Source organism: Tachysurus fulvidraco, chromosome 4 (genome assembly GCF_022655615.1).
Source record: "Tachysurus fulvidraco isolate hzauxx_2018 chromosome 4, HZAU_PFXX_2.0, whole genome shotgun sequence".
Lineage (NCBI taxonomy): Eukaryota > Metazoa > Chordata > Actinopteri > Siluriformes > Bagridae > Tachysurus > Tachysurus fulvidraco.
This window is the reverse complement of record NC_062521.1, coordinates 1967325-2254540: the sequence shown is the minus strand read 5'-3', so window position 1 is coordinate 2254540 and position 287216 is coordinate 1967325. Positions and strand designations below refer to the sequence as shown.

The 287216-nt window shown below is 38.7% G+C and overlaps 17 protein-coding genes and 4 long non-coding RNA genes across 38 annotated transcripts; 12 read left to right on the top strand and 9 right to left on the bottom strand.

Annotated features, from left to right (window-relative positions):
* The first annotated feature begins 2459 nt into the window (after nt 1–2459).
* Nucleotides 2460–5546, top strand: LOC125141103. Of its 2 annotated transcripts, XR_007140469.1 has the most exons (4): nt 2460–2643; nt 3239–3583; nt 3723–3877; nt 5001–5546. It is a non-coding gene; the product is annotated as an uncharacterized LOC125141103 (long non-coding RNA). The 2 variants fall into 2 exon arrangements; XR_007140468.1 differs by having other exon boundaries at nt 2465–2643; nt 3723–5546.
* A 1525-nt stretch (nt 5547–7071) lies between these two features.
* LOC113655243 lies at nt 7072–58632 on the top strand. 2 transcript variants are annotated; one of them, XM_047812875.1, is made up of 21 exons: nt 7072–8049; nt 8223–8241; nt 8510–9569; nt 10124–10468; nt 10815–11171; nt 11256–11357; nt 11428–11520; nt 11599–11691; nt 11852–11926; nt 12397–12483; nt 14369–14467; nt 14590–14688; nt 14837–14938; nt 16863–16982; nt 17334–17423; nt 17743–17826; nt 17968–18060; nt 18898–18996; nt 57520–57538; nt 57652–57685; nt 57870–58632. In XM_047812875.1, the coding sequence occupies exons 3-21, from the start codon at nt 9521–9523 to the stop codon at nt 57909–57911; spliced, it is 2082 nt and encodes a 693-aa protein (XP_047668831.1). In that variant the 5' UTR covers nt 7072–8049; nt 8223–8241; nt 8510–9520; the 3' UTR covers nt 57912–58632. The 2 variants fall into 2 exon arrangements, with proteins under 2 accessions (XP_047668831.1, XP_027021453.1); XM_027165652.2 differs by lacking the exons at nt 57520–57538; nt 57652–57685; nt 57870–58632 and adding exons at nt 19164–19182; nt 19296–19329; nt 19497–22044 and having other exon boundaries at nt 8223–9569.
* On the top strand, nt 22915–37479 carry LOC113655247. Of its 4 annotated transcripts, XR_007140467.1 has the most exons (14): nt 22915–22988; nt 24063–24089; nt 26507–26608; nt 26693–26785; nt 26866–26958; nt 27054–27128; nt 27919–28017; nt 28109–28246; nt 28432–28533; nt 32461–32571; nt 36237–36329; nt 36492–36575; nt 36664–36756; nt 37057–37479. XR_007140467.1 is itself a non-coding variant. In XM_047812881.1 (11 exons), exons 1-10 carry the CDS (start codon nt 22949–22951, stop codon nt 32526–32528), a joined length of 837 nt encoding a protein of 278 aa, XP_047668837.1. In that variant the 5' UTR covers nt 22915–22948; the 3' UTR covers nt 32529–32571; nt 33018–34584. The 4 variants fall into 4 exon arrangements, 3 of the variants coding, with proteins under 3 accessions (XP_047668837.1, XP_047668836.1, XP_047668835.1); XM_047812881.1 differs by lacking the exons at nt 36237–36329; nt 36492–36575; nt 36664–36756; nt 37057–37479 and adding an exon at nt 33018–34584; XM_047812880.1 differs by lacking the exons at nt 36237–36329; nt 36492–36575; nt 36664–36756; nt 37057–37479 and having other exon boundaries at nt 32461–34584.
* LOC125141105 lies at nt 40502–43051 on the top strand. The gene is made up of 3 exons (XR_007140474.1): nt 40502–41451; nt 41565–41598; nt 41782–43051. It is a non-coding gene; the product is annotated as an uncharacterized LOC125141105 (long non-coding RNA).
* Nucleotides 58633–61466: 2834 nt separating the features above from the next.
* LOC125138476 lies at nt 61467–64800 on the top strand. The gene is made up of 6 exons (XM_047812882.1): nt 61467–61686; nt 63359–63702; nt 63884–64240; nt 64325–64426; nt 64497–64589; nt 64667–64800. Exons 2-6 carry the CDS (start codon nt 63684–63686, stop codon nt 64798–64800), a joined length of 705 nt encoding a protein of 234 aa, XP_047668838.1. The 5' UTR covers nt 61467–61686; nt 63359–63683.
* Nucleotides 64801–70257: 5457 nt separating this feature from the next.
* Nucleotides 70258–81627, top strand: LOC113655245. Its single transcript, XM_047812874.1, has 19 exons — nt 70258–70386; nt 71194–71538; nt 71882–72238; nt 72329–72430; nt 72501–72593; nt 72671–72763; nt 76422–76496; nt 77002–77103; nt 77351–77449; nt 77593–77691; nt 77832–77933; nt 78719–78838; nt 79167–79256; nt 79609–79698; nt 79840–79932; nt 80696–80794; nt 80962–80980; nt 81094–81127; nt 81295–81627. The coding sequence occupies exons 1-19, from the start codon at nt 70338–70340 to the stop codon at nt 81334–81336; spliced, it is 2103 nt and encodes a 700-aa protein (XP_047668830.1). The 5' UTR covers nt 70258–70337; the 3' UTR covers nt 81337–81627.
* Nucleotides 81628–84675: 3048 nt separating this feature from the next.
* Nucleotides 84676–140040, top strand: LOC113655246. Of its 4 annotated transcripts, none has more exons than XM_047812873.1 (20): nt 84676–84760; nt 85716–85742; nt 130567–130911; nt 131187–131543; nt 131625–131726; nt 131797–131889; nt 131968–132060; nt 133742–133816; nt 134317–134409; nt 135097–135192; nt 135331–135420; nt 135572–135676; nt 136335–136454; nt 136808–136897; nt 137217–137309; nt 137421–137513; nt 139140–139238; nt 139404–139422; nt 139536–139569; nt 139737–140040. In XM_047812873.1, the coding sequence occupies exons 1-20, from the start codon at nt 84721–84723 to the stop codon at nt 139773–139775; spliced, it is 2103 nt and encodes a 700-aa protein (XP_047668829.1). In that variant the 5' UTR covers nt 84676–84720; the 3' UTR covers nt 139776–140040. The 4 variants fall into 4 exon arrangements, with proteins under 4 accessions (XP_047668829.1, XP_027021454.2, XP_047668828.1 ...); XM_027165653.2 differs by lacking the exons at nt 84676–84760; nt 85716–85742; nt 130567–130911; ... (15 more) ...; nt 139536–139569; nt 139737–140040 and adding exons at nt 118059–118224; nt 119261–119287; nt 119871–120215; ... (15 more) ...; nt 126161–126203; nt 126461–127542; XM_047812872.1 differs by lacking the exons at nt 84676–84760; nt 85716–85742 and adding exons at nt 118092–118224; nt 129943–129969.
* LOC125141106 lies at nt 88040–89322 on the top strand. The gene is made up of 3 exons (XR_007140475.1): nt 88040–88107; nt 88940–89041; nt 89310–89322. It is a non-coding gene; the product is annotated as an uncharacterized LOC125141106 (long non-coding RNA).
* LOC125141104 lies at nt 90726–100774 on the top strand. 4 transcript variants are annotated; one of them, XR_007140472.1, is made up of 7 exons: nt 90726–91721; nt 98277–98369; nt 98531–98614; nt 98702–99191; nt 99314–99332; nt 99452–99496; nt 99734–100774. It is a non-coding gene; the product is annotated as an uncharacterized LOC125141104 (long non-coding RNA). The 4 variants fall into 4 exon arrangements; XR_007140471.1 differs by having other exon boundaries at nt 90726–90983; nt 91611–91721; nt 98702–99496; XR_007140473.1 differs by having other exon boundaries at nt 98702–99332.
* LOC113655248 (butyrophilin-like protein 2) lies at nt 101256–102830 on the top strand. Its single transcript, XM_027165665.2, has 4 exons — nt 101256–101340; nt 101588–101932; nt 102239–102595; nt 102677–102830. The coding sequence occupies exons 1-4, from the start codon at nt 101292–101294 to the stop codon at nt 102793–102795; spliced, it is 870 nt and encodes a 289-aa protein (XP_027021466.2). The 5' UTR covers nt 101256–101291; the 3' UTR covers nt 102796–102830.
* A 3090-nt stretch (nt 140041–143130) lies between the features above and the next one.
* Nucleotides 143131–162789, bottom strand: LOC113655370 (4-galactosyl-N-acetylglucosaminide 3-alpha-L-fucosyltransferase 9-like). The gene is made up of 4 exons (XM_047812876.1): nt 162719–162789; nt 161277–161365; nt 160039–161165; nt 143131–144293 (listed from the first exon to the last, which is right to left on the bottom strand). Exon 3 carries the CDS (start codon nt 161154–161156, stop codon nt 160047–160049), a length of 1110 nt encoding a protein of 369 aa, XP_047668832.1. The 5' UTR covers nt 161157–161165; nt 161277–161365; nt 162719–162789; the 3' UTR covers nt 143131–144293; nt 160039–160046.
* LOC113655369 (4-galactosyl-N-acetylglucosaminide 3-alpha-L-fucosyltransferase 9-like) lies at nt 144992–148559 on the bottom strand. Of its 3 annotated transcripts, none has more exons than XM_027165877.2 (3): nt 148543–148559; nt 147844–147923; nt 144992–146282 (listed from the first exon to the last, which is right to left on the bottom strand). In XM_027165877.2, exons 2-3 carry the CDS (start codon nt 147910–147912, stop codon nt 145164–145166), a joined length of 1188 nt encoding a protein of 395 aa, XP_027021678.1. In that variant the 5' UTR covers nt 147913–147923; nt 148543–148559; the 3' UTR covers nt 144992–145163. The 3 variants fall into 3 exon arrangements, with proteins under 3 accessions (XP_027021678.1, XP_027021679.1, XP_027021677.1); XM_027165878.2 differs by lacking the exon at nt 148543–148559 and adding an exon at nt 148422–148440; XM_027165876.2 differs by lacking the exon at nt 148543–148559 and having other exon boundaries at nt 147844–148001.
* A 5876-nt stretch (nt 162790–168665) lies between the features above and the next one.
* On the bottom strand, nt 168666–172688 carry LOC113657017 (4-galactosyl-N-acetylglucosaminide 3-alpha-L-fucosyltransferase 9-like). Of its 2 annotated transcripts, XM_047812878.1 has the most exons (4): nt 172626–172688; nt 171198–171282; nt 169960–171086; nt 168673–169118 (listed from the first exon to the last, which is right to left on the bottom strand). In XM_047812878.1, the coding sequence occupies exon 3, from the start codon at nt 171075–171077 to the stop codon at nt 169968–169970; it is 1110 nt and encodes a 369-aa protein (XP_047668834.1). In that variant the 5' UTR covers nt 171078–171086; nt 171198–171282; nt 172626–172688; the 3' UTR covers nt 168673–169118; nt 169960–169967. The 2 variants fall into 2 exon arrangements, with proteins under 2 accessions (XP_047668833.1, XP_047668834.1); XM_047812877.1 differs by having other exon boundaries at nt 168666–171086.
* A 10245-nt stretch (nt 172689–182933) lies between these two features.
* LOC113657005 (4-galactosyl-N-acetylglucosaminide 3-alpha-L-fucosyltransferase 9-like) lies at nt 182934–186621 on the bottom strand. Its single transcript, XM_047812073.1, has 4 exons — nt 186553–186621; nt 185145–185226; nt 184943–185032; nt 182934–184842 (listed from the first exon to the last, which is right to left on the bottom strand). Exons 1-4 carry the CDS (start codon nt 186619–186621, stop codon nt 183911–183913), a joined length of 1173 nt encoding a protein of 390 aa, XP_047668029.1. The 3' UTR covers nt 182934–183910.
* A 9735-nt stretch (nt 186622–196356) lies between these two features.
* Nucleotides 196357–199710, bottom strand: LOC113656726 (4-galactosyl-N-acetylglucosaminide 3-alpha-L-fucosyltransferase 9-like). The gene is made up of 2 exons (XM_027168108.2): nt 198587–199710; nt 196357–196657 (listed from the first exon to the last, which is right to left on the bottom strand). The coding sequence occupies exon 1, from the start codon at nt 199702–199704 to the stop codon at nt 198595–198597; it is 1110 nt and encodes a 369-aa protein (XP_027023909.2). The 5' UTR covers nt 199705–199710; the 3' UTR covers nt 196357–196657; nt 198587–198594.
* A 17817-nt stretch (nt 199711–217527) lies between these two features.
* LOC113656736 (4-galactosyl-N-acetylglucosaminide 3-alpha-L-fucosyltransferase 9-like) lies at nt 217528–223667 on the bottom strand. 3 transcript variants are annotated; one of them, XM_027168116.2, is made up of 3 exons: nt 221060–221210; nt 219630–219718; nt 217528–219529 (listed from the first exon to the last, which is right to left on the bottom strand). In XM_027168116.2, exons 2-3 carry the CDS (start codon nt 219648–219650, stop codon nt 218408–218410), a joined length of 1143 nt encoding a protein of 380 aa, XP_027023917.1. In that variant the 5' UTR covers nt 219651–219718; nt 221060–221210; the 3' UTR covers nt 217528–218407. The 3 variants fall into 3 exon arrangements, with proteins under 3 accessions (XP_027023917.1, XP_027023949.1, XP_027023940.1); XM_027168148.2 differs by lacking the exons at nt 219630–219718; nt 221060–221210 and adding an exon at nt 223632–223667; XM_027168139.2 differs by lacking the exon at nt 219630–219718 and having other exon boundaries at nt 221060–221209.
* Nucleotides 223668–235506: 11839 nt separating this feature from the next.
* LOC113656770 (4-galactosyl-N-acetylglucosaminide 3-alpha-L-fucosyltransferase 9-like) lies at nt 235507–238898 on the bottom strand. 2 transcript variants are annotated; one of them, XM_027168173.2, is made up of 2 exons: nt 238745–238898; nt 235507–236841 (listed from the first exon to the last, which is right to left on the bottom strand). In XM_027168173.2, the coding sequence occupies exons 1-2, from the start codon at nt 238845–238847 to the stop codon at nt 235910–235912; spliced, it is 1035 nt and encodes a 344-aa protein (XP_027023974.1). In that variant the 5' UTR covers nt 238848–238898; the 3' UTR covers nt 235507–235909. The 2 variants fall into 2 exon arrangements, with proteins under 2 accessions (XP_027023974.1, XP_027023965.1); XM_027168164.2 differs by having other exon boundaries at nt 235508–237031; nt 238745–238833.
* Nucleotides 238899–260502: 21604 nt separating this feature from the next.
* Nucleotides 260503–271033, top strand: LOC113656933 (SH2 domain-containing protein 4B-like). The gene is made up of 9 exons (XM_027168425.2): nt 260503–261461; nt 261827–261986; nt 262121–262268; nt 263605–263743; nt 263944–264238; nt 264895–265022; nt 266202–266422; nt 266611–267438; nt 270893–271033. Exons 1-8 carry the CDS (start codon nt 261284–261286, stop codon nt 266701–266703), a joined length of 1362 nt encoding a protein of 453 aa, XP_027024226.1. The 5' UTR covers nt 260503–261283; the 3' UTR covers nt 266704–267438; nt 270893–271033.
* On the bottom strand, nt 267293–269638 carry LOC113656974 (immunoglobulin kappa light chain-like). The gene is made up of 4 exons (XM_047812862.1): nt 269330–269638; nt 268704–268989; nt 268398–268435; nt 267293–267755 (listed from the first exon to the last, which is right to left on the bottom strand). The coding sequence occupies exons 1-4, from the start codon at nt 269385–269387 to the stop codon at nt 267427–267429; spliced, it is 711 nt and encodes a 236-aa protein (XP_047668818.1). The 5' UTR covers nt 269388–269638; the 3' UTR covers nt 267293–267426.
* LOC113656946 (immunoglobulin lambda-1 light chain-like) lies at nt 270767–272958 on the bottom strand. Its single transcript, XM_047812072.1, has 3 exons — nt 272835–272958; nt 272278–272619; nt 270767–271218 (listed from the first exon to the last, which is right to left on the bottom strand). The coding sequence occupies exons 1-3, from the start codon at nt 272941–272943 to the stop codon at nt 270881–270883; spliced, it is 789 nt and encodes a 262-aa protein (XP_047668028.1). The 5' UTR covers nt 272944–272958; the 3' UTR covers nt 270767–270880.
* Nucleotides 272959–274949: 1991 nt separating this feature from the next.
* Nucleotides 274950–286051, top strand: lbh (LBH regulator of WNT signaling pathway). The gene is made up of 3 exons (XM_027168228.2): nt 274950–275108; nt 282109–282211; nt 284429–286051. Exons 1-3 carry the CDS (start codon nt 275080–275082, stop codon nt 284657–284659), a joined length of 363 nt encoding a protein of 120 aa, XP_027024029.1. The 5' UTR covers nt 274950–275079; the 3' UTR covers nt 284660–286051.
* Nucleotides 286052–287216: the final 1165 nt, after the last annotated feature.

The window sequence follows — 287216 nt, the reverse complement described above, 5'->3', positions numbered from 1 at the left end:
ATCTCAGCTATTCTGTCAGGAGAACGACGATTCCCATTTCACACTGCCGGGAGGTAAGACCGTTCTGCACCCACCACTGCTGCTGCTGCCCATGGGATAGCGCTGAGGAGGAGGTCTTTAAATAAATGATTTCCTCATGGGAGACCAGCATCTGTTCATGCACAGAGTTTACATTTTCAGGCGTTAATCAATTAACGTGCGAGAAGAAGGTGGAAGACGTGGCAGCAGATTGCAGTTCAGAGTTCACTCAGCAAAGTTACAGCTTTAGTTCAAATATTGGTACAGTCTAATTTTAGGTTTTGTACTGCCATGGGTTTAAAAAAAAACACTAAAAGGCAACAATATGAAATCACATTATGAAAAACTGCTGTGTGTTTAAACCAGGGGCGGTTCTAGGATTTCATCTTTAGGCGGTTTTAGCCCTCAGTGAGAATTTAAAACAAGAAGAATTTTATATTATATATTATATGACTACATAGTAAGCCAAAAGTTATGGTATTATGTAAAATGGCAAAAGTGGACACCAAAATGTTATGCATGATGTAATGATGCCAGTCTTGATTCAAATCAGCTCATGTATGTGTGCATTCTCTACAAACAGTGTGTCCGATGAATGCAGTCATTAATAAAAAAAATATTCACAAGACAAAGACCAAATCAATAAATGTTATTTTTATTTAGTATTGTATGGATTGTTTGCATTAATATTTTGTTTGTGCTACAACTCTGGTAATAAGAATAGTGACATTTCACTGATTTTGGTTGCCGTCTTTGTTTTTTTCCGCCGATTAACGTTATAGATAAACGCCTCCAGCTCTGACTGACTCTGTGTTTCTCCGTTCAGATAAAGCAGACAGCTGATGCTGCACTTTTGAAAGACTACAACACGCGCGTAAAAGCAAAGTAAAAAAAATCGCTCTTGGATCAAACTGATAAATAATTTTCTTTCCCATCGACGACATGTCCTGCATTTTAACGCCATTTTTATTGTTTTTTTATGAAAGTAAAAATTATACTTTTAGTTTTTGGGTGGCTGAGATCACAGACAGGGGGGCTGAAGCCACCCAAAAAATGGCCTAGAACTGCCCCTGGTCCAAACATAGGTTAATAAACCACTCCCACTTATCACGGTTAATAAACCACTCTGCCAATGTGTCTCGCTGCCCATGTGTCTCACTGTCTGTGTTTCTCTCGCCCCATGTGTATCACTGCCTGCCTGGCTCTCTGTCCATGTGTCTTACTGTAAGTGTGTCTCACTGTCTGCCTTTCCTTTTTTTCTGCACATGTGTCTTACTGTCTGTCTGTCTCACTGCCCGTGTGTCTGACTGTCTGTGTTTCTCTCTGCCCATGTGTCTCACTATCTGTGTGTATCACTGCTTGCCTGGTTCTTTGTCCATGTGTCTTACTGTAAGTGTGTCTCACTGTCTGCCTTTTTTCTGCCCATATGTCTCACTGCCTGCCTGTCTCTCTGCCCATGTGTCTCACTGTTTGTGTGACTGTCTGCCTGTCTGTCTCCCTGTCTTTTCTCTCTCTGCCCATGTATGTCACTGTCTGCCTGTCTCACTGACCGTGTGTCTCACTGTTTGTCTTTCTGTCTGCCCGTCTGTCTCCCTGTCTTTGTTTCTCTCTGCCCATGTGTGTCACTGTCTGCATGTCTCACTACCTGCGTGTCTAACCCCTTCAGATTGAATAAAATCAGACCTAAGTGTATATAAGTGCAAGAGTCTGTAGGACACAATTCTAGTCCGTGTTTTTTTGTTTGTTTTTTTTACCAGCAGGTGGCGTAATTGCCTTCTAGACAAGTTTGGAGGAAACAAAGTTTGTAGATTGAAAATCCTTCCTGAATGTATCCAGGAATCAATGTAAGATAATGTTAAGAAATGCTATTGTTCTTTTTCGCATGTTTACTATATATATATATATATATGAATCTCGGCCAAATACTGTTTATAATGGTGAGCTTTTTTACTGCTCTAACTAAATCGTGCTCACTCCATGAGTGTTTTGCTGAAACAATTTGCTTAAAACACAGAAGAGCAACATTGACACTACAGTAAGTCAGGCAGGTTTTCGAAACCTTGAGTTAAAAAAAAGTATCACATACCTGTACCTGCTCAGATCATAAAAAAGCCTTCTCATGATTTCTTTACCACACAATTTACAATAACGGTGTATAATAGAGAGCAATATTTGTTATTTTGTTTGTAAAATATCCGAGCTTGCGATTCTTATAAAATTAGTATGAAGGTGGTATTGATTTGTGTATTTTTTTTTTGTATATAATTTTTAAATTCTATTCTTTGAGAACTTTTATTTTGTAAATTATTCGTATTTAGGGTACTGTGTTTTTCATTTGAAATCTGGATTGTATATTAACGTTTTGCTTCCCTTTTTGTTAAGGACCACTGATTATAGAAGTTAAAGTTTCTCTACTAATCAGATTTTTATCTGTACTTTAAACTCACCCTACTGGTTCATGTCAGTTATTCATTGCATCCTACTAAATGAAAAAGTCAGGCGTATTCAGTTTCCATGAGTCTGAGGCTGACATGCCTCAAATTTTTCTTGTATTTGACTGGATTTTTATACTAAGTAAAACTGACATTTTTTTCTTAGTGCTTGCCTTTGCTGTTGGACATGAAGGTAAGGCTCATCATTTTGAAAAGTTGAACATAACGCTGGTTACAGGTGTAACTGTGATTTTGTAAAAGATAAATATACAACAATAGCAGTGGTTAACATCTAGACATGCTTTGTATGGGTTGTGGATCATAAGTGACAGCAGTGACATCATAATAGGCTCTCAGGTTAGCTGTTCCAGATGTTTAATCATGTATAAGTTCTATCCAGTGAGCCTTTGAAGAGCTTCAGACTTTTGGTTTGATTCTGCACTCTGCACAGTTCTGCCATTAAAATTTTGAAACCTGATCTCTGGTGCAGTGGTGGCTTGAGCGGTTAAGGCACTGACCAGAGGATCAGCGTTCAAGACCCAGCAGTGCCAAGCTGCCACTTGTGGTCTCTTGAGCAATGTTTCAACGTAATGAAATTTCTTTACAAGATCTTTGTCCTAGACCAATATGATAAAATGGGGCAGGGTTTACATTATATATTGTTGGTGAAGCAGAGGTGGGATCAACATGGGTGTTTGCTCTATACATACATTTATTTGCTTTTTTGTTTTGAGAATATGATTTCCTATTGCTTCGGTAATTGCATGTATGATTTTGCATGGATCCAGGTCTCCATATCCAAGGTCCCTCGAGTCCAGTTGTGGCCCAGCTGGGAGGTTCGGTTCTCCTGCCATGCTTTGTTGAAAGCCCACTGCCTCTGGAAGGTCTGCAGGTGGAATGGAGAAAGACGGATTCCGATTCTCTAGTCAGTCTCTTCCAACAAGGAAAACGTCGACCAGATCTCCAAAGTCAGAAGTTTAGAGGCAAAATCAACTTTTTTCCAGATGAACTCACAAAAGGGAACTTCTCCATCTTACTCAAAAATGTGGTTGAAGAAGACGCTAGAGGTTACAGATGTAAAGTAAATACAATTCAAGACTCCAGTGAGGTCATAATGGAAGTTAGTAATATCTGTAAGTAATTAAAGTAAATACCATTTATAGTTTTTGTGTCATCTCTTTAGTTATATAAGATGTTATTGGGTTTGACAAGTTGAACTCATTTCTGTATTGCTGGTTCCTAACCTTAACCCTCACCTTTGTTCACCTTAAGAAGAGGAATACGACAACTGCAGCCAAATTCCTTGACACATCTGTGTGTGGTGACTCTTGATGCCTTGACCCCAGCCTCAGCCCATTCCTTGTGAAGTTCACCCAAATTCTTGAAATGATTTGCTTGACAAGCCTCTCAAGGCTGTGGTTCTCACGGTTGGTTGTGCATCTTTTTCTTCCACACGTTTTCCTTCCACTCAACTTTCTGTTAACATGCTTGGATACAGCATTCTGTGAACAGCTTCATTGGCAATGAGTGTTTGTGGCTTACCCTCCTTATGAAGGGTGTCAATGGTTGTCTTGTGGACAACTGTCAGGTCAGCAGTCTTCCCCATAATTGTGTAGCCTAGTGAACCAAATTGAAAGACCATTTTGATGGCTCAGGAACCTTGTGCAGGTGTTTTGAGTTGATTAGCTGAATGGCAGTGCACCATATTCAAATTCTTTGAATTAGTGAGTTTTTGTTAAATGTGAGCCAAAAAACATCACAATTAAAAGTACCAAAGACTTAAACTACTTCAGTCTGTGTGTACTGAATTTTATATAATACATAAGTTTCACTATTTGAGTTGAATTACTGAAATAAATGAACTTTTCCATGACATTTTAATTTATTGAGATACACCTGTAATATATTTACATCTTTGCATTCAGTAGAGCTGCTTTTAATTGATCCTACATTCATACATTCTACATTCATCAACAGCTCATTTATTTTATTTCACAGAGTGCTTACAAAAAACAGTGAGGGCTTTGGCTATTCCGTTTTACCTTTCAGCTATTTTGTTGGCTGGATTTTCAAGTATGTTTACACTGAAGTAGGCTTATGGTGCTTTAGTGCTCCTTCATAGTCCAAATGAAACTGATTTATTGACCTTTTTGTGCTACTTTCCTTCCTTCCTTGTTTACTTTCTTTCTTTAAAAGTATATTGTGGTAATATACCTTACATAGTTCACTGTCTGGTTTTATCAGAAACCTGAATATTCTTGGGGTTTTTTTTTCAATCCCAACAGTATATTTTTCGATATAACCTGAATGCTGCTACTATTCAACTATATATAAATATATATTAATGTGCTCTTTCTTTAATAGACCAAATATTTAATTGCCTTGCAATTTGCTCTGGTACAAGAGAATTAATTCTTATGGCTACACCGTGTGCATATCGAGTAACCGATTAAGCATTACCAATTAACAACATTCCTTTTTTCCTTCATTCTTTTCTTTAACAATGTACACAGAAATAAAATTTTTTCCTTTTTCCAAACTTTTATTTAGTTTTCATTGAAACCTTTGCCAGGAATTATGAAATATATGGGCTTCCAGTAACAGTAATGGCAATCATAGTAGTGGTGACTGTCATCAGTTCAGAAATATTAGGTAAGGAAGAATATACTTTACTACACTAAGTTTTTGTGTGTCCTAACTGTGCTGCTTTATATAGGAGATGAACAAAGAAATTTGTTGTTTGTTTTCCATGTTGTTCATGTTGCTTTTAATTCGTCCAATAATTCATTCTAAGAGACTGTTGGCATCTCTTATGTTCTTCTCCCCTCACATTTTTTTCTTTATTTTTTAAGGTAAAAACGTGCATTATTTTTGTCAAGAAATAAATCTGCTCTTCGCTGTTCCACAGCTATCTACAGTTTCCAAATATATCTGACTGTGTGCCTAGAAATATTCAACCTTGCACTTGTCGGAACTCAGAGCCGGTCTCCAAGCCAACACATCACAGGGTGTCCTCTTCTCTTAGGCCTTTAGTTAAATTTCACTGTTAACTCTATAATTACTACAAAAAAACTGAGAAAACTCCTCAGGCCTGGATGAGAATGAGCAAACTTCTTTATTGTGGTCAATCAGCCAACAAATTGTAGGTGCCAAATTCAAAGTATCAAATTGCCAAATTTAATAGTAACAAATTATTGCCAAATTAAAAGTAACAAATTACCAAATCAAAAGTAACCAATTAAAACCCATAAGAGCATGTCATGCCAAATCAATCAAGAAAGAAACAAAAACTCTCGCGACGTCCTTGCGAAAATAAAAACAACCCGCTCGCCCCGGATATATATATATATATCTTAACACTCCTCCCCCCCGCTTTGCTTCCCACTATTTTTTGGAGTCCCAGGTGCCATATCACCTGTTTTTATCGGCATTACCCACTATGTTCTCTAAACACCCGGACCCAATTTCCCCTGATTTCCCATTACCTTTCACCCATATGCCCATTTATGGATTTTCCTTCCCTTATTTCGCATAACTTTAGACTAAACACCTGGGCCTTCTTCAGTCTGCACAACATGTTTATGAGCACCAAATGCCCATTTATGGATTTTCCTCCCTTTAGTTCTCAGGGCCTAGGTCTGTGGACCCCTGTTTTTTTCCATTCTACCTAACATGTAACATGAACTTGTTCATAAGAAAAGGAAAAAAAGAATCATATGATCAAGAGTCATTGTGTCCATAAAAACTTCTCAAAGATCCTCAGTATAAGCAGCTCTTATGAAACTTATCAGCTTGTACCTGAGACTACAGATGCTTTACATTAAGAGCTGTCACACCAAATCCTGACCTGGTTTAGTGTATTACTGTTTACTTCTCTTAGTATTTTTAATATAGACTTTATAGTATATTTATTCATCATTATTAAATGGTTTTATGTTTGTTTGGTTCTGACTTTCAGGATGGGTGCTTTTGTTAGAGGCTATAATGTATATAGTTATATGGTTAGGTGTAATTTATCTATTGCGTCGTCAACGAGGACGGAATCAAGGATTCAGCTCTCAATGGAGAAAAATAGGATGTAAGTATGATCATGTTTAATAAATCATTTGTCATTTTAGGTTTTTTCTATCATGCTCATGCATGCTTAAAGTCTATTCTTTGATTTGTTCTAATATCTTGTAGATGCATTTCATTCTGGATAATGTTACACTGATTTAATTAATTAACTAAGTCAAAATGTTCAAAATTTCATCATTACTGAATTCATCCATTTGGTGATATCTTTATGATGTTTCAGATCTTTCTGGATATTTGGCTCTGATCCCATTGATCCATGTTCTGACAGCAACTTGTTTGTTCAAACATCCTAAATATTTACCTGGTGAGTCGAGAAATCTATAGAAACTTGTTTATTCTCTCTAATGTGCACATTTTATTATATTTAGCTTACTAATAATCATGTTTTTCTGTCCAAAATGTTCTTCTTTCTACATCATTAATATCAGTGTGTTCTGAATGACAGATTTCCTTCACAAGATGATCTACATGTTCGGAGCTGTAGTTCTCAGTACTGTCAGTGCCATCGCTCTCGCTACAGAACTGATCCTGAAAGCAGGTATTTTATGGTTCTGTCATAAACAGAAAAAAAATGTGTTTGATTAAATAACTATCTTGAATATTATGAAAGATCAAAGTGTTACATTGATTTTAGCAGCACAACTTTTCAATACACATTTCACATCACTTTCATGTATCAGGCCGTTGACATCTCAAGAGCTTGTGATTGCAGACAATTTCAAAACACAATGCAACATGTAGGCAGAGAACCAACAACAATGCATGTGTATATATTGTTTTATTGCATTATTACATAACTAAAATTTCTAAATTAGACCCAGGGCATTGGATGGTTTCTGAATATCTACATACCTTCCATTGCAGCAGTTGTTGCCATGCACATCGAGTAAATCTCATTATTAACTTTTGTCAAGTACTAATTAACCTTCGTGTTCATTTCAAGTTAACGTTTCAAGTCAACCATTCATTTCATTTGAAGTCAACCATTTCAGTGGGAAATCCAACATGGAAGGAAATATCTTTAACATGTTTTCACTTTACATGCCTGGTCTGTTTAGCTGGGAGCAAAACATAAAGATTACTCAGTGAATATACCCCGGTTATAAAAGGAAGAGTGGAAGGAAGAGCCATGTGTTTCTCTGAGAATGTAGGCTGTGACTTCTAGAAAGCAAAGTGTAGGAGGAGAGGTACTTTCTTTCCCCTGTCAATCCCAGAGACACCAGTCGGACATCTTTGAGCTCAAGTATATATACAAGGGAAGACAGCACTTTGTTCCAAGTGTGTTAACCTGGCCTGTGACTTTGAACTAATATCAATTTAAAAAAATTCTCAGAGGAAAAACATTTTAGCCTTCACACTCCAAATCATGTTTTGACTTGATTTACACTCCAAGGTAAGATTTAACTGTTCTATTGACTTCCAAGGAAAGGAGCACGATCTATAGGAGATCTCCGTATGATTGTTTTACCACTTGATACGGTGTTTTGTTCTGCGTGGCTCATGTTACAAATCTACGAGTCCTGTGAGTTCTCTCTGGAGCAATTTATATTTATTAGTTCTATACAATCATGACACATGATTAAAATGAGATTTTCAGAAATAATGAAAATCTATTACAAAATCCTAAGAAAACGTGATTTGTTGTAGTGAATTTTTACTAATTATGTCTAACATTGTGTTCTTTATATGAATCAGGGAGGAAATACAAAGAAAGGTAAGTTTATGTTTGTTGTTAATAAATATTCTTTGCAACAAATGCCAAGTTTTAGTGCAGGGTCTGTCAATCAGTGAGCAGGATAAAAGGTACGAAATCCATAATCAGGAAAATGGCAAATGGCTTAAACACATAATATTTCTAGCTATTATTATTATTATTATTATTATTATTATTATTATTATTATTATTATTATTATTATTATTATTTAAAAGGTAACATAAACTTATGTTCATCCTTATTTACCTGTATGATCTATCTGTGTAGATCGCTCAGGAGATGGAGGTGATGAACCCTAATCCTTTATAACCTGAGCTCCCAGAAATATTCTTGCTCATGTTTCGTAAGAAAATATCGTATCTTAGAAGAGCTACATTCAGGAAACAGATTTATGGAATTCAGAACTAAAAAAAAAATAAAAATTAAAAAACGAAACAACGCAGACTTAATGTGTTTATATGGGTAACTGTTTAATTGTTTGTTTTAATGGGAATTGGGTTGGGGTTGTTTTTGATGGTTAGTTTGTTGGTTGTTTTTTTTTAACTCATACCATTATTTTACTGCTGTTTGAATTCTTTGATATCACATTAATTTTAACCAAATAATATCATTTCTGGACATATTTGTACTTCTTATAAAACCTTTATATCCTCACATTATTTACATGGTTCTAAGAGGTTTTATTCTCTTGTTGGTAAAATTGTGTGTTGAATTTATTATTGTTGTTTACTTGAGTTATTGGAAGAGAAATACAGCGGATGTTAATACAGATTGCCATTCTACAGTAATGTTTATGTCCAAAATAAAGCAAGTACTGACCAGTATATTTCTCGTCTCATCTTTTATTTGTTTTGTTTTTTTTTGAGTTTTTTTTTGTTTTTAAACTATTTTTTTCCCAGTAAACAATAAATCTAGTCCTACAGCATACTGTACCTGCTAATGCTGCTGCTACTTCCTTGATTGGCTGTGAAATGCATTTTACTCTTAATGAAAGTACCTTTGCTTCCTGAATAAATAACATATATATATAAAATATAGATTAAAATATAAAATCTGCATGCAATTGAATAAAAATGCCTTTCAGTGTGTAATCTAATGTTATTTATTCATTTGAATTATACTGTGTCAGTGAAGTAACAGTTTTTTTTTTATATGGGTCTGATCATTTTACTTGTAGAACAAGTTGAGCCTCATTGCATAAGTTTAGAAAAAGACAAAGGACTTTTAAATAGAATTGTACATGAGTTAAAGTAAGTGGTGTAAAATACGTTGAGCTAGATGTATTTGACAGCATTTATCGTGTACGTTTTTGCTGTTGGACTTGGAGGTAAGGCTTTTTACCATATTCACGATTCATGCATAACATTTCATTCACTTTACATGTTTCAGGAAAACATTAAAATAGTTTGAACTAGTTCTAAGAGATTTTATTCTTTTGTAGGTAAAATTGTGTGTTGAATTTATTATTGTTGTTTACTTGAGTTATTGGAATAGAAAAACATTGGATATTAATACAGATTGCCATTCTACAGTAATGTTTATGTCCAAAATCAAGCAAGTACTGAGCAGTATATTTCTCGTCTCATGGTTTTTTTTTATTTGTTTGTTTTAAACTATTTCTGAGGTAAGGCTTTTCATAGCTTTTACCATAATCACGATTCATGCGTAATATTTAATTCACTTTACATGTTACAGTAAAATATTGAAATAGGTTTTGGATAATGCAAAACTTTGAACTAGTTCATTCTTAGATGTGGGAGTGTTTACAAAAATGTAGCCTTATCTACTTTGAATGATTACTTATTTAATTTAAAGTCAACCAAAGAAATCATGAGACATTTCTGTATGTTTTTATATATAAATGGTTTGGTGTTAATCCAGGTCTCCATGTCCACGGTCCCTCGGGTCCGGTTGTGGCCCAGCTGGGAGGTTCGGTTCTCCTGCCATGCTTTGTTGAAAGCCCACTGCCTCTGGAAGGTCTGCAGGTGGAATGGAGAAAGAAGGATTCCGATTCTCTAGTCGGTCTCTTCCAACAAGGAAAAAGTCACCCAGATCTCCAGAGTCAGGGGTTTAGAGGCAGAGTGGACTTTTTTCCACATGAGATCACAAAAGGAAACTTCTCCATCTTACTTAAAAATGTGGTTGAAGAAGACGCTGGAGGTTACAGATGTAAAGTAAATACAGCCCAAGACTCCAGTGAGGTCATAATGGAAGTTAGTAATATCAGTAAGTAATTAAAGTAAATACCATTTATAGTTTTTGTGTCATCTCTATGTGTCTTATACAGTATGAGATGTTACTGGGTCTGACAAGTTAAACCCATTTCTGTATTACTGGATCCTAACCTTAACACTCCACACCTTGCGTTCAGGAGACATCTTAGTTCATTTCATTGTGTATTGCACAAATGACTGTTTATGACAATAAAGATCTAACTGGCTGCTTGTCTTTAAACAAACACAACATTAGATGTTTAATGTTCACGTTTCAGTTTCTACACAAATTTTCAAAGCTCTGAATTCTGTGTTTAGATTTTATTATCCATCTTTGTCGTCTGCATTCTTTCTTTCAGGGGGTCTTGTGGTGACTGAGGCAGACCAAATCATCTTTGCCTCTAAGGGTGAGGATGTCGTACTGAACTGTTCTGTAGATTCACGTGTACCAGCCAGCGAGATCGAAGAAGTGACCTGGAAGAAGACAGACAGAGACCCAGAGATCCTCGTCCTATTATATCAAGACAGTGAGATTTTCCCAGACTCCTCACATGAGAGTTATCAGGGGAGAGTTGATTTCTTTTCTTCTGAAATCCCGAAAGGAAACTTCTCTTTAAAACTGATGGATGTAAAGATGGAAGATAAAGGAGAATTCACATGTGAGGTCCACACCAGGAACATGTCAGGACGAACCACTGTGGTTCTTCAAGGTGTAGGTAATGTACCTGATCTCTGAGTCTTTCTACAGAAGATGTTTAGATCTTCACCAGATGTTTATTATTCATGCTTTTTTACTACAGGTTTTGCTGCACTCCATATAACAATATTGGTGTTGTGCTCTGTTGCACTGTTAGTTGCAGTGGGATTTTGTGGACCTGTTTGTATCCTGCTAAGAAAGAAAGGTATTCACCAGACATAGTTCATTAAAAATATCTTTTTCTCATTAAAATATCTCAACATCAATTTTTTTAGTTGCTAGCAAAGAGGGCATGAAAAGGCACATTTTTCTGATCCTCTGTCCAAACATCTGCATGTTTTTGAGTTTCTGCTTGTGGTCATCAGAAGGTAAATCATTTCCCTCTCTCTTTTATTACTACATGGTACCTTCCATGTTCCTGACTGTGGTTTGATTTAATTTTAAAGGGTTTCTTGCTGAGATCATGACTTGTTCAACTGTCAGTATCATGAGGCCTGTCATATTGTTAAAAACTACTTCTTATCTCTGCACATTACCACGTACGTCTGTATATATTCATTTGGTTTTAAGATCGTGAGGAACATTGCTATATAATTGATTTACATCTTTGCATTCAGTAGAGCTGCTTTTAATTGATTTTACATTCATATATCATGTGTACAGAACATGTCTAAACAGCTCATTTATTTTATTTCACAGAGTGCTTACAAAAAACAGTGAAGGCTTTGGCTGTTCCACTTTACCATTCAGCTATTTCAGTGACTGGATTTTCAAGTACGTTTACACTGAAGTAGGCTTATGGTGCTTTAGTGCTCCTTCATAGTCCAAATGAAACTGATTTATTGACCTTTTTGTGCTACCATACAATTTCCTTCCTTGCTTGTTTACTTTAATTCTTTAACGTATATTGTGGTAATAAACCTACAATATATATTAAAATCATAGTACATTGGTATTATCAAAACCTTGAATATTCCCAACAGATATAACCATAGCTGAATGCAGCTGCTATTCAAATCAGAGATCTATATTAATGTGCTCTTTCTTTAAAAGACAAAAGTTTATTGTCTTGCAATTTGCTCTGGTACAATTATTATTTCCTAATTATGGCTACACTGTGTACATATCGAGTAACCAATTTAAGCATTACTCATTGGCAACATTCCTTTTATTTCCTTATTTTTTTTCTTTAACAAGGTACACCAAAATAATATTGTAAAATAATAAAATTGTTCTTTTTTTAGTTGTAATTGAAACTTTTATCGGACATCCTGTAACAATAATAATGGCAATTGTAGGAGTGGTGGCTGTCATCAGTTCAGCAATATTAGGTAAGGAAGAATATACTTTACTATACTAGGTTTTTGTGTGTCTTTATGCTCTGTGCTGCTTTATTTGGGAGATGAGGTTTGTATATATGCGCTGTGTCTTAGTTGAATTTAGATTGGCCTGAAGACGAAGTTAGTGTCGTCCATTCTAAGGTAGATGACTGCTTTCTGAATATAGGCTGCAGGCCACCTTCATGCGCCTTGTAGAACTACTTAAGCCCCTTAGCCCTACATGGGAGCAGGCCAAGCATGTACAGCCCTGCACACCATGACAGTTTTGCCTACCAGGCTGACCTGCTGACAGAGCTCGACGGTGGCGAGGGGTTGGAACCTCAGGTGGTAGCTGAGCTCTGCCGAGCCACAGACCTTGCGCTCCATGCTACAAAAGCACAAACATGCTCCACGGGCCGTACAGTGGCTGTGCTGGTTGACCCAGGAAGGCACCTGTGGCTCAGTTTAATGGGTATTAAAGATAAGGATATGTCCTTTCTCTTGTTTGGCAACGCAGAATACTGTCATCGGCAGGCACCAGGGCTCACAGCAAGCAGCCTGGGCCATCTTCCAGTTGCACCCAACCCCCTTCTAGCTCACTAAAAGCAGTAAAAAGGGTCACTGTGGTGGCCCATGCCCCCCGTCTAAGACTAGGGAGGCCGGTCAGCGTGCCCAGGCCCAGACCTGTTAGGTGCGAGGGGACCTTAGGTCCATCATCTCGGCCAAGCGGGCTAAGAAGGAGTCCTGATGCCCGTGGGCCGGGGTTCCTAGGAGCATCCTGTTCAAGAAGGCTCCCCCTTCTGGGATATGTCATTAAGGTGCCCATGATGGTCGGGTTGTCCAGTCATCCTGCATGCCTACTGCCCCCCGCTTTATGAGTCACTGGAACAGGAGAGGCTGCATTTGCTTTGCCCAGTAAGGGCCTTGAAGACATGTCCACCGCTCGAGCTTGTGGTCTAACTTCTCCTCCCTTTTTGTATGTTTTGGGAGCTGGAACAGGGGTAATCCGGTTTCCAAACAGCACCTGGCACACTGGGTAGTGGAGGCCATTACTCAAGCCTATGAGGCGTGCGGTCTAGCCCCTCCTCTCAGCAAGTGACTTACCTAGGGGTGTCCCCCTTGAAGATATTTGTACTGCGGTGGTTTGGTCCTCTTGGCACACCTTTATCAGATTCTATACTTAGACTTGGACCACACTCCAGGGTCCCAGGTCCTGCAGGGCCATTGATGCTCTTTTCCCAGTCTGCTCATGCTCTCTCATGGCCTCTGTCACAGTCATCAAATGGTGCATGGCGACATAGGTATTGGCATTTCCATAATGTCAGCCCTGATGAATCGGCATGTTCCCTCAAAAGGGAACTACAGCAGGTTACGTACTGCATGTAACCTGATTCCCTGAGGATTGAACAAGATGCTGCATCGCTGGCCACGCCCCGGGTGTCATCTCACACTTCCTTCAGACAAATAGAAGTTGGAGTAATGTGACATAGATGCTCTTATATGGACATACTGGCAGGTAATCATCTCGTCACGTGTCCTTCACGAGCCATTAAATTGGCATGTGTGCACACACAGCTTCAGACACAACTTCCTCAGAGAAACAATCCCATAGCATTAGCCCTGATGCAGCATCTCGTTCCCTTTACATATGTAACCTGGTGTAGTTTTGGTTTCTTCAGAGAATCTTTTGCTCATTTTTCAAATGAGTTTTCATATGGCCTATTTAATGCAAATTCATAAAGCTTATTTAAAATATTACCTTTCTTCTCCCCACTACTCCACAAAGCCTAGTTTTCTGTGAAATATTTGTTTCTTTTTTTAAGGTAAAAACGTGCATTATTTTAATAAGAAATAAATATTTTAATAAGAAATAAATCTGCTCCTTATCATTCCACAGCTATCTACAGTTTCCAAATATATCTGACTGTGTGCCTAGAAATATTGAATATTGCAATGCTTGGATTTGTTCTCAGCAACACTTGGTCAGACTTTAATTGTGAGTACTATTTTAAATAAGAGGACAAAATGAAGTTTACTGAATTTAATCAAATTAATGGATTTAACCTGTTTATCTGTTCAATCTCGTTTAACTCCATACACACCTCCCTGAACTTTTAGACAACTTTGAGATCATTTCTGTTATAACACCTCCAATCATGGGGATGATGGTGGCCCTTGTTCTACAAAGGCACTTTTTTCAAGGGAAACCTTTTGGACGTAAGCATTATAACGCCTTCTTGAAGTCATTATGAATGGTATAGTTAGTGTAGAAATCAGTAGTCTCATTTTTAAGCTAATTTATTTACTAGTTTAATGTGCTGTTGGTACTAGTCATATGTGTGATATATTTCCTTTTCTTTCCCAGGTGTACATCTTGCTCTATCATCTGTTATTGTGATGATTTCTAGCATCGGTATAATATGCTTGTACATTCTTCTTGCTATTTTGATACATGATTATGCCAGGGGTAAGTATCTAATATATTATATAAGTAAATAAAAAGTTATTTGGTTAGTAAGTTAGTAATGTAGTATCTATACACTAAGTCTTTGTTGGATAACCAATCGGAAGGTTGGGAGTTCCATAAGCAACTGAAGGGCCCCTGAGCAAGGCCCTTAACCCTCAACTGCTCAGCTGTATAAAATGAGATCAAAATGTAAGTCGCTCTGGATAAGGGCATCTGCTAAATGCTGGAAATAGAAATACTGGATTCATGTGTTGTTAGAATGGTTTACAGTATTGTACAGTATGAGAGCCAGCAATGGGTGTTAACAGTTGTAATACTGTATGTGTGTCCTCATTCTGCACGTCATGTGTGTACCTGACTTACGTTTTCCTTAAATGGAAATATGCAAGGAGGTGTCTCCTAAATGCTGTAAATGTTACAGAAAAAGAGACATTTACAGCATTTAGGAGACACCGTTAACCATACTAACATTTATCTCATTTAATACACTGAAAAAAAAAAGAATCATGTGATCTAGTGTTAATTTCGTCAGACGAGACGAGACAAAATATGTTCGTCAACAACTTTTTTTATGACTAAGACGAGACGAGACGATGACAAGACTGCACCACTTGCCCAAAAACTCTGACTAAGACTAAATTAACATGCATTATTATTGACGAAAAAAGACGAGACGAAAATGTTTTGTATAAAATAAAAACTAAGATAAAATTTCTCTTCACTTTCGTCTACAATTGTCTCTGCTTTTTCAGCAGCTGTTACGCCTTTAAAATATTCAGAACGAGTTCGCGGCTTCACACTGTGTCTCAAGTTACAGGTCTCACCTGTGGCTGCAACACGAAACTGCTGAACAATTGTATTGCTTCCGCTAAAGAAAATAGTGCGCTCCGTCTCTACGGTTAGAATCCTGTGTGTCCATGGCAACGCTGTTTTTCATGGCAACGGTGTGTTATAGTTAGCAGCGGTCTGTTATCAAGAAATAAAATAGTGTGTGCAAGTCCACCGTCTAGGCGGCTTTTTGTGTTAAATGATATTTCCTGTCACTGCGCATGCGCTTTTATTGTACATGACAGCTTATGTCCCGATGACCGATCTTTACATTACGATTAAAAGCAGTATCAATAAAGTAAAACATGTGATGTGCAGTCAATTTAGAGTGTATGCACTCTAAATGAGTTTAAATGAGTGTTCTCAACTTCTCACTGATACTTTTGTGATTCGCGGAGTTTTGACAAGTTTTATAGCCTTGATATTGTTTCTTATTGTTTCAAAAGTGGTGACAGAAAAAACTCTTTACCCCCAACCTGAAACCTCTTCCCCTGTCACAGTCACATCATAATCAAAATGAATAATTAGGCTTAAAAGCAAATGTATATGTAAGGGAATCAAGTTTAATAATTACATGTAATATTGCTCCAAATATCATCAATAATGGTGTGTGCAATAGCATGTATAACTTGCATTAAGTTGGTCATTTATATAGGTGTGTATATACACAGTCTTGATCTTAGGCTTTTCATTAATCAGCATTAATGTGTTATTTTAAAAAAGACTACAATTTTTTGACTAAAATTGAAAGACTTTTAGTCGACTAAAACTTGACTAATATACCTTGAGTTTTCTTTTGACTAAAACTAGACTAAAATGACGAGACTTTAGAATTTAGTCAACTAAAACCTGACAAACAAAAAAGATATGTGAATGACTAAATATGACTAAAACTAACAAGGACATTTGGCCCAAGACTAAGACTAAATTAAAAATAGGTGACGAAATTAACACTAATGTGATCAAGAGTCATTGTGTCCAGAAAAAACTCCAGCACATTCTCAAAAACCCTATTTTTAATATACATTATTATTAATAAAGTATATTTATTCATCATTATTGAATGGTTTTATGTTTGTTTGGTTCTGACTTTCAGGATGGATGCTTTTGTTAGAGGGTATAATGTATATAGTTATATGGTTAGGAGTAATTTATCTATTGCGTCGTCAACGAGGACGGAATCAAGGATTCAGCTCTCAATGGAGAAAAATAGGATGTAAGTATGATCATATTTTATCAAAGTTTTGTCATTTTAGGTTTTTTGTATCATGCTCATGCATACTTAAAGTGTATTCTTTGATTTGTTCTACTATCTTGTAGATGCATTTCATTCTGGATAATGTTACACTGATTTAATTAATTAATTAAGTCAAAATGTTAAACAGAAAATAACTGAAAGATAATAATAACAGAGAGTCAGATTAACACAAGTTGTAGGTTATAGTAAAGCTGATAGTTATTAGTATTAACGACAATTAACTTTGTCTCTCTCATTGACTCTCATTTACTGTAGTCTCATTGACTGTATGTGTTGATGATTCATGTCCAAATTTATTTCTCTTTTCAGATTTATGCTGCACTGTCATCGTCCCATTTTTAATCGTTGCTGTTGGTGCAATCATCTTCCATTATCTAAAACTTCTCCTGGATAGAAAAGGTGCAAAATATCCCAATAATTTGCTTCTAAATTCCTAGTTAAAAAGGTATAAAGACTAAGATGTAAAACAGTTTGTGTGATTTAAATTCTAATTTAATTCTAAAAAAATTATTCATTAGTCTGAGAAACATTTTCTAGATTTCGTTTGTATAAAATATTTGAAAAAATTAGTAACGAAATAATGAACTGAAAAAAATGATGAATATTTAATAGTCATTTCCATAGCCATTATTTTTCAGGGCTTTAATATTACTTTGCTAAAAATGCCAACAAAATTCTTAAACCTGATCCATTTGGTGATATATTTATGTTGTTTCAGATCTTAATGGATATTTGGCTCTGATCCCATTGATCCATGTTCTGACAGCAACTTGTTTGTTCAAACATCCTAAATATTTACCTGGTGAGTCGAGAAATCTATAGAAACTTGTTTATTCTCTCTAATGTGCACATTTTATTATATTTAGCTTACTAATAAATATGTTTTTCTGTCCAAAATGTTCTTCTTTCTACATCATTAATATCAGTGTGTTCTGAATGACAGATTTCCTTCACATGATGATCTACATGTTCGGAGCTGTAGTTCTCAGTACTGTCAGTGCCATCGCTCTCGCCACAGAACTGATCCTGAAAGCAGGTATTTTATGGTTCTGTCATAAACAGAAAAAAATATGTTTAATTAAATAATTGTCTTGAATATTATGGAAGATCAAAGTGTTACATTGATTTTAGCATCACACACTTTCATGTATCAGGCACTTGACATCTCAAGATCTTCAGATTGCAGACAATTTAAAAAAACAATCCAATATGTAGGCAGAGAACCAACAACAATGCATGTGTATATATTGTTTTATTGCATTATTACATGACTAAAATTTCTAATTTAGACCCAGGGCATTGGATGGTCTCTGAATATCTACATACCTTCCATTGCAGCAGTTGTTGCCATGCACATCGAGTAAATCTCATTATTAACTTTTGTCCCGTACTAATTAACCTTCGTGTTCATTTCAAGTTAACGTTTAATTCCCATTCAGCCATTTCAGTGGAAAATCCAACATGGAAGGAAAATCTTTAACATGGTTCCACTTTACATGCCTGGTCTGTTTAGCTGGGAGCAAAATATAAAGATTACTCCGGTTATAAAAGGAAGAGTTACTCTCAGGCCATGTGTTTCTCTGGGAATTTAGGCTGTGACTTCTAGAAAGCAAAGTGTAGGAGGAGAGGTACTTTCTTTTCCTGTCAATCCCAGAGACATCAGTCGGACATCTTTGAGCTCAAGTATATGGACGAGGGCAGACAGCACTTTGTTCCAAGTGTGTTAACCTGGCCTGTGACTCGGAATGAATATGAAATTTAAAAAAAAAAAAAAAATTCTCTGAGGCAAAACATTTTAGCCTTCACACTCCAAATCAAGTTTTGACTTAGTTTACACTCCAAGGTAAGATTTAACTGTTCTATTGACTTCCAGGGAAAGGAGCACGATCTATAGGAGATCTCCGTGTGATTGTTTTACCACTTGAAACTGTGTTTTGTTCTGCGTGGCTCATGTTACAAATCTACGATTCCTGTGAGTTCTCTCTGGAGCAATTATTTATTTGTACTATACAATCATGACACATGATTAAAATTAATATTTCAGAAATAATGAAAAGTAACAAAAGAAAAAGAAAACGTGATTTGTTGTTGTGAATTTCTACCAGTTATGTGTAACATTGTGTTCTCTATATGAATCAGGGATGAAATACAAAGAAAGGTAAGTTTATGATTGTTGTTAATAAATATTCATTGCAACAAATGCCAAGTTTTAGTGCAGGGTCTGTCAATCAGTGAGCAGGATAAATTGCTGTATGTCTTTGTTTTAAACAGTCATTTTAAAGAAGAAAGCAGAGCAGAACCTGAGGTACGAAATCCATAATCAGGACAATGGCAAATGGCTTATACACATAATATTTCTAGCTATTATTATTATTATTATTATTATTATTATTATTATTATTATTATTATTATTGAAAAGGAAACATGAACTTATGTTCATCCTTATTTACCTGTATGATTGATGTGTGTAGATCGTTCAGGCGATGGAGGAGATGAACCCTAATCCTGAATGACCTGAGCTCCCAGAAATATTTTTGCTCATATTTTTTAAGAAAACATTGTATCTTAGAAGAGCTACATTCAGTAAACAGATTTATGGAATTCAGAACTAAAAAACAAAACAAAGCAGACTTAATGTGTCTATATGGGTAACTGTTTGGTTGTTTGTTTTAATGTGAATTGGGTTGGGGTTGTTTTTGTTGGTTGTTTTTTTTAACTCTTGGTATTATTTTACTTCTGTTTGAATTCTTTGATATCACATTCATTTTAACCAAATAATATCATTATATTACTGACTATTATATTTCTGGTCTCATCTTAAATTTGAATTTTTTTGTAAGGCTTTTTAAAGCTTTTACCATATTCATGATTCATGCATAACATTTCATTCACTTTACATGTTACAGTAAAACATTAAATTAGGTTTTGAATAATCCAGAACTTTGAACTAGTTCATTCTTAGATGTGGGAGTGTTTACAAAAATGTAGCCTTATCTACTTTGAATGATTATTCATTTAATTTAAAGTCAACCAAAAGAAATCATGAGACATTTCTATATGTTTTTATATGTAAATGGTTTGGTGTTAATCCAGGTCTCCATGTCCATGGACCCTCGGGTCCGGTTGAGGCCTAGCTGGGAGGCTCGAGAGAGAAAGAAATAGAGACAGAGAAAGAGGGATGGAGGAGGGAGAGAGAAAGAGAGACAGAGAAGGGGGAGAGAGAGAGATACACAGATCCCCCAAGCGAACTGAACTGGGACTCGTTTGGTAAGAAACATGCCATTGCATGTTTGTACTGTAGGCATCACACGTTTTTTAATCCCTGCACACCTTCAGCTTATCCATTCTACAGCAGTGACATTTATACACGCGTCCGAATCTCTCTTTGCGTGGGCCGAAAATAAACCTCTTTAGCATCAGAAAACCTAATGAGAAAAGAGCTCAAGTCTGTTCATTTCTCTCTCCGATGATACTTGTACTGTAGAGTTAACACTTCCTTTTTATCATTCAGGGATCACTAGGAGTATTTGTAGATTTTATTAGAGGAAATCTGAAAATAGACATTTCACAAGTTCAACACGTGTTGATTTCTTCCTCAGGGAATGATATGGGAAGAGAGAAATTATGGAATTTAAAAAAAGCATTACAGCATTATATCATGTGAGTCGTTTTAAGTCATAGCAGGTGTAAACTCTATTAGGGAGAAGAGCAAATTCACAACGAGCTTCTGAAAACAAGGGGTGTGTAAATATAGTATGGATTCTGTGTGTGTTTGAGTCTCTATGTATCATTTATAGTATAGAGTCTATGAGGCAGTAATGAGGATTAGTATATTCTGGTGATGAAGATCTCTCCTGGTGTGGGGATTGGAATTGCCAGGTCATCTCCTCAAAGGGAAAGTTGGACTCCAGAAATGGATATATTCACATGAGATCTACAACTTCTTATATCAGACTTTATAACAATATCATGTGGTGCCTGGATCTCAGCTATTCTGTCAGGACAACGACGATTCCCATTTCACACTGCCGGCAGGTAAGACCGTTCTGCACCCACCACTGCTGCTGCTGCCCATGGGATAGTGCTGAGGAGGAGGTCTTTAAATAAATGATTTCCTCATGGGAGACCAGCATCTGTTCATGCACGGAGTTTACAATTAACGTGCGAGAAGAAGGTGGAAGACGTGGCAGCAGATTGCAGTTCGGAGTTCACTCAGCAAAGTTACAGCTTTAGTTCAAATATTGGCACAGTCTAATTTTAGGTTTTGTACTGCCATGGGTTTAACAAAAGCACAGAAAGGCAACAATATAAAATCACACTCCGAAACACTGAGGTTGGTTCAAACATACAGTAGGTAAATAAATCACTTCCACTTATCAAGTTAAATAATCCACGCCCACTTACCAGTTAATAAACCACTCCCACTTATTAAGGTTAATAAACCACGCCCAATTATCAAGTTTAATAAACCACTCCCAACAACTGCCTGTATCTCTGCCAATGTGTCTCACTGTCCGTGTGTCTCACTGTCTGTGTGTCTGATGTCAGTGTCTCTCTCTGCCCATGTGTTTCACTGTAAGTGTGTCTCACTGTCTGCCTTTTTTTTCTTACATGACTGCATGAGTCTGTAGGACACAATTCTAGTTTCTGTTTTTTTACCAGCAGGTGGCATTAGTTGCCTTCCAGGCATGTTTGTAGGAAACAAAGTTTGTAGATTGAAAGTCCTTCCTGAATGCAAGGCTATAAAGTGTCACGCATTGAGAGTGACAGTCACGCATTTCTGTCTTTTGTCACGCTCTTCCACCACACATTGTATTTCTCACACAGACATACATACTATTTACTGCAAAGCTGTCTCTATGGAACCAGGCAGGAATCAAGTGCGTCTCCGCTGGAGCTCTTAGTTGAGCTGCCACTTATCAGCAAATCAAAAAAAAAAAAGAAGCTACACAATAGCCAATCAGAAAATAGTACTATTGTATCAGATTTAACGCAACAACCAATGATAAAAAGCCGATCCTGGAATTGTTCACCATCATCCTCGTTCACGCACAGGGAAAACCACTGGAGCTGCGAGCATCACTTTGAGCACAGAGTAAGTCATGATCTCCTGGTTTAATGTTACAACAAATTCACAACTTGTTTGACACAAACAATGACATTTTGACTTCTGAATGTTTCCCAGATAATAAGATTTTCTTGAGTGTCTGTAACTTAGCCAACAGTTTTACAGCCTGTTCACTGACAACACCTGCTCGGAACAAGCAGTCTAGGCCACTGGTTCTCAAACTGGGGGCCCTGAGATGGTGCCAGAAAACATCTGAATAATAGAAGCCCCTGGTTCCTTTTTTCAAAGTTGACTGGATTGAACCGATTTGGGAGGCTATCAAAGATTGCAGCCTTGGTTTTAGTGCTTCCACATTCTAATGCTGATGCCCAGAGGGTATTTTCGATGGTCAGTTTGAACAAAACCTCATTGTCCTCACTCATCATCCTAAAAATGGCTGGGTTTGAGCCGATCTGTTTTAAATGGGAGCAACATTACAAATGATAAAGGAGTCCAAAAAGGCAACAAACAATTACAATAAACAACACCAGTCATAATCTCTCTCTCTCTCTCTCTCTCTCTCTCTCTCTCTCTCTCTCTCTCTCTCTCTCTCACACACACACACACACACACACACACACACACACACACACAAATTAATAAATGGAGATTGAATAAATACTTGGTATTTGGTTAAATTGCGGTCAGTGATCCCACAACACAACAATACCTCCAGTGTTTTATTTTTTGTTTGTTTGTTTTTTTGTCGGCGGGGGTGGGGGGGTGGGGTGATTTGTCAGGGCAGTTGGAGATGTCACTCTTGCCTGTCTTCAAAACTTGAGCCCTGGGAATGTATCCCAGAAGCAAGGCAAGATAATGTTAAGAAATGTTATTGTTCTTTTTTGCACTCTTACAGGTAAGTGTTTACTATACAGTATATACTGTACCAGGTGCGAGATGTTGTCATGCAGATGTAAATGTAATGAATAATAAGCTATGGATGTGTCATAAAGCAAGTAACAATTATGAAGAAACTGTCAGCCTTGCACAGACTTTGATTTTGTTATGATTGAGGTTTTCTGTCTGACTGGAACAAAGTGAATTGAATTAGAAGAAGAAAGTCTTATTTTCATTTTCCACACAGCACAAGGGCTTCATAGACAGAATATAACAGGTTATTCCCAGACACTGGCTTTGGTAAAGTAATATAATAATAATAATAATAATAATAATAATAATAATAATAATAATAATAATAATAATAATAATAATAATAATAATAATAATAATAATGCATACAACATTTTCAACAACCATGGCATCCTTGCTGGCATCCAAATACTGTTTATAATGGTGAGCTTTTTTACTGCGCTAACTAATGCAGGGCTCTCAAGTTTTGAAGACAGGCAAGAGTGACATCTCCAACCCCCCACCCAAACACACACACAAAGTAGTTATTCAGTTTCCATTTATTAATATATGTGTGTGTGTGTGTGTGTGTGTGTGTGTGTGTGTGTGTGTGTGTGTGTGTGTGTGTGTGTGTGTGTGTGTGTGTGTGTGTGTAAGTAAGAGAGAGAGGGGGGTGGGGATTATGACTTGGACTCCTTTATCATTTGTAATGTTGCTCCCATTTAAAACAGTTTGGCTGAAGCCCTATATATACATATATAGATATACTTTTTAAATTAAACCTATATATACATATATAGATATACTTTTTAAATTAAACATATACATATTCATACTTTTTAAATTCTATTCTTTATGAGAACTTTTATTTTGAAATTAATGGTTTAGGGTACTGTTTTTTTTCTCATTTGAAATCTGGATTGCATACTAACTTTTTCTTTCACTTTTTCTGACGGACCACCAATTGTAGGAGTTATTCATTGCATCCTACCAAATGAAAAAAGTCAGACGTATTCAGTTTCCATCAGTATTGTATGGATTGTTTTGCTAAGTAAAACTGATATGGTTTTCTTGTTCCTAGTGCTTGCCTTTGCTGTTGGACATGAAGGTAAGGCTCATCATTTTCTATAAGTGTAACTGTGTTTTTGTAAAAGCCAAATATCCACCAGGGGCGGTGGTTAACATCTGGACATGCTCTGTAGGGATTGTGCATCACAAGTGACATCATAATAGGCTCTCAGGTTAGCTGTTCAGATGTTTGATACTGTATAGGTTCTATCCAGTGAACCTTTGAAGAGCTTCAGGTTTGATTCTGCACTCTACACCAGTCCTTCTCAAATAGTGTTCTGTTATTGTTCTGTCCCACCCACATATATTGGTTCCGAAGCCCATAAAATGTATTTTTGCTTAATTAAAGAGCAATATTTATATACAAGAGAAAAAAAGACAGGTCTCTTAAAATGAACTAATTGGTTTCCTTTTTTAGAAAAATTAACTTTTATTGTTTAAATGCATAGTAGGCAAAGCATACAACAATATTTTCTATCAAAAATAAACATTTACATATTACCCATTGTTTCTCTGTCTGTACTTGTACTGTGAACAATGACAAAAAGTTGCCTGGGAAGAATTAAGTACATTTAAGGGCTTTAAATTAAACCTTTTCTGAGGTGCAAAAAACAAAAAACACTTTTTTTTTAAAAAAAAAATTACTTTCAAATGACTTTTTTAAAGTATCAAAACTAAGACATACATTAAAATAAATAAATAAATAAATAAATAAATAAATAAATAAAATTAATAATAATAATAATAATGATAATAATAATAATAATAATAATAATAATAATAATAATAATAATAATACAAAAATGCTGCCTTTAAATCATGCAACTTAACTTTCAGAACTAAAAGATTCTAAATCTACAGCTCAGGCATAACATAAGCCTTTACTGTCTTCTTGGAATGCTTTCTGGTGCTTTGTGCATTGTTGTCGCGCCCTCTTCATTCTGCAGCCCACACTAGCACGCGCCCGCACCCTCAAATCAAAAGATCACTAACTTCTCGTGTCTCCTTCCGCTTTGATGTAAGGGTGTTGTCACACACACACACACACACACACACACACACACACACACACACACACACACACACACACACAAAATAATTGCAGAATACACACAAGAACGTGACGTGAGCTTTAAAATGAATTAATTATCCTCTGCCTCGATAAATTTTTGTAATCGAGTTACTCAAGGAATCGTTTCAGCCCTAACCCGTATCTTTACTGTGTCTAAAAATGTTGGCAGGGGACAGCATGGAGCCAAATAAATTAAGGAGTATCTTTGAGTTGGGCCGGCAAACAAAAACAAAACAAATGTGTAGCCAATGAGCAGAAAGGGGCACTAAATGGCGTAGTAATTTAGTGAATGGGGGGCACAAAATGTTTACTTCTTCCTAGGGCAGGCGTAACAGAAAATAATTGAGAAGCACTGCGCTACACTGTTCTGCCATTAAAATTTTGAAACCTGATCTCTGGTTCAGTGGTGTCTTGAGCGGGTAACGCTCTGGGTTGTTGACCAGAGGATCAGCGTTCAAGCCTCAGCACTGCCAAGCTGCCACTGGTGGTCCCTTGAGCAATGTTTCACCGTAATGAAATTTCTTTATGGATTTCTAATGTCATCTTTGTCCTAGACCAATATGATAAAATCGGGCAGGGTTTCCATTAAATATTGTTGGTGAAGTCTTAGAAGCAGAGGTGGGATTAACATGGGTGTTTGTTCTATATATTTATTTGCTTTTTTGTTTTGAGAATCTGATTTCCTTTTGCTCCTATAGTTGCATGTATAAATTTGCATGTATCCAGGTCTCCATGTCCATGGTCCCTCGGGTGTACTTCCCTTACTTTTATGGCATCAGTGACAAAGACATGAATAACATTTCCAACTGTTCACCTTAGTCCAGAGAGTCAGAAAATCCAATTTGGGAAGGTACAGTACACATAAAGCGTAATTTCCCATCGGAATTTGCAATTCCTGGAAGGTAAAATAAGTCTGGAGGACACACAGACACAATTGATTTACTGCCTCCACAGGACTTTGACAACTAACTAGTCCTAACACAGATACCTGTCAGAATGCTCAGGAGTCATCTCTGCATTTGCATGTATGTGAAATCACTGATCAAATTTCCCACATACACAATCTTTGACAAATCGGTAGCAGAACCCAACAGACCATAAACAGTACAAACTACTGCAGCCATGTAATACTTCAAAACATTCGGCTCACTGAAAATACCCTCGACCCAATTTGTTGAATTCCATTATGGGTCTAATATCATCGCTTGACTGACTAAGGAGAATTGCATTATGTGTATTTTAGTGATGTCATCCGCATATTTGCATTTGGGTTATCGGACTTTTAATAACATCACAAACCTATTAAATCACTGCGGCTAAATCATTACACCAGTTTTAAAAAGCCTCAGAATTAAAACTTCTGCTTTATCATTACATCACTACAGGTTACTCGGCACTTCATGTGTACATATTGGTGTTGTGCTCTGTTGCACTGGTGCTTTCAGTGGGATTGTGTGTTCCGGTTTTCAACAAGTTGAGAAAGAAAGGTACTTTTACAGCATACTGTTTATATGTTATGGGAAAATTATCTTGCAATCATATCTATATATGAATAATCATTTTTCTCCCAGTTACTAACAGGAAATCCATGACGATGTATGCTTTGCTAACTCTTTGTCCAAACATCTGCATCTGTGTTGCTTTTGGATTGTGGTCATCAGAAGGTAACTTAATGGCCAGTTATTTGCATTTCCAACAGATTTGGGACTTCACATATAATAAATGTCTGTATTTCCTACTACAGGGAGTTTCTCAGAGATCGTCGCTTGTTCAGCTGTCAGTATTGGACGGCCCATAATGCTGTTAAAGACCGCACCTTATCTTGACAGATTACCCGGTAAGTGCCATTTAAATATTTTGGTCACTACATGCTTTGTATAAAACTACATTATGTTTAAATATAACAAGTAACCTTGCTAATTTATTTAATAGAGCGTGTGCAGAAATATGTGAAAGCTTTGGCTGTACCGCTTTACTACTTGATTCTAGCAGTGGCTTCATGTTCACGTAAGTAAAACCTTTCATGTGAAATACAGTAAATCCATCGTTGCTATTCTGATAATGGTGTTAACGTGTATAAAGAAATCTATATGGAAATTGTGTATATAGTTGAATTATAGTAGAAATGTTCCAGTAGAATACCTATATAATAAATACCTAAATAGTCTGCTTTACATGAAAGAACAAGTTTGTTTCCACAATTAAAAAAAAAAAGAGGGCTGTGTTGATTTAAGTGGTTAAGACTTGGGGTTGTTGATTGGAAAGTCAGAATTCAAGCTTTATCAACTCCAAGTCGCTACCATTGGACCGTGAGCAAGGCCACTAACCCTCTCCAGAGTGCCGCACATTGCTGCCCCTGTGCTCTGACCCCAACATCCTAATTCCACTGTTCTGTACAGTATGTATGTTAATAATTAAGGCTTCTTTTTGTTCATTTTTATTATTGATTTTCTTTGTTTTTACTTTTTTTTAGTTTTTTTTGATATTCTCGTTCAGGCCCAGACAGCATATGAACATATAAAAACATTAATGGCGGTGGTAATATCCGTGTCAGTCGTCGCCACTGTCGTTTTACGTAAGAATCAATATGCATTGTGTATCTATTTCATTACTTTCCTTTGGATTTCTGAAAAATAACCCATTCCAAATTGTTCATTCTGTAACATAAGTATGCTGGTAAGAGAAGTTTAGATTTAAAGCTAGTATGCAGAAGTCTTTGTGTACTTCTCTGCAAAACTGAAAATAAAATATAACTAGTAAAACCAATTCCAACAAGTTCCCATTTATTCTTCTGCAGCTGTTTTTGATCTGAATATATTTTCGACTGTGTGCCTTGAAACCTTCAGTGGCGCTTTGCTTGCTCTTTTCATCCATCAATCTAGTAATGAAAATATAGGTAAGCTATTTTTTATTGTATGTTGAAGTTCAGAATTGAAGTCTTAACATGCTGCTTGATATTTATTGGTCACCTACTGCACATCTTTCAGACCTTTGTGCAATCCCTATTGTGAACAATCCATGCATCAACAAAATACCGATAGTTGCAACATTGCCACCTCTCATCATGGCACTGATGATGATTCTGTTTTTTCAAAAGCATTACTTTCAGCGAAAACCTTTCGGGTGTAAGTGTCCATCATTTGCGTTATATTTTAATATATAGTATTGAATATACTGTAGTACATTTCTTATATTTGGTACATGGAATAATTTATTACATATTTTACTTTTTTATGGAATTTGTATTCTGTAAGTCTGTCAGAAATTGAGCGGATGTGAAACATGATGCATCTAATTTTTATTATCTCAGGTCTGCATATTGCTGTGGCATCTGTTTTTGTGATTTTGTTCAGCCTGCTGGATATATCATTTTTTGTGCTCATGGGATTTATCTTTCACGATTTTAACCCAGGTAAGAACCTCAGTAAAATTCAGGAAATCACACACTGGACCCCAATAAATGAAATATTCAAAATCTTTACTTATATACATTGTCTAATTTGTTGAGAACAAAAATGATGTGGTGATGGTCAATGGAAACCACAATCAACCAATTGAGATTTGCAATCGAAAACAAATTTTTATTTTTGGAACCAAAATTCTAATTACAGACAATTCAAAGTTGCCTGAATTTCATCACATCAACTCATAACATAAGTCAGTACTGTATATGGCCCCACATTTACATTTACATTTACAGCATTTGGTAAGCGTTACATAAGTGCTTAAATCTCTAACATTGAATACATTAATGCTGGTTCAACTAGGTTACATACTTAAGATACAATGAGTTTAAAACATTTGTTCAAAGTTACAATGAAAAAGTGTCAAAGTTTTTTTTTTTAATGCAAAAGATAAGGAAAGAAGTGCTAGTTGAAGTGTTTCCTGAATAAGTAGGTCTTCAACCGCCGCTTGAAAATAGCCAGTGCCTCAGCTTTCCGGACCTCTAGGGGAAGTTCATTCCACCACCTTGGTGCCAGAACAGAGAAGAGTCTTGTAGTATACTTGCCTCTTACCCTGAGAGATGGTGGAACCAGTCGAGCAGTGCTGATAGATCGGAGGTTGCGGGGTACAGTGCGAGGAATGATGAGGGCTTTGAGGTAAGAGGGAGCTGGTCCATTTTTGGCTTTGTAGGCCAGCATCAGTGTTGTGAATCGGATGCATGCAGCTACCGGAAGCCAGTGGAGGGATCGCAGCAGCAGGGTGGTATGCGAGAACTTTGGCAGGTTGAAAACAAGCCAGGCAGCTGCATTTTGGATCATTTGCAGAGGACGGATTGCGTTCATAGGTAGACCTGCCAGCAGTGCATTTTGGTAATCCAGTCTAGAAATGACAAGAGACTGAACAAGTACCTGAGCAGTCTGTGTGGACAAAAATGGCCGAATTCTTCTAATGTTGTAGAGAAGAAACCGACATGAGCGAGTCACATTAGCAACATGAGAGGAAAAGGACAGTTGATTGTCCATGGTTACCCCAAGGTTGCGAGCTATGGGTGAAGGGGAGATCAGATCTTTGTGCAAGGATATAGCAAGATCGTGACCTGGGGATGAATCACCTGGGATGAACAGCAGTTCAGTTTTGCTAGGATTGAGCTTTAACTGATGAGCAGTCATCCATGATGAAATTTCTGCCAGACATGCTGAGATCCGGTCAGAAGCTGTGGCATCTGAGGGTGAGAAAGAGAAGATAAGTTGTGTATCATCAGCATAGCAGTGGTAAGAGAACCCATTTGATGAAATAACTTCACCAAGAGAGTGAGTATACAGGGAGAAAAGAAGAGGACCAAGTACTGAGCCCTGTGGGACACCAGTGGAGAGTCTGCATGGAGCAGATGTCACTCCCCTCCATGTTACCTGATACGAGCACCCTTCCAGGTAGGAAGGAAACCATTCCCAAGCTGATCCGCAAATCCCAAGACTCTAGAGGGTGGGTAAGAGAGTCTTGTGGTTGACCGTATCAAATGCTGCTGAAAGGTCAAGGAGGATAAGGACGGATGACAGTTTGGCTGATTTAGCAGCATGTAGTTTCTCAGAGACATCCAAAAGGGCTGTCTCTGTAGAGTGAGCTGCTTTAAAGCCAGACTGGTTGGGATCTTGGAGGTTGTTCTGTGAGAGATAGACAGACAGTTGATTATAGACAATGCGTTCAAGAATTTTTGAAAGAAATGAGAGAAGTGATACCGGTCTGTAGTTACTGATGTCTGATGGAACCAGAGCAGGTTTCTTTAGGATGGGAATAAACCTTGCTTTCTTGAAAGTAGTTGGTACCTTACCAGATGCTATGGATCTATTGACGATAGTGGAAATGAAGGGCAAAAGGTCTTGCGAGATGGTCTGGAGCATAGTGGTAGGGGGCGGATCCAATGGGCAGGTGGTAGGATTGCAGGACTGGATGAGTTGTAAAATCTCTTCTTCTGCCACAGTTGAGAAATGTGACAACGAAGGTGTAGGGGAATGCATACTCTGAGATGTAAGTGCAGTCGGGGCTGAAGTGAAGGTCCGGCAGATTTCCTCAATCTTCTCCTGGTAGAAAGAAGCAAAGTCTTCTGCAGTCAGGGAGGATGAAGAAGGTGGAGCCGGGGAGTTGAGCAGAGAAGAAATGATGTTGTGGAATTTCCGAGGGTCATGTGAGGAAGCTTCAAGCTTTTCCTTGTAGAAGGAAATCTTGGCAGAAGTCACATCTGAGGAGAACTTGACAAGAAGTGTTCGGTAAAAATCAAGATCTGCATCAAGTTGTGATTTCTTCCACTTTCTCTCTGATGATCTTAGCTCTCTTCGATTGTTGCGCAGCACATCTGAAAGCCAAGGAGCAGAACAAGAAGTTTTCTTGGGTTTAGTGAACATAGGGCAGAGGAAGTCCATAGGTGAGGAAAGAGATGAGAGGAAGGTATCTGTGGCTGAGTCCAAGGGTAGTGAGGAAAAAGATTCAGGATCAGGAAGGGAAGAAAGAGTGCCAGAAGCTACAGATGAAGGGGAGACAGAGTGAAGTTTGCGGCTGGTAAGAGCGAGGGGGTGAGAGGTAGTTTTAGGTAGGATAGGTAGAGTGATGGTGAAGGATACCAGGTGGTGATCAGAGACGTGTAGAGCGGTAGCAGTCACGTCTGTAGCTGGAGAAGGACGGGTGAAAACCAGGTCCAGGACATTGCCTCCTTTGTGTATGGGGATGTAGCTGTTGAGTGTGGGGGTGAATGAGTCGAGAAGAGACAGGAGGGAAGAAGAATGTAGCTTGTCAGAGGGGAGGTTGAAGTCACCAAGCACTGTCGGGGGGGGGGGTTATCGGAAGGGAAAGCACTAAGCAGTGAGTCCATTTCTTCCAGGAAGTCTCTTAGGGGACCAGGAGGGCGGTAGACAACAATGATAACAAAGTTGATTGGAGAGGTAACTGAAATGGCATGGAATTCAAAAGAAGAGATGGTTAAGAGAGAAGAGGAGAGGTGTAAAGCACCATTTCTTTGACAACAATAAACCTGTACCACCACCCCTGCCTGTTTCTCATGGTGAGTGAGAGAAAGCATAGGCAGAGGATAAAGCAGTGTAGCAGTGTTCTGTGTGGATATCCAGGTCTCTGTTAGTGCAAGGAAATCAAAGGAGTAATGGGAAGTTAAAGCAGAGATAAAATCAGCTTTCTTTACAGCAGACTGACAATTCCAGAGCCCACCTTCCACCACTGTTTGATACTTACACAACAGAGGAGGGTAGATGAGGTTACTGGTCTTGTGACCTCTGCTCTGTAGATGAGAGCGTCTGCGAGAGTAGGTCTTGAGTACAGAGATGGGTTTAAGGCACATATTTGTAGTCAAACAAGTGTGAGAATTAAGGTATGGTAGAATATATTAAACAGTACTAGACACTAATGTTAGGAAGAGATTCTGACAAACCTTCAATTTAAATAGGTAAGCCCTGCCCCCAATTCACACCTTAAGGGAGACTGAAACTACTCCTGATTAATCAGCTGGGAGAACAACAAAGACCAACACTATAAAATCAACATGCCTGTGTACCTAAGCTTGCTCCTGTGGGCATGGTAGATGTTTTCTGGGGATCTTCTCCCAAGCCAGGACTAGGGCATCAGCGAGCTTCTAAACATTGTCTCCTGAACATAGTAGTCTGTGGTCTATTGACGGCTTTGGATGCTTGCCTATTTTTTGGGAATTGTGATTTGATTTTTTCCCCCATCACGTTTTATTGTTTAAATTATTTGTTCCAAACAGAACAGTGGATAATTAATGAGTTCCAATGTGTCTCACTTAATATAACCTCATATCATATTATTATTAACCCAGTTTATGTATATTTATGTAAATGTATATTTAAAAACAAATGAACGTTCCTGGTTTTAGTATGGATATTTCCAGTTGAGTCGGTAAGCTATATCATTGCGTGGCTAGCAGTGATTGCTCTGGTGTGAAGTCAACGACAAGGATGTTGCTTCCAATGGAGAGGGCTTGGATGTAAGTATGGTTCTCTCTAATAATATTTTCATTCATGAGATTTACAAATCCTCAGGAACTTTGACAGGGTGCCCACATTTCACATATAAATGAACAAATTCTGAAATGTAGTATAATATTATGCATAAGATTATGCAACTTCTCACAGAATATACAGAGAATAAGGTGGTGTAAATTACTAGTAATCATTTGAAAATATTCCTTATAAATGGCTGGTGTAGAACTGCTTTTGTTTTAAAGCTAGTTCTAACGATATCAAATGTGTGGAGGTAAGAGAAGATGAGGGCTGTGTGGTTTTGCTTGCTACGAGAAAATCCTGATAAATGCACTAGAATGTGGTGCTATTTAGTTGTAGCCTGCTCACCTGCGCTGCAGTTGCAATTGCACAAAGGCACGAAATGGCAGTTAACCCAATTCTATACCTCAATCCAAATATCTTCTACTAGAAGTCCGACTACAGCACCACAGCAGTTTCACCAAGGCAAGTATTAACAACATCCCAACAAGGATATTAGGTGACACAAACCTGTTACTATTAAATAGAAGGCAGACAAGAAGCGTGAGTACAGTTCCAAATACGACCTTTATTTATACATCTAATAATAACAATATTAAAACAGTTTGGCCACACTGTTATATATTACTTATCCCTAGGGGGAACACACACCCACCAACACAAAAGCAGTTGACAAACAGACTGAAGCGTATGCAATATGTAAAATATTCGCCTTGCGGCTCAGCCTTGCGACTCAGCTCTTTTTTCACCACAACAGACCGGTATATCGACTGCATCACTGCAGAAGTTACACCGATCTGCCTGTCGATCTCCTGCTCCATCCTTCCTTCACTCGTTAACAAGACAAGGGTATAGAGATGGTCCAGTGTTTCACAGCTGGGACAAAACCCGCATTGTTCCTCCTGAATCCGAGGTTCAACTATCAGCCGAACTCTCCTCTCCAGTATCCTGGCATAGACGTTTCAACCAGGCTCGATAGGACTCGTTCTTCAGCTTGATGGCATCCCTTACTTCCGGGGTCCACCACCGGGTTCGAAGATTGCCACCACTACATGCACCAGACACCTTACGGCCACATCTCCGAGCGGCTGCATCGACAATGGAGGTGGAGAACATGGTCCACTCGGACTCGATGTCTCCATCCTCCCTCAGGATCTGGTTGAAGCTCTGCTGGAGACTCTGACACACGTTCCCAGCAGACCTTCACAGCACATTTGGGTCTGCCAAGTCTGTCCAAACTCCTCCCCTGCCATCGAACCCAACTCACCACCAGGTGGTGATCAGTTGACAGCTCCGCCCCTCTCTTTACCCGAGTGTCCAAGACATACGGCCAGAGGTCAGATGAAACAACCACAAAGTCGATCATCGACCTCTGTCCTAGGGTGTCCAGGTGCCACGTGTACTCATGGACACCCTTATGCTTGAACATGGTGTTCGTTATGGACAAACTGTGACTGGCACAGAAGTCCAATAACAGAACACCACTCGAGTTCAGGTCAGGGGGGCCATTCCTCCCAATCACGCACCTCCAGATGTCACTGCCCACATGAGCGTTGAAGTCCCCCAGTAGAACGACGGAGTCCCGGTCAGAGCACTTTCCAGCAGCCCTCCCAGAGACGCTAAGAAGGTCGGTGCTTTACACTGCCATTTGGCCCATAAGCACAAATAACAGTGAGAGATCTATCCCCGATCTTAAGGCACAGGGAAACGACCCTCTCGTTCACTGGGGTGAACTCCAACACATGGCAGCTGAGCTGGGGGCTATGAGCAAGCCCACACTAGCCCGCCGCCTCTCACTGCGGGCAACTCCAGAGTATTGTTGATGTCCAGATGTTGATGTCCACCAATGTTTAGAAGCTCGTTGATTCCAGCCGCTCTCGAGGAGTTGGGTTCCAGAGCCCAAGCTGTGCGTGCAGGCGAGCCTAACAATCTCTAGTCGGTATCTCTCAGCCTCCTGCACCAGCTCAGGCTCCTTCCCCCAGTGAGGTGACATTCCATGTCCCTAGAGCCAGATTCCATGTCCGGGGATTGGGTCGCCGAGGCCCCCGCCTTCGACTGCCACCCAATCCACAATGCGCTGGCCTCTTACAGTTCCTCCTGCAGGTGGTGGGCCCATGAGAGATTGGCCCCACGTCGCTCCTTCGGGCCGGGCCCCGTGGGCCTGGTTCCAGGGTGGGGCCCCGGTTGCGCCATACCGGGCGATGTCACGGACCTTGATCTTGAATTCCTCAAGGGGTGATTTGAACCGCACTTTTTCTGGCCCGTCAACCAGGACGTGTTTGCCTTGGGAGACCCTACCAGGGGCATAAAACCCCAGACAACATAGCTACTAGGATCATTCAGGCACGCAAACACCTCCACCACAATAAGGTGGCGGTTCAAGGAGGGGCCTGGCAGAGACTCAATACCCCTTTTCCACCAAATATATCATTTTTTGTGCTCATGGGTGCTGGTTCAGAGCTAGAGATGGTGCTGGTTCAAAGCTGGTTTCACTGGCGAACTGGTTTGCCTTTCCATTGGTTAATCACTATCACTATTAATAGCTATCACAGAGCCGAGTCTGATGTCACTGTATACATGTTACGTTACACAGCAAGTTTAGCACAGCAGCGGCAAACACAAACACAATATCAACAATGGCGGATGTTGCTTTACTGTTAATGCTAATGGCTTTGTGAACCTACATTGGCATCTAAACATGGCAAATCCAACGTTTACGTGCAGCTCCATGTAATCTGTATAGACGGAGATTGTAATCGAGAAAGTACATAACATTATTTTATCATTAACACAGAAAAAAGTTAGCTTTAGCATGTAGCTACCTACTATCATGTGTGCTGATAATGTATCATATTGAGGTAAAGTAAAAGCGTATTAAAAATTAGTATACTTAAGGTACATTATCAAATGCGCTAACAGTAGCGCCGCCCACAGCCCCTAACGCAAGCGGTTCTTAAGTTTAGACCAGCAACGTTTTGGTGCTACTTAAGAACCACTTTTCTTGGTTCAGGGAAAAGAACTGGTTCTAAATTAAGCTCTGGCTCCGAACCAGCATTCAAACTAACTCGATGGAAAAGGGGCACAAGTCAAATCAAGAAGCTTTTATCGTCATTTCAACCATATATAGTTGTTGCAGTACACAGTGAAATGAGACGTTTCTCCAGAACCATGAAGCTACATACAGTAGAAGCATCCAGCTATCTATGAGGGATCCCTATCTGTTCCCAAACTTGCTTTTAGATATAATCTTTACAGTAGGTCCTGAGAGGAGATGAGCAGGCAGATAAACTTGTAACATGGCCAAACCACATGAACTAGAAGGGGGCCTACTCTGAGTGTCTACCCAACTGCAAACTTCAGACAGAGGGTAAGGATTTTCAAACCCAAACCCCCTTTAACTCCCCCAGCCAACCACCATTGCCACCACCCAACAACTCAACCTCCCCCACCACCCAACAATCCAAACACCACTACTTGCTGACAACCCAACCACCATCACCAACACCCAACCAGCACCCAACAACTCAACCACCAACTACCCCACCCAATTACTTTACTAGTAATTTTTCTAAAGGAAGTCTATTAACGTTATCATTTGTCATTTTCAAAGTTCACTTATTATATTAAATGTTTCTTTTTCTATTGTCAGATTTGTGTTGCATTGTCATTGTCTTGTTTCTAATCAGTGCAATTGGTGCACTCTGCCTTCATTTTGCTATGCAGGAGTTGGAACATAATAAAGGTACTGAATAACCTGAAGTACAGTTATACACCTAAAACCTTTTATCTATTATAATTTCACTTATCTAACATTGTTTTTGTGGAAAATTAAATAGACACTTTAATCAGTTTAGAAGGTGGAGCTTTTTTTAATTTACATTAAATGTCTTGGTGATGCTTTTAGATCGTGCTGGATATGTGGCTTTGGTCATTTTACTGCATGTTTTAGCAGCAACATCGTTGTTCAAACATCCAACACATTTGCCTGGTGAGTATAAAAATCTCCTACTTATATTATGTTTGATTTCAAGGAAAAAAAATAAAACATACTTAATAAAAGATCTTCTTTATTACAGAGTTTCTTTACGTTATGATCTTCATTTTTGGATCTGTAGGACTCGTTGTTGTAAATTCACTCGTTCTTGTCGTGGAACTATTTCTAAAATCAGGTACCAGAATGAAATATTACTATTAAGTTCGAAGTCAGTTGAATGTGCCATGGTTTGTTAGTAGAGCAGCAGTTTGGTTGGTCTTCTCATCCGGTTGCTGCTGTCAGGATTTTATTTTTAAATAACTCTCTGGTTAAAACCTACCTAAAATATATCCTTATTTCACCCAGTTGCCAGGTCATGTCCTGTGAACCGTCATGTGTTATGTCATCAGAACTGGAATCTTTTTGAATAAGCTTTTCTAAAAGTTTAATGTTGATCTGTGTTAATATGCTGTAAGCATTCAATAAATACTTCTAGGGAAAGGAGCACGGACTGTAGAAGATCTACGTGTGATCGTTTTACCGTTTGAAACCGCATTTGTTTTGGCTTGGCTCGCTTTGCAAATCTACAGTGCCCGTGAGTAATGTCTAAAGAAAATTATTTAGTTTTCTGCACGTTTATTAAAATAAATATATGTAGGATTTAGAATTTCTACATAAATTGTGTTTATAATTGAATGTGTTCTGTATAGGATACAGGGATGACATTACAAGTCCAGTAAGCTTTTTTTGTTTGTTTCTTTTCAAAACTAATTTTAAACAAATTTTTATTGAACCCAGATAAAAAACAATTAAATTAGTCACTTTTTCATTAAGTCTCTTTGTTATTGTTTAAACAGAATTAAAAATAATTTTGAAGAGGAGAGAGTACCATGTTTCATGTCTCATAATAATAATAATAATAATAATAATAATAATAATAATAATAATAATCCATCCATCCATCTTCTACCGCTTATCCGGGGCCGTGTCGCGGGGGCAGCAGTCTAAGCAGGGATGGCCAGACTTCCCTCTCCCCAGACACTTCCTCCAGCTCTTCCGGGGGAATACCGAGGCGTTCCCAGGCCAGCCGAGAGACATAGTCCCTCCAGCATGTCCTAGGTCTTCCCCGGGGCCTCCTTCCGGTTGGACATGCCCGGAACACCTCCCCAGGGAGGCGTCCAGGAGGCATCCGAAACAGATGCCCGAGCCACCTCAGCTGACTCCTCTCGATGTGGGGGAGCAGCGGACCTACTCTGAGCTCCTCCCGAGTGACCGAGCTCCTCACCCTATCTCTAAGGGAGCGCCCAGCCACCCTGCGGAGGAAACTCATTTCGGCCGCCTGCATCCGGGATCTCGTCCTTTCGGTCATGACCCAAAGCTCATGACCACAGGTGAGGGTAGGCTCAGCTCTTTCTTCACCACAACAGATCGTATATCGACCGCATCACTGCAGAAGATACACCAATCCGCCTGTCAATCTCCCGCTCCATCCTTCCCTCACTCGTAAACGAGACCCCAAGATACTTAAACTCCTCCACCTGAGGCAGGAGCTCTCCACCAACCTGAAGGGGGCAAGCCACCCTTTTCCGACTGTGAACCATGGCCTCGGACTTGGCGGTGCTGATTCACATCCCCGCCGCTTCACAATCGGCTGCAAACCGTCCCAGTGCACGCTGAAGTTCCTGGGTTGAGGAAGCCAGCAGGACAACATCATCTGCAAAAAGCAGAGACGAAATCCTGTGGTCCCCAAACCGGACTCCCTCCGGCCCCCGACTGCACCTAGAAATCCTGTCCATATAAGTAATGAACAGGACCGGTGACAAAGGGCAGCCCTGCCGGAGTCCAACATGCACCGAGAACAAGTCTGACTTACTGCCGGCAATGTGAACCAAACTCCTGCTCCGGTCATATAGGGCCCTTAACAGAGGGCCCCAGACACCATACTCCCAGAGCACCCCCCACAGGTCACCACGAGGGACACAGTCGAAAGCCTTCTCCAGATCCACAAAGCACATGTGAACTGGTTGGGCAAACTCCCATGAACCCTCCAGCAACCTGATGAGGGTATAGAGATGGTCCAGTGTTCCACGACCGGGAAAAAACCCGCATTGTTCCTCCAGAATCCGAGGTTCGACTATCGGCCGAATTCTCCTCTCCAGTACCCTGGCATAGACTTTTCCGGGGAGGCTGAGGAGTGTGATCCCCCTATAGTTGGAACACACCCTCCGGTCCCCCTTCTTAAACAGAGGGACCACCACCCCTGTCTGCCAGTCCAGAGGCACTGTCCCCAACCTCCACGCGATGTTGCAGAGGCATGTCAACCAAGACAGCCCCACAACATCCAGAGACTTGAGGTACTCAGGGCGGATCTCATCCACCCCCGGTGCCTTGCCACTGAGGAGCTTCTCAATTACCTCAGTGACCTCAGCTTGGGGAATCGACGAGAACACAACTGAGCCCCTGCCCTCTGCTTCCTCAGTGGAAGACATGTTGGTGGGGTTGAGGAGAACCTTGAAGTATTCCTTCCACCGTCCGAGGATGTCCCCAGTCGAAGTCAGCAGATTCCAACTCCCACTGTAAACAGTGTGCACAGGGCACTGCTTCCCCCTCCTGAGGCGCCGGATGGTTTGCCAGAATTTCTTCGAGGCCAACCGATAGTCCTTCTCCATGGCCTCACCGAACTCCTCCCAGACCCGAGTTTTTGCCTCCGTAACCACCCGGGCTGAAGCTTGCTTGGCCCTTCGGTAACTATCAGCTGCCTCCGGAGTTCCCCGAGCCAACCAGGCTCAATAGGACTCCTTCTTCAGCTTGACGGCATCCCTTACTTCCGGGGTCCACCACCAGGTTCGGGGATTGCCACCACGACAGGCACCGGAGACCTTACGGCCACAGCTCCGAGCGGCCGCGACGACAATGGAGGTGGAGAACATGGTCCACTCGGACTCAATGTCTCCAACCTCCCTCAGGATCTGGTTGAAGCTCTGCTGGAGGTGGGACTTGAAGATCTTTTTGACCGGAGACTCTGTCAAACATTCCCAGCAGACCCTCACATTACGTTTGGGTCTGCCAAGTCTGTCCAACTTCCTCCCCCCGCCATCGGATCCAACTCACCACCAGGTGGTGATCAGTTGACAGCTCCGCCCCTCTCTTTACCCTAGTGTCCAAGACATACGGCCGGAGGTCAGATGAAACAACCACAAAGTCGATCATCGACTTCCGACCTAGGGTGTCCTGGTGCCATGTGTACTGATGGACACCCTTATGCTTGAACATAATGTTCGTTATGGACAAACTGTGACTAGCACAGTAGTCCAATAACAGAACACCACTCGGGTTCAGGTCGGGGGGGGCAGTTCCTCCCAATCACGCCCCTCCTGGTGTCACTGTCACTGCCCACGCGAGCGTTGAAGTCCCCCAGTAGAACGACGGAGTCCCCGGTCGGAGCACTTTCCAGCACCCCTTCCAGACACGCCAAGAAGGTCAGGTACTCTACACTGCCATTTGGCCCATAAGCACAAATAACCATGAGACCTATCCCCGACCCGAAGGCACAAGGAAACGACCCTCTCGTTCACCGAGGTGAACTCCAACACATGGTTGCTGAGCTGGGGGGCTATGAGCAAGCCCACACCAGCCCGCCGCCTCTCACCATGGGCAACTCCAGAGTAGTAGAGAGTCCAGCCTCTCTCAAGGAGTTGGATTCCAGAGCCCAAGCTGTGTGTGGAGGTGAGCCCAACTATATCTAGTCGGTATCTCTTAACCTCCCGCACCAGCTCAGGCTCCTTCCCCCCCAGTGAGGTGACATTCCATGTCCCTAGTGCCAGATTCCGTGTCTGGGGATTGGGTCACCGAGGCCCCTGCCTTCGACTGCCACATAGTCCACATTGCACCGGCCCCTTACAGTTTCTTCTGCAGGTGGTGGGCCCACAGGAGATCGGCCCCATGTCGCTCTTTCGGGCTGAGCCCGGCCACCAGGCGCTCGCATGCGAGCCCCAACCCCGGGCCTGGCTCCAGTGCGGGGCCCCCGGTTGCGCCTTACCGGGCGACGTCACAGACCTTGGTTTGACTTTACTCATAAGAGTTTTTTGAAGGGTTTTTTTCTAATTAACCATTGTGTTCATTTCACGTTAATGTTTAATTCCCATTCAACCATTTCAGTGGGAAATCCAACATGGAAGGAAATATCTTTAACATGTTTCCACTTTACATGCCTGGTCTGTTTAGCTGGGAGCAAAACATAAAGATTACTCAGTGAATATACACCGGTTATAAAAGGAAGAGTTACTCTCAGGCCATGTGTTTCTCTGGGAATGTAGGCTGTGACTTCTAGAAAGCAAAGTGTAGGAGAAGAGGTACTTTCTTTCCCCTGTCAATCCCAGAGACACCAGTCGGACATCTTTGAGAGCAAGTATATGGACGAGGGTAGACAGCACTTTGTTCCATGTGTGTTAACCTGGCCTGTGACTCGGAAAGAATATCAATTTTTTTTAAAAATTCTCTGAGGAAAAACATTTTAGCCTTCACACTCCAAATCATGTTTTGACTTGATTTACACTCCAAGGTAAGATTTAACTGTTCTATTGACTTCCATGGAAAGGAGCACGATCTATAGGACATCTCCGTATGATTGTTTTACCACTTGAAACGGTGTTTTGTTCTGCGTGGCTCATGTTACAAATCTACGATTCCTGTGAGTTCTCTCTGGAGCCATTCATATTTATTAGTACTATACAATCATGAGACATGATTAAAATTAATTTTTCAGAAATAATGAAAAGTAACAAAATCTATTGCAAAATCCTAAGAAAACGTGATTTGTTGTTGTGAATTTCTACCAATTATGTCTAACATTGTGTTTTTTATATGAATCAGGGATGAATTTCAAAGAAAGGTAAGTTTATTTTTGTTGTTAATAAGAATTCATTGCAACAAATGGCAAGTTTTAGTGCAGCGTCTGTCAATCAGTGAGCAGGATAAATTGCTGTATGTCTTTGTTTTAAACAGTCATTTTAAAGATGAAAGCAGACAAGAACCTGAGGTACGAAATCCATACCTGGAAAATGGCTTAAACACATAATATTGCTAGCTATTATTATTATTATTATTATTATTATTATTATTATTATTATTATTATTATTATTATTATTATTATTATTATTATTTAAAAGGAAACATAAATTTATGTTCGTCCTTATTTACCTGTATGATTTATCTGTGTAGATCGCTCAGGAGATGGAGGTGATGAACCCTAATCCTGAATGACCTGAGCTCCCAGAAATATTCTTGCTCATGTTTTGTAAGAATATAACGTATCATAAGTCCTATTCGGGCAGGACTAGTTTTACAGGGGGTCGTTAGAGAAATTTTAGTTTCACAGACATACTTGTGATTTTAATCCCGTCCGAATCTGCCATGTCTGTCTTTTTCTCACACGACCTGTGTAAAAATTCCAGAGCAAATTACCTACTGTTTTTCAGCAAAATTGGCGCTCCTCTGAGAAATCTAATCCCGTCTGAATGCGAATGTCTGTGATTGCCGAAAATGTTTTTTCCAAAACGCGTTTTCTTGTCTGTTTTTTCTTGACCTACCGTATTAACCGTAGCGCACCGGTATTCAGGTTTCTGCATTCTGCACACCAGCAATGGATGTAAATGTGTTTGCTACCCTGAGAAGAAATAAAAAAATTAAATTACATAACGTGAAAATTATATAAATACGTATTTATTTCAATGGGTTTATAAGAAGTTCTATATAAAACCATATGATGTTAACATTTTTTACATTTGTTTTTTTAATTTTTTTTTTCATTTTTAATATTATTACAACGTGTATAACATTTTTAAACACTTAACAAGTTAGGATGTTTACATTTTAAAGTGCTTCAATGTAAATTTACTTAATTTCAAAATACATTTTATCATATTTTATCAAATATGACCATACGCAATCCATGCATCCTGGACATGTGGTCTTGTGCAACACCCACATATAAAACACAGACACTCCTACCTCCGTAATAAACACAGGGGTGTTAGTCCCATCCGAATCCATACATGAAATGACAGACGGCGGCTGAAAAAAAATTCTAACTCAAACGTCGTTTGGAAAACTAGTCCCGTCCGAATGCTTTATCACATTCATTTTAACCAAATAATATAATTTCTGGAAATATTTGTGCTACTTATAAAACCTTTATAGCCTCACATTATGCACATGGTTCTAAGAGGTTTTATTCTCTTGTTGGTAGAAGTGTGTTGAATTTATCATTGTTGTTTACTCGAGTTATTAATAGAGAAATACAGTGGATATTAATACAGATTGCCATTCTACAGTAATGTTTATGTCCAAAATAAAGCAAGTACTGACCAGTATATTTCTCATCTCATGATTTTTCCAGTGAACAATAAATCTAGTCCTGCAGCATACTGTACCTGCTCATGTTGCTGCTACTTCCTGAATATGCTGCCAAATGCATTTTACTCTTAATCAAAGTACCTTTGCTTCCTGAATACGTATATATATATATATATATATATATATATATATATATATATATATATATATATATATATATATATATATATATATATACTTTCAAATAGAATTGTACATGAATTAAAGTGAAAGTAGTGTAAAATACGTTGAGCTATTCATGATTCATGCATAACATTTTATTCACTTTACATGTTACAGTGAAATATTGAAATAGGTTTTGGTTAATGCAAAACTTTGAACTAGTTCATTCTTAGATGTGGTATTTTTTACAAAATGTTGCCTAACAATATGTGTCAATCTACTTTGAATGATTATTCATTTAATTTAAAGTCAAAGAAAAGAAATCATGAGACATTTCTGTATGTTTTTATATGTAAATGGTTTGGTGTTAATCCAGGTCTCCATGTCCACGGTCCCCCGGGTCCAGTTGTGTCCCAGCTGGGAGGTTGGGTTCTCCTGCCATGCTTTGTTGAAAGCCCACTGCCTCTGGAAGGTCTGCAGGTGGAATGGAGAAAGACAGATTCCGATTCTATAGTCGTTTCCTTCCAACAAGGAAAAAGTCAACCAGATCTCCAGAGTCAGGGGTTTAGAGGCAGAGTGGACTTCTCCGTCTTACTCAAAAATGTGTTTGAAGAAGATGCTGGAAGTTACAGATGTAAAGTAAAAACAACTCAAGACTCCAGTGAGGTCATAATAGAAGTTAGTAATATTAGTTACAAGTAAATACCATTTATAGTTTTTGTGTTATCTCTTTAATTATATAAGATGTTATTGGGTCTGACAAGTTGAACCCATTTCTGTATTGCTGGTTCCTATTCTTAACCCCCAACTTAACCTCTGACCCCTAACACTACTCTCCATTATTTCCCATAATCTCTACTCTGCTGCTTGTTACTGTCTATGTCCTGTCCGCCCTGTTTATGTCATACATCATATCTTACACTTTCAGTTCAGGGGCATGTTGCACAAAACTAGGATAAGGTATTAAGCCGGGATATCTTGGTGATCCTGGCTCAATTTATCCGTGATCCGGTTGCACAAAAGCTGAATTAGGGGGCTGTACGATGTTATGGTATAAATTACCCATTATAAATCTAGTCCTGCAGCATACCAGCTCATGTTGCTGCTACTTCCTGGATTGGCTGCCAAATGGATTTTACTCTTGATCAAAGTACCTTTGCTTTCTGAATAAATAACATTATATATATATATATATATATATATATATATATATATATATATATATATATATATATATATATATATATATATATTGAATATGAAATCTACATGAAATTGGAAAAAATGCCTTTCAGTGTATAATCTAATGTTATTTAGTAATTTGATTTACACTGTCAGTGAAATAACACTTTTTTTTTTAATATGGGTCTAATCACTTTACTTGTAGAACAAGTTCAGCCTCATTGCATAAGTTTAGAAAAAGACAAAGGACTTTCAAATAGAATTTTACATGCGTTAAAGTGAAAGTACGTTGAGCTAGATGTAAACTACGTTGAGCTAGATGTATTTGACAGCGTTTATCGTGTACGTTTTTGCTGTTGGACTTGAAGGTAAGGCTATTTATAGCTTTTACCATATTCATGATTCATGCATAACATTTTATTCACTTTATATGCTACAGTAAAACATTAAAATAGGTTTTGGATAATCCAAAAACATTGAACTAGTTTATTGATAGATGTGGGAGTGTTTACAAAAATGTAGCCTTGTCTACTTTTAATGATTATTCATGTAATTTAAAGTCAACCAAAACAAATCATGAGACATTTCTGTATGTCTTTATATGTACAGTAAATGGTTTGGTGTTAATCCAGGTCTCCATGTCCACGGTCCCTCGGGTCCGGTTGTGGCCCAGCTGGGAGATTCGGTTCTCCTGCCATGCTTTGTTGAATACCCACTGCCTCTGGAAGGTCTGCATGTGGAATGGAGAAAGATGGATTCCGATTCTCTAGCCGGTCTCTTCCAACAAGGAAAAAGTCGACCAGATCTCCAGAGTCAGGGGTTTAGAGGCAGAGTGGACTTTTTTCCACATGAGATCACAAAAGGGAACTTCTCCATCTTACTCAAAAATGTGGTTGAAGAAGACGCTGGAGATTACAGATGTAAAGTAAATACAACTCAAGAGTCCAGTGAGGTCATAATGGAAGTTAGTAATATCAGTAAGTAATTAAAGTAAATACCATTTATAGTTTTTGTGTCATCTCTTTAATTATATAAGATGTTATTGTGTCTGACAAGTTGAAACTATTTCTGTATTGCTGGTTCCTAATCTTAACCCTCACTTTAACCCTAACCCCTAACACTACTCTCCATTATTTCCCATTCTCTCTACTCTGCTGCTTGTTCCTGTCTATGTCCCTGTCTGCCCTGTTTATGTCTCACATCATATCTTACACTGTAAGTTCAGGAGACATTTTAATTCTGCGTTTAGATTTTATTTATTGCATTCTTTCTTTCAGGGGGTCTTGTGGTGACTGGGGCAGACCAAAACATCTTTGCCTCTAAGGGTGGGGATGTCATACTGAACTGTTCTGTAGATTCACGTGTACCTGCCAGCAAGATCGAAGAAGTGACCTGGAAGAGGAAAGACAGAGACCCAGAGATCCTCGTCCTATTATATCAAGACAATAAGATTTTCCCAGACTCCTCACATGAGAGTTATCAGGGGAGAGTTGATTTCTTTTCTTCTGAAATCCCGAAAGGAAACTTCTCTTTAAAACTAATGGATGTAAAGATGGAAGATAAAGGAGAATTCACATGTGAGGTCCACACCAGGAACATGTCAGGACAAACCACTGTGGTTCTTCAAGGTGTAGGTAATGTACCTGATCACTGAGGAGATGTCTTTCTGCAGAAGATGTTTAGATCTTCACCAGATGTTTATTATTCATGCTTTTTTACTACAGGTTTTGCTGCACTCCATATAGCAATATTGGTGTTGTGCTCTGTTGCACTGTTAGTTGCAGTGGGATTTTGTGGACCTGTTTGTATCCTGCTAAGAAAGAAAGGTATTCACCAGACATAGTTCATTAAAAATGTCTTTTTCTCATTAAAATATCTAAATATCAATATTTTTTAGATGCTAGCAAAGAGGGCATGAAAAGGCACATTTTTCTGATCCTCTTTCCAAACATCTGCATGTTTTTGAGTTTCTGCTTGTGGTCATCAGAAGGTAAATCATTTCCCTCCCTTTTTTATTATTACATGGCACCTTCTATGTTCCTGACTGTGGTTTGATTTATTTTTATAGGGTTTCTCGCTGAGATCATCACTTGTACAACTGTCAGTATCATGAGGCCTGTCATATTGTTAAAAACCTCTTCTTACCTCAGCACGTTACCACGTACGTCTTTATATATTCACTTGTTGGTTTGAGGATCGTGAGGAACATTGCTATGTAATAGATTTACGTCTTTGCATTTAATACAGCTGCATTTAATTGATCCTACATCATACATTCATCATGTGTACAGAACATGTCTAAACAGCTCATTTATTTTATTTCACAGAGTGCTTACAAAAAACAGTGAAGGCTTTGGCTGTTCCGTTTTACCATTCAGCTATTTCATTGGTTGGATTTTCAAGTATGTTTACAATGAAGTAAGTGTATGGTGCTATATTGCTCCTTCATAGTCCAAATTAAATTGATTTATTGACCTTTTTGTGCTGCTTTAAAATTACCTTTTGCTTGTTTACTTTCCTTCTTTAAAAGTATATTGTGGTATTAAACCTTATCACCACTAGGGCTACAGTTGTATCCTATAATATGTTAAAATCATAGTACACTGGCCGGTTTTACCAGAGACTTGCTTTTGTTTTCAATCCCAACAGATATAACTTGAAAGCAGTTGCTATTCAAATCAGAGATATTAATATATTAATGTGCTCTTTCTTTAATAGACCAAAAATTGGATTGCCTTGCAATTTGCTGTTGTACAAGATAATTAATTATTAATTATGGCTACACCATTTACATATCGAGGAACCGATTAAGCATTACCAATTAACAACAGTCCTTTCATTTCCTTTATTTTCATCTTCAACAGGGTACTGTACAGTACACAAAAATAAAAAAATCTTTTTTTCCAATCTTTTATCTAGTTTTAATTCTGTGTCAGTAACGGCAATCATAGTAGTGGTGGTTGGCATCTGTTCAGCAATATTAGGTAAGGAAGAATATACTTTACTATACTAGGTTTTTATGTGTTTTAATGCACTGTGCTGCATTCTTTAGAAGATGAGATTTGTTAGTTAATGGAACAGAGAATTTTGTTGTTTGTTCATGTTGCATTTAGTTCGAGGCTACAAGACACTGTTGTCTTCTATCATGTGTTCCTTATCATTAGTGCAATGTGAAACCTTTCATGCACCCCTCCCACACACACATCACCACCACCCACCCCAATACACAAAGATTATTTTGAGCTTGTATTATCTTTCCACCTATCTATTCCCATGTATTCCAAGCCACTGACAGGAACGGTCTTCCTTATTATTATTATTATTATTATTATTATTATTATTATTATTATTATTATTAGATTTTCATGAATACAAATTCTTAGTTTTAAATAAATCTTCTCCACCTTGATAAATGGATGGTTTTGACCAGCGTAAAAAAAGAAAATCTCTGCCAAACGTGTCAAAAGTTACTTTTTTTCAGAGAATCTTTTGCTCATTTTCCAATTGAGTTTTTATATGGCTTATTTGATGAGAATTCATATGACTTATTTAAAATATTACCTTTCTTCTGCCAACTCCTCCATAAAGCCTAGTTTTCTGTGAATTTATTATTTTTTAAGGTAAAAACGTGCATTTTTTTTTTAGAAATAAATCTGCTCCTCATTGTTCCACAGCTATCTACAGATACCAAATATATCTGACTGTGTGTCTAGAAATGTTCAACATTTCACTGCTTGGATTTGTTCTCAACAACATTAAAGTACACTTTAAGTGTGAGTATTGCTTTAGAATAAAATATAAGATCAGAGGAGAAAATTAAATTAATTTGACATTAATTTGAATGTAATCAGATTAATGGATTTAACCTGTTTATCTGTTCAATCTTCTTTAACTCCATACACACCTTCTGGAACTTTTAGACAACTTTGAGGTACCTTCTTTTATAACACCTCTGAACATGGGGATAATGGTGGCCCTCATTCTACAAAGGCACTTTTTTCAAAGGAAACCTTTTGGACGTAAGCATTATAACTAATCTTGAAGTCATTATAAACTGAATAGAAATCAGAAGAGTCTCATTTTTAAGACTAATTTATTTACTAGTTTAATGTGCTGTTGTTTTTAGTCATGTGTGTGATATATTTCCTTTTCTTTCTCAGGTGTACATCTTGCTCTATCATCTGTTATTGTGATGTTTTATAGCCTCTGTATAATAGGTTTCTTCATTGCTTTTTCTATTACGGTAAAAGATTTTGCAGCCAGGGGTAAGCATCTGATACATTATATAAGTAAATAATAAAGTTTTTTTTTCTGTCTAGGACATTAGTAAGTTAGTAATGTAGTATCTATACACTAAGTCTCTCGATAATTATAAGAGATGTTGGCAGATGTTATGACTAAACCAGTGTCCAAATTAAATCTAGAGAAATGAATGGGTCCCGTGCAATCGTGTAGACAAGCATTGTTGAATTCATGTGTTGTTAGAATGGTTTACAGTATTGTACAGTATGAGAGCCAGGGATGGCTGTTAACAGTTGTAATATGTGTGTCCTCATTCTGCACGTCATGTGTGTACCTGACTTACGTTTTCCTTAAATGGATAAATGCAAATAACATACGATTCTCCTGGTTCAGTTATACTTCTATATTATATAGCAGACACCATTATAGAGACTTACATTTACAATACAATGAACTTGTTCAAGAGGAAAAAAAAATCATCGTGTCCACAAAAAACGTCAGCACATTCTCAAAGATCCTCAGTATAAGCAGCTCTTATGAAACTTCTTATTTTAAGAGCTGTCACACCAAATCCTGACTTTGTTTAGTGTATTACTGTTTACTTCTCTTTATAGTATTTTTAATACATACTTTATAGTATATTTATTCATCATTATTAAATGGTTTTATGTTTGTTGGGTTCTGACTTTCAGGATGGATTGTTTTGTTAGAGAGTATAATGTATATAGTTATATGGTTAGGAGTAATTTATCTATTGCGTCGTCAACGAGGACGGAATCAAGGATTCAGCTCTAAATGGAGAAAAATAGGATGTAAGTATGATCATATTTTATCAAACTTTTGTCATTTTAGATTTTTCTGTCATGCTCATGCATGCTTAAAATCTATTGTTTGATTTGTTCTAATATCTTGTAGATGTGTTTCATTCTGGATAATGTTATACTGATTTAATTAATTAACTAAGTCAAAAAGTTAAACAGAATATAACAGAAAGATAATAATAACAGAGAGTCAGATTAACACAAGATGTAGGTTATTGTCACAAGCAGGAGGAGGGAGTCAGACCCATATGTAGGATAGCTTCAAATACATAGGGTTTGAGTCCATGCTGCTTTCGGCAACGCCGCTCAGTTACTGTACATACACATAATTAACAATAGAGAACAGGTGTGTTGAGATGGGGAGGAGTGAACTAAGCTGGGGCAGACATGTGACAGGGAACAATAACAACTGTACATGGCCAAAAGTCCGGGCTGAGTCCTGAAAGTTATAGTAAAGCTGATAGTTACTAGTATTTATGACAATTGACTTTGTCTCTCTCATTGACTCTCATTGACTGTGTTGATGATTTATATCCAAATTTATTTCTCTTTTCAGATTTATGCTGCACTGCCATCGTCCCATTTTTAATCGTTGCTATTGGTGCAATCACTTTCCATTATCTAAAACTTCTCATGGATAAAAAAGGTGCAAAATATCCCAATAAATTGCTACTAAACTTGTAAACACTAAAATGAAAAGCAGTTCAAGTATGATTTCAATTTTAATTTAATTCTAAAAAATTTTCTAGATTTGTTTTGTATAAAATATGTGAAAATGATAATTCAATTTGTAATGAAAAAATTAGCTCCTCATATTTTATAGTTAGTCATTTCTACAGTCATTATTCTTTAAAGTAATTTAATCTTCACAGTTAAATGACAACAAAATTTTTTAAATTTCATCATTACTGAATTCATCCATTTGGTGATATCTTCATGATGTTTCAGATCGTTCTGGATATTTAGCTCTCATCCCATTGATCCATGTTCTGACAGCAACTTGTTTGTTCAAACATCCAAAATATTTACCTGGTGAGTTTTTTTTTTCTGTCCGAAATGTTCTTCTTTCTGGATCATTAATATCAGAGTGTTCTGAATGACAGATTTCCTTCACATGATGATCTACATGTTCGGAGCTGTAGTTCTCAGTGCTGTTAGTGCCATCGCTCTTGCCACAGAACTGATCCTGAAAGCAGGTATTTTATGATTCTGTCATAAACAGAAAAAAATTTTGATTAAATAATTGTCTTTAATCAAACACAATTTTTTCTGTCATAAACAGAAAAAAATGTGTTTTATTAAATAATTGTCTTGAATATTATTGAAGATCAAAGTGTTATATTGATTTTAGCAGCACAGATATCAACTTCCCCTCCTTGAACCGCCACCTTATTTTGGTGGAGGGGTTTGCGTGCCTGAATGATCCTAGGAGCTATGTTGTCTGGGTTTTTCTACCCCTCGTAGGGTCTCCCAAGGCCAAGTGAAAGACAAGTGACAGGCTAAGTTACAGACAAGATAAAGAGCGGTTCATAACCTCTTATGAAGAAAATTAAAGCAAGGTCTAGAGATAGTTGGGCTCACCTCCACGCACAGCTTGAGCTCTGGAACCCAAATCCTTAGAGAGAGGCTGGACTCTCTACTACTCTGGAGTTGCCCGCGGTGAGAGGCAGCGGGCTGGTGTGGCCTTGCTCATAGCCCCCTAGCTCAGCAGCCATGTGTTTAAGTTTACCCCGGTGAAAGAGAGGGTCGTTTCCCTGCACCTTCGGGTAGGGGAGAGGTCTCTCACTGTTATTTGTGCTAATGGGCCAAATGGCAGTGTAGAGTACCCAACCTTCTTGGCGTCTCTGTGGTGTGCTAGAAAGTGCCCCGACCGGGGACTCCGTAATTCTACTGGGGGACTTCAACGCTCATGTGGCCAGCGACAGTGATACCTGGAGGGGCGTGATTGGGAGGAACAGCCCCCCCGACCTGAACCTGAGTGGTGTTCTGTTATTGGACTTCTGTGCTAGTCACAGTTTGTCCATAACGAACACCATGTTCAAGCATAATCAGTGGGGATCAGGAAGTCAGGATCAGTGCACATTGCACCAGGACACCCTAGGTCGGAAGTCAATGAGCAACTTTGTGGTTGTTTCATCTGACCTCCGGCCATATGTCTTGGACACTCGGGTAAAGAGAGGGGCGGAGCTGTCAACTGATCACCACCTGGTGGTGGGTTGGGTCCGATGGCAGGGGAGGAAGTTGGACAGACTTGGCAGACCCAAATGTACTGTAAGGGTCTGCTGGGAATGTTTGGCAGAGTCTCCTGTCAGAGAGATCTTCAACTCTCACCTCCGGCAGAGCTTCAACCAGATCCCGAGGGAGGGTGGAGACATTGAGTCCGAGTGGACCATGTTCTCCACATCCCTTGTCAACGCAGCCACACAGAGCTCTGGCCGTAAGGTCTCCAGTGCCTGTCGTGGCGGCAATCCCCGAACCCGGTGGTGGACACCGGAAGTAAGGGATGGCGTCAAGCTGAAGAAGGAGACTGGCTATCGAGGCTGGTTGGCTCGGGGCACTCTGGAGACAGCTGATAGGTAACGGAGGGCCAAGTGAGCTTCAGCCCGGGAGGAGTTCGGTGAGGCCATGGAGAAGGACTATCTGTTGGCCTCGAAGAAATTCTGGCAAACCGTCCGGCGCCTCAGGAGGCGGAAGCAGTGCCCTGTGCACACTGTTTACAGTGGGAGTGGGAATTTGCTGACTTCGACTGGTGACATCCTCGGTCGGTGGAAGGAGTACTTCGAGGATCTCCTCAACCCCACCAACATGTCTTCCACTGAGGAAGCAGAGGCAGAGGGCTCGGTTGTGGACTCGTCGATCCCCCAAGCTGAGGTCACTGAGGTAGTGTAGAAGCTCCTCAGTGGCAAGGCACTGGGGATGGATGAGCTCTGCCCTGAGTACCTCAAGTCTCTGGATGTTGTGGGGCTTTCTTGGTTGACACGCCTCTGCAACATCGCGTGGCGTTTGGGGACAGTGCCTCTGGACTGGCAGACTGGGGTGGTGGTCCCTCTGTTTAAGAAGTGGGACCGGAGGGTGTGTTCCAATTATAGGGGGATCACACTCCTCAGCCTTCCTGGAAAAGTCTACCTGGGATTCAGGAGGAACAATGCGGGTTTCGTCCTGGTCGTGAAACACTGGACCAACTCTATACCCTCACCAGGTTGCCGGAGGGTTCATGGGAGTTTGCCCAACCAGTCCACATGTGCTTTGTGGATCTGGAGAAGGCATTCAACTGTGTCCCTCGTGGTGACCTGTGGGGGGTGCTCTGGGAGTATGGACTCCGGCAGGGCTGCCCTTTGTCACTGGTCCTGTTCATTATTTATATGGACAGGATTTCTAGGTGCAGTCGGGGGCCGGAGGGAGTCCGGTTTGGGGACCACAGGATTTCGTCTCTGCTTTTTGCAGATGATGTTGTCCTGTTGGCGTCTTCAAATCTGGACCTTCAGCGTGCACTGGGATGGTTTGCAGCCGAGTGTGAAGTGGCCGGGATGAGAATCAGCACCTCCAATAGTGTGTAAAAACTACACCAGGTTACATTTGTAACCCGGTTCCCTGAAATGGGAATGAGAAGCTGCGTCAGGGCTGAAGCAATGGGAACACTTCTGTGAGGAAGTTGTGTCTGAAGCTCTATGTGCAAACAAGCCAATTTATTGGCTCGGGAAGGACACGTGACGAAGTGATTACACGCTAGTAAGTCCATATAAGGGCATCTACGTCACATTACTCCAGCTTCTACTTGTCTGAAGGAAGCACGAGAGGATGCCAGGGGCTTGGCCAGCGACGCAGTGTCTCAAACCCATCTCAGGGAACCGGGTTACATATGTAACCTGGTGTAGTTCCCTTTTGAGGGAACTCGAAGCTGCGTCAGGGCTTATGCTATGGGAATGCCAATACCCACGCCGGCACACAGCGGTCGATGACTGTGAGGGGCTGTGAGGGAGCACGAGCAGACTGGTAACAGACCATCAATGGCCATGCAGGACCTGGGACCCTGGACCAACCTGTCACAGCACAAATATAATCAATGGGGACACCCCTGGCCAAGGCACTGGATGAGGTAATGCTCCTAGTGGAGTGAGCCCTGATGCCCAGAGGTGGAGCAAGACTGTGCACCTCATAGACCTGAGCTAATGGACTCCGCCACCCAGTGTGCCATGAGCTGAATGGAAACCGGACTACCTTATTCCGGCCCCCAAAACAGACAAAAAGGGCGGAGGAGTTACTCTACAAGCTAGAGCAGTGGACATAAGTCCTCAAGGCCCTTACTGGACAAAGCAAATGCAGCCCCTCCTGTTCCGCTGACTCATGGGGAGGGGGACAGTAGGCCCGAAGTATGACTGGACAGCCAGCCATCCTGGCCTGGGGTGCAAAATACCTTGGACATGCCAGGCGATCCACAAGGCCTGCAAATCCCTCACTCTTTTGAGAGAGGCCAAGGCTAGGAGCAGAGCCAACTTCAGTGTCAGAAACTTCTTAGAGGCTGACTCTATGGAATCAAAGGGGACATCCAGCAACCTCCTCCAGGACCACAGAGAGGTCCCAGGAAGGAAGGCGCAGTCTGCAGGACAACTTGAGAGGGACAACGAGGGACAACTAGGAGAAGGTTGTGGCACACTCCAGATAGGACTTGCGTGAGCAGAGCTACCAGAGGGGAAGGCGTACAGACGAACCTCAGCCACGTCCATACCAAGGCATCCAGGCCCAAAGAGGCCGGATGAGAGAGGGAAAGCCACGGCGGACAGTGGGTCGACTCCATGGAGGAAAAGAGATCCACTTCTGCCTTGCCGAAAATCTGCCAAATTCACTCCACCAAGTGGGGGTGCAAATGAACCTGGTCTCTGCCCAGAGCAGAATTTGCTGTGCCAACCTGAAGACCACCGCAGACCACCCTGATGATGTACTTAGACATGGCAGTCCCTGAGGTGTGGAAGAAAGTGTTTCAATGCTAGAAACACAGCCCTCATCTCCAGGCAGTTTATGTGCCACGAGAGATAGGGGCCCTCCCATAGACCCTGGGCAGGACGGCCATCCAAGGCTGCTCCCTAGCCCGAAAGTGAGGCACCCATCGAAAGAGTCCTGTGACTGTGACACGCCACTAGAGTGGGACCCAAGGCTAGAAACCGGGGTCTTTTCCACATAAGAAAGGTACGAGGTGCACGGTGCGTAACCCTTATAACCCTGAGGGAATGTCTGCGAGGATGAAAGCCCGCACCCCAATCCAGAGCTGGATTGGACTCATGTGAGGCAGCCCCAAAGGGATAACGCTGGCTGCTGCTGACATTAGTCCGAGCACCCTCTGTGCCTCAGCAACCGAGAGGCCTCAGCTTAGCCAAATAACTTTCACCGCTGACAAGATGGTAGCCACCCGAGCTGGAACCAGATGTGTCCGCATTGTGGTGGAGTCCAAAACTACCCCCAGAAAGGTGGTTCTCTGAGAAGGAGAAAACACACACTTTTCTGGGTTCAACCTGAGGCCTAGTGACCTCATATGAGCAAGTACAGCATCTTGATGACTGGCCGCCATAGCCTTCGACTGGGCCAGAATGAGCCAGTCATCCAGGTAATTCAGAACACAGATGCCCTGGAGACCCAATGGTGCCAGGGCAGCGTCCATGCACTTTGTAAACATGCGTGGTGAAAGCGCTAGGCCAAAAGGAAGAACACAATACTCGTACACTTCACCCCCAAAAGTGAACCTGAGAAATGGACACAACCCCGTCCTTCTTGGGAACAATCTTTTTTGAAATATCGGCTGTAAAGTCGGGAACATGCTCTATGGCCCCTTTCATCAGGAGCAAAACATCTTGGAGGAACACCACCTGGTGCCTGCCAACGATCGTGGGACGATCGAAAACGTGGAGGACGGAAGGAGAACTGGATCCTGTAGCCTTTTCTACAGGACCCAGGACCCACTGAGATTCACCTGGCAGAAGTTTCCATACTGCCCGGTTGTCTGATAGTGGTGTCAACATCGCACAGACCTCCTGGGTGCCCTGAAACAGCGCACTGGCAGCTGCTAACCCAGGGAGATCCATGCAAGGAAGAGGAGCAGGCACAGATCCTACTGCTCCCCAAAACGCCGGAGGAGGCTGGGCAGGCAGTAGGGGGAGCCTTCTTGAATGGGATGCTCCTAGGAACCCCAGCCCTCAGGCATTGGGTCTGGACCCGGATATGCCGATCGGCCTCCCTAGTCTTAGACGAGGGGGCACAGGCAGCCACACTAACCCTCCTTACTACCCTGAGTGAGCTAGGAGGGGGTTGGGTGCGGCTGGCAGATGATCCAAGCTGCTCGCAGCGACGAGGGAAATTCTTCCTGAATGCCGCTGACTGGCATTTTACGACAGGCACCAGGAGGTGCCCTGAGGTGACACCCTGGCGTCCATGAGAGAGGACCTATCCGTATCTTTAATATAAATTAAATTGAGCCACAGGTTCCTCTCTGTGGCAACCAGCGCAGCCATTGCACGGCCTATGGAGCGGGCCTTCTGCTTTGTGGCATGGAGCGCAAACTCAGTGGCTCGGTGGAGCTCAGATACCACCTGAGGTCCCAACTCCTGGCCACCGTCGAGTTCTGTCAGCAGGTCAACCTGGTAAGACTGCCATGGTGTGCAGGGCCACACCTGCTTGGCTTGTTGCCGTGTAGGCCTTTCGCACAAGGGCTGAAATAGTCCTACAAGGCTTGAATGGAATGCAGGCTTCCTCCATGCAGGCGATGTATGTGAGAGATAGCCTGTAAGAGTCTCTTCAATCCAAGGCATTGCCTCATACACATGGATTTCAAGCACTATAATGGCTGAATAGTCAGACATAGCAGGAGAAAAAAATACACACTGAAAATAGATTCCTCCAAGACCTCAAAACCTCAGCATGGAGGTCTGGGAAAAATGGCTGCCGCCTGCGTGAAGATGGCCTGCGGCCTGAAGTTAGAATGCGGTCGTCTAGCTTAGAACGGACGACATTATCTTCCACTTCAAGCCAATTTGATTTTAAACTAGACACAGTGCATGTCACCGCCTCGAAGAGCTCCTCGAACACCCCTGATTGTGTTGGCTGTTCAGAGGGGGAAGCCTCTCCCCACCCGCATCGGGCATGAAAAATCACTTCCGGTTTGGGAGAAATCGCAGCGCGAGCGTAGTCAGGAAAGTGGGCAAGAGAAAGGGAAATACCCATCTCTTTCTCTGCTTCTGCTAACTCAACCTGCGAACCCCATGATCGAAGCCACCACTCTGCCTCGGCGGACGTGGGACCCGAACTACGAGGCACTGCCGAAGCTGAAAATATAGCCAGGCGGGATCTGAGAGTACTTGCACAATTGGTGGCTGACTAAATACTTTTTTGCCCCACTGTACATAGCTTCCATTGCAGCAGTTATTGCCATGCACATTGAATAAATCTCATTATTAACTTTTGTCCCGTACTAATTAAACTTTGTGTTCGTTTCAAGTTAACGTTTAATTCCCATTCAACCATTTCAATGGGAAATCCAACATGGAAGGAAATATCTTTAACATGTTTCCACTTTACATGCCTGGGCTGTTTAGCTGGGAGCAAAACATAAAGATTACTCAGTGAATATACACCGGTTATAAGAGGAAGAGTTATTCTCAGGCCATGTGTTTCTCTGGGAATGTAGGCTGTGACTTCTAGAAAGCAAAGTGTAGGAGGAGAGGTACTTTCTTTCCCCTGTCAATCCCAGAGACACCAGTCGGACATCTTTGAGATCAAATATATGGACGAGGACAGACAGCACTTTGTTCCAAGTGTGTTAACCTGGCCTGTGACTCGGAATGAATATGAAATTTAAAAAAAAAAAAAAATTCTCTGAGAAAAAAACATTGTAGCCTTCACATTCCAAATCCTGTTTTGACTTGATTTACACTCCAAGGTAAGATTTAACTGTTCTATTGACTTCCAGGGAAAGGAGCACGATCTATAGGAGATCTCCGTGTGATTGTTTTACCACTTGAAGTGGTATTTTGTTCTGCATGGCTCGTGTTACAAATCTACGATTCCTGTGAGTTCTCTCTGGAGCAATTGTTTATTAGTTTTATACAATCATGAGACATGATTCAAATTATTTTTTCAGAAATAATGAAAAGTAACAAAAGAAAAAGAAAATGTGATTTATTTCTGACACTGTGTTCTTTATATGAATCAGGGATGAAATTTAAAGAAAGGTAAGTTTATACTTGTTGTTAATAAATATTAATTGCAACAAATGCCAAGTTTTAGTGCAGCGTCTGTCAATCAGTGAGTAGGATAAATTGCTGTATGTCTTTGTTTTAAACAGTCATTTTAAAGAAGAAAGCAGAGCAGAACCTGAGGTACGAAATCCAAAATCAGGAAAATGGCTTAAACACATAATATGTCTAGCTATTTATTAGCTTATTATTATTATTATTATTATTATTATTATTATTATTATTATTATTATTATTATTATTATTATTTAAAAGGTAACATAAACTTATGTTCATCCTTATTAACCTGTATGATTTATCTGTGTAGATCGCTCAGGAGATGGAGGTGATGAACCCTAATCCTGCATGACCTGAGCTCCCAGAAATATTCTTGCTCATGTTTTGTAAGAAAATATCGTATCTTAGAAGAACTACATTCAGGAAACAGATTTATGAAATTCAGAACTAAAAAAAAAAAAAAAATTTAAAAACAAAACAATGCAGATTCTATTTATATGGGTAACTGATTAATTGTTTGTTTTAATGGGAATTGGGTTGGGTTTGTTTTTGATGGTTAGTTTGTTTTTTTTTTTTACTCATACCATTAATTTACTGCTGTTTGAATTATTTGATATCACATCCATTTTAACCAAATAATATAATTTCTGGACATATTTGTACTTTTGGATAATGCAAAACTTTGAACAAGTTCATTCTTAGATGTGTGAGTATTTACAAAAATGTAGCTTTATCTACTTTGAATGATTATTCATTTAATTTAAAGAACCAAAAGAAATCATGAGACATTTCTATATGTTTTTATATGTAAATGGTTTGAATTCTTTGATATCACATTCATTTTAACCAAATAATATAATTTCTGGACAGATTTGTACTTCTTATAAAACCTTTATAGCCTCACATTATTCACATGGTTCTAAGAGATTTTATTCTCTTGTTGGTAAAATTGTGTGTTGAATTCATTATTGTTGTTTACTTGAGTTATTGGAATATAAATACAGTTGATATTAATACAGTTTGCCATTCTACAGTAATGTTTATGCCCAAAATAAAGCAAGTACTGACCAGTATATTTCTAGTCTTATGGGTTTTTTTTTTTTCGTTTTCAGCTATTTTTTTCCAGTGAACAATAAATCTAGTCCTACTGTACCTGCTAATGTTGCTGCTACTTCCTGAATTGGCTGCCAAATGCATTTTAATCTTAATCAAAGTACCTTTGCTTCCTGAATAAATTTATATATATTATATAAATATATATATATATATATATATAAGGTTCTGGATCTTAAGGTCCAGCCAATCCCAAAGAGGATGTATCTGTAACTCGGAAGACCAGGGGACACCGTATGCTTTAAGGGCTGATCTTAGTCTTAAATATAAAAAAAAAGAGAAACCAGGTATAGAAAATTCTGTGCTTAAATCTTGGAAAGACTTGAGGCCTTTATCATTAAAAATGTCACTTAAAACATAAATACCAGAATCAGTCCAAGCTTTGAATACAAATGTCTTGTCACCGGTCCGTATATCAACATTGTGCCAAATAGGTGTTGATTTTGTATATAAAAAGTTTCTAAGGAAAATTCAATTATAGGTCCAAGCTTCTTCCTGAAATCTTTTGTTAAGGCAGAGAATGGTAGATCTTGTAAGCGAATCGGATGGACAATGTTTGCTTCTATGCTGCGCCATGTAATTAAAGAGTCCGGGTTAACCCATACTTTAAGTGGTCTCATCTGGAAAGCCATCTTATATAATTTAAAATCCGGAAATGATAAACCTCCATCGGGTTTCTTACGTTGCATTGTTTTAAGTCTAATTCTGGGTCTTTTCTTATTCCATATTTTTGAGTAAGATGGAGCCACGCCCACTTATCAAGGTTAATAAACCACTCCCACTTGTCGAAGTTAATAAATCACTTCCATTTATCAAGTTTAATAAACCAACACCCACTTATTGAGGTTAATTAATAAACCACTCCCAACAACTGCCTGTATCTCTGCCAATGTGTCTCACTGTAAGTGTCTTACTGTCTGCCTTTTTTCTGCCAATGTGTCTCACTGCCTACCTGTCTCTCTGCCAATGTGTCTCACTGCCTACCTGTCTCTCTGCCAATGTGTCTCACTGTAAGTGTCTCACTGTCTGCCTTTTTTTCTGCCCATGTGTCTCACTGCCTGCCTGACAGACACAGAGACACCTGCGTGTCTCACAGTCTTAATCACTACCTGTGTGTCTAACTCCTTCAGAATGAATAAAATCAGACCTAAGTGTATATAAGTGCATGAGTCTGTAGGACACAATTCTAGTCTGTTTTTTTTTACCAGCAGGTGGCGTTAATTGCCTTCCAGACAAGTTTGGAGGAAGCAAAGTTTTATAGATTGAAAATCCTTGGTGAATGTATCCAGAAATCACTGTAAGATAATGTTAAGAAATACTATTGTTCTTTTTCATGTGTTTACTATATATATACCAGATGCGAGATGTATTCATATAGATGTAAATGTAATGAACAGGGGCGGTTCTAGGATTTCATCTTTAGGAGTTTTTAGCCCTCAGTGAGAATTTAAAACAAGAAGAGTTTTATATTGTATATTACATGACTACTCAGTAAGCCAAAAGTTATGGTATTATTAAAATGGCAAAAGTGGACACCAAAATTTTATACATGATGTACTGATACCAGTCTTGAATCAAATCAGTTCATGTATTTGTGCATTCTCTACAAACAGTGGAGTGTGTCCAATGAATGTAGTTATTAATAAAAACAAAAATATTCACAAGACAAAAAGACCAATTGGTCTTTGATTTATTAAATCAATAAATGTTATTTTTATTTAATGTTATTTTTTTTTTTATTGAATGCATTGTTTGCATTAATATTTTGTTTGTGCTGTCAACTCTGGTAATAAGAATAGTGAAGTTTTCCGCCGATTAACGTTATAGATAAATGCCTCCAGCTCCAGCTCTGACTGCGCGTGCACGCGCTGCGCGTGCCTGTGCTTCTCCGTTCAAATAAGACAGACAGCTGATCATGCACTTTTGAAAGACTACAACGCACGCGCGTAAAAGGAAAGTAAAAAATTCGCTAAGTAAAGTTATAAAGTAATAATTTTCTTTCCCATCGACGACATGTCCCGCATTTTAACTTAATTTTTATTGTTTACTTTGAACCGCTCCTGGTAATGAATAATAAGCTATGTCATGACACCAGTAACAATTATAAAGAAACTGTCTGACTTTTATTTTATGATTGAGGGTTTCTGTCTGACTGAAACAAAGTGAATAGAATTAGAAGAAGAAAGTCTTATTTTCATTTTCCTCACAGCACAAGGGCTTCACAGACAGAATATAACAGGTTATTCCCAGACACTGGGAATAACCATGGCGTTCGTGCTGAATCTCGGCCAAATACTGTTTATAATGGTGATCTTTTTTACTGCTCTAACTAATGTGTGCTCACTTGATGAGTGTTCGGCTGAAAAATTGTCTTAAAACACCCAAGAGCTGAATTCAAAAGCTGAACGCGCTGTCTGTCCTCACAGCGCACCTTGTTGCTATAGCAACGTTGACACTAAGTCAGGCAGGTTTTCGACACCTTGAGTTTAAAAAAAAAAGTATCACGTACCTGCTCAGATCAATATCCGAGCTTCTGATTCTTGTAATATATATATATATATATATATATATATATATATACTCATTTATATAAATATATATATATAAAATTTGTATGAAGGTGGTATTGATTTGTGTATATTTCCAAACTTTTTTAAATTCTATTCTTTATGAGAACCTTAATTTGAAATTAATAGTTTGGTGTGCTTTTTTTTTATTTGAAATATGGATTGTATGTTAAATTTTTGCTTCACTTTGTGTGACGGACCACCGATTATAGCAGTTCAAGTCTCTCTACTAATCGGATCTTTATCTGTACTTTAAACCGTACTGTACTGGATCATGTCAGTCAATCAGTTGCATCCTACCAAATGAAAAATCAGGCGTATTCAGTTTCCATCAGTCTGAGTCTGACATGCCTCACATTTTTCCTGTATTTGACTGGATTGTTTTGCTAAGTAAAACTGATATGGTTTTCTTGTTTTTGGTGCTTGCCTTTGCTGTTGGACATGAAGGTAAGGCTCATCATTTTCTATGTGTAACTGTGTTTTTGTAAAAGCCAAATATCCACCACGGGTGGTGGTTAACATCTGGACATGCTCTGTATGGGTGTGACATTAGTGACATCATAATAGGCTCTCAGGTTAGCAGTTCAGATGTTCTATACTATATAGGTTCTGAGCTTCAGGTTTGATTTTGCACTCTACACCAGTCCTTCTCAAATAGTGGGGCTCGGGGCGTTGCCAAGGGTGTGACACCGGGGATCATGCTTATTTTTGCCGCAGAGAGACAAGGAAAGACCGGTATGTTTACTGTGTCTAAAAATTGTTGGCAGCGGACAGCATGAAGCCAAATAAATTAAGGCGTCACTTAAAGACATTACACCCAGATCACGCTGATAAGCCGCTTGAGTTTTTTCAGTGAATACGACTTCAGTAAACCAGCGAGAACTGATAGCATCATAAGGTGGCGTAACAAATTGCTCAATGCAAAAAAAAACCTACTCCATAGCAGAGGAGTTGATACTTTCTGCAGCATTAGAAACGGTCTCTGTCATGCTGGATCATGACGCAAGTGCTGCGAAAATAAAAACTATCCCTCTGTCCAATGACACTGTCACCAGACGTATAAATGACATTGCTAACGATGCTTAAAGGTGGGGTACACGATGTTCGAAAAATGCTTCAGAAAACAAGACAAACGTGTAGCCAAGCATAAAGGAACGTGTCATGTCAATATGCGGCAGAGAGAGTGTTCAGTGCGCATGTCTGACAGTAGCAGAAAGGAGCGTGTCTTGTCAAAATGCGGTAGAGAGAGCGTTCAGTGTGCATGTCTGACATTAGCAGAAAGGAGCGTGTCTTGTCAAAATGCGGTAGAGAGAGCGTTCAGTGTGCATGTCTGACATTAGCAGAAAGGAGCGTGTCTTGTCAAAATGCGGTAGAGAGAGTATTCAGTGCGCATGAAACGAAGTTAAAGCTTTCACGGTACAACACACTGTACTACAAAAACATTTTTTTTTATTTCAGGCAAATTGATGCACTTTAAGTCTTTCCTGTTACATACTAAAAAACAATGTTAATAAAGTTATTCTTTGTTGTAAGTTGATCTATATTTCTTTCTTTCTTTCTTTCTTTCTTTCTTTCTTTCTTTCTTTTGTTTTCTTTAATGTTAATAAGGATACAGGTTATGCAAGGTTATGCAGACATGCACTTATAACAATTTTATAGACAAATGATGCTATATACAGTCCCGGCAGAGAGTTGGGGGGCGCAAGATGTTTACTTCTTCCTAGGGGAGGCGTAACAGAAAATAATTAAGAAGCGCTACACTGTTCTGCCATTAAAATTTTGAAACCTGATCTCTGGTGCAGTGGTGGCTTGAGCGGGTAAGGCTCTGGGTTGTTGATCAGAGGATCAGCGTTCAAGCCCCAGCACTGCCAAGCTGCCACTGGTGGTCCCTTGAGCAATGTTTCTCCGTAATGAAATTACGGATTTCTAATGTCATCTTTGTCCTAGAACAATATGATAAAATGGGGCAGGGTTTAAATTATATATTGTTGGTGAATTCTTAGAAGCAGAGGTGGGATTAACATGGGTGTTTGTTCTATATATTTATTTGCTTTTTTGTTTTGAGAATATAATTTCTTTTTGCTTCTGTAATTACACGTATGATTTTTCGTGGATACAGGTCTCCATGTCCACGGTCCCTCGGGTCCGGTTGTGGCCCAGCTGGGAGGTTCGGTTCTCCTGCCATGCATTGTTGAAAGCCCACTGCCTCTGGAAGGTCTGCAGGTGGAATGGAGAAAGACGGATTCCGATTCTCTAGTCGGTCTCTTCCAACAAGGAAAAAGTCAACCAGATCTCCAGAGTCAGGGGTTTAAAGGCAGAGTCGACTTTTTCCAGATGCACTCACAAAAGGGAACTTCTCCATCTTACTCAAAAATGTGGTTGAAGAAGACGCTGGAGGTTACAGATGTAAAGTAAATACAGCCCAAGACTCCAGTGAGGTCATAATGGAAGTTAGTAATATCAGTAAGTAATTAAAGTAAATACCATTTATAGTTTTTGTGTCATCTCTTTAATTATATAAAATGTTATTGGGTCTGACAAGTTGAACCCATTTCTGTATTGCTGGATCCTAACGTTAACCCTCACCTTAAACCTGTGTTTAGATTTTATTATCCATCTTTGTCCTCTGCATTCTTTCTTTCAGGGGGTCTTGTGGTGACTGAGGCAGACCAAATCATCTTTGCCTCTAAGGGTGAGGATGTCATACTGAACTGTTCTGTAGATTCACATGTACCAGCCAGCAAGATCGAAGAAGTGAACTGGAAGACGAAAGACAGAGACCCAGAGATCCTCGTCCTATTATATCAAGACAGTAAGATTTTCCCAGACTCCTCACATGAGAGTTATCACGGGAGAGTTGATTTCTTTTCTTCTGAAATCCCGAATGGAAACTTCTCTTTAAAACTAATGGATGTAAAGATGGAAGATAAAGGAGAATTCACATGTGAGGTCCACACCAGGAACATGTCAGGACAAACCACTGTGGTTCTTCAAGGTGTAGGTAATGTACCTGATCTCTGAGTCTTTCTACAGAAGATGTTTAGATCTTCACCAGATGTTTATTATTCATGCTTTTTTACTACAGGTTTTGCTGCACTCCATATAGCGATATTGGTGTTGTGCTCTGTTGCACTGTTAATTGCAGTGGGATTTTGTGGACCTGTTTGTATCCTGCTTAAAAAGAAAGGTATTAACCAGACATAGTTCATTAAAAACATCTTTTTCTCATTAAAATATCTAAATATCAATCTTTTTAGTTGCTAGCAAAGAGGGCATGAAAAGGCACATTTTTCTGATGCTCTGTCCAAACATCTGCATGTTTTTGAGTTTCTGCTTGTGGTCATCAGAAGGTAAATCATTTCCCTCTCTTTTTTATTATTATATGGCACCTTCCATGTTCCTGACTGCGGTTTGATTTATTTTATAGGGTTTCTCGCGGAGATCATCACTTGTACAACTGTCAGTATCATGAGGCCTGTCATATTGTTAAAAACCTCTTCTTATATCGGCACGTTACCACGTAAGTCTTTATTTATTCAGTTGTTGGTTTTAGGATCGTGAGGAACATTGCTATGTACAGGTGTATCTCAATAAATAAAAATGTCATGGAAAAGTTCATTTATTTCAGTAATTCAACTAAAAAAGTGAAACCCGTGTATAATATAAATTCAGTACACACAGACTGAAGTAGTTTAAGTCTTTGGTACTTTTAATTGTGATGATTTTTGGCTCACATTTAACAAAAACTCATCAATTCAAAAAATTAGAATATAGTGACATGCCAATCAGCTAATCTACTCAAAACTGGTCTCTCACTTTGGTTCACTAGGCTACACAATCATGGGCAAGACTGCTGATCTGACAGTCTAGAAGACAACCATTGACACCCTTCACAAGGAGGGTAAGCCACAAACATTCATTGCCAGAAAAGCTGGTCACAGAGTGCTGTATCCAAGCATGTTAATAGAAAGTTGAGTGGAAGGAAAAAATGTGGAAGAAAAAGATGCACAACCAACCGAGAGAACCGCAGACTTGAGAGGCTTGTCAAACAAAATCCATTCAAGGAATGGACTGGGGTCAAGGCATCAAGTCACCACACACGGGCGTTTCAAGGAATTTGGCTACAGTTGTCGTATTCCTCTTGTTAAGCCACTCCTGAATCACAGACAACATCAGAGGCATCTTAGCTGGGCTATGGAGGAGGAGAACTGGACTGTTGCCCAGTGGTCCAAAGTCCTCTTTTCAGATGAGAGCAAGTTTTGTATTTCATTTGGAAACCAAAGTTCTTGAGTCTGGAGGAAGGGTAGGGACGCTCATAGCCAAAGTTGCTTGAAATCCAGTGTTAAGTTTCCACAGTCTGTTATGATTTGGGATGCAATGTCATCTGCTGGTGTTGGCCCACTGTGTTTTTTGAAAACCAAAGTCACTGCACCAGTTTACCAAGATATTTTAGAGCACTTCATGCAATTCTAGTCAAGAAGCTTTTATTGTCATCTATTGCAACTGCTATACAGTATATGGTTGAAATGACAATAAAAGCTTCTTGACTTGACTCGACTCATTTAACCAGTTTTAACCAGTCCTAGCTACATAAAGTGCATCTGTGCGCCCAGGTGCAAACAGTGCAAGACAACACAAAAAGTCAGAAAGACAGTGCAAACAAAAAATACAAGTCATCACACAAGGCAATACACAAAAACAGCATCGGGCAGTGTAAATACTGTATGTTCATTCAATATTGCATGTGCAGAAATACAGAACTGAACACAGAATTATAGCAGCAGTTGCATCAGGTAATTATAAAGGATTGTGCAAAACAGCAATCAGCTGAAATGTGAGACAGCATTTGCAAAGTGTAAAAAACAGTGTGCAAAACAGCATGTAAACAGTTTGGTACATATATATGTGTATTTGGTGTAGGTCTGTGCAGCCCATACATTTGGTGTGTGTGTGTGTGTGTGTGTGTTGTGTTCAGTTCAGTTCAGTTCAGTCATTAAGGAGTCTGATGGCTTGTGGAAAGAAAGTGTTACACAGCCTGGTCAATGTTAGACAATGTTACGCCCATCGAAAGAGTCCTGCGACTGTGACACGCCACTTGAGTGGGACCCAAGGCCAGGAACCGGGGTTTTTTCCACATAAGAAGGGTACGAGGCCCACAGCGCATCACCCTCATAACCCTGAGGGGATGTCTGCAAAGATGAAAGCCCGCACCCTTGAGCCAGACCTGGAATGGCCTCATGTGAGGCAGACCCAAAGGGATAACGTTGGCTTCTGCCGACATGAGGCCAGACAGAGAGGCTTCAGCCTAGCTGAATAACTTTCACCACTGACAAGATGGAAGCCACCCGAGCGGGAGATAGATGTGCACACATTTTGGTGGAGTCCCAAACTATCCCCAGAAAGGTGGTTCTCTGAGAAGGAGAAAACACACACTTTTCTGGGTTCAACCTGAGGCCTAGAGACCTAATATGGGCAAGCACAGCAGCTGGCTGCCATAGCCTTCGACTGGGCCAGAATGAGCCAGTCGTCCAGGTAATTCAGTACACGGATGCCCTGGAAACCCAACGGTGCCAGGGCAGCATCCATGCACTTTGTGCATGGTGAAAGGGCTAGGCCAAAAGGAAGAACACAATACTGGTACACTTTGCCACCAAAAGTGAACCTGAGGAACTTCCTGTGCTCTGGCAGAATGCCTATGTGAAAATAAGTGCCCTTGAGTTCGATTGTCACAAACCAGTCTTTGGACCTGACCTGGGACACGATAACCTTGAGCGTGAGCATCCTGAACCTGTAAGTCTTCAGAATACAGTTCAGAGCCTGCAGGTCCAAAATCGGACTCAGCCCCCCATCCTTCTTGGGAACAATCTTTTTTGAAATATTGGCTGTAAAGCCGGAGTCCCGCTCAGGGAGGGGAACATGCTCTATGGCCCCTTTCCTCAGGAGCAAGAGAAGTTCCTCTTGGAGGAACACCGCCTGGTGCCTGTCAACGATCGTGGGCAAGACATCCTGAAAACACGGAGGACAGGAGGAGAACTGGATCCAGGGAGATCTGTGCAAGGAAGATGAGCAGGCACAGACCCTACTGCTCCCCATAAATCCTGGAGGCAGTGGGGCAGGCAGTAGGGGGAGCCTTTCTGAATTGGACACTCCTAGGAACCCCAGCCCTCAGGCATTGGGTCTGGGCCGGGTATGCCTACCGGCTTCCCTAGGGGGCACGGGCAGCTACACTAACCCTCCTTACTGCCCTAAGTGAGGAGGGGGTTGGGTGTGGCTGGAAGATGATGCAAACTGCTCGCCATGACGAGAGAAATTCTACCTGAATGCCACTGACTGGCATTTTACCTCGTGGTGCCTGTCGACGACAGTACTCACTGCGTCGCTGAACAAGCCCTGAGGTGACACCGGGGCGTCCAGGAGAGTGGACCTAACCTTATCTTTAATATCAGTTAAATTGAGCCACAGGTGCCTCTCTGTGGCAACCAGCGCAGCCATTGCATGGCCTATGGAGCGGGCCGTCTGCTTTGTAGCACGGAGCGCAAAGTCAGTGGCTCGGTGGAGCTCAGATACCACCTGAGGTCCCAACCCCTGGCCTCCATCGAGCTCTGTCAGCAGGTCAGCCTGGTAGGCCTGCAAAACTGCCACAAGGGCTGAAGTACAAGACTTAGATGGAATGCAGGTTTCCTCCATGCGGGCGATGTAGGTTAGAGATAAATCGTAAGCATTTCTTCAATCCCAGGCATCAACCCATACCCATGGCTTTCAAGCCCTATAATGGCTGAATAGTCAGACATGGCAGGAGAAAAAAAATGTGATGAAAATGGATTTCTCCAAGACCGCAAAACCTCAGCATGGAGGTCTGGGAAAAATGGCAGCCGCCTGTGTGAAGTTAGAAAGCGGTCGTCTAGCTTAGAACGGACGACATTAACGCCCTCTTTAGTTTGCACAATTGGTGGCTTACTAATTACTTTTTTGCCCCACTGTACATACCTTCCATTGCAGCAGTTGTTGCCATGCACGTTGTGTAAATTTCATTATTAACTTTTGACCTGTTCTAATTAACCTTTGTGTTCATTTCAAGTTAACGTTTAATTCCCATTCAACCATTTGAAATCGAACACGGAAGGAAATATCTTTAAAATGTTTCCAATTTACATGCCTGATCTGTTTAGCTGGGAGCAAAACATAATTACTCAGTGAATATACACTGGTTATAAAAGGAAGAGTTACTCTCAGGCCTTGTGTTTCTCTGGGAATGTAGGCTGTGACTTCTAGAAAGCAAAGTGTAGGAGGAGAGGTACTTTCTTTTCCTGTCAATCCCAGAGACACCAGTCGGGCATCTTTAAACTCAAGTACAGTATATGGACGAGGGCAGACAGCACTTTTGTTCCAAGTGTGTTAACCTGGCCTGTGACTCAGAATGAATATGAAATTTAAACATTTTCTGAAAAAAAAGATTATAGCCTTCACACTCCAAATTATGTTTTGACTTGATTTACACTTCAAGGTAAGATTTAACTGTTCTATTGACTTCCAGGGAAAGGAGCACGATCTATAGGAGATCTCCGTGTGATTGTTTTACCACTTGAAACTGTGTTTTGTTCTGCGTGGCTCATGTTACAAATCTACGATTCCTGTGAGTTCTCTCTGGGCAATTATTTATTAGTACTATACAATCATGAGACACGATTAAAATAAATTTTTCAGAAATAATGAAAAGTAACAAAAGACAAAGATTTTTTTTGTTGTTGTGAATTTCTACCAGTAACATTGTGTTCTTTATATGAATCAGGGATGAAATTCAAAGAAAGGTAAGTTTATGTTTGTTGTTAATAAATATTCATTGCAACAAATACCAAGTTTTAGTGCAGGGTCTGTCAATCAGTGAGCAGGATAAATTGCTGTATGTCTTTGTTTTAAACAGTCATTTTAAAGAAGAAAGCAGAGCAGAACCTGAGGTACGAAATCCAAAATCAGGAAAAATTCAAATGGCTTAAACACATAATATTTCTAGCTATTATTATTATTATTATTATTATTATTATTATTATTATTATTATTATTATTATTATTATTATTATTATTATTATTTAAAAGGTAACATAAACTTATGTTCATCCTTATTTACCTGTATGATTTATCTGTGTAGATCGCTCAGGAGATGGAGGAGATGAACCCTAATCCTGAATGACCTGAGCTCCCAGAAATAATTTTGCTCATGCTTTGTAAGAAAATATCGTATCTTAGAAGAGCTACATTCAGGAAACAGATTTATGGAAGTCAGAACTAAAAAAAAAACAAAATTAAAAAACAAAGACTTAATGTGTTTATATGGGTAATTCTTTGATTGTTTGTTTTAATGGGAATTGTTTTGGGGTTGTTTTTTTTGGTTAGTTTGTTGGTTGTTTTTTTTTTTACTCATGCCATTATTTTACTTCTGTTTGATTTCTTTGATATCACATTCATTTTAACCAAATAATATCATTTCTGGAAATATTTGTACTTCTTATAAAAACGTTATAGCCTCACATTATGCACATGGTTGTAAGAGGTTTTATTCTCTTGTTGGTAGAATTGTGTGTTGAATTTATCATTGTTGTTTCCTTGAGTTATTGGAAGAGAAATACAGTGGATATTAATACGGATTGCCATTCTACAGTAATGTTTATGTCCAAAATAAAGCAAGTACTGACCAGTATATTTCTTGTCTCATGTTTTTTTCCAGTGAACAATAAATCTAGTCCTGCAGCATACCTGCTAATGTTGCCGCTACTTCCTGGATTGGCTGCCAAATGCATTTACTCTTAATCAAAGTACCTTTGCTTCCTGAATAAGTAACAGAACGTATATAAAGTATAGATTGAAATACAAAATGTACATGCAATTGGATAAAAAATGCCTTTCAGTGTGGAACCTAATGTTATTTAGTCGTTTGAATTATATTAAGTGTCAGTGAAGTAACACTGTTTTAATATGGGTCTGATCATTTTACTTGTAGAACAAGTTGAGTCTTGTTGCATAAGACTTGAAAAAGATAGAGGACGTTCAAATAGAATTGTACATGAGTTAAAGTGAAAGTAGTGCAAACTACGTTGAGCTAGATGTATTTGACAGCATGTATTGTGTACGCTTTTGCTGTTGGACTTGAAGGTAAGGCTTTTTATACATTTTACCATATTCCTGATTCATTCATAACATTTCATTCACTTTACATGTTACAGTAAAACATTGAAATAGGTTTTGGATAATCCAGAACTTTGAACTAGTTCATTCTTAGATGTGGGAGTGTTTACAAAAATGTAGCCTTATCTAGTTTTAATGATTATTCATTTAATTTAAAGTCAAGCAAAAGAAATCATGAGACATTTCTGTTTGTTTTTATATTTAAATAGTTTGAATTATTTGATATCACATCCATTTTAACCAAATAATATCATATCTGGACATAGTTGTACTTCTTATAAAACCTTTATAGACTCACATTATGCACATGGTTCTAAGAGATTTTATTCTCTTGTAGGTAAAATTGTGTGTTGAATTTATCATTGTTGTTTACTTGAGTTATTGGAATAGAAAAACATTGGATATTAATACAGATTGCCATTCTACAGTAATGTTTATGTCCAAAATCAAGCAAGTACTGAGCAGTATATTTCTCGTCTCATGGTTTTTTTTATTTGTTTGTTTTAAACTATTTCTGAGGTAAGGCTTTTCATAGCTTTTACCATAATCACGATTCATGCGTAATATTTAATTCACTTTACATGTTACAGTAAAATATTGAAATAGGTTTTGGATAATGCAAAACTTTGAACTAGTTCATTCTTAGATGTGGGACTGTTTACAAAAATGTAGCCTTATCTTTGAATGATTATTCATTTAATTTAAAGTCAACCAAAATAAATCATGAGACATTTCTGTATGTTTTTATATGTAAATGGTTTGGTGTTAATCCAGGTCTCCATGTCCATGGTCCCTCTGGTCCAGTTGTGGCCCAGCTGGGAGGTTCGGTTCTCCTGCCATGCTTTGTTGAAAGCCCACTGCCTCTGGAAGGTCTGCAGGTGGAATGGAGAAAGACGGATTCCGATTCTCTAGTCGGTCTCTTCCAACAAGGAAAAAGTCACCCAGATCTCCAGAGTCAGGGGTTTAGAAGCAGAGTGGCCTTTTTTCCACATGAGCTCACAAAAGGGAACTTCTCCATCTTACTCAAAAATGTGGTTGAAGAAGACGCTGGAGGTTACAGATGTAAAGTAAATACAGCCCAAGAGTCCAGTGAGGTCATAATGGAAGTTAGTAATATCAGTAAGTAATTAAAGTAAATACCATTTATAGTTTTTGTGTCATCTCTATGTGTCTTATACAGTATGATATGTTACTGGGTCTGACAAGTTAAATCCATTTCTGTATTACTGGATCCTAACCTTAACACTCCTTCACACCTTGTGTTCAGGAGACATCTTAGTTCATTTCATTGTGTATTGCACAAATGACTGTTTATGACAATAAAGATCTAACTGGCTGCTTGTCTTTAAACAAACACAACATTAGATGTTTAACGTTTCAGTTTCTACACAAATTTTTAAAACTCTGAATTCTGTGTTTAGATTTTATTATCCATCTTTGTCATCTGTATTCTTTCTTTCAGGGGGTCTTGTGGTGACTGGGACAGACCAAATCATCTTTGCCTCTAAGGGTGAGGATGTCATACTGAACTGTTCTGTAGATTCACGTGTACCATCCAGCGAGATTGAAGAAGTGACCTGGAAGAGGAAAGACAGAGACCCAGAGATCCTCGTCCTATTATATCAAGACAGTAAGATTTTCCCAGACTCCTCACATGATAATTATCAGGGGAGAGTTGATTTCTTTTCTGCTGAAATCCCGAATGGAAACTTCTCTTTAAAACTGATGGATGTAAAGATGGAAGATAAAGGAGAATTCACATGTGAGGTCCACACCAGGAACATGTCAGGACAAACCACTGTGGTTCTTCAAGGTGTAGGTAATGTACCTGATCACTGAGGAGATGTCTTTCTGCAGAAGATGTTTAGATCTTCACCAGATGTTTATTATTCATGCTTTTTTACTACAGGTTTTGCTGCAGTCCATATAGCGATATTGGTGTTGTGCTTCGTTGCACTGTTAATTGCAGTGGGATTTTGTGGACCTGTTTGTATCCTGCTAAGAAAGAAAGGTATTCACTAGACATAGTTCATTAAAAATATATTTTTCTCATTAAAATATCTAAATATCAATCTGTTTAGTTGCAAGCAAAGAGGGCATGAAAAGGCACATTTTTCTGATCCTCTGTTCAAACATCTGCATGTTTTTGAGTTTCTGCTTGTGGTCATCAGAAGGTAAATCATTTCCCTCTCTTTTTATTACTACATGGCACCTTCCATGTTCCTGACTGTGGTTTGATTTATTTTTAAAGGGTTTCTCGCTGAGATCATCACCTGTACAACTGTCAGTATCATGAGGCCTGTCATATTGTTAAAAACTTCTTCTTATCTCGGCACGTTACCACGTATGTCTTTATATATTCATTTGTTTGTTTTAGGATCGTGAGGAACATTCCTAGGTACAGATGTATCTCAATGAATTAGAAAGTCATGTAAAAGTTCATTCATTTCAGTAATTCAACTAAAAAAGTGAAACTCGTGGATTATATAAAATTCAGTACACAGAGACCAAAGTAGTTTAAGTCTTTGGTACTTAAAATTGTGAAGATTTTGGCTCACATTTAACAAAAACCCACTAATTCAAAAAATTTAATATGGTGACCTGCCAATCAGCTAATCAACTCAAAACACCTGCACAGGTTTCCTGAGCCACCAAAATTGTCTCTCAATTTGGTTCACTAAACTACACAATCATGGGGAAGGCTTCTGACCTGACAGATGTCCAGAAGACAATCATTAACACCCTACACAAGGAGGGTAAGGCACAAACATTCATTGTCAAAGAAGCTGTTCACAGAATGCTGTATCCAAGTATGTTAAGGGACAGTTGCGTGAAAGGAAGAAGTGTGAAAGAAAATGATGCACAACCAACAGAGAGAACCACAGCATTGAGAGGTTTGTCAAGCAAATCATTTCAAGAATTTTGGTGAACTTCCCAAGGAAATGACTGAGGCTGGGGTCAAGGCATCAACAGCCACTACACACAAATGTGTAAGGAATTTGACTACAGTTGTCGTATTCCTCTTGTTAAGCCACTCCTGAACCACAGACAATGTCAGAGGCATCTTAGCTGGGCTAAGGAGAAGAAGAACTGGACTGTTGCCCAGTGGTCCAAAGTCTTCTTTTCAGATGAGAGCAAGTTCTGTATTTCATTTGGAAACCAAGGTCCTTGAGTCTGGAGGAAGGGTGAAGAAGCTCATAACCCGAGTTGCTTGAAGTCCAGTGTTAAGTTTCCACAGTCTGCAATGTTATCTGCTGGTGTTGGTCCACTGTGTCTTTTGAAAACCACAGTCACTGCACCAGTTTACCAAGACATTTTAGAGCACTTCATGCTTGCTTCTGCTGACCAGCTTTTTAAAGATGCTGATTTCATTTTCCAGCAGGATTTGGCACCTGCCCACAGTTCCAAAAGGATCAAACGTTGGTTACATGAGTCAGATCAAGAAGCTTTTATTGTCGTGTACTGCAACAGCTATATATGGTTGAAATGACAATAAAAGCACAGTGCAAACAAAATATACAAGACCTCACACAGAAGACAATACACAAGACAATATACACAAACAGCATCGAGTAGTGTAAATACTGTCTGTTTAATCAATATTGCGTGTGCAGAAATACAGGACCGAACACAATATTATAGCAGCAGTTGCATGAGGCAATATAAAGGATTGTGCAAAACAGCAATCAGCTGAAATGTGAGACAGCATTTGCAAAGACAAAAAACAGAGTGCAAAACAGCATGCAAACAGTTTGGTGGATGTATACGTGTGTATTTTGTGTAGGTCTGTGCAGTCCATACAGGTGATGTGTGTGTGTTGTGCTCAGTGCAGTTCCGTTCATTTATTGAGAAGTCTGATGGCTTGTGGGAAGAAACTGTTACACAGTCTGGTCGTGAGGGCCTGAATTCTTCTGTGCCATTTTCAAGACAGCAGGAGGGTGAAGACTGTGTGTGTGAGGGGTGTTTGTGGTGGAGTGTGTGTGATGGGTGTGTGGGGTCATCCACAATGCTGTTGGCTTTGCGGATGCAGCGTCTGGTGTAAATGTCCATGATGGAGGGAAGAGAGACTCCAATGATCTTCTCAGCTGTCCTGACTTTCTGCTTCCGCTGCACGAGATGGTGCAGTTCCCATACCAGATAGTGACGCAGTTGCTCAGAATGCCCTCAGTTGTCCCTCTGTATAATGTAGTCAGAATGAGCGGAGGGAGATTTTTTCAGGCTTCGTAAGAAGTAGAGACGCTGCTGGGCTTTCTTAGTGATAGAGCTGGTGTTGAGTGACCAGGTGAAGTTCTCCGCTAGATGAACACCAAGAAATTTGGTTCTCTTGACCATGGTGTTGGTGTGCTTGACTGGCCAGCAACTCACCAGACCTGAACCCCATAGAGAATCTATGGCAATTGTCAAGAGGAAAATGAGAAACAAGAGACCAAAAAATGCAGATGAGCTGAAGGCCACTGTCAAAGAAAGCTGGGCTTCCGAGCCACCTCAGCAATGCCACAGCCTAAACCAAAAGGAGCACCTACCAAGTATTGAGTACATATACAGTAAATGAACATACTTTCCAGAAGGCCAACAATTCACTAAAAATATTTTTTTTCTTGGTCTTATGAGTATTCTATTTTGACGAGGACTAAAATAATACAAACGACGACACTTGACATTGACTAGGGTAAAGTAGTGTAGAGAATGAATCCGCCGACAACTTGGACACAGCAGGATAGCTTCCAGCTCGGACCAGCTTTTTTTTTTTTGTCTTTATCCCCCCTATTCAAATCGTCGTCTTCCCCCGGAATGTTCCGTCAGTCTATCTAGATCCATTTTAACCGTCATCTCTCCCTGGACTGTTCGGTCAGTCTGCCTGGATCTATTTAAATCATTGTCTCCCCCGGACTGTTCCGTCAGTCCTCGTGGACTTTTTTTTCCCCCTTATTTTTCCCGGTGCCCTGTGGCATCGCCCCGCACCTTTTTCTGGTGAGGAACGCCGCTCCATTTCCGGTTCCGCCGAGGAGGATGTTGCCTCACTTCATCCGCAGGGGGTGTTGCAGGCCTGTGGCTTTTTCCTGCCCTCCCCCCCTTTTTTTCCTCAGTTCGTCGAGGCGAGGGTTTGGCTGCGGTGCATTGGGGTATGCTGCTCAGCACGTTAGCCCAGCTGTGGACGTCGCTCAGCCCTTTAGCTCGGCGATGGACGTCGCTCGGCCCTTCAGCTCGGCAGTGGACATCACTCTGCCCTTCAGCTCAGCTGGGGACTTCGCTCTGCCCTTCAGCTCAGATGCGGATGTTGCCTCGGCCCTTAAGCTCGGCTGTGGACGTCATTCGGGCCCCTCTGGCTGTGCTGCCATGTGCCCTGCTCCCACCGCCTGCCTCGCCATGTGCCTTGGCTCCCCTCGCCTACTTCACCGTGGTCCTTGCTCCCCCCATCTGCCTTTGCCGTGGTCCTTACTCCCCCCATCTACCTCGCTATGTGCCTCGCCCCCCTCCTGAACCTTGTCAGCATTTGCCGCTTTGGGAGCAATGACTAAATGGGGTGTACTGTCAGTGATCAGGCCGGAGTTTCAGCCATGTGTGTTTGTTATTGTTCCTCGTCACATGTCTGCCCCGCCTTTGTCTGCTCCTCCCTGTCTCCACACCTGTTCCTCATTGTGTCATCATTGTCTTATGTATAAATGTAAGCCGTGTTGCCGATGGCAGCGCGGACTCATTAGTTACGTTACCTTACCCTAGTAATTATTAAGTGTCATCGTTTGAATTATTTTAGGTCTCGTCATTTTACCGTATTTGTCCTTATCATTTATTAAACCCCATTCCTTTGAAGCTATTCTGTGTACGGGTCCATCTCCTTCCTTCCCTGGTTGTGACACTTTTCCACGACATTCTAATTTAATGAGATGCAAATGTAATAGTTTTATGACTTTGCATTCAGTAGAGCTGCTTTTAATTGATCCTACATTTATACATCATGTGTACAAAACATGTCTAAGCAGCTCATTTATTTTATTTCACAGAGTGCTTACAAAAAATAGTGAAGGCTTTGGCTGTTCCGTTTTACCATTCAGCTATTGCATTGACCGGATTTTCAAGTATGTTTACACTGAAGTAGGCATATGGTGCTTTAGTGCTCCTTCAAAGTCCAAATGAAACTGATTTATTGACTTTTTTGTGCTGCTTTACAATTTCCTTCCTTGCTTGTTTACTTTCTTTCTTAAAAGTATATTGTGGTAATAAACCTTATCACCACTAGGGCTACAAAATATATTAAAATCATAGTCCACAGTCTGGTTTTATCAGAAACTTTAATATTCTTTGTTTTTTTTTAAATCCCAACAGATATAAACTGAATGCAGCTGCTATTCAAATCAGAGATCAATATTAATGTGCTCTTTCTTTAATAGACCAAAAATTTTTGTTGTCTTGCAATTTGCTCTGGTGCAAGAAAATTACTTCCTAATTATGGTTACACTGTGAACATATCAAGTAACTGATTAAGCATTACTCATTAACAACAGTTCTTTTATTTCCTTATTTTTTTCTTTAACAAGGTACACAAAAAATAAAAAGTATTCTTTTTTCCAATCTTTTATTTAGTGATCATTGAAACTGTTGCCAGGAATTATGAAATATATGGGCTTTCTATAACAGTACTGGCAGTCATAGTAGTGGTGACTGTCATCAGTTCACAAATATTAGGTAAGGAAGAATATACTTTACTACACTAAGTGTTTATGTGTCCTAATGAACTGTGCTGCTTTATAGGAAATGAACAAAGAATTTTGTTGTTTATTTTCTATGCTGTTCATGTTGCTTTTAGTTCGTCCCACAATTCATTCTAAGAGTCTGTTGGCTTCTCTTATGTTCTTCTCCTCCCACATTTTTTTAAGTTAAAAATGTGCATTATTTTTGTTAAGAAATAAATCTGCTCTTCGTTGTTCCACAGCTATCTACAGTTTCCAAATATATCTGACTTTCTGCCTAGAAATATTCAACAATGCACTGCTTGTAATTCTTCTCAGCACCACTAAATCACACTTTAAATGTGAGTATAACTTTAATTGTATTAAATAAGATATAAGCTTAGAGGGCAAAATGAAGTGTACTGAATGTAATCAAATGTATGGATTTAACCTGTTTATCTGTTCTATCTTCTTTAACACCATACACACCTCCTGAAACTTTTAGACAGCTTTGAGGTAACTTCTGTTATAACACCTCCGATTATGGGGATGATGGTGGCCCTTGTTCTACAAAAACACTTTTTTCAAGGGAAACCTTTTGGACGTAAGCATTATAACTAATCTTGAAGTCATTATGAACTGAATAGAAATCAGAAGAGTCTAATTTTTAGACTAATTTATTTACTAGTTTAATGTGCTGTTGGTTTTAGTCACATGTGTGATATATTACCTTTTCTTTCTCAGGTGTGCATCTTGTTCTATCATCTGTTATTGTGATGTTTTATAGCCTCGGTATAATATATTTCTACATTGTTGTTGCTATTAGGATAAAAGATTATGCCAGTGGTAAGTATCCAATATATTATATAGAGTAAATAAAATGTTATTTTGGCTGTCTATGACATTAATAAGTTATTAATGTAGTATCTATACACTAAGTCTCTCTATAATCAGAAGAGATGTTGGCAGATGTTATGACTAAACCAGTGTCAAAATTAAATCTAGAGAAATGAATGGGTTTCGTGCTTTCATGTAAGAAGACAAGCATTGTTGTATTCATGTGTTGTTAGAATGGTTTACAGTATTGTACAGTATGAGAGCCAGCGATGGCTGTTAACAGTTGTAATATGTGTGTCCTCATTCTGCACGTCATGTGTACCTGTCTTACGTTTTTCTTAAATGGATGTATGCAAATAACACATGATTTTCCTGGTTCAGTTTAGATTTCTATATTACAGTATATTATATAGCAGACATTATTATTATTATTATTATTATTATTATTATTATTATTATTATTATTATAATATCTAGACTTACATTTGTCTCATTTTATACACTGAACTTCAAGAGACAAGAGAAAAGAAAAAAGAATCATATGATCAAGAGTCATTGTGTCCATAAAAATCTCCAGTGCGTTCTCAAAGATCCTCAGTATAAACAGCTCATGAAACTTCTCAGCTTGTACCTGAGACTACAGATGCTTTACATTAAGAGCTGTCACACCAAATCCTGACTCGGTTTAGTGTATTACTGTTTACTTCTGTCTATAGTATTTTTAATATAGACTTTATAGTATATTTATTCATTATTATTAAATGGTTTTGTGTTTGTTTGGTTCTGACTTTCAGGATGGGTGCTTTTGTTTGAGGGTATAATGTATATAGTTATATGGTTAGGCGTAATTTATCTATTGCGTCGTCAACGCGGACGGAATCAAGGATTCAGCTCTCAATGGAGAAAAATAGGATGTAAGTATGATCATATTTTATCAAACATTTGTCATTTTAGTTTTTTTCTATCATACTCATGCATGCTTAAAGTCTATCGTTTGATTTGTTCTAAAATCCTGTAGATGTGTTTCATTCTAATGTTACACTGAATTAATTAATTAACTAAGTCAAAAGGTTAAACAGAAAATAACAGAACATAATAATAATAGAGAGTCAGATTAACATAAGATGTAGGTTATAGTAATGCTGATAGTTAGTATTTATGACAATTAACTTTATCTCACTCATTGACACTCATTGACTGTATGTGTTGATGATTTATGTCAAAATGTATTTCCCTTTTCAGATTTATGCTGCACTGTCATCATCTCATTTTTAATCGTTGCCAGTGGTGCAATCACTTTTCATTATTCAAAACTTCTCCTGGATGAAAAAGGTGCAAAATATCCCAATAATTTGCTTTTAAATTCCTAGTTAAAAAGGAACAAAAACTAAGATAAAAACATTTCAAGAATCATTTAATTATTAAATATATATAAAAAATATAAATAAAAATATAAATACATTCGAATTTAATTCTAAAATATCTAAAATATTTTCTAGATTTCTTTTGTATAAAATATGTGAAAATTCTACTTAAATTTCTAATGAAATACCATGAACTCCCATATTTTATAGTCAGTCATTTCCACAGTCATTATTCTTTCCTAATCTTCACAGTAAATGACAGCAAAATTCTTATATTTCATCACTAATGATTTCATCCATTTGGTGATATCTTTATTAAGTTTCAGATCATTATGGATATTTGGCTCTGGTCCCATTGATCCATGTTCTGACAGCAACTTGTTTGTTTAAACATCCTAAATATTTACCTGGTGAGTCGAGAAATCTATAGAAACTTGTTTATTCTCTCTAATGTGCACATTTTATTATATTTAACTTACTAATAAATATGTTTTTCTGTCCAAAATGTTCTTCTTTCTACATCATTAATATCAGTGTGTTCTGAATGACAGATTTCCTTCACATGATGATCTACATGTTCGGAGCTGTAGTTCTCAGTACTGTCAGTGCCATCGCTCTCGCCACAGAACTGATCCTGAAAGCAGGTATTTTATGGTTCTGTCATAAACAGAAAAATAAAAATGTGGCACTTGACATCTCAAGAGATTGAGATTGCAGACAATTTCAAAACACAATGCAATATGTAGGCAGAAAACCAACAAAAATGCATGTGTATATATTGTTTTATTGCATTATTACATAACTAAAATTTCTAAATTGGACCCAGGGCATTTGATGGTTTCTGAATACCTACATACCTTCCATTGCAGCAGTTGTTGCCATGCACATCGAGTGAATCTCATTATTAACTTTTGTCCCCTTCTAATTAACCTTCATGTTCATTTCAAGTTAACGTTTAATTCCCATTCAACCATTTCAGTGAGAAATCCAACATGGAAGGAAAATCTTTAACATGTTTCCACTTTACATGCCTGGTCTGTTTAGCTGGGAGCAAAACATAAAGATTACTCAGTGAATATACACTTGTTATAAAAGGAAGAGTTACTCTCAGGCCATGTGTTTTACTGGGAATTTAGGCTGTGACTTCTAGAAAGCAAAGTGTAGGAGGAGAGGTAATTTCTTTTCCTGTCAATCCCAGAGACACCAGTCGGGCATCTTTGAGCTCAAGTATATGGACGAGGGCAGACAGCACTTTGTTCCAAGTGTTTTAACCTGGCCTGTGACTCGGAATGAATATGAAATTTAAAAAATTCTCTGAGGAAAAACATTTTAGCCTTCACACTCCAAATCTTGTTTTGACTTGATTTACACTCCAAGGTAAGATTTAACTGTTCTATTGACTTCCAGGGAAAGGAGCACGATCTATAGGAGATCTCCGTGTGATTGTTTTACCACTTGAAACTGTGTTTTGTTCTGCGTGGCTCATGTTACAAATCTACGATTCCTGTGAGTTCTCTCTGGAGCAATTATTTATTTGTTCTATACAATCATGAGACATGATGAAAAATAAATGTTCAGAAATAATGAAAAGTAACAAAAGAAAAAGAAAACGTGATTTGTTGTTGTGAATTTTTACTAATTATGTCTAACATTGTGTTCTTTATATGAATCAGTTATGAAATACAAAGAAAGGTAAGTTTATGTTTGTTGTTAATAAATATTCATTGCAACAAATGCCAAGTTTTAGTGCAGGGTCTGTCAATCAGTGAGCAGGATAAATTGCTGTATGTCTTTGTTTTAAACAGACATTTTAAAGAAGAAAGCAGAGCAGAACCTGAGGTACGAAATCCATAATCAGGACAATGGCAAATGGCTTAAACACATAATTCTAGCTATTATTATTATTATTATTATTATTATTATTATTATTATTATTATTATTATTAATGAAAATGAAACATGAACTTATGTTCATCCTTATTTTCCTGTATGATTGATGTGTGTAGATCGTTCAGGCGATGGAGGAGATGAACCCTAATCCTGAATGACCTGAGCTCCCAGAAATATTTTTGCGCATATTTTGTAAGAAAACATCGTATCTTAGAAGAGCTACATTCAGTAAACAGATTTATGGAATTCAGAACTAAAAAACAAAACAAAGCAGACTTAATGTGTCTATATGGGTAACTGTTTGGTTGTTTGTTTTAATGTGAATTAGGTTGGGGTTGTTTTTGATGGTTAGTTTGTTGGTTGTTTTTTTAACTCATGCTATTATTTTGCTTCTGTTTGAATTCTGTATCACATTCATTTTAACCAAATAATATCATTATATTACTGACTATTATATTTCTGGTCTCATCTTAAATTTAAATTTTTTTGTAAGGCTTTTTAAAGCTTTTACCATATTCATGATTCATGCATAACATTTCATTCACTTTACATGTTACAGTAAAACATTAAAATAGGTTTTGGATAATCCAGAACTTTGAACTAGTTCATTCTTAGATGTGGAAGTGTTTACAAAAATGTAGCCTTATCTACTTTGAATGATTATTCATTTAATTTAAAGTCAACCAAAAGAAATCATGAGACATTTCTATATGTTTTTATATGTAAATGGTTTGGTGTTAATCCAGGTCTCCATGTCCATGGACCCTCGGGTCCGGTTGAGGCCTAGCTGGGAGGCTCGAGAGAGAAAGAAATAGAGACAGAGAAAGAGGGGTGGAGGAGGGAGAGAGAAAGAGAGACAGAGAAGGGGGAGAGACAGAGATACACAGATCCCCCAAGCGAACTGAACTGGGACTCGTTTGGTAAGAAACATGCCATTGCATGTTTGTACTGTAGGCATCACACATTTTTTAATCCCTGCACACCTTCATCTTATCCACTCTACAGCAGTGACATTTAAACATGCGTCCGAATCGCTCTTTGCATGGGCCGATCTGTTATAAACCTCTTTAGCATCAGAAAACCTAATGAGAAAAGAACTCAAGTCTGTTCATTTCTTTCTCAGATGATACTCGCACTGTAGAGCTAACACTTCCTTTTTATCATTCAGGGATCACTAGGAGTATTTATAGATTTATTAGAGGAAATCTGAAAATAGACATTTCACAAGTTCAACACGTGTTGTTTTTTTCCTCAGGGAATGATATGGGAACAGAGAAATTATGGAATTTAAAAAAAAACATTACAGCATTATATCATATGAGTCGTTTTAAGACATAGCAGGTGTAAACTCTATTAGGGAGAAGAGCGAATTCACAACGAGCTTCTGAAAACAAGGGGTGTGTAGATATAGTATGTAGTCTGTGTGTGTTTATGAGTCTCTATGTATCATTTATAGTATAGAGTCTATGAGGCAGTAATGAGGATTAGTATATTCTGGTGATGAAGATCTCTCCTGGTGTGGGGATTGGAATTGCCAGGTCATCTCCTCAAAGGGAAAGTTGGACTCCAGAAATGGATATATTCACATGGGATCTACAACTTCTTATATCAGACTTTATAACAATATCATGTGGTGCCTGGATCTCAGCTATTCTGTCAGGAGAACGACGATTCCCATTTCACACTGCCGGCAGGTAAGACCGTTCTGCACCCACCACTGCTGCTGCTGCCCATGGGATAGTGCTGAGGAGGAGGTCTATAAATAAATGATTTCCTCATGGGAGACCAGCATCTGTTCATGCACAGAGTTTACAATTAACGTGCGAGAAGAAGGTGGAAGACCTGGGAACAGATTGCAGTTCGGAGTTCACTCAGCAAAGTTACAGCTTTAGTTCAAATATTGGCACAGTCTAATTTTAGGTTTTGTACTGCCATGGGTTTAACAAAAGCACAGAAAGGCAACAATATAAAATCACACTCCGAAACACTGAGGTTGGTTCAAACATACAGTAGGTAAATAAATCACTGCCACTTATCAAGTTAAATAATCCATGCCCACTTATCAAAGTTAATAAACCACTCCCACTTATTAAGGTTAATAAACCACGCCCAATTATCAAGTTTAATAAACCACTCCCAACAACTGCCTGTATCTCTGCCAATGTGTCTCACTGTCCGTGTGTCTCACTGTCTGTGTGTCTGATGTCAGTGTCTCTCTCTGCCCATGTGTTTCACTGTAAGTGTGTCTCACTGTCTGCTTTTTTTTTCTTACATAACTGCATGAGTCTGTAGGACACAATTCTAGTTTCTGTTTTTTTACCAGCAGGTGGCGTTAATTGCCTTCCAGGCATGTTTGTAGGAAACAAAGTTTGTAGATTGAAAGTCCTTCCTGAATGCAAGGCTGTAAAGTGTCCTGCATTGAGAGTGACAGTCACGCATTTCTGTCTTTTGTCACGCTCTTCCACCACACATTGTATTTCTCACACAGACATACATACTATTTATCATATATTTAATATGCCGCAGCACCCAAAATGAATCAGTCTGCACCGCTGTCTCTGTGGAACCAGGCAGGAATCAAGCGCGTCTCCGCTGGAGCTCTTAGTCGAGCTGCCAGTTATCAGCCAATCAAAAAAAAAAGAAGCTACACAATAGCCAATCAGAAAATAGTACTATTGTATCAGATTTAACACAACAACCAATGATAAAAAGCCGATCCTGGAATTGTTCACCATCATCCTCGTTCACCCACAGGGAAAACCACTGGAGCTGTGAGCATCACTTTGAGCACAGAGTAAGTCATGATCTCCTGGTTTAATGTTACAACAAATTCACAACTTGTTTGACACAAACAATGACATTTTGACTTCTGAATGTTTCCCAGATAATAAGCATGATATTTTCTTGAGTGTCTGTAACTTAGCCAACAGTTTTACAGCCTGTTCACTGACAACACCTGCTCAGAACAAGCAGTCTAGGCCACTGGTTCTCAAACTTTTTTTCAAAGTTGACTGTATTGAACCGATTTGGGAGGCTATCAAAGATTGCAGCCTTGGTTTTAGTGCTTCCACATTCTAATGCTGATGCCCAGTTTGAACAAAACCTCATTGTCCTCAATCATGACCCTAAAAATGGCTGGGTTTGAGCTGATCAGTTTTAAATGGGAGCAACATTACAAATGATAAAGGAGTCCAAAAAGGCAACAAACAATTACAATAAACAACACCAGTCGTAATCTCTCTCTCTCTCTCTCTCTCTCTCTCTCTCTCACACACACACACACACACACACACACACACACACACACACACACACAAATTAATAAATGGAAATTGAATAAATACTTGGTACAGTATTAAGTTAAATTGCGGTCAGTGATCCCACAACACAACAATACCCCCAGTGTTTTATTTTTTGTTTTGTTTTTTTTTTGTCGGCGGGGGTGGGGGGTGGGGTGATTTGTCAGGGCAGTTGGAGATGTCACTCTTGCCTGTCTTCAAAACTTGAGCCCTGGGAATGTATTCCAGAAGCAAGGCAAGATAATGTTAAGAAATGTTATTGTTCTTTTTCGCACTCTTACAGGTAAGTGCTTACTATACAGTATATACTGTACCAGGTGCGAGATGTTTTCATGCAGATGTAAATGTAAAGAATAATAAGCTATGGATGTGTCATAAAGCAAGTAACAATTATGAAGAAACTGTCAGCCTTGCACAGACTTTGATTTTGTTATGATTGAGGGTTTCTGTTTGACTGAAAGAAAGTGAATTAGAAGAAGAAAGTCTTATTTTCATTTTCCACACAGCACAAGGGCTTCATAGACAGAATATAACAGGTTATTCCCAGACACTGGCTTTGGTAAAGTAATATAATAATAATAATAATAATAATAATAATAATAATAATAATAATAATAATAATAATAATAATAATAATAATGCATACAACATTTTCAACAACCATGGCATCCTTGCTGGCATCCAAATACTGTTTATAATGGTGAGCTTTTTTACTGCGCTAACTAATGCAGGGCTCTCAAGTTTTGAAGACAGGCAAGAGTGACATCTCCAACCTCCCACCCAAACACACACACACACAAAGTAGTTATTCAGTTTCCAAGTAAGAGAGAGAGGGGGGGTGGGGATTATGACTTGGACTCCTTTATCATTTGTAATGTTGCTCCCATTTAAAACAGTTTGGCTGAAGCCCTATATATACATATATAGATATACTTTTTAAATTAACATATACATATTCATACTTTTTAAATTCTATTCTTTATGAGAACTTTTATTTTGAAATTAATGGTTTAGGGTACTGTTTTTTTTCTCATTTGAAATCTGGATTGCATACTAACTTTTTCTTTCACTTTTTCTGACGGACCACCAATTGTAGGAGTTATTCATTGCATCCTACCAATGAAGGATGCAATGAATATTCAGTTTCCATCAGTCTGAGTCTGACATGCCTCACATTTTTCCTGTATTTGACTGGATTGTTTTGCTAAGTAAAACTGATATGGTTTTCTTGTTCTTAGTGCTTGCCTTTGCTGTTGGACATGAAGGTAAGGCTCATCATTTTCTATAAGTGTAACTGTGTTTTTGTAAAAGCCAAATATCCACCAGGGGCGGTGGTTAACATCTGGACATGCTCTGTAGGGATTGTGGATCACAAGTGACATCATAATAGGCTCTCAGGTTAGCTGTTCAGATGTTTGATACTGTATAGGTTCTATCCAGTGAACCTTTGAAGAGCTTCAGGTTTGATTCTGCACTCTACACCAGTCCTTTTCAAATAGTGTTCTGTTATTGTTCTGTCCCACCCACATATATTGGTTCCGAAGCCCATGAAATGTATTTTTGCTTAATTAAAGAGCAATATTTATATACAAGAGAAAAAAAGACAGGTCTCTTAAAATGAACTAATTGGTTTCCTTTTATAGAAACATTAACTTTTATTGTTTAAATGCATAGTAGGCAAAGCATACAACAATATTTTCTTTCAAAAATAAACATTTAGATATTACCCACTGTTTCTCTGTCTGTACTTGTACTGTGAACAATGACAAAAAGTTGCCTGAGAAGAATTAAGTACATTTAAGGGCTTTAAATTAAACCTTTTCTGAGGTGCAAAAAACAAAAAAAAAAAACAAATTACTTTACAATGACTTTTTTTAAAGTATCAAAACTAAGACATACATTAAAATAAATAAATAAACAAACAAACAAACAAACAAACAAACAAACAAACAAACAAATAAATAAATAAATAAATAAATAAAACAAAAATGCTGCCTTTAAATCATGCAACTTAACTTCCACAACTAAAAGATTAAATCTACAGCTCAGGCATAACATAAGCCTTTACTGTCTTCTTGGAATGCTTTCTGGTGCTTTGTGCATTGTTGTCGCACCCTCTTCATTCTGCAGCCCACACTAGCACACGCCTGCACCCTCAAATCAAAAGACCGCTAGCTCCTCGTGTCTCCTTCCGCTTTGATGTAAGGGTGTTGTCACACACACACACACAAAATAATTACAGAATACTCAAAAGAACGTGACGTGAGCTTTAAAATGAATTAATTATCCTCTGCCTCGATAAATTTTTGTAATCGAGTTACTCGAGGAATCGTTTCAGCCCTAACCCGTATCTTTACTGTGTCTAAAAATGTTGGCAGCGGACAGCATGAAGCCAAATAAATTAAGGAGTATCTTTGAGTTGGGCTGGCAAACAAAACAAAAACAAAACAAATGTGTAGCCAATGAGCAGAAAGAAGCGTGTCTTGTCAATATGGGCGGAGGGCATTCACTAAGTTCGAGGTCTTGGAAAAACACACTTTCAAAATAAAAAATAAAAAATACCTACAGTACGATAGATAATGAAGGACAAAACAGTCATACAGGTAGATTTTATATTTTGTATCTATTATGCTTTATTATCTAACAGTTAAGCTATTTTTGAAAACAAATAAACAACAAAAAACTAGGGTTAGGGTTAGGTTATCAAATAGAACATCATACACCCCACCTTTAAAGACATTACACCCCAGTCACGTTAATAAACCGCTTAAGTTGTTTCAGCATGCCGAATATTGCCAACAATTGTCCCACTATGTGAATGTGACTTCAGTAAACCTGCGAGCACAGAGAGTGTTCAGTGCGCATGTCTGACAGCATAAAGGGGCGTGTCTTGTTAATATTCGGCGGAGAGAGTGTTCGGTGCGCATGTCTGACATTGAAACAATGACATGGCGTATACCTGCCGTTACCTCTGCCTCGGGTTCTAGGTGTTGAACGTCGTCTTCCACGTGAAACAGAGCTAAACCTTTCATGGTACAACACTACAAAAACACATTTGTATTACCATAGTATTACTCATTGTGTTCAATTATTGATAAAAATATCCCCTCGGCCAACTTCCCCAACATGTCCACCATAATAGTTGCCTGGGTTACGTATGTATGTGTGGGGCGGAGCTATCAAAACAGGGGTGACACCCATTTCTGTTAGGGGCGTGTTTGTTTTGGTGATTTCAATTGTCAAGATTGGCTTTCAAAGACAAACGTTTTGCCTTACAGTTCGATGAAGCAACTGACCGTTGCTGGACGTCTTCCTGACTGAGAATGGGCTAAAGTGGGAGAACTGCATTGGTGTGAGCAGGATTACAGTTTCTTTTTTTTATTTCAGGCAGTTATTCTTTGTTGTAAGTTCATCTATATTACATTCTTTTTTTATTTTTTTGTTCTGTTTAATGTTAATAAGGATACAATGTTATGCAGACATGTAATTATAAAATTTTATAGACAAATTATACTATTTACAGTCCCGGCAGAGAGTTCGGGGGGGGGGGGGGGGATAAAGGAGAATTCACATGTGAGGTCCACACCAGGAACATGTCAGGACGAACCACTGTGGTTCTGCAAAGAATTGGTAATAGCATTTGTTTTTTTTACCATTGGGATATGTGTATTATTGGTTCAGGTGTGCTAATGCTCCTGAACTTCTTGTGCATGTGGCCAGAAACTGTGGTTTCCAAGCCACAGATGCATGCTGACACGCTTGTATCAAATGTCCTCTCATACCTCTGATGGAGTAGATCTGATGTATAGACATTGTTTTTTTTTTCATAATTTTTGCCAGAGAAGTTCAGAAAATTGATCAATTTCATCATCATACTTCCCTTACTTTCATGGCATCAGTGACAAAGACATGAATAACATTTCCAACTGTTCACCTTAGTCCAGAGAGTCAGAAAAAACAATTTGCAATTCCCAGAAAGGTAAAATGAGTCTGGAGAACAAACAGACACTATTGATTTACTGCCTCCACAGGACTTTGACAACTAACTAGTCCTAACACAGATACCTGTCAGAATGCTCAGGAGTCATCTCTGCATTTGCATGTATGTGAAATCACTGATCAAATTTCCCACATACACAATCTTTGACAAATCGGTAGCAGGACCCAACAGACCATAAACAGTACAAACTACTGCAGCCATGTAATACTTCAAAACATTCGGCTCACTGAAAATACCCTCGACCCAATTTGCTGAATTCCATTATGGGTCTAATATCATCGCTTGACTGACTAAGAAGAATTGCGTTATGTGTATTTTAGTGATGTCATCTGCATATTTGCATTTGGGTTATCGGACTTTTAATAACATCACAAACCTATTAAATCACTGCGGCTAAATCATTACACCAGTTTTAAAAAGCCTCAGAATTAAAACTTCTGCTTTATCATTACATCACTACAGGTTACTCGGCACTTCATGTGTACATATTGGTGTTGTGCTCTGTTGCACTGGTGCTTTCAGTGGGATCGTGTGTTCCGGTTTTCAACAAGTTGAGAAAGAAAGGTACTTTTACAGCACACTGTTTATATGCTATGGGAAAATGATCTTGCATTCATATCTATATATGAATAATCATTTTTCTCCCAGTTACTAACAGGAAATCCATGACGATGTACGCTTTGCTAACTCTTTGTCCAAATATCTGCATCTGTGTTGCTTTTGGATTGTGGTCATCGGAAGATAACTTAATGGCCAATTATTTGCATTTCCAACAGATTTGGGACTTCGCATATAATAAATGTCAGAATTTTGCTTTGATTTCCTACTACAGGGATTTTGTCAGGCATCGTCGCTTGTTCAGCTGTCAGTATTGGACGGCCCATAATGCTGATAAAGACCGCACCTTATCTTGAACGATTACCCGGTAAGTGCCATTTAAATATTTTGGTCACTTCATGCTTTGTATAAAACTACATTACGTTTAAATATCACAAGTAACCTTGCTAATTTATTTAATAGAGCGTGTGCAGAAATATGTGAAAGCTTTGACTGTACCTCTTTACTACTTGATTCTGGCAGTGGCTTCATGTTCACGTAAGTAAAAGCTTTCATGTGAAATAAATCCATCGTTGCTATTCTGATAATGTTGCTAACGAGTATAAAGAAATCTATATGGAAATTGTGTATATAATTGAATTATAGAAGTAGAAATGTTCCAGGAGAATACCTATATAATACCTAAATACCTAAATAGTCTGCTTTACATGAGAGAACAAGTTTGTTGCCACAATTTAAAAAAAAAAAAGAGGGCTGTGTTGATTTAAGTGGTTAAGACTTTGGGTTGTTGATTGGAAAGTCAGGGTTCAAGCTTCATCAACTCCAAGTCGCTACCATTGGACCGTGAGCAAGGCCACTAACCCCCTCCAGGGGTGCCGCACATTACTGCCCCTGTGCTCTGACCCCAACATCCTAATTCCACTGTTCTTTACAGTATGTATGTTAATAATTAAGGCTTCTTTTTTGTTCATTTTTATTATTGATTTTCTTTGTTTTTACTTTTCTTTTAGTTTTTTTTGATAATCTCGTACAGGCCCAGACAGCATATGAACATATAAAAACATTAATGGCGGTGGTAATATCCGTGTCAGTCGTCGCCACTGTCGTTTTAGGTAAGAATCAATATGCATTGTGTAAATATTTCATTACTTTCCTCTGGATTACTGAAAAATAACCCATTCCAAATTGTTCGGTCTGTAACATAAGTATGCTGGTAAGAGAAGTTTAGATTTAAAGCTAGTACTCAGAAGTCTTTGTGTACTTCTCTGCAAAACTGAAAATAAAATATAACTAGAAAAACCAATTACAACAATTTCCCATTTATTCTTCTGCAGCTGTTTTTGATCTGAATATATTTTCGATTGTGTGCCTCGAAACCTTCAATGGCGCTTTGCTTGCTCTTTTCATCCATCAATCTAGTAACGAAAATATAGGTAAGCTATTTTTTATTGTATGTTGAAGTTTGGAATTGAAGTCTTAGCATGCTGCTTGATATTTATTAGTCACCTACTGCACATCTTTCAGACCTTTGTGCAATCCCTATTGTGAACAATCCATGCATCAACAAAATACCGATAGTTGCAACATTGCCACCTCTCATCATGGCACTGATGATGATTCTGTTTTTTCAAAAGCATTACTTTCAGCAAAAACCTTTCGGTGTAAGTGTCCATCATTTGCTTTATATTTTAATATATAGTTTTGAATATACTGTAGGACATTTATTATACTTGGTACATGGAATACTTTATTACATATTTTACTTTTTTACGGAATTTGTATTCTTTAAGTCTGTCGGAAATTTAACTGATCTGAAACATGATGCATCTAATTTTTATTATCTCAGGTCTGCATATTGCTGTGGCAAATGTTTTTGTGATTTTGTTCAGTCTGCTGGATATATCATTTTTTGTGCTCATGGGATTTATCTTTCACGATTTTAACCCAGGTAAGAAGCTCAGTAAAATTCAGGAAATCACACACTGGACCCCAATAAATGAAATATTCAAAATCTTTACTTATATACATTGTCTAATTTGTTGAGAACAAAAATGATGTGGTGATGGTCAATGGAAACCACAATCAACCAACTGAGATTTGCAATCGAAAACAAATTATTATTTTTGGAACCAAAAATCTAATTACAGACAATTCAAAGTTGCCTGAATTTCATCACATCAACTCATAACATAAGTCAGTACTGTACATGGCCCCACATGCCTGTGTACCTAAGCTTGCTCCTGTGGGCATGGTAGATGTTTTCTGGGGATCTCCTCCCACGCCAGGACTAGGGAATCAACGAGCTTATAAACATTGTCTCCTGGACATAGTCGAGTAGTCTGTAGTCTACTTGATGGCTTTGGATGCTTGCCTAATTTTTGGGAATTGTGATTTGATTTTTTCCCCATCACGTTTTATTGTTTAAATTCTTTATTCCAAACAGAACAGTGGATAATTAATGAGTTCCAATGTGTCTCACTTAATATAACCTCATATCATCTCAATATTATCAACCCAGTTTATGTATATTTATGTAAATGTATATTTAAAAACAAATGAATGTTCCTGGTTTTAGTATGGATATTTCCAATTGAGTTGGTAATCTATATCATTGCGTGGCTAGCAGTGATTGCTCTGCTGCAAAGTCAATGAGAAGGATGTTGCTTCCAATGGAGAGGGCTTGGATGTAAGTATGGTTCTCTCTAATAATGTCATTCATAAGATTTACAAATCCAGAGGAACTTTGACAGGGTGCCCACATTTCACATATAAATGAACAAATTCTGAAATGTAGTATTATAATATGCATAAGATTATGCAACTTCTCACAGAATATACAGAGAATAAGTTGGTGTAAATTACTAGTAATCATTTTAAAATGTTCCTTATAAACAGTTGGTGTAGAACTGCTTTTGTTTTAAAAGCTAGTTCTAACGATATCACATGTGTGGAGGTAAGAGAAGATGAGGGCTGTGTGGTTTTGCTTGCTACGAGAAAATCCTGATAAATGCACTAGAATGTGGTGCTATTTAGTTGGAGCCTGCTTACCTGCGCCGCAGTTGCAATTGCACAAAGGCACGAAATGGCAGTTAACCCAATTCTATACCTCGATCCAAATATCTTTTACTAGAAGTCCGACTACAGCACCACAGGAGTTTCACCCAGGCAAGTATTAACAATATCCCAACAAGGATATTAGGTGACACAAACCTGTTACTATTAAAAAGAAGGCAGACAAGAAGCGTGAGTACAGTTCCAAATACAACCTTTATTTATACATCTAATAATAACAATATTAAAACAGTTAGGCCACACTGTTATATATTACTTATCCCTGGGTGGAACTCACACCCACCAACACAAAAGCAGTTGACAAACAGACTGAAGCGTATGCAATATGTAAAATATTCGCCTTGCGTCTCAGCCTTGCGTCTCAGCTCTTTTTTCACCACAACAAACCGGTATATCAACTTCATCACTGCAGAAGATACTCTGATCTGCCTGTTGAGCTCCCGCTCCATCCTTCCTTCGCTTGTTAACAAGACCCCGAGATACTTAAACTCCTCCACTTGAGGCAGGGACTCTTCACCAACCTGAAGGGGCAAGCCACCCTTTTCCGGCTGAGAACCATAGCCTCGGACTTGGAGGTGCTGATTCTCATCCCCGTCGCTTCACACTCGGCTGCAAACCGTCCCAGTGCACGCTGAAGGTCCTGATTTGAGGAAGCCAACAGGACAACATCATCTGCAAAAAGCAGAGACAAAATCCTGTGGTCCCCAAACCGGACTCCCTCCGGCCCCTGACTACGCCTAGAAATCAAGTCTGACTTACTGCCGGCAATGTGAATTAAACTCCTGTTTTGGTCATATAGGGACTGGACAGCCATTAGCAGAGGGCCCCGGACCCCATACTCCCAGAGCACCCCCCACAGGTCACCACGAGGGACACAGTCGAATGCCTTCTCCAGATCCACAAGCACATGTGGACTGGTTGGGCAAACTCCCATGAACCCTCCAGCAACCTGTGTGTTCCACAGCTGGGATTAAACCTGCATTGTTCCTCCAGAATCCGAAGTTCGACTATCAGCCGAATTCTCCTCTCCAGTATCCTGGCATAGACTTTTCCAGGGAGGCTGAGGAGTGTGATCCCCCTATAGTTGGGACACATCCTCTGGTCCCCCTTCTTAAACAGAGGGACCACCACCCCAGTCTGACAGTCCAGAGGCACTGTCCCCAGCCACCACGCGATGTTGCAGAGGCATGTCAACAAAGACAGCCCCACAACATCCAGAGACTTGAGGTACTCAGGGCGGATCTCATCCACCCCTGGTGCCTTGCCACTGAGGACTACCTCAGTGACCTCAGCTTGGGGAATCGAGGAGTCCACAACTGAGCTCTTGGCCTTTGCTTCCTCAGTGGAATACATGTCGGTGGGGTTGTGGAGGTCCTCGAAGTACTCCTTCCACCATCCGAGGATGTCCCCAGTCAAAGTCAGCAGATTCCCACCCCCACTGTAAACGGTGTGCTTCCCCCTCCTGAGGCGCTGGATGGTTTGCCAAAATTTCTTCGAGGCCGACCGATAGTCCTTCTCCATGGCCTCACCAATCTCCCCCCAGACCCGAGTTTTTGCCTTTGCAACCACTCGGGCTGAAGCTTGCTTGACCATCCGGTACCTATCAGCTGCCTCCGGAGTCCAACCAGGCTCGATAGGACTCCTTCTTCAGCTTGATGGCATCCCTTACTTCCGGGGTCCACCACCGGGTTCGGGGATTGCTGCCTTGACATGCACCAGAGATCTTACGGCCACAGCTCTGAGCGGCTGCGTCGACAATGGAGGTGGAGAACATGGTCCACTCGGACTCAATGTCTCCATCCTCCCTCGGGATCTGGTTGAAGCTCTGCTGGAGACTGACAAACGTTCCCAGCAGACCTTCACAGTACGTTTGGGTCTGCCAAGTCTGTCCAAACTCCTCCTCCACCATCGGTTCCAACTCACCACCAGGTGGTGATCAGTTGACAGCTCCGCCCCTCTTTTTACCCGAGTGTCCAAGACATACGGCCAGAGGTCAGATGAAACAACCACAAAGTCGATCATCGACCTCTGTCCTAGGGTGTCCTGGTGCCACGTGTACTCATGGACACCCTTATGCTTGAACATGTTGTTCGTCATAAACAAACTGTGACTGGCACAGAAGTCCAATAACAGAACACCACTCGAGTTCAGGTCAGGGGGGCCATTCCTCCCAATCACGCACCTCCAGATGTCACTGTCGCTGCCCACATGAGCGTTGAAGTCCCCCAGTAGAACGATGGAGTCCCGGTCAGAGCACTTTCCAGCACCCCTCCCAGTGACGCCAAGAAGGTCGGGTACTTTACACTGCCATTTGGCTCATAAGCACAAATAACAGTGAGAGACCTATCCCCTATCCAAAGGCGCAGGAAAACGACCCTCTCATTCACCGGGGTGAACTCCAACACATGGCGGATGAGCTGGGGGGCTATGAGCAAGCCCACACTAGCCCGCCGCTTCTCACTGCGGGGAACTCCAGAGTATTGTTGATGTCCAGATGTTGATGTCCACCAATGTTTAGTAGCTCGTTGATTCCAGCCGCTCTCGAGGAGTTGGGTTCCAGAGCCCAAGCTGTGCGTGGAGGCGAGCCCAACTATCTCTAGTCGATATCTCTCAGCCTCCTGCACCAGCTCAGGTTCCTTCCCCCCAGCGAGGCGACATTCCATGTCCCTAGAGCCAGATTCCATGTCTTGAGATTGGGTCGCCGAGGCCCCCGCCTTCGACTGCCACCCAATCCACAATGCACCGGCCCCTTACAGTTCCTCCTGCAGGTGGTGGGCCCACGGGAGATCATCCCCACATCGCTCCTTCGGGCTGAGCCCGGCTGGGCTCGGCTCCAGGGTGGGGCCCCGGTTGCGCCATACCAGGCGATGTCACGGACCTTGATCTTGAGTTCTTCATAAGGGGTGATTTGAACCGCACTATGTCTGGCCCATCAACCAGGACCTGTTTGCCTTGGGAGACCCTACCAGGGGCATAAAGCCCCAGACAACATAGCTACTAGGATCATTCAGGCACGCAAACCCCTCCACCACAATAAGGTGGCGGTTCAAGGAGGGGCCTGGCAGAGACTCCATACCCCTTTTCCACCAAAAAGAACCAGGTGCTGGTTCAGAGCTAGAGCTGGTGCTGGTTCAAAGCTGGTTCCACTGGCGAACCTTCTAAGAACTGGTTTGCCTTTCCATCGGTTAATCACTATCACTATTAATAGCTATCACTGAGCCAAGTCTGACGTCACTGTATACGTGTCATGTTACACAGCAAGTTTAGCACAGCAGCGGCAAACACAACATCAACAATGGCGGATGTTGCTTTACTGTTAATGCTCATGGCTTTGTGAACCTACATTGGCATCTAAACATGGCAAATCCAACGTTTACGTGCAGCTCCATGTAATCTGTATAAACAGAGAAAGTACATAACATTATTTTATCATTAACACAGAAAAAAGTTAGCCTTAGCATGTAGCTACCTACTATCATGTGTGCTGATAATGTATCATATTGAGGTAAAGTAAAAGCGTATTAAAAATGAGTATACTTAACCCTCTGGGGTCGACAGACTTGCAGGCACGTTTTTGGCGCTTTTTTCCTCATCATCGTGAAATGCACTTAAAATACTCCGTCATTCATAATCATACACATACATGTAATACATCATTTGAGACTGTGAAGTGTCTACTTTCATTTGACTGCCTTCATAATAACAACAAAACACTGTGCTTTTGGCAAATAAAGAAAATAACCAGGGTGTGCATTCAGACATCTCTGTCTCTTTGACCATCTTCCTGAAACACGTTACAAACATGAACTAATAACTCCGCCAATACTTATCACACGAACATGATACATATGTCTAATGAAAGCCTGAAATGTCTACTTTTAAATGAGGCAATTAAAATCGAAAGCAAATATTGACTTTTTGTGTAATCTGTATGTAAGTAAAGAGAGGTACAGTTTTTCTGGCTCGACCTCATTAGCGCTTAATGTGATCCCACCTACCGCGCGCGTGCCATTCATGTGAAAATTGTCTGAGCAGGCTATGCAAACAAGATCAACGTTTTAACAGATTTAAGAACGTTTTAACAGCACAAAGTTTTAACAGATTCATTCACTCATGTAATCATACAAATTACACCAACAAAACAATATTTGCTTTCGATTTTAATTACCTCATTTAAAAGTAGACATTTCAGGCTTTCATTAGACATGTTTGTGTGATAAGTATTGGCGGAGTTATCAGTTCATGTTTGTAACGTGTTTCAGGAAGATGGTCAAGGAGACAGAGATGTCTGAATTTTCTTTATTTGGCAAAAGCACAGCGTTTTGTTGTTATTATGAAGGCAGTCATATAAAAGTAGACACTTCACAGTTTCGAATGATGTATTACATGTATGTGTATGATTATGAATGACGGAGAATTTTAAGTGCATTTCATGTTGAATAGGAAAAAAGCGCCAAAAACGCGCCTGGCGAGAACAATAAAGAATAAATGTGTGCGCTGCAAGACAGTGCATGGTAAAAGACAGGACACACCTTGGAAATGCAAAACATGTAATGTTCCCTTGTGTGTTCAGTTAAATAGGAACTGTTTTGAACAATGGCATGACAACATTTAACAAATTTATATTTATATAAATATTTTATTTATATGTAAAGTATTTTTAGATGCACACCAAACTGTACATTTACAGCTGACATTTTGAATCATTGCATACAATTCTTGACTCTTGACTCTATTGTATTGTTCATGTTTTTTTAACATTGGTAAAATAAAAGTCTTATTTTGTCAAGTACAGATATAAATAATATCTTAAGTCTTTTGTACTTCATTGTACACTATTTTATTACACTACAAGCAAAAGATTTTCTCTTTAAGTCTCCCCACATTCATTCTTTTGTCAACACAATCCAGACTAAGCCATTAGGGGGTTGTGCCTCAGTTGTGAATCATCAATATTCATGACCATTGACCCTCCCTTGCATATTGCCTTTACACAACAAAAACTGTCTTACAAAAGTTAAATCAATGTATTGTTTCATGTGAATGAGTGGGTAAAATGGTTTTCACATCTTTTTGTAGCAAATTATCAACTCTACAAGAGTAGAGAACTTTATTGTGTGTGAACAAATGTTTAGTATGTGTTTCTTGGCCTTATTTCAGCATCTTTTCTTTTTCTTTTTTTTACTACCCATGCATAAACATCATTTACTTAAAAATACAAACATGTACATACATTTTACTTGCATAATATTGTAGCCCAGTTTGTGCTGAATACAATGTTATGTGATATTAGCCAATAATATGTTTTGAAATAACTGAAAAAAGACCAAATGTAAGAGCATGTCAGAACCTCTGCCAGTGTCCCAAAATGGTCAGACCCCAGAGGGTTAAGGTACATTATCAAATGCGCTAACAGTATCCCCGCCCACAGCCCCTAAGGCAAGCAGTTCTTAAGTTTAGACCAGCAACGTTTTGGTGCTACTTAAGAACCACTTTTCCTGGTTCAGAGCCGGTGCTTTGGGTGTCAAAAAAGAAATAACTGGTTCTAAATTAAGCTCCGGCTCCGAACCAGCACTCAAACTGCCTCGATGGAAAAGGGGCACAAGTCAAATCAAGAAGCTTTTATCATCATTTCAACCATATATAGTTGTTGCAGTACACAGTGAAATGAGACGTTTCTCCAGGACCATGAAGCTACATACAGTAGAAGCATCCAGCTATCTATGAGGGATCCCTATCTGTCCACAAACTTGCTTTTAGATATAATCTTTATAGTAGGTCCTGAGAGGAGCCGAGCAGGCAGCTAAACTTGTAACATGGCCAAACAACATGAACTAGCAGGGGACCTACTCTGAGTGTCTACCCAACTGCAAACTCCAGACAGAGAGTAAGGATTTTCAAACCCAAACCCCCTTTAACTCCCCCAGCCAACCACCATTGCCACCACCCAACAACTGAACCTCCCCCACCACCCAACAAACCAAACACCACTACTTGCCGACAACCCAACCACCATCACCAACACCCAACCAGCACCCAACAACTCAACCACCAACTACCCCACCCAATTACTTTTCTAGTAATTTTTCTAAAGGAAGTCTATTAACGTTATTATTTGTCATTTTCAAAGTTCACTTATTATATTAAATGTTTCTTTTTCTATTGTCAGATTTGTGTTGCATTGTCATTGTCTTGTTTCTAATCAGTGCAATTGGTGCACTCTGCCTTCATTTTGCTACGCAGGAGTTGGAACATAATAAAGGTACTGAATAACCTGAAGTACAGTTATACGCCTAAAACCTTTTACCTATTATAATTTCACTTATCTAACATTGTTTTTGTGGAAAATTAAATAGACACTTTAATCAGTTTAGAAGGTGGAGCTTTTTTAATTTACATGAAATGTCTTGGTAATGCTTTTAGATCGTGCTGGATATGTGGCTTTGGTCATTTTACTCCATGTTTTAGCAGCAACATCGTTGTTCAAACATCCAACACATTTGCCTGGTGAGTATAAAAATCTCCTAAGTATATTATGTTTGATTTCAAGATAAAAAAAAAAAAACAGTTAATAAAAGATCTTCTTTATTACAGAGTTTCTTCACGTTATGATCTTCATGTTTGGATCTGGAGGACTCGTTCTTGTAAATTCACTCGTTAGGGTTAGGGTTAGGTACCAGATCAGGTACCAGAATGAAATATAACTATTAAGTTCGAAGTCAGTTGAATGTGCCATGGTTTGTTAGCAGAGCAGCGGTTTGGTTGGTCTTCTCATCCGGTTGCTGCTGCCAGGATTTTATTTTTAAATAACTCTCTGGTTAAAACCTACCTAAAATATATCCTTATTTCACCTGGTTGCCAGGTCATGTCCTGTGAACCGTCATGTGTTATGTCATCAGAACTGGAATCTTTTTGAATAAGCTTTTCTAAAAGTTTAATGTTGATCTGTATTAATATGCTGTAAGTATTCAATAAATACTTCTAGGGAAAGGAGCACGGACTGTAGAAGATCTACGTGTGATCGTTTAACCGTTTGAAACCGCATTTGTTTTGGCTTGGCTCGCTTTGCAAATCTACAGTGCCCGTGAGTAATGTCTAAAGCAAATTATTTAGTTTTCTGCACATTTATTAAAATAAATATATGTAGGATTTAGAATTTCTACATAAATTGTGTTTATAATTGAATGTGTTCTGTATATGACACAGGGATGAGATTACAAGTCCGGTACGCTTTTTTTATTTGTTTCTTTTAAAACTAATTTTAAACAAATTTTTATTGAACCCAGATAAAAAACAATTAAATTAGTCACTTTTTTCATTAAGTCTCTTTGTTATTGTTTAAAGAGAATTAAAAAGAATTTTGAAGATGAGAGAGTACCAGCACCTGAGGTATTGCATTTCCCATAAAATGTTTATATTCAAAGATCTGAAAGTGTGATTTGATTTATTTTGCTTTGATTTATTGTTTAATTTTTAAATTATAAATTATAAAAGACGATTGGGTTAATACACAGAATCACACAAATGCTTCAAAAACATGTATCTCTCCTCCATTCAAAAAAAGTATATTTGTACAAAAATTTATTTGTGTGGCCATGTGACTTGTTTGTTTCTTAAATTCTTTAGGAAATGGAGGCTCTTCCTGTCCAACGTATCTGTGAAGATCAATAAACTATGAATCTGCATAAAATATCATAACCCACACCTTATCAGTGGATTATTGAAGAAACTGGTCATAAGTTCTAAGAAAACACTGTGAAATTATCATATATTTCCAGCTCATAAAGGACTGTTTGATTACTGTACTGTTTCCGTCCTTATCACTCTAGTTCATCTCTGTTTTAACAAATATTTACAGACATGTTTAATCCTAGATGTTTAACCCATTCCACTTTTTTGTTACCACTTTTCAAATTGCTTCAGCATTAAAGTCTTCAGTATATTGGACCCTTCACCCTATAAATAAAGATGCTTCATTTTAACCTTGTGGATTAGCAAGTTATGTGTAAAAATTTATTTTTCTTTTTAAATTGGTATAAAGCAGATTTATGGATTTCAGACCAAGACGGCAGATTTTCAACCTTAGCTCACTTTGTACTGCCATTAGTTTTCAAATTGCTGTAATTTTATTTTTTAAAGAGAAATCCTTATCAGTCTAACAGTAACAAGGCGATATTTTAACCTAGAGATTTGCTGTGAATGTCCTCCATGGCCTCTGATTTCTTTTTCCATTTGAAATGGTCAGGTAACAGAGTAATGGAATTCAGAGTTTAAACATTTTTTTAAATTAAATTAAAAAACAAAACAAAGCAGACTTAATGCGTTTATATGGGTAACTATTTGGTTGTTTGTTTTAATGGTAATTGAGGTTTTTTTTTTTTAACTCATGCTATTATTTTACTGCTATTTGAATTCTTTGATATCACATTAATTTTAACCAAATAATATCATTTCTGGACATATTTGTACTTATTATAAAACCATTTTATAGTCTCACATAATGCACATGGTTCTAAGAGATTTTATTCTCTTGTTTGTAAAATTGTGTGTTGAATTTATTATTGTTGTTTACCTGAGTTTATTGGACGAGAAATACAGCGGATATTAATACGGATTGCCATTCTACAGTAATGTTTATGTCCAAAATAAAGCAAGTACTGACCAGTATATTTCTCGTCTCATGTTTTTTTGTGGGGTTATTTCAAGTATTTTTTCCAGTGAACAATAAATGTAGTCCTGCAGCATACCTGCTAATGTTGCTGCTACTTCCTGGAGTGGCTGCCAAATGCATTTTACTCTTAATCAAAGTACCTTTGCTTCCTGAATAAATAACATGTATATATATATATATATATATATATATATATATATATATATATATATATATATATATATATATATATATATATATACATATATGTATATATATATATATATATATATATATATATATATATATATATATATATATATATATAAAATCTGCATGTAACTGGACAAAAATGCCTTTCAGTGTGTAATTTAATGTTATTTAGTCATTTGAATTACACTAAGTGTAAGTGTAGGTCTGATCACTTGTAGAACAAGTTGAGCTGCGTTGCATAAGATTTGAAAAAAATAGAGGACTTTCAAAAAGAATTGTACATGAGTTAAATTGAAAGTAGTGTAAACTACGTTGAGCTAAATGTATTTTACTGCGTTTATCGTGTGCGTTTTTGCTGTTGGACTTGAAGGTAAGGCTTTTTATAGCTTTTACCATATTCATGATTCATGCATAACTTTTATTCACTTTACATGTTACGGTAAAACATTAAAATAGGTTTTGGATAATCATTCAGTTCATTCATAGATGTGGGAGTGTTTACAAAAATGTAGCCTTATCTAATTTGAATGATTATTCATTTAATTTAAAGCCAACCAAAATAAATCATGAGACATTTCTATATAATTTTATATGTAAATGGATTGGTGTTAATCCAGGTCTCCGTGTCCATGGTCCCTCGGGTCCGGTTGTGGCCCAGCTGGGAGGTTCGGTTCTCCTGCCATGCTTTGTTGAAAGCCCACTGCCTCTGGAAGGTCTGCAGGTGGAATGGAGAAAGATGGATTCAGATTCTCTAGTCGGTCTCTTCCAACAAGGAAAAAGTCGACCAGATCTCCAGAGTCAGGGGTTTAGAGGCAGAATGGACTTTTTTCCACAAGAGATCACAAAAGGGAACTTCTCCATCTTACTCAAAAATGTGGTTGAAGAAGACGCTGGAGGTTACAGATGTAAAGTAAATACAGCCCAAGACTCCAGTGAGGTCATAATAGAAGTATATCATATCAGTAAGTAATTAAAGTAAATACCATTTATATTTTTTTTATCATCTCTTTAATTATATAAGATGTTATTGGGTCTGACAAGTTGAACCCATTTCTGTATTGCTGGATCCTAAACTTAACGCCCACCTTAGCCCTAACCCCTGACCCCTAACACTACTCTCCATTATTTTGCATACTCTCTTCTCCTCCTCTTGTTCCTGTCTATGTCCTGTCTGCCCTGTCTATGTCACACATCATATCTTACACCTTAAGATCAGGAGACATTTTAATTCTGCGTTTAGACTTTATTTATTGCATTCTTTCTTTCAGGGGGTCTTGTGGTGACCGGGGCAGACCAAAACATCTTTGCCTCTAAGGGTGAGGATGTCATACTGAACTGTTCTGTAGATTCACGTGTACCAGCCAGTGAGATCGAAGAAGTGACCTGGAAGAGGAAAGACAAAGACCCAGAGATCCTCGTCCTATTATATCAAGACAATGAGATTTTCCCAGACTCCTCACATGAGAGTTATCACGGGAGAGTTGATTTATTTTCTTTTGAAATCCCGAATGGAAACTTCTCTTTAAAACTAATGGATGTAAAGATGGAAGATAAAGGAGAATTCACATGTGAGGTCCACACCAGGAACATATCAGGACGAACCACTGTGGTTCTTCAAGGTGTAGGTAATGTACCCGATGATGTCTTTCTGCAGAAGATGTTTAGATCTTCACCAGATGTTTATTATTCATGCTTTTTTACTACAGGTTTTGCTGCAGTCCATATAGCGATATTGGTGTTGTGCTCTTTTGCACTGTTAATTGCAGTGGGATTTTGTGGACCTGTTTGTATCCTTCTAAGAAAGAAAGGTATTCACCAGACATAGTTCATTAAAAATATATTTTTCTCATTAAAATATCTAAATATCAATCTTTTTAGTTTGGAAGTGTGTGTATTTGGTGTAGGTCTGTGCAGTCCATACAGTTGATGTGCGTGTGTGTTATGATCAGTGCAGTTCAGTTCAGTTATTAAGGAGTCTGATGGCTTGTGGAAAGAAACTGTTACACAGTCTTGTTGTTAGGGCAGAATGCTTCGGTACCATTTTCCAGATGGCGGGAGGGTGAAGAGTGTGTGTGAGGGGAGTGTGGGGACATCTACAATGCTGTTGGCTTTGCGGATGCAGCGTGTGGTGCAAATGTCCATGATGTAGGGAAGAGAGACTCCAATGATCTTCTTTTGCTATTCGAGATGGTGCAGTTCCCAAACCAGACAGTGATGCAGCTGCTCAGAATGCTCTCAAGGGTCCCTCTGTAAAACGTAGTCAGAATGGGGGGAGGGAGATGGGCTTTTCTCATGCTTCATAATAAGTAGAGACGCTGCTGGACTTTCTTGGTGACGGAGCTGGTGTTGAGTGACCAGGTGAAGTTCTCTGCTAGATGAACACCAAGAAATGTGGTTCTCTTGACCATGGTGTTGGTGTGCTTGACTGGCCAGCAAACTCACCTGATCTGAACCCCATAGAGAATCTATGGCTATTGTGAAGAGGAAAATGATAAACAAGAGACCAAAAATTGCAGATGAGCTGAAGGCCACTGTCAAAGAAAGCTGGGCTTCTGAGCCACCTCAGCAGTGCCACAGACTGAAGCAAAAGGAGCGCCTACCCAGTATTGAGTACAGTACATATACAGTAAATGAACATACTTTTCAGAAGGCCAACAATTCACTAAAAATGTTTTTTTTTCTTGGTCTTATGAAGTATTCAAATTTTTTGAAACAGTGAATTGGTGGGTTTTTGTTAAATGTGAGCCAAAATCATCACAATTAAAATACCAAAGACTTTACTTCAGTCTGTGTGGACAGAATTTATATAATACACAAGTTTCACTATTTGAGTTGAATTACTGAAATAAATGAACTTTTCCATGACATTTTCACTTATTGAGATGCACCTGTAATAGATGTACATCTTTGCATTCAGTAGAGCTGCATATAATTGATCCTACATTCATACATCATGTGTACAGAATATGTCTAAACAGCTCATTTATTTTATTTCACAGAGTGCTTACAAAAAACAGTGAAGGCTTTGGCTGTTCCGTTTTACCATTCAGCTATTTCATTGGCTGGATTTTCAAGTATGTTTACACTGAAGTAGGCTTATGGTGCTTTAGTGCTCCTTCATAGTCCAAATGAAACTGATTTAATTACCTTTTTTTACAATTTCCTTCCTTCCTTGTTTACTTACTTTCTTTAAAAGTATATTGTGGTAATAAACCTTATCACCACTAGAGCTACAATATATGATATAGCTGCAAGCAGCAATGGCGGGCCCTCGCACATTTTTTTATCGCTATACGGTGCCTCCCAGAAAACAATGCACGGTGGGCAAGTGCATCAAGTGGGTAAATATCAGTGGACTATTTTATGTTGTTACTGAACCATTTGGGGACTGTGGGTAAATGAAACCCCACATTTTAGACAAACGGGGGCGCCAGTGAGCCACTTAAGAGACACACCTTTGTCTGACCTTTTTGTCCACATTTAACAGCCGACAAATGTGATGTATGTGTAAAATTTCAAGTTAATCTAAGCACGCCAAAAGCCTTAAATATGACTGAAATAAAAGTAAACTTTGACATGATGCCATGGCAACAGTGTTTGAGATATCAAAAATCTGTTCGCAATTTTGCATCTCTAATATCTCTGCGTCATGGTGGCCAAGTCTGGTCTCAATTGCATGAACCCCTAGGAGGAGCATTTAAAAGTTTACCGCATGCAGCTGTCAAAAAATCCACCTTTGTGACTGACACACTTCCTGGGGCCTGTTGGTGGCGCTATACCCGGGACTCACAATAAGTACATCGATGCGATCGGAAACCTTGGCCGAACATACACACTGCGTGTCATCACAATAAGACGTTTTTAGGCTTAGATAGAAGACACTACCTTTTTCTCTGAATTCACCATAACTTAGTCGCCTCGCCATGGCAGCACCGTTCGAGATATCAAATATCCCTTTACAATTTAGCAAGTGCAATGTCTCTGCATCATGTTCACCACGTTTGATGTCAATCGCATGAATTCCCTGTGAGGACTATTTAAAAGTTCACCGCATGCAATTATGAAATAATCCAAAATGGCCAACTTCCTGTTGGGCGGAGCTCATAGTTTAGAGCGCGAAAGTTGTTTAGTTTGAAGAGATCTACAGTATATGCATACCAACTCTCGTACAATGTGCACAAATGTTTGTTTTTGCATTATAGGGGGCTCTACAAAGCCCCCCTGCCACGCCCGTATTCCAGCCTTTGCCCAAGCCTAGCGTCACCTGACTCTGACGTGTGTGCCAAATTTCAAGAGTTTTCAAGCATGTTAAGGGACCCCAATTGGCCAATGTGTGCAAAAAATATATATAAATATATATTTATATATAAATAAATAAATACATAAAAAACCAGAGCAAAAACAATAGGGCTTCGCACCGTTCGGTGCTTGGGCCCTAAAAAAAAAATCATAGTACACTGTCTGGTTTTATCAGAAACTTTAGTATTTTTTTTTAATCCCAACAGATATAAACTGAATGCAGCTGCTAATCAAATCAGAGATCTATGTTAATGTGCTCTTTCTTTAATAGACAATCAAAAATTTTTATTGTCTTGCAATTTGCTCTGGTACAAGAAAATGATTTCCTAATTATAGCTACACTGTGAACATATCAAGTAACTGATTAAGCATTACTCATGAACAACATTCCTTTCATTTCCTTAATTTTTTTCTTTAACAAGGTACACCAAAATAATAATTGTTCTTTTTCTTCCAATCTTTTATTTAGTTTTCATTGAAACCTTTGACAGGAATTATGAAGTCCATGTGCTTTCTGTAACAGTAATAACAATCATAGTAGTGGTGACTGTCATCGGTTCAGAAATATTAGGTAAGGAAGTTTTTATCATTTGCTCTGATTCCAAATGAGTTTTCCTATGGCCTATTTAATGAGTATTCATAAGGCTTATATAAAATATTACACCCCCCTCCCCCATTTTTGTTTATTGTTTAAGGTAAAAATGTGCATTATTTTTATTAAGAAATACATCTGCTCCTCATTGTTCCACAGCTATCTACAGTTTCCAAATATATCTGACTGTGTTCCTAGAAATATTCAACCTTGCACTGCTTGGATTTGTTCTCGGCAACTTTAAAGCAGACTTAAAGTGTGAGTATTACTTTAAATAAGATAGAAGCTCAGAGGACAAAATGAAGTGTACTGAATGTAATCAATTAAGGGATTTAACCTGTTTATCTGTTCAATTTTCTTTACCACCATACACACCTCCTGGAACTGTTAGACAACTTTGAGAGGTGTTCTGTTATAACACCTCCAATCATGGGGATGATGGTGGCCCTCGTTCTACAAAGGCACTTTTTTCAAAGGAAACCTTTTGGACGTAAGCATTATAACTAATCTTGAAGTCATTATGAACTGAATAGCTAATCTAGAAATCAGAAGAGTCTCATTTTTTAGACTTTATTTAGTTTATTTACTAGTTTAATGTGCTGTTGTTTTTAGTCACGTGTGTAATATATTTCCTTTTCTTTCTCAGGTGTGCATCTTGCTCTATCATCTGCTATTGTGATGATTTATAGCCTCGGTATAATATGTTTGTACATTGCTTTTGCTATTACAATAAAAGATTATGCCAGGGGTAAGTATCTAATATATTATATAAGTAAATAAAAATTTTATTTCGGCTGTCTAGGACATTAGTATGTTATTAATAAGTAATGTAGGCAAAATGGAAGCAGTCATGGAATAATGGTTAGAGAGTTTGACTCCTAACCCAAAGGTTGTGGGTTCGAGTCTCGGGCCGGCCACGACTGAGGTGCCCTTGAGCAAGGCAACGAACATCCCCCGTAAACCCCCCAACCCTCTACACCCCACACCAAATCCTGACTCGGTTTAGTGTATTACTGTTTACTTCTCTTTATAGTATTTTTAATATAGACTTTATAGTATATTTATTCATTATTATTAAATAGTTTTATGTTTGTTTGGTTCTGACTTTCAGGATGGGTGCTTTTGTTAGAGGGTATAATGTGTATAGTTATATGGTTAGGAGTAATTTATCTAGTGCATCGTCAACGAGGACGGAATCAAGGATTCAGCTCTCAATGGAGAAAAACAGGATGTAAGTATGATCATATTTTATCAAACTTTTGTCATTTTAGTTTTTTCTATCATGCTCGTGCATGATTAAAGTCTATCGTTTGATTTGTTCTAATATCTTGTAGATGCATTTCATTCTGGATAATGTTACACTGAATTAATTAATTAACTAAGTCAAAAGGTTAAACAGAAAATAACAGAAAGTAATAATAACAGAGAGTCAGATTAACACAAGATGTAGGTTATTATCAGTGACACAGATGAGGGTGCTGGGAAGGAGAACCCAAACGCAGGTCAGGGTCCAAAAAAAAGAAAATTTATTAACATAAAAGACAGTAATAAATGTCTATATATGAAAACATAAATGCACAGAATGTAACCAGGCAAAGTCTTGGAGGAAAAAAAAATAATCCAATCAGAAACGGGCAGTAATCCACACAGGAAAAAAGGGTAATCCGAAATGTCAATAACCGGAGCGCAAAAAACGGAACCAAAACAACCGGCAGCAGAGAAAAACTCACGTAAGGAATGACAGGGAAAAAAGGTAATCCGAGACGGGAAAATCCACACGGAAATAGAAAACGCGAGGCACAGATAACACTCGGACCGGAGGCTGGCAGGAGTGACTCAAGAAAGCGACGTAGTGACGAGAGATCATCTGGCGAGAATCCAGCATAAACGGCGTGCTTAAATAGCAGTGCCGAGTATAAAAGTCATGCGACAGGGAATGACGTCACCAGAGTGCGCCGCGAAGGTGAGCTTCGGATGAGTGCGCTGACAGTACCCCCCCTCCACGGGGCGTCTCACGACGTCCCACCAGGCTGGTCGGGGTGGTCACGATGGAACTGGGAGAGGAGGCCTGGGTCCAAGATGTGGCGTGCCGGAACCCAGGAGCGTTCCTCAGGGCCGTACCCCTCCCAGTCCACCAGGTACTGTAGACCCCTCCCACGGCGTCTGGAGCGCAGGAGCCGACGGACAGTAAACGCAGGGCCGCCATCAATGACCCGGGCGGGAGGAGGGGGTCTGGTGGAGGGAACCAGTGCACAGGCCTGGACAGGTTTCAGCCTGGAAACGTGAAAGGTGGGGTGGATGCGAAACACTCTGGGCAGCTTGAGCCGGACCGCAGCTGGATTGATAACCTTAGATATAGGGAACGGTCCAATGAAACGGGGAGCCAGCTTCCTGCATGCAATCTTCAACGGGAGGTCTTTGGTGGAAAGCCACACCCGTTGCCCGACACAGTAAGGAGGAGCGGGGCGGCGTCTGCGGTTGGCCCAGCGAGCATAACTCCGGGAAGATCTCAGCAAGGCGAGGCGGGCTCTTCTCCAGACTCGACGACAGCGCCTCACAAGGGCCAAGGCTGAGGGAACTGAGGCTTCTAGCTCCTGTGTGGAGAATAATGGGGGCTGATAGCCATAGGCAGCCTGAAAAGGGGAAAGACCCGTGGCAGCAGTAGGCAGAGAGTTATGGGCATACTCGACCCAAACAAGGTTGGAGGCCCAAGACGAATGATCCTCGGCACAGAGGAGACGGAGCCCCGTCTCCAGCTCCTGGTTGAGCCGTTCCGTCTGCCCATTGGACTGGGGGTGAAACCCAGAGGAGAGGCTAATGGAGACGCCTAAGAGCTGGCAGAATTCCTTCCAAAAATTGGAGGTGAACTGGGGTCCCCTGTCCGAGACTATATTCCGGGGAATGCCATGGAGCCGGAAAACGTGTTGGAGGAGGAGCAACGCCGTTTCCTTGGCTGAAGGGAGTTTGGTCAGGGGGACAAAATGGACGAGCTTGGAAAAGCGATCGACCACCGAGAGGATAGCGGAGTAGCCATCAGAAAGAGGGAGGCCGGTGACGAAATCAAGTGAGATGTGGGACCAAGGTCTGCAAGGGATCGGCAGGGGCCGCAGGAGGCCGGCAGGGCGAGATCGAGAGCTCTTGTGTTGCGCACATACTGGGCAGGCAGTGACAAATTCCCGTGCGTCATGTCTGAGCGAAGGCCACCAGAAACGATGCTGGAGAACCGATAGGGTCCGAGGGAAACCGGGATGACAGAAAAGCCGAGAGTTGTGACACCACTGAAGAACTTGGGAACGGAGCTGGTCAGGGACATAAAGTTTACCTTCAGGACAGTCAGTAGGGACCGGCAGGTTAGACATGGCTTGCTGAACCCTTCTCTCTATCCCGAGTCGAAGCGCCCGAACAGTGACAGAGGGGGGAAGAATGTGTTCAGCAACGGCCTCGACGGGATCGGGGGAGAACTGACGAGAGAGAGCATCTGGCTTCCCATTCTTCGTTCCCGGCCGATAAGACAGCACAAAGTTAAACCTGCCGAAAAAGAGTGCCCAACGAGCCTGTCGGGGTTTCAGTCTCTTGGCAGTTCGGAGATATTCAAGATTCTTATGGTCAGTCCAGACCAGAAATGGTAGTTCCGCACCCTCCAGCCAGTGCCGCCATTCCTCCAGGGCGAGTTTGACTGCCAGTAGCTCACGTTCGCCGATAGTGTAGTTACGTTCAGACGAGGAGAGACGGTGTGAAAAGAAAGCACACGGGTGAAGTTTATTGTCCTTGATGTCCCTTTGAGACAAAACGGCCCCAACTCCGGTATCAGATGCATCAACCTCAACCACAAATTGTCGCGTGGAATCCGGCAAGGAGAGGATGGGGGCAGAGGTGAAAAGCTGCTTTAGCTTCCTGAAGGCTTGCTCGGCTTGAGGCCCCCAAGAATAAGGTTGAAGAGGAGAAGTGAGCTGGTGCAAGGGTGCAGCAACCGAGCTGTAACCCCGGATGAATCGCCGATAGAAATTAGCGAATCCCAAGAACTGCTGGAGCTGCTTACGTGTTCCAGGGCAGGGCCAGTCCCGAACAGCCTTGATTCTGTCAGGATCCATCCGAACACTCCCTGCTGCCAGAATGAAACCCAAGAAGGTGGTTTTCGTGACATGGAAATCACATTTCTCAGCCTTGACATATAACTGGTTCTGCAAAAGCCTCTGGAGCACTGCACGGACGTGACGGATGTGTTCCTCAGGTGTGCGAGAAAAAATGAGGATGTCGTCCAAGTAAACAAACACAAATATGTTTAACATGTCCCGTAAAACGTCGTTGACCAGTGCTTGGAATACTGCTGGGGCATTGGTGAGGCCAAACGGCATCACCCGGTACTCGTAATGGCCAGTGGGAGTGTTGAATGCGGTCTTCCATTCGTCGCCCTCACGAATGCGGACTAGGTGATAGGCGTTCCGAAGGTCCAGCTTGGAGAAAATGGTGGCCCCCTGAAGGAGCTCAAAAGCGGAGGCCATGAGAGGCAACGGGTAGCGATTTTTAATGGTGATGGCGTTCAGACCCCGATAGTCAATACAGGGTCGTAGAGTCCCATCCTTCTTCTCCACAAAGAAAAAACCTGCACCGGCTGGGGATGAAGACGGGCGGATAATGCCTGACTCCAAGGACTCCTGTATATATTGGGTCATGGCTTCCCTTTCAGGCTTGGATAGGTGGTACAGGCGCCCCCGGGGGGGGGGGGCAGTGCCTGGCAGGAGGTCGATAGCACAGTCATAAGGTCTGTGTGGTGGTAGGGAAGTGGCACAAGCTTTACTGAACACTTGTCCCAGATCATGGTATTCAGCAGGCACCAGAGAGAGATCGGGGGGCAGGTCCTCCTTGACTGATAACAAGCGGGGTGCCAAGGTGGTCAGGCAATGAGCCTGGCAGTAGATCCCCCAACCAAGGACCCGGCCGCTGGACCAATCCAGGTGAGGGTTATGCTTCTGCAGCCAAGGTAATCCAAACATGACTGGTGCATGGGGCGAAGGGATAACGAGGAAGGAGATCCACTCCATGTGTTCCTTGGTGACGGACACCAGCAGGGGCTTGGTGCGGTAGCGAGCTCGGTGAAGGATATGGCCATCCAGGGCCCGTACCTGGAGACTGGCGGGTAGAGGTTCAGTCTCGATCTCCAGCTGACGCACTAACTCCTCATCAAGGAACTCCGCGTCAGCTCCAGAGTCAACGAAGACCGCTAGATCATGTTCCTGGCTCTTGATCTGGAAACGGGCTCGGAGAAGTGGCTTGGGGGAGGCTAAACACCAGAGGCTCGCCGCGGGCTCCTCCGTCAACGGCGAGCCCTGTCTTTTGCTGGGCATGCGAAGGCAAAGTGTCCTGCCTTGCCACAGTAGAGACAGAGGTCGTGGGCCCGGCGCCGCTCCTTCTCTGCTGCGGACAGGAGACGCCGTCCTATCTCCATGGGCTGTGGAGGTGGAGGAGAGTGTGATCTGTAAGACTCCGAGCGGGTCTTGACATATGGGTTTCTGGGAGGCCCATATGACCTGTCTGGTTCGACAGGGGGCTTGGCATTCGGGGTTCTGGGAGGCCAGGAACGGGTTGGGCGACCCTCCTCTCTTCGTTCCTGGATACGGCGATCGATCCTGGTTGCCAGACAAACCAGGTCGTCAAGCTCTTGAGGGAGTTCTCGGGCCGCGAGTTCATCCTTCACCTGGGGGGACAAGCCGCGGTAGAACGCGTCGTAGAGCGCCGTGGGGTTCCAGCCACTGTCCCCAGCTGCCATGCGGAAATCCACAGCATACTCAGCCACTGAGCGGGACCCCTGAGATGATTCGAACAAGGCTCGAGTGGCGTCCATCTTAGGCAGTGTGGAGTCGAAAACCTTGCGCAGCTCAGCCGAAAAGGCATCGAACGAGAAGCAGATGACTGACTGACGTTCCCACTCTGCTGTTGCCCAGATCTTGGCCTTCCCAGATAACAAAGAGATAACGTATGCTACCTTGGACCGATCCGAAGGGAAGGAGGAGGGTTGGAGCTCGAAGATCACTGAGCACTGCATCAAAAATGCACGGCAAAGTCCCGCCTCACCAGAAAAACGCTCAGGATGAGGCAGATGTGGCTCCCGAATGGGGTTTATGTTCTGCTCAACCACGGGTTGGGGGGGCTGGGCAGGTGGCCTCGTAAAGGGCGAGGAGGCCTGTGTCGTGGTGAGCATGCTCATGCGCCGAATGAGCTCATTGGTGGATGCGGCTATCTCCTTGAGTTGGCGCTCATGCGCAGCGGAGGATTTGGACAAGGAGTCGAGCTGGGACTGCATCTCCAGAGATCCTGCTGGGTTCATTATTGGCCAGATGATACTATCAGTGACACAGATGAGGGTGCTGGGAAGGAGAACCCAAACGCAGGTCAGGGTCCAAAAAAAAGAAAATTTATTAACATAAAAGATAGTAATAAATGTCTATATATGAAAACATAAATGCACAGAATGTAACCAGGCAAAGTCTTGGAGGAAAAAAAAATAATCCAATCAGAAACGGGCAGTAATCCACACAGGAAAAAAGGGTAATCCGAAATGTCAATAACCGGAGCGCAAAAAACGGAACCAAAACAACCGGCAGCAGAGAAAAACTCACGTAAGGAATGACAGGGAAAAAAGGTAATCCGAGACGGGAAAATCCACACGGAAATAGAAAATGCGAGGCACAGATAACACTCGGACCGGAGGCTGGCAGGAGTGACTCAAGAAAGCGACGTAGTGACGAGAGATCATCTGGCGAGAATCCAGCATAAACGGCGTGCTTAAATAGCAGTGCCGAGTATAAAAGTCATGCGACAGGGAATGACGTCACCAGAGTGCGCCGCGAAGGTGAGCTTCGGATGAGTGCGCTGACAGTTATAGTAAAGCTGATAGTTATTAGTACAATTTACTTTATTTAGGACAATTGACTTTGTCTCTCTCAACGACTCTCAATGACTGTATGTTTTGATGATTCATGTCCAAATTTATTTCTCTTTTCAGATTTATTCTGCACTGCCATCGTCCCATTTTTAATCGTTGCTATTGGTGCAATCATTTTCCATTATCTGAAACTTCTTATGGATAAAAAAGGTGCAAAATATCCCAAAAATTTGTTTCTAAATTCCTAGTTAAAAAGGTATAAAGACTAAGATAAAAACAATTGAAGTATGATTTATATTCAAATTTAATTCTGAAAAAGTATTCATTTGAATCAGGAATATCTTATAGATTTCTTTTGCATAAAATATGTGAAAATTATACTTAAATTTGTAACGAAATAATGAACTCCTCATATTTTATAATCAGTCATTTTCACAGTGATTATTCTTTGCTAATCTTAACAGTAAAATGACAGCAAAATTCTTAAATTTCATCATTAATGATTTCATCCATTTGGTGATATCTTTAAGATGTTTCAGATCGTTCTGGATATTTGGCTCTGATCCCATTGATCCATGTTCTGACAGCAACTTGTTTGTTCAAACATCCTAAATATTTACCTGGTGAGTCGAGAAATCTATAGAAACTTGTTTATTCTCTCTAATGTGCACATTTTATTATATTTAGCTTACTAATAATCATGTTTTTCTGTCCAAAATGTTCTTCTTTCTGGATCATTAATATCAGTGTGGTCTGAATGACAGATTTCCTTCACAAGATGATCTACATGTTCGGAGCTGTAGTTCTCAGTACTGTCAGTGCCATCGCTCTCGCCACAGAACTGATCCTGAAAGCAGGTATTTTATGGTTCTGTCATAAACAGAAAAAAAAATGTGTTTTTGAGGCTTAAACTTCAAAATTAATCACACCCTAACTGGGAAATCATCACCGGAAACTTAAATTCACCTTAAGACACAATACAAGGTTCATACTTAAAATACGCATCTAAATTGGTTGGTAAAGGAAACGGTTACTTGCATTGGCTTACTGCACAAGAGTCCGGATGCAACAGAGAAATCTCTGAAAAGTCAGTTAGGGTGGGGTCAGACGTTCTTCCAAGTTCTCCTGAAGGTCAGAGCAGTTGTCGTTCTTGGAAGTGAAGCTTGCTGGAACTTCTTTGAAGGAAGATGGAGTCGTCTCCAAGCTGTTCCGAAAGTCTGACCACGGATTGGTGGTGTTTGTGACAATTTAAAGGTCGCGAACTCCACCCATCTTTGGGGAGATGGCCAATACTACAGCCAAGATTTCGGAGGGAAAAACTCCCTTTGTTTCAGGTGTCTGTGGGCGTGGTTTAGCCATCAAACTTTAGATGACTTTAAAGTTTTATCCAAGGTGTATTAAGACGGTATGGCGCCTTTTGTGCCCAAATAAAATACACCAGTGTTTGAAAAATGAGTAACCGATAATTTTGTGGTCATTTGGATACTAAACATGAAGGGTAATGACAGTATAAAGGCAGCGGTACATTACATACACAGATTAGTAATCAAAGGGTAACTGATGTTAATACGATATTGTGTTCTTATAAAGGCAAAGAAACAAAAATGAAATACAAAACAAAATGCACTTTCATTAGGGAAGTAAAAAATCATACCATAAAGGGGCATACAGCATTAGAACAGGTATACATTAACATGCCATGATCAGTAATTAGAGTATAACTGATGTTAAATACAATGTTGCTTTCTGACACATGAATAAAATACACTCTTGTCATGGAAAGTAAGGAGTAAATAATTTTAAGTCAGGCAAGCACATTACAACAGGGTTATAAGAACAAGAATCTTAGAGTATCTTATATACTTGTTTTATTAGTAAAAGGAATGTCTCATTGTGTTGTGTGTGTGTGGGTGTGTGTGTGTTCGGGTTGAGGGCCCCTATGAGTTCAATCAGAGATGCGGGTTATCTGGTCTTTGTGTAGGCTCCAGTCATTCTGGAGCCAGTTGTGTGTGTAAAACTGGGTTGCTCACCGGTTGATTGAAGATTAGATGCTGAAGTTTAGGGTGCCTTGGACATGAAATCTAAATGACCTGTACCAGACGCTGCACATTATTACATAACTAAAATTTCTAAATTAGACCCAGGGCATTGGATGGTCTCTGAATATCTACATACCTTCCATTGCAGCAGTTGTTGCCATGCACATCGATTAAATCTCATTATTAACTTTTGTCCCCTTCTAATTAACCTTTGTGTTCATTTCAAGTTAACGTTTAATTCCCATTCAGCCATTTCAATGGGAAATCCATCATGGAAGGGCATATCTTTAACATGGTTCCACATTACATGCCTGGTCTGTTTAGCTGGGAGCAAAACATAAAGATTACTCAGTGAATATACACCGGTTATAAACGGAAGAGTTACTCTCAGGCCATGTGTTTTTCTGGGAATGTAGACTGTGACTTCTAGAAAGCAAAGTGTAGGAGGAGAGGTACTTTCTTTCCCCTGTCAATCCCAGAGACACCAGTCGGACATCTTTGAGCTCAAATATATGGACAAGGGAAGACAGCACATTGTTCCAAGTGTGTTAACCTGGCCTGTGCCTCGGAACTAATATGAAATTTAAAAAATTATTGGAGGAAAAACATTGTTCACACTCCAAATAATGTTTTGACTTGATTTACACTCCAAGGTAAGATTTAACTGTTCTATTGACTTCCAGGGAAAGGAGCACGATCTATAGGAGATCTCCGTGTGATTGTTTTACCACTTGAAACAGTGTTTTGTTCTGCGTGGCTCATGTTACAAATCTACGATTCCTGTGAGTTCTCTCTGGAGCAATTATTTATTAGTTCTATACAATCATGAGACATGATTAAAATTAATTGTTCAGAAATAATGAAAAGTAACAAAAGAAAAAGAAAACATGATTTGTTGTGAATTTCTACCAATTATGTCTAACATTGTGTTCTTTATATGAATCAGGGATGAAATTCAAAGAAAGGTAAGTTTATGTTTGTTGTTAATAAATATTCTTTGCAACAAATGCCAAGTTTTAGTGCAGGGTCTGTCAATCAGTGAGCAGGATAAATTGCTGTATGTCTTTGTTTTAAACAGTCATTTTAAAGAAGAAAGCAGAGCAGAACCTGAGGTACGAAATCCGTAATCAGGAAAATCGCAAGTGGCTTAAACATAAAATTTCTAGCTATTATTATTATTATTATTATTATTATTATTATTATTATTAAAAAGGAAACATAAACTTATGTTCATCCTTATTTACCTGTATGATTTATCTTTGTAGATCGCTCAGGAGATGGAGGAGATGAACCCTAATCCTGAATGACCTGAGCTCCCAGAAATAATTTTGCTCATGTTTTGTAAGAAAATATCGTATCTTAGAAGAGCTTGTCGTCAGACACTGGCATGCACGGAATGGAGTTGCAGGTCTCCACCTACGCCCTGATACTGGTTCTCTTAATACTGGTTCTCAGCAAATAAATAATAATAAATATAAAGGTACACCACAACCAATTATTAACTTATCCGTCAGTAGAAAGTCGGACATAGATAATACAAAGAGAAGGAAAAATAGGGACAGAAAAGAGAAACGTAAGGTAAATAAACAAAGGAGTTTAGGAATGGTGGGTAGAATGGATGATGAAGGAAATGAATGGTTAACTTCCTGTTAATTAGATGAACCTTATCAATGCTATCCAACTTCAAAACCATGCTCTCATATTCCCATACAAAAGAAATGTGAGATTAAGGCTACAAATACCAGTAAACGTACAGCTAGGAGAAAAAGTCAAAGAGAAGCAAAAAAAAAAAGAGAATCAGTAAAACAGCAGATGAAATAAAACAACTGTTGAATAAAATAAAGAAAATGAAGCTTGAGGAATGAAGAGTTGGTTGAAGAGTTGAAAGATTTGAATATGAGTGTTTAGAAGAAGACACAAAGGGATCAGACGCTGTACCTAGACAGCTGGAAGAAGATTCCAAAAGAAAAAAGATTATAATGCGTTATTTTCAGAATGTTCAAGAAAATTCTGAAATGCTTTTCTTTTTCTTATAATCATCTATTCTCGTGTAATAGAGTTGATTAGATTAATATTGTTTATTTTACTGTAAACTTAGATGAAAAGCTGTTTCTTGTAGCGAAAGCTTATAAAGCCTACTGTATATTATTGGGAGTATCCGCATGCAAAGTGCTTCAAGGCCTGCTGTTGAAGTGAAGCCTTCTGTGTATTCGCGAGGAGTACCCTGCACACGCAGTGTTTTATAGCTTGCTATAATAAAGCTTATGACCATATATGGAAGTCTTAACCTTGAGGATAGAGAAAAAAAGACAATAGTAGCGCACACAGAGTCGACGGCGAAATATGTTTGGGAACCGAGATGTGTATGAAATAAGATGCTAGCCGTCTAAAAGGCACAAAGCCAACCAAACCTGACAGCCAAATCCAACTGGCCACAATAGGAATATATAAAAGCCTGCCTTGAATCACATTGTGCATGCATTCTATTGTAGACAGCCTTAGGGCATGTCCTACTTTACAGTACAGGTAGGTGCATCATGGAACAAAAGCAAGCTTATACTTGGAGAGTGTTTCTTGGTTTGTTATAATCTTTGCATCTTAATACCTTTTACTTATTCTAATACTGTTTGATTGAAGAAGTTTTTATTTGTAATTTTCTTTTTATTTTACATATATTGCACACACCTATTTGTATTACACTACTTTTAATTAAAAAAAAAAGGCCTCCCATTGTGAGGATCTTGAAAAGACAAAAAGGTCTAAATCTGCCTCCTTCATTTAAAGGGACACCTGCGTTCAAGGTAAGACCAACTTTGATAGTGTTTTCAACACTAACCCATTTCAGCTTTAGTTCAAATATTGGCACAGTCTAATTTTAGGTTTTGTACTGCCATAGGTTTAAAAAAAAACACAAAAAGTCAACCATATGAAATCACACTATGAAAAACATAGGTTAATAAACCATGCCCACGTATCAAGGTTAATAAACCACGCCCACTAAATCAAGGTTAATAAACCACACCCATGTTTGTCTGCCTGTCTCACTGCCCATGTGTCTGACTGTGTTTCTCTCTGCCCATGTGTCTCACTGCCTGCCTGGCTCTTTGTCCATGTGACTTACTGTGTGTCTCACTGTCTGACTTTTTTCTGCCCATGTGTCTCACTGTTTGTGTCTTTGTGCCCATCTGTCTGTCTTTGTTTCTCTGTGTGTCACTACCTGCGTGTCTAACCCCTTCAGAATGAATAAATTCAGACCTGAGTGCATGAGTCTGTAGGACACAATTCTAGTCTGTGTTTTTTACCAGCAGGTGGCGTTAATTGCCTTCTAGGCAAGTTTGTAGGAAGCAAAGTTTGCAGACTGAAAATCCTTCCTGAATGTATCCAGGAATCAATGCAAGATAATGTTAAGAAGTGATATTGTTCTTTTTCGCACTCTTACAGGTAAGTGTTTACTATACAGTATATACTGTACCAAGTGCGAGATGTTGTCATGCAGATGTAAATGTAATGAATAATAAGCTATGGATATGTCATAAAGCAAGTAACAAAACTGTCTGACTTGCACAGACTTTGATTTTGTTATGATTGAGGGTTTCTGTCTGACTGAAACAGGGTTAATAGAAGTAGAAGAAGAAAGTCTTATTTTCATTTTCCACACATCACAAGGGCTTCATAGACATAATATAACAGGTTATTCCCAGACACTGGCTTTGGTAAAGTAATATTATAATAATATGTAATGCGTACAACATTTTGAACAACCATTGCGTCCTTGCTGAATCTTGGCCAAATACTGTTTATAATGGTGAGCTTTTTTACTGCTCTAACTAACTTGTGCTCACTCCATGAGTGTTTTGCTGAAACAATTTGCTTAAAACACAGAAGAGCAACATTGACACTAAGTCAGGCATGTTTTTGACACCTTGAGTTAAAAAAAGTTTCACATACCTGCTCAGGTCATTGAAAAAAGCCTTATCACGATTTCTTTACCACACAATTTACAATAAAGGTGTATAACAGAGAGCAATATTTGTTTGTATTATTGTTTGTACAATATTCGAGCTTGTGATTCTTATGAATATAAATTAGTATGAATGTAGTACTGATTTGTGTACTGATTTTCCTACTTTTTAAATTCTATTCTTTATGAAAACTTTTATTTTGTAAATTATTAATAGTTTAAGGTGCATTTGTTTTTTATTTGAAATCTGGATTGCATGCTAACTTTTTGCTTCACTTTGTGTGACAGACCACCAATAATAGGAGTTAAAGTTTCTCTACTAATTGGATCTTTATCTGTACTTTAAACCGTACTGTACTGGATCATGTCAGTTATTCATTGCATACTACCAAATAAAAAAGGCAGGTGTATTCAGTTTGTATCTGTCTGAGTCTGACATGCCTCACTTTTTCCGTTTACTTGACTGGATTGTTTTGCTACTGTAAGTAAAACTGACATTTTTCTTCTTGTTCTTAGTGATTGCCTTTGCTGTTGGACATGAAGGTAGGGCTCATCAGTTTCAAAAGGTGTAACTGTGATTTTGTAAAAGCCAAATATCCACCAAAGGTGGTGGTTAACATCTAGACATGCTTTGTAGGGGTTGTGGGTCGCAAGTGACATCAGTGACATAATAAAAGGCTCTCAGGTTATCTGTTCCAGATGCTTGATTCTGTATAAGTTCTTTCCAGTGAGTCTTTAAAGAGCTTCAGACTTTAGGTTTGATTCTGCACTTTGCACTGTTCTGCTATTAAAATTTTGAAACCTGATCTCTGGTGCAGTGGTGGCTTGAGCAGTTAAGGCACTGGGTTGTTGACGAGAGGATCAGCATTCAAGCCACTGCACTGCCAAACTGCCACTGGTGGTCTCTTGAGCAATGCCTCACTATAATGGAATTTCTTTATAAGATTTCTAATAAAATTGGTCTTTGTCCTAGACCAATATGATAAAATGGGGCAGGGTTTACATTATATATTGTTGGTGAAGAAGCAGAGGTGGGATTAACATGGGTGTTTGCTCTATACATACATTTATTTGCTTTTTGATTTTGAGAATCTGAAATTGCATCTATGATTTTGCATGGATCAAGGTCTCTATGTCCATGGTCCCTCGGGTCCAGTTGTGGCCCAGCTGGGAGGTTCGGTTCTCCTGCCATGCTTTGTTGAAATCCCACTGCCTCTGGAAGGTCTGCAGGTGGAATGGAGAAGGAAGGATTCCGATTCTCTAGTCGGTCTCTTCCAACAAGGAAAAAGTTGGCCAGATCTCCAGAGTCAGATGTTTAGAGGCAGAGTGGACTTTTTTCCACATGAGCTCACAAAAGGGAACTTCTCCATCTTACTCAAAAATGTGATTGAAGAAGACGCTGGAGGTTACAGATGTAAAGTAAATACAGCCCAAGACTCCAGTGAGGTCATAATGGAAGTTAGTAATATCCGTAAGTAACCGTCTGTCCATCTATCTATACAAATACAGTTACAATGCAAATAAAGCACATCACAAAAATATGATCAACAGTCAGATGCATTCTTTCTTTTAGGGAGTTTTGTGGTGACTGGGTCAGACCGAGCCATCTTTGCCCCTGCGGGTCACGACATTGTACTGAATTGCTCTGTAAATTTACATGTACTAGCCAGCGAGATTGAAGAAGTGACCTGGAAAAAAATGGGCAGAGAGAGAGAACATGACATATCTGTCCTGCTTTATCAAGACAAGACGATCTTTACAGACTCCTCACATGAGAGATATTGGGGGAGAGTTGATTTATTTTCTTCTGAAATCCCGAAAGGAAACTTCTCGCTTAAGCTGATGGATGTAAAGTTTGAAGATAAAGGAGAGTTCATGTGTGAGGTCCACACCAGGAACATGTCAGGACGTACCAGTTTGGTTCTGCAAAGAATTGGTAATACCTCTTGTTTCTTTCCCATTCGGATATCTGTATCATAGGGACAGGTGTGCTATTGCTCTTGAACGTCAGGCATGTGGCCAAAAACTGTGGTTTGAAAGCCATAGATGCATGCTGACACGCTTGTATCAAATGTCCTCTCATACGTCTGAGGGAGTAGATCTGATGTATAGACATTGTTTCCACTCAGTCCACAAAGTCAGGAAATCCCATTTGGGAATGTACACATCAAGCGGAATTTACAATTTGCGGAATGTGCAAATTCCCAAAATGATAAAATGAGACTGGGGAAGAAACAGACACTATATAGATTTGCTGCCTCCACAGGGATATTTTTGACAACTAACTAATCCTCACACAGATACCTGTCAGAATGCTCAGGAGTCATCTCTCCATTTGAATGTATGTGAAATTCCTGATCAAATTTCCCACATACACACTCGGTAAGCAGGATCCAACAGACCATAAACAGTACAAACTACTGCAGCCATGTTGCATTTTTTTGCATAATTGCAAATGCATTATGGTTGCGACAATACCCTCGACCCATTTTGCTGAATTCCATTATGGGTCAAATATTATCACTTGGCTGACTAAGGAGAATTGCATTATGTGTATTTTAGTGATGTCATCTGCATATTTGCATTTGCGTTATGGGACTTTTAAAATCAAATCAAATATACAGGGTACAACATGCAGTGAAATGCTTTTTGCATCTGTCCGGTATATAAGCATAAATATGCAATTTAGGTTAAAATCACAAGCCTATTACATCACTGCGGCTAAATCATTATGCCAGTTAAAATGCCTCAGAGTTAAAACTTCTGCTTTATCATTGCATCACTACAGGTTTATCGGCACTTCATGTGTCCATATTGGTGTTGTGCTCTGTTGCACTGGTGCTTTCAGTTGGATTGTGTGTTCCTGTTTTCAACAAGTTGAGAAGGAAAGGTACTTTTACAGCACACTGTTTATATGCTATGGGAAAATTGTCTTGCAATCATATCTATATATGAATCATTTTTCTCCCAGTTACTAACAGGAAATACATGACGATGTACGCTTTGCTAACTCTTTGTCCAAATATCTGCATCTGTGTTGCTTTTGGATTGTGGTCATCAGAAGGTAACTTAATGGCCAGTTATTTGCATTTCCAACAGATTTGGGACTTCGCATATAATAAATGTCGGAATTTTGCTTTGATTTCCTACTACAGGGATTTTCTCAGAGATCGTCGCTTGTTCAGCTGTCAGTATTGGACGGCCCATAATGCTGATAAAGACCGCACCTTATCTTGACAGATTACCCGGTAAGTGCCATTTAAATATTTTGGTCACTACATGCTTTGTATAAAACTACATTACGTTTAAATATAACAAGTAACCTTGCTAATTTATTTAATAGAGCGTGTGCAGAAATATGTGAAAGCTTTGGCTGTACCTCTTTACTACTTGATACCAGCAGTGGCTTCATGTTCACGTAAGTAAAACCTTTCATGTGAAATAAATCCATCGTTGCTATTCTGATAATGTTGCTAACGAGTATAAAGAAATCTATATGGAAATTGTGTATATAATTTGAATTATAGAAGTAGAAATGTTCCAGTAGAATACCTTAGTCTGCTTTACATGAGAGAACAAGTTTGTTGCCACCATTTTACAAAAAAATGAGGGCTGTGTTGATTTAAGTGGTTAAGACTTTGAGTTGTTGATTGGAAAGTCGTAGTTTAAGCTTTATCAACTCCAAGTCGCTACCATTAGACTGTGAGCAAGGCCACTAACCCTATCCAGGGGTGCCGCACATTGCTGGTACAGTATATGCGAAGAAAGGAATTCCTCTGTTCTGTAAAGTATGTATGTTAATAATTAATGAATGAATATTGAATAATTAATCATATTTATTATTGATTTTCTTTGTTTTTACTTTACTTTTAGTTTTTTTTGATAATCTACTTCAGGCCCAGACAGCATATGAACATATGAAAACATTAATGGCGGTGGTAATATCCGTGTCAGTCGTCGCTGCTGTCGTTTTAGGTAAGAATCAATTTGCATTGTGTATCTATTTCATTATAGTGTTCAATAAATTAACCTTCATCTGGATTTCTGAAAAATAACCCATTCCAAATTGTTCATTCTGTAACATAAATATGCTGGTAAGAGAAGTTTAGATTTAAAGCTAGCCTTTGTGTACTTCTCTGCAAAACTGAAAATAAAATATAACCAGTAAAACCAATTACAAAAAGTTCCCATTTATTCTTCTGCAGCTGTTATTGATCTGAATATATTTTCGATTGTGTGCCTCGAAACCTTCAATGTTGCTTTGCTTGCTCTTTTCATCCATCAATCTAATAACGCTAATTTTGGTAAGTTATTTTTATTGTATGTTGAAGTTTGGAATTGAAGTCTTAGCATGCTGCTTTATATTTATTGGTCACCTACTGCACATCTTTCAGACCTTTGTGCAATCCTTATTGTGAACAATCCATGCATCAACAAAATACCGATAGTTGCAACATTGCCACCTCTCATCATGGCACTGATGATGATTCTGTTTTTTCAAAAGCATTACTTTCAGCAAAAACCTTTTGGGTGTAAGTGTCCATCATTTGTTTTATATTTTAATATATAGTATTGAATATACTGTAGTACATTTCTTATATTTGGTACATGGAATAAGTTATTACATATTTTACTTTTTTACGGAATTTGTATTCTGTAAGTCTGTCAGAAATTGAGCGGATGTGAAACATGATGCATCTAATTTTTATTATCTCAGGTCTGCATATTGCTGTGGCATCTGTTTTTGTGATTTTGTTCAGCCTGCTGGATATATCATTTTTTGTGCTCATGGGATTTATCCTTCAAGATTTTACCAAAGGTAAGAAGCTCAGTAAAATTTAGGAAATCGCACATTGGATCCTGGTGAATTAAATATTAAAATTTTACTTATATACATTGTGTAATTTGTTGAGAACAAAAAGGATGTGGTGATGGACAATGGAAACCACAATCAACCCACTGGGATTTGGAATCGAAATCACACCAAAAATCTAATCAAAGTCTAATAAATGTTGCCTGAATATCATCATAGCAACTCATATAATACACAACTTATAATATAAGTCAGTACTGTACATGGCCACCACATGCCTGTGTACCTAAGCTTGCACCTGTGGGCATGGTGGATGTTTTCTGGGGATCTCCTCCCACACCAGGACTGGGGTATCAACGAGCTTCTAAACATTGTCTCCTGGACATAGTCGAGTAGTCTGTGGAATTGTGATTTAATTTTTCCCCATCATGTTTTATTCTAAATTCTTTATTCCAAATGGAACAGTGGAAAATTAATGAGTACCAATGTGTCTCACTTAATATAACCTCATATCATCTCAATATTATTAACCCAGTTTATGTATATTTATGTAAATGTATATTTAAAAACAAATGAATGTTCCTGGTTTTAGTATGGATATTTCCAGTTGAGTCGGTAATCTATATCATTGCGTGGCTAGCAGTGATTGCTCTGCTGCGAAGTCAACGACAAGGATGTTGCTCCCAACGGAAAGGGCTTGGATGTAAGTATGGTTCTCTCTAATAATTTGCAAATCCAGAGGAACTTTGACACCCTGTCCACCCCTGCATTTGTTTTAAAAGCTAGGTTGAACCTACTGTTTTAATGATACCACCTGTACTAATTTTTTCCAACTGAAAAATTCAACTCTTCAGTCTTTTAGTTCAGCTGTTCAAGACCCTTCTGAAATCAGAAAACTGTTAAAGGCAACCGTTTTCACACATTAGCAACAAGCCTTGAAGCAGAAACCTGGAGCAATCTATATATACTCCATCTACTACTACTATCTATGAGGGATCCCTATCAATCGCCAAACTTGCTTTTAGATATAATCTTTACAGTAGATCCTGAGTGGAGCCGAGCAGGCAGCTAAACTTGTAACATTGCCAAACCACATGAACTAGAAGGGGGCCTACTCTGAGTGTCTACCCAACTGCAAACTCCAGACAGAGAGTAAGGATCCTTAAACTCAAACCCCCTTCAACACCTCCAGCCAACCACCACACAACACCACCACCCCACTATCACCCAACAACTCAACCACCGACGCCACCACCCAACCAACACCCAACAACTCAACCACTACCCCACCCAATTACTCTTCTAGTAATTCTTATAAAGGAAGTCTATTAACGTTATCATTTGTAATTTTCAAAGTTCATTTTGAATTATATTAAATGTTTCTTTTTCTATTGTCAGATTTGTGTTGCGTTGTCATTGTCTTGTTTCTAATCAGTGCAATTGGTGCACTCTGCCTTCATTTTGCTATGGAGGCCTTGGAACATAAAAAAGGTACTGAATAACCTGAAGTACAGTTATACGCCTAAAACCTTTTACCTATTATAATTTCACTTATCTAACATTGTTTTTGTGGAACATTAAATAGACACTTTTCTCAGTTCAAAAGGTGGAGCTTTTTTAATTTACATGAAATGACTTGGTGATGCTTTTAGATCGTGCTGGATATGTGGCTTTGGTCATTTTACTCCATGTTTTAGCAGCAACATCGTTGTTCAAACATCCAACACATTTGCCTGGTGAGTATAAAAATCTCCTACGTATATTATGTTTGATTTCAAGGAAAAAAATAAAACATAGGTAATAAAAGATCTTCTTTATTTCAGAGTTTCTTCATGTTATGATCTTCATGTTTGGATCTGTAGGACTCGTTGTTGTAAATTCACTCGTTCTTGTCATGGAACTATTTCTAAAATCAGGTACCAGAACACCGCATCATGCCACGTTAACCGAAATATTACTATTAAGTTTGAAGTCAGTTGAATGTGCCATGGTTTGTTAGTAGAGCAGCAGTTTGGTTGGTCTTCCCATCCGGTTGCTGCTGTCAGGATTTTATTTTTAAATAAATCTCTGGTTAAATCTTGATCTAAATATATCCTTATTTCACCCGGTTGCCAGGTCATGTCCTGTGAACCGTCATGTGTTATGTCATCAGAACTGGAATCTTTTTGAATAAGCTTTTCTAAAAGTTTAATGTTTGTCTGTTAATATGCTGTAAGTATTCAATAAATGTGAGACTTATCTGTAGTAATGGCTTCTAGGGAAAGGAGCACGGACTGTAGAAGATCTACGTGTGATCGTTTTACCGTTTGAAACTGCGTTCGTTATGGCTTGGCTTGCTTTGCAAACCTATAGTGCATGTGAGTAATGTCTAAAGCAATTTATTTAGTTTCTGCACATTTATATATATATATGTGTGTGTGTTTGTACATATGTCATATATGTAATATATAAATTGTGTTTATAATTAAATGTGTTCTGTATATGATACAGGGATGAGATTACAAGTCCGGTAAGCTTTTTTGTTTGTTTTTGTTAATTTGTTGATCCCAGGTAAAACAAACAATTAAATTCGTGACTTTTCCACTTTGTTTTTGTTTAAACAGAATAAAAAAGAATTTTGAAGATGATAGAGTACCAGCACCTGAGGTATGGCACTTTCCTAAAAATGTTTATATTCAAAGATCTGATAGTGTGATTTTGATTTATTTTGCTTTGATTTATTGTTTAATTTTGAAATTTTAAATTATAAAAGACAATTGGGCTAATACACATAATCACACAAATGCTTCAAAAACATTTATCTCTCCTCCATTCCTTTAAAAAAAATAATAATACTATTTTGTACAAAAAAAAATCATTTATTTGTGTGGTCATATGACTTGTTTGTTTCTGAAATTCTTTAGGAAATGGAGGCTCTTCCTGTCCAACGTATCTGAGATCAATAAACTATGAATCTACATGGAATATTATAACCCACACCTCATCAGTGGATTATTGAAGAAACTGGCTATATGTTCTAAAGAAACATTGTGAAATTATCATAAATTTCCAGCTCATAAAGGACTAATGTTTGATTACTGTCCTGTTTCCGCCCTTATCACTCTAGTTCATTTCTGTTTTAACAAATGTTTACAGACATTTTATCCTTAACCATCTACAGTACAAGTAAGTTACTTCCATTTAATCCTAGATGTTTAACCCATTCCACTTTTTTGTTACCACTTTTCAAATTGCTTCTGTCTTGTATAGTAAAAGTAGTTTGTTGTTTAAGTCTTCAGTATATTGGACCCTTCACACTATAAATAAAGATGCTTCATTTTAACATTATGGAATAGCAAGTTATGTCTAAAAATGTATTTTTCTTTTTAAATTGTAATAAAGCAGATTTATGGATTTCAGACAAAGACGCCACATTTTCAACCTTTGTTCACTTTGTACTGCCATTAGTTTTCAAATTGCTGTAATTTTATTTTATGAAGAGAAATCCTTATCAATCTAAAATTAACAAGTCGATATTTTAATCTGGAGCTTTGCTGTGTATATCCTCTGTGGCCTCTGATTTCTTTTTCCATTTGAAATGGTCAGGTAGCAGATTTATGGAATTCAGAACTAAAACAAAGCAGACCTAATGTGTTTACATGGGTAACTGTTTTGTTGTTTGTTTGTGGAATTGAGTTGGGGTTTTTTTTTACTCATGCCATTACTGTATTTTACTACTGTTTGAATTCTTTGATATGTTTTTGACATTCATTTTAACCAAATAAAATAATTTCTGGACATATTTGTACTTATTATAAAACCTTTATAGCCTCACATTATGCACATGGTTCTAAAAGGTTTTATTCTCTTGTTGGTAGAATTGTGTGTTGAATTTATCATTGTTGTTTACTTGAGTTATTGGAAGAGAAATACAGTGGATATTAATATGGATTGCCATTCTACTGTAATATTTATGTCCAAAATAAAGCAAATACTGATGAGTATATTTCTCGTCTCATCTTTTTTTTTTTTTTTAATTATTTTTTGTTTTCAACTATTTTTTTTCCAATGAACAATAAATCTAGTCCTGCAGCATACCTGATAATGTTGCTGCTACTTCCTGGATTGGCTGCCAAATGCAGTTTACTCTTAATCAAAGTACCTTTTACTTCCTGAATAAACAACATATATATAAAATATAGATTAAAATATAATGTCTGCATGCAATTGGATAAAAAATGCCTTTCAGTGTATAATCCAATGTTATGTAGTAATTTGAATTTGATCCTAACCTTAACCCTCACTTTACTCCTAACCCCTGACCCCTAACACTACTTTTATGTATTGCATTCTTTCTTTTAGGTGGTCTTGTGGTGACTGGGGCAGACAAAATGGATATATTCACATGGGATCTACAACTTCTTCCATTAGACTTTATAACAATATCATGAGGTGCCTGGATCTCCGCTATTCTGTCAGGTCAACGACGATTCCCATTTCACACTGCCAGGAGGTAAGACCGTTCTGCACCCACCACTGCTGCTTCTGCCCATGGGATAGCGCTGAGGAGGAGGTCTTTAAATAAATGATTCCCTCATGGGAGACCAGCATCTGTTCATGGACAGAGTTTAGATTTTCATTCAATAATCAATTGTGTACGAGAAGAAGGTGGAAGACGTGGCAGCAGATTGCAATTCACAGTTCACTCAGCAAAGTTACAGCTTTAGTTCAAATATTGGCATAGTCTAATTCTAGGTTTTGTACTGCCATAGGTTTAAAAAAAACACTAAACGGCAACAATATAAAATCACACTATGAAAAACTGATGTGTGTTCAAACAAAGGTTAAGAAACCACTCCCACTTATCAAGGTTAATAAATGACGCCGACTTATCGAGGTTAATAAATCACACCCACTAATCAAGGTTAATAAACCACTCTCACTGTCTGTTTCTCTCTTCCCATGTGTCTCACTATCTGTGTGCATCACTGCCTGCCTGGCTCTTTGTCCATGTGTCTCACTGTTTGTGTGTCTGTCTTCCCATCTGTCTGTTTTTATTTCTCTCTGCCCGTGTGTGTCACTGTCTGTGTGTCTGACTGTCTGCCTGTCTCACTGACCGTGTGTCTCACTGTTTGTCCTTCTGTCTGCCCTTCTGTCTCCCTGTCTTTGTTTCTCTCTGCCCATGTGTGTCACTGTCTGCATGTCTCACTACCTGCGTGTCTAACCCCTTCAGATTGAATAAAATCAGACCTAAGTGTATATGAGTGCATGAGTCTGTAGGACACAATTCTAGTCTGTGTTTTTTACCAGCAGGTGGCATTAATTGCCTTCCAGGCAAGTTTGGAGGGGGCAAAGTTTGCAGATTGAAAAACCTTCCTGAATGTATCCAGGAATCAATGCAAGATAATGTTAAGAAATGCTATTGTTCTTTTTCGCACTGTTACAGGTAAGTGTTTACTATATACACCACGTGCGAGATGTTTTCATGCAGATGTAATGAATAATAAGCTATGGATGTGTCATAAAGCAAGTAACAATTATAAAGAAACTGTCTGACTTGCACAGACCTTGATTTTGTTATGATTGAGAGTTTCTGTCTGACTGAAACAAAGTTAATAGAAGTAGAAGAAGAAAGTCTTATTTTCATTTTCCACACAGCACAAGGGCTTCATAGACAGAATATAACAGGTTATTCCCAGTAACTGGGTTTGGTAAAGTAATATTATAATAATGCGTACAACATTTTGAACAACCATTGCGTCCTTGCTGAATCTCGGCCAAATACTGTTTATAATGGTGAGCTTTTTTACTGCTCTAACTAACTCGTGCTCACTCCATAAGTGTTTTGCTGAAACAATTTCCTTAAAACACAGAAGAGCAACATTGACACTAAGTCAGGAAGGTTTTTGACACCTTGAGTTAAAAAAAGTTTCACATACCTGCTCAGGTCATTGAAAAAAGCCTTATCACTATTTCTTTACCACACAATTTACAATAAAGCTGTATAATAGAGAGCAATATTTGTTTGTATTATTGTTTGTACAATATCCGACCTTGTGATTCTTGTGATTCTTTTTAAATTCTATTCATTATGAGAATAGAAATTATTAATAGTTCAGGGTGCATTTTTTTTATTTGAAATCGGGATTGCTTTCTAACTTTTTGCCTTACTTTTTTGATGGCGAATTATAGGAGTTAAATTTTCTCTACTAATCAGATCTTTATCTGTACTTTAAACCGTACTGTACTGGATCATGTCAGTTATTCATTGCATCCTACCAAATGAAAAAGTGAGGTGTATTCAGTTTCCATCTGTCTGAGTCTGACATGCCTCACATCTTCCCTTTTACTTAGTGGATTGTTTTGCTACTGTAAGTAAAACTGACATTTTTCTTCTTTTTCTTAGTGCTTGCCTTTGCTGTTGGACATGAAGGTAAGGCTCATTAGTTTCAAAAGGTGTAACTGTGATTTTGTAAAAGCCAAATATCCACCAATAGCAGTGGTTAACATCTGGACATGCTCTGTATGGGTTGTGGATCACATGTGACAGCAGTGACCTCATAATAGGCTCTCAGTTAGCTGTTCCAGATGTTTGATCATGTATAAGTTCTATCCAGTGAGCCTTTGAAGAGCTTTAGATTTTAGGCTTGATTCTGCACTCTGCACAGTTCTGCCATTAAAATTTTGAAACCTGATCTCTGGTGCAGTGGTGGCTTGAGTGGTTAAGGCTCTGGGTTGTTTATAAGAGGATCGGCGTTCAAGCTCCAGCACTGCCAAGCTGCCACTGATGGTCTCTTGGGCAATGTTTCACTGTATTGAAGTTTCTTTACAAGATTTCTAATGTCATCTTTGTCCTAGACCAATATGATAAAATGGGGCAGGGTTTCCATTATATATTGTTGGTGAAGTCTTAGAAGCAGAGGTGGGATTAACATGGGTGTTTGTTCTATATATTTATTTGCTTTTTTGTTTTTAGAATCTGATTCCCTTTTGCTCCTATAATTGCATGTATAAATTTGTATGGATCCAGGTCTCCATGTCCACGGTCCCTCGTGTCCGGTTGTGGCCCAGCTGGGAGGTTCGGTTCTCCTGCCATGCTTTGTTGAAAGCCCACTGCCTCTGGAAGGTCTGCAGGTGGAATGGAGAAAGACGGATTCCAATTCCCTAGTCGGTCTCTTCCAACAAGGAAAAAGTCGGCCAGATCTCCAGAGTCAGGGGTTTAGAGGCAGAGTGGACTTTTTTCCACATGAGATCACAAAAGGGAATTTCTCCATCTTACTCAAAAATGTGGTTGAAGAAGACACTGGAGGTTACAGATGTAAAGTAAATACAGCCCAAGAGTCCAGTGAGGTCATAATGGAAGTTAGTAATATCAGTAAGTAATTACAAGTAAATACCATTTAGAGTTTTTGTGTCTCTTTAATTATTCTTCAACTCATTTCTGTATTGCTGGATCCTAATCTTAACCCCCACCTTAACCCCTGACCCCTAACACTACTCTCCATTACTTTGCATACTCTCTACTCTGCTGCTTGTTCCTGTCTATGTCCTGTCTGCCCTGTCTATGTCATACATCACATCTTACACCTTAAGTTCAGGAGACATTTTAGTTCTGTGTATAGATTTTATTTATTACATTATTTCTTTCAGGTGGTCTTGTGGTGACTGGGGCAGACCAAAACATCTTTGCCTCTAAGGGTGAGGATGTCATACTGAACTGTTCTGTAGATTCACGTGTACCAGCCAGCGAGATCGAGGAAGTGACCTGGAAGAAGACAAACAGAGACCCAGAGATCCTCGTCCTATTATATCAAGACAATAAGATTTTCCCAGACTCCTCACATGAGAGTTATCACGGGAGAGTTGATTTGTTTTCTTCTGAAATCCCGAATGGAAACTTCTCTTTAAAACTGATGGATGTAAAGATGGAAGATAAAGGAGAATTCACATGTGAGGTCCACACCAGGAACATGTCAGGACGAACCACTGTGGTTCTTCAAGGTGTAGGTAATGTACCCGATGATGTCTTTCTGCAGAAGATGTTTAGATCTTCACCAGATGTTTATTATTCATGCTTTTTTACTACAGGTTTTGCTGCACTCCATATAGCGATATTGGTGTTGTGCTCTGTTGCACTGTTAATTGCAGTGGGATTTTGTGGACCTGTTTGTATCCTGCTAAGAAAGAAAGGTATTCACCAGACATAGTTCATTAAAAACATATTTTTCTCATTAAAATATCTAAATATCAATCTTTTTAGTTGCTAGCAAAGAGGGCATGAAAAGGCACATTTTTCTGATCCTCTGTCCAAACATCTGCATGTTTTTGAGTTTCTGCTTGTGGTCATCAGAAGGTAAATCATTTCCCTCTCTTTTTTATTATTATATGGCACCTTCCATGTTCCTGACTGTGGTTTGATTTATTTTTATAGGGTTTCTTGCTGAGATCATCACTTGTTCAACTGTCAGTATCATGAGGCCTGTCATATTGTTAAAAACCTCTTCTTATCTCGGCAGGTTACCACGTACGTCTTTATTTATTCAGTTGTTTGTTTTAGGATCGTGAGGAACATTGCTATGTACAGGTGCATTTAAAAAAAAATGTAATGGAAAAGTTTATTTATTTCAGTAATTTAACTCAAATAGTAAAAGTCATGTATTATATAGATTCAGTACACACAGACTAAAGTTTTTGGTACTTTAATTTGTTTTGATTTTGGCTCACATTTCACAAAAACACATCTATTCACTCTCTCAAAAAAATAGAATACTTCATAAGACCAATGTTGGCCTTCTGGAAAGTATGTTCATTTACTGTATACAGGTATGTACTCAGTACTTGGTTGGAGCTCCTTTTGCTTTAACTTCTGCCTCAATTCTGCATGGCATGGAGGTGAACAGTCACCACTGCTGAGGTGGTTTGGAAGCCCAGGTTTCTTTGACAATGGCCTTCAGCTCATCTGCATTTTTTGGTCTATTGTTTCTCATTTTCCTCTTGACAAGAGGCCATAGATTCTCCATGAGGTTCAGATCTGGTGAGTTTGCTGGCCAGTCAAACACACCAACACCATGGTTATTTAACCAACCTTTGGTGCTTTCGGAATGTGGGCAGTCCTGCTGGAAAATGAAATCAGCATCTTTAAAAAGCTGGTCATCAGAAGCAAGCATGAAGTGCTCTAAAATGTCTTGGTAAACTGATGCAGTGACTTTGGTTTTCCAAAAAACACAGTGGACCAACACCAGCAGATAACATTGCACCCCAAATCATGACAAACTGTATTGTAAACTAAACACATGAGCTTCTCCCACCCTTCCTCCAGACTCAAGGACCTTGGTTTCCAAATAAAATACAAAACTTGCTCTCATCTGAAAATAGGACTTTGGACCACTGGGCAACAGTCCAGTTCTTCTTCTCCTTAGCCCAGCTAAGATGCCTCTGACATTGTCTGTGGATCAGGAGTGGCTTAACAAGAGGAATACGACAACTGTAGCCAAATTCCTGTGTGTGGTGGCTGTTGATGCCTTGACCCCAGCCTCAGTCCATTCCTTGTGAAGTTCACCCAAACTCTTTTGTCAATTTTGCTTGACAAGCCTCTCAATGCTGCGGTTCTCTCTATTGGTTGTGCATCTTTTTCTTCCACACTTTTTCCTTCCACTCAACTTTCCGTTAACATGCTTGGATACAGCATTCTATGAACAGCTTCTTTGACAATGAATGTTTGTGTCTTACCCTCCTTATGAAGGGTGTCAATGATTGTCTTCTGGACATCTGTCAGGTCACAGTCTTCCCCATGATTGTGTAGCCTAGTGAACCAAAGTGAGAGACCATTTTGATGCCTCAGGAAACTTGTGCAGGTGTTTTGAGTTGATTAGCTGAATGGCAGGTCACCATATTCAATTTTTTTGAATTAGTGGGTTTTTTAAAATTTTGTTAAATGTGAGCCAAAATCAACACAATTAAAATTACCAAAGACTTAAACTACTTCAGTCTGTGTGTACTGAATTTTATACAATCCACGAGTTTCACTATTTGAGGTGAATTACTATTATTAAAAAATGGACTTTTCCATGACATTCTAACTTAGTGAGATGCACCTGTAACAGTTTTACATATTTGCCTTCAATAGAGCTGCTTTTAAGTGATCCTACATTTATACATCATGTGTACAGAACATGTATAAACAGCTCATTTATTTTATTTCACAGAGTGTTTACAAAAAACAGTGAAGGCTTTGGCTGTTCCGTTTTACCATTCAGCTATTTCGTTGGCCGGATTTTCAAGTATGTTTACACTGAAGTAGGCGTATGGCGCTTTAGTGCTCCTTCATAGTCCAAATGAAACTGATTTATTGACCTTTTCGTGCTACCATACAATTTCCTTCCTTGCTTGTTTACTTTCTTTCTTTAAAAGTATATTGTGGTAATAAACATTATCACCACTAGGGCTACAATATACTGTATATTAAAATCATAGTTCACTGTCTGGTTTTATCAGAAACTAAAAAAACTTTAAATCCAAGATATAAACAGATATAACCTGAATGCTGCTGCTATTCTGATCCATGTTAATGTGCTCTTTTTTTAATAGACCAAAAACAATTTATTGTCTTGCAATTTGCTCTGGTACAAGAAAATTATTTCCTAATTATTGCTACACTGTGAACATATCAAGTAACTGATTAAGCATTACTCATTAACAACAGTTCTTTCATTTCCTTCATTTTTTCTTTAACAAGGTACACAAAAATAATAATTGTTCTTTTTTCCAATCTTTTATTTAGTTTTCTTTGAAAATTATAAAATACGTGAGCTTCCTTTAACAGTGGCATTCATAATCGTAATAGTGGTGACTGTCATCAGTTCAAAAATATTAGGTAAGAAAGAATATACTTTACTATACTAAGCTTTTATGTGTCCTAATGCAATGTGCTTCTTTATAAAGGAGATGACATTTGCTTGGTTAATTTGCTTGGAATTATTTTAAATTAAAGAATTTTTTGGTTTGTTTTCCATGTAAGTGTTGTTCATGTTGCTTTTAATTCATCCCATAATTTATTCTCAGACTGTTGGCTTCTTTCTTGTGTTCCTTATCATTAGTGCATTGTGAAATCATTCATGACATAACAATCATCCACCCCCACCCCCTTTACAGAAAAGATCATTAAAGATTATTTTGAGCTTGTATGAACTTTCCACCTATCTATTCCTATGTATTCATACTGACAGGAATGTTCACTGGTCTTCCTTATTTTTATTTATTTATTCATTTTCATGAATAGAAGAATTCCTTTTTTTTTTTTTAACTAAATCATCTCCATCTTGATAAATTAAGTCTCTCAGGTTTTGACCAGTGTTGTGATTTGTGAAATTTTAGGGTTTGGTTTCTTCAGAGAATCATTTGCTCTGATTCCAAATGAGTTTTCCTATGGCCTATTTAATGAGAATTCATAAGGCTTATATAAAATATTACCGTTTTGTCGCCCAAATTTTTGTTTCTTTAATTTTTTTTAAGGTAAAATCATGCATTATTTTTGTTAAATCTGCTCCTCATTGTTCCACAGCTATCTACAGTTTCCAAATATATCTGACTATGTGTCTAGAAATATTCAACGGTACACTGCTTGGATTTATCATGAACACCACTAAAGTGTTAAATTGTGAGTGTTACTTAAAATAATACATACTGTAAGCTCAGAAGACAAAATGAAGTGTACCGAATGTAATCAAATTAATGGATTTAACCTGTTTATCTGTTAAATCTTCTTTAACTCCATACACACCTCCTGAAACTTTAGTCAGCACTGAGGTAATTTCACCTCCACTCATGGGGATGATGGTTGCCCTCGTTCTACAAAGTCACTTTTTTCAAGGGGAACCTTTTACACGTAAGCATTATAACTAATCTTGAAGTCGTTATAAACTGTATAGCTAGTGTAGAAATCAGAAGAGTCTCATTTTTTTAGACTAATTTATTTACTAGTTTAATGTGCTGTTGGTTTTGGTCACATGTGTGAAATATTTCCTTTTCTTTCTCAGGTGTGCATCTTGCTCTATCATCTGCTATTGTGATGATTTCTAGCCTCAGTTTCATATGTTTGTACATTTTTCTAGCTATTATGATAACAGATTATGCATCCATGGGTAAGTGTCTAATATATTATATAGAGTAAATAAAAAAATATTTTGGCTGTCTAGGACATTAGTAAGTTAGTAATGTAGTATCTATACACTAAGTCTCTCTAATCAGAAGAGATGTAGGCAGATGTTATGACTAAACCAGTGTCAAAATAAAATCTAGAGAAATGAATGGGTTCTGTGCTTTTATGTAAATAGACAAGCTTTGTTGGATTCATTGTTGGTCGAATGGTTTACAGTATTGTACAGTATGAGAGCCAGCGATGGCTGTTAACAGTTGTAATATGTGTTTTCCTTAGGTGGAAATATGCAAATAACATACGATTCTCCTGGTTCAGTTTTGTATTTCTGTATTATATTATATAGCAGACACCGTTATCCAGACTAACATTTACAATACAATGAACTTGTTCAAGAGAAAAGAAAAAAAAGAATAATGTGTTCGAGTCATTGTGTCCATAAAAATCTCTAGCACATTCTCAAAGATCCTCAGTATAAGCAGCGCTTAGGAAACCTCTCAGCTTGTACCTGAGACTATAGAGGCTTTGACTTGGTTTAGTGTATTACTATTTACTTCTCTATATAGTATTTTTAATATGGACTTTATTATATATTTATTCATCATTATTAAATAGTTTTTTGTTTGTTTGGTTCTGACTTTCAGGATGGGTGCTTTTGTTTGAGGCTATAATGTATATAGTTATTTGGATAGGAGTCATTTATCTATTGCGGCGTCAACGAGGACGGAATCAAGGATTCAGCTCTCAATGGAGAAAAATAGGATGTAAGTATGATCATATTTTATCAAACTTTTGTCATTTTAGGTTTTTTTCTATCATGCTCATGCATGCTTAAATTCTGTTCTTTGATTTGTTCTAATAAATTGTACAGTAGATTTCATTTTCATTCATTATTCTTTCTGGATAATGTTACACTGATTTAATTATGTAACTAACAGAAAATAATAGAAAGTAATAATAACAACAGAGGCAGATTATCACAAGATGTAGGTTATAGTAAAGCTGATAGTTATTAGTACAATTTACTTTATTTAGGACAATTGACTTTGTCTCTCTCATCGACTCTCATTGACTGTATGTTTTGATGATTCATGTCCAAATTTATTTCCCTTTTCAGATTTATGCTGCACTGTCATCGTCGCGTTTTTAATCGTTGCTGTTATTGCAATCACTTTCCATTATCTGAAACATTACATGGATGAAACAGGTGCAAAATATCCCAATAATTTGCTTCTAAATTCCTAGTTAAAACGGTACAAAGACTAAGATGAAAATCAGTTCAAGTATGATTTAAATTCTAATTAAATTCTAAAAAAATATTCATTAGTCTAAAATATTTTATAGATTTCTTTTGTATAACATATTTGAAAATTATACTTAAATCAGTAATGAAATAATGAACTCCTCATATTTTATAGTCAGTCATTTCCACAGTCATTATTCTTTGCTAATCTTAACAGTAAAATTACATCAAAATTCTTAAATTTCATCATTAATGAATTCATCCATTTGGTGATATCTTTAAGATGTTTCAGATCGTTCTGGATATTTTGCTCTGATCCCATTGATCCATGTTCTGATAGCAACTTGTTTGTTCAAACATCCTAAATATTTACCTGGTGAGTCGAGAAATCTATAGAAACTTGTTTATTCTCTTTAATGTGCATATTTTATTATATTTAGCATATTAATAAATATGTTCATTAATATCAGTATGTTCTGAATGACAGATTTCCTTCACATGATGATCTACATGTTCGGAGCTGTAGTTCTCAGTACTGTCAGTGCCTTCGCTCTCGCCACAGAACTGATCCTGAAAGCAGGTATTTTATGGTTCTGTCACAAACAGAAAAAAAATGTGTTTGATTAAATAATTGTGTAGCACTCCTATCCCACCCTTTACGATAAGAGCACTCTGGGTTCGTTAACTAGATCCAAAAAGAACTTAGGCAAGTCACAAATCACAGTATACTATATACAGGGAACATAATACTTAAATAATCATTTGGTAAAGTACATGACAAAAAGACGAATAGAACAATAAGCATTTATTATTTAACAAACTACTTAGAATTCGTAATAAGTTTACTAACTTGAACCTTACTAATATCTTTCACTGAAACATGTTATGGTCATGGCCAACTTAGTAAAACAAACAGAAAAAAAAACATGGCAGGCCTGGACGATGCTTGTGAGCGTTGTGGCGATAAGCTCCCCCCCCCCCCCCTCTTCTTTTTAATCGGCAAAAACCACGAAGAAAAAAAACTTAGACTCACAGTCACTTTGCAGTCTCGAATCCAGGGTCAAAGAAAGTATAATCCACTTAGTTTACTCGGACATAGCTTTGGTGATACATGAAGACATGAGCACGTTTTCCCTCAGCGGCAAAAGAAAGTTCGGGAACACTACCTACTGTATAATCCATAACAAACTGGACGCTGTATCCTGTAAAAAGCTAGAACAGAAACTATTTATAATATCGTGTCTCTCCAGCACAAAAAAAAAAGTCTGACTCTCTCTTCTCGTCTTCAATCACCATTACGACAAAGACCCGCCCCCATCCAATCACACACATCAAAATTAACAGCCCGTAACAGCAATTACAGAACCATAACAAAAAATTCATTCATCATATATATATATGTCACATACAAAAACAATGTTGTGTTCTAAACATAATATCCAAGCAGGCTACAATTGTCTTGAATATTATGGAAGATCAAAGTGTTACATTGATTTTTTTTAGCACAGACATTAACTCAATACACATTTCACATTGCTTTCATGTATCAACAACAATGCATGTGTATATATTGTTTTATTGCATTATTACATAACTAAAATTTCTAAATTGGAACCAGGGCATTTGATGGTCTCTGAATATCTACATACCTTCCATTGCAGCAGTTGTTGCCATGCACATCGAGTAAATCTCACTTTTTTTATTAACTTTTGTCCCCTTCTAATGAACCTTTGTGTTCATTTCAAGTTAACGTTTAATTCCCATTCAGCCATTTCAGTGGGAAATCCAACATGGAAGGAAATATCTTTAACATGGTTCCACATTACATGCCTGATCTGTTTAGCTGGGAGCAAAACATAAAGATTACTCAGTGAATATACACCGGTTATAAAAGGAAGAGTTACTCTCAGGCCATGTGTTTCTCTGGGAATGCAGGCTGTGACTTCTAGAAAGCAAAGTGTAGGAGGAGAGGTAATTTCTTTCCCCTGTCAATCCCAGAGACACCAGTCGGACATCTTTGAGCTCAAATATGTGGACGAGGGCAGACAGTACTTTGTTCCAAGTGTGTCACCTGGCCTGTGACTCAGAATGAATATCAATTTAAAAAAAGTCTCTGAGGAAAAACATTTTAGCCTTCACACTCCAAATAATGTTTTGACTTGATTTACACTCCAAGTTAAGATTTAACTGTTCTATTGACTTCCAGGGAAAGGAGCACGATCTATAGGAGATCTCCGTGTGATTGTTTTACCACTTGAAACTGTGTTTTGTTCTGCGTGGCTCATGTTACAAATCTACGATTCCTGTGAGTTCTCTCTGGAGAAATTATTTATTAGTTCTATACAATCATGAGACATGATTAAAAATTAATTTTTCAGAAATAATGAAAAGTAACAAAAGAAAAAGAAAACGTGATTTGTTGTGAATTTCTACTAATTATGTCTAACATTGTGTTCTTTATATGAATCAGGGATGAAATTTAAAGAAAGGTAAGTTTATGTTTGTTGTTGATAAATATTCATTGCAACAAATGCCAAGTTTTAGTGCAGGGTCTGTCAATCAGTGAGCAGGATAAATTGCTGTATGTCTTTGTTTTAAACAGACATTTTAAAGAAGAAAGCAGAGCAGAACCTGAGGTACGAAATCCATAATCAGGAAAATGGCAAATGGCTTATTATTATTATTATTATTATTATTATTATTATTGTTATTATTGTTATTATTGTTATTATTGTTATTATTATTATAAAGGAAACATAAACTTATTTTCATCTTTATTTACCTGCATGGTTTATCTGTGTAGATTCAGGAGATGGAGGAGATGAACCCTAATCTTGAATAACCTGAGCTCCCAGAAATATTTTTTCTCATGCTTTGTAAGAAGATATCGTATCTACATTCGATTTTATACCACAGAAGTTCAATAATAATCAAAATGTTGTCTTTAACAGTCCATAAATATATGATCATTTGATCAAGTTTGATTTTATCTCTTTTTTAAATAGGCTGTTTTCTTATTTTTATACCATAAAGTTGTGATGTTCTTTAAACTTTCTATTAAAACTAGAATATATTATAACACTGTAAATAAAGATGCTTTATTTCTACCATGTAGATTAGCTGGTTTGTCCTCCACTTATCCCCTTTTCTACTTTCTTTTTCCATTTGACATTCTGATGAAGCGGATTTATGGACTTCAGTCCCAGAATTCACAGGAGCCATAACTCTGGACTACACTAGTCACAGACCAAACACACAGACACACACACACACACACACACACACACACACACACACACACACACACACACACACACACACACACACACACACGCACACGCACACACACAACTTAAGACAATCTCAATGTCCATTTCTATTGTCTAAGTATCAGTTAAATATTTTCCATAAAAGCTGTACTATAAATATTTGTAATAAATACTGAACCATGTGGACTTACTGCTATATTTAATAATTACTTACATATTACCTGCTTTATTTAGTTTATTGCTAATAATTAATGAAATACAACATTTTTCACAAACATCATTATTACATGAAACATGAGAAAATCTCACCTGACTATTACCATGAAGCAGTGCAGGACAATGTGGAGGAATGTTATTTAAATATATGTTTCATACTTTTTCAGATGAGCTGGTGAAATAATGACTTACTCAACATACATGCAGGATGTTGTATTACAACATAAATATCACACTGTTTACATGTACTATGGTCTGCTACTCTGGTGAATGAAAAGACTTAAGCTTTTTGGCTTGAGTATGTTTGTGCTGAAGTATTCACCAGTTACAACAGTATCAAAGTTAATAGGGTTTATTTGATTCACTGGAATTGATCTTCACTGGACATTAATAAGGAGTACAGTTCTCACACCTTGTCATCGTAGCACACTCAGAGTAAAGATGCCCTTGGTTTGCTTGTGTTGCAGTGATTGACAGGGAAGACCTTTTGCCCCTCCCTCTCTGAGAGTTGCCCCTGTGGATAATAACTCAGACAATGCCTCAGACTTGATTTGAGGTTACATTTACAGAATTTGTTAGACGCCCTTATCTGGAGCAACTTGCAGCTGAGCTGAGCTGGGGGTCAAGGGCCTTGCTCGGGGCACAGGAGTGGCAGCTTTGAGGCCCTGGAGTTCAAACTCATGACTCCAACACCTTAACCACTGAGCTGCCACATCCCCACATCCAGTTCATGCTCTGTGGTTGGGAAAGATCACTTATATATCAAATCAGTCATGGCAACGTAGGGATATGTGAGCTCGAGACTGGTTATAAGCAAGAGTTTGAAAACCGGTCCAGTTTGGCTTCAAATGTCTCAAAAGAAGCACATGTTAACCTTCACACTTTCTGCTTGGTACAGTAACTCATGAAAAAAATCCTTCCTCATTCCTTTATTCTGCCTGGTTATTACCTGTCAGTACTAATTTTAAATATACTGTACAGAGCTGCAAAGCTTAATTTCCCTTTAATGAAGTTATTCAATTTCATTCTATTATATTCGTGGTTATTAGTGTGAGGGAACCTTGTTGGAAGTTAGAGCCGTTATAAAAAATACTTCATTTTCATTTTCTTGTTGTGTGGTAAGACAAAGTGGCTCAGCTATGATGTCACCTCGTTGTCAGAACTGAAATGCCTTACAATCATCAGCTTTTGTCTGACAGAATGCGTTAATGACAGTTGTTTATGCTAATTGCTAAGTTATATATATGGCTTGCAGCTATATTCTTACCACATAACAAAGTCGTTTTGACTTAACACTAAAAGATAAAATTTTTGGCTTCTAGGGCAAGGAGGTCTACCTTTAGAAGATCTCTGGGGGATTGTTTTTACAATTGAAAAACGGTATTTCTTTGCTTGGCTCGCATTGCAAATCTACAATTGTTTATTGTCTATTGTTTATTGTTTAACATTCCACTGCCATTTCAATTCCATAGTAATTTCATTAGCTCATATTAAATGGCATGAAATATGACCCTAGCACAGTCAAATCTATTCCCAAATCACAGGAATCCTAAGAAAACATTATTTTATGCTACATGATAATATCCACTTTATATGACTAAGGGCTGAGATTCAAAAGCACTATTCGGACGGGACTAGTTTTACGTGGGGACGTGGGGGTAAAGTAATTATTACCAGAGCTTGTCGGTGATTTTAGTCCCATCCGAATGTGCCATCTTGGTAATCATTACGGACAATGTCAGTAAAGATTACGGCGACTTTTACCTTCTGTAAAAAGGTCCGGAAAAATTACCTCAGGTAATACTAATCCCGTCCGAAAAGACCCGCTGTAAATATGTACGGTAAAATTCCGTCATTTCCTGTTTAAAAGGAATTTGGCGCGTTTTGCAAGCATGGAGGCGCTTGAAACAGGAAGCAACGTCATACACACATGACGACAAGGAGGTTACTGTGGTGCGTAAGTGAGTTACCCCTCCCACTTCTGCTAGTTTTACTGAGATGTCTTGTCCAGTGCGAATTAGCCAATTAATATTACAGACGTCCTGAGGTAAAATTGCATTACTCCACGTCCCCACGTAAAACTAGTCCCGTCCGAATAGTGCTAAAGACGGGTAAATTTAATTCTGTTAATAAATAAAGACTCCAAGTTCCAAGTTTTTCAGCCGGGATTGTTTGTCTGTCAGCGATCTTGTGATCTCTTATGTTGTTTTAAACAGAAAAAAAAAACATGAAACTGAGACAAGAACAGGACCTGAGGTAAGATCTTTGTTTATAATGTAGTTTCTATATTTTTTTTATTCAATTCAAATGATTGGTTTTCCTGCTTTGTGTAAAAAAGGCATTCAAAACAATATCTTATGATATAACACTTACAACACGGTTATTGTTTATTGTTAGTTTATAATTTTAGCTTCATTACTAATGGAGGTTTTTTCAGTCCCCTAAACCCTGACCTTTAACCCTGATGGATTAGAGCCTTGATGACTGGAAGAAACTATAGTAAGGAGAGGTAAAGTTACTACATTTTCAATTCTGTTTTGACTTATATTTAGACACATCGACACAAGTCATTTGTTATATACAAACAAGTGTAAATCATTCAATCGTAGCTGTTTAAATTGTTAAAATTCTCTTTTATTCGTTTATAGCACAAAGCTTTATGTTGGGTAAAATTTTATTGCCTGTATCAATCTGTTAATAAAGACACGGTTGTTCTCATAAATCAGATTTATGGATTTTAATATCTGAACATTTGATAAAGGTCAAGGCACAATCCTGCAGTACTGTCATGGACAGCTCAGTCTATTCCCTGCCTGGACTCCAGGGGGACCTTCTGGCTTTCTTTGTTTTTGTCTTGTACCGTGTGTCTTTGTGCGTTTTTGTGTTCACGCCCCACACTATTCTTTATCCGTTCCTGCCTCTGCACACCTGTTCCTTGTGTTTCAATGAATACTTTTCCTATTTAATCCTGTCTTACGTCTGTTTTTTGCTTAGTTTTATTTTTTTTCTTTGCTTAGTCTCGATAGCGTTTTCCATGTTTTTGTAGTTTTGTTATTTCCTGTATATGTTATCCATGCATTTGGGTTTGGATTTTATGCCTGAAAACTCTCCTGTTTAATGACAAGTACGCTAGTTACAGGCCAAACACATCTTGTTGTAGGCCTGGCAGTTGTGCTGCAATGAGGTCACATGGCCACAAGGTTGTTTCTGTGGTACCTGCTCAAAACCTAAAACCTTCAGAAGAGTCACTTCTCTGATACTCTTCTTTTTACTGCCGTCTGTATCATGAAGTACTGTGACTTACTTTTGATTCACTTCTCCTGCCAGAAGATAGACAAGAGTAGATGTTACAGTATGTAACACTGTTACAGTGTCTCTGTTCAGCTTTTTATTCTGAATATTTTAATTCCTGTAAGTCTGCTTTGAGACAACATTTCCATTGTTTAAACTGACTTGAATAAACATGACCTTTATACTTAAACCTGTTTCCGTACAAAAACAACAAAACATTTTAGTTGTCAATCACTTTCAGAAAAAACCCAAAAAGAACAGGAAAGTTCCATGACAGATAGGACAAATAAACATTACTGCAAAATAAATTCCAAATCTTCATTCTACTTGTTTTCGTTGGTTCTCTCGCACAATCAGAGAGGCGGGGATTTTCAGGAGTATCGTGTCGTAGATATAGGGTTATGAGTGAAAAAAATTTCCCACTACTTGTTACTACAGATTTTATCTTGGGTTAGCCACTTGAGCCGACAAATCAAATAAACCATATCCAAATCAAATCACTTAATGTTCTGTGCATTTTTCTGCTGATAAAGATCTGAATTTTTATATAGCTTTACACCGATTGGCAAATGCACTCGTCCAGAGTGACATATAAAAGTGCTTTGACATCACTGTTAGCGAATACATCAATGCTGGTTCGTCAGCACACTCAAAGGATACCAGAAGTCTAAAACTCTCTTCGAACCATTTTTTCTTTCTTTGTTTTTTTTCAAACAATCAGGAAGAAATAACATATAATTAAAAAAATTTCAGAGACAGGCCAGTCAGTCAGTCCGCTCTTCTGAGTTATTTTAAGTTATATTCCACCACCTCGGTGTAGACCGACATTGTCTTATGAGAGATGTGATCATTTGAGCTGTGCTACAAATGGAAATCATCAGCATCTTCATGTTTGAAATAATGCATAATTATTAAGTCATTGTAATATCTATGAATAATGTAATATCTATGAATAATTCTTCTTTTTTTTTACATTTAGAAAATATGAATAAATAAAAATGTCAAAGTGCATTGAGTAAAAAATGTCTAAATTATTTTGGAAATAAAAAATGTAAAATGTAAAAGGCCTTGTTATGTGCAGGTTGTTTTTATGAATTTTTATAATAATTCTGTAATATGGAACAGAAATATCATAAATGTGCAATAGAAATTATTTTTTTTTTACTCACCATCATATGTATTAATGAATAGCATTAGTTTAAACTGTGTTTTAAAAGCTAAAAAATAAATAGTCTATAATGAAGAATAATGGAATATTCTTTTCACTTAATGCACACAGTAATGACATTTATGTTTTATTTCTATTGTAATGCAATGTTATGAATAGTCACTCGCTTGCTATCATGAGGATATACGTTATCAGGAATTATTTTGAGCATGTTATCGGGAATAAACCAGTTTATAAAGAAACCTAAGCCCAGTCCCTAAAATTTAGAGTGATAAAAAGTTCCTCTTTATGAAAACCACCACTTGTAGATGTCTTGTGCAGCTCTATACTCTTTGTGCCTTCCAATATATTCACAGGCATGACAGATGTATATGATGAACTCTTGATTCCAAATGGTTAGATGCGGTGTCGCTGATACGTGTTTTCTCCAGTCAAAATAGCGCTTGTACGCTTCATCGTCTTTATCCAGCTGAAGCAGATATTTAGCCAGTGATTCAGCATCAGGGAAGTCATTGATGTGAATGAAGGCATTACTCGGAGTAAACTGTTCATAATTTTCTCTCGGTGGCCCCAAGACGACTGGAACTGTCCCAGCTGTAAGAGGACCGTTTACTTTCTCCGTGATGTAGTCCTTATGGACAGAGTTCTCAAAAGCGAGGTAGAACTTACAGCTAGCCATCGTGGAGTAGTAGTCTTCATCTTTCAAGCGTGTGCCAGCCATTCGTCCAAAAACAGTCACAGTGATGTGCTTCTTTAACTCGTTGTAGTAATTCATCCTGGTCCCTACTCCAGTACTGGTGGCCATGTTGGACACAAACCAACACAGGAGCTTGTCCTTCTTTGGGATCACAAAGTCTTTGTTTGGCTTCTTGCTGACCGTGAGTTTATACCTCACGGAAATGTCGGCATCCCGTCTGTAGCTCAGCGTGAGGTTGAAAAGCTTCTCCAAACCAGGGATCCTTGGCGTGTTGGTCGGCGATTCGACATGAAGCCAGATCCATTTTTGAAACGGAGGCCGAGGAGACGGCGGAAGGTTGGACAGGTCCCATTTGATAGCTTTGTGGAAAATGAGGACTGCGTCTGCTTGGTCGTAAAGTTTTCTGTCATCGGTCAAATGGCAGCCGTCAATGTTGTATATGGCTTTACAGTCTCTGAAGTCCCACCTGTAGTTCTCAGGCCAAATCCACAGCAGCAGGATGGGTTTTTCCTCCTGTTGACCTGGAGTGGTAACGGGATTAAGGGTGTTTACATTATTGTAAGATCGATGATAAGGAATGGGTTCCGGTGCACATGAGGGTGAGGAATACTGAAAAAACACCAAGCAAGAGAAGAGTCCCGCAAGCCAACAAGTGACTACCAGGCAAATCTGTTGTATTTTTGATGTAGATATCATCATCCCAGACCACTGGAAAGATAAACAGACAGAAAAAAAAGAACATGGTTACTTTCTAATTTCTTGGGCATAGGATCGTTCAAGAGTCAGAATTAAGGTACCAGAAGACCAGCCACAAACCTGGTTGTAGAAGCGTACCTAAAATAACTAAAAATAAATGCACTTTTGATCTAGATGAACCTTCTTAAAAAGATTCTTAAGTTATCCAATTATGCCATTGTGATAGCGCTCAACCAGATATGTTATAAAATGTCATGTCCGTGAGAGCTGGCAACGTAAGTAACAGTGAATGAAAGTGGGCGTGTTGAGAAAATGTCACAATGTTGAAAAGAGTTGAACTTTATGGGTGTAGGACTGTTTTTTTTAGCATATTTAGGAGTTGACAACAGGAAAATCGACTGGCCATTTGCTTTCAGGTCTCTTGTTATTGTTTTATTATCATCTTTTTATAATAGAAAAAAAATAAAAGAAGAAAATGAAAACTCATCCAAAAAGGCAAATTGAAGCACAAAAATAAGAAAAAGTTAAGAAAAAACCCTATTATATATTCACACAAATCACAAGATAATAAATCAGAATGACAAAAGAGATGCATATTGTAAATTTTCTCTTCAAATTAATTTAAATTTAGGGTAAAGTGTGACTTAAATGTGTTGCATCATGCAGCTTTGTGCTGTACACAATAATTTACTACATAAACCAGATAGCTAACAGTAAACCTCAAAATCTATCAGCTCAGATAACTTGTAACATCAAATAAAAGAGGTGTCAAATAAACTTTTTTAATTTATCTGATTTTACAATAAAAAAAATTTGATTTCCACATGATTCAACAAAACAACACAACCGACTCAGTTTATTTAGAAATGATCTAATAATTCAAAGTTTATACTCATTAGAAACAAATAAACAGTGTTTAGCTAAAACGTTGGCTTTTGTGGGGAAAAAGTGATTTAAAATATTTTCTTAGAATCTTAAACCTTGAAATTATTCGGACACCAATTTGAAGTGTTTTTCTCTTCAATGGGAAATTTGTTCAGGTAAAACAACACACTTGTGTTAACAAGCGAAAATGTCAGTTTCTTAGAATCGGGCATTTTGCGATTATCTGTGTTATTTCTCTTTCAACGAAAAATTTTATAAAATTCAAGCTGGCGAAGGAACGATGTGTGTAGCTGATACAAACTACAACTACTGCGTGTTCATTGTAGCTATAAATAGATAAATGCAGACAACAATGACATGCCCGATACTTAGAAAAGGACACCTCGGGTTTGTTTGGGCATCAAAGCGCTGACTTTATTCTCTTATTACAACAGAAAGAAAAAAAATACAGGTTTGAACATACTGTACAACTATAACAGGCGATTGTTATACTGTAGCGACACATTTTAAGTTGTGAATATAGCTGTAGCCGTAAACGGTTCAATACGAATAGTTTAATCAGGGTTGTGAAAATTCCTTACAATCTTTATTCCATATTCCAATCTTTATTCTATATCCTTTACATAGATAAATATGTTATCTAAATATTTCCAGTTATGTAAATGTATCTGGTTTTTGATTACTATACCTTAGTCGAAGGTAGCTCTATGAAGTTCAGGAGCTTTCTGACATCTGGCAATCTCCAACTCTTCAGCATTCTAGAACTGTCTGTTAATGATTGAGTACAACAGATAACAATCATCTGCTAGAAAGACAAACAACTCACCATCCCACCATATCTGATGTCAATCGCTACACCTATTGCAGGCTCTTGAGCCCATTTAACTGCAAATACACACCAGCTTGACTCAGCCTATCCTCTAAAGACATGAAAGACAAGCATCGGTATCACTACTAATCAATATTACTGACCCTGTCAGCTTTGTCAGTTATTTTGGGTTCCATGTAAACGCATCTATGACTCATATGACTCATGTATGACAGATTCAGGAAGCATCGTAGTGTCATACTTCTTCAACGGCAGTAACTTCCTGATCTGTCTACACTATTTTTTTTTCCCTCAGACATTGTACAACCGTGCCCACACATGCTGGTTCTCTGAATCTGTTCTGTTCTCCTTTTAACCAGGAAACACATCAAAGTACAGACACAATAGGTGAAGCATTCAAAACATACAGACACTTGCATTCAAAACATTAATGGTACCTGGTTGAACGCAGCACTGAGAAGGTGTCAAAAGATTTTGGGTCAAATCTGGATTTTTCTAAAAAAAATTGTGGGGTTTGTTTTTTCGTTTTTAATTTTTAATCATTTAAAGGTAGCTTACCTGAATGTGTTCACTGAAGAACGAGGTAGAGTAAAAAAAGAGGAAGTAGGAAGGGTGATACCAGAAACTCCGCCCCTTCAGTCTGTCAACCCATATCATATTACTCCTTCTTCACCCTGCCACCTCAGACACACACACACACACACACACACACACACACACACACACACACACACACACACACACACACACACACACACACACTCACTCTCACACTACAAATTTTGCATGTAAAATTTAAAAAGGTCCAAGTTTACAGATAAAATTAATTTTAAAATAACCCACAGTCTTTCTTACATAAAAAAAAAAATTACCACCTTGTGGTTTTATTCAAGTATTTTTATACCTTTCAAAAACTTTTTTTTACACAAAACACCAAAACTGACTCAAGTTGTTTGGATATTATTCATTTTCTTCACATTAGGTTGAAAAATCTCTTTAACTAAAAACAATTGTATTATGTACAAAACGTGAAAAATGTGATAAAATAATGTCAGAGAATCTGTCAAATTCTTTGCCCAGCCTGAGCACTTAGTTTATTTTATACATTCAAATAAATGACAAAGCTCTAACATTAATTGAGGCATAGCATTATTATAAGCTCAACACTACTTAGTATTTATGATATTGCAGTTGTGCTAATGCCTTTTTTATTTTATTTTTAAAGAAGTATAATGAAACACTGACAGTAATTTGCTTCGATTTCTCTTGACACTATGAGGCCGCATTGTTCTGTGAGTAATTTTACAACAGGAAGTTGTACAGTAGGATGTGGTATTTTGATTTCATCTGATAGAAGACTAAACCTGTTACAGCATGACAAAAACCAGCCAGAACGTTAAAACCCTTGTGGACTTCACCAGACCTCTGAAGATGAATACTGGTATTTAGCACCAAGATCCGTTAAGTCTGCAAATTGTGAGGTCGAGGCAGGGCCTCCGTGGATTGGACTTGTTTATCCTACACATCGTCCAGACGCTCGATCCGAGTGAGATCTGGGGAATCTGAAGGTTAAGTCGACACCTTGAACACTTTTCTCAGTTATGTCCCTCAAACCATTGCTGAACAATGTTTGTAGTGAGGCAAGGAGCGTTATCTTGCAGAAAGAAGAGAATACCGTTACCATTAATGGGTGAAACTGGACTGCAGCAATGTTTAGCCAGGGGGTACATGTCAAAATTACATCCACATGAATGCAGGAACAAAAGTTTCCTAACAGAACATTGCCCAGAGCATCACACTGCCTCCACCAGCTGGTCTTCTTCCCATCCCCTTACCCCAGGGAAGTGACACACACCCACCTGTCCATCCACAACATAATTCATTAGCCCAGACCTTCTTCGTCCATTGCACCAAATGAATTTTCAATAGAAAATTCAGGTCAGTACCGAGAATGCAGCCAGATTTATATATTTGAAGTATTATTCTGTATTATTATTATTATTATTATTATTATTATTATTATTCTATTAGTATGATCTGGCTGCATTCTCGGTACTGACCTGAATTTTCTATTCAAATTAGTTCCAGCAGTCACACTAAGCAAGTTTACTCCATGGTACATTTATAACACCAGCATTTGGGAGCACACACCCTAGCAGGGATCCCTATTCATGTCAATTCACATTTCCAGTGGTCTATTGCTAAGAGTTTGAATGTCAGTAAAATAATAACATAAACTTTAATCCACCAAAATGGCCATTATGACCAAAAGAGAAAAAGGACCAACACGCAGTGACATCAACCATGTATGAATGTAAAATGTATGAAATGACATGAGTTTCTACAGCAGTAAGAAAGGAATATCTAACTTTATCTATCTTTCTGCATGTGAAAACAATCTCCCCTGTTCTTTCTGTCTGGGCTGTGTGGTGGGTCTAATGCAAAAAATCAGGTTTCTGCTCTTAAGCTGGAGATGAAAAGGAATTTCAGCCTCCAGTATGACAGTGACCGTAAACATACATTTGAATCAACAACCGAACATCTTAACCAAAAGAAGATTCAAGTAAACATCTGTAAGATGAGCTGAAGTAATTAATCTTGTAATAATATACAGTAAATAAAAGTTTGACCAGGAGATTAAGTGACACACCCTTAAACCCTGCCTCCACAAGTAAATAGAGAGTGCTTTGAGTTTGTTAATGCAAAATCCAGTTTGTCAAGTTTGGGCACATTTTCTGCAAATAAAAAAAAAAAAAAAAAAAAAAAAAGGTTTGGCCAAGAATGTCATTACAAATGTCTTTACAAATAATTTTAATGTAATAAAAAAAGGTATCTAGAATCTAGTTTCAAAATAAGTTGTAGAGATCATAAGAGAGGGATGAGAGAATGGAGTCATGCTCTTGAGCTAGATAAATATATTACTGGTGTTATAAAGACTGGGATATACCCATGGAGTTTTTTAAAGACTGGATCTTGGAATGGACTCAGATATGTATAGATGAGACTCTACTAGGGGGTAGATGCTTCTTTTTCTCAAAATTGGGAAACTGTATTCATGCTATTGCCAAGGGCAATAAAACCATGGTATGGACAAGACTGGACAAGCGACACCCTGGAATAAGGATTGAAATCATAGCATTGAACTGGAGAAATATATTCCTGGTATTATAGAGACTGGTCTATAGACTCAGTTTTGTTTTGTAACTATAGTGTTAAATGTCTATAGTTGAGACTGGGGGTAGACTTGTGGTTAGACTTGTTCTGTCAAACCTGTCCTGGTGAAATGGAAGTTTCGACTTGACTAGAACAGTCAGTTGTCTCTTGGGTGGTAAGCAAAGTAATCAAAAATATGGATAGATTTGTATTTCCAGACAGGAATCTGGGTATACCAACATGTTCCTTCCACTGTAAATTTGTAATGTTATAACCATGAGCATTTTTTTTGTTGAATTAAAATTTGTGGAATTCCATTCTTGTGAATATGTTATTCAACAGCTGTTATCAGCTGTTAATCTCCGCTCGTCTTTCTCTCCCCATTGGGTTGCCGTACTTAAAAAGATGGTTCACCAAATTAGCTGCCAGGAGTGATTGGTGGTTTTGGCAGCATGTGACATGGCTAAACAAAGCAAGAACACTTCGATAGCATCCTCATAGTCTAGTTGGAGACCTCATAGTACCTCTGGAGACCACAGTCAATGTATATTTCAGACATTGTCTATGTAAAGCTATGTAAAGGAAGTGAGAGACCCAAGTTATGTCTGTTCATTTAAATTTCACTAAAATATTGTATAACAACGCAACTTTCAATAACATGTTTAAAAGCCCACTTCGAGTTTTGAGTGAGGAAATAATTCATTGAGAATTCCGAAAATTCGAAGGAAGCAAAATGAGCATGTTCTGCTGTTGTGTTGTGTTTACATTGCCCTAGCTCATGGCTGTGTAATTTTACAGTCTAGTACTATTGCGACTGACAACCACAGATAATGTTCTCCACCATGGTTTACTCGTGACATAAAAATCAATCCTGACATTCATGCTGAATTAGATGCTTTAAAACTTGGCTCGGTCTTAACCATGTCCCCGGAGAACAAAATAAAGCTTTCATTGGTGATGACACAATGAATGCTCCATAGTCCAAAAAGCCAAAATCAATATCCTTCCATTTTCCATAAGCTTTGGCTATTTATACAATGGTCAATCCTGTCATGGTTGATCCTGTCATGGAGCATGGAATAATAATTTAATTTAATTTGAAATTTTTTTATTTAGGTAAAAGAGGAAAACAGGTACAAAGGGTCCCTCTATTAACCCATCTTAAAACTATTGTGCATTTCTATTTCCATATATGTAGATGTTTGTGTATTCTTACATATTCTTACATATGACAGTGTTACGTTTCAGACATTATGAAACAGATGGTTGTGAAGACACACTATGTAGAAAATAGAGCATGTCTCTTTAAATACAGTCGTACAGGTGACATTCTCTGGGTTTGGTCAGAGAAGTAATTACTCAGGGAGGATTGTTGAGACCTTTTTTTAAAAGAACTCATTGTCCATTGTTTGTATTGCATCACAAAATGTATGAAAAAACATGTTAACAAGCAGGTTTTTTATTATAAAGATAAACATCAGATCTTTAATTTTTAAGGTCTTCTCTGTCATTTCCGTCATAGTCACATGGTTCTCATCTCTGCAACAATATAGCTGTGTTTATTGTCTTACTGCTTTCAAGATATAAAACTTGTGAATATGTGATTACAGAGTTATACATCACTTACACAGTTCTTTCCTGTTTGTTTTTCTAATAATTTAAGATGTTCTCCTTTTTTGCTTCTGCTGTAACCTGGCTCTGTCACTATGCATACATTTGTATAAAAAAAGGATTTGTTTGCCTATACAAATACTCATGACTCAATTTATTGCACGTATCCTTGCAATAAAATCAGCCTTTATTACAGAAACTGGACTTAAGACTAAGTTTACCAGTCCTTTCTTCGCCTGGGGAAATAAACATTATAGTTTTGCATATGATTTCTGCCAGCTTGACATTTTCAGTGTCATTCTCAGCGGATCAGGAAGACCTGTCTCTACAGTACATTCAAGTTCAAATTCAAATTTATTTGTATAGTGCTTTTAACAATGGACATTGTCTCAAAGCAGCTTCACAGAACAGGAACATAAAACAAAAAGTTAATAAAAAGATTAATATAAAACAAAAATTCAAGATTAATATTAGATATATTTAAATGTGTTTGTATTTGTCTCCATTTTTTCTCCAAATGCAAATTGTATTCCTGTCTCTGCATATTGCTGCTGAATGTTCAACGCAGTCATTGATAGAATTATTTCCGTCAGTTCCTTCCGTGAGCCTTCAGCGGCTGAAGAACATGCAACAGACACGTGACTCAGTGTGTTTTACATGCAGAAAAAACCTGTCATGAAATAGAAGGAGGAAATGTTTCACAGTGGATACACACTGCCCCCTGTCTTTCATAGTGCACACACACACACACACACACACACACACACACACACACACACACACACACACACACACACACACACACACACACAAACTCCTCTGATCACACAAACATCAAATGTAATCCTTGTCTTTTGCTACATCACATCCAGAATTATTCAGCTGTTATTAATTCTTATCAATTATATTATAAATTATGAATATATGATTACGTAATACTATATTATGTTATTAGAATTGATATTTATTTCATATTTATTATTCTTATTATTATTGTTGTTGTTGTTAGAAATTGTTAAGTGTTATTATGCAATATTAGCCATAATTTTAATTTGTTTTTATTGATTTTATATTATCTTTCACATTTAGAAACGTATATTATTAATTATAATAATAGTAGCAGTAATGACTAGCAATCTATTATGTTATAAATAATTATTTATTAAAAATGAGTCATGCATAACAATACTACTACTACTACTACTACTACTACTACTACTATTAATAATAATAATAATAATAATAATAATAATAATAATAATAATAATAATAATAATAAGTAAATTTAGGCTGTCTATGGCATTAGTTAGTTAGTAATGTAGTATCTACATTACTACAAATATGCAAATAACATGATTCTCCTGGTTCAGTTTTATATTTCTATATTATATAGCACACATTATTATTATTATTATTATTATTATTATTATTATTATTATTATTATTATTATTATTATTATTATATCCAGACATACATTTATCTCATTTAATACAATGAACTTGTTCAAGAGAAAAGAAAAAATAATAATAATGTGATCAAGTCATTGTGTCCATAAAAAACTCCAGCGCATTATCAAAGAACTTCAGTACTGTATAAGCAGCTCTTTTGAAACTTCTCAGCTTGTACCTGAGACTATAGATGCTTTATTTTAAGAGTTGTCACACCAAATCCTGACTTGGTTTAGTGTATTACTGTTTAATTCTGTCTATAGTATTTTTAATATAGACTTTATAGTATATTTATTCATTATTATTATATGGTTTAATGTTTGATTGGTTCTGACTTTCAGGATGGATGCTTTTATTTGAGGGTATAATGTATATAGTTATATGGTTAGGCGTAATTTATCTATTGTGTCCCCAACGAGGACGGAATCAAGGATTCAGCTCTTAATGGAGAAAAATTGGATGTAAGTATGATCATCTTTTATCATTCATTCATTCATTCATTCATTTTCTACCGCTTTATCCGAACTACCTCATTTGTCATTTTAGTTTTTTTTATATTATGCTTGTTCATGCTTTACTCACACCAAAAGACCTTTGTAGTAGATTTTAACTTGACTAATTTATTGAACATAATGCAAACATATATTTAAAAACTTTGAAGAAAGAAAGTTGATGAAGAGTGTGTTGCTCTTATAGTTTCTGCGTGGTAAAAAAATTGTCTACTTCCTCTACCTGTAAGAAACACCTGTTTTTAACCCCTCTGTGCACACACTGCCCCCACCTGGTGACAGCCCTACAATGCTCTTGCATGCTTAAAGTATATTCTTTGATTTGTTCGATTTGCGTTTCATTCTGGATAATGTTACACTGATTTAATTAATTTACTAAGTCAAAAAGTTAAACAGAAAATAACAGAAAGTAATAATAACAGAGAGTCAGATTAACACAAGATGTAGGTTATAGTAAAGCTGCTAGTCATCAGTATTAATGACAATTAACTTTGTCTCACTTATTGGCTCTCATTGACTCTCATCAACTCTCATTGACTGTATGTGTTGATGATTCATTTCCAAACCATGGCCTCGGACTTGGAGGTGCTGATTCTCCCAGCCGCTTCACACTTGGCTGCAAACAGTCCCAGTGCACGCTGAAGGTCCTGATTTGAGGAAGCCAACAGGACAACATCATCTGCAAAAAAGCAGAGATGAAATCCCTTGGTCCCCAAACCGGACTCCCTCCAGCCCCTGACTATGCCTAGAAATCCAAGGCCGGTGACAAAGGCCCCTGGACCCCATACTCCCTGAGCACTCCCACAGGTCACCAAGAGGGACACAATTTCTTAACTACCTCAGTGACCTCAGCTTGGGGGATCGACGAGTCCACAACTGAGTCATCGGCCTCTTCTTCTGAAGTGGAAGACATGTCGGTGGGGTTGAGGAGAACCTCGAAGTACTCTTTCCACCTTCTGAGGATGTCCCCAGTCGAAGTCAGCAGATTCCCACTCCCACTGTAAACAGTGTGCACAGGGCACTGCTTCCCCCTCCTGAGGCGCCAGACGGTTTGCCAGAATTTCTTCGAGGCCGACCGATAGTCCTTCTCCATGGCCTCACCGAACTCCTCCCAGACCTGAGTTTTTGCCTCCACAACCACCCTGGCTGAAGCTCGCTTGGCCCTCCTCTGGATATTTGGCTCTGATCCCATTGATCCATGTTCTGACAGCAACTTGTTTGTTCAAACATCCTAAATATTTACATGGTGAGTCGAGAAATTTATAGAAACTTGTTTATTCTCTCTAATGTGCACATTTTATTATATTTAGCGTATTAATAAATATGTTTGTGTTCTGAATGACAGATTTTCTTCACATAATGATATCACAAGTGTCAATTACAAGGCCCACGGGCCAAACACGGCCCGCCACGACTTTTAATTAGGCCCACCAACAAATTCTGGTCATCATTTTAACGTGGCCCGTGCTCTGATTATATATACCTCTGTGACAATTACAACATTGAGGCGCAGGTGGCGCTGCCGCGCTTCACTCAACTCAGAGAATAAGCGAATAACTGTAAACAAAGTAAATGCTATCTGAGGTGGGCCAGGTGACTAGCACAATGTCTTAAAAAAGAAAAATGAACAGTGAATATTGGCAATTCCAACCAAGATGGGAAACAGAGTATTTATTCTGTGAGTGCAAAGAAAAGCCAATGTGTCATATGTCAAGAGGCACTCGCGGTTTTTAAAGAGTACAATATTATGAGGCATTAAACATAATCAGTATGGAAGCATGGATATGGATCAGCGGCTGCTTAAAGTCAAAGAACTAAAACACAAACTTCAGCTTCAGCAAAACATGTTTTCTCGCATGAACAGTCTAAGAAAAGACGCAGGGTGTCTGGTAAGAGTTAAAAATGCCTAAGTTCTTATGTTTGGCATGTACTGTAAACCCACATAAAATACCATTTGTTGCCATGTGGTAGTTATATCTATCATTTGTTGATCAAACAGTTTTCTGAAACTGAAATTGTTTCTAAATGACTGTTTTAAGCTACTGTTTTAAACTACAGTATTTTCCGCACTATAAGGCGCACCTAAGAGCCTTAAATTTTCTCCTTATTTGTGCACCGAGTTCCAAAAATCTGTAAAAATGTTGTTGTGCGACTTTGGTAAGCGCTCTGCTTGATTGACTGTCGGACCATTTCCCGCTGCCACAGGGACGTAATACATACACTACGTACGCTGGCAGCGATAAACCATTACGTAATACGTACAGTACGTACGCTTACCTCTGCCACGCCTCCGGTAGGTATGTTTCTTCCTAACCATCATGTGCTCCACACTTCAGTCCAGTAGGTGGCGGCAAATGCACCTTAAGTTGGTTTTGCCTTCCTTCAATAAAATTCAGATGCTTATGAGGCACAATTCAAACTACAGGCTATCAGTTACGTGGTTGTAAATGGGAATAGAGCAGCTGCGAAAGAATTCAACATCAATGAATCTATTGTTAGGAAGTGGAGGAAGTGGATAAGAAAATGAACTGCGCCAAGTTAAGAAGATACAGTAGATAAGGACGTTGATGGATTTGTGGGAGAAGATTGATTGAAAAATAATGTGTGTGTGTGTGTGTGTGTGTGTGTGTGTGTGTGTGTGTGTGTGTGTGTGTGTATTGTTAAATAAACACTTTTGCTTCTGTTACCTTTTTTTGTAGACCGTATGTTTTAGCATGTGCCTTATGATACGGTGCGCCTTATGTATGGGTTAAGTACAGAAATAGACCCCGTAATTGAGACTGTGCCTTATAATCCGGTGCGCCTTATGGTGCGGAAAATACTGTAGGCTACTGTTTTAAAGTACCGTTATGGTACTGTTTTACTGTCTTAAAGTAGGCTACTGAAGTACTGTTTTATGCTGATCAGAGACATTATTTCTTGTTTTGATGAAGCCTGTGCTGTGACACAGATGTTGTCTAAATGTGTTCCAAATCTAATTTAAAACCTTTTTTAATCAATAAGGTTTAATGAACGTTGAGTTTTTTGATACAGACACTAATACACTATTTCTTTAAGAAACTAAAAATCCTCTAAATCCTCTGAAATGCCTTCGACTTATCAGCTTTTGTCTGACAGAATGCGTTTATGACAGTTGTTTATGCTAATCGCTAAGTTATATACTGTATATAGTTTGCAGATAACAAATAACAAAGTTGTTTTGACTTGATTAACACTAAAAGATCAAATTTGTGGCTTCTAGGGCAAAGAGCTCTACCTTTAGAAGATCTCTGGGTGATTGTTTTGCCACTTGAAACACTGTATTTCCTTGCTTGGCTCACATTGCAAGTCTACAATTCATGTACTGTACGTTCTGCAATTGTTTATTGCTTTTATAGTATTTTTTTCCATAGTAATTTCATTAGCTCATATTAAAAAGCATGAAATATGACCCTAGCACAGTCATGATTTTTTTAAAAATCTATTCCCAAATCACAGGAATCCTAAGAAAACATTATTTTATGCTCCATGATAATATCCAATTTATATGACTCAGGGCTGAGATTCAAAGTCTGGTAAATTTAATTCTGTTAATAAATAAAGACTCTAATAAATTCCAAGTTTTTCACTATGGTTTGTTTGTCTGTCAGTGATCTTGTGATCTCTTGTGTTGTTTTAAACAGAAAAAAAAACATGAAACTGAGACAAGAACAGGACCTGAGGTAAGATTTTAAAAACATTATTTGTTTATAATGTTGTTTCTATGTTTTTTTATTCAATTCGAACAATTGGTTTTCCTGCTTTGTGTAAAAAAGCAGGAAAACCATCGCTTCTCTGAGTATCATGAATATCTATGAGTATCCTGCAGTACTATGACCTTACTTTTGATTCACTTCTCCTGCCAGAAGATAGACAAGAGTAGATGTTGCCTCTGTCTAGCTCATTAGCGATAAGTATACATTTCAACGTTCAGCTTTTTATTCTGAATATTTTTATTCTTGTAAATCTGCTTTGAGACAAAATTTCCATTGTTTAAACTGACTTGAACAAACAAGACTTTTATACTTAATCCTTTACGTACAAACACAAAAAAACATTTTAAGTTGTCAATCATGTTCAGTATTTACCAGAAAAAATAAACAAGAAGAACAGGAAAGTTCAAACCCCAACAAGTCAGATAATAAACATTATTATACAGATGACTGGACAAAAAACACTACTTCAAAATACATTCCAAGCCTTCATTCTACTGTAGGCATTGTTATATTTCCTTTTAATGGTTCTCTCGCACAATCAGATGTCCTGCAGGTTCTCGAGTATTGCTCCATGGATTTTCAGAAGTATTGTAACGTAGTTATAGGGTTATGAGTGAAAAGATTTCCCACTGTTTGTTACTACAGCTTTTCCTAGGTCCAAATGCACTCCAGAGTGGCATATAAAAGTGTTTTAACGTAACTGTTAGCAAATACATCAATGCTGGTTCGTCAGCACACTCAAAGGATACCAGGAGTCTATAACTCTCTTCGAACCATTTTTTCTTTCTTTGTTTTTTCAATCAATGAAAAAAATAACATATAATTAAAAAAAATTCAGAGAGAGGCCAGTCAGTAAGTCCGCCCTTCTGAGTTATTTTAAGTTATATTCCACCACCTCGGTGTAGACCGACTTTGTCTTATGAGAGATGTGATCATTTGAGCTGTGCTACAAATGGAAATCATCAGCATCTTCATGTTTAAAATAATGCATAATTATTAAGTCATTGTAATATCTATGAATGATGATTCTTTTTTTACATTTAGAAAATACGAATAAATAAAAATGTCATGAAGTGCATTAAGTAAAAAAAAAAGTCTAAAAATTATTTTGGAAATAAAAAATGTAAAATGTAAAATGTAAAAAGCCTTGTTATGTGTAGGTTGTTTATATAATAATTTTTATAATAATTCCGTAATATGAAAAAAAAAATCATAAATGTGCAATAGAAATGAATTTTTATTTATTTAATTTTTTTACTCACCATCATATGTATTAATGAATAGCTTAGTTTAATTATTTTAAACTGTGTTTTAAAAGCTAAAAAATAAATAGTCTATAATGAAGAGTAATGTAATATTCTTTTCACTTAATGCACACAGTAATGACATTTATGTGTGCATTCTTTTCACTTAATGCACACAGTACTGACATTTATGTTTTATTTCTATTGTAATGCACTGTAATGAATAGTCACTCGCTTGCTATCATGAGGATATACGTTATCAGGAATTATTATGTGCATGTTATCGGGAATAAACCAGTTTATAAAGAAACCTAAGCCCAGTCCCTAAGATTTAGAGTGATAAAAAGTTTACAAGTTCCTCTTTATGAAAACCACCACTTGTAGAGGTCTTTTGCAGCTCTATAGTCTTTGTACCTTCCAATATATTCACAGGCATGACAGATGTATATGATGAACTCTTGATAAGGAAAGATTAGATGCGGTGTCGCTGTTACGTGTTTTCTCCAGTCAAAATAGCGCTTGTACGCTTCATCGTCTTTGTCCAGCTGAAGCAGATATTTAGCCAGTGATGCAGCATCAGGGAAGTCGTTGATGTGAATGAAGGCATTACTCGGAGTAAACTGCTCGTAATTTTCTCTCGGTGGCCCCAAGACGACTGGAACTGTCCCAGCTGAAAGAGGACCATTTATTTTCTCCGTGATGTAGTCTATGTGGATGGAGTTCTCAAAAGAGAGGTAGAACTTACAGCTAGCCATCATGGAGTAGTAGTCTTCATCTTTCAAGCGTTTGCCAACCATTCCTCCAAAAATAGTCACATTGATGTGGTTCTTTAACTCGTTGTAGTACTTCAGCCTGGTCCCTACTCCAGTAATGGTGGCCATGTTGGACACGAACCAACACAGAAGCTTGTCCTTCTTTGGGATCACAAAGTCATTGTTTGGCTTCTTGTTGACCGTGAGGTCATACCTCACAGAAATGTCAGCATCCTGTCTGTAGCTCAATGTGAGGTTGAAAAGCTTCTCCAAACCGGGAATCCTCGCCGTGTTGGTCGGCGATTCGACGTGAAGCCAGATCCATTTTTGAAACGGAGGCCGAGGAGACGGCGGAAGGTTGGACAGGTCCCATTTGATACCTTTGTGGAAAACGAGGACTGCGTCTGATTGGTTATAAAGGTTTCTATCATCGGTCAAATGGCAGCCGTCAATGTTGTACATGGCTTTACAGTCTTTAAAGTCCCACCGCTTGTCCATAGGCCACATCCACAGCAGCAGGATGGGTTTTTCCTCCTGTTGACCTGGAGTGGTAACGGGATTAAGGGTGTTTACATTATTGTAAGATCGATAATAAGGAATGGGTTCCAGTGCACATGTACGTGAGGAATACTGAATAAACACCAAGCAAGAGAAGAGTCCCGCAAGCCACCAAGTGACTATCAGGCAAATCTGTTGTTCTTTTGATGTAGATAACATCATCCCAGACCACTGAAAAGAAATACAGACAGAATAAAAGAACATGGGTACTTTCTAATTTCTTGGGCATAGGATCTTTCAAGAGTCAGAATTGAGGAACTACAAAAAGAAAAGGATACAAACCTGGTTGTCGAAGTGTACCAAGTTTCAAGGGAAGAGATAATGGTGCACCAGTGGTCTGATGGATGGATGGTTCCAATACTTTTCTAGGTCTTTGAAATGAAAAGACATTCCAGACTTAATATCTCACTAAAATAGATGCACTTTTGATCTAGATGAACTTTCTGAAAAAGATTTGTAGGTTATCCAATTATGGCATTGTGTGTGTCAATGAATAGAAGTGGGCATGTTGAGAAAATGTCACAATGTTGAGAAGAGTTGAACTTTATGTGTGTAGGACTTTTTTTAGCATATTTAGGAGTTGACAAAAGGAAAATCGACTGGCCATTTGCTTTCAGGTCTCTTGTTATTGTTTTATCACCTCTATATAATAGAAAGAAAAAAATAAAAGAAGAAATCGAAAACTCATCCAAAAAGGCAAATTGAAGCACAAAAATATGAAAAAGTAAAAAAAAACCTCTATTATTATATATTCACACAAATCACAAGATAATAAATCAGAATGACAAAAGCAATGCAAATTGTAAATTTTCTCTCCAATCTACTTCATTTAGTTTTAATTTTTTTTTTATTCATTTTCAAAAAAAAATTTTTTTTTTAAATGTCTTTTAACACATGGCTCAGGAAATACTTCATAGTACTTAGTTGTATTATTACAAATAGATTTCATGTCAAGCTGTACAATAACTGTACTTTATTTATTTACACAGTATTTAACACAGATTAACTAATGTTACAGTTTCACAAAGAAATGGATTCCTGCGGGTAAAGGTAAAGTGTGACTTAAACGTGTTGCATCACGCAGCTTTGTGCTGTAGAAATGTACACAATGATCTACTACATAAACCAGATACTGTAGCTAACAGTAAACCTCGAAATCTATCAGCTCAGATAACTTGTAACATCAAATAAGAGGTGTCAAATAAAAGGTATTAATTAATTAATTTTAATAATTAATCCGATTTTACAATTAAAAAAAATGATTTCTACTTGATTCAACAACACAACACGAAACAACTCAACTGACTCAGTTTATTTAGAAATGATCTAATAATTCACAGTTTATACTCATTAGAAACAAATAAACAGTGTTTAGCTAAAACGTTGGCTTTTGGGGGGGGGGTGATTTAAAATATTTTCTTAGAATCTTACACCTTGAAATTATTCGGACACCAATTTGAAGTGTTGTTCTCTTTTATGGAAAATTTGTTCAGGTAAAACAACACACTTGTGTTAATAAGCGAAAATGTCAGTTTCTTAGAATTTAAGTTGTGAATATAGCTGTAGCTGTAAACTGTAAACTGTACTATTGCATGAATAGTGTAATCAGGGTTGTGAAAATTCCTTACATCAAGACAATCCTTATTCCTTATCCTTTAAGTACATAAATATATTATCTAAATATTTCCAGTTTTGTAAATATATATGGTCTTTGAGTACTATACCGTAGTCGATGGTAGCTCTATGAAGTTCAGGAGGTTTCTGATTTCTGGCCTTCTGCAACTCTTCAGCAGTCTAGAACTGTCTGTTAATGACTGAGTACATCATGTAATAATCATCTGCTAGAAAGACAAACAACTCACCACCCCACCCTATTTGATTTCAGTAGCTACACCTATTGCAGCCTCTAGGGCCCATTAAATTGCAAATAAAACATAAATTTGGTCCCCGCCTATCCTCTAAAGGTAAGGTAAGGTAAACTGTGGTGACAAGTGATGGTGACCGCAAACATGCATTTGAATCAACAAACGAACATCTTAACCAAAAGAAGTTTCAACTAAACATCTGTAAGTAATTAATGTTGTAATAATATAAATAAGGTTTGACCATGAGATTAACTGACACACCCTTAAACCCTGCCTCCACAAGTAAATAGAGAGTGCTTTGAGTTCGTTAATGCAAAATCCAGTTTGTCAAGGTACAAAAAAAAGGTTTGGTCAAGAATGTCTTTAAATAGACCTACAAGAAAGTGACAAAAGTTTGCAGTTCTTTACAAATAATTTTAATGTAATGAAAAAATTATCTAGAATCTAGTTTCAAAATAAGTTGTAGAGATCATAAGAGAGTACTACAAAATGTTACTAGAATGTACTGATGTGCAACAATAGCGTCTTTTCAGTCTGTGGTCAAAGATCACCAATGCTAGCAGTTGCAATATTACAGAGACAAACTGCCCTGCATACAGGAATAATTAATTCTGGGTCTTTTCACAACAGGGCTGTTTTTTTTTCGTTGTTGTTGTCATAACTGCACCGGGGAAAGAGATTCATGGTATTGTCAAGACTGCGTTGTAGACATTGACTAATAGTATTGTCAAGACTGATGTGGGAAAATGGACTAATGGTATTGCCAACACTGGACAAGGAATAAACACATGGTATTGACAAGGATTGCACCTAGACAATGGACTCTGAGATTTTTTATTTTTTTACCAAAACTGGGATGAGAGAATGGACTCATGCTCTTGAGCTAGATAAATATAATCCTGGTGTTATAAAGACTGGGATAGACCCATGGAGATTTTTAAAGACTGGATCTTGGAATGGACTCAGATATATATAGATGAGACTCTACTAGGGAGTAGATGCTTCTTTTTCTCAAAACTGAATTGGGAAAATGTATTCATGCTATTGCCAAGACAGGACAGGGCAATAAAAACATGGAAGGAAGAAAATGAGCATGTTCTGCTGTTGTGTTGTGTTTACATTGCCCTAGCTCATGGCTGTGTAATTTTACAGTCTAGTACTATTGCGACTGACAACCACGGATAATGTTCTCCACCATAATTTACTCGTGACATGAAAATCAATCCTGACATTCATGCTGATTTAGATGCTTTAAAGATGGATTAAAACTTGGCTCGGTCTTAACCATGTCCCCGGAGAACAAAATGAAGCTTTCATTGTTGATGACACAATGAATGCTCCATAGTCCAAAAAGCCATAATTGTAATGAGTCTCTCTGTGTTTTCCTTTGTTTCTGTCTGCTGCCTTGCCCTGTTGATAATTGTTTGCTCTGCCCACTTCTTGGTTACCATGGACACTAATTGTACTCAATCTTTCCTCCAGGTGTGTTATCTTTGTCTCTGATTGTCTCTGCTTTGTTATTGGTTCTTGTTCACTATATCTACTCTGTTGTTCACTTCCCTGGTGTTCTTCGTTGTTGGTGTAGTATGTTGTCTGTTTGTGTCTCTGTTCCTGTTCCCTGTTTTCCGCTCAGTGTTCAGCCCTGTTTTTGCCTGCCTATCTGTTGATTGTTTCTTGTTTTTGTTTATTAAAAGTTTAAACTGCACTTGGATCCTCACTCGCCTTTGTCTCATCGTGACAGAACGACTAACCGAAATGGATCCAGCAAATATCCTGTTTTGCCTACGCCAGGAAGATTCCTCAATTGAGGAATACGCCGAGGTCTTTTTGTACCTATGTAACCAGGTGGACTTTGGGGAGAAGGTCCTGAAAGACATCTTCAGGCATGGACTGGAGAGCAAGGTGCGCTACTTAATGCCGGCTGGCCGAGAAATGGGGTCGTTGTCAGACTTTGGGGGGGAGCAAGCATCGAGGTCCATGTGTACATGGCTGCCATACCGGCAAGCTCGGCTGAGGCCCGTGAACCGGCTGGTCTCCTCGACGGAACCAGCCGAACCGACCGGGTCGACAGAACCAACCGAGCGGGTCGACGGAACCAACCGGGCCGACGGAAACAAACCGGGTCGTCGGAACCAGCCGGACCGAACGGGTCGATGGAACCAGCCGAACCGAACGGGTCGACGGAATCAGCCGGGTCGACGGAACCAGCCAAACCGACTGGGTCGACGGAACCAACCGAATCGGCCGGGTCGACGGAACCAACCGAACCGACTGGGTTAACAGAACCAGCCGAACCGATTGCGGTCGACGGAACCAGATGAGCCGGCCGGGTCGACGGAACCGGCCAAACCGACCAGGTCGACCTAAATGACTGTGTCAGAGAACGCAGTCGACATGGTTACACCCAAGCTCCCTGAACTCTCTGCCTGGCCTGAACCAACCAATTTTCCTGTTTTATCTGTCCTGTGTTTCGTTTCGCTGGATTTGCCAGTCCCTCTACCTCCTGTCCCTGTTTACAGGCTCAGAGCACCCACAGCACCACCATGGGTTGCAATCACGGCCAGCTCACTGAGGGCATCGGCAGCTCTGCCCTGGTCTCCAGCCCTGCTCTGGTTTCTGGCTCCGCCTCCAGCACCACCCTGGTATCCGGCCTTGCTCTGGTCTCTGGCTCCGCCTGTGGTACTGCCCTGGTCTCCGGCCCTGCTCTGGTCTCGGCTCCGCCTCCAGCACCACCCTGGCCGCCAACTCTGCTTTGGTCCCTGGCTCGACCTGCGGCACTACCCAGGTCTCCAGTCCTGCTCTGGTCTCTGGCTCTGCCTGCGGCACCACCCTGGCTCCCAGCTCTGCTCTGGTCTCTGTCTCCACCTGCAGCCCCTCCCTGGCCTCCTGCTCTCCCGGCTCCGCCCTGGCCTCCTGCTCTGCCAGCTCCGCCCTGGCCTCCTGCTCTGCCAGCTCCGCCCTGGCCTCCTGCTCTGCCAGTCCCGCCCTGGCCTCCTGCTCTGCCGGCCCCGCCCTGGCCTCCTGCTCTGTGGCCCCGCCCTGGCCTCCTGCTCTGCCGGCTCCGCCCTGGCCTCCCGCCACTACACAAACTCGACCCGCCCTCCCACCCTGGTTGTGCCTTCGCTCCACCCTCCTGGACTGGTTTCTGCGGACCTGGGAGCGTCTGAAAGCCGCTCGTGTGTGTGTGTGTGGGGCGGGGGGGTTTTGTAATGAGTCTGTCTGTGTTTTCCTTTGTTTCTGTCTGCTGCCTTGCCCTGTTGTTAATTGTTTGCTCCGCCCACTTCTTGGTTACCATGGACACTAATTGTACTCAATCTTTCCTCCAGGTGTGTTGTCTTTGTCTCTGATTGTCTCTGCTTTGTTATTGGTTCTTGTTCACTATATCTACTCTGTTTGTTCACTTCCCTGGTGTTAGTCGTTGTTGGTGTAGTATGTTGTCTGGTTATGTCTGGTTCCTGTTCCCTGTTCCGCTCAGTGTTCAGCCCTGTTTTTGCCTGCCTATCTGTTGTTTGTTTCTTGTTTTTGTTTATAAAAAGTTCAAACTGCACTTGGATCCTCACTCGCTTTTGTCTCATCGTGACAAAAATCAATATCCTTCCATTTTCCCTAAGCTTTGGCTATTTATACAATGGTCAATCCTGTCATGGAGTATGGAATAATAATTTAATTTCATTTGAAAATTTTTAATTAGGTAAAAGAGGAAAACAGGAACAAAGGGTCCCTCTATTAACCCATCTTAAAACTATTGTGCATTTCCATTTCCATATATGTAGATGTTTGTGTATTCTTACATATGACAGTGTTACGTTTCAGACATTATGAACAGATGGTTGTGAAGACACACTGTGTAGAAAATAGGGCACGTCTCTTTAAATACAGTCGTACCAGTGACATTCTCTGGGTTTGGTCAGAGAAGTAATTACTTATGGAGGATTGTTGAAACCTTTTTAAAAGAACTTTGTATGGAATCACAAAAATGTATGAAAAAAACATGTTAACAAGCAGGTTTTTTTACTATAAAGATAAACATCAGATCTTTAATTTTTAAGGTCTTCTCTGTCATTTCCTTCATAGTCACATGGTTCTCATTTCTGCAACAATATAGCTGTGTTTATTGTCTTACTGCTTTGAAGATATGAAACTTGTGAATATGTGATTACAGAGTTATACATCACTTACACAGTTATTTCCTGTTTGTTTTTCTAATAATTTAAGATGTTCTCCTTTTCTGCTTCTGTTGTAACCTGGCTCTGTCACTATGCATACATTTGTATAAAAAAGCATTTTTTTTGCCTATACAAATACTCATGACTCAATTTATTGCACATATCCTTGCAATAATATCAGCCTTTGTTACAGAAACTGGACTTAAGACTAAGTTCACCAGTCCTTTCTTCACCTGGGGAAATAAACATTATAGTTTTGCATATGATTTCAACCAGCTTGACATTTTCAGTGTCATTCTCAGCGGTTAATAATAATAATAAGTAAATAAAAATGTTATTTTGGCTGTCTAGGGCATTAGTTAGTTATTAAAGTAGTATCTACATTACTTGATTGACTGTCGGACCATTTCCCGCTGACACAGGGACGTAATACATACACTACGTACGCTGGCAGCGATAAACCAATCAGAGAACATTACGTGATACGTACAGTACATACGCTTACCTCCGCCACGCCTCCGGGAGGTATACAACCGGTATGTTGCAAAACAACATTTGTTTCTTCCTAACTATTATGTGCTCCACACTTCAGTCCAGTAGGTGGCGGTAAATGCACCTTACGTTGGTTTGCCATCCTCCAATAAAAATCAGATGCTTATGAGGCACAATTCAAACTACAGGCTATCAGTTACGTGGTTGTAAATGGGAATAGAGCAGCTGCGAAAGAATTCAACATCAATGAATCTATTGTTAGGAAGTGGAGGAAGCAAGAAAATGAACTGCGCCAAGTTAAGAAGACACAGTAGATAAGGACTTTGATGGATTTGTGGGAGAAGATTGATTGTAAAATAATGCGTGTGTGTGTGTGTGTGTGTGTGTGTGTGTGTGTGTGTGTGTGTGTGTGTGTGTGTATTGTTAAATAAACACTGTTTTGCTTCTGTTACCTTTTTTTGTAGACCGTATGTTTTAGCATGCGCCTTATGATACGGTGCGCCTTATGTATATATATTTTATAGATATTTTTAATCAACATTCCACTGCCATTTCTATTCCATAGTAATTTCATTAGCTCATATTAAAAGGCATGAAATATGACCCTAGCACAGTCATGATTTAAAAAAAAATCTATTCCCAAATCACAGGAATCCCAAGAAAACATTATTTTATGCTACATGATAATATTTAAAGACTGGTAAATTTAATTCTGTTAATAAATAAAGACTCCAATAAATTCCAAATTTTTCACTATGGTTTGTTTGTCTGTCAGTGATCTTGTGATCTCTTGTGTTGTTTTAAACAGGAAAAAAAACATGAAACTGAGACAAGAACAGGACCTGAGGTAAGATGTTTAAAAAACATTATTTGTTTATAATGTTGTTTCTATGTTTTTTTTTATTCAATTCGAACGATTGGTTTTCCTGCTTTGTGTAAAACAGCAGGAAAACCATCGCTTCTCTGATACTCTTCTTTTTACTCCTGTCTGTATCATGAAGTACTATGACCTTACTTTTGATTCACTTCTCCTGTCAGAAGATAGACACGAGTAGATGTTGCCTCTGTCTAGCTCATTAGCGATAAGTATACATTTCAACGTTCAGCTTTTTATTCTGAATATTTTTATTCTTGTAAATCTGCTTTGAGGCAAAATTTCTATTGTTTAAACTGACTTGAACAAACAAGACTTTTATACTTAAATCTTTACGTACAAACACAACAAAACATTTTAGTTGTCAATCATGTTCAGTATTTACCAAAAAAAATAAACAAGAAGAACAGGAAAGTTCCAACCGCAACATGTCAGATAATAAACATTATCCTTCATTCTACTGCAGGCATTGTTATATTTCCTTTCAATTGTTCTCTCGCACAATCAGACATCCTGCAGGTTCTCGGGTATTGCTCCATGGATTTTCAGGAGTATCGTAACGTAGTTATAGGGTTATGAGCAGGGTTTATCTTATTAGCCACTTGAGCCGACAAATCAAATAAACCATATCCAAATCAAATCACTTAATGTTCTGTGCATTTTTCTGCTGATAAAGATCTGAATTTTTATATAGCTTTACACCGATTGGCAAATGCACTCGTCCAGAGTGACATATAAAAGTGCTTTGACGTCACTTTTAGCGAATACATCAGTACAACCAGCACACTCAAAGGATACCAGAAGTCTAAAACTCTCTTCGAACCATTTTTTCTTTCTTTGTTTTTTTCAAACAATCAGGAAAAAATAACATATAATTAAAAAAATTTCACAGAGGGGCCAGTCAGTAAGTCCGCTCTTCAGAGTTATTTTAAGTTATATTCCACCACCTCGGTGTAGACCGACTTTGTCTTATTTGAGATGTGATCATTTGTGCAGTGCTACAAATGGAAATCATCAGCATCTTCATGTTTAAAATAATGCATAATTATTAAGTCATTGTAATATCTATGAATAATGATTTTTACATTTAGAAAATACGAATAAATAAAAATGTCATCAAGTGCATTAAGTAAAAAAAAGTCTAAAAATTATTTTGGAAATAAAAAATGTAAAATGTAAAAAGCCTTGTTATGTGTAGGTTGTTTTTATAATAATTTTTATAATAATTCTGTAATATGAAAAAAAATCATAAATGTGCAATAGAAATGAATTTTTATTTATTTTTTTTACTCACCATCATATGTATTAATGAATAGCATTAGTTTAAACTGTGTTTTAAAACCTAAAAAATAAATAGTCTATAATGAAGAATTCTGTAACATTTTTTCACTTAATGCACACAGTAATGACATTTATGTTTTATTTCTATTGTAATGAATAGTCACTCGCTTGCTACCATGAGGATATACGTTATCAGGAATTATTTTGTGCATGTTATCGGGAATAAACCAGTTTATAAAGAAACCTAAGCCCAGTCCCTAAAATTTAGAGTGATAAAAAGTTTACAAGTTCCTCTTTATGAAAACCACCACTTGTAGAGGTCTTTTGCAGCTCTATAGTCTTTGTACCTTCCAATATATTCACAGGCATGACAGATGTATATGATGAACTCTTGATAAGGAAAGATTAGATGCGGTGTCGCTGTTATGTGTTTTCTCCAGTCAAAATAGCGCTTGTACGCTTCATCATCTTTGTCCAGCTGAAGCAGATATTTAGCCAGTGATGCAGCATCAGGGAAGTCGTTGATGTGAATGAAGGCATTACTCGGAGTAAACTGCTCGTAATTTTCTCTCGGTGGCCCCAAGACGACTGGAACTGTCCCAGCTGAAAGAGGACCATTTATTTTCTCCGTGATGTAGTCTATGTGGATGGAGTTCTCAAAAGAGAGGTAGAACTTACAGCTAGCCATCGTGGAGTAGTAGTCTTCATCTTTCAAGCGTTTGCCAACCATTCCTCCAAAAATAGTCACATTGATGTGGTTCTTTAACTCATTGTAGTACTTCAGCCTGGTCCCTACTCCAGTAATGGTGGCCATGTTGGACACGAACCAACACAGGAGCTTGTCCTTCTTTGGGATCACAAAGTCATTGTTTGGCTTCTTGTTGACCGTGAGGTCATACCTCACAGAAATGTCGGCATCCTGTCTGTAGCTCAGTGTGAGGTTGAAAAGCTTCTCCAAACCGGGAATCCTCTCCGTGTTGGTCGGCGATTCGACGTGAAGCCAGATCCATTTTTGAAACGGAGGCCGAGGAGACGGCGGAAGGTTGGACAGGTCCCATTTGATACCTTTGTGGAAAACGAGGACTGCGTCTGATTGGTTATAAAGGTTTCTATCATCGGTCAAATGGCAGCCGTCAATGTTGTACATGGCTTTACAGTCTTTAAAGTCCCACCGCTTGTCCATAGGCCACATCCACAGCAGCAGAATGGGTTTTTCCTCCTGTTGACCTGGAGTGTTAACGGGTTTAAGGGTGTTTACATTATTGTAAGATCGATGATAAGGAATGAGTTCCGGTGCACATGTATGTGAGGAATACTGAATAAACACCAAGCAAGATAAGAGTCCCACAAGCCACCAAGTGACTATCAGGCAAAACTGTTGTAATTTTGGCATAGATATCATCATCCCAGGCCACTGAAAAGAAAAACAGACAGAATAAAAGAACATGGTTACTTTCTAATTTCTTGGGCATAGGATCTTTCAAGAGTCAGAATTGAGGAATTACAAAAAGAAAAGGATACAAACCTGGTTGTAGAAGTGTACCAAGTTTCAAGGGAAGAGATAATGGTGCACCAATGGTCTGATGGATGGTTCTAATACTTTTCTAGGTCTTTGAAATGAAAAGACATTCCAGACTTAATATCTCACTAAAATAGATGCACTTTTGATCTAGATATACTTTCTGAAAAATATTCGTAGGTTATCCAATTATGGCATTGTGTGTGTCAATGAATAGAAGTGAACATGTTGAGAAAATGTCACAATGTTAAGAAGAGTTGAAATTTATGTGTGTAGGACTTTTTTAGCATATTTAGGAGTTGACAAAAGGAAAATCGACTGGCCATTTGCTTTCAGGTCTCTTGTTATTGTTTTATTATCGCCTCTATATAATAGAAAAAGAAAAAAAAACTCATCCAAAAAGGCAAATTCTAGCACAAAAATATGAAAAAGTAAAAAAAAAAAACTCTATTATATATTCACACAAATCACAAGATAATATATCAGAATGACAAAAGCGATGCAAATTGTAAATTTTCTCTTCAATCTACTTCATTTAGTTTTAATTTTTTTTTTTATTCATTTTCAAAAAAAAATGTTTTTTTTAAATGTCTTTTAACACATGGCTCAGGAAATACTTCATAGTACTTAGTTGTATTATTACAAATAGTTTTCATGTTAAGCTGTACAATAACTGTACTTTATTTATTTACACAGTATTTAAACACAGATTAACTAATGATACAGTTTCACAAAGAAATGGATTCCTGCGGGTAAAGGTAAAGTGTGATTTAAACGTGTTGCATCACGCAGCTTTGTGCTGTAGAAATGTACACAATGATCTACCACATAAACCAGATACTGTAGCTAACAGTAAACCTCGAAATCTATCAGCTCAGATAACTTGTAACATCAAATAAGAGGTGTCAAATAAAAGGTATTAATTAATTAATTTTAATAATTAATCTGATTTTACAATAAAAAAATTGATTTCTACTTGATTCAACAACACAACACGAAACAACACAACTGACTCAGTTTATTTAGAAATGATCTAATAATTCACAGTTTATATTCATTAGAAACAAATAAACAGTGTTTAGCTAAAACGTTGGCTTTTGGGGGGGGAAAAGTGATTTAAAATATTTTCTTAGAATCTTACACCTTGAAATTATTCGGACACCAATTTGAAGTGTTTTTCTCTTTTATGGAAAATTTGTTCAGGTAAAACAACACACTTGTGTTAACAAGCGAAAATGTCAGTTTCTTAGAATTTAAGTTGTGAATATAGCTGTAGCTGTAAACTGTAAACTGTACTATTGCATGAATAGTGTAATCAGGGTTGTGAAAATCCCTTACATCAAGACAATCCTTATTTCTTATCCTTTAAGTACATAAATATGTTATCTAAATATTTCCAGTTATGTAAATATATATGGTTTTTGATTACTATACCGTAGTCGATGGTAGCTCTATGAAGTTCAGGAGGTTTCTGATTTCTGGCCTTCTGCAACTCTTCAGCATTCTAGAACTGTCTGTTAATGATTGAGTACATCAGGTAATAAACATCTGCTAGAAGACAAAACCTCGTCACCCCACCCTATCTGGTGTCAATAGCTACACCTATTGCAGCCTCTTGGGCCCTGCCTATCCCCTAAATGTAAGGTAAGGTAAACTTTTATTGTCCCCAGTCATGAAATTTGTTTTGGGCCATCACCCATTACACACATTAGACAAATACAATTAAGAAAATACACAGAGTATAGAATACATAGAGACAAAGACATGAAAGACAAGCATCGGTATTGCAAATATTACTGAGCCTGTCAGCTTTGTCAGTTATTCTGGGTTCTGTGTAAACTGTAAATAAAATAATTCTGACACCAATTTGAAGTGTTTTTCTCTTCAATGGGAAATTTGTTCAGCTAAAACAACACTTGTGTTAACAAGCGAAAATGTCAGTTTCCTAGATTCAGGCATTTTGTGATTATCTGTGTTATTTCTCTTTCAACAAAACCTTAAAAAAAACTCAAGCTGGCGAAGGACCGATGTGTATAGCTGATACAACCTACAACTACTGCGTATTCATTGTAGCTATAAATAGATAAATGCAGACTACAACACCATGCACAAAATGTAGAAAAGGACACCTTGGGTTTGTTTGGGCATCAAAGTGCTGACTTTATTCTCTTATTACAACAACAGAAAGAAAAAAATATACAGAAGTTTGAACATACAACTATAACAGGTGCTTGTTATAGGGACACATTTGTGAATATAGCTGTATCTGTAAACGGTTCAATACTATTACATGAATAGTGTAATCAGGGTTGTGAAAATTCTTTACATCAAGACAATCCTTATTCCTTACCCTTTAAGTACATAAATATATTATCTAAATATTTCCAGTTTTGTAAATATATAGTTTTTGAGTACTATACCGTAGTCAATGGTAGCTCTATGAAGTTCAGGAGGTTTCTGATTTCTGGCCTTCTGCAACTCTTCAGCAATCTAGAACTGTCTGTTATTGACTGAGTACATCATGTAATAATCATCTGCTAGAAAGACAAACAACTCGCCACCCCACCCTATTTGATTTCAATTAGCTACACCTATTGCAGCCTCTTGGGCCCATTAAACTGCAAATAAAAAATAAATCTTGATCCCCGCCTATCCTCTAAAGGTAAGGTAAGGTAAACTGTGGTGACAAGTGATAGTGACCGCAAACATGCATTTGAATCAACAAACGAACATCTTAACCAAAAGAAGTTTCAACTAAACATCTGTAAGTAATTAATGTTGTAATAATATAAATAAGGTTTGACCATGAGATTAAGTGATACACCCTTAAACCCTGCCTCCACAAGTAAATAGAGAGTGCTTTGAGTTCGTTAATGCAACATCCAGTTTGTCAAGGTACAAAAAAAAAGATTTGGTCAAGAATGTCATTAAATAGACCTACAAGAAAGTGACAAAAGTTCTTTACAAATAATTTTAATGTAATAAAAATTTCAAAATAAGTTGTAGAGATCATAAGAGAGTACTACAAAATTTTACTAGAATGTACTGATGTGCAACAATAGCATCTTTTCAGTCTGTGGTCAAAGATCACCAATGCTAGCAGTTGCAATATTACAGAGACAAACTGCCCTGCATACAGGAATAATGAATTCTGGGTCTTTTCACAACAGGGCTGTTTTTTTTTTCTTTCTTTTTTTCTAATAACTGCACCGGGGAAAGAGATTCATGGTATTGTCAAGACTGCATTGTAGACATTGACTAATAGTATTGTCAAGACTGATGTGGGAAAATGGACTAATGGTATTGCCAACACTGGACAAGGCAATAAACACATGGTATTGACAAGGATTGCACCTAGACAATGGACTCTGAGATTATTTATTTTTTTACCAAAACTGGGATGAGAGAATGGACTCATGCTCTTGAGCTAGATAAATATATTCCTGGTGTTATAAAGACTGGGATAGACCCATGGATATTTTTAAAGACTGGATCTTGGAATGGACTCAGATATGTATAGATGAGACTTTACTAGGGGGTAGATGCTTCTTTTTCTCAAATCTGAATTGGGAGAATGCATTCATGCTATTGCCAAGACAGGACAGGGAAATAAAAACATGGAATTTTCATTGAGAAAGTTCCGAAAATTCGAAGGAAGAAAATGAGCATGTTCTACTGTTGTGTTGTGTTTACATTGCCCTATTTCATGGCTGTGTAATTTTACAGATTAGTAATATTGCGACTGACAACCACGGATAATGTTCTGCACCATGGTTTACTCGTGACATGAAAATCAATCCTGACATTCATGCTGATTTAGATGCTTTAAAGATGGATTAAAACTTGGCTCGGTCTTAACCATGTCCTCGGAGAACAAAATAAAGCTTTCATTGTTGATGACACAATGAATGCTCCATAGTCCAAAAAGCCAAAAATATAATGAGTCTCTCTGTGTTTTCCTTTGTTTCTGTCTGCTGCCTTGCCCTGTTGTTAATTGTTTGCTCCGCCCACTTCTTGGTTACCATGGACACTAATTGTACTCAATCTTTCCTCCAGGTGTGTTGTCTTTGTCTCTGATTCTCTGCTTTGTTATTGGTTCTTGTTCACTATATCTACTCTGTTTGTTCACTTCCCTGGTGTTAGTCGTTGTTGGTGTAGTATGTTGTCTGGTTATGTCTCTGTTCCTGTTCCCTGTTCCGCTCAGTGTTCAGCCCTGTTTTTGCCTGCCTATCTGTTGATTGTTTCTTGTTTTTGTTTATTAAAAGTTCAAACTGCACTTGGATCCTCACCTGCCTTTGTCTCATCGTGACAGAACGACTAACCAAAATGGATCCAGCAGATATCCTGTTTTGCCTACGCCAGGAAGATTCCTCAATTGAGGAATACGCCGAGGTCTTTTTGGACCTACGTAACCAGGTGGACTTATGTGGAGAAGGCCCTGAAAGACATCTTCAGGCATGGACTGGAGAGCAAGGTGCGCTACTTAATGCCGGCTGGCCGAGAAATGGGGCCGTTGTCAGACTTTGGGGGGGGAGCAAGCATCGAGGTCCATGTGCACATGGCTACCATACCGGCAAGCTCGGCTGAGGCCCGTGAACCGGCCGGGTCGACGGAACCAACCGAACCGACCGGGTCGACGGACCCAACCGGGTTGACGGAACCAACTGGGTCGTCGGAACCAGCCGAACCGACCGGGTCGATGGAACCAACCGAACGGGTCGACAGAACCAACCGAACGGGTCGACGAAACCAGCTGGGTTGACGGAATCAGTCGGGTCGACGGAACCAGCCGAACCGACCGGGTCGACGGAACCAACCGAATCGGCCGGGTCGACGGAACCAACCGAATCGGCCGGGTCGACGGAACCAACCGAAACGACCGGGTCGACGGAACCAGCCGGGTTGACGGAACGAGCCGAACCGACCGGGTTAACGGAACCAGCCGAACCGATTGCGGTCAACGGAACCAGATGAGCCGTCCGGGTCGACGGAACCGGCCGAACCGACCAGGTCGACCGAAATGACTGAGTCAGAGAACGCAGTCGACATGCTGACGACCTGAATGAGTTCTATTGTAGGTTTGAAAAAGCCCAAGTCTCACCTTCTGTAACCCCCGAATCAGTCACACCTTCAATCCAGTTCAGTGAAGATGATGTGTGTCAGGAAGACCAAGAGAAGAAAGGCTCCAGGCCCAGACAGCGTTTCACCAGCCTGTCTGAAAGCCTGTGCTGATCAGCTGGCCCCCATCTTCACGCGGATATTCAACATGTCACTGGAGCTGTGTGAAGTACCCTCATGCTTCAAAAGCTCCACCATCATTCCCGTCCCAAAGAAACCCAAAATCCCCGGACTTAACGACTACAGACCTGTGGCTCTAACATCTGTGGTCATGAAATCATTTGAAAGACTGGTTTTGGCTTATCTGAAGGACATCACGGGACCCTTACTGGACTCCCTGCAGTTTGCCTACAGAGCAAACAGGTCTGTGAATGATGCAGTCAGTATGGGACTGCATTATGTTCTGCAGCATCTGGACAGACCAGGGACTTATGTGAGGATCCTGTTTGTGGACTTCAGCTCTGCTTTCAACACCATAATCCCATCATTCCTACAGCCCAAATTAACCCAACTCTACGTGCCCTCCTCTGTCTGCCAGTTGATCACCAGCTTTCTGACAGACAGGCAGCAGCGAGTGCGACTGGGAAAACTCAAATCAAGCACCCGTACTGGCCGCCCCCCAGGGCTGTGTTCTCTCCCCACTGCTCTTCTCCCTGTACACGAATGACTGCACCTCTAATGACCCATCTGTCAAGCTCCTGAAGTTTGCAGACGACACCACACTGATCGGCCTCATCCAGGACGGTGACGAGTCTGCTTACAGACTGGAGGTTGAGCGGCTGGCTGTCTGGTGCAGCCTTAACAACCAGTTGATAGTGGACTTCAGGAGAAACCCCCCTGCTCTTCCCCCACTAACCACCATGGACAACATTGTCACAGCAGGAGTCATTCAGATTTCTGGGAACCACAATCTCCCAGGACCTGAAGTGGCACATTCACATTGACTCCATTGTGAAAAAGGCTCAACAGAGGTTGTACTTCCTTCGTCAGCTGAAGAAGTTCAACCTGCCACAGGATCTGCTGAAACAGTTTTACACTGCCATCATCGAATCCATCCTCTGTACCTCGGTAACTGTTTGGTTCAGCTCAGCCACCAAATTCGACCTCAGGAGACTACAGAGGGTAGCCCGGACTGCTGAGCGAATCATTGGCACAAATCTCCCCACTCTTCAAGACCTCTTTTCCTCCAGAGTGTGCAAAGAGCAAAGAAAATCACACTGGACCCCTCACATCCAGCACACTCCCTCTTTGAACTGTTGCCATCTGGTCGGCACTACAGAGCCCTGAGCTCCAGAACCACCAGACAGACATAGGAACAGTTTCTTCCCTCAAGCAATCCACCTGATGAACAATTAACACCATGGAACACACAACACATAATATTTGCACTATGTATGCATCAGTTGCACATTTCATACTTGCACTCTGTACATACATGCAACTGCACATTTCACAATTGCACATGTGTACATACAAATTGTATATATGAACCGATGAACTGGTACAGAGAATCATCAGTATACTGAACGAACTGTTTCGGACACGTCCGACATACTGTTGATGCTGCGCATGCGTGAACCTTAAGAGCACATTATACATATTGGGATATGCATAATAACTAGTCATAGGCTATTAAACATTCATTCATTCATTCATTTTCTACCGCTTATCCGAACTTCTTGGGTCACGGGGAGCCTGTGCCTATCTCAGGCGTCATTGGGCATCAAGGCTATTAATCATTTTTATTAAAAAAAAAAATATGTCACTCAATATATGTCAGTTAATTTTACTATTGACTATTGTGCAGGTTAGTCTGTATTTTTATTTGCCGCTTTTTGTAAGTTGATGAAGATTAGTTTATTAACTTTATATCTTTTAATCACGTAAAACATCCACGTTTGCACATCAATGCCTGTACTTGGTGTTTTAGTTGCAAAACTTAAATGTAAGAAACGTATTCAACTAAAGTTATGATTACAAAGAACTTTTAGAATGTGTTAAATTGATTGTATTAATACCTGCCGGCAGCGGGATGATGGAATTTGCGTCATTACATCATTGTGAAACCTGTCATGAAATAGAAGGAGGAAAGTTTCACAGTGGATACACACTGCCCTCTGTCTTTCATAGTGCGCACACACACACACACACACACACACACACACACACACACACACACACACACACACACACACACACACACTCCTCTGATCACACAAACATCAATGTAATCCTTCGTTTTAACATCACATCCAGAATTATTCAGCTGTTATTATTAATTATATTATAAATTATGAATATATGATTACATAATACTATATTATGTTATTAGAATTTATAAATAGAAATTATAAATCTATTATTATTGTTGTTGTTGTTTTTGTTGTTATAAATAAATTCATTATGCAATATTAGCCATAATTTTAATTTGTTTTAATTGATTTTATATTGTCTTTCACATTTAGAAACGTATATTATTAATTATTATAATAATAGTAGCAGTAATGACTAGCAATTATGTTATTGTTATGTTATGACAATGTTATAAATAATTATGTATTAAAAATGAGTCGTGCATAACAACAACAACAACAATAATAATAATAATAATAATAATAATAATAATAATAATAATAATAATAATAATAATAATAATAATAATAAGTAAGTAAATAAAAATGTTATTTTGGCTGTCTAGGGCATTAGTTAGTTAGTAATGTAGTATCCACATTACTACAAATATGGCAATAACATACGATTCTCCTGGTTCAGTTTTATATTTCTATATTATATAGGATAATGTTACACTGATTTAATTAATTTACTAAGTCAAAAAGTTAAACAGAAAATAACAGAAAGTAATAATAACAGAGAGTCAGATTAACACAAGATGTAGGTTATAGTAAAGCTGATAACTATCAGTATTAATGACAATTTACTTTATCTCACTCATTAGCTCTCATTGACTCTCATCGACTCTCATTGACTGTATGTGTTGATGATTCATTTCCAAATTTATTTAAATTTATGCTGCACTGTCATCGTCCCATTTTTAATCGTTGCTATGGGTGCAATCTCTTTCCATTATCTAAAACTTCTCATGGATGAAAAAGGTGCAAAATGTCCCAAAAATTTGCTTCTAAATTCCTAGTTAAAAAGGTACAAAGACTAAGATAAAAATCAGTTCAAGTATGATTTAAATTCAAATTTAATTCTAAAAAATTCTAAAAAATTATTCATTATTATTCATATGTGAAAATTATACTTAAATTTGTAATGAAATAATGAACTCCTCATATTTCATAGTCAGTCATTTCCACAGTCATTATTTTTTGCTAATCTTCACTGTAAAATGACAGCAAAATTCTTAAATTTCCATCCATCCATCCATCCATCCATCCATCCATCCATCCATCCATCTATCCATCTTCTACCACTTATCGCGGGGGCAGCAGTCTAAGCATGGATGCCCAGACTTCCCTCTCCCCAGACACTTCCTCCAGCTCTTCCGGGGGAATACCGGGGCGTTCCCAGGCCAGCCGAGAGACTTAGTCCCTCCAGCGTGTCGTAGGTCTTCCCCGGGCCTCCTCCCGGTCGGACATGCTCGGAACACCTCCCTAGGGAGGCTTCCAGGAGGCTTCCAAAACAGATGACTGAGCCACCTCTGCTGACTCCTCTCGATGTGGAGGAGCAGCGGCTCTACTCTGGGCTCCTCCCGAGTGACCGAGCTCCTCACCCTATCTCTGAGGGAGCCCGGCCACCCTGCGAAGGAAACTCATTTCGGCCGCCTGTATCCGGGATCTTGTCCTTTTTTATCCCTAAAGCTCATGACCATAGGTGAGGGTAGGAACGTAGATCGACTGGTAAATAGAGAGCTTTGCCTTGCGGCTCAGCTCTTTCTTCACCAAAACAGACCAGTATATCGACCGCATCATTGCAGAAGATACACCGATCCGCCTCTCCATCTCCCGATCCATCCTTCCCTCACTCATGAACAAGACCCCAAAATACTTAAACTCCTCCACTTGAGGCAGGAGCTCTCCACCAACCTGAAGGGGGAAAGTCACCCTTTTCCGCCTGAGAACCATGGCCTCGGACTTGGAGGTGCTGATTCTCATCCCCGCCGCTTCACACTTGGCTGCAAACAGTCCCAGTGCACGCTGAAGGTCCTGATTTGAGGATGCCAACAGGACAACATCATCTGCAAAAAAGCAGAGACGAAATCCCGTGGTCCCCAATCCCTCCAGCCCCTGACTACGCCTAGAAATCCAAGGCCGGTGACAAAGGCCCCTGGACCCAATACTCCCTGAGCACTCCCACAGGTCACCAAGAGGGACACAATTTCTTAACTACCTCAGTGACCTTAGCTTGGGGGTTCGACGACTCTACAACTGAGCCATCAGCCTCTTCTTCCTCAGTGGAAGACATGTCAGCGGGGTTGAGGAGAACCTCGAAGTACCTTTCCACCATCCGAGGATGTCCCCATTCGAAGTCAGCAGATTTCCCCTCCCACTGTAAACAGTGTGTACAGGCCAATGCTTCCCACTTTGCCCTCCAGTACCTATCAGCTGCTTCTGGATATTTGGCTCTGATCCCATTGATCCATGTTCTGACAGCAACTTGTTTGTTCAAACATCCTAAATATTTACCTGGTGAGTTGAGAAATTTATAGAAACTTATTTATTCTCTCTAATGTGCACATTTTATTATATTTAGCATAAATATATAGTATATAAATATATAAATATATATAAATAATAAATATATATATAAATAAATAATATATATATAAAATAAATATATAAATGTATATAGTATATAAATATATATTTAGCGTAAATATATATTTAGCGTAAATAAATATGTTTGTGTTCTGAATGACAGATTTTCTTGACATGATGATATCACGTGTCAATTACAAGGCCCGCCACGACTTTTAATTAGGCCCACTAACAAATTCTGGTCATCATTTTAATGTGGCCCGTGCTCTGATTATATATACCTCTGTGACAATTAAAACATTGAGGCGCAGGTGGCGCTGCCGCGCTTCACTCAACTCAGAGAATAAGCGAATAACTGTAAACAAAGTAAATGCTATCTGCGGTGGGCCAGGTGACTAGCACAATGTCTTAAAAAAAAGAAAAGTGAACAGTAAATATTGGCAATTCCAACCAAGATGGGAAACAGAGTATTTATTCTGTGAGTGCCAAGAAAAGCAAATGTGTCATATGTCAAGAGGCACTCGCGGTTTTTAAAGAGTACAATATTATGAGGCATTTTGAAACTAAACATAATCAGTATGGAAGCATGGATATGGATCAGCGGCTGCTTAAAGTCAAAGAACTAAAAGACAAACTTCAGCTTCAGCAAGACATGTTTTCTCACATGAAAAGACGCAGGGTGTCTGGTATGAGTTAAAATTGCCTAATTTCTTATGTTTGGCATGTACTGTAAACCCACATAAAATACCATTTGTTGCCATGTGGTAGTTATATCTATCATTTGTTGAACAAACAGTTTTCTGAAATTGAAATTGTTTCTAAATGACTGTTTTAAGCTACTGTTGTAAAGTACTGTTTTAAAGTACAGTATTTTCTGCACTATAAGGCGCACCTAAGAGCCTTAAATTTTCTCAAAAATCGGCCGTACGCCTAATAATCCGGTGCGCCTTATGTGTGCACCGAGTTCCAAAAATCTGTAAAAATGTTGTTGTGCGACTTTGGTAAGCGCTCTGCTTGATTGACTGTCGGACCATTTCCCGCTGCCACAGGGACGTAATACATACACTACGTACGCTGGCAGCGATAAACCATTACGTAATACGTACAGTACGTACGCTTACCTTATGCCTTATGGTGCGGAAAATACTGTAGGCTACTGTTTTAAAGTACCGTTAAGGTACTGTTTTACTGTCTTAAAGTAGGATACTGAAGTACTGTTTTATGCAGTTATGCTGATCAGAGACATTATTTCTTGTTTTGATGAAGCCTGTGCTGTGACACAGATGTTGTCTAAATGTGTTCCAAATCTAAATTAGATTTAAAACCTTTTTTAATCTATGAGGTTTAATGAACGTTGAGTTTTTTAATACAGGCACTAATACACTATTTCTTTAAAAAATAAAAAATCCTCTAAATCCTCTGAAATGCCTTCCATTTATCGGCTTTTGTCTGACAGAATGCGTTTATGACAGTTGTTCATGCTAATCGCTAAGTTATATACTGTATATAGTTTGCAGATAACAAATAACAAAGTTGTTTTGACTTGATTAACACTAAAAGATCAAATTTGTGGCTTCTAGGGCAAGGAGCTCTACCTTTAGAAGATCTCTGGGTGATTGTTTTGCCACTTGAAACACTGTATTTCCTTGCTTGGCTCACATTGCAAATCTACAATTCATGTACTGTACGTTATGCAATTGTTCATTGCTTTTATAGATATTTTTAATCAACATTCCACTGCCATTTCAATTCCATAGTAATTTCATTAGCTCATATTAAAAGGCATGAAATATGACCCTAGCACAGTCATGATTTAAAAAAAAATCTATTCCCAAATCACAGGAATCCTAAGAAAACATTATTTTATTCTACATGATAATATCCACTTTATATGACTCAGGGCTGAGATTCAAAGACTGGTAAATTTAATTCTGTTAATAAATAGAGACTCTAATAAATTCCAAATTTTTCACTATGGTTTGTTTGTCTGTCAGTGATCTTGTGATCTCTTGTGTTGTTTTAAACAGAAAAAAAACATGAAACTGAGTCAAGAACAGGACCTGAGGTAAGATTTAAAAAAAACATTATTTGTTTATAATGTTGTTTCTATGTTTTTTTATTCAAGTCGAACAACTAGTTTTCCTGCTTTGTGCAAAAAAGCAGGAAAACCATCGCTTCTCTGATACTCTTCTTTTTACTCCTGTCTGTATCATGAAGTACTATGACCTTTCTTTTGATTCACTTCTCCTGCCAGACGATAGACAAGAGTAGATGTTGCCTCTGTTTAGCTCATTAGCGATAAGTATACATTTCAACGTTCAGCTTTTTATTCTGAATATATTTATTCTTGTAAATCTGCTTTGAGACAAAATTTCCATTGTTTAAACTGACTTGAATAAACAAGACTTTTATACTTAAACCTTTACGTACAAACACAACAAAACATTTTAGTTGTGAATCATGTTCAGTATTTACCAGAAAAAATAAACAAGAAGAACAGGAAAGTTCCAACCCCAACATGTCAGATAATAAACATTTTATACATTTTGACTGGACATAAAACACTACTGCAAAATACATTCCAAGCATTCATTCTACTGTAGGCATTGTTATATTTCCTTTCAATGGTTCTCTCGCACAATCAGACTTCCTGCAGGTTCTCGCGTATTGCTCCATGGATTTTCACGAGTATCGTAACGTAGTTATAGGCTTATGAGTGAAAAAAATTCCCACTGTTTGTTACTACAGCTTTTATCTTATTAGCCACTTGAGCCAACAAATCAAATCACTTAATGTTCTGTGCATTTTTCTGCTCATAAAGATCTGAATTTTTATATAGCTTTACACCGATTGGCAAATGCACTCGTCCAGAGTTCCTCTTTATGAAAACCACCACTTGTAGAGGTCTTTTGCAGCTCTATAGTCTTTGTACCTTCCAATATATTCACAGGCATGACAGATGTATATGATGAACTCTTGATAAGGAAAGATTAGATGGGGTGTCGCTGTTACGTGTTTTCTCCAGTCAAAATAGCGCTTGTACGCTTCATCGTCTTTGTCCAGCTGAAGCAGATATTTAGCCAGTGATGCAGCATCAGGGAAGTCGCTGATGTGAATGAAGGCATTACTCGGTGTAAACTGATCATAATTTTCTCTCGGTGGCCCCAAGACAACCGGAACTGTCCCAGCTGAAAGAGGACCATTTATTTTCTCCGTGATGTAGTCTATGTGGATGGAGTTCTCAAAAGAGAGGTAGAACTTACAGCTAGCCATCGTGGAGTAGTAGTCTTCATCTTTCAAGCGTTTGCCAACCATTCCTCCAAAAATAGTCACATTGATGTGGTTCTTTAACTCATTGTAGTACTTCATCCTGGTCCCTACTCCAGTACTGGTGGCCATGTTGGACACGAACCAACACAGGAGCTTGTCCTTCTTTGGGATCACAAAGTCATTGTTTGGCTTCTTGCTGACCATGAGGTCATACCTCACAGAAATGTCGGCATCCTGTCTGTAGCTCAGTGTGAGGTTGAAAAGCTTCTCCAAACCAGGAATCCTCGCCGTATTGGTCGGCGATTCGACGTGAAGCCAGATCCATTTTTGAAACGGAGGCCGAGGAGACGGCGGAAGGTTGGACAGGTCCCATTTGATACCTTTGTGGAAAACGAGGACTGCGTCTGATTGGTTATAAAGGTTTCTGTCATCGGTCAATTGGCAGCCGTCAATGTTGTACATGGTTTTACAGTCTTTAAAGTCCCACCGCTTGTCCATAGGCCACATCCACAGCAGCAGGATGGGTTTTTCCTCCTGTTGACCTGGAGTGGTAACGGGATTAAGGGTGTTTACATTATTGTAAGATCGATGATAAGGAATGGTTTTCGGTGCACATGTAAATGAGGAATACTGAACAAACACCAAGCAAGAGAAGAGTCCCGCAAGCCAGCAAGTGACTATCAGGCAAAACTGTTGTAATTTTGATGTAGATATCATCATCATCCCAGACCACTGAAAAGAAAAACAGACAGAATAAAAGAACATGGTTACTTTCTAATTTCTTGAGCATACAGTAGGATTTTCAAGAGTCAGAATTGAGGAACCAGAAGAAAAGGATACAAACCTGGTTGTAGAAGTGTACCAAGTTTCAAGGGAAGAGATAATGGTGCACCAGTGGTCTGATGGATGGATGTTCCAATACTTTTCTAGGTCTTTGAAATGAAAAGACATTCCAGACTTAATATCTCACTAAAATAGATGCACTTTTGATCTATATGAACTTTCTGAAAAAGATTTGTAGGTTATCCAATTATGGCATTGTGTGTGTCAATGAATAGAAGTGGGCATGTTGAAAAAATGTCACAATGTTGAGAAGAGTTGAACTTTATGTGTGTAGGACTTTTTTATCATATTTAGGAGTTGACAAAAGGAAAATCGACTGGCCATTTGCTTTCAGGTCTCTTGCTATTGTTTTATTATCGCCTCTATATAATAGAACAAAAAATTAAAGAAGAAATCGAAAACTCATCCAAAAAGGCAAATTCTAGCACAAAAATACGAAAAAGTTAAACAAACAAAAAAAACAAAAACAAAACTCTTTTATTATATATTCACACAAATCACAAGATAATGAATCAGAATTACAAAAGCGATGCAAATTGTAAGTTTTCTCTTCAGTCTACTTCATTTAGTTTTCTTTTTTTTTTTATTAATTTTCAAAAAAAGAATGTTTTTTTTTTAAATGTCTTTTAACACATGGCTCAGGAAATACTTCATAGTACTTAGTTGTATTATTACAAATAGTTTTCATGTCAAGCTGTACAATAACTGTACTTATACTATATACAATAACTGATTCCTGTGGGTAAAGGTAAAGTGTGACTTAAACGTGTTGCATCATACAGCTTTGTGCTGTAGAAATGTACACAATGATCTACTACATAAACCAGATACTGTAGCTAACAGTAAACCTCAAAATCTAACAGCTCAGATAACTTGTAATATCAAATAAGAGGTGTCAAATAAAAGGTATTTATTTATCTGATTTTACATTAAAAAAATATTTCTACATGATTCAACAACACAACACAAAACAACACAACCGACTCAGTTTATTTAGAAATGATCTAATAATTCACAGTTTAAACTCATTAGAAACAAATAAACAGTGTTTAGCTAAAACGTTGGCTTTTGTGGGGGGAAAAGTGATTTAAAATATTTTCTTAGAATCTTAAACCTTGAAATTATTCTGACACCAATTTAAAGTGTTTTTCTCTTCAATGGAAAATTTGTTCAGGTAAAACAACACACTAGTGTTAACAAGCGAAAATGTCAGTTTCTTAGAATCGGGACAACTTTTAAATTGTGAATATAGCAGTAGATGTAAACTGTACTATTGCATGAATAGTGTAATCAGGGTTGTGAAAATTCCTTACATCAAGACAATCCTTATTCCTTATCCTTTAAGTACATAAATATGTTATCTAAATATTTCCAGTTATGTAAATATATATGGTTTTTGATTACTATACCTTAGTCGATGGTAGCTCTATGAAGTTCAGGAGGTTTCTGATTTCAGGCCTTCTGCAACTCTTCAGCATTCTAGAACTGTCTGTTAATGACTGAGTACATCAGCTAATAATCATCTGCTAGAAGACAAAAACTCGTCACCCCACCCTATGTGATGTCAATAGCTACACCTATTGCAGCCTCTTGGGCCCTGCCTATCCCCTAAAGGTAAGGTAAGGTAAACTTTTATTGTCCCCAGTCGGGAAATTTGTTTTGGGCCATCACCCATGCTGCAGCCATACAGTACACACATTAGACAAATACAATTAGCAAAATACACAGAATATAGAATACATAAAGACAAAGACATGAAAGACAAGCATCGTTATGGTATCGCAAATATCACTGAGCCTGTCAGCTTTGTCAGTTATTCTGGGTTCTGTGTAAATGCATCTATGACTGAGATGTAAATCTAGATTCAGGAAGCATCGAAGCTTCATACTTCTTCAACGGCAGTAACTTCCTGATCTGTATTAAACACTATTTACGTTTCCCTGTGCAACCGTGCCCATACACGCTGGTTCTCTGAATCTGTCCTGTATGAAAATGTATGAAATGACATGACAAAAACTTGTAGGCTGCCAAGAGTTTCTAAAGCAGTAAGAAAAGAATATCTAACAAGATCGTTCTGCATGTGAAAACAATCTCTCCTGTCCTGTGGGGTGGGTCTAATGCAAAACTATCAGGTTTCTGCTTTTAAGCTGGAGATGAAAAGGAATTTCACCCTCCAGTATGACAGTGACCGCAAACATACATTTGAATCAACAAACGAACATCTTAACAAAAAGAAGCTTCAACTAAACATCTGTAAGATGACCTGAGGTAATTAATGTCAATAATATAAAAAAGGTTTGACCATGAGATTAAGTGATACACACTGCCTCCAGAAGTAAATAGAGAGTGCTTTGAGTTTGTTAATGCAAGATCCAGTTTGTCTTGGTACAAAAAAGGTTTGGCCAAGAATGTCATTAAATAGACCTACAAGAAAGTGACAAAAGTTTCCAGTTCTTTACAAATAATTTTAATGTAATAAAAAAAAGTATCTAGAATCTAGTTTCAAAATAAGTTGTAGAGATCATAAGAGAGTACTACAAAATGTTACTAGAATGTACTGATGTGCAACAATAGCGTCTTTTCAGTCTGTGGTCAAAGATCACCAATGCTTACAGAGACAAACTGCCCTGCATACAGGAATAATGAATTCTGGGTCTTTTCACAACAGGGCTGTTATTTTTTATTTATTTTTTTTTTTGTTATAACTGCACCGGGGAAAGAGATTCATGGTATTGTCAAGACTGCGTTGTAGACATTGACTAATAGTATTGTCAAGACTGATGTGGGAAAATGGACTAATGGTATTGCCAACACTGGACAAGGCAATAAACACATGGTATTGACAAGGATTGCACCTAGACAATGGACTCAGAGTTTTTTTTATGTTTTTACTAAAACTGGGATGAGAGAATGGACTCAATGCATTGAACTGGAGAAATCTATGGACTCTATGGAATGAGGAAATAATTAATTGAGGTTGTGACAGTTGACTTGTGGTTAGACTTGTTCTGTCAAACCTGTCCTGGTGAAATGAAAGTTTGGACTTGACTAGAACAGTCAGTTGTCTCTTGGGTGGTAAGCAAAGTTATCAAAAATATGGACAGATTTGTATTTCCAGACAGGAATCTGGGTATACCAACATGTTCCTTCCACGGTAAATTTGTCCTGTTATAAACATGAGCATTTTTTTGTTGAATTAAACTTTGTGGAATTCCATTCTTGTGAATATGTTATTCAACAGCTGTGATCAGCTGTTAATCTCCGCTCGTCTTTCTCTCCCCATTGGGTTTCCATACTTAAAAAGATGGTTCACCAAATTAGCTGCCAGGAGTGATTGGTGGTTTTGGCAGCATGTGACATGGCTAAACAAAGCAAGAACACTTCGATAGCATCCTCATAGTCTAGTTGGAGACATCATAGTACCTCTGGAGACCACAGTCAATGTATATTTCAGACATTGTCTATGTAAAGCTATGTAAAGGAAGTGAGAGACCCAAGTTATGTCTGTTCATTTAAATTTCACTAAACTATTGTATAACAACGCAACTTTCAATAACATGTTTAAAAGCCCACTTCGAGTTTTGAATGAGGAAATAATTCATAGAGAAAATTCCGAAAATTCGAAGGAAGCAAAATTAGCATGTTCTGCTGTTGTGTTGTGTTTACATTGCCCTAGCTCATGGCTGTGTAATTTTACAGTCTAGTACTATTGCGACTGACAACCACAGATAATGTTCTCCACCATGGTTTACTCGTGACATGAAAATCAATCCTGACATTCATGCTGATTTAGATGCTTTAAAGATGGATTAAAACTTGGCTCGGTCTTAACCATGTCCCCGGAGAACAAAATAAAGCTTTCATTGGTGATGACACAATGAATGCTCCACAGTCCAAAAAGCCAAAATCAATATCCTTCCATTTTCCATAAGCTTTGGCTATTTATACAATGGTCAATCCTGTCATGGTTGATCCTGTCATGGAGCATGGAATAATAATTTAATTTAATTTGAAATTTTTTTATTTAGGTAAAAGAGGAAAGCAGGTACAAAGGGTCCCACTATTAACCCATCTTAAAACTATTGTGCATTTCCATTTCCATATATGTAGATCAGGGGTATTCAATTAAAATTCAAATTTCTATATAATTTATTGTTAAATTTCAAGTGTTTTCAAAGTCTGAACTTGTATGGCACTTGAATGGAAAACAATCTTGTAGTTGTCTTTTGTACATGTCAAGTAACAGACAACAGACACTGAATTTCTTCTGAATAAAATAAATAAAAAGTGCAAACACAACTTTGAGCAGCCTGAACTTAGGGCCTATATTTCAAGTAATGTAAAATATTCAGAATCTTCTGAATAAAATAAAAGTGGCTTTTAATCAAAATACTTTTGAGCTGTCCCCTTTTTTAAACATTAACTACATTAATAACCTTAGGCAAAAGAACATTTCAAGTAAAATAGAACAGGGCAGAATTTACTGAATAAAAGTGCAGAGCTTTGAGCAGCTCCCTTTTTCCTCTCTCCTATCCACCTCTCCTTACTCCCTTTCCATCTTACGTTCCTAGTGAGAGAAATGGGCATGTAACTGTCCTGCAAGCAGTTTGAATCTTAATTGTCCTGCCAGCGTAATTAGGTGCATTACTGCCACCTTCTGCTCCGGAGTATGGAACAGAAACAATCTGTTTTTGGCTTGGCTTTTGATGACACCCCTGTCATAATAATTAGATTAACTGCGCATGAACGAAAGATTTATCTTTTTATTAATATCAAAGAGCGTATATAATCTTATAATATTAGATTATAATAAGGAGATGCTTAATATGATATTAGAATTTTAACGGGTCCGGGCAGACCCGTCACTCGGTCCGGATCCGGACCGCGGTCCGCCATTTGGTGATGCCCGATGTAGATGATTGTGTATTCTTACATATTCTTACATATGACAGTGTTACGTTTCAGACATTATGAAACAGATGGTTGTGAAGACACACTGTATAGAAAATAGAGCACATCTCTTTAAATACAGTCGTACCAGTGACATTCTCAGGGTTTGGTCAGAGAAGTAATTACTTAGGGAGAATTGGAAGTAATTAATTAGGGAGACCTTTTTTAAAAGAACTCGCACACAAATAACTTCACTATGCAATATTAGCCATAATTTTAATTTGTTTTAATTGGTTTTATATTATCTTTCACATTTAGAAACGTATATTATTAATTATAATAATAGTAGCAGTAATGACTAGCAATCTATTATGTTATAAATAATTATGTATTAAAAATGAGCCGTTCATAACAATAATAATAATAATAATAATAACTAGATTTGTAAAGTTCGTCACGACAAACTTTGATGTTGGCTTTGACGGTGCAAGTATTCGCAAAGGCCGGTGCATTTTGGAGGCTAGTGGACAGAAAGATTGTGAAAGCTACTGGACCGCTAGGGTGCCAATACTTTTGGAGGTGAGCGGACAGGAGCATGTCACGTGATCCGAATACCTGTGAGGTAGTTCCCCTCATTGTGCTGTGTTTTGATATGTCACATTTCCATGTTGTGCAAATTTTAAATTTTCACGTGATGTCACTTGACGTGACCAGAATACCCGTGGGGCAGTTCCCCTCATTGTGCTGAGTGTTTTGATATGTTACATGTCCATGTTGTGCAAATTTTTGATTTCGCTGGTTTTGGGGGCGGGGCTACATGTGACGTCACGTGACATGACCAGAATACCCATGGGGCAGTTCCCCTCATTGTGCTGTGTTTTGATATGTCACATGTCCATGTTGTGCAAATTTTTAAAAACTCCGCCCGGAGTAAGGTCCTAAAGAACCTGTCCGAGTTCGGTGTAAATCACTCGAAAACTTGCCGAATTATAAACCTCAAAAGTTTATAATGGAAGTCTATGGGAAAAAAGGCCATTTTGAGCTTCCGTACCGGGAATGCCGGAATTCCGATCGCTTAGAAAAATAGAAGCTACTTCAGACCAGGGTCTACGACATATCCAAATTTGGTGCATGTGGCTCGAACGCCCTAGGCCGCATTTTTTAAAATAAATTTTTGTCTAATAATAATAATAATAATAATAATAATAATAATAATAATAATAATAATAATAATAATAAGCTTATAACGGAAATCAGAATGTTGGCTTCTACAAAGCCAACATAATAATAATAATAATAATAATAATAATAATAATAATAATAATAATAATAATAATAGAAAGTAAATAAAAATGTTATTTTGGCTGTCTAGGACATTAGTTAGTTAGTAATGTAGTATCTACATTACTACAAATATGCAATAACATATGATTCTCCTGGTTCAGTTTTATATTTCCATATTATATAGCAGACATTTATTATTATTATTATTATTATTATTATTATTATTATTATTATTATTATTATTATTATTATATCCAGACATACATTTATCTCATTTAATACAATGAACTTGTTCAAGAGAAAAGAAAAAATAATAATGTGATCAAGTCAATGTGTCCATAAAAAACTCCAGTGCATTCTCAAAGAACTTCAGTACTGTATAAGCAGCTCTTATGAAACTATAGATGCTTTATTTTAAGAGCTGTCACACCAAATCCTGACTTGGTTTAGTGTATTACTGTTTACTTCTGTCTATAGTATTTTTAAAATAGACTTTATAGTATATTTATTCATTATTATTAAATGGTTTAATGTTTGTTTGGTTCTGACTTTCAGGATGGATGCTTTTATTTGAGGGTATAATGTATATAGTTATATGGTCAGGCGTAAATTGTGTCGTCAACGAGGACGGAATCAAGGATTCAGCTCTTAATGGAGAAAAACAGGATGTAAGTATGATCATATTTAATCAAACATTTGTCATTTTAGGTTTTTTCTATCATGCTTGTTCCAGCAGCTCCTATAGCTACTGATGGCTTGGATAAAACGCGCATGCTTTACTCACACCAAAAGACCTTTGTAGTAGACTTGACTAATTTATTGAACATAATGCAAACATATATTTAAAAACTTTGAAGAAAGAAAGTTGATATCCAGTGTGTTGCTCTTATAGTTTCTGCGTGGTAAAAATAAACTGTACGTGTTCCCCTTTCACCAAGCCAACTTCCTCTACCTGTAAGAAACACCTGTTTTTAACCGCTCTGTGCACACACTGCTCCCACCTGGTGACAGCCCAAAATGCATTTACAACATTGGCTCTCATTGACTGTATGTGTTGATGATTCATTTCCAAATTTTGCTTCTAAATTCCTAGTTAAAAAGGTATAAAGACTAAGATAAAAATCAGTTCAAGTATGATTTAAATTCAAATTTAATTCTAAAAAATTCTAAACAATTATTCATTAGTCTAAGAAATATTTTATAGATTTCTTTTGTATACAATATGTGAAAATTATACTTAAATCAGTTATGAAATAATGAACTCCGCATATTTTATAGTCAGTCATTTCCACAGTCATTATTCTTTGCTAATCTTCACTGTAAAATTACAGCAAAATTCTTAAATTTCCATCCATCCATCCATCCATCCATCTTCTACCGCTTATCCAGGGCCGGGTCGCGAGGGCAGCAGTCTAAGCATGGACGCCCATACTTCCCTCTCCCCAGACACTTCCTCCAGCTCTTCCGGGGGAATACCGAGGCGTTCCCAGGCCAGCCGAGAGACATAGTCCCTCCAGCGTGTCCTAGGTCTTCTGGTTGGACATGCCCGGAACGCCTCCCCAGGGAAGCGTCCAGGAGGCATCCGAAACATATGTCCGAGCCACCTCAGCTGACTCCTCTCGATGTGGAGGAGCAGCGGCTCTACTCTGAGCTCCTCCCGAGTGACCGAGCTCCTCACCCTATCTCTAAGGGAGCCCAGCCACCCTGCGGAGGAAACTCATTTCGGCCGCCTGTATCCGGGATCGTGTCCTTTCGGTCATGACCCAAAGCTCTTGACCATAGGTGAGGGTAGGAACATAGATCGACTGGTAAATAGAGAGCTTTGCCTTGCAGCTCAGCTCTTTCTTCACCACAACAGACCGGTATATTGACCGCATCACTGCAGAAGATACACCGATCCGTCTTTCCATCTCCCACTCCATCCTTCCTTCACTCATGAACAAGACCCCAAGATACTTAAACTCCTCCTCTTAAGACAGGAGCTCTCCACCAACCTGAAGGGGGCAAGTCACCCTTTTCCGGCTGAGAACCATGGCCTCGGACTTGGAGGTGCTGATTCTCATCCCCGCCGCTTCACACTTGGCTGCAAACCGTCCCAGTGCACACTGAAGGTCCTGATTTGCGGATGCCAACAGGACAACATCATCTGCAAAAAGCTGCAACGAAATCCCATGGTCCCCATACCAGACTCCCTCCAGCCCCTGACTACGCCTAGAAATCCTGTCCATATAAATAATGAACAGTGACAAAGGGCCCCGTACCCCATACTCCCAGAGCACCCCCCACAGGTCACCAAGAGGGACTCAGTCGAATGCCTTCTCCAGGTGGGGCAAACTCCCATGAACCCTCCAGCAACCTGGAGAGGGTATAGAGATGGTGCAGTGTTCCACGACTGGGAAGAAACCCGCATGTTTCCTCCTGAATCTGAGGTTCGACTATCGGCCAAATTCTCCTCTCCAGTACCCTGGCATACACTTTTCCGGCGGGGCTGAGGAGTGTGATCCCCTGTATTCGGAACACACCCTCCGGTCCCCGTTCTTAGACAGAGGGACCACCACCCCAGTCTGCCAGTCCAGAGGCACTGTCCCCAGCCGCCACATGATGCTGCAGAGGCATGTCAACCAAGACAGCCCCACAACATCCACAGACTTGATGTACTCAGGGCAGAGCTCATCCACCCCCGGTGCCTTGCCACTGAGGAGCTTCTCAACTACCTCAGTGACCTCAGCTTGGGGGATCGACGAGTCTACAACTGAGCCCTCGGCCTCTGCTTCCTCAGTGGAAGACATGTCAGTGGGGTTGAGGAGAACCTCGAAGTACTTCCGGGTTTGCCAGAATTTCTTCGAGGCCGACCGATAGTCCTTCTCCATGGCCTCACCGAACTCCTCCCAGACCCGAGTTTTTGCCTCCACAACCACCCGGGCTGAAGCTCGCTTGGCCCTCCAGTACCTATCAGCTGCTTCTGGATATTTGGCTCTGATCCTATTGATCCATGTTCTGACAGCAACTTGTTTGTTCAAACATCCTAAATATTTACCTGCTGAGTCAAGAAATTTATAGAAACTTGTTTATTCTCTCTAATGTGCACATTTTATTATAATTAGCTTATTAATAAATATGTTTGTGTTCTGAACATGATGATCTACATCACATGTGTCAATTATAAGGCCCGCGGGCCAAACTTTTAATTAGGCCCAAACAAGAATAGAAGAAACAATATCAAGGTTAAAAAACTTGTCAAAACTCCGCGAATCACAAAAGTATCAGTGAGATGTTGAAAACATTTGTTTAAACAGTGCATACACTCAAACTTGACTGCACATCACATTTTTTACTTTATTTATACAGCTCTTAATTGTAATGCAAAGACCGGTCATCGGGACATAAGCTGTCATGTACAATAAAAGCGCCTGCGCAGCGACAGGAAATATAATTTAACACAAAAAGCCATCCAGACAGTGACTTGCGCTCAGGATTTATTTATTATTTTTTTTATAATTTTTTTTGAGCGGCATGTGGACGATTTTTTTAGACGCCCGCACTATTTTATTTCTTGATAACAGACCGCTGCTAACTATAACACACCGTTGCCATGAAAAACAGAGCGTTGGAATGGACACACAGGATTCTAACCGTAGAGACGGAGCGCACTATTTTCTTTAGCAGAAGCAATACAATTGTTCAGCAGTTTCGTGTTGCAGCCACAGGTGTATGAGAGCTGATGAAAAAGCAGAGACAATAGTAGACAAAAATGAAGAGAGATTTTAGCTTAGTTTTTAGTTTTTTCACGTGCCACTGCCTAAACTGAAACTCACTGGTCTTTTTTTTTTATTAGCGGATAAAGGTGTAGTGTATGAAATAGGCAAAGAGCTTTCAAAGAGAATGGGTTGTCATGTCACACATGCATTTATTTATTATTTATTTATTACATAAAATCGCAGCATTTTGCGTCATATAATCGCACAGGCCTGATATCGCGATTGCGATTGCGATATGATTATTCGTGCAGCACAAATAAGGTTTAATGAGCGTTGAGTTTGCAGATAACAAATAACAAATTTGTTTTGACTTGATTAACACTAAAATATCAAATTTGTGGCTTCTAGGGAAAGGAGCTCTACCTTTAGAAGGTCTCCGGGTATAACACTGTATTTCCTTGCTTGGCTCACATTGCAAATCTACAATTCATATACTGTACGTTATGCAATTGTTTATTGCTTTTATAGATATTTTTAATCAACATTCCACTGCCATTTCAATCCCATAGTAATTTCATTAGCTCATATTAAAAGGCATGAAATATGACCCTAGCACAGTCATGATTTTTAAAAAAAAATATATTCCCAAATCACAGGAATCCTAAGAAAACTTTATTTTATGCTACATGATAATATCCACTTTATAAGACTCAGTTTTCACTAGGGTTTGTTTGTCTGTCAGTGATCTTGTGATCTCTTGTGTTGTTTCAAACAGAAAAAAAAAACATGAAACTGAGACAAGAACAGGACCTGAGGTAAGATTTTAAAAAACATTATTTGTTTATAATGTTGTTTCTATGTTTTTTTATTCAATTCGAACGATTGGTTTTCCTGCTTTGTGTAAAAAAGCAGGAAAACAATCGCTTCTCTGATACTCTTCTTTTTACTCCCGTCTGTATCATGAAGTACTATGACCTTACTTTTGATTCACTTCTCCTGCCAGAAGATAGACAAGAGTAGATGTTGCCTCTGTCTAGCTCATTAGCGATAAGTATACATTTCAACGTTCAGCTTTTTATTCTGAATATTTTTATTCTTGTAAATCTGCTTTGAGACAAAATTTCCATTGTTTAAACTGACTTGAATAAACAAGACTTTTATACTTGAACCTTTACATACAAACACAACAAAATATTTTAGTTGTCAATCATGTTCAGTATTTACCAAAAAAAATAAACAAGAAGAACAGGAAAGTTCCAACCCCAACATTTCAGATAATAAACATTATTATACAGATGACTGGAAAAAAACACTACTGCAAAATACATTCCAAGCCTTCATTCTACTGTAGGCATTGTTATATTTCCTTTCGATGGTTCTCTCGCACAATCAGATGTCCTGCAGGTTCTCAGATTTTCAGGAGTATCGTATCGTAGTTACAGGGTTATACATCGTATCGTAGTTACAGGGTTAAAAATTTGCCACTGCTTGTTACTACAGCTTTTATCTTGGGTTAGCCACTTGAGCCGACAAATCAAATAAACCATATCCAAATCAAATCAATTAATGTGCATTTTTCTGCTGATAAAGATCTGATTTTTTTATATAGCTTTACACCGATTGGCAAATGCACTCGTCCAGAGTGACATATAAAAGTGCTTTGATGTTACTGTTAGCGAATACATCAATGCTGGTTCGTCAGCACACTCAAAGGATACCAGGAGTCTAAAACCATTTTTTCTTTCTTTTTTTTCAAACAATCAGGAAAAAATAGCATCTAATTAAAAAATTTCACGGAGAGGCCAGTCAGTCAGTCCGCTCTTCTGAGTTATTTTAAGTTATATTTCACCACCTTGGTGTAGACCGACTTTGTCTTATGAGAGATGTGATCATTTGTGCTGTGCTACAAATGGAAATCATCAGCATCCTCATGTTTAAAGTAATGCATAATTATTAAGTCATTATCTATGAATAATGATTCTTCTTTTCTTTTTTTACATTTAGAAAATACGAATAAATAAAAATGTCATCAAGTGCATTAAGTAAAAGTCTAAAAATTATTTTGGAAATAAAAAATGTAAAATGTAAAAAGCCTTGTTATGTGTAGGTTGTTTATAATTTTTTATAATTCTGTAATATGAAAAAAAATCAAATGTGCAATAGAAATTTTTATTTATGTTTTTACTCACCATCATATGTATTAATGAATAGCATTAGTTTAAACTGTGTTTTAAAAGCTAAAAAATATAGTCTATAATGAAGAATAATGTAATATTCTTTTCACTTAATGCACACAGTAATGACATTTATGTTTATATTAATGTGCTTGCTAAAGCACATTCTTATTCTCTTGCATACTTCTTCTTCTTCTTCTTCTTCTTCTTCTTCTTCTTCTTCTTCTTCTTCTTCTTCTCCCAGACACTTTTTCTGCGCGTAACTTGTCTCGCAGCTTTTGTCCTAGACCCGAAAAAGCGGCCAAAAAAAGTCCCGATGAACTAGAACGATGAGGGGAACAAGCACATGCAAGCAGATTCACATTTTCTTTAAGAAATGTATCGTTCTAGTTATTATTATTATTATTCCGGACACTTTTTCGGCGCGTAACTTGTCTTGCAGCTTTTGTCCTAGACCCATAAATGAGGTGTCAAATCGACCGGCTCATGGAGGAGAGGTTTGCTATGACTTTTAAAAGCGATCCGACCAACGATGTTCACACAACGGACGAAAAAGCGGCCGAAAAAACGGCCAAAAAAGTCCCATAGAAATGAATGCAACATACCTAAAATTCCTTTAAGCTCTCACACACGCAGCGTGCGCACAGCTCAGGCACGGCTTCTCTCTCTGCGTGCTCCTAGTCAATGTAGATGTAAAGGAGACTCTCAATACATGTAACTATCAACTCCACACTATCAATCCAATGATTCCAAAAGTATTGGCCCCCTGGTGACGGCACTCGACACCACGTGACGTCACGTGTAGCCCCGCCCCCAAAATTAGCGAAATCAAAAATTTAGCACAACATGGACATGTCATATATCAAAACACTCAGCACGATGAGTGGAACTGACGTCATGTGTAGCCCCGCCCCCAAAATGAGCGAAATCAAAAATTTAGCACAACATGGACATGTCATATATCAAAACACTCAGCACGATGAGGGGAACTGACGTCACGTGTAGCCCCAACCACTAAATAAGCAAAATAAAAAATTTAGCACAACATGGACATGTCATATATCAAAACACTTAGCCCAATGACGGGAACCGACGTCACGTGTAGCCCCGCCCCCAAAATTAGTGAAATAAAAAATTTAGCACAACATGGACATGTGACATATCAAAACACTCAGCACGATGAGGGGAACTTGCCACGTGCAAGCACATTTACATTTTCTTTAGGAAATGTACCATTCTAGTTTCTATTGTAATGCACTGTAATGAATAATCACTCGCTTGCTATCATGAGGATATACTTTATCAGGAATTATTTTGAGCATGCTAATGGGAATAAACCAGTTTATAAAGAAACCTAAGCCCAGTCCTTAAGATTTGGAGTGATAAAAAGTTTACAAGTTCCTCTTTATGAAAACCACCACTTGTAGAGGTCTTTTGCAGCTCTATAGTCTTTGTACCTTCCAATATATTCACAGGCATGACAGATGTAAATGATGAACTCTTGATAAGGAAAGATTAGATGCGGTGTCGCTGATACGTGTTTTCTCCAGTCAAAATAGCGCTTGTATGCTTGATCGTCTTTGTCCAGCTGAAGCAGATATTTAGCCAGTGATGCAGCATCAGGGAAGTCATTGATGTGAATGAAGGCATTACTCGGAGTAAACTGATCATAATTTTCTCTTGGTGGCCCCAAGACGACCGGAACTGTCCCAGCTGAAAGAGGACCATTTATTTTCTCCATGATGTAGTCTATGTGGATGGAGTTCTCAAAGGAGAGGTAGAACTTACAGCTAGCCATCGTGGAGTAGTAGTCTTCATCTTTCAAGCGTTTGCCAACCATTCCTCCAAAAATAGTTACATTGATGTGGTTCTTTAACTCGTTGTAGTACTTCAGCCTGGTCCCTACTCCAGTACTGGTGGCCATGTTGGACACGAACCAACACAGGAGCTTGTCCTTCTTTGGGATCACAAAGTCATTGTTTGGCTTCTTGTTGACCGTGAGGTCATACCTCACAGAAATGTCGGCATCCCGTCTGTAGCTCAGTGTGAGGTTGAAAAGCTTCTCCAAACCGGGAATCCTCACCGTGTTGGTCGGCGATTCGACGTGAAGCCAGATCCATTTTTGAAACGGAGGCCGAGGAGACGGCGGAAGGTTGGACAGGTCCCATTTGATACCTCTGTGGAAAACGAGGACTGCGTCTGATTGGTTATAAAGGTTTCTGTCATCAGTCAATTGGCAGCCGTCAATGTTGTACATGGCTTTACAGTCTTTAAAGTCCCACCGCTTTTCCAGAGGCCACATCCACAGCAGCAGGATGGGTTTTTCCTCCTGTTGACCTGGAGTTGTAACGGGATTAAGGGTGTTTACATTATTGTAAGATCGATAATAAGGAATGGGTTCCGGTGCACATATATGTGAGGAATACTGAATAAACACCAGGCAAGAGAAGAGTCCCACAAGCCAGCAAGTGACTATCAGGCAAAACTGTTGTAATTTTGATGTAGATATCATCATCCCAGACCACTGGAAAGAAAAACAGACAGAATAAAAGAACATGGGTACTTTCTAATTTCTTGGGCATAGGATCTTTCAAGAGTCAGAATTGAGGAACCAGAAGAAAAGGATACAAACCTGATTAGAAGTGTACCAAATTTCAAGGGAAGAGATAATGGTGCACCAATGGTCTGATGGATGGATGGATCCAAAACTTTTCTAGGTCTTTGAAATGAAAAGACATTCCAGACTTAATATCTCACTAAAATAGATGCACTTTTGATCTAGATGAACTTTCTGAAAAAGATTCGTAGGTTATCCAATTAAGGCATTGTGTGTGTCAATGAATAGAAGTTGGCATGTTGAGAAAATGTCACAATGTTGAGAAGAGTTGAACTTTATGTGTGTAGGACATTTTTTAGCATATTTAGGAGTTGACAAAAGGAAAATCGCCTGGCCATTTGCTTTCAGGTCTCTTGCTATTGTTTTATTATCGCCTCTATATAATAGAAAAAAAAATAAAAGAAGAAATCGAAAACTCATCCAAAAAGTCACATTGAAGCACAAAAATACGAAAAAGTTAAACAAACAAAAAAAAAACAAAAAAAAAACTCTTTTATTATATATTCACACAAATCACAAGATAATAAATCAGAATTACAAAAGCGATGAACATTGTAAATTTTCTCTTCAATTTACTTCATTTAGTTTTAATTATTATTATTTTTATTAATTTTTTTAAAAAAATGTTTTTTTTAAATGTCTTTTAACACATGGCTCAGGAAATACTTCATAGTACTTAGTTGTATTATTACAAATAGTTTTCATGTCAAGCTGTACAATAACTGTACTTTATTTATTTACACAGTATTTAACACAAATTAACTAATGTTACAGGTTCACAAAGAATGTTTGAGACAAGAAACGGATTCCTGCGGGTAAAGGTAAAGTGTGACTTAAATGTGTTGCATCACGCAGCTTTGTGCTGTAGAAATGTACACAATGATCTACTACATAAACCAAATACTGTAGCTAACAGTAAATCTCGAAATCTATCAGCTCAGATAACTTGTAACATCAAATAAGAGGTGTCAAATAAAAGGTATTAATTTATCTGATTTTACAATAAAAAAAATTTGATTTCCACATGATTCAACAACACAACACGAAACAACACAACCGACTCAGTTTATTTAGAAATGATCTAATAATTCAAAGTTTATTCTCATTAGAAACAAATAAACAGTGTTTAGCTAAAACTTTTGTGGGGAAAAGTGATTTAAAATATTTTCTTAGAATCTTAAACCTTGAAATTATTCGGACACCAATTTGAAGTGTTTTTCTCTTCAATGGAAAATTTTTTCAGCTAAAACAACACACTTGTGTTAACAAGCGAAAATGGCAGTTTCTTAGAATCGGGACAACTTTTAAGTTGTGAATATATCTGTAGCTGTAAACTGTACTATTGCATGAATAGTGTAATCAGGGTTGTGAAAATTCCTTACATCAAGACAATCCTTATTCCTTATCCTTTAAGTACATAAATATGTTATCTAAATATTTCCAGTTATGTAAATATATATGGTTTTTGATTACTATACCTTAGTCGATGGTAGCTCTATGAAGTTCAGGAGGTTTCTGATTTCTGGCCTTCTGCAACTCTTCAGCAATCTAGAAATGTCTGTTAAGGACTGAGTACATCAGGTAATAATCATCTGCTAGGAGACAAAAACTCGCCACCCCACACTATCTGATGTCAATAGCTACACCTATTGCAGGCTCTTGGGCCCTACCTATCCCCTAAATGTAAGGTAAGGTAAACATTTATTGTCCCCAGTCATGAAATTTGTTTTGGGCCATCACCCATGCTGCAGCCATACAGTACACACATTAGACAAATACAATTAACAAAATACACAGAATATAGAATACATAAAGACAAAGACATGAAAGACATGCATCGGTATTGCAAATATTACTGAGCCTGTCAGCTTTGTCAGTTATTCTGGGTTCTGTGTAAACTGTAAATTAAATTATTCTGACACCAATTTGAAGTGTTTTTCTCCTCATTGCAAATTTTTATCAGCTAAAACAACACAGATGACACACTTGTTAACAAGTGAAAATGTCAGTTTCTTAGAATCGGGACAACTTTTAAGTTGTGAATATAGCTGTAGCTGTAAACGGTTCAATACTATTACATGAATAGTATAATCAGGGTTGTGAAAATGCCTTTCATCAAGACAATCCTTTTTCCTTATCCTTTAAATGCATAAATACATTATCAAAATATTTCCAGTTAAGTAAATATATATGGCTTTTGGTTACTATACCTTAGTCGATGGTAGCTCTAGTGAAGTGAAGTGAAGTGAAGTGACATACGGCTAAGTATGGTGACCCATACTCAGAATTCATTCTCTGCATTTGACCCATCCAAAGTGCACACACACAGCAGTGAACACACACACCGTGAACACACACCCGGAGCAGTGGGCAGCCATTTATGCTGCGGCGCCCGGGGAGCAGTTGGGGGGGTTCGGTGCCTTGCTCAAGGGCACCTCAGTCGTGGCCGGCCCGACACTCGAACCCACAACCTTATGAAGTTCAGGAGGTTTCTGATTTCAGGCCTTCTGCAACTCTTCAGCAATCTAGAACTGTCTGTTAATGACTGAGTACATCATGTAATAATCATCTGCTAGAAGAAAAAAACTCGCCACCCCACCCTATCTGATGTCAATAGCTACACCTATTGCAGCCTCTTGGGCCCTGCCTATCCTCTAAATCAGTGGTCCCCGACCTTTTTTCGCCACGGACCGGTCAATGTTTGATCATTTTACCGTGGCCTGCTGGGGGTTGGGGGTGGCGGCTATACAATTAAATTCAAATTAATAATTTTAATTTAATTGTATTTAAACATGCCTTTTTAACTCACTACAACGCTAAATCTGTGAGAACCCTGAGCTTGTTTCTTTGAAACGAGACGGTTCCATCTGGGGTAATAGGAGACAATGACACCCGAAATGTGTTGCTTATGTCTAGTTTATTCCGTGGTTTTGTTTTGGTTGCTGTCACTGCAGAAAACTCCGCTTCACACAGATAGCATTTTGGAAATGACAATAGGGATTTAAGTGCTGTGCTGGCAATCTCAGGGTATTCCGCCATGACTTTAATCCAGAACACCGGCAGAGTTTCTAACTTTCTAACGACGTCTGTTTCGTACTCATTTTTGATAATTTGTGGTTTAAATTTGAGCAAACAGAATATACACATACACCAACCACTGTTAAACATGAAAAAGTACCGGTGAACTGAGAGAAGAGCGATACACACCTTCTCTCCACCAAAGCTACAACACCACTGCCGCTTGTAGCCGCTCCGCTCCAGACGTCACCTAAACCCGGGCCGATATCATGATATTTTGTGCATGCGCGGTAATGGTGCGGCTTTAAGTGACGTCTCTCAGCTCCCGGTTAACCTCTCGTCCATGGAAAGTCGCACAAACCCGAGAGAAATACACCACAGTTAATAAAATGGAAATAATTTAATGTTCCTTGGGCGGCCCGGTACCATTTGGTCCACGGACCGGTACCGGTCCGCGGCCCGGGGGTTAGGGACCACTGCTCTAAATGTAAGGTGAACTTTTATTGTCCCCAGTCGGGAAATTAGACAAATTAGACAAATACAATTAACAAAATACACAGAATATAGAATATATAAAGACAAAGACATGAAAGACAAGCATCGGTATTGCAAATATTACTGAGCCTGTCAGCTTTGTCAGTTATTCTGGGTTCTGTGTAAACTGTAAATGAAATTATTCTGACACCAAATTGAAGTGTTTTTCTCTTCAATGGGAAATTTGTTCAGCTAAAACAACACTTGTGTTAACAAGCGAAAATGTCAGTTTCTTAGAATCTGGCATTTTGTGATTACTGTATCTGTGTTATTCCTCTTTCAACAAAACGTTAAAGAAAAAATCAAGCTGGCGAAGGAACGATGTGTATAGCTGATACAACCTAGAAATACTGTGTATTCATTGTAGCTATAAATAGATAAATGCAGACTACAACAACATGCACAAAATGTAGAAAAGGACACCTTGGGTTTGTTTGGGCATCAAAGTGCTGACTTTATTCTTTTATTACAACAACAGAAAGAAAAAAAAATACAGAAGTTTGAACATACAACTATAACAGGTGCTTGTTATAGGGACACATTTTAAGTTATTAATATAGCTGTATCTGTAAACGGTTCAATACTATTACATGAAAAGTGTAATCAGGGTTGTGAAAATTCCTTACATCAAGACAATCCTTATTCCTTATCCTTTAAGTACATAAATATATTATCTAAATATTTCCAGTTATGTAAATATATATGGTTTTTGATTACTATACCGTCGTTGATGGTAGCTCTATGAAGTTCAGGAGGTTTCTGATTTCTGGGCTTCTGCAACTCTTCAGCATTATAGAACTGTCTGTTAATGACTGAGTACATCAGGTAATAATCATCTGCTAGAAAGACAAACAACTCGCCACCCCACCCTAACTGATTTCAATAGCTACACATATTGCAGCCTCTTGGGCCCATTAAACTGCAAATAAAAAAAAGCTTGACCCCTCCTATCCTCTAAAGGTAAGGTAAGGTAAACTTTTATTGTCCCCAGTAGGGAAATTTGTTTTGGGCCATCACCCATGCTGCAGTCATACAGTACATACATTAGACAAATATAATTAACAAAATACACAGAATATAGAATACATAAAGACAAAGACATGAAAGACAAAACTCTATTATCAAATTTGCTGATGATACTGTGGCTCTGGGCCTCATTTACAACAACAATGAGATCGCATACGTAGAGAGACTAACATCATGGTGGCAGGACAATTGTCTCTCTCTGAATGTGAGCAAAACTAAAGAGCTGATTATCAACTTCAGGAAGAGACAACAGCAGCCCTATACTCCTCTTATGATCAGCGGGACCCCTGTGGAGAGGATGAGCAGCTTCAAGTACCTCGGTATAAATATCTCTGAGGACCTGACTTGGACTACCCACATTCAAACACAGGTTAATAAAGCCAGGCAAAGACTGTACCATCTGCAACAGCTGAGAAAATTCAGGGTCTCATCAGCAATCCTGAAAACTTTCTATTCAGGGGCCATAGAAAGTTTATTGTCTCAGTGTATCTCGGTGTGGTATGGGAACAGCTCCAGTCAAGACTGCAAAGCCCTGCAGAGAGTTGTGCACTTAGCTGAGCACATCACAGGGTCTGCTCTCCCCTCTCTGCAGGATATCTACCTCAAATGCTGCAAAAACAGAGCTGTAAAAATCATCAAGGACTCAGTCCACCCCATATTTGAAGCTGCTGGTGCCTCTGGAGTCCCAGAGACATCAAGGTATAGAGTCCTCCAGAGACTTGCAACTGTGCATAAACCTTCTATTCGGCCACCACTAACCAATGATCACAAGCAGAAATGTCTGCATTGGTCAGAAAAATACATGAAGACTAATTTTCAAACAGTACCGTTCACTGATGAGTGCCATGCAACCCTGGATGGTCCAGATGGATGGAGTAGTGGATGGTTGGTGGACAGCCACCCTGTTCCAACAAGGCTGCGACGTCAGCAAGACGCTAGAAACATGGGAAGAGAGCTGGTCGGCTCCTTTAGGGTCCCCGAAGGTGTAAAGATGACCTCTGCAAAGTATGTGGAGTTTCTGACTGACCACTTTCTTCCCTGGTACAGAAGGAAGAACTGTGCTTTCCGTAATAAAATCATCTTCATGCATGACAATGCACCATCTCATGCTGCAAAGAATACCTTTGCATCAATGGCTGCTATGGGGATAAAAGGAGAGAAAGTCATGGTGTGGCCTCCATCCTCCCCTGACCTCAATCCTATTGAGAACCTTTGGAGCAGCCTCAAGCAAAAGATCTATGAGGGTGGGAGGCGTTTACATCCAAACAGCAGCTCTGGGATGCCATTCTGACATCTTGCAAACAAATTCAAGCAGAAACTGTCCAAAAACTCACAAGTTCAATGGATGCAAGACTTGTGAAGCTGCTATCAAATAAGGGGTCCTATGTTAAAATGTAATGTGACCTGTTAAAATGTTTAAAAAGTTAAAATTTTGTTATAAGTTTGATTGAAATAGCTTTTGATTTCAGTAAATATGCTGCAAACAGAACAAAGGACAATTTTCAGCTCTTTAATAATAATAATAATAATAATAATAATAATAATAATAATAATAATAATAAAGAACTTTATTTTATATAGCACCTTTAAAAGTCGCTATCAAAGTGCTTGACATAAAAGATGAATTTAAAATATACGCATAACATTACAGATACTAAAACAAACCATACAAAAATAAAAAGCCAATAAATAACAAACAAAGAAATCACATAAAAGCTACCCTAAAAATTTATGTTTTAAGATGGGATTTAGTAGTAGTAGTAGTAGTAGTAGTAGTAGTAGTAGTAGCCTTTATTGTCACTGGTCACATCGCTCGAAATTTAGCCATCAACCTGCCCATACATACAATACGTACAATATGACAAAGGGGGGACAGAACAGGAAGACAGGGAATTGAAAAAAATACAGCATAACATGAGGGAAGGGAGGAGAAAAAAAACAACCCCCAGACTATGCCCCGGAGGGGAGTACAATGTGGGAACAGGAAAAACACCTCAGCAACATAAGCACATAAACAGTACGCCATAAACACACGACTTGCAGGGGAGGGGACTGGGGAGTGGAGGTAATCCAGCACAGGTATGCAGCCATCAGGTCCTGCAGCCTTTATTTTCGGCACTGGTCACAGACCCGCTTGTCAGACTGGTGCTACGAAGCGGCGAAGGCGTGGGATGGGGGTGGGGGGTGAGTGCATATCTTTATATATGTGTGTGTGTGTGTGTGTGTGTGTGTGTGTGTGTGTGTGTGTGTGTGTGTGTAAAAGTGCAGGCCTGGAGAGTCGTCGCTCCCGGCATCAAATCTTGGTGCCTCAGTCCGCAAGATTGTCATACACAGCAAATTGCCATGGAGACAACCTTGATTAGGTCCCAGAGAGATTCAACAATCAGCTGGTGTCTGTGGAAGTGGGGGAAGGAACGCAAGAGAGTCTTGCTGCAGTGCTCTGCCGGGGAATTGTTGTTCCAACAGCGGCCTTGGCCGATTCCAGTGCTGGTTGAGGGGAGCCGAAAGCAGATAAGATTGGGATTGTTTGGTCTTGAGGCGAGTAGACGCATTCCAATTTACACGACTACTCTCTTAGTCCATTCTGGTCTCCATATCGATCCATTTGTCTTTCCAAAGCCGTGAGCTTCTCCGTGATGTTATCCATATTGCGGTTATTAGTCCCAGCCTCAGTGCTGACCGCTCAGCCCACTGCATCAATCATGACGGGCAGCCTTGGGAGATTTTGAACAGCTGTTACCATTTTCTGATTCCCTCTTGCGTTCCTTACCCCACTTCCACAGACACCAGCTGATTGTTGAATCTCTCTGGGACCTAATCAAGGTTGTCTCCATGGCAATTTGCTGTGTATGACAATCTTGCGGACTGAGGCACCAAGATTTGATGCCGGGAGCGACGACTCTCCAGGCCTGCACTTTTACACACACACACACACACACACACACACACACACACACACACACACACACACACACACAAACACACAGGTCAATGCCTAATCCAATCAGCAGAACTCCTGTTATCATGGTTCCGAATAGGTAGATATCTTCAATGTCCTCCACGGAAAGAGAAGCCAGACACACGACCCGCCACTTCTCCCACGCATCCATCGTATAGCCAGCTGCGAACGTTCCGGCAGCTTCTCGTTGAGAAGATGGTGTCAATTGCAGTGACCAGTTTATCAAATCTATGATATTTTAGTTTGGAGAGCAGTGCGGAGAGAGTCTCTCAAAGTATAAGACTGTAGACGAGATGAAAGAAGCAAAGCAGGGAAAGTAAGGGGAGGAGATTGAGAGAAAATGCGACCGCCTTTCTTGAGAGCTAACCATCGAGAGCCAGGGATTCTGCATTCCTAATCTCTGAGGGCAAGGAATTCCACAATTTGGGAGCCAGGGAAGAAAAAGCCCGATCACCCATAATTTTGAGCCATGTTGTTTGTACATTCTGAATGCTTCAGAACAAATTTAGAGCTCACACAAATATTGAGGGGCCAAATTGTTCAAGGCCTTATAAGTGAGCATGAGAATTTTAAAATCAATAAGATGAATTCAATTGCACAGGAAACCAATGCAATTTTTCAAGGATAGGTGTAATGTGCTCCCTTGCACTGGTCCTAGTCAGAATTCTAGCAGCTGAATTTTGTACCAACTGTAATTTACTTAGGGTATTTTTAGGAATTCCAGCCGGCAAAGCATTACAGTAATCAATACGTGAAAAAACAAAAGAGTTGATTAACTTTTCAGCCACAGAGAAAGTCAACATGGGACATAATTTAGCAATGTTTCTGAGATTATGCTTTGACAGCGTTACAAACATGATGGACAAATGTTAAATTGGGGTCAAATATCACCCCCAAATTTTTTTGTTTAGTTTGGAATTGTAAAGCTGAGCCATCCACACTTAAGGTTATGGACTTGCGGGGCCCTAAACCGATCCATGAGGAACACCTTAGACTTGCAGTCACCCATCACAACAAACTGCTTACGATCAGAGAGGTAGGACTTAAACCACTTTAATGCAGATTCAAAAACTCCAAAGATAGTCTCTAAGCAGGTGATCAAAATTGCGTGATCTATAGCATCAAAAGCGGCACTAAGATCAAGAAGAATCAATATATATAGACGGCCAGAATCAGAAGCCACAAACAAGTCATTAACATTAACAGTGACCTTAACTAATGTCATTTCAGTGCTATGGAGCAGATCTTATCGTCCCTTCTGTGAAATGGTGATCCTGATGATGCGTTTGCTCATTAAAGTGTTGTGTCAGAAGTAAAGCTACATGATTCTTGCTGGGTATGATGAGGGGTCTTTTTTCTTCAGAACCTAGATCTGTTTTATCCAAATGACCTCTGACCCTCAACAACCTACTTTTAGCAATGAAGGGATCTAGACTTCGAAGTGTGTCGAACTCGTCAGCATAAGTTTCCTATTTTGCCGCTCGTATGACAACTTCTGCGCTCTGGAGTATTGTATCAGCATTGTATCAGGAAGTTTGCAACAGTGCCATCCTTTGCATACCTGAGGAGTGTCTTTTTGACTGCTTATAAGGGCGTGCAATATGAATCAGCTTCACAACAGCTCTGACTAGTCGGCCCCAGTCCGAAAAGCATTCAAAGTGATTTGAGACAGTGGTATACAACACTGTAACCTCTGGACGAACTTCTGAATCTTGATCAGGATCAACAAGTGTAAAGGATTCTTTAGGTAAGGTCTCTGCTTTTGGATGATGCAAGAATGGTGGCCCACTGAAACATATGGTGTCCTGCAATTTCGTTGGAGCTATCGATCGTGTTGCAACATCAGCAGGATTATGCTCTGAGCTCACTTAATTCCATTGTTCTGGATTGCTGCTCTTTCGGATTGTACACGGTTGCTTACATAGACATGAAATCTACTTTTCTCGTTATAGACATATCCAAGGACCACTCGACTATCCGTAAAGAAGGTAATCTCATAAAATTTGCCAGCAATCTCTGCAGTGGTCGTTTCCATCATGTTCACAGCTAAGACAGCCGCACAGAGTTCCAGACGAGGTATACTGAGCTCTGGTTGTGGCGCAAGCCTTGATTTGCCTGCGATAAACCCCATCTGACAGTTACCATCCGAGTCAACTGTTTTCGGTAAGCAACTGCTGTGAGCACTCGCTCGGAAGCGTCAGAAAACACAGAGCTCTTTGAACTTAGCTTCTGACAATGATGTGGGCCCATAGCTTCTTGAGACTTGTACATGTTGCAGTTCTTGCAGTGAATCTCTTCATTCCTCTCACACCTTTCGTTTGTTTGTGGTTAAGGGCACGTCCCACTCAGCAACATTCTCAGTTATCTCTTGCAATAGTACTTTGCCTTGAATCGTGATAGGGGCCACAAATCCTAGTGGATCGTACAAAAAGTTGAAGCATTCTGTGTCCAGATTCCAAGGAATGCCAAGACTTCTTTGCATGGGAAGTGAGCTAACACCTAACTCCAGTTCTTTCAGTGAGTTTGCATAATCCTCAGATGGGAAAGCTCTCATAACCTCCTTGCTGTTTGAGGCTAATTTCAAATTAGACCCAGCCAACATCTCCTGTGTCCATTTTAATAGGTCTATTGCCATCTCTGAGGAGGGTAAGGATTTCAATCCGTCATCCTTATAAAAGTCTTTCTCCACGAACTGTCAAGCGTCTTAACCGAATTCCTTTTCTCTTTCTTGAGCTGCACGACGGAGATAGTAGATGGCCACTGCAGACCGAACTTTGAAGCAGTGGAACATTTGTTGTACATCTACAGTGAAGGCAACATGCTCTTTGTGAAAATGCATGAGGACTCCAAGGAGACTGTTGTTGAGGTCAGGACCAGTCAAGAGAACCTTGTTCAGTGATGCACCATTGCATTGAGCGCTCGAGTCAAAGACATGTGATGGCTTTTTTGGATGGTATACGCCAGAAGGCAAATACAAAAACTGTTCATTGGGACCAACTGAAGGAGCTATTTCTGCATGGTCATCTTTCCATAAAGGCTACAAGTTCATTTTTCATCTCGGGTTTCCTTCTGAAAGATCATAGAAGTGAATTGAAACGTTCCACAGCTTGTGGACGATTGTTGGAAATATACTGCCTTGGCTGTCTGAATGGGAGTGGCACAACCCATGAGTTTTCCTCATTATTATAGAGTTCTCTGTCCATGATCTGCAGAATCTGTCTGTCCTCTATTGACAGAGCTGTTTTCTCATCGTCTTTGGTTCTCTGATTTACATCCAATTCTGTATACTTTGAGTTTCCTCCTTGATAAGGGACTTGGTGAATGACATGCTTTGGAACCTATTCTTTACAGTGTAATTGTTAGGACACAGGTGAAAATATGTAGACTGACCGCTTTCCATAATGTTGGTGTGGTAACTTTGGATGAAGGTAGGCTTATGAACTTTCTCGAGGCACATGTCTCCAATGATGACCCATCCTAAGTCCAACTTTTGCTCAAAGGGAGCATTTGCTGGGCCGTTCACCTGCTTACCTACATGGGATTTGTGGACTCTGATCATATCTCTGCCTAACAGGAGAAGAATGGGAACGTGATGATCTGGCTCTGGAATGTACCTCGCAAGATGTTTTAAGTGCCTGTGGTTACTAACCACTTCTGGAGTGTGGATTTCAGAACGATTGTCCGGAATTTCATTACACTCAAGAAGCACTGGTAGGGGCAAGACTAAGCTTCCATCAAAGGATTCTACTTGAAAGCCTTGTGCTTGGCTGCCTTCTGTTTCGACTGTGCTTGCACATGTTTTGAGCGTATAGGCTACATTGCACTCTTTAATGCCAAACAGATCAAAGAATTCTGATCTTGCGAGTGATCTGTTACTTTGATCGTCTAATATCGAATACATTTTGACTGCTTTCTCACGATGGCATTCAGGAAACTCACAAGACAAAGCGTGGAGCATGAGCGTGGAAGTTTCCGCATACCTCCTCAATACCTCCATACTGTTTCCGCATACCTCCTTACAAGCTGAGGAAACCTTGGATTCCATGGGTACCTCCTCACTCACTTTGTGATCTTCTGAAGTAGGGGATTGTGGTTCTCTGGTCCATGGTGCTGGACCTGGATGGAGTGCTGCCATGTGGGAAACGCTGCCGCATTCTGAACACTTGACAGCCTGATCACAGTTCTTTGTCATGTGTGCTATGGAGCTGCAACATTTGAAGCATATGCTTTGTTGTTTAAACAATAACTTTCTCTCTTCCATAGGTTTCATCCTGAATCATCTACATCTGGACAGAGGATGTGGATTGTTGTGTATGAAGCACTGTTTTGCTGGTTTTACTTTATTTTTTAGTTCACTGGCAGCTGACAAACTTTCAGAAGAGACCTGAGTCTTGTGTGTGGTGATGGCCCTGGGGAAAACAGTTTTGTTTGATTGTCTGATTGTTTGATTGTTTGGTTTGCACAAATCTTTAATGTGGAAAGGAGACTCTGTAGTCCATTTTTGTACTTAGATCCCACTGTGAGCCATTTTTCTTGTAAGCGGAACGGTAATTTTTGTATTATCGGATTCACTCCCCATGGTGTGTCTAGATAGGAAAGACCCATCAAATCACCATCCTGCTTAGCTGCTTGGATCTCTGTGAGCAGATCTCCCAGCTTGTGCAATCTGTGATTATCTCTGTTTGATATTTTTGGGAAGTTCTCCAGTTTCCCAAATAGAGCGCTTTCTACCATTTCCGGTGAGCCATACGTTTCATAAAGTCTGTCCCAAATCAGACTGAGCCCATGTAGTGGATGGTTAACCCTCTGGGGTCCAAAGGCGCACCGGCGCGTCTTTGGTGCATTTTTTCTCTCTTCAACGTGAAATCCACTTAAAATACTCCGTCATTCATAATCATACACATACATGTAATCATTCGAAACTGTGAAGTGTCTACTTTTGAGTGCCTTCATAATAACAACAAAACTCTGTGCTTTGGCAAATAAAGAAAATAACCAGGGTGTGCATTCAGACATCTGTCTCCTTGACCATCTTCCAGAAACACGTTACAAACATGAACTGATAACTCCGCCAATACTTATCACACGAACATGATACATATGTCTAATGAAAGCCTGAAATGTCTACTTTAAAATGAGATAATTAAAATCGAAAGTAAATATTGACTTTTTGTGTAATCTGTTTGTAAGTAAAGAGAAGTACAGTTTTTCTGGCGCGACCTCATTAGCGCCTCATTAATGTGATCCCACCTACCGCGCACGCGCTATTCATATGGAAATTACCTGACACGGGCTATGCAAACAAGATTGAACAAGTTTGAACAGATTCCATTAAAGATTAAAAAAGATTCCATTAAAGATTTTAACAGAGCCATATTGTGTTGGTCATTTACAATATTGTTACTTGTATACATATTGTTACTTTATTATTTATTTTAAGCATCTGTCTTGTAGTATAGTGTCTGTTTGCTTGGTCTCTTGTCTGGCACTGTTTGCACTAGGTTGCACACATGCATTTTATGTGGATTTTAGGATTTTTTTAGTACTTATATCTTGTCTGGCACTGTTTGCACTAGTTAAATATTCTAAATAAACTACAAACAAAAAATATACACATTTATTTTGTCTTCACATTCTTTCTTGTAACTCCTCTCTCAGTCACACACCTGCCTGAAAGGCTCATTATGCAGCTCATTATGCGGGCCTTTGTCTTCTCAGGTGTGAATTACAATAATATGCATGATAGTTGACGCCTACTCGCATATGCCCTTTACAAACAAAAAGTGTCTTAGAAAATTTAAATCAATATATTGTTTTCTGTGAGCGAGTAAACAAGATCATTTTCACATAATTTTGAAGCAAAAACTCTAGGCTACAGGATCCAGTTCTCAAAAGTCCTGTGAACCAATGTTCTGTATGTGTTTTATGGCCTTATTCAAGTGATTTATAATGTTTCATTTTTCACTAACCACACATAAACATTGTTTTCTCAAAAACACAATCATGTACATACATGCTGCTCACATATTATTGTAGTCCAGTTTGTGCTGATTACAGTGATATTAGTCTTTAGCCATTTATATCTTCATAAGCAACTGAAAAAAACACAAATATCAGGGTATGACAAAACTGTAAAAATGTTTACAGACATGTTATATTTAACCATCTACAAGTAAGTTACTTCCATTTAATCCTAGATGTTTAACCCATTCCACTTTTTTGTTACCAGTTTTCAAATTGCTTCTGTCTTGTGTAGTAAAAATAGTTTGTTGTTTATGTCTTCAGTATATTGGACCCATCACCCTATAAATAAAGCTGCTTCATTTTAACATTATGGATTAGCAAGTTATGTGTAAAAATGTATTTTTCTTTTGAAATTGTAATAAAGCAGATTTATGGATTTCAGATGAAGACGCCATATTTACAACCTTAGATCATTTTGTATTGCCATTAGTTTTCAAATTGCTGTAATTTTATTTTTTAAAGAGAAATCCTTATCAATCTAAACGTAAGAAGTCAATATTTTAACCTGGAGATTGCTGTGTATGTCCTCCATGGCCTCTGATTTATTTGTCCATTTGAAATGGTCAGGTAACAGATTTATGGAATTCAGAACTAAAAAAAAACTAAATTAAAAAATAAAACAAAGAAGACTTAATGCATTTATATGGGTAATTGTTTGGTTGTTTGTTTTAATGTGAAATATTTTGGACATATTTGTACTTCTTATAAAACCTTTTATAGCCTCACATTATGCACATGGTTGTAAGAGATTTTATTCTCTTGTTGGTAGAATTGTGTGTTGAATTTATCATTGTTGTTTACTTGAGTTATAAAAAGAGAAATAAAGTGCATATTAATACATATTTCCATTCTACAGTAATGTTTATGTCCAAAATAAAGCAAGTACTGACCAGTATATTTCTCGTCTCATGTTTTTTCCAGTGAACAATACTGTAAATCTAGTCCTGCAGCATACCTGCTAATGTTGCTGCTACTTTCTGGATTGGCTGCCAAATGCATTTCAGTCAGGACCACTTGAGGCAAAATAAAGACAAGTCTTTGACATTTAAATTTTTTGTTTGCAAGCTTATGAAATTTACATTTGGTGGTATGGCTCAGTTCTGAATTCCCCATCTTTTCATGAGCTCCATGAAAGCTAGTCAGGGAACAGCAGCAGCTTCGTGGGGGGACAATCTCCCATTTAACTGGGAAAGCAGCCAGACAAAATTCCCCCAATTTAGAACAGAGCCTGCATCAGTGACAACAGAATGACACTGATTAAGTTAAACACAAAGTTCCAGGAGGAGCTAGAGGAGGAGGTGGGTTGCAGCAATGCAGAGGAAACAGCCAAGCAGACAGACTGAAAAGAGCATTTAAATAGGGTGCCCTGTTTGAAAGGGACCAATAGCGAGCTTAGGAATCAGATCAGCTGATGGGCGGGGTTAGAAAATTGACACCAGCTGATAGCCGAGCTTGACTATGTGGCCTGCCTGAACTGACGCTGAATGCTATATTTTACATTTATATATATTTATATATATTTACATTTATATATATATAATCAAATATATTGAAATAAAACAGTGAAATAACAGTGTTTTTTAATATGGGTCTGATCACTTTACTTGTAGAATAAGTTGAGCCTTGTTGCATAAGTTTAGGAGATGGAGGAGATGAACCCTAATCCTGAATGACCTGAGCTCCCAGAAATATTCTTGCTCATGTTTTCTAAGAAAATATCTTATTTTAGAAGACCTATATTCAGGAAACAGATTTATGGAATTAAAACTAAATTAAAAAACAGTATTGTGAGGAACATTGCTATGCTTTTAATTGATCCTACAGTACATTCATACATCATGTGTACAGAACATCATGTCTAAACAGCTCATTTATTTTATCTCACAGAGTGCTTACAAAAAATTGTGAAGGTTTTGGCTCTTCCATTTTACCATTCAGCTATTGCATTGACTGGATTTTCAAGTATATTTACACTGAAGTAGGCTTATGGTGCTTTAGTGCTCCTTCATAGTCCAAATGAAACTGATTTTTTGACCTTTTTGTGCTACTTTACAATTTCCTTCCTTCCTTGTTTACTTTCTTTCTTAAAAGTATATTGTGGTAATGAACCTTATCACCACTAGGGCTACAGTTGTATCCTATAATATATTAAAATCAAAGTAAACTATTATTTTTCAATCCTAACAGAATGTTGCTATTCATATATATATCATTTGATCAAGTCTGATTTAATCTCTTTTTAAATAGGCTGTTTTTATATTTTATACCATAAAGCTGTGATGTTCTGTAAACATTACAACTAGATTATTACAACTAGTATTAGTAGTATTATTACTAGTATTACAACTAATATTACAACTAGAATATACTATAACACTGTAAATAAAGATGCTTTATTTCTACCATGTAGATTAGCTGGTTTGTCCTCCACTTTTCCCTTTTTCCATTTGACATTCTGATAAAGCAGATTTATGGACTTCAGTCCTAGAATTCACAGGAGCCAAAACCCTGGACTACACTAGTCACAGGCCAAACACACACACACACACACACACACACACACACACACAAACACAAGTATCAGTAAAATATGTTCCATAAAAGTTGTATATCTGTAATGAATACTCAACCATGTGGACTTACTGCTATATTTAATTGCTTACTTTTTACCTGCTTTATTTTAATGAAATACAACATTTTTCACGAACATCATTGTTACATGAAACATGTGAAAATCTCACCTGACTATTACCATGAAGCAGTGCAGGACAATGTGGAGGAATGTTATTTAAATGTTTCATACTTTTTCAGGTGAGCTGGTGAAATAATGACTTACTCAACATACATGCAGGATGTTGTATTACAACATAAATATCACACTGTTTACATGTACTATGGTCTGCTACTCTGGTGAATGAAAAGACATAAGCTTTTTGGCTTGATTATGTTTGTGCTGAAGTATTCACCAGTAACAACAGTATCAAAGTTAATAGGGTTTATTTGATTCACTGGAATTGACCTTCACTGGATGTTAGTAAAAAGTACAGTTCTCACACCTTGTCAGTGTAGCACACTCAGAGTAAAGATTCCCTTGATAGGCTTGTGCTGCTGTGATTGACAGGGAAGACCTTTTGCCCCTCCCTCCCTGAGAGTTGCCCCTGTGGATAATGCCTCAGGCAATTCCTCAGACTTGATTTGAGGTTACATTTACAGAATTTGTGAGACACCCTTATCAAGAGTGACTTACAGCTGAGCTGAGCTGGGGGTCAAGGGCCTTGCTCGGGGCGCAGAAGTGGCAGCTTCGAGGCCCTGGAGTTCAAACTCATGACTCCAACACCTTAACCACTGAGCTGCCACATCCCCACATCCAGTTCATGCTCTGTGTTTGGGAAAGATCATTTAAATCTCAAATCAGTCATGGCAAAGTAGAAAATCTTGTGATCTCTTGTGTTGTTTTAAACAGAAAAAAAAACATGAAACTGAGACAAGAACAGGACCTGAGGTAAGATGTTTATTATGTTATTTGTTTATAATGTTGTTTCTGTGTTTTTTTTTATTCAATTCGAACGATTGGTTTTCCTGCTTTGTGTAAAAAAGCAGGAAAACCATCGCTTCTCTGATACTCTTCTTTTACTCCCGTCTGTATCATGAAGTACTATGACCTTACTTTTGATTCACTTCTCCTGCCAGAAGATAGAGTAGATGTTGCCTCTGTCTAGCTCATTAGCGATAAGTATACATTTCAACGTTCAGCTTTTTATTCTGAATATTTTTATTCTTTGAGACAAAATTTCCATTGTTTAAACTGACTTGAACAAACAAGACTTTTATACTTAATCCTTTACGTACAAACACAAAAAAACATTTTAAGTTGTCAATCATGTTCAGTATTTACCAGAAAAAATAAACAAGAAGAACAGGAAAGTTCAAACCCCAACAAGTCAGATAATAAACATTATTATACAGATGACTAAAAAAAAAAACACTACTGCAAAATACATTCCAAGCCTTCATTCTACTGTAAGCATTGTTATTTTCCTTTCAATGGTTCTCTCGCACAATCAGATGTCCTGCAGGTTCTCGAGTATTGCTCCATAGATTTTCAGGAGTATCGTTACGTAGTTACAGGGTTATGAGTGAAAAAAATTTGCCACTGCTTCTTACTACAGCTTTTATCTTGGGTTAGCCACTTGAGCCGACAAATCAAATAAACCATATCCAAATCAAATCACTTAATGTTCTGTGCATTTTTCTGCTGATAAAGATCTGAATTTTTATATAACTTTACACCGATTGGCAAATGCACTCGTCCAAAGTGACATATAAAAGTGCTTTAACGTCACTGTTAGCGAATACATCAATGCTGGTTCGTCAGCACACTCAAAGGATACCAGAAGTCTAAAACTCTCTTCAAACCATTTTTTTTTCTTTTTTTTCAAACAATCAGGAAAAAAATAACATCTAAGTAAAAAATTTCAGAGAGAGGCAATAACTTATTTTAAGTTATATTCCACCACCTCGGTGTAGACCGACATTGTCTTATGAAAGAAGATGTGATCATTTGTGCTGTGCTACAAATGGAAATCATCAGCATCTTCATGTTTAAAGTAATGCATAATTATTATGTCATTGTAATATCTATGAATAATGATTCTTCTTTTCTTTTTTTACATTTAGAAAATATGAATAAAAAAATGTCATTAAGTGCATTGAGTAAAAAAAAGTCTAAAAATTATTTGGAAATAAAAAGTGTAAGAAAAAATTTTACTCACCATCATATGTATTAATGAATAGCATTAGTTTAAACTGTGTTTTAAAAGCTAAAAAATAAATAGTCTATAATGAAGAATAATGTAATATTCTTTTCACTTAATGCACACAGTACTGACATTTATGTTTTATTTCTATTGTAATGCACTGTAATGAATAGTCACTCGCTTGCTATCATGAGGATGTACGTTATCAGGAATTATTTTGAGCATGTTATCGGGAATAAACCAGTTTATAAAGAAACCTAAGCCCAGTCCCTAAGATGAAAACCTAATATGAAAACCACCACTTGTAGAGGTCTTTTGCAGCTCTATAGTCTTTGTACCTTCCAATATATTCACAGGCATGACAGATGTATATGATGAACTCTTGATAAGGAAAGATTAGATGCGGTGTCGCTGTTACGTGTTTTCTCCAGTCAAAATAGCGCTTGTACGCTTCATCGTCTTTGTCCAGCTGAAGCAGATATTTAGCCAGTGATGCAGCATCAGGGAAGTCACTGATGTGAATGAAGGCATTACTCGGAGTAAACTGATCGTAATTTTCTCTCGGTGGCCCCAAGACAACCGGAACTGTCCCAACTGAAAGAGGACCATTTATTTTCTCTGTGATGTAGTCTATGTGGATGGAGTTCTCAAAAGAGAGGTAGAACTTACAGCTAGCCATCGTGGAGTAGTAGTCTTCATCTTTCAAGCGTTTGCCAACCATTCCTCCAAAAATAGTCACATTGATGTGCTTCTTTAACTCGTCGTAGTACTTCAGCCTGGTCCCTACTCCACTATAGAGGGCCATGTTGGACACGAACCAACACAGGAGCTTGTCCTTCTTTGGGATCACAAAGTCTTCGTTTGGCTTCTTGCTGACCGTGAGGTCATACCTCACAGAAATGTCGGCATCCTGTCTGTAGCTCAGTGTGAGGTTGAAAAGCTTCTCCAAACCGGGAATCCTCGCCGTGTTGGTCGGGGATTCGACGTGAAGCCAGATCCATTTTTGAAATGGAGGCCGAGGAGACGGCGGAAGGTTGGACAGGTCCCTTTTGATACCTTTGTGGAAAACGAGGACTGCGTCTGATTGGTTATAGAGGTTTTTGTCATCGGTCAATTGGCAGCCGTCAATGTTGTACATGGCTTTACAGTCTTTAAAGTCCCACCGCTTTTCCATAGGCCACATCCACAGCAGCAGGATGGGTTTTTCCTCCTGTTGATCTGGAGTGGGATTAAGGGTGTTTACATTATTGTAAGATCGATAATAAGGAATGGGTTCCGGTTCACAAGTAAATGAGGAATACTGAACAAACACCAAGCAAGAGAAGAGTCCCGCAAGCCAGCAAGTGACTATCAGGCAAAACTGTTGTAATTTTGATGTAGATATCATCATCATCATCCCTGACCACTGAAAAGAAAAACAGACAGAAAAAAGAACATGGGTACTTTCTTGGGCATAGGATCTTTCAAGAGTCAGAATCAGGGAACCAGAAGAAAAGGCCACAAACCTGGTTGTAGAAGTGTACCATATTTCAAGGGAAGAGATAATGGTGCACCAATGGTGTGATGGACGGATGGTTCCAATACTTTTCTAGGTCTTTGAAATGAAAAGATATTCTAGACTTAATATCTCACTAAAATAGATGCACTTTTGATCTAGATGAACTTTCTGAAAAAGATTCTTAGGTTATCCAATTATGGCATTGTGATAGCGCTCAACCAGATAATGTCGTGTCAGTGAGAGCTGGCAACGTAAGTAACAGTGAATAAAAGTGGGCATGTTAAGAAAATGTCAGAAAGTTGAGCAGAGTTGAACTTTATGGGTGTAGGACTTTTTTTTAGCATATTTAGGAGTAAAATCGACTGACCATTTGCTTTCAGGTCTCTTGCTATTGTTTTATTATCGCCTCTATATAATAGACCAAAAAAATAAAAGAAGAAATCGAAAACTCATCCAAAAAGGCAAATTGAAGCACAAAAATACGAAGAAAAAAAAACCCTCTATTATTATATATTCACACAAATCACAAGATAATAAATCAGAATGACAAAAGTGATGCACATTGTAAATTTTCTCTTCAATCTACTTCATTTAGTTTTAATTATTATTTTTTTTTATTTTTATTTTTTAAAAATGTTTGTTTTTAAATGTCTTTTAACACATGGCTCAGGAAATACTTCATAGTACTTAGTTGTCATGTCAAGCTGTACAATAACTGTTCTTTATTTATTTACACAATATTTAACACAGATTAACTAATGTTACAGGTTCACAAAGAATGTTTGAGACAAGAAATGGGTTCCTGCGGGTAAAGGTAAAGTGTGACTTAAATGTGTTGCATCACGCAGCTTTGTGCTGTAGAAATGTACACAATGATCTACTACATAAACCAGATACTGTAAACCTCAAAATCTATCAGCTCAGATAACTTGTAACATCAAATAAGAGGTGTCAAATAAAAGGTATTAATTTATCTGATTTTACAATAAAAAAAATTTGATTTCCACATGATTCAACAATACAACACGAAACAACACAACCAACTCAGTTTATTTAGAAATGATCTAATAATTCAAAGTTTATACTCATGAGAAACAAATAAACAGTGTTTAGCTAAAACTTTTGTGGGGAAAAGTGATTTAAAATATTTTCTTAGAATCTTAAACCTTGAAATTATTCGGACACCAATTTGAAGTGTTTTTCTCTTCAATGGAAAATATGTTCAGCTAAAACAACACACTTGTGTTAACAAGCGAAAATGTCAGTTTCTTAGAATCGGGACAACTTTTAAGTTGTGAATATAGCTGTAGCTGTAAACGGGTTCAATACTATTACATGAATAGTGTAATCAGGGTTGTGAAAATACCTTACATCAAGACAATCCTTATTCCTTATCCTTTAAATACATATAAGTATACTATACTATAAGTACTATACCGTAGTCGATGGTAGCTCTATGAAGTTCAGGAGGTTTCTGATTTCTGGCCTTCTGCAACTCTTCAGCAATCTGGAAATGTCTGTTAATGACTGAGAACATCACGTAATAATCATCTGCTAGAAGACAAAAACTCGCCACCCCACCCTGTCTGATGTCAATAGCTACACCTATTGCAGGCTCTTGGGCCCTGCCCATCCCCTAAAGGTAAGGTAAGGTAACCTTTTATTGTCCCCAGTCTGGAAATTTGTTTTGGGCCATCACCCATGCTGCAGTCATACAGTACTCACATTAGACAAATACAGTTAACAAAATACACAGAATATAGAATACATAAAGACAAAAACATGAAAGACAAGCATCGGTATTTTACTGAGCCTGTCAGCTTTGTCAGTTATTCTGGGTTCTGTGTAAACTGTAAATTAAATTATTCTGACACCAATTTTAAGTGTTTTTCTCTTCATTGCAAAATTTGTTCAGCTAAAACAACACACTTGTGTTAACAAGCGAAAATGGCAGTTTCTTAGAATCGGGACAACTTTTAAGTTGTGAATATATCTGTAGCTGTAAACTGTACTATTGCATGAATAGTGTAATCAGGGTTGTGAAAATTCCTTACATCAAGACAATCCTTATTCCTTATCCTTTAAGTACATAAATATGTTATCTAAATATTTCCAGTTATGTAAATATATATGGTTTTTGATTAGTTGATGGTAACTCTATGAAGTTCAGGAGGTTTCTGATTTCAGGCCTTCTGCAACTCTTCAGCAATCTAGAACTGTCTGTTAATGACTGAGTACATCATGTAATAATCATCTGCTAGAAGAAAAAAACTTACCACCCCACCCTATCTGATGTCAATAGCTACACCTATTGCAGCCTCTTGGGCCCTGCCTATCCTCTAAATCAGTGGTCCCCAACCTTTTTTCGCCACGGACCGGTCAATGTTTGATCATTTTACCGTGGCCCGCTGGGGGTTGGGGGTGGGGGGTTTCGGCTATACAATTAAATTAAAATTAATAATTTTAATTTAATTGTATTTAAACATGCCTTTTTAACTCACTACAACGCTAAATCTGTGAGAACCCTGAGCTTGTTTCTTTGCAACGGGACAGTTCCATCTGAGGTAATAGGAGACAATGACACCCGGAATGTGTTGCTAATGTACAGTTTATTCCGTGATTTTGTTTCGGTTGCCGTCACTGCAGAAAACCCCGCTTCACACAGATAGCATGTTGGAAATGGCAATAGGGATTTAAGTGCTGTGCTGGCAATCTCAGGGTATTCCGCCATGACTTTAATCCAGAACACCGGCAGAGTTTCTAACTTTCTAACGACGTCTGTTTCGTACTCATTTTTGCTAATTTGTGGTTTAAATTTGAGCAAACAGAATATACACGTACACCAAGCACTGTTAAACATGAGAAAGTACCGGTGAACAGAGAGAAGAGCGATACACACCTTCTCTCCACCAAAGCTACAACGCCACTGCCGCTTGCAGCCGCTCCGCTCCAGACGTCACCTAAACCCGGGCCGATATCATGATATTTTGCGCATGCGTGGAATTGGTGCGGCTTTAGGTGACGTCTCTCAGCTCCCGGTTAACCTCTCATCCATGGAATGTCGCACAAACCCGAGAGATATACACCACAGTAAATAAAAGGGAAATAATTTAATGTCCCTTGGGCAGCCCGGTACCATTTGGTCCACGGACCGGTACCGGTCCAGCGGCCCGGGGGTTGGGGACCACTGCTCTAAATGTAAGGTAAGGTAAACTTTTATTGTCCCCGGTCGGGAAATTTGTTTTGGGCCATCAACCATGCTGCAGCCATACAGTACACACATTAGACAAATACAATTAACAAAATACACAGAATATAGAATACATAAAGACAAAGACATGAAAGACAAGCATCGGTATTGCAAATATTACTGAGCCTGTCAGCTTTGTCAGTTATTCTGGGTTCTGTGTAAACTGTAAATGAAATTATTCTGACACCAAATTGAAGTGTTTTTCTCTTCAATGGGAAATTTGTTCAGCTAAAACAACACTTGTGTTAACAAGCGAAAATGTCAGTTTCTTAGAATCTGGCATTTTGTGATTATCTGTGTTATTTCTCTTTCAACAAAACTTAAAAAAAAAAACTCCAGCTGGTGAAGGAACGATGTGTATACAGTAGCTGATACAACCTACAACTACTGCGTATTCATTGTAGCTATAAATAGATAAATGCAGACTAAAACGACATGCACAAAATGTAGAAAAGGACACCTCGGGTTTGTTTGGGCATCAAAGTGCTGACTTTATTCTCTTATTACAACAACAGAAAGAGAAAAAAATACAGAAGTTTGAACATACAACTATAACAGGTGCTTGTTATAGGGACACATTTTAAGTTATTAATATAGCTGTATCTGTAAACGGTTCAATACTATTACATGAATAGTGTAATCAGGGTTGTGAAAATTCTTTACATCAAGACAATCCTTATTCCTTATCCTTTAAGTACATAAATATGTTATCTAAATATTTCCAGTTATGTAAATATATATGGTTTTTGATTACTATACCGTAGTCAATGGTAGCTCTATGAAGTTCAGGAGGTTTCTGATGCCAGAAATCAGAAACCTCCTGAACTTCATAGAGCTACCATTGAGCCACCCCACCCTAACTGATTTCAATAGCTACACCTATTGCAGCCTCTTGGGCCCATTAAACTGCAAATAAATTAAAAAAAAAGCTTGACCTCGCCTATCCTCTAAAGGTAAGATAAGGTAAACTTTTGTTGTCCCCAGTAGAGAAATTTGTTTTGGGCCATCACCAGGCTGCAGTCATACAGTACACACATTAGACGAATACAATTAACAAAATACACAGAATATAGAATACATAAAGACAAAGACATGAAAGACGAGCATCGGTATCGCAAATATTACCGAGCCTGTCAGCTTTGTAAGTTATTCTGGGTTCTGTGCAAATGCATCTGTGACTCAGATGTCCTGATCTGTCTTAAACACTATTTTTTTTTCCTCAGACATGGTTTCCTTGTGCAACTATGCCTACACACGCTGGTTCTCTGAATCTGTCCTGTTCTCCTGATAACCTGGTAACACATCAAACTACAGACACAATAGGTGAAGCAACAAACCTGCGTTCAAAATATTAATGTTACCTGGCTGAATGCAGCACTGAGAAGGTGTCAAAAGATTTTGGGTCAAGTCTGGATTTTTATGAATCATTTATAAAAAAGTGTGGGGTTTGTTTTTAATTTTTAATAATTTAATGGTAGCTTACCCGAGTGTGTTCACTGAGGAATGAGGTACAGTAATAAAAGAGGAAGTAGGAAGGTGATACCAGAAACTCCATATGTGATAAAAGAATGTCAGAAAATCTGTCAAATTCTTTACCCAGCCTGAGCACTTAGTTTATTCTATACATTCAAATGAAAAAGTTCTAACATTAATTGAGGCATAGCATTATTATAAACTCAATATTACTTAAGACATTGTACTATAGTTGTGCTAATGTTAATTATTTTTTTATTTTTTTAAAGAAGTATAATGAAACTCTGACAGTAATATTTTTGATTTCTCTTGACACTATGAGGCTGCACTCTTTTATGTGTAATTTTACAACGGGAAGTTGTATGATGTGGTATTTTGATTTCATCTGGTAGAAGTGACCAAACTTGTTACAGCATGATAACAAACAAAAACCATTATATATTATTTGCTGAGAATGTCATCGTGCATTCAGCCAGAACGTTAAAACCCTTGTGGACTTCACCAGATCTCTGAAGATGGATAGTGGTATTTAGCACCAAGATCCATTAAGTCTGCAAGTTGTGAGGTCGAGGTGGGGCCTCCCTGGATTCGACTTGTTTATCCTACACATCGTCCAGACACTCGATCCAAGTGAGATCTGTTGAATCTGAAGGTTAAATCGACACCTTGAATACCTTCCTCAGTTATGTCCCTCAAACCATTGCTGAACAATGTTTGTAGTGAGTCAAGGAGCGTTATCTTGCTGAAAGAAGAGAATACCATTACCAGTAATGGGTGAAACTGGACTGCAGCAACGTTTAGCTAGGTGGTGCATGTCAAAATAACATCCACATGAATGCAGGACCTAAAGTTTCCCCAGAGCATCACACTGCCTCCACCGGTTGGTCTTCTTCCGATACTCTTACCCCAGGGAAGTGACACACACCCACCTGTCCATCCACAACATGATTCATTAGCCCAGGCCTTCTTTATCCATTGCTCCATGCTCCAGTTCTGATGCCCATTGTAGGAGCTTTCAGTATTGTTCAGGGTCAGCATGGTCACTCTGACCTGTATGCCACTACACAGCCCAGTACACAGTAAGCTATGTGTTCTGATACCCTTCAATCCTAGTATTGATTTTCAGCAATTTGTGCCACAGTCACTCTTCTGTGTAATCAATATGCCTTGAATGCCTATGACCCTGCTGCCTGGTTCACAGGTTTGATGTTTCAGTAGAAGCTTGTAATGAACTATACTTCAAATATATAAATCTGGCTGCATTCTCGGTACTGACCTGAATTTTCTATTCAAATTAGTTCCAGCAGTCACACTAAGCAAGTTTACTCCATGGTACATTTATAACACCAGCATTTGGGACACACACCCTAGCAGGGATCCCTATTCATGTCAATTCACATTCCCAGTGGTCTAGTGCTAAGAGTTTGAATGTCAGTAAAATAATAACATAAACTTTAATCCACCAAAAAGGCCATTATGACCAAATAGAGAAAAAGGACCAACACGCAGTGACATCAACCAGAAAAGGACGTCTCTCTCTAAAATGTATGAAATGACATGACAAAAACTTGTAGGCTGCCAAAAGTTTCTACAGCAGTAAGAAAGGAATATCTTTACTTTATCTATCTTTCTGCATGTGAAAACAATCTCCCCTGTTCTTTCTGTCTAGGCTGTGTGGTGGGTCTAATGCAAAACTATCAGGTTTCTGCTTTTAAGCTGGAGATGAAAAGGAATTTCACCCTCCAGTATGACAGTGACCACAAACATACATTTGGATCAACAAACGAACATCTTATCCAAAAGAAGATTCAACTAAACATCTGTAAGATGAGCTGAAGTAAAAAATGTTGTAATAATATAAAGGTTTAACCAAGAGATTAAGTGACACACCCTTAAAAGTGACACACCCTGCCTCCACAAGTAAATAGAGAATGGTTTAAGTTCATTAATGCAAAATCCAGTTTGTCAAGGTACTGTAACCCAGATAAAGTCATGGGTGTTTGTTTTAGATTTATGCAAAATAAATTGTTTGAGTTCCTTATAAATAGTTTTACAAATTTATGTTGGAAAAGTTAAAATTCATTGGCCAGCAATGAGTCATGTAAAGATGGCGCCGCTGAGTCCGGTCGCTGTCCAGGTTGCACCGCTTAGATTGTGCTTTTATTTACTTTTTTACCTAAAGTTGCAGCTTTACACACATAACCTCTGCACTGATCACTTACGACAAAGGAACACTTTTGGACATTAGTCATCTGAATAAACACCTTAGGTGACGGATCAAGAAACACCGTGGGAAACGCGCAGGGATCCGCAGACTCAGAAAAAGAGCTCACAGTCCTCCTCTGCCGAGCATTCTGCTCGTCAATGTACAGTCTCTGGAGAACAAGATGGACGATCTTAGAGCCAGGATAAGTTTCCAATGGGACATAAGAGACTAACATCCTTTCTTTGTCTGAAACACGGCTCACGCCCTCGGGCCCGGACGCTGCTGTAACGCCATTTGAAAACTCTGTTTTACAGATGGACAGGACAGCCGAGGCCGGTAAATCCAAAGGTGGTGGAGTGTGTTTCATGATTAACAAGAAATGGTGTGACCCCAGGAATATCTCCACTCTGTTGCGCTCCTGCTCGCCTCATCTGGAACACTTATCTATTATTTGCTGCCCATTCTTTCTCCCCCGGGAGTTTTCATCGATCATTCTTACTGCTGTTTACATCCCACCACAAGCTGACACCGGTTTGGCTTTGTTCGAGCTTCACGATGCGCTCAGCGGCAACATCAACAAACATCCTGACACTGCTATTATCATCGCTGGGGACTTTAACAAAGCCTACCTCAGGCAAGTTATGCCTAATTTTTATCAACATGTATCCTGCCCAACCAGAGGACCGAATACACTGGATCATTGCTACACTCAGTTTAAGCATGCCTATCAAGCTTGCTCACTACCGGCTTTTGGCAAATCTGACCATGCCGCCATTTTCCTCACACCGGAATATAAACAAAGGCTCGTTCAAGATCCCCCGGTGCAGGGGGTGGTGACGTGCTGGTTCGCCCACTCAGAAGCCATTCTACAGGTGGCTCTTGATGACGTAGACTGGACCATGTTTCGGGCAAGTTCATTTGACGTCAGCAAGTTCACGGATGTAGCATTAAATTTTGTAAACACGCCAGCCTATACAAGCTTCGGATACAATAACTATAAGGACCGTCTCAAATCAGAAACATTGGGTGGACAGAACAATCGGTGCAGCAGTAAACAAACGCACTGCTGCTTATAATCCCGGTCTTTTGTCGGGAAACATGAGCGAGTACAAAGCATCGTGCTCTGCTCTCCGATGCGCAGTAAGAGCCGCCAAACACAGATATAGGGAACGTATAAAGTCACATTTCCAGCTAAATGACTCCCGATGCATGTAGCAAGGACTAAGGACCATCTGTGCCTTTGGAAATAAATCCTCTGCAGAGGTGAGAGCAGATCCGTCGCTGGCTGACGAGTTAAATACTTTTTACGGCCGCTTTGAAAGCAATCTAAGCAGCGCAATTCTGCCGATCAGTGCGTTAGGAAGCAGCAGTCAGAGAAGCTATAATTATGTGATCGCCATGTCGGAGGGCTCTAAAGCGAGTGAACGTCAGGAAAGCAGTCGGGCCTGATGGGATTTCTGGCCGTAATCTGCGGTCCTGCGCTGATCAGCTCGCTGGTTTGCTTACATCCATTTTTAATGAGTCTCTTGCTACATCAGTGGTTCCCATCTCCTTCAATAAATCTGTCATCATCCCAGGGCCTAAGAACAATAAACCCTCTTGTCTGAATGTCTATCGTCCAGTTGCCCTCACATCAATAGTCATGAAGGTCTTCGAGGGACTGGTTAAAAACGTCATCTGCTCCTCCATCCCGGATACTTTGGATCCTCTTCAGTATGCTTATCGCCCAAACAGATCCATTGATGATGCCATCTCTCACATCCTGCACTCTTCTCTCACACACATTGACAGCAATATGTTCCTATGAACTATGTAAGGCTGCTATTTATCGACTATAGCTCAGCTTTCAATAGCTCAGCTTACAGTAAATTACAGTATTTTATCAGCATTACAGTAAACAATACGTGAAAAAACAAAAGTGTTAATTAACTTTTCAGCCGCAGAGAAAGTCAAAATGGGATGTAATTTAGCAATGTTTCTGAGATTATGCTTTGACAGTGTTACGAACATGATGGTCAAATGTTAAATTGGAGTCAAATATCACCCCCAAATTTTTTTGTTTAGTTTGGAATTGTAAAGCTGAGCTATCCACACTTAAGGTTATGGACTCGCGGGGCCCAAAACTGATCCATGAGAAACACCACATCGACCTTAGACTTGCAGTCACCCATCACAACAAACTGCTTACGATCAGAGAGGTAGGACTTAAACCACTTTAATGCAGGTTCAGAAACTCCAAAGATAGTCTCTAAGCAGGTGATCAAAATTGCCGGAATCAGAAGCCACTAACAAGTCATTAACATTAACAGTGACCTTAACTAACATCATTTCAGTGCTATGGAGCAGATCTTATCGCCCCTTCTGTGAAATGGCGACCCTGATGATGCGTTAGCTCATGAAAGTGTTGTGTCAGAAGTAACGCTACATGATTCTTGCCGGGTATGATAAGGGGTCTTTTTTCTTCAGAACCTAGATCTGCTTTATCCAAACGACCTCCGAACCTCAACAACCAACTATTAGCAATGAAGGGATCTAGACTTCGAAGTGTGCTAGTTTTTGGAGGTAGGTTGTTCCGTTTAAGGTTTAAGCTGCAACTCGTCAGCATAAGTTTCCTGTTGTGCCGCTCGTATGACAACTTCTGCGCTCTGGAGTATTGTGTCAGCATTTAAAGGAAGTTTGCAATAGTGCCATCCGTTGCATACCTGAGGAGTGTCTTTTTGACCCTGCTTATAAGAGCGTACAATATGAATCAGCTTTACAACAGCTCTGACTAGTCGGCTCCAGTCCGAAAAGCATTCAAAGTGATTTGAGACAGTGGTATACAACACTGTAACCTCTGGATGAACTTCTGAATCTTGATCAGGATCAACAAGTGAAAGGATTCTTTAGGTAAGGTTTCTGCTTTTGGATGATGCAAGAATGGTGGCCCACTGAACCATATGGTGTCCTGCAATTTCGTTGGAGCTATCGATCGTGTTGCAACATGAGCAGGATTATGTTCTGAGCTCACTTAATTCCATTGTTCTGGATTGCTGCTCTTTCGGATTGTACACGGTTGCTTACATAGACATGAAATCTACTTTTCTTGTTATAGACATATCCAAGGACCACTCGACTATCCGTAAAGAAGGTAATCTCATCAAATTTGACAGCAATCTCTGCAGTGGTCGTTTCCATCATGTTCACAGCTAAGACAGCCGCACAGTGTTCCAGACGAGGTATAGTGAGCTCTGGTTGTGGCGCAAGCCTTGATTTGCCTCTGACAGTTACCATCCGAGTCAACTGTTTTCAGGTAAGCAACTGCTGCAAGCATTCGCTCGGAAGCGTCAGAAAACACAGAGCTCTTTGAACTTAGCTTCTGACAATGATGTGGGCCCATAGCTTCTTGAGACTTGTACATGTTGCAGTTCTTGCAATGCATCTCTCCATTCCTCTGACACCTTTCGTTTGTTTGTGGGTAAGGGCGCGTCCCACTCAGCAACATTCTCAGTTAGCTCTTGCAATAGTACTTTGCCTTGAATCGTGATAGGGGCCATAAATCCTTGTGTCCAGATTCCAAAGAAAGCCAAGACTTCGTTGCATGGGAATCTAGTTCTTTCAGTGAGTTTGCATAATCCTCAGATGGAAAAGCTCTCATAACCTCCTTGCTGTTTGAGGCTAATTTATGCAACTTCAAATTAGACCCAGCCAACATGTCCTGTGTCCATTTTAGAAGGTCTATTGCCATCTCTGAGGAGGGTAAGGATTTCAATCCGTCATCCATATAAGTCTTTCTTCACGAACGGCCGGGCGTCTTGATCAAATTCCTTTTCTCTTTCTTGAGCTGCACGACGGAGACAGTAGATGGCCAAAGCAGACCGAACTTTGAAACAGTGGAACATTTGTTGTATGTCTACAGTGAAGGCAACAGGTTCTTTGTGAAAACGCACGAGGACTCCAAGGAGACTGTTGTTGAGGTCAGGACCAGTCAAGAGAACCTTGTTCAGTGATGCACCATTGCATTGAGCGCTCGAGTCAAAGACCACTCGGATCTGTGATGGCTTTTTTGGATGGTATACGCCAAAAGAAGTCAAATACAAAAACTGTTCATTGGGACCAACTGAAGGAGCTATTTCTGCATGGTCATCTTTCCATAAAGGCTACAAGTTCATTTTTCATCTCGGGTTTCCTTCTGAAAGATCATAGAAGTGAATTGAAACGTTCCACAGCTTGTGGACGATTGTTGGAAATATACTGCCTTGGCTGTCTGAATGGGAGTCGCACAACCCATGAGTTGTCCTCATTTTTATAGAGTTCTCTGTCCATGATCTGCAGAATCTGTCTGTCCTCTATTGATAGAGCAGTTTTCTCATCGTCTTTTGTTCTCTGATGTACATCCAATTCTGTTATACTTTGAGTTTCCTCCTTGATAAGGGACTTGGTGAATGACATGCTTTGGAACCTATTCTTTACAGTGTAATTGTTAGGACACAGGTGAAAATATGTAGACTGACCGTTTTCCATAATGTTGGTGTGGTAACTTTGGATGAAGGTAGGCTTATGAACTTTCCCGAGGCACATCCTAAATCCAACTTTTGCTCTTAGGGAGCATTTGCTGGGCCGTTCACCTGCTTACCTACATGGGATTTGTGGACTCTGATCATATCTCTGCCTAACAGGAGAAGAATGGGAACGTGATAAACTGGCTCTGGAATGTACCTCGCAAGATGTTTTAAGTCCCTGTGGTTACTAACCACTTCTGGGGTGGGGATTTCAGAACGATTGTCCGGAATTTCATTACATTCAAGAAGCACTGGTAGGGGCAAGACTAAGCTTCCATCAAAGGATTCTACTTGAAAGCCTCGTGCTTGTCTGCCTTCTGTTTCGACTGTGCTTGCACATGTTTTGAGCGTATAGGCTACATTGCACTCTTTAATGCCAAACAGATCAAAGAATTCTGATATTGCGAGTGATCTGTTACTTTGATCGTCTAATATTGAATACATTTCGACTGCTTTCTCACGATGGCATTCAGGAAATTCACAAGACAAACCTTGGAGCATGAGCGTGGAAGTTGACTGTTTCTGCATACCTCCTTACAAGCTGAGGAAACCTTGGATTCCATGGGTACGTCCTCACTCACTTTGTGATCTTCTGAAGTAGGGGATTGTGGTTCTCTGGTCCATGGTGCTGGACCTGGATGGAGTGCTGCCATGTGGGAAATGCTGCCGCATTCTGAACACTTGACAGCCTGATCACAGTTCTTTGCCATGTGTGCCATGGAACTGCAACATTTGAAGCATATGCCTTGTTGTTTAAGCAATAACTTTCTCTCTTCCATAGGTTTCATCCTGAATCATCTACATCTGGACAGAGGATGAGGCTTATTGTGTATGAAGCACTGTTTTGCTGGGTTTACTTTATTTTTTAGTTCATTCATGAGTCTTGTGTGTGGCGATGGCTCTGGGGAAAACCGTTTTGTTTGATTGTCTGTTTGGTTTGCACTAATGTTTAATGTGGAAAGGAGACTCTGTAGTCCTTTTTGTACTTAGATCCCACTGTGAGCCATTTTTCTTGTAAGCGGAACGGTAATTTTTGTATTATCGGATTCACTCCCCATGGTGTGTCTAGATAGGAAAGACCCATCAAATCACCATCCTGCTTAGCTGCTTGGATCTCTGTGAGCAGATCTCCCAGCTCATGCAATCTGTGATTGTCTCTGTTTGATATTTTTGGGAAGTTCTCCAGTTTCCCAAATAGATCGCTTTCTACCATTTCCAGCGAGCCATACGTTTCATAAAGTCTGTCCCAAATCAGACTGAGCCCATTTAGTGGATGGTTAATGTGCACAGCTCTGATCCATTTTGCAGCTGACATTTCGCATCCCAGCCATTTTACTAGCAAGTCAATCTCCTCTCTAGGTGAGAGGTTAAGTTCTTTAGTGACATTTATGAAGGTTGCCCTCCATGCTCTGAAAGTCTCTGACAGATCATTAACCCATTGAGGTCTAAGGGTATTTTTAGGGCCCTGACATTTGTGCTTTTTTCAGTTGCTTATAAAGATATAAATGGCTAAAGTCTAATATCTTTGTAATCAGCACAAACTGGACTACAATAATATGTGAGCAGCATGTATGTACATGAGTGTGTTTTTGAGAAAACAATGTTTATGCGTGGTTAGTGAAAAATGAAAGATTTTAAATCACTTAAATAAGGCCATAAAACACATACAGAACATTGGTTCACAGGACTTTTAGTTCTCAAAAGGATCTTGTAGCCTAAAGTTTTTGCTTCAATTTTGTAGCCGCACTGGATCTTGTAGCCTAGAGTTTGGTTGTTTGTTTTGAGTGAATTGAGTTGGAGTTGTTTTTGTTTGGTTAGTTTGTTGTTGTTGTTGTTGTTGTTTTTATACTCATGCTATTATTTTACTGCTGTTTGAATTATTTGATATCACATTCATTTTAACCAAATAATATTTCTGGACATATTTGTACATCTTATAAAACCTTTATAGCCTCACATTATTCACATGGTTCTAAGAGATTTTATTCTCTTGTTCAACAATTTTTTTTCCAGTAACTAATAAATCTAGTCCTGCAGCATACCAGCTAATGTTGTTGCTCCTTCTTGGATTGGCTGCCAAATGCATTTTACTCTTAATCAAAGTACCTTTGCTACCTGAATAAATTCATGAGGCCTGTCATATTGTTAAAAACCTCTTCTTATTTCAGCACAGTACGTCCTTATTTATTTATTCACTTGTTGGTTTTAGGATTGTGAGGAACATTGCTATGCAAGTTTTATGTCTTTGCGTTCAGTAGAGATGCTTTAAATTGATCCTACAGTACATTCATAAATCATGTGTACAGAACATGTCTAAACAGCTCATTTATTTTTATCTCACAGAGTGCTTACAAAAAATAGTGAAGGTTTTGGCTCCTCCATTTTACCATTCAGCTATTGCATTGACTGGATTTTCAAGTATATTTACACTGAAGTAAGCTTATGGTGCTTTAGTGCTGCAGCTTCGAGGCCCTGGGGTTCAAACTCATGACTCCAACACCTTAACCACTGAGCTGCCACATTCCCACATCCAGTTCATGCTCTGTGTTTGGGAAAGATCATTTAAATCTCAAATCAGTCATGGCAAAATAGAAAATCTTGTGATTTCTTGTGTTGTTTTAAACAGAAAAAAAAAACATGAAACTGAGACAAGAACAGGACCTGAGGTAAGAGGTTTAAAAAAACATTATTTGTTTATAATGTTGTTTCTGTGTTTTTTTATTCAATTCGAACGATTGGTTTTCCTGCTTTATGTAAAAAAGCAGGAAAACCATCGCTTCTCTGATACTCTTCTTTTTACTCCTGTCTGTATCATGAAGTACTAGGACCTTACTTTTGATTCACTTCTCCTGCTAGAAGATAGACAAGAGTAGATGTTGCCTCTGTCTAGCTCATTAGCGATAAGTATACATTTCAACGTTCAGCTTTTTATTCTGAATATATTTATTCTTGTAAATCTGCTTTGAGACAAAATTTCCATTGTTTAAACTGACTTGAACAAACAAGACTTTTATACTTAAACCTTTACGTACAAACACAACAAAACATATTAGTTGTCAATCATGTTGAGTACTTACCAGAATAAATAAACAAGAAGAACAGGAAAGTTCCAACCCCAACATGTCAGATAATAAACATTATTATACAGATGACTGGACAAAAAACACTACTGCAAAATACATTCCAAGCCTTCATTCTACTGTAGGCATTGTTATATTTCCTTTCAATGGTTCTCTCGCACAATCAGACGTCCCGCAGGTTCTCGAGTATTTCTCCATGGATTTTCAGGAGTATCGTTACGTAGTTACAGGGTTATGAGTGAAAAAAATTTGCCACTGCTTGTTACTACACCTTTTTCAATTCAATTCAAGTTTTTTTGTATAGCGCTTTTTACAATGGGCTTTGTCTCAAAGCAGCCTTACAGAACATAAACATAGAACAGAAGTTAAACATAAGGAGAAATACAAAGAATTAAAATAGTAAAAAATTAAGATATATAGTTCACAGTGTGTATGTATGTATGTATGTATGTATGTATGTATGTATGTATGTATGTATGTATGTATGTATTTATCCCCAATGAGCAAGTCTGAGGTGACTCAGGCAGCAGTGGCAAGGAAAAACTCCCTTAAATTGGTAAGGAAGAAACCTTGAGAGGAACCAGACTCAAAGGGGAACCCAACCTCGTATGGGTGACACTGGTGGTGTGATTACAAATATACAGTCAAACAAGTGTTGAATTGGTGTAAAGATCACATAGATTTCAGATCTCCTCTTGGTATCTTCTCTTTTATCTTGGGTTAGCCACTTGAGCCGACAAATCAAATAAACCATATCCAAATCAAATCACTTAATGTTCTGTGCACTTTTCTGCTGATAAAGACCTGAATTTTTATATAGCTTTACACCGATTGGCAAATGCACTCCAGAGTGGCATATAAAAGTGCTTTAACGTCACTGTTAGCGAATACATCAATGCTGGTTCGTCAGCACACTCAAAGGATACCAGGAGTCTAAAACTCTCTTCGAACCATTTTTTCTTTCTTTTTTTTCAAACAATCAGGAAAAAAAATAACATCTAAATGAAAAATTTCAGGGAGAGGCCAGTCAGTAAGTCCGTTCTTCTGAGTTATATTAAGTTATATTCCACCACCTCGGTGTAGACCGACATTGTCTTATGAGAGAAGATGTGATCATTTCTGCTGTGCTACAAATGGAAATCATCAGCATCTTCATGTTTAAAGTAATGCATAATTATTAAGTCATTTTAATATCTATGAATAATGTAATATCTATGAATAATTCTTCTTTTTTATTTTTTACATTTAGAAAATATGAATAAATAAAAATGTCATCAAGTGCATTGACTAAAAAATGTCTAAAAATTATTTTTGGAAATAAAAAAGGTAAAATGTAAAAAGCCTTGTTATGTGCAGGTTGTTTTTATAAATTTTTATAATAATTCTGTAATATGGAAAAGAAATATCATAAATGTGCAATAGAAATGATTTTTTTTTTACTCACAATCATATGTAATAAGCAATAGCATTAGTTGAAACAGTGTTTTAAAAGCTAAAAAATAAATAGTCTATAATGAAGAATAATGTAATATTCTTTTCACTTAATGCACACAGTAATGACATTTATGTTTTATTTCTATTGTAATGCACTGTAATGAATAGTCACTCGCTTGCTATCATGAGGATATACGTTATCAGGAATTATTTCGAGCATGTTATCGGGAATAAATCAGTTTATAAAGAAACCTAAGCCCAGTCCCTAAGATTTAGAGTGATAAAAAGTTTACAAGGTCCTCTTTATGAAAACCACCACTTGTAGAGGTCTTTTGCAGCTCTATAGTCTTTGTACCTTCCAATATATTCACAGGCATGACAGATGTATATGATGAACTCTTGATAAGGAAAGATTAGATGGGGTGTCGCTGTTACGTGTTTTCTCCAGTCAAAATAGCGCTTGTACGCTTCATCGTCTTTGTCCAGCTGAAGCAGATATTTAGCCAGTGATGCAGCATCAGGGAAGTCGCTGATGTGAATGAAGGCATTACTCGGAGTAAACTGCTCGTAATTTTCTCTCGGTGGCCCCAAGACGACTGGAACTGTCCCAGCTGAAAGAGGACCATTTATTTTCTCCGTGATGTAGTCTATGTGGATGGAGTTCTCAAAAGAGAGGTAGAACTTACAGCTAGCCATCGTGGAGTAGTAGTCTTCATCTTTCAAGCGTGTGCCAACCATTCCTCCAAAAATAGTCACATTGATGTGGTTCTTTAACTCGTCGTAGTACTTCATCCTGGTCCCTACTCCAGTATAGAGGGCCATGTTGGACACGAACCAACACAGGAGCTTGTCCTTCTTTGGGATCACAAAGTCTTTGTTTGGCTTCTTGCTGACCGTGAGATCATACCTCACAGAAATGTCGGCATCCTGTCTGTAGCTCAGTGTGAGGTTGAAAAGCTTCTCCAAACCGGGAATCCTCCCCGTGTTGGTCGGCGATTCGACGTGAAGCCAGATCCATTTTTGAAACGGAGGCCGAGGAGAAGGCGGAAGGTTGGACAGGTCCCCTTTGGTACCTTTGTGGAAAACGAGGACTGCATCTGATTGGTTATAAAGGTTTCTGTCATCGGTCAATTGGCAGCCGTCAATGTTGTACATGGCTTTACAGTCTTTAAAGTCCCACCGCTTTTCCATAGGCCACCTCCACAGCAGCAGGATGGGTTTTTCCTCCTGTTGACCTGGAGTGGTAACGGGATTAAGGGTGTTTGCATTATTGTAAGATTGATAATAAGGAATGGGTTCCGGTGCACATGTACGTGTGGAATACTGAATGTACACCAAGCAAGAGAAGAGTCCCGCAAGCCAGCAAGTGACTATCAGGCAAAACTGTTGTAATTTTGATGTAGATATCATCATCATCCCAGGCCACTGGAAAGAAAAACAGACAGAATAAAAGAACATGGGTACTTTCTTGGGCATAGGATCTTTCAAGAGTCAGAATTGGGGAACCAGAAGAAAAGGCCACAAACCTGGTTGTAGAAGTGTACCAAATTTCAAGGGAAGAGATAATGGTGCACCAATAGTCTAATGGACAGATGGTTCCAATACTTTTATAGGTCTTTTGAAATGAAAAGACATTACAGACTTAATATCTCACTAAAATAGATGCACTTTTGATCTAGATGAACTTTCTGAAAAAGATTCTTAGGTTATCCAATTATGGCATTGTGATAGCGCTCAACCAGATAATGTCGTGTCAGTGAGAGCTGGCAACGTAAGTAACAGTGAATAAAAGTGGGCATGTTGATAAAATGTCACAAACTTGAGAAGAGTTGAACTTTATGGGTGTAGGACTTTTTTTTAGCATATTTAGGAGTAAAATCGACTGACCATTTGCTTTCAGGTCTCTTGCTATTGTTTTATTATCGCCTCTATATAATAGTACAAAAAAATAAAAGAAGAAATCGAAACCTCATCCAGAAAGGCAAATTGAAGCACAAAAATATGAAAAACTAAAAAAAAAAAAAACTAAAAAAAAAAAAAAAAAAACTCTATTATATATTCATACAAATCACAAGATAATAAATCAGAATGACAAAAGCGATGAACATTGCAAATTTTCTCTTCAATCTACTTCATTTAGTTTTTTTTTTTTTATATAAATTTTTTTTTTTTATGTTTTTTTAAATGTCTTTTAACACATGGCTCAGGAAATACTTCATAGTACTTAGTTGTATTATTACAAATAGTAGACTCATGTCAAGCTGTACAATAACTGTTCTTTATTTATTTAAACAGATTAACTAATGTTACAGGTTCACAAAGAATGTTTGAGACAAGAAATGGATTCCTGCGGGTAAAGGTAAAGTGTGACTTAAACGTGTTGCATCACGCATCTTTGTGCTGTAGAAACGTCACAATGATCCACTACATAAACCAGATAGCTAACAGTAAACCTCAAAATCTATCAGCTCAGATAACTTGTAACATCAAATAAGAGGTGTCAAATAAAAGGTATTAATTTATCTGATTTTACAATAAAAAAATTTGATTTCCACATGATTCAACAAAACAACATGAAACACAACCGACTCAGTTCATCTAGAAATTATCTAATAATTCACAGTTTATACTCATTAGAAACAAATAAACAGTGTTTATTAATTAATTTGTTAATTTGTTTATCTATGTTATTTCTCTTTCAACAAAAACTTAAAAAAACTCAAGCTGGCGAAGGAACGATGTGTATACAGTAGCTGATACAACCCACAACTACTGCGTATTCATTGTAGCTATAAATAGGTAAATGCAGACTACAATGACATGCACAAAACTTAGAAAAGGACACCTCGGGTTTGTTTGGGCATCAAAGCGCTGACTTTATTCTCTTATTACAACAACAGAAAGAAAAAAAATACAGAAGTTTGAACATACAACTATAACAGGTGCTTGTTATAAGGACACATTTTAAGTTATTAATATAGCTGTATCTGTAAACGGTTCAATACTATTACATGAATAGTGTAATCAGCATTGTGAAAATCCCTTACATCAAGACAATCCTTATTCCTTATCCTTTAAGTACATAAATATCTAAATATTTCCAGTTATGTAAATATATATGGTTTTTGATTACTATACCGTAGTCAATGGTAGCTCTATGAAGTTCAGGAGGTTTCTGATTTCTGGGCTTCTGCAACTCTTCAGCAATGTAGAACTGTCTGTTAATGACTGAGTAAATCATATATTAATCATCTGCTAGAAAGACAAACAACTCCCCACCCCACCCTAACTGATTTCATTAGCTACACCTATTGCAGCCTCTTGGGCCCAATACACAGAATATAGAATAGACAAAGACATGAAAGACATGCATCGGTATCTGTGTAAATGCATCTATGACTCAGATGTAAATCTAGATTCAGGAAGCAATCTTCAACGGCAGTAACTTTCTGATCTGTTTTAACCCTCTGAGGTCTAAGGGTATTTTTAGGGCCTGGAGAAGTTTTGTCATACCCTGACATTTGTGCTTTTTTCAGTTGCTTATAAAGATATAAATGGCTAAAGTCTAATATCTTTGTAATCAGCACAAACTGGACTACAATAATATGTGAGCAGCATGTATGAACATGAGTGTGTTTTCGAGAAAACAATGTTTATGCGTGGTTAGTGAAAAATTAAACATTTTAAATCACTTGAATAAGGCCATAAAACACATACAGAACATTGGTTCACAGGACTTTTGAGAACTGGATATTTTGAGAATTAGAGTTTTTGCTTCAAAATTATGTGAAAATGATCTTGTTTACTCGCTCACAGAAAACAATATATTGATTTAAATTTTCGAAGACACTTTTTGTTTATAAAGGGCATATGCGAGTAAGCGTCAAGTATCATGCATATTAATGTAATTCACACCTGTGAAGACAAAGGCCCATATAATGAGCTGCATAATGAGCCTTTCAGGCAGGTGTGTGACTGTGAGAGGAGATACAGGGAAGAATGTGAGGACAAAATAAATGTGTATATTTTTTGTTTGTAGTTTTTTAGAATATTTAACCATCACACAAAATAACTTTAGACGTTAGTAATAACACAGAAGACACAATCAGGGTAAAGCTGTGCAAGATAAAAAAAAGGGTGTAAGGTTTGTAGAAGCCCACTAAGCTACTCTGTCACATAGTACCCAGAATTGAACAGTTACAGTATACTGTACATCTTTGTGCCACTCTAGGAAACAGTTCCTTTTCAGCTGAACACACAAGTGAACATCACATGCCTGGCATTTCCAGGGAGTGTCCTGCCTCTTACCATGCTTTGCTTTGCAAAGCACACATCTCTGGCGACCAGTAGTGGCTATAGGCTGACATTTTTTCGGGATTACCACGGTTTACGGGAATCCCATGGGAATCCCGTGGGATGGGAATCAAAATCACTATTAATCACGTGACTGGAACGGGACAGGAAAAAATGTCAGCGGGAGTGGGCGGGACCGGGAATACACAAATATACCTTTGATATAAATAAAAATATAATCTGTTTGCTTCGGTATGGCTGGTTAAATGAATGATGTTCTCCATACACCCGTGCTCCACACAAATAATATAAGCGAAGGCATCTTCCACATGCACTCTCTAGAAGCCGCGAAAATTAAAAATGGAGTCGGAAAAAACTCACGGGAGTGGGAGGGAATGGGAGTCATTCTTTTGGGATTGGGACAGGATGGGATTGTCCCCATTTTTTATTTTATTTTTTGCGGTATTGGGATGGGACAAGAATTTTTTTTTGGGAGTGGGACTTTTTGGTAGTTTGAAAATCCACTCCCGTGTCACCTTCTAGTAGTGGCATCTGAGGCCTGCTCAGCTCCTGGAAAAGGCACATGGTCAACACTGGTCCGTTTTGGTGGTATTTTCTGTGACACACAGAGCTCTGCAATTAGTTCTTCCATAAACTCTTTGTGTCTCATGGTGCCATAAAGCTCTTTGTGTACAATAAAAGCATTGGTGGCAGCAATGTCCAATAAGTGTAGAAATAGCTTTCTGTACCACTTCATTGTTTTGTGCTGTGTGCTGTAATACTGTAACAGCCGATCAGCCGTGCAACAGCTGTGTAGCGTGCCATAATGCAAACGCGCAAAAGCATTCTATGATTAAGATTGACGTTTTATGCCATTTCTCAGGGGGGGTGTACGTGGTTACCTGAATCACCTCAGTTCATTTCCATATGAACAGCGTGCTCAGAGGGAGGCCGGAACACATTAGCTATAATTAGGAGCAGGAAACAGGAGAAACCGGACCACTCCTTACTTTCTTACGGATTACATAAAAATAGATTATTTGTTTTAGACTTGAATTTGATTATTTAAAAGTAGACATTTCAAGCTTTCTATCCATATATTTATTTTGCCTTTGAGGCAAGTATTCGCTGAGATTCGGGTTGTTTTATTTATGTGTCTTTGAAGAGTGGTGACCAAGACCGAGATGGCAGAGAACGCACTCTGTTTATTTTCTTTATTCTACAAAAGCACAGTGTTTTCTTGTTATTATGTGTGTATACAAATAAATGTAGACCCTTTACAGATTCGATTGATGTATTGCTCTTATCTGTAGGGTCAAAACTGAAAGTTATCAGGAGATTATGCCACAACGGAGTACAAATACTTAGTTACCGTACTTAAGTAGAAATTTTACGTATCTGTTCTTTACTTCGCTATTTAAATTTATGTCAACTTTCACTTTTACTCCACTACATTTCCTAGATAAAATGTATACTTTTACTCTGCTATATTTCCACTAAGCATCTTCATTACTTGTTACTACAAAATAAAATCAGAAGAAATGTGTGCGACTGCAATAAGGGAGGTTTGGCGATTCACTGCTCCTAGATTGCGTTCCGCTCCGCATGCTCTATTTCAGCGTAATGTTACCAAAGGGAAGCACAACTAAAACCGCCATGGAAGCACCTGCTGGAGGACCTCCCGTTATCGAGGATGGCCACCCCGACGATAGTGGTGAACAGGGTGAAGAAGTTATACACCCGTGGCCGTATTTGCAAGAAATGTTTCTGTACAATGGTATGAAAGATTCTTCCTACCGGATGAAGTGCCTCTTACGCCTACCTGAAAGCACAGAAATTTTGGCATTCAAAATCTCCTCGTCCCACCTGAAGAAGCACATCGAGGAAAGTTAAATTAATAGTTATTCAGTAAAGCCACAATGTCAATGTGATTCAACATTAGTTATCATAAGCCGTATCAGATATCTGACTAACGTGATGGCCAGGCTAATGTCTGCTTGTTAACGTTGCTAATTAGCATGGCGCACATGTTTAATTAACGTCAACTTTAACATTGCACCGCTGATTTCACCCTGGATTTAATTCAACCAAGAACTCTCAAAGACATGCCCATAATACTGAAACATGCTTAACTGTTTATGGTGTATCATAACTGCCGGGCCGAATATTTCCTCAGGTAGGCTAATGTTAGATTGAGGAATATTTTTTAAAAACTGCTATGTTAATCAGTGGCAGGTTAGAAAGAAAGTGTTAAGGGCTATTCACGTCTTCAGAAGCATCATACGTTTTGTCAAACTTGAGATTTCCTTTTATGTTAATTAACTGAAATTCAGTGGTTGTAGGATAATGTTGGGCTAAAAATATTATAAATGTTATAAATTGTGAATGTATGCTTGCATTGTTGATCAAAGTCACAATGCTTTTATTGCCACAACGAGTTGGCGGATTTTATCTTAGTAGAGAAGCTATAATACTCCACTTTTTTCAAAAATATGCTCATTTTCCAGCTTCCCTAGAGACTTTTGATTTTTACCATTTTGGAATCCATTTTTAAATCGGAAAAATATCGAAACTCTGGTTATTTTAGAGTGCCATGCTAATAGTCTAATCAGAGTCAATGGATTATGCTAAGCTATGCTGAAAGTGGTAGTGCCAGACCCGGACATCAGCTGAATGGATTCCAAAACGGTAAAAATCAAATGTTTAACTATAAGGTACATGCAGAGTTAGATGAACAATAACACAAGTACAGTACAGGCTACAAAACACAAACAACAGCAGGTTGTACCAGTTAATAGTGTTATTGCCTAGGTGTTAAGGGTGGCAGTCTGAGCGTTTATAATTGAATGTTATGTTATTGAAACGAGATAATATGGTGACACGTTTTTAAAAATGAAACTATATTCCCATCAGTGATGCAAATTTGAACTAGTTTCTAGTGATTTGCATCACTGATGGAAATATAGTTTCATAAACATTATCTAACTGCAAGTAAGTTAAACTTTGAAAGTTAAATTGTTTGTGTTGTGTGACTTTTAAATCTTGTAGCTAAAGTTGCGCATTAAATGTCTCTCCCTCTGAAACAGAGAAAGCATGTACACCACCTCAAAAAGTATGAAGGACTTACATCAACAAAGAGAAAAAGGGCTCCTGAGACTCCTACCACCACCCCCAGCATCAAGCAGACTGTCTCAGAGGTCTATTGACAAAGCTATAGTGACTTATATGGTCCAAGGACTCCGGCCATTCCATGTTGTTGAAGAACACCCATTTCAAGATTTTGTGAAGGAAATGCAGCCTAATGCAAAAATTATGTCACGGCTGACTCTGTGCTCCATGATTGATGATGCCTCCAGGGGAATGAAGAGTGCTGTGACTGAGGCCATGAGGGGAGTTGACTATATCGCCACCACCATCGACTGCTGGTCTGTCAGAAGGCAGAGCTTCATTGGTGTTACTGCCAATTGGATTGACCCCGACAGTCTCAAAAGATGCTCAGCAGCCGTAGCCTGTAAACAGCTGAGGCTTGCACACATTTGATGTGTTGGCAAGTGCCCTGAATGACATCCACTCTGAATTTGAAATTTGGGGGAAGATTGTGCGAACAACAACAGACAATGCCTCTAACTTAATAAAAGCGTTCAACATTTTTGGTGAAGATGACAACGATAATGCCATTGGAAGTGATGGTGATCATGGCAGTGCATCTCAACCAGGAGAGGAAGATGATGATCAAGAAGGGGATGAAGAAGTGGATTGTGTTGATGTGTCAGCACTTCTGACTGAAGATGATGGTTTAGAGTTCCAGCTCCCAAAGCACCAGCGCTGTGCTTGTCACCTACTCAACCTACAGTAATAGCTACTGTTGATGCCATGAAAGCAACATCCAATGAGGCGTACAAGAAAGTGTACCGTTCAACATTTGGGAAGTGTAGTGCACTTTTGAACAAATGTGGAAAATCCACCCTTGCCGCCGAAACTGTTGAAGATGCTTGCTCCTTCCAGCTGCTGCGCCCGAATTCCACCAGTAGGAACCCCCTGTTCCTGGCAGTGGAAAGACTGCTGAGAATAGTTTAAAAAAAAGGGAGAGGGGACCATCAGAGTCCTTTGTCCCATTCTTTCACGGACACTAATAACTTTACATTACATCACATTGTATCACAACTTCCATTTATTATTGGTCATTTTTACTGAATTACTCTTCCAGCAGTTATTTTGATGAATCCATTGAAATGGTTACAGTGTTATAAAATCAATGTTGTTGTGTTTAGTTTTCAACAGGTTTAATCCAGCTGAACTCGCCTTTCTCGCAGAGAATGCCGGTCATGAGCCCTGTCGCCCAGGATACCAACATCTTGCAAGCAGAAGCAAATGCCATGATGGGGTGGCTACTTCCAACCATCAGCCTGCTCACTGTCAAGCTTGACAGAGTCCTGAAGTACTGCAAGCCTCTACAGGTAACCTTTATTATTGTATTTATTTTCTACTGTCTTAACTCTTCAATGATTAATTTTAATTATAATTAAGTTTCTTTGGCACTTTGTCTCAATGCTTAAATGTTTTATGTAAAGTACATTTTGAATTGCCTTGTTGCTGAAATGTGCTATAAATAACCTGCCTTGCAGGTGGGAATCATGAACCGTTTTGGCCACATGTCAGGAGAACCAGAGTTGATCGCTGCTGCAATTCTGCTTCCAAAATTCCGAACGATGTGGACAAAGGATGAAGCCACAATCAAAACGGGTAAGATATCATGGGGCTAGTGAAAAATCAGGTGTATATTTTCACAATTTGTCATACTGGCAATTCACAAATCAAGATTTTCCATGCCATGCCAGCAGGTCCACTTCGTCTGATGAAGATGACTTTTTCTCTGCCCTGCAATCATCTCAAATACAAGATGGCACCAAACAGCTGGATAGGTACTTGGCGTGTTCAGCAGATCACACGGACTTGCTGAAGTCCTTCCCAGCAGTGTGCAAGCTTTCTGTGAAGCTGAACACTCCTCTACCTGCCTCAGGGGCCTGTGAAAGGCTATTTAGCATCGCAGGACTTGTCTTCAGTCCAAGAAGAGTAAGACTGAATTCTGAATACTTTGAAAACCAGCTTCTTTCGAAGATGAACAGACACCTTTTCAGTTTAAACTAATGACTGGCAAAATTTTGGTCATGTGGTATGAGCATTTGTACTCCACAGGTCACAAGCCCACAAATGCTCATACCACATGACCAAAATTTTCTCCCTCCCAGCAGGTAATTTGTTTTTTTATGAAATATTATTTATTTTTCATTTTTACCTTAAGTTCATACAATAATGAAATTTCTGTTTCTGTTTTTTTCTTTGATGTCAGCTCTAAAAATATGTGAGATTAAGAAGATATGGGAACCGTGAGTATGCTTTACTATAAGAAAGTTAAAATAAAGTTCACAATCAAAGTTTTACATTTACTTTTACTTTTTAATTTTACTTCAAATACTTAAGTACATTAAATATCAGAAAAATACTTTTGATACTTAAGTACAGTAAATATCAGATACTTTTACTTGAGTAATATTCTAAAAGGTGACTTTCACTTCTACCAAAGTCTTTTTCTAGTACGATACTTGTACTTTTACTCAAGTATTGCTTTCTAGTACTTTATTCAACACTGGTTAAGTTTGCAAGTTGTGAGGTCGAGGTGGGGCCTCCATGGATTGTTCATCCTATACATCGTGTCGATCCAAGTGAGATCTGTTGAATCTGAAGGTTAAATCGACACCTTGAACACCTTCCTCAGTTATGTCCATCAAACCATTGCTGAACAATGTTTGTAGTGAGGCAAGGAGCGTTATCTTGCTGAAAGAAGAGAATACCATTACCATTAATGGGTGAAACTGGACTGCAGCAACGTTTAGCTAAGTGGTACATGTCAAAATAACATCCACATGAATGCAGGACCTAAAGTTTCCCCATAGCAACACACTGCCTCCACCGGTTGGTCTTCTTCCCATCCTCCTACCCCAGGGAAGTGACACCCACCCACCTGTCCATCCACAACATGACTCATTAGCCCAGGCCTTCTTCATCCATTGCTCCATGCTCCGGTGTTGATGCCCATTGTAGGAGCTTTCAGTGCTGTACAGGGGTCAGCATGGTCAGTCTGACCTGTATGCCACTACACAGCCCAGTACACAGTAATCTATGTGTTCTGATACCTTTCAATCCTAGTATTGATTTTCAGCAATTTGTGCCACAGTCACTCTTCTGTGAATCAATATGCCTTGAACGCCTATGACCCTGCTGCCTGGTTCACAGGTTTGATGTTTCAGTAGAAGCTTGAAATGAAAAATACTTCAAATATATAAATCTGGCTGCATTCTCGGTACTGACCTGAATTTTCTATTCAAATTAGTTCCAGCAGTCACACTAAGCAAGTTTACTCCATGGTACATTTATAACACCAGCATTTGGGAGCACACACCCTAGCAGGGATCCCTATTCATGTCAATTCACATTTCCAGTGGTCTAGTGCTAAGAGTATGAATGTCAGTAAAATAATAACATAAACTTTAATCCACCAAAAAGGCCATTATGACCAAATAGAGAAAAAGGACCAACACACAGTGACATCAACCAGAAAAGGACGTCTCTCTAAAATGTATGAAATGACATGACAAAAACTTGTAGGCTGCCAAGAGTTTCTACAGCAGTAAGAAAGGAATATCTAACAAGATCTTTCTGCATGTGAAAACAATCTCTCCTGTTCTTTCTGTCTGGGCTGTGTGGTGGGTCTAATGCAAAACTATCAGGTTTCTGCTTTTAAGCTGGAGATGAAAAGGAATTTCACCCTCCAGTATGACAGTGACCGCAAACATACATTTGAATCAACAAACGAACATCTTAACCAAAAGAAGATTCAAGTAAACATCTGTAACCTATAGAGAAATAAGGGCTACTATAATTGTAGTTCCACTCCCAACCATAGGGGGAGCTGGGGGACTGACTCGATTAGAGCCTATGGTTAGCAGCATTTTTCCTTCTTTTTAGGACCCGAGCACCAAATGGTGCGAAGCCCTATTGGTTTTGCTCAGGTTTATTTATTTATTTATTTAATTGTTTGTTTATTTATTTATTTGCACACATTGGCCAATTGGGGTCCATTAACATGCTCGAAAACTCTTGAAATTTGGCACACACGTCAGAGTCGTGCGACACTAGGCTCGGGCAAAGGCTGGAATACGGGGTGGCAGGGGGGCTCTGTAGCACCCCCTGTAATGCAAAAACAAACATTTGTGCACAGATCGGGCAATTATGTACGCACATGTACGAGAGTTGGTACGCATATAAATCTCATCGACCAGAACAACTTTCGCGCTCTAAACTATGAGCTCCGCCCAACAGGAAGTCGGCCATTTTGGATTGTTTTATAAGTGCATGCGGTGAGCTTTTAAGTAATCCTCCTAGGGAATTCAGGCGATTGACATCCAGCGTGGTGAACATGATGCCGAGACATTGCACTTGCTAAATTATGAAGGGATTTTTGATATCACGAACGGTGCAGCCATGGCGAGGCGACTACTTTATGGCGAATTCAGAGAAACGGGAAGTGTCTAATATCTAAAGCAAAAAAGGATTCCAATCGCATTGATGTGCTTATTGTGAGTCCCGGGTATAGCGCCACCAACAGGCCCCAGGAAGTGTGTCAGACACAAAGGTGGATTTCTGCACAGTTGCATGCAATGAACTTTTAAATACTCCTCCTAGAGGATTCATGTGATTGAATCCAAAGATGTGTCCCTTAAGTGGCTCACTAGGGCCCTTGTTTGTCTAAAATGTGGGGTTTCATTTAAGTCCAGTCCCCAAATGGGTCAGTAACAACATAAAATAGTCTACTGATATTTACCCACTTGATGCACTTGACCACCGTGCATTGTTTTCTGGGAGGCACCGTATAGTGATGAAAAAACGTGTGAGGGCCTGCCATTGCTGCTTTCAGCTATATTTGCTATTTCTTCTCCTCGTGAATGCCAGCAGAAAATAAAACTTCTGAAATTCTACAACCAGCTGAATTAACACTTCTAAAATTCTAAAACCAGCAGAAAGCAGAAAACCCAAGAAATAATTCCAAGTAGAAACAATTGAAACTCTGGTGAGTGGAAGCACATTTTGCTCAGTATGACGCTACTTTTTATGTGTGCTACCTTAAAACTAAAAACCAGTCGGAGTATTTGCCGAGTTATCTGTAAAGTAAAATCCAAACGAACTATGTGTCCTTATAATTACATAAGGTTTATCTACTTAGTTATGCTTCATGGTGTTACATTGCTAAGGGGTGGCTAAGGCTGCAGCTCGTTAGCACCGGTGCGCTAGCATGTAAGTAGAACAGACCGGTTCAGGATAGCATGAAAAAACTAGAATGTACATTTCCTGAAGAAAATGTGAATGGTGCTTGCACGTGGCAAATCTCGGCACTCGGTTGCTAGGGTGAAATTTTAGGAATTTCCCATTCAAGTCTATGGGACTTTTTTTGGCCACCTTTTCGTCTGCTGTGCGAGCATCATTGGTTGGATCGCTTATAAAAGTCATAGCACATGGCGCAGTAAACCTCGATTTGACACCTCATTCATGGGTCTAGGACAAAAGCTGCGGGACAAGTTATGTGCCGAACTTTTGTCATTATCTCCGTATGCAAGATAACAAGAATGTTGCTTTGCAAGCACCATTAATTACATGTCATTTATTTTGTAGTTGCTGTTTATGCAATATGAGTGAATACAACATGTTCATTATAACCAAGGTACATGGTTAATGTAAATGATTGTGTTAAATTCCATATTTTATTGCTTATTGCTTATGCTAAGTAATTTCCATGTTAAACCTGTGTTAAACAGGGTCATTTTGAATGTATGATGGGATTTAAAGGAATTAATGTGTAACCAGAAATACCAGAAATATTATTACAAATAATAAATTGTAAGTGTGAATAGTTGATGTAACTTGACTAATAGATTGAAGTGTATTCCTAAATATTGTTAACATGCACTTTAAAGGAAAAAGAAGTCAATGAGGTCTCATGTTAGAAAAGGAAAAAAGAACTGAATTGTTTTTGTCTGTACCGTCTGTGCAGATTGGTTTTTTTGAGTACTAGAAAGTCTGGATGAATCGAGCTGGCGAGACTAGCCTGCGTGACTGGTAGATGATTTTTATCGGAGTGGCTAGCCGTTGATTTGCCACCAGAGGAATCCTGATTTACGTTGAGATTGCCAGTTAACACATTATTCATACACAGTAGTGTTACAATAAGTGCACTGGAGGACAAGGAAATTGTTTACTTAAATCCAAATTCACCGAATTTTGGATCCATATTCCACATTCACTTACGGAACCAATTGAACATTTAAGGGGAATTTACTTTATTTTTCTAATATTTTAAAGAGCTCTTCTTTCTTTTTTTAGTTTCAACATTATTGTACCATTTATTTTCACTGTTGTAAGAAGGCAATAAAATTGTCAGTTGTTCAACTTAATCCGAGCTTCTCTTGTGAATTGGCGCAATCCACCTCTCATCAAACCTAGGTAGATGTTAGCGTCCTTTAGTTACTTCCATAAGATCATTACCATAGGCGCTACACCTCTGTAAGGTGACCTGAAGTAAAAAATGTTGTAATAATATAAAGGTTAACCATGACATTAAGTGACACACCCTTCCTCCACAAGTAAATAGAGAATGCTTTAAGTTCGTTAATGCAAAATCCAGTTTGTAAAGATACTGTAACCCAGATAAAGTTATGGGTGTTTCTTTTAGATGTATGCATTGTCATGCAACAAATTGCTTGAGTTCCATATAAATACAAATTAATGTTGTGAAAGTTAAAATTCATTGGCCAACAATGATATCTGTATAAAGTAAGCGTAATTAAAAATAATTATTTGTTAAATTTTTGTTTAAATACCATAAATATGCTGGTAAAAAATTATTTTAAAATAACGTGTTTTGTTTAAGTATTTATTAAGTTATGTGTCATGTGCTGATGCATGCTTGGTCCGCGGTGCATGGAGCGCGAGAGAGAGCGTCAGAGAAAAAGGGTGGAAGAGAAAAACAACGGAGAAGCTGGACTTAAAAGTACGATCTATTCTTTGATGAGCGTAACGCACTCTAATTAGGTGTTCAACCCGAACACTTAGTATAGCGTTAGTTTCTGTTCGGAGTGGAAAAAACATCAGAAAGACGTTGACATCGCCTCTGACGAACTGAGACTTGAGGTTTGAGTTGAGGTTTACTGCGCCATGTGCATGGACTTTGCTAATGGACTGGCAGATAGCTAGCTCAACTAGCAGGGACTAAGTTTGGCAAAGGACTACCCCGTGTAGCATCCAAGTTCTGTCTGTGTTCCCCATCGACTTTTTTCTGTCTGACGCGTGTACGGTGTGCAAAGAAACTTCATCAAAGGTGAACTATTTTTCCTTTTGTAGCCATTTTGTTTGGCTTCCACGAACCCCAGCTAAGTACAGGCCTGCAACTGGTAGACTGAGTACTTCTAAGTTTTCATTTGTTTGCTGGCTTTTATTATTTATTTTGTGGTCATTTTTGATTAATAGGTAGGATATGTTATTGATACTTTTCTTTTAAAACTGAACTTTAGATTGAAAGTAATTTGGACAATATTTTATTTGACATCACATATACCTGTAGTAAACTGTTCGTGTTGTTTATGGTGTGTTGTGTGTCTATATTTACAATACTGAATTGCATTTCATTCTTCTTGGTACCTGTCAGGTTAATACATTTAATTAAAAATAGAACCCATACTCAAAGTTTATGTAAAGATAAGACAAATTGGTTAGGTCTAAGATTTTCAGAAGTTGATTTAAAAGAGCTCAGGTTAGCCACACCCATAATAGCCGGTAACGCTAGGGGTGCTACATTACGATGAACACGTTTTCTGTGAAAAAAAAGTTTGGCCAAGAATGTCATTAAATAGACCTACAATAGATTAAGTAACACACCCTTAAAAGTGACACACCCCTAATTAGAGAATGCTTTCAGTTCGTTAATGAAAAATCCAGTTTGTCAAGGTACGTTGAACACATTTTCTGACAATAAAAAGAGGTTTGGCCAAGAATGTCATTAAATAGACCTACAAGACAAAAGTTTGCAGTTCTTTACAAATAATTTTAATGTAATAAAAAAGTTTCTATAATCTAGTTTCAAAATAAGTTGTAGAAATTTTTTACATTTACATTATTTAGCAGAGGCCATTATCCAGAGCGACTTACATTTTTTTAATCTCATTTTTATACAACTGAACAATTGAGGGTTAAGGGCCTTGCTCAGGGGCCCAGCAGTGGCAGCTTGGTGGACGTAGGAATCGAACTCACAACCTTCCAATTGGTAGTCCAACACCTTAAACACTAGGCTACCACATCCCATAAAGATCATAAGATAGTACTACAAAATGTTACTAGTGTAACAAAATGTTAACTGTACTGTTGTCAAAGATCAACTGCACCGGGGAAAGAGATTCATGGTATTGTCAAGATTGAAGGGGGGAAATGGACTAATGGTATTGTTGTAGACATTGACTAATAGTATTGTCAAAACTGATGTGGGAAAATGGACTAATGGTATTGCCAACACTGGACAAGGCAATAAACACATGGTATTGTCAGGATTGCACCTAGACAATGGACTCTGAGATTTTTTATTTTTTTTTTACCAAAACTGGGATGACAGAATGGACTCATGCTCTTGAGCTAGATAAATATATTCCAGGTGTTATAAAGACTGGGATAGACCCATGGAGTTTTTTAAAGACTGGATCTTGGAATGGACTCAAATATGCTACGACTCTGCAAGGCAGTAGACACTTCTTTTTCTCAAAACTGAATTGGGAAAATGTATTTATGCTATTGCCAAGACTGGACAGGGCAATGAAAATATGGTCCAAGACTGGACAAGCGACACCCTGGAATAAGGATTGAAATCATAGCATTGAACTGGAGAAATCTGTGGACTCTGTGGAATGAGGAAATAATTAATTAAGGTTGTGACAGTTGACTTGTGGTTAGACTTGTTCTGTCAAACCTGTCCTGGTGAAATGGAAGTTTGGACTTGACTAGAACAGTCAGTTGTCTCTTGGGTGGTAAGCAAAGTTATTAAAAAGATGGACAGATTTGTATTTCCAGACAGGAATCTGGGTATACCAATATGTTCCTTCCACTGTACATTTGTCCTATTTATAACCATGAGCATTTTTTTGTTGAATTAAACTTTGTGGAATTCCATTCTTGTGAATATGTTATTCAAGAGCTGTGATCAGCTGTCAATCTTCGCTTGTCTTTCTCTCCCCATTGGGTTTACATTTACATTTACATTTACAGCATTTGGCAGAAGCCCTTATCCAGAGTGACGTACATAAGTGCTTAAATCTCTAACATTGAATACATTAATGCTGGTTCACTAGGTTACATACTTAAGATACCATGAGTTTAAAACATTTGTTCAAAGTTACAATGAAAAAAGTGTCTCTTTTTTTTTTAGTGCAAAAGATAAGGAAAGGAGTGCTAGTTGAAGTGTTTCCTGAATAAGTAGGTCTTCAATCGCCGTTTAAAAATAGCCAGAGACTCAGCTGTCCGGACCTCTAGGGGAAGTTCATTCCACCACCTTGGTGCCAGAACAGAGAAGAGTCTTGTAGTATACTTTCCTCTTACCCTGAGAGATGGTGGAACCAGTCGAGCAGTGCTGGTAGATCGGAGGTTGCGGGGTGCAGTGCGAGGAATGATGAGGGCTTTGAGGTAAGAGGGAGCTGGTCCATTTTTGGCTTTGGAGGCTAGCATCAGGGTTTTGAATCGGATGCGTGCAGCTACCGGAAGCCAGTGGAGGGATCGCAGCAGTGGGGTGGTATGCGAGAACTTTGGCAGGTTGAAAACAAGCCGGGCAGCTGCATTTTGGATCATTTGCAGAGGACGGATTGCGTTCATAGGTAGACCTGCCAGCAGTGCATTGCAGTAATCCAGTCTAGAAATGACAAGAGACTGAACAAGTACCTGAGCAGTTTGTGTGGACAAAAATGGCCAAATCCTTCTAATGTTGTAGAGAAGAAACCGACATGAGTGAGTCACATTAGCAACATGAGAGGAAAAGGACAGTTGATTGTCCATGGTTACCCCAAGGTTGCGAGCTGTGGCTGAAGGGGGGATCAGACCGTTGTGCAAGGATATAGCAAGATCATGACCTGGGGATGAATCACCTGGGATGAAAAGCAGTTCAGTTTTGCTAGGATTGAGCTTTAACTGATGAGCAGTCATCCAAGATGAAATTTCTGCCAGAAATGCTGAGATCCGGTCAGAAGCTGTGGCATCTGAGGGTGGGAAAGAGAAGATAAGTTGTGTATCATCAGCATAGCAGTGGTAAGAGAACCCATGTGATGAAATAACTTCACCAAGATAGTGAGTATACAAGGAGAAAATAAGAGGACCAAGTACTGAGCCCTGTGGGACGCCAGTGGAGAGTCTGCGTGGAGCAGATGTCACTCCCCTCCATGTTACCTGATATGAGCGTCCTTCCATGTAGGAAGCAAACCATTCCCAAGCTGATCCTCAAATCCCAAGACTCTTGAGGGTGGATAAGAGAGTCTTGTGGTTGACCGTATCAAACGCTGCTGAAAGGTCAAGGAGGATAAGGATGGATGACAGTTTGGCTGATCTAGCAGCATGTAGCTTCTCAGAGACATCCAAAAGGGCTGTCTCTGTAGAGTGAGCTGCTTTAAAGCCAGACTGGTTGGGGTCTTGGAGGTTGTTCTGTGAGAGATAGACAGACAGTTGATTATATGGGTTGCTGTACTTAAAAAGATGGTTCACCAAATTAGCTGCCCAGAGTGATTGGTGGTTGTGGCAGCATGTGACATGGCTAAACAGAGCAAGAACACTTTGATAGCATCCTCATAGTCTAGTTGGAGACTTCATAGTACATCTGGAGACCACAGGCAATGCATATTTCAGACGTTGTCTATGTAAAGCTATGTAAAGCAAGTGAGAGACCCAACTTATGTCTGTTCATTTAAATTTCACTAAAATATTTCAATATTTCAATACTTTCAATAACATGTTTAAAAGCCCACTTTGAGTTTTGAATGAGGAAATAATTAATTGAGTAAATTCCAAAAATGGGGGCACGGTGGCTTAGTGGGTAGCACGTTCGCCTCACACCTCCAGGGTCGGGGTTCGATTCCCGCCTCCGCCTTGTGTGTGCGGAGTTTGCATGTTCTCCCCGTGCCTCGGGGGTTTCCTCCGGCTACTCTGGTTTCCTCCCCCGGTCCAAAGACATGCATGGTAGGTTGATTGGCATCTCTGGAAAAATTGTCCGTAGTGTGTGATTGCGTGAGTGAATGAGAGTGTGTGTGTGCCCTGCGATGGGTTGGCACTCCGTCCAGGGTGTATCCTGCCTTGATGCCCGATGACGCCTGAGATAGGCATAGGCTCCCCGTGACCCGAGGTAGTTCGGATAAAGCGGTAGAAAATGAATGAATGAATGAAAATTCCAAAAATTTGAAGCAGGCAAAATGAGCATGTTCTGCTGTTGTGTTGTGTTTACATTGCCCTAGCTCAAATGTGTCAATTACAAGGCCCGCGGCCCAAACACGGCCCACCACGACTTTTAATTAGGCCTGCCAACAAATTCTGGTCATCATTGTAATGTGGCCCGTGCTCTTTTTAAATATAAATCTGTGACAATTACAACATTGAGACACAGGTGGCACTGCCGCGCTTCACTCAACTCAGAGAATTAGTGATGGGAAGTTCGGTTCTTTTCCGCGAACCGGTTTTTTGGACAGTTCGTTTTAATGAACCAGTTAAATAATCCAGTTCACCAGTTCTTTTACGTCCTGACGTAATGACGTAATTCACAATGACGTAATGACGTAAATTCCTTCATCCCTCCGCTGCGGCAGATATTAATACAAGTTAACACATTTGAAAATTTCTTTGTAATCATAAATTTAGCTGAATATGTTTCTTACATTTAAGTTTTGCAACTAAAACACCCAGTACAGGCATTGATGTGCAAACGTGGGTGTTTTACGTGTCTTAAAGATATAAAGTAATAAACTAATCTTCATCAACTTACAAAAACTTACAAAAAAAGCATAATTTTGAAATTTTTCTTTCGCTCCATCAGTTGTTTCAAAAACACCATTTCCATTTGATGCTGTATTAGTTCAGTGATTTATGCATGTGCAGTAACAACAGCTCATCTGTCCTCAGTATGTCGGATGCGTCCGAAAGAAACAGTTCTCAGTTCAGTGTACTGATGATTCGCTGTATCAGTTCAGTGATTCAAGCATGCGCAGTATCAACAGCTCATCGGTTCTCGGACGCGTCCGAAAGAAGCAGTTCTCAGTTCTGTACTGATGGTTCACTGTATCGGTTCAGTGATTCACGCATGCGCAGTATCAACAGCTCGAGCTCACAGTTCTCTCAGCACAACATGTCTCAGTTCAGTGTACAGGAGTTACATATACTCCGGGATATTAGTTTATTTAGAGTCGGAGGGGCTGTCAGGCATGACCGAATATGAGTTTTAGTAACTTGTGGATCAGTTCTGACTCAAGACACGAACTATTTAGGACAAATCAGTCCAATTTGGTGAACCGGTTCATCCAGTTCACTAAAATGAACCGGTTCAAAAGAATGTTTCGTTCACGAACCGGCCATCACTACAGAGAATAAGCGAATAACTGTAAACAAAGTAAATGCTATCTGAGGTGGCCCAGGTGACTAGCACAATGTCTAAAAAAAAGAAAAATGGACAGTGAATATTGGCAATTCCAACCAAGATGGGAAACAGAGTATTTATTCTGTGAGTACAAAGAAAAGCCAATGTGTCATATGTCAAGAGGCACTCGCGGTTTTTAAAGAGTACAATATTATGAGGCATTTTGAAACTAAACATAATCAGTATGGAAGCATGGATATGGATCAGCGGCTGCTTAAAGTCAAAGAACTAAAACACAAACTTCAGCTTCAGCAAAACATGTTTTCTCGCATGAACAGTCTAAGAAAAGACGCAGGGTGTCTGGTAAGAGTTAAAAATGCCTAATTTCTTATGTTTGGCATGTACTGTAAACCCACATAAAATACCATTTGTTGCCATGTGGTAGTTATATCTATCATTTGTTGATCAAACAGTTTCCTGAAATTGAAATTGTTTTAAAGTAGGCTACTGAAGTACTGTTTTATGCAGTTATGCTGATCAGAGACATTATTTCTTGTTTTGATGAAGCCTGTGCTGTGACAGAGATGTTATCTAAATGTGTTCCAAATCTAAATTAGATTTAAAACCTTTTTTAATCAATAAGGTTTAATGAATGTTGAGTTTTTTTTAATACAGGCACTAATACACTATTTCTTTAATAAATAAAAAATCCTCTAAACATATGTCCGGCCCCTGATTTTATTCACAACCCTCAGCATGGCCCTTACAGAGTTTGGATTTGGCACCCCTGCCCTAGCTCATGGCTGTGTAATTTTACAGTCTAGTAATATTGCTACTGACAGCCACAGATAATGTTATCCACCATGGTTTACAGTTTTGTTTTGTAACTAGATAGTGTTAAATGTCTATAATCTAGACTGGGGGTAGACTTGTGGTTAGATTTGTTCTGTCAAACCTGTCCTGGTGAAATAACATGTTTAAAAGCCCACTTTGAGTTTTGAATGAGGAAATAATTCATGTTCTGCTGTTGTGTTGTGTTTACATTGCCCTAGCTCATGGCTGTGTAATTTTACAGTCTAGTACTATTTCTACTGACAGCCACAGATAATGTTCTCCACCATGGTTTACTCGTGACATAAAAATCAATCCTGACATTCATGCTGATTTAGATGCTTTAAAGATGGATTAAATCTTGGCTCGGTCTTAACCATGTCCCCGGAGAACAAAATAAAGCTTTCATTGTTGATGACACAATGAATGCTCCATAGTCCAAAAAGCCAAAATCAATATCCTTCCATAAGCTTTGGCTATTTATACAATGGTCAATCCTGTCATGGTTGATCCTGTCATGGAGCATAATCCCTCTATTAACCCATCTTAAAACTATTGTGCATTTCCATATATGTAGATATATTCCATATATGTTTGTGTATTCTTAGATGTTTGTGTATACTTACGTATTCTTACGTAAGACAGTGTTACCTTTCAGACATTATGAAACAGATGAAGACACACTGTGTAGAAAATTTAAATACAGTCGTACCAGTGACATTCTCAGGGTTTGGTCAGAGAAATAGTTACTTAGGGAGTATTGTTGAAACCTTTTTTAAGAGAACTCATTGTCATGTATGAAATGTATGACATCACAAAAATGTTTGATTAAAAAACAAAACATGTTATTAAGCAGGTTTTTGTTTTACTATAAAGAACAATCATCAGATTTGTATGGTCTGGTCTGTCATTACCGTCATAGTCACATGGTTCTCAACTCATCATTATACACTTAAACAGGTATTTCCTGTTTGTTTTGTTTTTCTACTAATTTAAGATCTTATCTTTTTCTGCTTCTGCTGTAACCTGACTCTGTTACGCATACATTTGTATAAAAAAGCATTTGTTTGCCTATACAAATATTCATGACTCAATTTATTGCACGTATCCCTGCAATAATATCAGCCTTTGTTACAGAAACTGGACTTAGGACTACGTTCAACGGTCCTTTCTTTGCCTGGGGAAATAAACGTTATAGTTTTGCGTATGATTTGCATACATTTTCAGTGTCATTTGAGCGGTTCAGGAAGACCTGTCTCTACATTTAAATTCAAATTCAAATTTATTGTATAGTGCTTTTAACAATGGACATTGTCTCAAAGCAGCTTCACAGAACATGAACATAAAACAGAAAGTTAATATTAAGATTAATATAATACAAAAAAATCATGATTTAAACGTGTTTGTATTTGTCCCCATTTTTTCTCCAAATGCATATTGTATTCCTGTCTCTGCATAGTCACTGATAGAAATTGTACAAGTGAGCCTTCATCAGCTGAAGAACATGCAACAGACACGTGACTCTGTGTGTTTTACATGCAGAAAAAAATCTGTCATGAAATAGGAGGAAATGTTTCAAAGTGGAAACACACTGCCCCCTGTCTTTCATAGTGCACACACGCACACACACACACACACACACACACACACACACACACACACACACACACACACACACACACACACACACACACACACACTTCTCTGATCACACAAACATCAATGTAATCCTTGTCTTTTGGTACATCACATCCAGAATTATTCATCTGTTATTAACTATTATCAATTATATTATAAATTATGAATATATGATTACATAATACTATGTTATGTTATTAGAATTTATAAATAGAAATATAAATCTATTATTATTATTGTTGTCGTTGATGTTATTATGCAATATTAGCCATAATTTTAATGTTTTCATTGATTTTATATTATCTGTCACATTTAGAAACTTATATTATTAATTATAATAATAGTAGCAGTAATGACTAGCAATCTAGTGTCCTCCTCGTGAATGTCTTTTTTTCCTCTACATTTTTCCTCCTGCTGCAGTCAAACCACAAAGATTCTCATGTAGTAATAAAATATTTCTCAAGCCTACCCCTGTATAGTTTTTCCTCCATTTCACCACCCATTTTATTTGGTACTATGAAATCAATCAGCACATGAATCTCCCATAGTGCAGCGCTTTAAGGTGGCAGATGAGGAGATGATGAGGAGAGCACGCTGGGCGAGGGACGAGTACAAGCGCCAGTCCATCCGGGCCATGGAGAAAGGCCATTTCAAGCAGCAAATCCCCGTAAGCAGGAGACATAGCAAGATCGGAACAGAGCCATCAGACACATCTCAAGATAACGTCCCGCCTTGTGGTAAAGAACGTCCTCGAGCCAGGCTCCAGCCTGCCGAACCCCCACTGTACCGCCGGAGACAGAGTCTCAGACACAGCGGCACCGCAGCACAGCCGCTCATGGACAGGTGACTTTACTTGATAACGAGCATATCATCAGTCTTTTTTTATTTCTCAATTGTGTTCTTGTGTTACAGCTTTTATGTCTGAGTGATACTGAAAACTACTGAAAACAAACATCACATAAAACACACTGTCACTTTCAATCTGTTTTTCGGGCCTGGTTTTTCAGTTTGGTAGTAAATGCAATGGTGCAAATATTTGCATGAACCAAACCTAAATGTACAAACAGTTTTAAAATATTTCTGTTTTTCTTTGTACCCATGAACACGTTCATTTGTATTTAGCGACGCCCCAAAACCCCATAAACGGTCAAATGCACAGGCAACTGGAAGCACGAAATGAGCTGTCAGGGTACAGCTCAGGGTAAAGCAAAAAGAAAAGTTATTGTGATAATAAAAATACGGAATAGTATATCATAGTACTAATAAGAAGCAAGCACTAAATCATCTACAGATCACATGATATCATTGATCTGTCTAGTGTGATTTATCTTCCACAGTGTTATTAGCTCATCAGTCATTGTCTAAATTTTGTTAGTTTGGGTTTTCTTTTTTTTTATGCACAAGTCAACAAGTCTTATGCACAAGTTAAGTCTATAATACTAATTTATACTTCCTGGCAAATCTCAAACCTTAATATGAAGATTAATATAATACAAAAAAATCATGATTAATATTAGTTCTATTGAAACGTGTTTGTATTTGTCCCCATTTTTTCTCCAAATGCATATTGTATTCCTGTCTCTGCACATTGCTGCTGAATATTCAACACAGTAGTCACTGATAGAAATTGTACAAGTGAGCCTTCATCAGCTGAAGAACATGCAACAGACACGTGACTCTGTGTGTTTTACATGCAGAAAAAACCTGTCATGAAAAAGGAAGAAATGTTTCACAGTGGAAACACACTGCCCCCTGTCTTTCATAGTGCGCGCGCGCACACACACACACACACACACACACACACACACACACACACACACACACACACACACACACACACACACTTCTCTGATCACACAAACATCAATGTAATCCTTATCTTTTGCTACATCACATCCAGAATTATTCAGCTGTTATTAACTATTATTAATTATATTATAAATTATGAATATATGATTACATAATACTATATTATGTTATTAGAATTTATAAATAGAAATATAAATCTATTATTATTATTATTATTGTTGTTGTTGTTGTTATAAATAACTTCAGTATGCAATATTAGCCATAATTTTAATTTGTTTTAATTGATTTTATATTATCTGTCACATTTAGAAACTTATATTATTAATTATAATAATAGTAGCAGTAATGACTAACAATCTATTATGTTATAAATAATTACGTATTAAAAATGAGTCGTGCATAACAATAATAATAAGAAGAAGAAGAAGAAGAAGAATAATAATAATATTTAGTTTAGTTACTTTCCTAATATATTTCTTTTAAAACATTTAACAAATACACCTGAGTGCACCATCCATTAAGAACACACACACACACTGATCGAGTTACACAGATCTTCAGCTTCACTGGTGTATGCTGTCAGGAGCCTCAATCCCCCGTCAATTTACTTTTACTTTACACCTGTAGGATTCCTTCCAATTGCTGGATTTCCTTCATTTTCATCCTAAAATATATTAAAGTCATCGTCCAACGTTGACTACCAGCACTCATCATGACATCGATGCTGCGTCATGGCTGTGGCTCATCAGTTTCACTAAGCTTCACCTGGCTCCTCTCCAGACCTTGGTGACACAGCGGGACAACGAAGAGACAAGACAGAGAGGGATTTGACCTGCCTACTCACCTGCATCATGACAGCTTTGGAGAAGGAGTGACTGCAACACAATATCTCAGGTGTGTTTAATTCCGATTAAGCTTTAGAGTTGGAAATACCATTATAACGTATATTTGTAGGTAGAGGTTTTATTGACTTTAGTTCATATCATTTAACACGTAGTGAAGGAATCACCAGTGTCAGTGTAAAGATCAGTACGTGTAAGATGCAGGAAATTTTGCTGACGTTTTGCGTCGGGTGGGGGGACAACTTCACGCTGGTTGTATACGCCACCATTTTGTGAGATCATTAGTGTGAGTAAAAAGAAGAAGATGTGCACTTCAAGTGCCTGGATGATGCACTTATTCAACTGAAAAAAAAAGCGTTGGAGCGTTGGACACTTCATTCACATCGTTCACAAAGCAGACGAGGGGCAGAGCTAACGGTTGCTGAGGTCTGAGAAAAAAATAATAATAAGGATGTGTGGTTATAGGAAAAGAGTCAACATCTGGGAGGTAAAAGGAATGTATATACATTTGTAATGTTGTTTTTAATAGACTCGCTTTGTCTATTCTTGCCGTCGAGGTCGTAGGTCAAGATGATGCAACGGATTCTCCACGACATGTACGTGGAGCCAGAACTGCTGGCCGAGCTGAACGAGGAACAAAAGCAGATCCTCTTCTACAAGGTACGTCAGGAGCAGGTCCGGCGCTGGACGGAGTGTGAGACGAAAGAAGAAAGCTCAGAGAAGACATCATCTTCATCATTTCGAGAAGGTGAGAACATTCAGCTCCTTAAAGTTCTGGAAGGTGAGAGCCAGTTGTTTGCTCTTGAGGTTTAGATGTTTTCCTAGAAATAAAGATGGCAGTTTCTTGAGGGCTCACCAGCTTAGCACTCGGGTTATTCGGCTTAGTACCTATGGCTTATACCGTATGTCTAAGTGAACAAGCAAAAATGGTTCTGAAAATTTAAAGAGCAAGTCTTTTACTCCATACTGTAGCTCATCTCTTAGCTTGCTAGAAGTTTTTTTTTTAGAGTAACCTAAAAAAAGTCCTGGATTTAAACCGCTATAAAGGTACAAATTACCAAGCTGCTTGGTTATCATGGTCAGGTCATCGTTCATGTGTGACGTTGTCCACAGGTGAGAGAAAGGGAGTGCAGTGGCTCCGTGGCACTGATGGTGAGGTGTGGGTGTGGGTGATGGGTGAAGGTCCTGGAGATAGACCATACGAGCAGATCGTCAAGGGGCTGATGGAGGAGAAAGCGCGAAGGCAGGCCCAGCTCGAGGCTCAGGAGCTGTGGTGGGTATCCGTAGGGAAGAAAGTGCAGCATATGGTGGGAAAAGACCTAAGCTTTTAAAGTGGCAGTTATAAGACATTTCCTATTTAACTCAGTTAGCATCAACTCGAATTCTCTGTTTTATTTCCCGCTGAAGGCGAAAAAAAGAAGCCGAGATCAAGCAGAAGTTCAGGGACGCCATCGCTAAAGAGAAGGCACGTTTAGTAGCCGGGAAGTGGAAAGAGGAAGCAGAAGACCGGAAGGCTGCCAAGCAGGAAGAAGAGCGCATCCAGGCAGAGCTAAAGGTAAAGATGTTCTTTTACAGCCGATCTAATCCTGTATTCTTGACATTTTGGGACTTTTTTTATTTTAACCTCAGTACTTTTTGTTTGAGAGGAAAAAATAGACACAATAAGCTTTGTTTGTTTCCTGTTTATTCACAGAAATCTGGACTCAAAATCTTATCATTTACTTGCCTGTAAATACAAGAATTTAGCTTTAAATCATCATAGCATGAAAGCAAAGACTGAATAATAAAAATGTAAATGAATTCCTAAGAGGAGTGTAATGTGTTGTCAGTATAGGTTCTCATAGGATTCATCACGGTAAACACCACAGACGTGGAACGAATGAACAATACGGACGAGTGAATGAATAAATACTCTCTTTGTTCAGCAGATTTCCAAATAGCACTTGATCAAACACACCCTACTATTTTGTATTGTATTACAACACCTCGCTGACTCACTGCATTCTGGGAATTAGCATGACCCTGACTAGCCTAAACTGGCACCTTTTTTTTTTTTTGACACTTTCAGATTTTCGATTTATAACTTAATCTGAAGAATATAAGAAGACGCTACAGAACCGAGGCACAGGAGGTAATGGTTGTGCTTTATAGATCTCCGCTGAGGTCCATCGGTGATTCAGGGCTCAGGAATGAGATCTTCTCAAGAGAATATTAAATGACTTGTGTCCTGAAAATCCAATAAACCTGATCAGGGAGAAATGTTTCACTTTATCACCACAGCGTTACTGGCTCATGTATCAGCGTAAAGTCTTTTAGGAAAAATGTTGGTAAACTTCGAAGTAAAATTTCACTTGATTCGGAAGTGGTTTTGATTTTCGTGCACGTGGCTTATTTGCATTTAGCGACAAACATAAAACTCCATAAAAGATCAAGTGCACAAGCAGCTGAAAGCACAAAATCTCTCAAAACCAACAGCAAACGTTCTGCTGACTCATTTTTTTCCAATAAAAATATTTAATAATATATTATTAATCATTATAAATGAGCACTAAATCATTATACAGACTAAAGTAGAGTTAGCTGTCTAGCGTTACATATCTTCACTTAATTTTCACAGTATTATTAGCTCATCTATCAACGTCTAAACTGAAACCATGTTGGTTTAGGGGTTTTTCCCCTATGAAGTCTTCAGAACTGCTTTATGCCTACAGGCTTCATTTATGTTCATGTAATTATTCAGCCAAGTTATTTCCAGTTAAATGTAGATGATTATTCGTGTCATGTGTTTAGCAGCTTTGTTAGCATTTATTCAGGATTAGCTTTCTAATCCTAGCATGCCTGTTGTATGCGAGGACGTTATGTGTAAAGAGCAAGCTTTGTTTTGCATGAAGAAACGTGAGGAAGAAGAGAGGCAGTTGGGAGAAGAAGAGGTTCGTTGTGCTGAGGAGAAGCGAGCGAAAGAGCTGTACGTGTCGCTGCAGCAGGAGCAAAGACAAAGTGAACACGATGACAAGGAGTGGGAAGAACAGCGTGAGTGTCCTCCTCGCGAATGTCTTTTTTCCTCCACATTTTTCCTCCTGCTGCAGTCAAACCACAAAGATTCTCATGTAATAATAAAATATTATTAATAAATAAAATAATATATTCTCAAGACTGTATAGTTTTTCCTCTATTTCACCACCCGTTTTATTTGGTACTATGAAATCAATCGGCATATGAATCTACCATAGTGCAGCGTTCTAAGGTGGCAGATGAGGAGATGATGAGGAGAGCACGCTGGGCGAGGGACGAGTACAAGCGCCAGTCCATCCGGGCCATGGAGAAAGGCCATTTCAAGCAGCAAATCCCCGTAAGCAGGAGACATAGCGCGATCGGAACAGAGCCATCGGACAAATCTCAAGATAACGTCCCGCCTTGTGGTAAAGAACGTCCTCGAGCCGGGCTCCAGCCTGCCGAACCGCCACTGTACCGCCGGAGACAGAGTCGCAGACACAGCGGCACCGCAGCACAGCCGCTCATGGACAGGTGACTTTACTTGATAATCATCAGCATATCATCAGTCTTTTTTTATTTCTCAATTGTGTTCTTGTGTTACAGCTTTTATGTCTGATTGATACTGAAAACTACTGAAAACACATCACATAAAACACACTGTCACTTTCAATCGGGCCTCGTTTTTCAGTTTGGTAGTAAATGCAATGGTGCAAATATTTGCATGAACCAAACCTACTGTAAATGTACAAACAGTTTTAAAATATTTCTGTTTTTCTTTGTACCCACGAACACGTTCATTTGCATTTAGCGACGCCCCAAAACCCCATAAACGGTCAAATGCACAGGCAACTGGAAGCACGAAATGAGCTGTCAGGGTACAGCCCAGGGTAAAGCAAAAAGAAAAGTTATTGTGATAATAAAAATATGGAATAGTATATAGTATAAGCACTAAATCATCTACAGATCACATGATATCATTGATCTGTCTAGTGTGATTTATCTTCCACAGTGTTATCAGCTCATCAGTCATTGTCTAAATTTTGTTAGTTTGGGTTTTCTTTCTTTTTTATGCACACTGTTAAGTCTATAATACTACTTTATACTTCCTGGCAAATCTCAAACTTTCTCTCGAACACTTCTCTTACCAAAGAAATAAGTGAACTTTGTCCTCCTCTCGTTCTTTGTAGCCCTGCCTGGGTTCGTGCTCCTCGTCCCAGCTCTAGAGAATCACTCATACTGTGGTTCAATGAGGACCAGAAGCCGAAGAGGGCCGGATACGAGCGGACAAGCAACACCGTCGCCACGTGGTTTCATGGTAAACTAGCTTAGATGTGTGACATCAGAAAATATATGCAAATCTTGGTTCTCATATGTTGTAAGCCAGGGTTTTATTCAGAATACAGATAAATGCTTTTATTAGTCATTGGATCAAACTTGTCATGCAGAAGCACTGTTCTGCTAAATACACGCTAACCTTTTGACCTTCTGTGCATACTAACACTCCTGATACATCGGTTCCTGCTGTGTAAACTGAAACTTTCTAAGGTGTGTGTGTGTGTGTGTGTGTGTTAGAGAAATGACAGTTCTTAAATAATTCAGCTGTTTCGCTAGGCTAATTACTGCCTAAGTCCTGCCGCTTTTGTCCGGTACAGATGAATCTTAGAGCGTGACTCTTGTTTAATAGACAATAAAGCTGCCTAACACACTCGCGAGTGTGTGAAATTCCATCAGTACAAGCAGCTCAAAAGATTCCTTTATTAACCTAATGAAGAGCCCTTGAGACAAGGATATATACACACACCGAGGTACACCAATCGCCGAGCCGAGGGTTCGAGTTACACCAACATGCCACACTAGGAAACAAGGTACTGTAACTAGATCATGCGCCATGATATGCTTAGCTCTCTCACAACAAAATTACTCTGTATGGATTTTCTGGAGCCCTGTTTGCTTAAGATTTTTTTTTTTTTTTTAAGAGATTTGTAATTAAACAGTTGGATTTTATCAGTTTATATGAATAATTTTTATATAATAATAATATTTTTTTTTCAATGTATTATGTTTTTAATTATGTGTTTTCTGGCTCTTTTTTGTTCTTCTCAACGCATCTAAAAAAAATTTTTTATATAATTATTAGGACTTTTTTTTCTTTTTTTTTGTTTATTATCTTTTTAATCGTTTTGCATATTTCTATTGTTTTTTTTTTCAATTACTATTTTATTTTTTCAGATATTTTTTCCGTTTCTTTTTATTTGTATTTTTGTTTGTTTGTTTTTTAAAGCTAAAGATTACTCTTACTGAAAAAAATATGTTTTCCACAATTTAAATTTTAAAAATTTAAATTTACAAATTTAGAAATTCCTCAACAAAACTATGAATCTATTTAAACGTTTTTGTTCATCACTGTCTAGAATTCAACTGAAAATTCAACTAAAACAAAAAATTCTGTCTACAGATATTTTGTGGCTATTTTCAGCTCATCTTCTCCTTACAGGAATAATTTTACGTGAGGACTCAGAGAAGTTACTGATGAACGAAGCTGAAGGCTCCTTCCTGGTGCGAGTCAGCGAGAGAATCTGGGGTTACATTCTGTCCTATCGCACAGCCACCAGCTTCAAACACTTCCTGATTGATGCCTCGGGGGATTATTACAGTTTTCTAGGAGTGGACCAGAACCGCCACGCCACTCTCGCTGACCTCATCGACTTTCACAAGGTGGGATAACAGGAGGGATTCTCCTTAAAACTCCTTACAGAGAAAACTGTTGCGTTCTGAAAAATTGGTTGTCGCTTTTTCTATATCTTGTTGATTTAATATCATTTTGACTTTTTTTTTTTTACTTTAAACTCAAAAAAAGCCTCAGAAGGTTCACTCGAGATGTAACGGTTTCTCTTGGTTTTCAGGAGGAAGTCATTACCACCACTGGAAAGGAGCTGTTAAAGGAGGCCTGCAGGCTGACGGCGCCCCCTGGAGACTACGGAGGACTTTTTCCATAAAAATTTTTTACAATTGTTATTAACTCCTTGTTAGATTTCAGTCTCTATAACACAAGGCTCTCAGTTGTAATTTATGACCACTGACTTGTAAAAACCTCCTTTTCAACTCGGAAATTCCTACTTCATAATACAGAGTTCGAGAAATTACGTCAAATCAGCTCGACTTGTCAACGATCTTCTCACATTATTCTTCTAACACCACAACAATTTGCCAATGATTACGGTTTGTATTTATTAATGGAAAACTAGATTGGATTACGTTTTTTAATTTTTATTTGTACGACGCTTTGAACAATGGACATTGTCAGAGAAATATATCAACTCTGGGTGTATAGTTTTTGTTTTGTTTTGTTTTGATTTGATTTCAAACTGAATTAAAACACCATCTTTTTTTTTTTTACACTATTCAAGCTCTTGCTCTGCTAATTCTCTGTTTGTTTCTAGGTGCACTGTTTCATGCACTGATGAGCAAGCAAGCATATGAGAACCAGATCTTATAGTCTCAAGAGAAAAAGATGAAAATGAAACTTGGGTTTAATATTTGTTTCAGGTTTGTGTACATGAAAAAAGGAATAAACAGGATAAGATCTTGAGTATAAGGTTTTAATTGAACATTGTAGCTTTATTTTTATAGTAAAAGATGTGAAGCAACAAAGAATAAACACTAGAGACGCGTTACACACACAATAACGCAACAGCTGAAAAAGCAGTGTGGTCATCTGTTTAGCCGCACAGGTCCAGGCTGGTGCTCTGGCTCAGCGGTGTGGAAAGCGCCGGGTGACTCAGACGGCACGTGTAGGTTCTCCCGGAGCTCCAGCGCTGCTTACTAAGCTTCAGAAGACTGGTCTGGGAGAAGGTGCCGTCGGAGTGACGCTCAGCCGGAGTCGTCTGCACCTCGTCCCCTGTCACGCTGCTGCTGTTCTCAGACCAGGACATGGTAACGCTGTCAGGGTAAAAACCCCGAGCCACACACACCACACTGACATCACCATCAGAGAGGGAAGAAACCGAGGGAGCGAGCAGGAGCAGGGACGGAGGAGAAGACGGACGAGCTGCACAGGACAACAATTTGGAAAGAGTTGAACCCGGAGACGTTCAGAGGTCAGTGAGAATGGCACTTTTGTTATGGTAGAGAACGAGTTCACTTTTTACACAAGGTCTAATTTCACCGCAAAAGCAAATGAATTAATTTACTTCTGAAATATTTAATGTGGTTGATTCTATTATTCTATGTATAAAAAAAGGAAGAAAGGAAACAAATACAAATCGTCATCCAAAGAAAATCATTTTTCTATTATTATTATTATTAATATTATTATTATTCTTCTTCTTATTATTATTATTATTATTATTATTATTATTATTATTATTATTATTATTATTATTATTATTATATGCTAATTCATTATTTCGGTGACGATTTGCAGAAAAATGTATAGTAAAATTTGGTTAACTAAAAAAAATTTATTTATGTAACAAAAGTTTTTGTTATGTTAAAATAAAAATGGAAATAAATGTAAATTTAAATGTAAAATAATAATGCAATAAAATAATTAAATAAAATATGAGTATAAATTTAGTTCAATAAAGTTGTTTGATACTAAATGTACGATCATGTGGCTGTTAAATTATATCTGGATAAAAATCACATCTATCTCATTTTTCATTAAATATAACAAAAAATTCAGACTCACCGATTTTTAACTCGGTGCCTCCGCCGATGCTGCCATGGCACTGTGACACAGCGCTGTACAAAAACCTTGTATCTCACTGCCACTGCTCCTGCTTAGGCTGAACACATCCGACCACAATCCTGGAGCTCCACTTGACAAAGCATCAGGAATTTCTTCAATGTGACTTGAGAAATCGTAACAGATGTGTATTCAAACGGTTCCTGACTGGATCCGAGCTTCTGGATTGAACAGTGTGATCCTCAGGACGACTGTGAGACTCAGGGGGTTTTTGTACGAGTGTTTAATTGAACTGCAGCACTGTGATGGTTGTCACAGATGATGCAGCCGCAGTAATACATGGCTTCGTCTTCAGCTTCCACTCGGGCGATGTTAAGGTACTCGTCTGCGCCGTTGTCCGTGTACGAGAACCTGCTGGACAGGCCGCTGGCTCTGGTGCTGTCAGCTAGTAGGAACTTTGGAGTATCTCCAACTTTCTGCTGGTACCATGAAATACTGTAAGAACTAGTATCCTTCCTGCAGAGAATCTTTACATCCTGTCCTACATTGACATTTAAGATCTTCTCCTGGGTCAGATGCACTATGGCCTCGATCCCTGCAGAAACACAAAAATCCCAAATACTGTATTAGCGTGCGATCTTACATTTTCTCATCCAGCCGGATTTCCCACTGCATCAGACTAATTCTACAGACTTGATCATTTTAATGGTTGGTTTCATCTCTGTTCTGTAAAATAAAACCCTGACTGAAGGAATTAGACACTCGATATCTTCCAGTCTTTTTCTTTTTTTTACCTTGTTCCTCTCACGTGGGGTCCATTGTACAGATTGGAATGTTAATAGTTTTTTTCTCTCTTTTTTTCTTTTTTTACAACATGTAAACAATCGAGTGTGAACATGTGCATTGATATTTTAGTTTCAGTGAAAATGTCTTACCAGAGAGAGAGAGCATAGAGAGGAGTCCGGCAAGAGCCATAGTGCCCAGCATCTTCATGGTGGACTATACTGGTGATGATCACAGAGGAAAGATGAGTGACTGAGTGATGTGCTGAGTGACGCTTTGCTGCTTATAAAGGGTACCAAGGCAGCACACTTGGTCACACACACACACACACACACACACACACACACACACACACACACACACACACACACACACACACACACTCACACACACACTCACACACACACAAACCTTTACCACATTACTGGTTCTCTAAATTTGCATGTAAATAAACAGAGCAAATAAACCAAATGTGCCTACAAGCTTCATAAGGTAAATTTTCTTACATTTTATATGCACACGTGGTCCTTTTTTGAGGCTTTGGTGATTGGATAAATCTATTGGCAAAGGTTTATAAACAGCAAGTTAATCTGGACTGTAAGCTTCGTTTCAGGAGTGCACATTGTTCGAGAATTACGTTGATGAAAGCAGAACTCTGTAATAGGGTCTCATCCGGAGGCCCTGAATTTGCATACGACTTTCAGTTCTTGATCTTTTTATCCTTTTTTTTTTCATTTTTCCACTAGAGTGCCTCCATTTGTTGAACCTTAACGTAGATTAAAAACTACATTTTTATATCCACAGATAAGAGGCAACCCGATAATAAATAAAAAATAAATAACGTTATTCTTTTGGGTCTTTTATACTGAGCAACATAAAAACTGTTTGTTAACAGTTCAGACCAAAATACTACTAATAATAAACTGGATAGAAGATACTAATGCTTACCAGTTAGCATCGTCAGCCTATAGTATAATAATAATAATAATAATAATAATAATAATAATAATAATAATAATAATAATAATAATAATAATAATAATAATAATAATAATAATAATAATCTTGATGTATAGCATGTTTATGTAGATAGATAGATGAACTTCATGCCAAACTGATAATAAATAATTTATTAATACAGATGTTCTGTATCATATACTGTATAATTCCTGACATGGTTCCATGACCTGTATTTAAGGTGGTTGTTATTTATAAGACTCATGTCATAGTTAGTTTAGTGATTATTACATATGCCTTACTTACTGTCGCTCATCATTAGTTAATATTTAATCAGTATTAATTCAGGTTAAAAGGTTATCGCAGGTATATTCATGTAGTCTGAGCGCATCAACACCTTCTTGACCAATCAGGATCAAGTATTCTGGAGGTGTTTTACATAATTCTTATGAAGAAAGGTTTGATCCGAAATGTAACCTGACATCATGAATATTAAACTATTATGCATTATAAAATCTCGTGCTTGCATCTACAGTATGCTTGATTTTTAAATCGTGCCTGTTAAGAAAAAGTCTGGAGAGTTTGTTCAACCAAACGTTAGAAATCAAAATCAATCCCAGGAGGCCACAGAGTCAGTTATATAGAAGAACTTTATTACTGTATACTGTATTTTCAGATCTAAAGCAAGCTTCTAAAGAGCTGATGAACTTCTGAAATGCATATCTATTTTATGTTTAGATTTCTGTTTAGCCGCACAGGTCCAGGCTGGTGCTCTGGCTCAGCGGTGTGGAAAGCGCCGGGTGACTCAGACGGCACGTGTAGGTTCTCCCGGAGCTCCAGCGCTGCTTACTGAGCTTCAGAAGACTGGTCTGGGAGAAGGTGCCGTCGGTGTGACGCTCAGCCGGAGTCGTCTGTACCTCGTCCCCTGTCACGCTGCTGCTGTCCTCAGACCAGGACATGGTAGCGCTGTCAGGGTAAAAACCCCGAGCCACACACACCACACTGACATCACCGTCAGAGAGCGAAGAAACCGAGGGAGCGAGCAGGAGCAGGGATGGAGGAGAAGATGGACGGTCAGACATCACTAAGGGGGACAGAAAGAGTGATTGCTTTAAATGAATCCAGGAATTCTGCTGCTGTTCTTTATTATACCTGTTACAAGTCGAATCAGTCCTAAACACAGTACGCTTTGTTTATCAAGTTAAAATCAGTCAGGATCAAATTTAAAACGCAGATCAAACAGGAAAAATTACGGGACCTTTTGCAATAGAATCTTTTACAAATGTAATCATCTTTTTATTAATAATGCCTAATTATTGCTTACAGTGCGTTACAGTGCCTAATTATTTATTTGAATTGATTTTACAAAACATTATTATAAATATTATTTCAGATTTATTACGATTAATAATTGGGTTTGCTGCTTTTTATTCGTCTACAGTATTTTTAAATAAATAAATAAATTTAAGCACTTTGTTTATTTTTATACTTAATATCCATTTATATATATATTATATTAAATATATTTTATATAAAATAAGTAAATCAATGTAATAACAATTCAGTACATAAATAAATAAATAAATATTTTATTTGTTTTTACTCTTTTTGGTGATTTAAAGTTGATATTGAAATAAGGATTTAATAACTAAAACATTTTTCTGCTTACCCAGGTTGGTCCCTTGAGCGAACACGGAGGCTCACAGTGTTAGAGCTCAGTACAAAAACCTCAACACCGTAGTCCTATCACATCACTGAACAGGGACATAACAGCACCACAAAAGCAGAAAGATTAGCAGATTTAACACAGAAGTTTGTTTTATTCAGTCTCTGAGTGTCTGAGTCCATTACTATCTTCTAGTATATTTCTCACTGACTGTAATGATGTTCGGATAAAGCGGTAGAAGATGAATGAATGAATGAATGAATGAATGTAATGATGTTCTGACTGTGATTTATTATTAAAACTTATTGAATCCTGGGTGACAAATGAATGGTGGGACAATAAACTACATACATATATGTAAATGTCATATAATGTGGGTTTCAACCTTGTTGACTTGTCACACATTGGATATAAAAGGAATATGGGGTTGTTCTGGATTTCCCATTATTTCTGAACAGATTTCTGAGCATGAGCTTCACAGTAAGTGCAGCAGGAGGTTTTTGTACGGCGGCTCTGCTGGACTGTAGCACTGTGCTCCACCGCAGTTAATACATGCACAGTAATAAACCGCTTCATCTTCAGCTGTCACTCCTTCGATGTTCAGATAATCCTGATTGCCCGAGTCAGTGAAAGTGAACCTGGTGGGTAAACCGCTCGCTCGTATATCATTACGGAGCAGAAACTCAGGAGAACCTCCAGCTTTTTGTCGGTACCATGAAATGAAATGTGCATCATTTTCTGCAGTGCAGAGTATAGACACCTTGTCACCCAGTTTCACCTGTTTCGACTTCTCCTGACTCAAACTGTATGCCGCCAAACCTGACAGACAGGAGAATGACATGGACACAGTTACTCAACTGCACAGATTTGGACTTCAGTCCTGTACAGATGATGACAAGATGAACAAAACTTGTAAATCATAGCTGTTAATGTAAAACATTCATCTTCATCGTAGAGTCAGGAGATCTGCTTCATCTCACTGATGCACTTTTCATCTTTACTGAAGTTCATTACAGTGATTGTGATGGTCTTACCGGTGATGGTGAAGGTGAGCAGGAGTCCGGTGACTGACACTGTGTTCAGGATCATGGTGTGTTCACTTGTGGAGATGATCAGAAAAGATCTGAGAGCCTTCTGATACATGGGTCTTATATTTAAAAAAAAAAAAAAAAAAAAAAGACAAACCCATAGAGACAGAGAGAGAAAGAGGCAGGTGGTGGGAGTGTGTTTCAGTTCCTCATCCTTTTTGAATCTCGGTGCCGTTTCTCAATATAGCTAAAGGGGAGAAACCCAACGTGCTCTGCACACCTGCACAAATCAACCCCCTCACACACACACACACACACACACACACACACACACACACACACACACACACACACACACACAGAGGAAGTAACCATGCATGAAAGCTTGTTTTGCATAATTATTTGAATCGTACCACTATATGTACACGTGTTTCTTCTTATTTCTCTGATGCTTTGTGTGTGTGTGTATATATATATATATCTGCTTTATATAATATATCATGTGGAGGATTCTTGGGTCTAGAAATCTCCACCCAAATGCTGTGGTAATAAGGGGATCACTAACACACTTTGTGCATGGAAAAGTGTGGCTGTCATCATTGTGGCACACACAAAAAAACAATATAAATGTACAGAACACACCAATAAAGTTCCTTGCATGTACTTCACCTCATTTTGAACTTTTTCCCCCATATTATTATTTCTTGGTCCTCGAGATGTTTGTTGTTGGTTCTTCTCATGCGAACTAGTTTCACTCCAGCATTGGTAAATTATTTATGTAATCACAAATTGCATCATATATAATAGTTTTAAAAAACGTGATGTGCTTTCTTTAAATTCGCCACTAGATGACAGGCTTGTCAATCAAGTCACATCTCTAGTGACCAGCAGATGGCAGTGTTGATTAAATATAAACTTAATTGTCACTAGTTTATCCTAAAACGTCTACTTGAAAGCCTTCAATGAAAAGTAGAGGTTATTATAGCAATTAAATAAATCTGTAATTTTATGTTGGATGGTCAAATGTATTATTTTTGTACAATATGCAATGAAATTCTTAAATTATTTGTGTGTGTGTGTGTGTGTGTGTGTGTGTGTGTGTGTGTGTGTGTGTGTGTGTGTGTGTGTGTGTGTGTGTGTGTGTGTGTGTGCTGGTACAATTATAATGCTAACCTGTACCCAGCCTTTATTACTTACTTTATCCTCATTAGTCCAGACTAAAGCTCACCTACATCGAGATAACAAGACATTTATAAAGGAATCTATAACATAAAAGTTCCTCATTAACACAACAAGAGAACTGAGCCAAGGTTTATCAGGATATCTTAAGATAAGATATGACTTCATAACTGTAGTAAAGTTACAGGTATACTGTAGATGCTGAGCTGCCGGTTTGTTGACCTGGTACAGTACAGTGTATACACAGTGAAGGAATAGAAACACTGAACTCTGGAGCAAAGATCATTCGGAAAGCTTCTCAGAAGTCCGATAACGTCCTGAGAACGAAGCTCGGCCCTTATCTTCGTCTCCCGTCCATGAGCAGATCCTCCGACTAGTGAAAAGCAGTAGGATGAACATCATAAGTGATGACAATGCATGATTAGCTTTATTCCCTGCAGCATAATAATAGGATTTATAGTCAGGACCTGCATTTAAGAAGCAGTGAATTGTAATGAAAACTGTGCCACAATATCTGAACATGATCACTACTACTGGAATGCCTGTCACATTTGACCTTGTGATGACTTTGCACTTGTCTCCATGCAGAAAATGTATTATTTATGTTTTATATCTATTGATTTATTAATGCATTGATGTTTGTGTATATTGGTAAGACTGGGATGTGTGTGTGTGTGTGTGTGTGTGTGTGTGTGTGTGTGTGTGTGTGTGTGTGTGTGTGTGTGTGTGTGTGTGTGTGTGTGTGTGTGTGTGTGTGTGTGTGTGTGTGTGTCCAATGTCTCGAAGCCCTTGTTCCACTGTCGTCATCTAAACACGGCTGCCGATTGGTTCTCGTGCCATTCACGTCATCGTCTTTATTCCCACACTGCCATTCATGAATATTCTGCATCAAGGGGCGTGGCTTCCTCGAAAGTCCCCGCCTCTTCCATAAAAGAGGAGCGTGGCGCGCGCGCCTGATAGTGTCAGTGCTGGGGATGAATAACTGACTGCTGCCCTTTAAACACCTCAACAGTTTCATCCTACCATTTAATTTCATCTGCACTGCTACAAATTCCATGTCGTAAAGCTCTTCATGACTGCCTACTATCCTCAGGTGTACCGGTAAGTTATTCCATCTTTCTTTCTTCTTCTTATGTCTTATTCATTTGTTATTATACACCTTGTTTGCTCCGTTGTTTCTCTGACAGCATTTGAACTCTTCTGTAAAACACAACTGAACTGTTTAGAATAAAACCCACATGCAGTCTGAGTTTCATGGCTTGGTCCCAAAACACGTGGTCTTGATAATCTAGTGCACTTAATCCTATTGTTTTGTGTGTGATATAGTGCGCGTGAGCAGGAAGTGTGGCGTGGTTGGGGACACAGCTTTCATGTCATCTTCATGTCCTGACACCCGAATGGAATTCTAATGACATTAACTGGACATTAGCTTATCAGTTGGTTGAACTGTAGGAAAAACTTTACACATAGATCTTCTATTTTTGTCCCTGTAGTAGTTTTGTGTCAGACTGATGTACTCAAGAATAAGGGCGTGCAAACTTTTGCAGCCTGTTAACTATAGGAATAAATTCCACCAAACATGATCGTCGATTTATCTTCTGGAAAGATTATGTTTGTGGAAGATCCGGAACTTGATCCAGGAACGCTGGGTGTGATTTGGGAATACATCCTGGATGGGATGATAGTCCATCGCTATACATCTCACATGCTCACAAACACACACACACCTGTTTGTGGAAAGAGAACCTGGAGCAAACCAAAACATGTGGATCTCTGAGTAACCTGAGATCAGGTTCGAACCAGGGACCTTTGTGTATGAAGTAGCAGTGCCACTCACTGCATCATCATGATGTTTTGTGTATTTATTAGGGTTTTTTTTTTTATTATTCTTGAACTTTCCACTAACAGAAATCAGTGGAAATCGGAAATCGGAACAAAAAAACAGAAATCGGTCCGGCAGACTAATAACGATCTCAGAAACATAACAGTTTCATTAACCAGCCTGACTTTGAGGACCACTGCCCTACACTCTGAGAAATAAAGGTACTCGCTGTACTTTGTGTTGGTGTACCAGGTGTATCTGTAACCCAGAATAATGAAATGTTATTGGTTAGAAACGGTCTTTATTTGTTGGACCTGGTATTCGAATTCGAAAGTGAAGGGAGCTGTAATGACTAGACTACATTCTAGAATTGCACTGGAAGTTTCACAGCGGTATTTCCACTCTGATCCTGCAATGCGGTCATTGTGAGTCATTCCGTTGTTACTTACTTTCCTAGTCTCTTTTGAAAGGTCATGTTCCATTGTGTGGAATTGATCCACCATTGCTTAATAAAACAAGAAAATACCTGAACTTGGTAGGACTTGAGTCTAAAATAGCTCAAGAATTTAAGGCTAAAGTTCTCAGATCTGCTAATCGAGACACTTTAGAACCTGGCTATATCATCAATCTCCTGCTCACTTAAACATCAAGCTAATTCTCAAGCCAGATGTCTTCTGCTCAGTACAGCTACATCACCTGATCTTTCTTGAAGCATGAACTAGTCACCTCATGCTTTAGCGAAGCAGAAAACACATACCCATCCCTGGGGTAAAAAAAAATGTAAAAAAATGGAGAACCTTCGATAATAGCACTTCCGCAGCCATGTCATTTAATGTTTATATAACCTGTTCGAACTGCTCTGCACTGTGAACAGGATGCATTGACTTGACCTCCTTACCAGAACTTCAGAGCTCTGTCACTGTGTGCGCTTACTGTTTTCCTGCAATCGCTTGCAATAGCTGGTGGTTTTTTTGCAAAAGCTCTTGATCTTCTCTTACAAAGGCCTTGTGTTTCCTCTTTAAACTCGTGTTTGAGGAAGCCTTGGTGATTCCAGAGATGTCTAACCAAAGTTCATGTTTGGTGATTTTAACTCCATAAACTGTTACTTTTTACTTTTATTTGTTGATTTTTTTTTTTTAATTGTTAGAATTATATTAACCTAGTCTTATTAGAGACTTGCCCCTCACTGGAAAGGTTTGAGTGTAAAATCTTTGGACTTGTTGTAAAGAGCTTTGAAAGGATAACTTGTGCTTGGAGGAACAGGATGGTCTAATTGTTTTTCCCAACACTGTGTTCAGGCTTAAACTTTTAGAGGTTGCATTCTGCTAATCTGAGCAAAACGGGTGAAAAATGGGCCTCATTGTATCCAGCATTGAGTTCATGCTCAAACAACCAAAGGAGGGGTTGAGGCTAATCTAACACCATTAAAATCTCTGTGGTTTGAGAAGGTAGAGCGATAGCCCAACCACACAGCTGTGATGGGCCTTTAGTGTTTAACGTAATAATCTGCAGTAATGATGATGGAAAACATGGCTTTTAGATTTGTCTTAATACTTTGATTCTTAATACTTTGTGTCCAGTTTCAAGGCTGATTTTGATAAAAAGACAGTTCTTCTAGTTAAATATCTCTTCAGCTAAAAGCCATGCATTGGGTCAGTCTCCTTTTCTTTAAAGAACTGCTTGCTTTGCTTCTTCTCTGGCCTTTTGCAGGTGGTTTCCTTTTGCTGTCTTGCAGCCCAGTAAGATATGACTAGAGAACCAAGAGTTTAGTGTCGAGTTGAGAATGGTGCCGGGAGTCCAAACTCCTGTGATTTTGTTTAATCTCTGCACAGTCTTGATGTTAATCCTCTTCTGGTAAATGATATTTTTGGTCACTATCTTGCTTGAACCCATTTGCTTGTGCCCCATTGGCAGGCGATACGCCATCGATACTTCCCTGCATTCTTTCCTGACCTTTTGCTTGCATCTGATAGTCAGTTTTTGCTTGGCAAGCGCCATTGACCGTGTCTGCTTCCTTCCCTCTGGCTACCACACTGACTGCTAAGATATACAGCCACAGCAGATGGGAAACAATGCCGGGTATGTGCAATCTAGTAGCCCTGTGAGTGTAGCATGTGTCAGCACCAAGACACAGAGCTGATGCATTGTGGGTCTTCCAGCCAGCCGACGGTGTGTAGAGTCTCGGTCGTTATAAATTATCTCGATGTAGACTTTTGGAGGACGAACCTTGCACTTCAAAAGCCTTGATATCATGATGCATATGTAGATCCTATCTCACCCCACCAACCTCCCAGTGTGGTGTTTTTGTTGTTATTTTTTTTTTAAAGATAAAGAGGAGTGAATTGAAAGCAGAAGGCTGCCATTCGTCAGCATCTTTAGAGTGAATGCAGTGTTTGACAGTTTAAAGATGAAGCCGTGGAACGTGTAGCTTGTTTTGGATTCGTCTGATCTGTTTTTATGTACTTTTTCGTACAGCATTGATGTTGTTTTGTTTTACTGGCTCAGAGCGTTGAGGAAATTACCAGTGACTCACAGAAGAACAAAGAGCCTTTTTTTTTTTAATTTCCCCAAACATCCTGAGCTGCTCAGGTTCGGTTAATCCGCTAGGCTGCGTGCTCCCATGGTTCCTATTAAAGCGGATGAAGAGATTTAGATGTCAGGAAGGCTCCAGGTTCAAATCTGCACTGCTGTAGCGCTGTGTGTCCTGCCTAGAGATTAGAGACAAATCTTCAGTAATGCTTCCACAGCTGGATGACGAGCGTGGTGAGGATAACACTGGAGTGTATTTCCTTTTTCAATAGGAAATTAATGGCACCCACCCTTACATGATGATATTTCTACAATACTAGGTACACATCATGTTAGACATATCGCAGCATGTTGCTCAGTCTTGTATGCAAAATAGAAAGACTGGAAAAATCCCTCACTCTGACTCTTTGCTTTCATGCTAAGAATAGCTCTTCTCGGCGCTAATGGTCCGCATCAATCCTTTTGACTTCTTGTTTGCTTTATGAAGGGCACTTCACTCAGGGCTTCTAGAAATTTCCGATACCATGGAAACGAAGATGATGCGACAGATGACTGGACTTTTATTCCGCAGCGATCGTGGAGTTTGAGTTGTTGCACAAGTCTTTCTCCTCCTGCCCACTTTTGTGTTTTATTAGAACAATGTTCTGTTATTCTTAGCAGAGCAGGATGTTTATGTAGCCTTAGAGCTGAAATATCGCTAGCGATGCTTGAGTGTTTAGATTTCAGGCACACTCCTCTGTAATCACTGCACATTCATTATGTCTGCTCTCTCTCTCTTTCTCTCTCTCTCTCTACTTTTCTTCCCATCACGTTTTAACAGCTCGAATACGCTAACATTCAATTTCCGTAGTAAATATCACAGAGGATTGTGGGGGGAAAAGGACACAACACTCACCATTGCATCCTAATTCCTAATAATGATGCATTTCTTTCTTTCGTCACATTTATAACTCTTTGTTTATTGTGTGTTTGTTATAATAATTTGATTTGATTTTTTTTCTAGCATTTCAGTGGATAGTTAAAGATGCTGTTAAATCTTGCATTCCGATTGGTCGAAAAGGTGATGTTTCTAGAACAGCGGCCAGGACAGAAGTGTAGGTTTTTATGTGAATGTGTTCCAATGCATAAGCAAAAGATTCCACAGGGATTAGTAGAGAAGACATGTGGAATAAACTGATTAAAAATATGTGTCTCGTCGTTTAGGGTGTGGTCTCCATGGCAACATGACAAGGAACCACTTTGTTTTGCAAATGTTCCTCCACTATAAACGGATAAAATAAATTACATGCTGTCGATTTAGCGAATATATATATATTTTTTTAAAGTGACAGGATATTTCATTTAAATGAAAATATCTGACTTCCTGGTTCCTCTGGTAACTTTGCTTCTTTACACCCTGATGTTCTTAGTTGTTTTCCTCTAACACTTTTGTTTTTCTTTGTTTATTCATTTATTTATTTATTTTTTCTTATGCCGTTTCTTATAAAAGGAATGCTACCTAAAGAGCACTTCAGGATCCTAGATGTTGAATAAACTCTGTGGCAGAAGATTTCCACACACACACAAAAAAAACCCATCAGGAATCCTGTCACTCTTTCCCTCATTATGAAACTGTAGAAATATGCAAAATGGGACACGCCCCCGATCTCTACAAGCCCCTCCAACTCCCACATTTCCACTCCTGCGTGTATTTTCGATGATGGCTAACTGTTACTCGGCTCACTTGTTGTTTCCATAATGAATTAATACTCACTTGGGATGATGATGATGATGATGATGATGATGATGATGAAATAGTTCTCCATAACATGATTAGTGCACTCTAACCAGCTAGCTCCCTTCAACAATTTGTTCAAATGAATATCAGCGTAAACAACTTTTTTTTAACGTTTTTTAGCTCAAGGTTACAGCTCCTATAGCTCAGACATTCATTTCCCTGCAACACATTTGCAAGGCTAAATGCACAAAGTTTGTTCATAAGAAGCAGATCGACGTCAGTAATCCAGAGATTTAGAGCCATCTGATGGTTGGCATTTAGTTTGGAGGTGATGGAGGGATGAGATGGCATTTGCTCGTGTCTAGGGTTTAATGATGATCATCATGGGACAACGCACAGGAAAAGCTGTTTAAACTGAAACATCCTGTGGCACCCTGTGTGCTCCGATGTTTCTTCAGTTCCCCATTTCCTGTCCAACCTGCAATCTATTCCCACACTGGCTTGGTCTTTTATTGTGCCATTTCATTAGCTTCCTTTACTAATCTCCTCATCCACTGGGCAGTGAAGAGCAACAAGCAACATCGGGGTAAAGGTATAAATAGGTTAACAGGAGCTAATTCATATGAACATCATGGATGTAACCGGTAGCTTTATAGTTAATGGTAGCTGATATGATTTTGAAGGGTTAGATGTTTTCTCCTGTAAGCTATTAGTTGGAACAAAATCTAAGTAGAATGCTGATGTTTTGAAACGTTTCAGATCCAGAATAGTCTGTGAGAGGTCTGGGAACTTTTCCTTTTTTTAATATTGTTTCACCCCAAGCTTCTATAAATGCTCTTGCTGGAGTTTATTTAGCTGGGCCCATCATGTTTGTGTGTGTGTATGTGTGTGTGTGTGTGTGTGTGTGTGTGTGTGTGTGTGTGTGTGTGTGTGTGTGTGCATGTGCATGAGTGCCCACACTGACCACTACACCAGCACACTTTAAATAACTTGTGTGAGAAAGAAGCTCAAGCGCAGTCTCAGCTGGTCCAGGAATAGATGCTCGTCCTATACAGCCAGTACTATATTTCTCCTGCACACCGCACCATAAAATTGCATTTTAGTGGGATGAAATTTTTGACAGTTTTTTGTGCACATTGGGCAATGCAGCATCAGCAAGTTCCAGCCAGCACATTGACCCGAGTGGCCTCTTTTATGCTGCAGAAACCGAATGGAAAATACTTTGTGGAGGTTCTTGGTGTCGGATCCATGCGATGGTCTCCTGCACACCCACAACGGTTTCATAATGACTGCAATGTGCACACACTTGCTTTATATGTGTGTATTTGTGTACACACACACACACACACACACACACACACACACACAAAGTACAGAGTTATGGACCATCCACCTCATCATGGTAGAACGCATTGGTTGATTGAGGATCTTCTATAGAACCATTGTTGTTCCTCAGAGGTACAAACCAAAGAATGCTGTACAGTATCACTATCAATGTGAGATACATGGTGGGGTTTGTACGTCGATGATTACAATAATATGGCTTTAAACTTTTAGAGAGGATAAAGGTGCAAGAAGATCTTTTGGATTTTCTGGAAAGAATTTTCTTGTTTCCTTATATATTAAAAAAAATATATCCCTTATCTGTGTTCTCACCTGGACCCTTATTTTGTAGCATTCTACGTGTAATGTTAAAGGATCCTTCTAGTGGAAAAAGCAAAGAACCATGTAGGAGCCATTCATAGAACCATGAATCTTTCCATTTTGGATGATCTTGGAAAAGAAAAAATGTTCCTGTGTTTCTCAAGGGATTTATCTTGCTACATGAGTCAAGCTTGGAAGCTTTTGATGCTCTGGTGTTCTACAGAACATAACATGCCCAGTGAAGATTTCTTTGGTATTCTAATGATAAAATGCTGTGGTAGCCAAAAAAAAAAAAAAGAATTTTAATAAACAGTTCCTCGTTTGGCAGATCCAACATGATTAGCCTTTCTGACCTGACCTTTGACCTCTGTGTCTGTGTGTGTTGGCAGCTCTGTGTTTGTGCCGTGCCGTGAGATGACCGAAGTGATTATCAGCAGCACTCCGATGGAGGACATACGGCTCAGCCCGAGCAAAGACCGCCTCACTTTCCAGGTAATCAAAGTTTCTATCCTGCTTCACAGCAAAACAATTAAAAAAAAAACATTGTTGTGTTTTCTATCACTTCAAGGAATCGCTGGTTGCTTTCACACCCAAATCATAGAGATTTCCAGGTCAGGCTTAACGTCGTTGTCTTCCGTTCAGAAGGTGGCCTCAGACAGTGAATCATGCTTCTTTTTCATTTCTTAAAAATGTAAGAAAATTTGAATAAAAAAAAGGGAAGAGGACTGCGGTGGTGCAGTGTCTCGAATGAATACCGATGTATTGTTCAGCGGTGTAAAGCAGAGATGCTAAAGCAGGACCTACTGTAAATCAGAAGGCAGAAGTGTGAAGGCTGCATTTGCATTTTGTTAAACTGAAGGCGAATTTCTGAGGCATGTACGGCAGGACTGTGGGCTCGTTCAAAATGGAGTAGCGGCGTTACTTAGCAAACTTACAAATTGTCTGATCAAAATATACTAGGGAGCTTTCCTTTGTTTGTTTGTTTGTTTTTTTAAGTAAAGCAGTAAGTCCTCATTAGCATATTACCCAGAGTGCGTTTTGAGGTCTCTTCTCCTCTCCTCGTATCTCTTCTCCTCTCCAGCTGCACTCCTCAGGGACTGCTCTCTCTTGTTGTCTCTCTTTAGTGCACAAAGATTAATGCTCTCGAGCTATTTAAAGCCTGTGTGTGTGTGTGATAATTGAGGTGCTGAACCATGCACGGATTTGATGCCGCCATCACAGCTCATATAAAATCTGACAGTCATGCCGGCTGCCGATGTTTTTTCTGGTTTCTGCGAGACAGACGAGTCTGGACGGAAAGCAGCGTCCTGTCACACGCTCTGACAGCTTCAAGAGAAATTTACGAATACGGACTTCAGGCTTTGTGTCGTGTTGCACAGAAGTCTCGTCCTCCACAGTCTCCGGTCATCCTTCCTGTCCCTTTTTTTTTTTCTGCCTGTAACCCAGGAAAAAAGCAACGTTTTTAAGTGTTCAGTAAAACACACAAAGATGTGATGTAACAGGAAGTTAACGAGGGTCGGGATGACGAGATAAAGCGGTCTAAAAGTTTGTTTATTTTTTTATTTAATATAGTTGACCCTGAAGTGTTTTAAAAATATAAAATGCATATAAAATTTGGAGGTTTCTTTGTTTCTGGGGATTATTGAACTCTTCCTTTTTCCCTTGCATTATCTCAGGCTGTATTTGAGACCATAGTTTAATTCTTTGATTCTTTTTCGTCTCACCCAAATTGAAATCTGAGCTGATGCAATGACTGCATCTCACTTCCCTCTCTCCTGACCTTTTCTCTGTTAGGTCTCTTTTCCCAGACCGTGACATCTCTATCCCTTTGGTCCACGTAACAAAACGGAGCTAAAAATATGAGTCGGACGACCGATTCTCAGGCAAAATGAAGCTTTTGGGCATGTTCCTCTTCCTCAAGCCAAGAATGAAGAATATAAATAAGGAAGCAGAGGGTGCGTGAGAACCTGCAGGAGACCAGCCCATGTGTGTCCATGTTCTTCCATTCCTATAAGTTGTTTCAACCTTATGCCGGGGGTTCTCAGGCAATTTTGTGTCTTGGTGACGCACGCAGAACGCTCACACATGTTGAATTTCATCTTTCTGTGACACACACGTTCATTCCTTTGCCCTGTCTGGTGCAGTCGACAGTGTAGTGATGGATTTCAGGGTAGAGAGTGTATTGCACATCTGAAGACTGCTAAAGATGCAGCCTGGAAAAAAAGGTTGCTTTATAGGGTTCTGAAACTGTGCTGCTTTTTACACAAAACCAGAGGTCCAAAAAATGGAGTTTGCTCCTGTTGTGTTGTCTATGTTGATCATTGTATATTTTTGTCATGTCTAATTCCACTGCTCATCCTGTTAATATGAAGCACATATGAAAACCACGTCTCGCACTCAGACAACCGAATCTTAATTACACATTAAGTATAATTCCATTCCACTGTCATACTGGGGGAAAAAGGTGTTAAAAGTATTGAAACGAGTGACTAAATGCGCTGTTGGATAAGTAAAGTTGTAAGCTGATACTGTGGTGTACTGAAACTGTGATCATTTGGCACTGAAGATTTCTCACTGTATCATTTCACCTACACTTCATAATGTGGAAACTTTTCTGGTACAAATTGTCCTGTTCTGGAAACCGTTTAAAATGTGACACTTTATTAAAAGCACCCAAAGAAAAATGGCTTTTTTTTTTCTTTCTCGCAGATCTTTCCAGATCCGTCGGACTTGGAGCGCTGCTGCAAGCTGAAGGACCGCCTTCCGTCCATTGTGGTGGAGGCGACGGAGGGCGAGGTGGAGAGTGGAGAGCTGCGCTGGCCTCCTGAAGAGTTCCAGATCAGCCAGGGAGAGGGAGACGAAGAAGAGGACGAAGAGGAGGAGGAGGAGGAGATGAACAGGAACATACAACAGGGACAGCAAACGCAAAGAAAGGACTGATGAATAAGCACGCACCCAAACACACACACAAAAACACACAGACACACAAAAGCATCATTTTAAGAGTACTTCAGCGAGATACTGATCTCACACCTGGTGCTTAAATTTAGAGCTTTATGAATACAGTCCCCCTTGATTGACTTATCGATCCTCCCATCATGCACTCTCATGTTCACTTCATAAAAGATTCTCACATCGCATTCATTTTAAGCCTAAACGCAAACCAGCATCGTCACCCTTCATAACACATTGCCGTCTCTCGCTCATTCTCGCACTCCCTCCTGTTCTCGTGCGCACACTTTCTCTCATGTGAATATCCATATAGAGTTATGCATATGTTCATCTGTGAGTGAGGAAGACTTTAGTTCCTGAATATTTTATTACTTTTTTTTTACCCTGACAAGTGCAAGCTCCCTTATGAAGAACTTGCGAACTCATAAATGATCACACAGAGCCGGTGTTTCTTTTCTTCTTTTTTGGATGATAATCAGAAATCTGATTGATTGATTGATTGATTGATTTCTGGGGTTAACAATGTTAAGTGACAGTACAGGGTTAAACAGCACAGGCGTTCTGACTGTTCTGTTTTCACTGTTTGAAGAATTATTTTCCAGTGCTAAACATTTCAGATTCGAGCCATGTGTCATAACACAGAGAAACAGAGCCGCGAGGCTTATTTAGCACTGAAGTTATAAACTGTGTAGGATGTTCTTGCTAAGTCTAGTTTAGCCTAGCCACTTTTTTTTTTTTTTTTGGTAACTATTTTCCATTTAATACTGTATGTAAATAGATTTTGTACACAGCAGTAGTCATTTTCACTGTGAATATCTGCATGTAGTTGTTCGTCTTTGTACATAGATAAGATTCTCTTCATCTAGCTAATGATTGGCACTCAGTGAGTGAATAAAAATCCAAATTAAATACAATAATTTCATGCTAATCACATTCTTTTTTCCCCCCTCCTTTTGTTTAAACATCGTTCATTAAGTTTCATGTGCGGATCCAGAATGTGATTGACATAACCCTCTTCCCTCAGTGGAAAGGTTACAAAAGGTCACCTTGGCACTGAGAGCACCTTTGTATATTGACACAATGTCTAGCCTTTATTTTCATTTTTGAAAGGTCTGTTTCTTGTGTACTTCTTGGTTATGTACTGTATAAAGGCTTTGGTCTCTCCCTCTGTGTGTGTACTGTATGTGTGTGCGCGTGCTTGCGCGTTATGAGGGTCGCGTGTGTTCAGTAAAGTTCAAGGGTCCTCTGTGTGAACCGCATGTAGATTTGCTCTGTATTTTGTGTACAGCTCAGGGAGAACAGCTGCCATTTTGTCTCAGTTTTGATTTTTTTTCCCCCCACGTCTTTACCTTTTTTTTGTAAATAAACCTTTGGAACATACTTTAGAACATGGTGTTGTATTTTGTGTGAATGTGTGTACACTAAAACCACGAAATCATGGGGTCTTTTTTAAATGTGAGGTAAAACTAGCAAATGTGAGCATTTTTATATAAATGTGTGAGGTAAAACTTGTAAATGTGAGCAGTTTGTGTGTGAGGTAAGACTAGTAAATATGAGCATTTTATATAAATGTGTGCGGTACAAATAGTAAATGAACATTTTGTGTGAATGTCTGAGGTAAAACTACTAAATATGGTATGTGTGAGGTAAAATTTTAACATTATTTATTTAAATATATATATAATGTGCGAGGTAGAATGGTTACCCTAATTAAGTCCACTTATTGGAGCAAGCCCTTTAGTTTTCTACTTTTTGTTCTGTTTAGCATGTAAAACAAATATCTTAAAAACTTTCAGTTTCACTTCCTTTTGCAGCGGCTTTAAAGCAATGTGGCTTGACTTCCTGCAAAACATTGTGCGCGTGTTTGTGTGTGTGTGCGCGTTCGTTCTGTGCATGGTACGTGAATGCATCGTACTGTATTTAGTTGCACAAACCGCATTGTGCCTTCCTGCCTTCCCAAACTTACCTCGAGCCTTGCACACTTCCTCTGTACAAGCTGAGGGCTTTTGCATTCGTATGTCTTTGTTTCTTATAAAGCCCCTGACCACAGGACAGCTGTCAGCTCCAGATGAAATGCAGTAGTTACAGTTATTACAGTAGCAGGTTGTTGTGTTTTTTTTTGCTGTAACATGGCAAATTTAATGGTTTGTGATGTTTCAGTTCTAAGGACCACATGAATGACACTGTAAGGAAAAGAAAACTGCACTAGGTAAACAGATCTGGAGTCTATTTAATAAAAATTAAATTCCCATAAACATTGACATAATTTACCAGTTATAAAAATGTGTGTTTTTCATTTCTGTATCTGTCTATCCTTGCACAAGAATTGGTCATCCTGTTTAAGAATGATGTCTGTTTCTATTTTTGGAACTATGTGACTTTCTATGCAACTGAGAGTAGCCTCTCCTGGTGTCTTGTATTTGATTACTCGGCCATTTATCAGCTTTTCCCAAACCACTTTTTCTGTGATTCAATAACATGCACATGCTGTACCAGGTGCATCCAGCCTTAAATTAGCAGCCTCAGTGAACTAAAAAAGAATATT

Excerpts from the sequence above, each read along its gene's own strand:
- LOC113655248 (XM_027165665.2), top strand. The coding sequence starts at position 101,292 with ATGTATTTTACTGCGTTTATCGTGTGCGTTTTTGCTGTTGGACTTGAA. Across the intron at positions 101,341-101,587 it reads TTTTGCTGTTGGACTTGAAG|GTCTCCGTGTCCATGGTCCC; the intron begins GTAAGGCTTTTT and ends GTGTTAATCCAG. Across the intron at positions 102,596-102,676 it reads TGTGGTTCTTCAAGGTGTAG|GTTTTGCTGCAGTCCATATA; the intron begins GTAATGTACCCG and ends TTTTTACTACAG.
- LOC113656770 (XM_027168164.2), bottom strand. The coding sequence starts at position 237,022 with ATGATGATGATATCTACATCAAAATTACAACAGTTTTGCCTGATAGTC.
- LOC113657017 (XM_047812877.1), bottom strand. The coding sequence starts at position 171,077 with ATGATGATATCTATGCCAAAATTACAACAGTTTTGCCTGATAGTCACT.
- LOC113656946 (XM_047812072.1), bottom strand. The coding sequence starts at position 272,943 with ATGTATCAGAAGGCTCTCAGATCTTTTCTGATCATCTCCACAAGTGAA. Across the intron at positions 272,620-272,834 it reads GCTCACCTTCACCATCACCG|GTTTGGCGGCATACAGTTTG; the intron begins GTAAGACCATCA and ends CCTGTCTGTCAG. Across the intron at positions 271,219-272,277 it reads CCTCCTGCTGCACTTACTGT|TGATGTCTGACCGTCCATCT; the intron begins GAAGCTCATGCT and ends TGTCCCCCTTAG.
- LOC113655245 (XM_047812874.1), top strand. The coding sequence starts at position 70,338 with ATGTATTTGACAGCATGTATTGTGTACGCTTTTGCTGTTGGACTTGAA. Across the intron at positions 78,839-79,166 it reads TCAATGGAGAAAAATAGGAT|ATTTATGCTGCACTGTCATC; the intron begins GTAAGTATGATC and ends TTCCCTTTTCAG. Across the intron at positions 79,257-79,608 it reads ACTTCTCCTGGATGAAAAAG|TTTCAGATCATTATGGATAT; the intron begins GTGCAAAATATC and ends ATCTTTATTAAG.
- LOC113655370 (XM_047812876.1), bottom strand. The coding sequence starts at position 161,156 with ATGATGTTATCTACATCAAAAGAACAACAGATTTGCCTGATAGTCACT.
- lbh (XM_027168228.2), top strand. The coding sequence starts at position 275,080 with ATGACTGCCTACTATCCTCAGGTGTACCG. Across the intron at positions 275,109-282,108 it reads TACTATCCTCAGGTGTACCG|CTCTGTGTTTGTGCCGTGCC; the intron begins GTAAGTTATTCC and ends GTGTGTTGGCAG. Across the intron at positions 282,212-284,428 it reads AAGACCGCCTCACTTTCCAG|ATCTTTCCAGATCCGTCGGA; the intron begins GTAATCAAAGTT and ends TCTTTCTCGCAG.
- LOC125138476 (XM_047812882.1), top strand. Across the intron at positions 64,427-64,496 it reads TATCCTGCTTAAAAAGAAAG|TTGCTAGCAAAGAGGGCATG; the intron begins GTATTAACCAGA and ends CAATCTTTTTAG. Across the intron at positions 64,590-64,666 it reads CTGCTTGTGGTCATCAGAAG|GGTTTCTCGCGGAGATCATC; the intron begins GTAAATCATTTC and ends TTTATTTTATAG.
- LOC113656974 (XM_047812862.1), bottom strand. The coding sequence starts at position 269,387 with ATGAAGATGCTGGGCACTATGGCTCTTGCCGGACTCCTCTCTATGCTC. Across the intron at positions 268,990-269,329 it reads CTCTATGCTCTCTCTCTCTG|GGATCGAGGCCATAGTGCAT; the intron begins GTAAGACATTTT and ends GTGTTTCTGCAG. Across the intron at positions 267,756-268,397 it reads AGGCACCGAGTTAAAAATCG|CTCGTCCGTCTTCTCCTCCG; the intron begins GTGAGTCTGAAT and ends TGTCCTGTGCAG.
- LOC113655369 (XM_027165876.2), bottom strand. The coding sequence starts at position 147,957 with ATGATTGTTATCTGTTGTACTCAATCATTAACAGACAGTTCTAGAATG. Across the intron at positions 146,283-147,843 it reads TAGAGCTACCTTCGACTAAG|TGGTCTGGGATGATGATATC; the intron begins GTATAGTAATCA and ends TTATCTTTCCAG.
- LOC113657005 (XM_047812073.1), bottom strand. The coding sequence starts at position 186,621 with ATGCTGAAGAGTTGCAGAAGGCCTGAAATCAGAAACCTCCTGAACTTC. Across the intron at positions 185,227-186,552 it reads TAGAGCTACCATCGACTAAG|AAAAGTATTGGAACATCCAT; the intron begins GTATAGTAATCA and ends TCAAAGACCTAG. Across the intron at positions 185,033-185,144 it reads TGGTACACTTCTACAACCAG|TGGTCTGGGATGATGATGAT; the intron begins GTTTGTATCCTT and ends TTTTCTTTTCAG.
- LOC113655247 (XM_047812879.1), top strand. The coding sequence starts at position 22,949 with ATGTTAAGAAATGTTATTGTTCTTTTTTGCACTCTTACAG. Across the intron at positions 28,018-28,108 it reads ATCTAGTAATGAAAATATAG|ACCTTTGTGCAATCCCTATT; the intron begins GTAAGCTATTTT and ends CACATCTTTCAG. Across the intron at positions 28,247-28,431 it reads TCAGCGAAAACCTTTCGGGT|GTCTGCATATTGCTGTGGCA; the intron begins GTAAGTGTCCAT and ends TTATTATCTCAG.
- LOC113656736 (XM_027168116.2), bottom strand. The coding sequence starts at position 219,650 with ATGGTACACTTCTACAACCAG. Across the intron at positions 219,530-219,629 it reads TGGTACACTTCTACAACCAG|TGGTCAGGGATGATGATGAT; the intron begins GTTTGTGGCCTT and ends TTTTCTTTTCAG.
- LOC113656726 (XM_027168108.2), bottom strand. The coding sequence starts at position 199,704 with ATGATGATATCTACATCAAAATTACAACAGTTTTGCCTGATAGTCACT.
- LOC113655243 (XM_047812875.1), top strand. The coding sequence starts at position 9,521 with ATGTATTTGACAGCATTTATCGTGTACGTTTTTGCTGTTGGACTTGGA. Across the intron at positions 12,484-14,368 it reads CATCAGTTCAGCAATATTAG|CTATCTACAGTTTCCAAATA; the intron begins GTAAGGAAGAAT and ends ATCATTCCACAG. Across the intron at positions 17,827-17,967 it reads ACATCCTAAATATTTACCTG|ATTTCCTTCACATGATGATC; the intron begins GTGAGTCGAGAA and ends TCTGAATGACAG.
- LOC113655246 (XM_027165653.2), top strand. The coding sequence starts at position 118,185 with ATGTTAAGAAGTGATATTGTTCTTTTTCGCACTCTTACAG. Across the intron at positions 118,225-119,260 it reads TCTTTTTCGCACTCTTACAG|TGATTGCCTTTGCTGTTGGA; the intron begins GTAAGTGTTTAC and ends TCTTGTTCTTAG. Across the intron at positions 123,049-123,138 it reads ATCTAATAACGCTAATTTTG|ACCTTTGTGCAATCCTTATT; the intron begins GTAAGTTATTTT and ends CACATCTTTCAG.
- LOC113656933 (XM_027168425.2), top strand. The coding sequence starts at position 261,284 with ATGATGCAACGGATTCTCCACGACATGTACGTGGAGCCAGAACTGCTG. Across the intron at positions 261,462-261,826 it reads ATCTTCATCATTTCGAGAAG|GTGAGAGAAAGGGAGTGCAG; the intron begins GTGAGAACATTC and ends CGTTGTCCACAG. Across the intron at positions 266,423-266,610 it reads ACCTCATCGACTTTCACAAG|GAGGAAGTCATTACCACCAC; the intron begins GTGGGATAACAG and ends CTTGGTTTTCAG.